We start from the raw sequence: 276,119 nt of genomic DNA, 5'->3' as shown, positions 1-276,119 counted from the left end.
CCAAATCAAGAAAAACTTTCTATTTGCAGGCATATATACATAAGGACAGTGTATCCATCCACCTGAGGAAGTAAAAATGAGACTGAAAGACAGATGTAATAAAAAAATACATAGATTACTTAAAACATATCTAATGGAAGATATAAAACTGATTGCTATTATGCAGAATGTTCTCTAGGCCCTCCTGGCAGCCACAAAGGAAATCCCAGAAGAGAAAGGAATTGTGAAAGTTACATAAGCATACACTAAAGAAAATTAACATTCTATAAGAGAAAAACAAATTTAACATAGAGAAGCTCTAACAGTCAAGAATAAAGGACACAAAACACACATGTATCAGAAATCACTTGAAAGATGGTAAATGCCCCTAAAAAAAGACACAGAGTGGCTGCAAGACTAGCAGAGAATATTTACCGAGCACAACATCTAGTGTGTGGGGACATAGTGCCAAGGAGGGCCTGGAGGAGGGTCACATGTCATGGAGATGAAAACTTAGCCTGCTTACTATACACATATGGGAAATATAGATGTCAACACAAATTTTATGGCAAAAGGGTTCAGAACAAAAGTAAAACATAATTATCATATATGTGTTCTACCTTAGAGCACCGAATTGCAGAATGTATACATGAAGACCAGAAAGGAGAAACTGACACACAGATGGCAACACTTTTAGTAATGGGAAGATCATCCTCACACACACAAATCACTAAGGAGACATCACACTTAACTTCAGACCAGGTGGACTGAAACAATTTATGTAGGTACAGATAGAAAGTTAGTCCACAAATGGAACAAAATAATAAAGTTTTATTTATTTAAAATGTTTACTAAGGTTTGGAAAGATACATAGGTCAGTAGAGTTACAGTGCAAAATGCTCTTTATAAAGAATTTCTGTCTTAGAAAGGCAAACACAGGATGATCTCACTAATATGTGGCACATAGACTAACCAGACAAGGAAATGTGCCGTATAAGGGGTGTGAGGGGGCAGGGATGCCTAGAACATCCTTGACCCCAGAGTATAGGAAGGAGGACAGAGAAGGAAAGAAATCAAGAGGGGAAGAAGAGAACGTGAAGTAATGGGCCAACAAGGGCCAGGCTTGGTGATGTGGGTGAGTGATAAATAGCCACAGATCCAGAACACAGACTCAGCAACACTAAAAACATGAGATCTAAGCTGCAGCTACAGGAACCTTGCAACGTGCCTGTCAAGGTGACAGGTAACAGATGAGGTGGGTGGAAAGGGAATATGGAGACCCTAGTAAAGGGAAGTCGACACCCGTGAATGGGTGTTGAAATATTGTCTGCCTAAAACTAACATCAATACCTTTGTCAATCACAATTCTTTAATTAAAAATAGATTTTAAAACTTTTTAAAATTAAATTTTATTTTTATAATGTTCTTCACAATAATTTATTACACTCGATAATCCCAGCTGGGCCTGGCACAGTAACAATAATGGCTCTCATTCCCCTGACCCTGAAAGAGCCTCCAATGCAGTCGAGTCAAGAGAGGCTGCTTAAATCTCAGGGCTATGACGAATGGAGATGTTACTTGCACCCGCTCGAGCGAATCGATGAACAATGGGATGACACTGATACAGTGATACACTGATTCAATATTCCAACACCAATCCCACCACCATTATTTCTAATTTTTCAAACCGCCACCCAAGCCTTCCCCAATAACAGGCCCTAAATAACTTATTTTGTATTGCTATGAGCCCGGCAAGCTACCAAGAGTATCCCACTGCACGATAGAGTCTGGCAAGCTACCCATAGTATATTGGTATGCCACAAACAGTAACAACGATGAGTCTCATTCCCCTGACCCTGAAGGAGCCTCCAGTATGGCGAGTTGGGATGGACAAGAGGAGAGGCTGCTAAAATCTCAGGGCTGGGATGAATAGAGACGTTACTGGCGCCCGCTCAAGCAAATCAAGGAACAATGAGACAACAGTGCTACAGCGCAGTACTACAGATAGAAAGAAAACTATTCCCAATACAGAAGAGTGCATTTCTCAAGTAGACATAAATATATCCAGAAAAGATCATTCATTAGGCAAAAAATACATCTCAATAAATTTTATGAATAGTCACATTCAGCATCTTTTTTAATGCAACAGTACCAAAGGAGGAATCAAGCACAAGACGAAAACTTGAAAAATCACCAAAATGTGCAGATTAAACAACACATCATGAATAATGCAGGTCAATGATTAGATAAAAAACAAAAAAAAACTATTTCAAGACAAAATTTTTAAAAAGCAATGAAAATACAACATACGCCTCTACATGGGAATTAAAACAGTGCATGATTCACAAGAAACAATAAACAATTTACCTTCACAAATAAACAAACTAGGAAAAGTGGGGGCAGAGCAATAGTACAAGAGTAGAGCGCTTGCCTTGCATAAGGCTGACTCAGGTTCAATCTCTGGGACCCATTTGATCCCCAAACACACCAGGAGTGTCGGGTATGCATCCTCCACAAAAAAAATATTAGGAAAAGGAAAAAAGTTCAAGATGAATAGAATAAAGGGAATAATAAAAAATTCACAGCAATAAATGAAATAGATATTTTAAGATAAGAGATTGAAGAAACAAAAAATAGCTCAAATACAATTGATAAAATCTAACTTATTCACCAAGAAAACAGGGAGGATTAATTAAACTTAGATATGAAAGAAAAATTTAAACTGATTCCAGAAACTAAAGAATCACGTCACTACTATAAACTGAAGTATGAACATTTTGCATTGAAAAAATTTTAAAAAAGAGGAAAAAAATTACATCATGACAATAAAATTCTTTTCCAAATAGGATGACAATACACCATGAATAATTATGCAGGAGTGCTGGAAGGATCTACAGGGCACTTGGGTCTGGGAACAGCAGAGAGAACCAGGATGGGCAGAAAGTATTCTATTAGGAACAGGGATCAGTGGACCATCAGAATACATTTATTTTAAACATATGCTGCATCAATAAACAAAGAGCCAATAATTATATGACTAATTTTATGAAAATAATTGTCTTTTTTTTTTTTTGGTATTTCAGCCACACCTGCTGTGCTAGGTGGTTACTCCTGGGTCTATCCTCAGAAATTATCCCTGGAAGTCTCTGGAGACCGTGTGGAATGCCTGGGATCAAATCTGGGTCAACCACATGAAAGACAAGCACCAAACCCACTGTACAACCACTCAGACACTAGAAATAATTCTCGTAGTAAATATCTTATAGAAAAATTATAATTTAAATATTCAATATACTTCATTTAGAGCAGTCAACAATAAGTACACTTCAATCCTTAATTTAAAACACTCTTCAGGGCTACAGAGATAGGAGAAGGTGGCACTTGCCTTACAAGTAGCCAAGCTAAGTTCTATCCCCAGTACTTTATATGGTCTCCCAAACCCACCAGGAATGATCCCAGAGTGCAGAACCAAGAGTCAGCCCTCAGCATTTCTCTCTCTCTCTTACACACACACACACACATTTAAAAAAAAGCACTCTTCAAAGAAACTATGATGCTCTATGTAAAGATCTTTGAAACTGAAAAAACTAAGCAAATATAATTATCATCCACAAATTTTATAATTCCATAAATAAAAAAATTTCACCTTGTTATACTCGACTACAAACAGTTACAGCATTAAATGTAACAAAAAGAGACTTTTCTTTATGACCATCAAATTTTCAAACATGTTGGTCCCTCCACAATTCCTCAAATTATCTGGTTTACAGTTAAAAATCTGCATTAATGTATCTAGATATACACATGTTAAATTTCATCTCAAACAAAGGACATCTCTATTGTTGGATGACAACTGAAATTCAAACACTTTGTAGTCCTCATTTTCCAAGAACTTTCCTGAGAGCTCTAGCAACATCCTTGTTCCTCAGGCTGTAGATGAGAGGATTGAGCATGGGCGTTATAATGTTGTAAAAGACAGAGACCAATTCCTCCTGCTCAGGGGTGTGGTAGGACTTGGGAACAATGTACTTGAAGATGGCAGGACCATAGAACAGGGACACCACAATCACGTGAGAAGAGCAAGTAGTCAAGGCTTTCCTCAGTCCCTGCCTTGACCCCATGCCCAGTACAGTGGACAGTATGCTGCCATAGGAGCCCAGAATGGCTGAGAAGGGAAGCAGTAGAAAAATCACCCCACTCACAAAAAGACCTTTTTCATACTGGGAGGTGTCCACACAGACCACTTTCAGGAGGGCCGGGATCTCACAAAAGAAATGATGGATTTTCCTGGAGCCACAGTAAGGGAGAGTCAGAGTGTAGATCACGTGGATCATAGCATTGAGCAGTGCCGCCAGCCAGGTCACAAGTACCAGCATCACACAGACCCTGGGGCGCATGAGGATGGGATAGCGCAGTGGGTGGCAGATGGCCACGTATCGGTCATATGCCATCACCGGCAACAAGAGAAGCTCTGAACCAAACAGGATCGTGAAAAGGAACATCTGATAGCTGCACCCAGTGAAAGAGATGCGGCGATCCCCAGAGAGAAAGACCAGGACCACTTTGGGAACAGATGTGGAGATATACAGGATATCCATGAGGGAGAGCTGGCTAAGCAGGAAGTACATGGGGTTGTGGAGAAGAGGGTCAGCCCAAATGAGGAAGATGATTGTGGAGTTGCCAAGCAGGGCGACCAGAAAATCCACCACAGTGAGTGTCAAGAAGACCCAGGGAGCTGGGGTGCCGTGAAACAGATCCAGGAGGATGAAGTCACTCCCTGAAGTCTGGTTGCTCTGCCATGCCATCCTCTTCAGCCTACTTGTGACTTGGAGACAGTTGCAAAAGCATTTGATCACTGACTGCATATAATTTTTCAACTAAGATCAGATACCATTTTCTTTTTTTTTTAAATTTTATTGAGTCACCATGAGATAGTTACAAGCTTTCATGTTTGAGTTACAATCACACATTATAAAACACCCATCCCTTCACCAGTACACATTTCCACCACCAATCTCCCCAATATATCCCCCTTCTCCAGCCTTCCCCTGCCTCCAGACACCATTTTCTAATATCTTAAATCATCTTTTATTGCATATTTATTATATGCCTTTCACCAAACTTTATCAGGATATGTGAGATCATTAAATATTCATAGCATATTAAGAAAAGGGAGTTACTATCACTTAAAAGTAATACACAGCATCAGCAAGTTGCACAGATGCCTCCAAACCCCAAAGTCACCTTCCAGTTAAAAATTTAACTTCAGCTGTATCTGTCACTGTCCATCCATTTGTTCATCGATCTGCTCGAGCAGGCCCAGTAACGTCTCCATCATGAGACTTGTTGTTACCGTGTTTTGCATATTGAATACGTCACGGGTAGCTTGCCAGGCTTTGCCTTGTGGGTGAGATACTCTTGGTAGCTTACTAGGCTCTCCGAGAGGGGCAGACAAATCAAACTCGGGTTGGCCACATGGGCCGCATGCAAGGCAAACTCCCTATCCGCTGTGCTATCGCTCCACCCACTCAGCTGTATCACTGTACTTAAAATTTTAGAATTCTTGAAGTGACATCTCACACCCTACACTACTGATTTACCAGGAATAGCACACCATATTTGATGGGGTATAAAGAAGAAGGCAATTAATCTTGATCAAAATAATAATAATAATAATAATAATAATTAGCACAGAAGGCTCAACCTGTAGCAATATGTTAGTAATCTCTTATATAAAGGGCTTAATGGCTCCAGGGCCAGATAAAACAATCTCACACATGTTCTTCTAAGGAAACTTCTTTTTGATCATTTTTAGCAGATTATTCATAATGAGCAGAGGGACAAAGCCATGTGGGTTCCGGGGCCGAGATCTCCAAGCCTACTCGGATTGGAGTCGAGCATCCTCCACCCAGATCCTCCAAATTCCAGTAGGCGGGGGTCACACCCACCACCTGGCCCCCTGGCGCCGTGTAATCCCATCAGCGGCCAAGACTCAGAGACTATAAAATCCAGCTCCCGGAACCGGATGTCAGGATATGTGAGATCATTAAATATTGATGTGAGATCATTAAGACATCTTATCAGGACATCTTTTCATGACATCTTATTATCTCATTCCTACTTTGGACAAACTTGCAGGCTATTGAATGTAGCCTGCCCACAGGGCAGAGTCTGGCAAACTCCCCGTGGCGTACCAAATATGCCAAATACCAGTAACAATGATGGGTCTCATTCTCCTAAAGAGCCTTGAATATAATCTCAGGGCTAGGATGAAAGAGACGGCACTGGGGCCTGCTCGAGGCAATCGACGAATAACAGGATGATGAAATGAAAAATTAAAATTCATAGTGAGCAATACAAAATACATTATTTAGGGCCTATTGTTGGGTCAGGCTTGGGTGAAGGTTGGGAAAATTCAAAATAATGGTGGTGGAATTGGTGCTGGAATATTGAATGTAATACGTTATTGTGGAAAACTTTATAAAAATAAACTAAAATGTTTTAAAATTTTTAAATAAAACATAGAATAAAAACTTTTGTTACATAAATCTATATATTGAAATTTTGGGGCAATTACAGTAAATTAAACATAACCTTGTTGCATCAAATTCTAAACTTGGATAAATTAATATCTGCATCAAAGTACCACTAATATCTGCATCAAAGTACCATGCCCATAAATTCCTTGAGTATGTACAGAAATTAAAGAAATTTCTGAGAGGGAGAGAAGAAAAGTGCCTGACATTGAGGCAGGCTGGGATGGGATGATGGGAGGGAACCTGGGGATACTGATGCTAGAAAATGAACACTGGTGGAGGGGTGGGTGTTGGGACACTGTATGACTGAAACCTTATAATGAACGGCTTTGTAAGGGTACATCTCACAGTGGTTGAATTTTTAAATAAATAAATAAAAATAAAAGAAATTTCTCTCTTTTTTATTCTGGGCCACACCAAGCTGTGATCAGAACTTACTCCTGTCTCAGTGCTCAGGAACCATTCCTGGATTTGCTCAGGGAACCATATGTGGTGCCAGAGATCAAAACCAGTTTGGCCATGTGCAAGGCGAGCACCATCACTCCTATCCCAAAAAAGAAAATCAAAGTAGGATTAACAAAAGGGGGTCATCAAAAAATTGGTTCAATTATTAAATGTGAATAACTTCCATAACTCTGATATGTCTCACACAGAAAAAATTCTATTTATAATTGTGTAAATATTTCATTGTGTAAATATCTAAGTGCTAAGATTTACACCTTCATTTATGTTTTGGGGCCTTAACAAATCAAGCCAGCAAAATCCTTTAGTGAAAATGTTCTGGATATCTAGCTGCTCACAACTCATCTCATGTGGCTACAACCTGATTCTCAGACAAAGAGGGTCTCAGTGAGTAGCAGCAGGCATCAGGACAGACAGAGGGTGCTCATGGAAATCACCCTGATGCTCTACCCAACTGGAATCCTTGTTCCACAGGGTTAGTCCTGCAGCAAGAATGCCGTGAAAAAGACACAGGTGTCCACATCTCCTCTGTCCTGTCCTGGGTCTCAGTCTAATGGAACCCATTTCTCAAACGAAAGGATATTAGCACTGTCTCAGGATGAAGTGAGCATCAAACTCAACAGCAAACAATAAAATGTTGTTATTTTCATACAGACTTTTGTCTTTCTCTTGGATTATGCTTAATAAGCAATATTCAAAAATTTTACTGACAAATGCAATGGAATCTTAGAATTTGTGCTACTGACTTAATAAAGCCAACAGTTAAACTAATACAGGTCTGGTCAGTTAGGATAGTATCATCTGGAGGACTCTACGCGGAATCAGCACACTGAGTCACAGCACTCTCAGACACAGGACACGAGAGGCACTGGCCGTACTTACCCTCACACCTCAGAGTCTATCTCAGGGGAGAAATGAAGCTCAGCTGATGGATGAAAACTGGATTGATGGGGATCCACAAGAGCATACATACCCTAGAATTCCAGGTCGGCTGAGCAGATGGAATATCTTTTTTTCCCCTCTTTTTTTTTATTAGTGAAACACCATGAGGTACAGTTGTAGATTTACAAATTTTTGTTCTTGGGTTTCGGTTATACAATTATCAAATACCCATCCCTCCACCAGTGCCCATTTTCCACCACCATGGATAACATTCCTCCCCCCCCAACCCTCCCATCCCACCCTGCCTCTGTGGCAGGGCATTCCCTTCTGTTCTCTCTCTCCTTTTGTGTGCTGTGGTCTGCAAAAGAGGCATTGAGTGGCAAACATGTTCAGTCCATAGTCTACTTTCAACATGCATCTCCCCTCCTGGGAGGGTCCTCCAAACACCCTTTATTTGGTGCTCCCTTCTCTATCTGAACTGCCCTTTCCCCTAGAATACCTGGCTGGCCTCAAAGCTATGGAGTAATCCTCCTGGTGTTGATCTCAGCTATTCTTGGGTATTAATCTCATATTTTGTTACTTTATATCCCCCAGATGAATGTAATCTTTCTATGTCTATCCCTCTCTTTCTGACTCATTTCGCTTAGCATGATGCTTTCCATATTGTACCACTTGTATGAAAATTTCATGACTTCATCTTCTCTAACAGCTACATAGTACTCCATTGTGTAGATGTACCAAAGTTTCTTTAACCAGTCATCTGTTCTTGGACACTCAGGTTTCTTCCAGTTTCTGGCTATTGTAAAGAGTGCTGCAATGAACAAACAAGTGCAGATGTCACTTCGACTATACATTTTTGCCTCTCTGGGATATATTCCCAGGAGTGGTATTGCTGGGTCAAATGGGAGCTCAATTTCTAATATTTGGAGAAACGTCCATACTGTTTTCCAAAAGGGTTGAACTAGTCGGCATTCCCACCAACAGTGAAGGAGTGTCCCTTTCTCGCCACATCCGCACCAGCATCGGTTGCTTTTGTTCTTTTGAATGTGGGCCAGTCTCTGAGCTGTGAGATGGTGCAGATGGAATATCTTATACACAGATACCATGTTTAATTTGTAACGGTGCATGTACCTTTAATAACAACTATGAAAGAGTGTGAATGTGTCTCCTAGGGAATTCCACAGCCCACCAGAAGAAAAACTCACCTGTCTGCACAACCATTACATTTCAAGATGAGTGTAACATTGTTCTCTAAAAGTAGTACTGAGTTTCTAAGACTGGAAAAAATAATAGAAAATAATAGACTAATAGAATAATAATAGAATAAATAATAGAAAATTATGAACGGTCTTTTAAATTAGTCCTAATTCTAACAAGAGGAAGCAATCACTTCTGTCAGTTTTCACAGAGAGGTAATCAATAATTTGATTCGATTTATTAACATACCGAAATCATACCCTTAATCAAAGAGAGTGCACCCTAAACAAATTTTCATATACCTCTTTTTGAGAAATAGTTTATAAAATGGTAAAATTAATTATACAAAATCACCAAGGGCATCATTGTTTGATGAAAAAAAAACATTAACTTGGAAACAAATATCATCAATTACATCCAAACTCAGAAACATAAAAAACTATAAAACAACCACTAAACTGTTTGGTATGTCCCATGGAAAATTTTATGTAGCAATAGTATGGTCAGAGTTCACTTATAAAATGATGGTTACAGCAGAGATGTATAATCCTCATTCACACTTCAGTTTTAAAAATGTCTATCAGGTAGAACTCTGAACACTTTGGATCAAATCTTAGATACTTCACATATCTTTCCTGCCTAGAGATGACTTCAGGCAAACCAAAGGTAGCTAGGAAACTGCAACCCTTAAAAGGAAATTAAATAAGATCATCAATACAACATAAGAAACTGCCTTTTTCCTGAAGTTTGCAATGAATACCAACTCTTGTTAGATGAACAAGTACCTTACACTGGAGAGGCTATGTTAATCATCAGTTATAAATGTTTAAGAAATTATAAAGATATTTGGAAGGGTGTCCACTGAATCCACACAGACTTTTTCAAGATAATCCTGAGGAAATGCTCCCACTTACTCACATGAACAAAATCCATGCAGCTTATGAACTGGGGCAGGAGCAGGTCATATTCCTCCAGTGACAGAAACCCACAGACACCAAGCCTAAGAGGTTAAATACTTTGGATCATTGCTTCAACAGCTGAAGGACAATTTGCTGCTCCCACTCCATCCTCAGAGGGGCTATTCCCCAATCAGTGCTCAGGTCCCCTAGGTAATGTGCATCAATTATCTCACTGTTCTGCTGGACAAAGAAATAACTACAGCTTAGCTCAGGAGGACAGGCACCTGCTACCTTAGAGAAAAGCGTAGTGATCTGTCACCAAGTGTGACCAACTGCCAATCCCCAGATATTAGTAGGTAGTTGTCTGGGAAAATAAGCATTTGAGAACAATTCTACAATTAAAAATCACTTATTTCACCTCTCACATGAAAACAGAAGGGAGTATCTGCTCCTGTGTCTCCCAGGGAGAGGGGAAATATTGGCCAGTTAAAACTATCCACTTTCCATTACTCATTCAGAGAAAGATATCACGACAAAAACAAGACCTTCACTGACACCAAAAAAAGGCAACAGAAGAGCTGAGATATCTACAGGGAGCAGAGCCCAGGAACTCCCCGAAGAAACGGCGGTTCTAAAACTAGAAATACAGGGGCTGAACTGACATGCAGGAGGCTAAGTTTGGAAAAGCTTGAACTGGAACCCCTGGTATTGGGAGATGGCAGGTGCTGAGCCTGAAGGGAACAACCTTCCACCCTGAACCAGGAACAGGAACCCTGGCGATCTGCACAGATGCAGATCCTCTCCTGGCTCCCAGCGGGAAGAGGGGGCCACTGAGAGAACTCAGCTTCCTCTCCACAAAGGCCCACTCCATGGGGACAGTGTTTACAGAGACCTCATGTGCCATGCTAGAGGACTGATCCCAAATCAAGGATTTCTTATCATCAGTCCTAGAGACAAAAGGGAGCTCCATGATATGTTCAAAGTGGTAGAAAACCACATTAGTTAAAAACACCCGTACTGGTATACTCAGCAAGATTACAACGCAAAACAGGAAGTGTCTACCATACAAGCAAAACCTACAATTCCATAACTAAGACATACATATTCCAAGAAATATTAAAAGGATTACCGAAGCTGATGATAATAAAAGATACAAAAAGTAATCTTTAAAACAAAAATTAAAAGCCCCACAGATAGAATTCTATAGTAATGGCAGGGAATCTTTCTCGTATAAATGAAGCATAAAGTCTGGAAAGCATCACATAGATATAATCTGAAACTGCATGGATTAATTAAGAAGTAAGCACTGTAGCACTGTCCTCCTGTTGTTCATGGATTTGCTCCAGCGGGCACCAGTAACATCTCCATTGTGAGACTTGTTGTTACTGTTTTTGGCATATTGAATACACCACGGGTAGCTTGACAGGCTCTGCGGTGCAGGCAGGATACTCTCAGTAGCTTTCCAGGCTCTCCAAGAGGGATGAAGAAATAGATCCTGGGTCAGCTACATACAAGGAAAATGCTCTACCTGCTGTGCTATCGCTCCAGCCCGTGCTATCACTCCAGCCCTGATTAAGAAATAAATACAAGTAAAATGTATAAAAAGGGTTACCTTTTATAGATCTAGTAAAGTAGAGGATTTTAGCAATATGGAATTTTTTGAATAAACTCAAAATTCAAAGCTCTCAACAAAAGCAACTGTCGTATATACTGAATGCTATACATGAACCACATGTCAACCACAAAGGAAAACCCTACACATAAAATATGTGCAAGTTTCATAAATATGGAACTACAGAAAGTCAGGACTAGAGACATAGCACAGTGGGTAAGGTGCTTGCCTTGGATGCTGCTGACCCGGATTCAATCCCCGGCAGAAAGAACCACTGAGCACCACCGGGTAGATGTAGCCCACACTCACAAAATAAAGTCAATATTCTGTTAAAAGAACCAAGCAAGAGAAAAAATAGATATAGAAAAACTTCAAAGACAGAAAACAATTGCATACAAATAAAGGCCAGTCACAAACCACTGGAAAAACAAATCAGTATGTTTGCAAGTGAAAAGATATGAAGTGGTTGCATGGACTAGGAGGAGATTCATCTACAGCTGCCTACAGAGATCCCTGCCTACAGGTGTGTGGACACATGGACTAAAATGAAGGGTGGAACAAGATAATCGGTGGAACCAAAAAAGCAGCCTGCCTATCCATGCACATTAGGAAAGACAGATGTTGGAATAAGACAATCAGTCAGTGAAGGAGAGATCAGTGGCAAAAGAGGTCAAACTGAACAGTATAATGTGACCAGCTCACATGCAACCCTCATGGAGTACAAGCCATACCCAAAAATATATTCGGTGATTCAATTTTTTAAAAAAAGAAATCTGGAATAAAACCAGGATCTATCTCCCTAAGAAAGCTTTAATGTAAGAGTTAAACCACAAATCCCAGATACAGGTGGTCAGTTACTTGACCTAGGCCTGAACATTCAATTCACAAAAGTGACTCTCAGAACAAAGGAAACCAAAAATATTTTTAAATTTTTAGTTTATGCTTATTTTTAGTTATGTTTACTTTAGTTTGGTTCAAACTGATAAAAGAGTAGATGATCTAATGGAAACTATTGTAAGACTTGAAAAATCACATATTTTTTATGTATATACAAAACTTAGCAAAAGATATTGCAAACTTAAAACAGGAAAATGGGGTCTGGAGTGATAGCACACAGTGGGTAGGGCGTTTGCCTTGCACGTGGCCAACCCGGGTTTGATTCCCAGCATCCCATATGGTCCCCCACCACGGCCAGGAGTAATTCCTGAGTGCAGAGCCAGGAGTAGCCCTTGTGCATCAATGGGTGTCACCCAAAAAGAAAAATAAATAAATACATAAATAAACAAATAAATGCAAAAATGAAATAGGGAAATGGCCTAAACAATTTCTCAGACAGAAAAGTTGGCACAGAGACTCCCACCGCTCAACACCCACTACCCGGACCTGGCCTGGGTACACCTGCCTTCACTTCCGCCAGGAGCGCCAGTCCAACTAGTCGCCACCCCTCCCAACAGATAAGTGCCTGCTTCTGTGTGCACCCTCCCCAACCAGACCTGCGCCCCTCAACAACAGAGGCTGGGACCTCCGCTTGGGGCACCTGCCCTCACTTCCCCCTGAGCGCTGAGAGCCTGTCCAACTAGCTGGCACCCCTCCCAACAGGTCTGTGGACTAGCATCCGGACCGGCTGGGGAATTGGCCTCCAATGTAGGGGGCGTGGCCTCTTCAAAAGTGGGTGTGGCCTTCTGTGAGTCCACCGCCACTCATGCCCCTGCAAGTTATTTTTACCACTCCCAGCACTCTCGACTCACATCCCAACCTTTATCACCTAATTCTGTGGGAAAAGTCCTGGTCACCTCAAACACAATAGGACAATAATCCAACAAAAGACCAGTGTACGCAAGAGGCTGTACAAGCCCATTAAGAAAGAGCACCTCCTCCAATGCTTCACTAGATACCTATCATAAGTCACAGAATAAATGCTTGAGAGGAAGGACGTATTCTAGAAGGGGATAAGGGTGACCACCATCAACCAACTTTATTCAGAACCCTTTCCCACAATAAGAGGGAACAGTGCTAGTAAATTTGAAGGTTTTACCTCTATACAACCACAACAGCATGAGGAAACAGTGCAAAACTCCACTATGAGGAGAGGATGAAGAAAAGAGTCCCGAATTCTCAATCAGGACTACCTACAAATATGATCTCTCCGATAAAGAATTCTGAGATGAAATGCTGAGGATGTTCAAGGAACTCAAAGAATCAATGGAGCAGACATCCAGAAAATTAAAGGAAGAAATGAAAGAAACAGTGGAACGGATAGCCGAAAAAATACAGGAAGAAATGAGAGCGGGCAGGAGGAGAGAAATAATAAAACTTAGAGCAGAAATTAACAACAAGGAAACTCAGAAAACAATCCAAAAGGTCAATGAAACCAAGAGCTGGTCCTTTGGGATTGATAAACCACTATCAAGACACAAAAAGAGAGAGAGAGCGCCCTAATAAACCAAATCAGAAATGAAAACGGGGACATCACAACACAAACCAATAAAATTCAAAAGATCATCAGAAACTACTTTGAGAGTCTGCATGCCATGAAACAAGAGAACCTAAAAGAAATGGATAAATTCCTGGATTCCTATAATCTCCCAAGACTGAACCAAGAAGACTTGGAATACCTGAATAGACACATTAATATGAAGGAAATTGAAACTGTAATCAAAAGTCTTCCCCAAAACAAAAGCCCAGGCCCAGATGAATTCACTAGTGAATTCTTCCAAACATTTAAAGAAGGCCTGCTGCCAGTTCTCAAGCTTTTCTAGGAAATTGAAAAAACAGGAGCTCTCTCAAACAGTTTCTATGAGGCACATTATCTCCCTAATACCAAAAGCAAACAAAGACACCACTAACAAAGAAAATTACAGGCCAATATCTCTAATGAACACAGATACGAAGATCCTCAACAAAATATTAGCAAATAGAATCCAACAACTCATCAAAAAGATCATACACTACAACCAAGTGAGATTCATCCCGGGGATGCAAGGATGGTTTAAACATTCAGAAATCAATCAACATGATCCATCATATCAACAAAAGTAAAGACAAAAACCATATAATCATATCAATAGATGCAGAGAAAGCATTTGACAAGGTCCAACACCTGTTTATGATGAACTCTCACCAAAATGGGCTTAGAAAGAACTTTCCTCTAGATAGTCAAAGCCATATACAACAAATTTATGGCTAGCATTATCCTCAATGGGGAAAAACTAAGGGCCTTTCCTCTAAGATCAGGAACAAGACAAGAATGCCCACTCTCACCACTTCTGTTCAATACAGTACTGGAAACACTTGCAATAGTGGTTAGGCTGTCATTGTCGTCCAGTTATTCATGGATTTGCTCGATTTGCTCTAGCAGGCCCAGTAACATTGTGAGACTTGTTACTATGTTTGGCATATCAAATACATCACAGGTCGCTTGCCAGGCTTTGCTGTGCAGGCGAGATACTCTCGGTGCTTGCCAGGCTCCCCGAGAGGGGCAGAGGAATCGAACTCGGGTCGGCCATGTTGGCTGCGTGCTAGGCAAACATCCTACTACTGTGCTATCACTCCAGCCCAGCAGTTAGGCAAGAAAAAGATATTAAGGGAATCCAAATAGGAAAGGAAGAAATCAAGTTCTCACTATTCGCAGATGATATGATACTATAATGTAGGATGACACTGCTTTGTCCTTTCTCCCTTGCCACAAGCAGCTTAGGTTTATCAGGTTACACCCATCACAGTGCTCCTGAGTCACTCCCATTCATTTGTATATCTGTAATCACTTCTCCATGCTCCCTTCCCCAACCAGTTAATCAGCTTTTCCCCTAATCAGTATCTGTTAATTTGTAAGGTCAGATCCTTCTAGGACACTGAAATTGTATTGTAATATTGCCTTTCTCCTCTCCTTATGTCTTTTGAATAGTTTACTTTAAACTTATGTCCTTTTTGTATAGATACAGGAAGACAGTTAATATTATGCTTTGTAATTTAGGAATGAATTGGCTTTGAATATTACTCACTCCTGGGCATCTGCTTTCTCAACTTTAGCCTCAGTTGCCCTTAGTTCCTAGCACCCCAAAAGCAGGGTCCTGATGGGGACTGAAAGAACCCAGGGCAAGCGGTGAGCTACCCTGGCATCGAAATGGGCCAGGCCAAAGTGCCACAATTCTTAACTATAAGTTAAGAGCTTGACCATAGACAAATGCTGTCATGATCCAAAAGTAACGACGAGACTCAGACCCTGCTAGGGATAGGAACGACTATCTGGCCTGAGCACTGTAGTCTGAGATTGAGATGGTCGTAGGAGAGCAATTCTATAAGTTTAAGGTATTTCTTACTGTATCCATACAAAATGATTTACATTATGTATGCTTATATGTTTGTTGGACAAGGAGAGGAGAAACACACCCAGGGGATTCCACTCTAGGGTAGGTCGATCTGATAATGAGAATCTGTCCTAGAAGCGGCTTTCCCTGAGGGAGAAAACTCTACCCCAATTGATTGTGACCACACCTATGTGTAATTGTTACTCCAACCCCTCATGCGGGGGGATTTAAGTACACTGGAAGAGTGGGCTGGAGGATCCGGATCTAGACTCCAGAAGGAGAAGGAGAAAGGGGATCCAGATTCCAGAGCCAGAAGGAGAATTAGGGGGATCGAGGAGGAGAATGAAGTAGCATGGGGTAGGAAGAAGCAAGAGGAGAATCAGAGGCGAATGGAGATGGGAATGGAATAAACTGCAACTGACACAACCAGCCTGGCCCTCGTTTCCTTCCTTCGCCTGCCCATCACCATCGACCTCCCCGGGGTGGGAGAACCAGCTTGAGACTATGGAATGCAGGTGGCAGGAGAGGTAGCCTGCTGCGGTATTTTTGAATTTACACATCTGGCATCCCTGGGTGCTGTTTTTTTTTTTTTAGTTTACACACTATCTCTAGAGAATTCTAAAGCACCTACCAAGAAACTCCTAGAAACAATAGACTTCCACAGTAAAGTCACAGGCTATAAAATTAATACCCAAAAATCCATGGCCTTCCTATAATCAAATAATGAGACAGAGGAAAGAGACATGAAAAAAAGCAATCCCGTTCACAATCATGCCCCAGAAACTCAAATACCCAAAGTAACTCAGAATAACCCTAATTAAGGAGGTAAAGCACCTCTACAAAGAAAACTACAAAATCCTACTCCACAAAATAAAAGAGGACATGAGGAAATAGAAACATATGCCCTCCTCATGTAATTCTTCCTTTTGACAATTAACATTGTCAAAATGGCAAAACTCCCCAAGGTACTGTATAGATTCAATGCAATCCCTATAAAGATACCCATTAAATTCTTTTAAAAAATGGATCAAGCACTCCTAAAATTCATTTGGAACAACAAACGCCCACGAATAGCTAAAGCAATTCTTGGGAAAAAAGATGCTCCCCAACCTCAAACTCTACTACAAAGCAGTAACAATTAAAACAGCATGGTACTGGAACAAAGGCAGAGCCACAGACCAATGGAACAGGGTGGAATATCTGTACACACAACCCCAAATGTATGAATATCTAATTTTTGATAAGGGAGCAAGAAATGTGAAGTGAAGCAAGGAAAACCTCTTCAACAAATGGTGCTGGCATAACTGGACAACCACATGTAAAAAATAGGCTTAAGACTTGACCAAACACCATGCACAGACATCAGACCAAAATGGATTAAAGATCTCAACATTAGGCCAAAATCTATAAGGTACATTGAAGACGAGGTTGGCAAAACCCTCCACAATATTGAGGTTAACCGTATCTTCAAAGACGACACTCCACTGACCAACCAAGTGGAAACAGAAATGAATAAATGGGACTATCTTAAATTAAGAAGCTTCTCAAAAGATACAGTGACCAGAACACAAAGACAATCTACAGAATGGGAAAGTATATTCACCTAATACCCATCCAATAAGGGGTTTATATCAAGGATATACAAAGCACTGGTTGAACTCCACAAGAAGAAAAGACTCAACCCCATCAAAAAATGGGGTGATGAAATGAACAGAAAATTTGTCAAAGAAGAAATCAGAATGGCTAAAAGGCACATGAGAAAATGCTCTTCATCACTAATCATGCAGATCAAGACAACAATGAGATATCATCTCACACCACAGAGACTGGCCGACATTCAAAAGAACAAAAGCAACTGGTATTGGCAAGGATGTGGGGAGAAAGGAACTCTCCTTCACTGCTGGTGGGAATGCCGACTGGTTCAGCCCTTTTGGAAAACAGTATGGACAATTCTCAAAAAATTAGAAATTGAGCTCCCATTTGACCCAGCAATACCACTCCTGGGAATATATCCCAAAGAGGCAAAAACTTATTGTCAAAATGACATCTGCACTTGTTTGTACATTGCTCCACTGTTCACAATAGCCAAAATCTGGAAAAAGCCCAAGTGCCCAAAAACAGATGACTGGTTAAGGAAACTCTGGTACATCTACACAATGGAGTACTATACAGTTGTTAGAAAAGATTAAGTCATGAAATTTGCATACAAGTGGTTCTACATAGAAAGTATCATGCTAAGTGAAATGAGTCAGAAAGAGAGGGACAGACATGGAAAGACTGCATTCATCTAGGGAATATAAAGTAACAGAATGGGAGATGAACACCCAAGAATAGCTGAGATAAATACCAACAGCAGACGCTGGGGGGAAAGGCAGCTTAGAAAGAGAAGGGAACACTAAGTAAAGGGTATTTGGAGGATTTGCTCAGGATGCAAGATGCGTGCTGAAAGTAGACTATAGACTGAACACGATGGCCACTCAATACCTCTATTGCAAACCACAACACCCTAAAGAAAAGAGAGAGCAAAAGGGAATGCCCTGCCACAGAGAAGGGGTGGGGTGAGAGGGGATGGGGTTGGGGGGTGGGTGGGCTACTCGGTCAATTGGTGGTGGAGAATGGGTAGTGGTGAAGGGATGGGAACTCGATCAATGTATAACTGAAACCCAAGCATGGAAATTTGTAAGTCTACAACTGTACCTTATGGTGTTTCACTAATAAAAAAAAAGAAAAAGAAAAGTTGTCACATTACAAAATATATATTTTATGTGTGTGTTTCTGTGTATGTCTCTGTATATACACATTTATACCACTAATCATCGAAGACAGTAAAATGATAATCTAATGTGATATTATATCATATCTCCGAGAATCCCTATTATCAAAAATACACACAAGTATAATTCAAGCTTAAATAAGAAAACATAAATATAATATACCGGCAGAAGAACAAAGGCATGTGGGTCCCGGGGCTGAGATCTCCAAGCCTACTCGGATCAGGACTGAGCATCCTCCACCCAGATCCTCCAAATTCCAGTAGGCGGGGGTCACACCCACCAACTGGTCCCCTGGTGCTGTGTAATTCCATCAACGGCCAAGACTCAGAGACTATAAAACACAGCTCCCGGAAGCGTGCGATGCGGCTGCATTCGCGGCCAGGCGACATCTTATTATCTCATTCCTACTTTGGACGAACTGGCAGGCTACCAAATGTAAACTACCCACACCGCAGAGTCTGGCGAACTCCCCATGGAGTACCCAATATGCCAAATACCAGTAACAATGATGGGTCTCATTCTCCTAACTCTGAAAGAGCCTTGAATGTGGCACTTTTTTAAAAATCTGGGGGCTGGAGCGATAGCACAGCCGGTAGGGCGTCTGTCTTGCACGCAGCCAACATGGCCGACCCGAGCTCGATTCCTCCGCCCCTCTCGGAGAGCCCGGCAAGCTACCGAGAGTATTCCATATGCCAGACACAGTAACAACAAAGTCTCCAATGGAGACGTTACTGGGCCCGCTCGGGCCTCATGGCTAGGAAGAAGGAGATGTTACTGGGGCCTGCTCGAGGCAATCGACGAATAACAGGATGGTCATGATCGTGAAATATAATGTCTAGATTGAGATTATATGATATATAGAAAACAAATTAACAAAGAAAACAAAATTCGAAGACACTGAAAATAAAAGATAGTTGTAGTTGTGAGCAGAGAGAGAAACTGAGAATTTGCGAGAGAGGTAAAAAAGGTACATTCTATAATAATTTTAGTAGTTGATTACTATCAATTATTCCTCAATAAAACAAGTATGACACTATACTAATACAGATGAAATTTATTACTTTAAAAACTGGATAAGAAAAATGATTTATATTAAACTCAATAGAATTAAACTTTCATTAAATTTAATTTTCAAGAGTCACTCAGACTACATATAAATTTCAAAAGAATAATAATTGCACCAGGACAATTGTGAATACACACAAGAAGATCTTCCTTCTAAAGATCTAAATATTCTAAAAACTTAAAGATAATAATTGCAACAATAAAGATGTAAGTAAGAAATTAGTCAATTCACCATTTACCACAATTGGTCACAGGGGTTAAGGGATAAATATTGTGTTCGAAAAATAAGCATCAATTGTTATGAGATTTGTGAACATACTTATTATATTCCTGAAAATATCTGGTATCTTAAATACATGAAAATGTCAAGATATAACAAGTTAAATTTCATCTGAAAACAAAGGACAGTTCCTTTGGTTGAAACTGAAACACTTCAGAGTCCTCATTTTCCAAGAACTTTCCAGAAGGCTCTAGCAACATCCTTGTTTCTCAGACTGTAGATGAGAGGATTGAGCATGGGCGTTATAATGGTGTAAAAGATAGAGACCAATTCCTCCTGCTCAGGGGTGTGGTAGGACTTTGGCACAATGTACTTGATGATGGCGGCACCATAGAACAGGGACACCACAATCACGTGAGAAGAGCAAGTGGTCAAGGCTTTCCTCAGTCCCTGCCTTGACCCCATGCCCAGTACTGTGGACAGTATGCTGCCATAGGAGCCCAGAATGGCTGAGATGGGAGGGAGGAGAAAAATCACCCCACTCACAAAAACACCCTTTTCATACTGGGAGGTGTCCACACAGACCACTTTCAGCAGAGCTGGGATCTCACAAAAGAAATGATGGATTTCCCGAGAGCCACAGTAGGGGAGAGTCAGAGTGTAGATCACGTGGATCAAGCCATTGAGCAATGCCCCCAGCCAGGTCACAAGTACCAGCATCACACAGACCCTGGGGTGCATGAGGATGGGATAGCGCAGTGGCTGGCAGATCGCCATGTACCGGTCATATGCCATCACAGCCAGCAAAAGGCACTCTGATCCAACAAGAGATGTGAAGAGGAACATCTGAAAGCTGCACCCTATGAAGGAGATGCGGCGATCCCCAGAGAGAAAGACCAGGACCATCTTGGGGACAAATGTGCAGATATACAAGAGATCCATGAGGGAGAGCTGGCTGAGCAGGAAGTACATGGGGTTGTGGAGAAGAGGGTCAGCCCAAATGAGGAGGATGATTGTGGAGTTGCCGAGAAGGGCGACCAGAAGGTCCAGTAAGGTGAGGGCCAAGAGGACCTGGGGAACTGGGGTGCTGTGAAACAGATCCAGGAGGAAGAAGTCACTCCCTGAAGTCTGGTTGCTCTCCCATGCCATCCTCTTCAGCCTACTTGTGACTTGGAGACAGTTGCAAAAGCACAAGGTCAGAGTCTCTGTATCGTTTTACCAGATAAAATCAGATAGCAATTTCATTTTTGTTACTTAAATCACCACATACTTTTTCTTTTCAAAGCTCTATTTCAAAACTGACTTTGTAAGAATTTTTTTAGTGAGATACCATGAGAACCACATACTTTTAAACCACAATGAAAGGCTTCTAGAAATATTATTCTTACATATCGACAACAAATTACACTTATGCTCATAGGATCCAAATCTAGACTCAAAACCATAAATGTTAACACTAACATAACATATAACATAATAACAATTCATATATATATATGTGTGTGTGTGTATATATATATATATATATAGTTGATGTTGCTGTTGGGGACATACCCAGCAGTACTTAAGGGTTATTCCTGGCACCACATTCTGAAATTACTCCTGCTAGTGCTCAGGGGCCCATATTAGATTATGGGGATCAAACCTAGGTCAAATGCCTTACCTGTTGTACCTTGGCTCTAGGCCTTTGAAATAATTTTAGATTGACTCAAGGGGCTGAGGAGATAGTACAGAGGCTAAGGTGCTTGCTTTGCATTAGGTGATTCCAGGTTGTTTTTGTTTTTTGGTATTATGGCCATACCTGGCAATGCAATGCTCAGGAGTTATGCCTGGCTCTGCACTCAGGAAACATTACGGGCAATGCTCCAAGTACCATACAGGGTTCCGAAAAATGAACCTGGGTCAAGCAAAGCACCTTAGCCTTGGTACTACCTCTCTGATCCCTGACCACAGTTCTGAGTTCTATCCCCTGCACAACCAAAAGTGATCCACGTGCACAGACTTAGGAGTAAGCCCTAAGCAGCACCAGATGTGGCCAAAAAATACAAGAATTACTGACAGAAAACCTGAAAACAATGTTTAAATATATCTGATATGCACTCATGAACTTAGCTCATTAATTTTATCTACATCTCTTTCATTCATATCATTTCATCATCCTGTTATTTGTTGATTGCCTCGAGCAGGCCCCAGTAACGTCTCTTTCATCCTAGCCCTGAGATAATATTCAAGGCTCTTTAGGAGAATGAGACCCATCATTGTTACTGGTATTTGGCATATTTGGTACGCCACGGGGAGTTTGCCAGACTCTGCCCTGTGGGCAGGCTACATTCGATAGCCTGCAAGTTTGTCCAAAGTAGGAATGAGATAATAAGATGTCATAAAAAGATGACATCTACATCTCTTTATCTTTTCATAATTAAATATGTGGAACAATTATAGAAATCTGGAATAACTTCGCATTTTTATTATAACCTGGACTTCAAAACAAAGAAATTCCTCTTAGGAGAAATTTCGAAAGAATAAAAAACAAGAGCTGGTTAGATAGTACGTAGGGCAGGGTGCTTGCCTCGCACGCTGCCAACACGCACCCTGTTTTGTTCCCTAAGTCCCACCAGAAGAGATGCTGCAGAACCAGGCCAGGAGTAAGTCCTAAAAACTGCTAGGTGGAGAAAAAAACTCAATGCTAACATTTGAAGCTTAGTGTGTATTTTTGTGCTTTAATATATCAAATAAACCTTCTGGAAGGAGAGGCTGCACACCTAGCTATTCACACATTTCACGTGGCTACACACTGAGGAAGAGGGTCTCAGTGAGTGGCAGCAGGCATGAAGACAGACAGGGAGTGCTCATGGAAATCACCCTGATGCTCTACCCAACAGGAATCCCGGTCCCACAGGGTTAGTCCTAAAGCAAGAAGAGCATGGAAAAAAAAAGGGGGTGTCCGCATTTCCTGTCCTGCACTGGGTCTCAACTGAACCTATTTCTCAAATGACATTATCTTAGCACTGTCTCAGGACGAAGTGAGCATCAAACTCAACAGCAAACAATAAAATGTTATTTTCATACAGACTTTTGTCTTTCTCTTGGATTACACTTAATAAGCAATATTCAGAAATTTTACTGACAAATGCAATGGAATCTTAGAATTTGTGCTACTGACTTAATAAAGCCAACAGTTAAACTAATACAGGTCTGGTCAGTTAGGATAGTATCATCTGGAGGACTCTCTGCGGAATCAGCACACTGAGTCACAGCACTCTCAGACACAGGACACGAGAGGCACTCGCCGCACTTACCCTCATGCCTCAGAGTCTATCTCAGGGGAGAAATGAAGCTCAGCTGATGAATGAAAACTGGATTGATGGGGATCCACAAGAGCATACCCTAGAATTCCAGGTTGGCTGAGCAGATGAAATATCTTATACACAAATACCATGTTTAATTTGTAACAGTGCATGTACCTTTAATAACAACTATGAAAGAGTATGAATGTGTCTCCTAGGGAATTCCACAGCCCACCAGAAGAAAAACTCACCTGTCTGCACAACCATTACATTTCAAGATGAGTGTAACATTGTTCTCTAAAAGTGGTACTGAGTTTCTAAGACTGGAAAAATAATAGAAAATAATAGAATAACAGAATAAATCATAGAATAATAGAAAATTATGAAAGGTCTTTAAATCAGTCCTAATTCTAACAAGAGGAAGCAATCACCTGTGTCAGTTTCCACAGAGAGGTAATCAAGATTTTGATTCAACTTATTAACATACCTAAATCATACTCTTAATCAAAGGGAGTACAAACTAAACAAATTTTCATATATCTCTTTTTGAGAAACAGTTTATAAAATAGCAAAATTAAATATACAAAATCACCAAGGGCACCATTATTTGATGGGAAAAAAAACATTAACTTGGAGACAAATATCATCAATTACATCCAAACTCAGAAACAAAAAAAGTTATAAAACAACCACTAAACTGGTATGTCCCCTGGAAATTTTTTTGTAGTAATAGTACGGTCAGAGTTCACTTATAAAACGATGGTTACAGCCGAGATGTACATTCCTCAATCACTTCAGTTCTGAAAATGTCTATCAGTTAGAACTCTGAACACTCTGGATAAAATCTTAGACACTTCACGTATCTTTCCTGCCTACAGATGACTTCAGGCAAACCAAAGCTAGCTAGGAAACTGCAACCCTTAAAAGGAAATTAAATAAGATCATCAATACAACATAAGAAACTGAATTTTTCCTGAAGTTTGCAATAAATACCAACCTGTTAGATGAATAAGCACCTTACACTGGATAGACAATGTTAATCATCAGTTATAAGTGTTTAAGAAACTATAAAAACATTTGGAGAGGGTGTCCACTGAATCCACACAAACTTTTCCAAGATATTCCTGAGGAAATGCTCCCACTTACCCACGTGGACAAAATCCATGCAGCTTATGAATTGGGGCAGGTGCAGGTCATATTCCTCCAGTGACAGAAACCCACAGACACCAAGCCTAAGAGGTTAAATACTTTGGATTATTGCTTCAATAGCCGAAGGACAATTTGCTGCTCCCACTCCATCCTCAGAGGGGCTATTCCCCAATCAGTGCTCAGGTCCCCCAGGTAATGTGCATCAATTATCTCACTGTTCTGCTGGACAAAGAAATAACTACAGCTTAGCTCAGGAGGACAAGAACCTGCTACCAGAGGAAACGCGTAGTGATCTGTCACCAAGTGTGACCAACTGCCAATCACCTAAAAGATATTAGTAGGTAGCTGTCTGGGAAAATAAGCATTTGAGAACAATTCTACAATTAAAAATCACTTATTTCACCTCTCACATGGAAACACAAGGGAGTATCTGCTCCTGTGTCTCCCAGGGAGAGGGGAAATATTGACCAGTTAAAACTATCCACTTTCCATTACTCGTTCAGAGAAAGATATCACGACAAAAACAAGACCTTCACTGACACCAAAAAAAGGCAACAAAAGAGCTGAGATATCTACAGGGAGCAGAGCCCAGGAGCTCCCCGAAGAAACGGCGGTTCTAAAACTAGAAATACAGGGGCTGAACTGACATGCAGGAGGCTAAGTTTGGAAAAGCTTGAACTGGAACCCCTGGTATTGGGAGATGGCAGGTGCTGAGCCTGAAGGGAACAACCTTCCACCCTGAACCAGGAACAGGAACCCTGGCGATCTGCACAGATGCAGATCCTCTCCTGGCTCCCAGCGGGAAGAGGGGGCCACTGAGAGAACTCAGCTTCCTCTCCACAAAGGCCCACTCCATGGGGACAGTGTTTACAGAGACCTCATGTGCCATGCTAGAGGACTGATCCCAAATCAAGGATTTCTTATCATCAGTCCTAGAGACAAAAGGGAATCCCATGATATGTTCAAAGTGGTAGAAAACCACATTAGTTAAAAACACCCGCACTGGTATACTCAGCAAGATTACAACGCAAAACAGGAAGTGTGTACCATACAAGAAAATCTATAATACCATAACTAAGACACATATATTCCAAGAACCATTAAAAGGATTACTAGAAGCTGATGATAAAAGATACAAAAAGTAATCTTTAAAACAAAAATTAAAAGCCCCACAGATAGAATTCTATAGTAATGGCAGGGAATCTTTCTCGTATAAATGAAGCATAAAGTCTGGAAAGCATCACATAGATATAATCTGAAACTGCATGGATTAATTAAGAAATAAGCACTGTGGCACTGTCCTCCTGTTGTTCATGGATTTGCTCCAGCAGGCACCAGTAACATCTCCATTGTGAGACTTGTTGTTACTGATTTTGGCATATTGAATACACCACAGGTAGCTTGCCAGGCTCTGTAGTGCAGGCGGGATACTCTCAGTAGCTTTCCAGGCTCTCCGAGAGGGATGAAGGAATCGAACCTGGGTCAGCTGCATGAAAGGCAAAGGCTCTACCCGCTGTGCTATCGCTCCAGCCTGTGCTATCGCTCCAGCCCTGATTAAGAAATAAATACAGTTAAAATGTATAAAAAGTGTTACCTTTTATAGATCTAGAAAAATGGAGGTTTTTAGCAATATGAACTTTTTTAAATAAACTCAAAATTCAAAGCTCTCAACAAAAGCAACTGTCGTATATACTGAATGCTATACATGAACCACATGTCAACCACAAAGGAAAACCCTACACATAAAATATGTGCAAGTTTCATAAATATGGAACTACAGAAAGTCAGGACTAGAGACATAGCACAGTGGGTAAGGTGCTTGCCTTGGATGCTGCTGACCCGGATTCAATCCCCCACAGAAAGAACCACTGAGCACCACCTGGTAGATGTAGCCCACACTGACAAAATAAAGTTAATATTCAGTTAAAGAATGGAGCAAGAGGGGCTGGAGTGATAGCACAGCAGGTAGGGCATTTGCCTTGCACACAGCTAACCAGGTTTCGATACCCAGCATCCCATATGGTCTCCTAGCACCGCCAGGAGTAATTCCTGAGTGCATGAGCCAGAAGTAACCTTTGTGCATCACCAGGTGTGACCCCACCCCCCAAAAAAGCAAAAAAAGAATGGAGCAAGAGAAAAATTAACACAGAAAAACTTCAAAGACAGAAAACAATTGCCTACAAATAAAGGCCAGTCAGAAACCACTGAAAAGACAAAATGGTACGTTTGCAAATGAAAAGACATGAAGAGGTTGCACAGACTAGGAGAAGATTCATCTACAGCTGCCTACAGAGACCTCCAGCCTACAGGTTTGTGGACACATGGACTAAAATGAAGGGTGGAAGAAGATAATCGGTGGAACCGAAAAAGCAGCCTGACTATCCATGCACATTAGGAAAGACAGATATTGGAATAAGACAATCAGCCAGTGAAGGAGAGATCAGTGGCAAAAGAGGTCAAACTGAACAGTATAATGTGACCAGCTCACATGCAACCCTCATGGAGTACAAGCCATACCCAAAAATATATTCGGTGATTCAATTTTTTAAAAAAAGAAATCTGGAATAAAACCAGGATCTATCTTCCTAATAAATAAATAAATATATATACTCAAATTTTAAGAAAGCTTTAATGTAAGAGTTAAACCACAAATCCCAGAAGCAGACATAGGTGGTCAGCTTATTGACCTAGGCCTCGACATTCAATTCATGGTATTGACTCTCAGAACAAAGAATATCAAAAATATTTTAAAAATTTAGTTTAGTTATGTGTAAAAAACTATGCACACAGAAGGTTGTGTGTTCCCGGGCTCTCTGGACGGCTCTATCTCACCGCCCGCGTTCGGTGCCCTAGAGCCACTGTGTGTGGCCTGCATCCGGACGGCTGTTGGCCAAGGGCAGATGAAGGAAGAGACGAGGGCCAGGCCGGTTGATCTTAGTGGCAGTTTATTACAAGGAAGTTTATCCCATAGAAGAACTTATGTTGTGGAGGGCCTAGGTTCTCTCAAGCACACGTTCCCCTTGCTAGTCTCTCAGTAGTCCATCTTTCAGCCCTGCTCTCTCCTTCTCCAGCTCCCTTCTAGTCTGGCTGACACTCCACCCAGTCAGGTAGCCAAATCAACATAAGAAAGCCCTTCCTGAATGCTCAAGGGCAAGATACCTCTTAAGGTGTTTTTCTCTTTTCCTCAGTCCAATAAACTATCAACTATTTCTGAGGTTATACAGGAAGGACAGAACAGTGTTATCCTACAGTTATGTTTACTTTAGTTTGTTTCAAACTGATAAAAGAGTAGATGACCTAATGGAAACTATTGTAAGACTTGGAAAATCACATATTTTTTATGTTATATGCAAAACTTACAAAAGATATTGCAAACGTAAAATAGGGAAATGGGGGTTGGAGCAACATTACAGCAGGTAGGGCATTTGCCTTGCATGTGGCCAACTCAGGTTCGATTTCCAGCGTTCCATATGGACCCCTGACTACCACCAGGAGTAATTCCTGAGTGCAAAGCCAGGAGTAACCCAAGCATCACCAGGTGTGACCCAAAAAGATAAATAAATAAATAAAACAGAGAAATGGCCTACACAATTTCTCAGACAGAAAAGTTGCCACAGCCACAAAATATATATAGATATATGTCCGTGTCTGTGTGTGTCTGTGTCTATACATATCTAACACCTCTAATCATCAAAGACAGTAAAATGAAAACCTAATGTGATATCATATCATATCTCTGAGAATTCCTATTATCAAAGCTACACACAGGTAATATTCAAGCTTAAATAAGAAAATATAAATATATGCCTATATTTAGTGTATATGATATATAGAAAACAAATCAACTAACAAAGGAAACAAAATGCGGAGACGCTGAAAATAAAAGGTATTGTAGTTTTTTAGCAGAGACAGAAATTGAGAATTGGTGAGTGGGGTGAAAAGGGTACATTCTATTATTAATTTCAGAAGGTGATTACTATCAATTACTCTTCAACATGAACAAGTATGACAATATACTAATACAGATGAAATTGATTACTTTAAAAACTAGATAATAAAAAATATTAATATTAAACTTAATAAACTTAAACTTTCATTGAACTTAACTTGCTGTGCAGAGGAGATACTGGCAAGCTCGCCGTGGCATATTCAATATGCCAAACACAGTAACGACAAGTCTTACAATGAAGACGTTACTGGGCGTGCTCCAATAAATCAATGAACAACAGAAGGACAGTGCTACTGTGCTACAGTGCTAAACTTAATTTGCAAGAGTCACTCAGAATACATCTAAATTCCAAAAGAATAATAATTACACTAGGGCAACTGTGAATACACACAAGAAGATCTTCCTTCTGAAGATCTAAATATTCTTAAAACTTAAAGATGATAATTGCAGCAATAAAGATGTATGTAAGAAATTAGTCAATTCACCATTTACTACAATTGGTCACAGGGGTTAAGGGATAAATAGTGTTCTAAAAATAAGCATCAGTTGTTATGAGATTTGTGAACATACTTATTATATTCCTGAAAATATCTGGTATCTTAAATACATGAAAATGTCAAGATATATACAAGATAAATTTCATCTGAAAACAAAGGACAGTTCCTTTGGTTGATATTATAAACTGAATATACTTCAGAGTATATTATAAACACTTCAGAGTCCTCATTTTCCAAGAACTTTCCAGAAGGCTCTAGCAACATCCTTGTTTCTCAGACTGTAGATGAGAGGATTGAGCATGGGCGTTATAATGGTGTAAAAGATAGAGACCAATTCCTCCTGCTCAGGGGTGTGGTAGGACTTTGGCACAATGTACTTGATGATGGCAGCACCATAGAACAGGGACACCACAATCACGTGAGAAGAGCAAGTGGTCAAGGCTTTCCTCAGTCCCTGCCTTGACCCCATGCCCAGTACTGTGGAAAGTATGCTGCCATAGGAGCCCAGAATGGCTGAGATGGGAGGGAGGAGAAAAATCACCCCACTCACAAAAACACCCTTTTCATACTGGGAGGTGTCCACACAGACCACTTTCAGCAGAGCTGGGATCTCACAAAAGAAATGATGGATTTCCCGAGAGCCACAGTAGGGGAGAGTCAGAGTGTAGATCACGTGGATCATAGCATTGAGCAGTGCCCCCAGCCAGGTCACAAGTACCAGCATCACACAGACCCTGGGGTGCATGAGGATGGGATAGCGCAGTGGCTGGCAGATCGCCATGTACCGGTCATATGCCATTACAGCCAGCAAAAGGCACTCTGATCCAGCAAGAGTGGTGAAGAGGAACATCTGAAAGCTGCACCCTATGAAGGAGATGCGGCGATCCCCAGAGAGAAAGACCAGGACCATCTTGGGGACAAATGTGCAGATATACAAGAGATCCATGAGGGAGAGCTGGCTGAGCAGGAAGTACATGGGGTTGTGGAGAAGAGGGTCAGCCCAAATGAGGAGAATGATTGTGGAGTTGCCAAGAAGGGCGACCAGAAGGTCCAGCAAGGTGAGCGCCAAGAGGACCTGGGGAGCTTGGGTGCCGTGAAACAGATCCAGGAGGAAGAAGTCACTCCCTGAAGACTGGTTGCTCTCCAATGCCATCCTCTTCAACCTGATGGTTACTTGGAGACAGTTGCAAAAGCACAAGGTCAGAGTCTCTGTATCATTTTACCAGATAAAATCAGTCAGCAATTTCATTTTTGTTACTTAAATCACCACATACTTTTAAACCTCAATGAAAGACTTCTAGAAATATTTTTCTTACATATCTACAACAAATTACACTTAAGCTCATAGGATCCAAATCTAGACTCAAAACCATAAATGTTAACAACATTATAACATATAACCTAATGACAATAATTCATATATATGCATATATAGAGTTGATGTTGCCGTTGGGGACACACCCAGCAGTACTTAAGAATCATTCCTGGTACCACACTCTGAAATTACTCCCGGTAGTGCTCAGGGGACCATATTGGATGATGGGGATCAAACCTAGGTCAATTGCCATACCTGTAGTACCTTGGCTCCAGCCCTTTAAAATATTTTTAGATTGACTCAAGGGGCTGAGGAGATAGTACAGAGGCTAAGGTGCTTGCTTTGCATTAGGTGATTCCAGCTTGTTTTTGTTTTTTGGTATTTTGGCCACTCCTGGCAATGCAATGCTCAGGAGTTATGCCTGGCTCTGCACTCGGGAGACATTCCTGGCAATGCTCCAAGTACCATACAGGGTTCTGAAAAATGAACCTGGGACAAGAAAAGCACCTTACCCGTAGTACTACCTCTCTGACTCCTGATCCCAGTTCTGAGTTCTATCCCCTGTACCACCAAAAGTGATCCCTGTGCACACATCTAAGAGTAAACCCTAAGCAGCACCAGATGTGGCCCAAAAACACAAGAATTACTGACAGGAAACCTGAAAAAAAAAGTTTAAATAAACCTGATATGCACTCATAAACTCAGTTTATTAATTTTATCTACATTTTCTGCATCCTTTTCATAAATAAATATATGGATTATGGAAATCCAGAATAACTTCATATTTTATTATAACTTGGATTTCAAAACAAAGAAATTCCTTAGGAGCAATTTCAAAAGAATAAAAAACAATGACTGGTGAGATAGTACATAGGGTAGGGTGCTTGCCTTGCAAGTCGTTTCATTCCACAAGTCCCACTAGAAAAGATGCTGCAGAACCAAGCCAGGAGTAAGTCCTAAACACTGCTACGTGGAGAAAAAAAATCAGTGCTAACATTTGAAGATTAGTGTGTAGTTTTGTGCTTTAATAGTGATAGCACAGGGGTAGGGCATTTGCCGTGAGCACAGCCAGCCTGGCTGTGCCAGGTTCAATTCCTCCGCCCCTCTGGAACAGCCCAGCAAGCTACCGAGAGTATCTTGCCCGCACGGCAAAGCCTTGCAAGCTACCCATGACGTATTCAATATGCCAGACACAGTAACAACAAGTCTCACAATAGAGACGTTTCTGGACCTGCTTGAGCAGACTGATGAACAAAGGGAGGACAGTGACAGACAGACAATATACCAAATAAACCTCCGGGAAGGAGAGGCTGCACACCTAGCTATTCACACACTTCACATGGCTATACACTGAGGAAGAGGGTCTCAGTGAGTGGCAGCAGGCATGAAGACAGACAGAGGGTGCTCATGGAAATCACCCTGATGCTCTACCCAACAGGAATCCCGGTCCCACAGGGTTAATCCTGAAGCAAGAAGAGCATGGAAAAAAAAACCAGGGTGTCTGCATTTCCTGTCCAGTCCTGGGTCTCAACTTAACTGAACTGAACTGAACTGAACTCAACTTAACTCAACTTAACTTAACTGAACCTATTTCTCAAACAGGATCTTAGCACTGACTCAGGACGAAGTGAGCATCAAACTCAACAGCAAACAATAAAATGTTGTTATTTTCCTACAGACTTTTGTCTTTCTCTTGGATTATGCTTAATAAGCAATACTCAGAAATTTTACTGACAAATGCAATGGAATCTTAGAATTTGTGCTACTGACTTAATAAGGTAAGGTAAAGGTAAAGGCCCTCCCGTTGATCGTCGATTTGCTCAAAGCCAACAATTAAACTAATACAGGTCTGGTCAGTTAGGATAGTATCACCTGGAGGACTCTCTGCGGAATCAGCACACTGAGTCACAGCACTCTCAGACACAGGACACGAGAGGCACTCGCCGAACTTACACTCATGCCTCAGAGTCTATCTCAGGGGAGAAATGAAGCTCAGCTGATGAATGAAAACTGGATTGATGGGGATCCACAAGAGCATACCCTAGAATTCCAGGTTGGCTGAGCAGATGAAATATCTTATACACAAATACCATGTTTAATTTGTAACAGTGCATGTACCTTTAATAACAACTATGAAAGAGTATGAATGTGTCTCCTAGGGAATTCCACAGCCCACCAGAAGAAAAACTCACCTGTCTGCACAACCATTACATTTCAAGATGAGTGTAACATTGTTCTCTAAAAGTGGTACTGAGTTTCTAAGACTGGAAAAATAATAGAAAATAATAGAATAACAGAATAAATCATAGAATAATAGAAAATTATGAAAGGTCTTTAAATCAGTCCTAATTCTAACAAGAGGAAGCAATCACTTGTGTCAGTTTCCACAGAGAGGTAATCAAGATTTTGATTCGACTTATTAACATACCTAAATCATACCCTTAATCAAAGGGAGTACAAACTAAACAAATTTTCATATATCTCTTTTTGAGAAACAGTTTATAAAATAGTAAAATTAAATATACAAAATCACCAAGGGCACCATTATTTGATGGGAAAAAAACATTAACTTGGAGACAAATATCATCAATTACATCCAAACTCAGAAACAAAAAAAGTTATAAAACAACCACTAAACTGTTTGGTATGTCCCCTGGAAATTTTTTTGTAGTAATAGTACGGTCAGAGTTCACTTATAAAACGATGGTTACAGCCGAGATGTACATTCCTCAATCACTTCAGTTCTGAAAATGTCTATCAGTTAGAACTCTGAACACTCTGGATAAAATCTTAGACACTTCATGTATCTTTCCTGCCTACAGATGACTTCAGGCAAACCAAAGCTAGCTAGGAAACTGCAACCCTTGAAAGGAAATTAAATAAGATCATCAATCCAACATAAGAAACTACCTTTTTCCTGAAGTTTGCAATAAATACCAACCTGTTAGATGAATAAGTACCTTACACTGGAGAGACTATGTTAATCATCAGTTATAAGTGTTTAAGAAACTATAAAGACATTTGGAGAGGGTGTCCACTGAATCCACACAGACTTTTCCAAGATATTCCTGAGGAAATGCTCCCACTTACCCACGTGAACAAAACCCATGCAGCTTATGAACTGGGGTAGGTGCAGGTCATATTCCTCCGGTGACAGAAACCCACAGACACCAAGCCTAAGAGGTTAAATACTTTGGATCATTGCTTCAATAGTCGGAGGACAATTTGCTGCTCCCACTCCATCCTCAGAGGGGTTGTTCCCCAATCAGTGCTCAGGTTCCCCAGATAATGTGCATCAATTATCTCATTGTTCTGCTGGACAAAGTAATAACTACAGCTTAGCTCAGGAGGACAGGCACCTGCTACCATAGGGAACGCGTAGTGATCTGTCACCAAGTGTGATGAACTGCCAATCACCAAAACTGCCTACTCCAGATGAAATTCCGGTGACCAAGAGCTTCCACAAGCAAGGCCCATGTATGCGGGTTCAAGGACTACATCTCCAGGCCGCATGGCAGCAGAGGACCTGGGTTGTCCCTCCCCAGGTCCCCGCCCACCCAGAAGACTGACTGTTATGCCCACAATTAGCCTCTGGACACCATCTTAGCATGCCAGCAGCCCTGGCCCAGAGACACAGCAGCAAGTCCCAGATGACACCACAGTGCTGGAGATCTCTCCAGGCCCCATACCGAGCCAATATCACCAGGACACCCCAGCTGGAGCAGGTGCAGTCTCCCCACCTACTCCAGATGGAATCCTAGTGACCAAAAGCTTTCAAAGCAAGGCCTAGGTATGCAAGTTCAGAACTAAATCTCCAGGCCGCATGGTGGCAGAGGACCTGGGCTGTCCCTCCCCGGGTCACCACCTGCCCAGAAGACTGGCAGTCATGCCCACAATTTGCCTCTGGATGCCATCTTAGCGCACCAACAGCCTTGGCCCAGAGGCTCCTAACTTAATCCCAAAATGGATTAATTCCATACAGAGATGTCTCTGGAACCCAACCATTTACAGTCTAGAAATTTACACTTTACAATCACGCCCACATGAGCTCTTATGATATTCGAAATGAGCTATGGAAAATATATATTATCTAATGTCTGCCACTGGCAGGTAGGCTTGAATATGATGGGAAAATTCAAGCAAAATTAATGCCTCAAATTAGAGAGAGAGTATTGGGGAAATTATCTGCCATAGAGGCAGGGTGAGGACTGAGATGTGTATGTATGTGAGCGGAGGGGGGGGGGTGATACTTGGGACAAAGATGGTGGGAAATGTGCACTGATGGAGGGATTGGTGTTTCATCATTATATGGCTGAATCTCAAACATGAAAGCTTTGTAGCTCTATCTCACGGTGATATAATTTATTTTATAATAAAAATAAAAAAGTAATCTGGAGTTCATGCCCAATTCAATCAGCTTAATCAATGGCTGAACAAATAGCAGTACTCCTACATTATTTTAAAAAAAACACCCATACTGGAATACTCAGCAAGGTTACAACGCAAAACTGGAAATGTACCATACAAGTAAAACCTACAATTCCATAATTAAGACACAGATATTCCAAGAAACATTTAAAAAATTACTCAAAACCAATGATAAATACACAAAAAGTAATCTTTAAAAAGAAAAATTAAAATCCCCACAGATAGAATTATATAGTAAAGGCAGTGAATCTATCTCTATTAAATGAAGCATAAAGCCTGAAAAAATCACACAGATATTATCTGAAACTTCATGAATTAATTAAGAAATAAATACAATTAAAATGTATAATAAGGTTTACCTTTTATAGATCTACTAAGAGGACTTCAGTAATACAGAATTTTTTGAATGAACTCAAAATTTAAAGCTCTCAACAAAAGCAACTGTTATACATATTGAATGTTACACAAAAACCACATGTCAACCACAAAGGAAAACCCTACACATAAAATATATGGAAGTTTCATAAATATGAAACTATAGAAAGTCAGGGCCAGAGACATAGCACAGTGGGTAAGGTGCTTGCCTTGGATGCTGCTGACCCAGATTCAATCCCAGGCAGGAGGAACCACTAAGCACCACCGGGTAGATGTAGCCCACACTCACAAAATAAAGTGAATATTCTGTGGTAGGGTGTTTGCCTCATGCGGCCAACTTGGCCAACCCGGGGTCGATTCCTCCGCCCCCTTGGAGAGCTTAGCAAGCTACCGAGAGTCTCTCACCTGCACGGCAAAGCCTGGCAAGCTACCCATGACATATTCGATATGCCAAACACAGTAACAAGTTTCACAATGGAGACGTTACTGGGCCTGCTCTAGCAAATCAATGAACAATGGGAGGACCTTGCTACCCTGCTATTCTGTTAAAGAACCAAGTAAGAGGAAAAATAAATTAACACAGAAAAACTTCAAAGACAGAAAACAACGGCCTACAAATCAAGGTCAGTCAGAAACCACTGGAAAGACAAAACGGTACATTTGCGAATGAAAAGACATGAAATGGTTGCACAGACTAGGAGAAGATTCATCTACAGCTGCCTACAGAGACCCCTTTAGGTGTGTGGACACAGACTAAAATGAAGGGTGGAAGAAGATCATCAGTGGAACTGAAAAAGCAGCCTGCCTATCCATGCACATTAGGAAAGACAGATGTTCGAATAAGACAATCAACCTGTGAAATCAGTGGCCAAAGAGGTCAAACTGAACCAGCTCATGCAACCCTCATGGAGCACAAGCCATATCCAAAAATATATTTGGTGATTCAATTAAAAAAAAAGGAAACGTGGAATAAAACCAGGATCTATCTCCCTAATATATATGTATATATACATATATATACATATATATATACTCAAATTGTAAGAAAGCTTTAATGTAAGAGTTAAACCACAAATCCCAGAAGCAGACATAAGTTGTCAGCTACTTGACCTAAGTCGTCTCAACACTCAATTCATGGTAGTGACTCTCAGAACAAAGAAAACCAAAAATATATGAAATTTTTAGTTTAGTTACACTTACTTTAGTTTGGTTCAAACTGATAAAAGAGTAGATGACGTAATGGAAACTATTATGATACTTGAAAATCACATATTTTTCATGTATATACAAAAATTAGCAAAAGATATTGCAAACTTAAAATAGTGAAATGGCCTAACAATTTCTCAGACAGAAAAGTTGCCACAGGCACAAGATATATAGATATATAGATATATGTGTGTGTCTGTGTTTGTATACATATATAACATCACCAATCATCAAAGACAGTAAAATGAAAACCTAATGTGATATCATATCTCTGAGAATCCCTATTATCAAAGCTACACACAGGTAATATTCAAGCTTAAAAAGAAAATATAAATATATGCCTAGCTACTGAGACTATCTCGCCCACACAGCAGAGCCTGGGAAGCCACCCGTGATATATTCGATATGCCAAACACAGTAACAACAAAATCTCCAATGGAGATGTTACTGGGCCCGCTCGAGCAAATCGATGAACAACGGGAGGGCCTTTACCTTTACCTTTAGTGTATATGATATATAGGCCAGGCTGGAGTGATAGCACAGTGGTAGGGCTTTTGCCTTGCATGCAGCCAGCCTGGCCAAGCCGGGTTCGATTCCTCTGCCCCTCTCGGAGAGCCAGGCAAGCTACCGAGAGTATTCAATACACAGAACACAGTAACAAGAAGTCTCACAATGGAGACGTTACTGGACCCACTCAAGCAAATCGATGAACAACGGGAGAACAGTGTGTTCAGTGTGATATATAGAAAACAAATCAAATAACAAAGGAAACAAAATGCATAAGATAAACGGTAGTTGTAGTTGTGAGCAGAGACAGAAATTGAGAATTGGTGAATGGGGTGAAAAGGGTACATTCTATTATTAATTTCAGAAGGTGATTACTATCAATTATTCCTCAATATGAACAAGTATGACAATATACTAATACAGATGAAATTGATTACTTTAAAAACTAGATAATAAAAATGATTTATATTAAATGTAATAAACTTAAACTTTCATTAAACTTAATTTACAAGATCAGTCAGAATACATCTAAATTCTAAAAGAATAATAATTGCACTAGGGCAATTGTGAATACACACAAGAAGACCTTCCTTCTAGAGACCTAAATATTCTTAAAACTTAAAGATGATAATTGCAACAATAAAGATGTATGTAAGAAATTAGTCAATTTGCCATTTAATAAAATTGGTCACAGGGGTTAAGGGATTAATATGTGTTCTAAAAATAAGCATCAGTTGTTATGAGATTTGTGAACATATATTTCTAAAAATATCTGGTCTCTTAAATACGTGAATATGTCAAGATATAACAAGTTAACTTTCATCTGAAAACAAAGAACAGTTCTTTTGATTGATATTATAAACTGAAACACTTCATAGTCCTCATTTTCTAAGAACTTTCCAGAAGGCTCTAGCAACATTCTTGTTTCTCAGACTGTAGATGAGAGGATTGAGCATGGGCGTTATAATGGTATAAAAGATAGAGATCAATTCCTCCTGTTCAGGGGTGTGGTAGGATTTTGGCACAATGTACTTGATGATGGCAGCACCATAGAACAGGGACACCACAATCACGTGAGAAGAACAAGTAGTCAAGGCTTTCCTCAGTCCCTGCCTTGACCCCATGCCCAGTACAGTGGACAGTATGCTGCCATAGGAGCCCAGAATGGCTGAGATGGGAGGAAGGAGAAAAATCACCCCACTCACAAAAACACCCTTTTCATACTGGGAGGTGTCCACACAGACCACTTTCAGCAGAGCTGGTATCTCACAACAGAAATGATGGATTTCCCGAGAGTCACAGTAGGGGAGAGTCAGAGTGTAGATCACGTGGATCATAGCATTGAGCAGTGCCCCCAGCCAGGTCACAAGTACCAGCATCACACAGACCCTGGGGCGCATGAGGATGGGATAGCGCAGTGGCTGGCAGATCGCCATGTACCGGTCATATGCCATCACAGCCAGCAAAAGGCACTCTGATCCAACAAGAGATGTGAAGAGGAACATCTGAAAGCTGCACCCTATGAAGGAGATGCGGCGATCCCCAGACAGAAAGACCAGGACCATCTTGGGGACAAATGTGCAGATATACAAGAGATCCATGAGGGAGAGCTGGCTGAGCAGGAAGTACATGGGGTTGTGGAGAAGAGGGTCAGCCCAAATCAGGAGGATGATTGTGGAGTTGCCGAGAAGGGCGACCAGAAGGTCCAGCAAGGTGAGCACCAAAAGGACCTGGGGAACTGGGGTGCCGCGAAACAGATCCAGGAGGATGAAGTCACTCCCTGAAGTCTGGTTGCTCTGCCAGGCCATCCTCTTCAGCCTGCTGGTGACTTGGAGGTGGTTGCAAAAGCACAAGGTCAGAGTCTCTGTATCATTTTACCAGATAAAATCAGTCAGCAATTTCATTTTTGTTACTTAAATCACCACATACTTTTAAACCACAATGAAAGGCTTCTAGAAATATCTTTCTTACATATCTACAACAAATTACACTTATGCTCATAGGATCCAAATCTAGACTCAAAACCATAAATGTTAACAACATCATAACATATAACCTAATGACAATAATTCATATATATGCAAACATATAGTTGATGTTGCCGTTGAGGTCACACCCAGCAGTACTTAAGAGTTATTTCTGGCACCACACTCTGAAATTACTCCCGGTAGTGCTCAGGGGACCATATTGGATGATGGGGATCAAACCTAGGTCAAATGCCATACCTATTGTACCTTGGCTCCAGCCATTTAAAATATTTTCAGATTGACTCAAGGGGCTGAGGAGATAGTACAGAGGCTAAGGTGCTTGCTTTGCATTAGGTGATTCCAGGTTGTTTTTGTTTTTTGGTATTTTGGCACACCTGGCAATGCAATGCTCAGGAGTTATGCCTGGCTCTGCACTCAGGAAACATTCCTGGCAATGCTCCAAGTACCATACAGCTTTCAAAAAAAAAACAAACTTGGGTTAATCAAAGCATTTTATCCACTGTACTCCCTCGCTGACTCCTGACCCCAGTTCTGAGTTCTATCCCCAACACCACCAAAAGTGATCCCTGTGCAGAGACCTAGGAGTAAGCCCTAGCAGCACCAGATGTGGCCCAAAAACACAAAAGTTACTGACAGAAAACCTGAAAAAAAAATTTAAATAAACCTGCTATGCACTCATGAACTTAGTTCATTAATTTTATTTACATCATCTTCAGGCTGGAGTGACAGCACCTCGGGTAGGATGTTTGCCTTGCATGCGGCCAACCCGGGTTCAAATCCTCCATCCCTCTCAGAGTGTCCAGCAAGCTACTGAGTGTATCCCGCCTGCATGGCAGAGTCTGGCAAGCTCCCCATGGTGTATTCCATATGCCAAAAACAGTAACAACAAGACTCACAATGGAGACGTTACTGGTGCTCACTCAAGCAAATCCATGAACAAGGGGAGGGCAGTGCTACATCATCTTCATCCTTTTCATAAACAAATATATGGAACAATCATAGAAATCCAGAATAACTTCTCATTTTTATTGTAACTTGGACTTCAAAACAAAGCAATTCCTCTTTGGAGCAATCTTACAAGATTGAAAAACAAGGGCTGGAGAGATTGTACATAGGGTAGGGCACTTACCTTGCACACAGCCAACTCAGGTTCAATCCCCAGCACCCCGTTTGGTTCCCCAAGTCCCACCAGAAGAGATCCTGCAGAACCAAGCCAGGAGTAAGTCCTGAACACTGCTAGGTGTAGAAAAAAAACTCAGTGCTAACACTTAAAGCTTACTTGTGCTTTGCCCGGCAAGCTACCGAGAGTATCTCGCCCTCACAGCAAAGCCTGGCGAGCTCCCCGTGACATATTCAATATGCCAAAAACTGTAACAAAAATTCTCACAATTTGTTGTGAGACGTTATTGGTGTCTGCTCGAGCAAAACTGATGAACAATGGAAGGACAGTGCTACTATACCAAGTAAATCTTCTGGGAGGAGCAGCTGTATGCCTAGCTATTCACACATTTCACGTGGCTACACACTGAGGAAGAGGGTCTCAGTGAGTGGTAGTAGGCATGAGGGACAGAGAGACACAAGGTGCTCATGGAAATCCCCCTGATGCTCTAACCATAGGAATCCCTGTCCCATGGGTTAGTCCTTCAGCAAAGACACCATGGAAAAGTCACAGGTGTCCTCATTTCCTCTGTCCTGTCCTGGGCCTTAGCCTAATGAAAACTATTTCTCAAATGACAGGATCTTAGCACTGTCTCAGGATGATGTGAGCATAAAATCTCAACAGCATACAATAAAACATTGTTATGTTTATACACTTTTGTCTAACTTTCTCTTGGATTATGCTTATAAGCAATATTCAAAAGCAATATTCAATATTCAAAAATTTTACTGACAAAGTAGGTCATCAATCCCACATTAGCAGCTGCCTTCTTATCTAAAATCTGCAATGAATATCAAGTCCTGTTATAAGAACCAGTTTACTGGACAAAAAAGAATATGTCTGTAATCAGAATAAGAACATAAGTTATACGTTATAAATCTGTGGCGAGCTATAAAGAGATGGCTTTTAGAGGTTCTCCATTATACACACAAGGTTTGAGTACCAATCATGAATCACCCTAATGAACTTTTCCAACATATTCCTGAAGAAATGCTCCTACTTACCTATGTGAACAAAACCCATGCAGCTTATAAACTGGGGCAGGTGCAGGTCATATTCCTCCAGTGACAGAAACCCACAGACACCAAGCCTAAAAGGTTAAATACTTTGGATCATTGTTTCAATTGTCAAAGGACAATTTGCTGCTCCACACTCCGTTCTCAGAGGGGCTGTTCCCCAATCAGTGCCGAGATCCCCAGGTAATGTTCATCAATTATCTCACTGTCCTTCTGGACTCAGAAATGGCTACAACTTAGCTCGGGGGGATAGGCACTAGCTCCCATAGGGAACATATGGCAATGTCACCAACAGTGTGACCAAATCTCAATATTCAAGGATACCTAGCTTTAAAAAATACCATAAGGAACACATGGTAATATGTCACCAACAGTGTGACCAAATGTCAGTTTCCATAGATATATTAGTAGCTAGTATTTGGGGGGGTGAGGGGGGACTTAAAGATTTAAAGTCCTTTCTATAGGGAAAAACTTAGAAGTGTTCACTCCTGTGGTTTTTGCATGGAAAATGCTGACCAAAATGAAATTCATTCACTTTTCTTTAAATGTTCAGAGATCTGTAGTCTTGTGGCAAAAACAAACGTCCTGTTTGGAATTATGAGTAAATCTATATCAAAGCTGAGGTGGGATGACATGGAGCAGTTTCTGGAGAAACTGTAATTGGGAGAAATACTGGTTTTCAAAACTGGCAATTGGCTGACTAGTAGAGGCTAAGGTTGAAAAGCTGGAGGGCAAATTTGGATCAGCTAGAAGTGCAACCCCCTGGACATCACTGATAGAACAGAAGGTGCTGGGTGGCCAAAGGAACAACCTTTCACTGGTGCAGGGACGTGGACCCTCGCCAGGTCTGCCCAGATGTGAGATCCTCCCTGATCTGGCTGTGAAAGGGGAGCACTGTGAGGTATCCAGCATTCTACTCAGTGAAATTTCACACATGTGTTGGTCTTCCAGCCCCAAGATGGCTCTTCACAGTGCTCTTAGCCTTCCTAGTCTTAAACAAGTGAGCCAGAGTTAGAGAACACTCCTTCATCTAGGGGGTCCATGCTCTGATAAAGACTGTCCCCCTAAGGAGCTGGCCTTTATTGAGAACTGTCATTCCCAAACCACATCATGCACAGGACATTTGAAGTCAGTCAGACAGAAAAATGAAAATCCTGAATAATTCTACATGTGGAATGTAAGATAAACTCAAAGAATCTTAAAACTAATAGGTGGTTTTAAAAGGTGGAGTGTAGTTGGGTAAGTGGGTCACTGAGGTAAAAATGCTCAAAAATAAATCTTTTGACTAAGCTAAAGATTTGGTGGTGCACAGCAAGATGGGTAGGTTGTATTGTACCGACTACTTTAATGCTATCAAGTGTAAGAGTAGATCTTAAAAACTCAGTATAAGGTAAAAATTGTAACTGTATAGTGATTGATAATAACTAAACCAATGTGATCACTGCAATACACACCTTATTAAATCGTGCTGTAGAGCAACGTTGTATGTCTTAAGTTAGGGTGGAAATAAATTTTTTGGTTTGTGCCAGTGGTGCTCACCGTTTACTCCTGGTTTTGTGCTCAGAGATCATTCTTGGCAGGGCTCAGGGGACCATATGGAGTGCCAGGGATCAAGTCCATGTCAGTCACATCCAAGAAAGTATCTTACCTACAATACTATCTCTCCAACCCATATATGTAACTAAAGTACATACTTTTTTGTGGGTTTACTTTTTTTAATTTTTATTAGTGAAACACCATGAGGTACACTTGTAGATTTACAAATTTTTGTGCTTGGGTTTCAAGTGTACAATGATCAAACACCCATCCCTCCACCAGTGCCCATTTTCCACCACCACAGGTCCCAGTATCCCTCCCACCCCCCATCCCACCATCCCACCCTGCCTCTGTGGCAGGGTATTCCCTTTGTTCTCTCTCTCCTTTTGGGTGTTGTGGTTAGCAAAAGAGGCACTGAGTGGCAATCATAAAGTACATACTTTAAAGTGATAACAGTGAGTCTATGAAGAATCTATTCTGTCTCGCCCATTTTATGACAAACTACTGCTACTATATCATCCACTCACATAATTTCTGTATACTCCTAATGAGATAACTTTCACAGGTCTCCAAAATGTCAGATGGGGTCAACTTCTACCAGGATCCTTCAAAGCAGATCAATCAAAAAACCTTTGTAGATGCCTGCAAGGCTTCATTTCCCAGGACCAAATGGTCAGTTAGACCTATGGAAAATCACTGTCCAAATGAACAAATGATCAGTTAGACCTGTGGAAAATCACTCTCCAAAATGACAAAGAATTTCCTATGCAGCTTTGCACATCTTTGGGGCAGGGTCTACCCTACTCTATGGAGGTTCTCAAACAAAGAGTAAACACTGAGCCTGGAAAAGAAGGAGTCATTCCCACAGGAAAAGTGGAGGGGTCAGGTGGGAATATTATGTACAGACACCACAGTTAGCCCATAAGTCACTAGATCCCTGCTACACGAGCTCTCCTTATCAGAGGCGCTTACCCAAGCATTCTAACTTAGGAAAAGCAGAGTTAATATATAAATACAGCATGTTAGACACAGCACCTGGGACTTTGAGGCTATCACTCTTATCCATGTAATTTAACTGGTCTTCCCTACTTTCTACTGGCTCTTTCCTCAGTGATTTCATTTTCAGAACTGATACTTCAGCAAGAGGATGAAAGAGAAACTGTGAAGGTATTCACAAAGTCTTAAACACCTTATTTACATGTTTACAAAACAAAATAAATGAAAAATAACTGAATATTCCTTAATAGAACTGAATGAGGCCAGAACGTACAAAGGGAATGAAATCTTGGAAATTCAAAGTAAAATGTGTGAAATGAAAACCAACTTTAAAAATTTGAAAACTGGCACTGGACTATTGCAAGTAGAATAGAGGGAGGAAAAAAAGGGACAGATATACAGCTAACAATTTGTTCACTGCCAGAATTTCATATAAGGAGAGAGTAAGTTTGATTCTATTTTTAACAGAGAGTTAATATCAGAATCCTGACCTCACTGCTCAGTGAGGAAGGAAGCAAGGGTATGAAAACCCATGACTACCTGGCTTCAGAACCAATGTCGTCCATACCATCAAGCTCCTAGAGGATGGGACAGAGGGAGAAATGAGAACAAAGTATTGATTTCAGTATCCTGAGTCCATTAGCATGCAGGTACACTAACAATTTTTAATGAATATCCACATTTATTGAATTTTTAAAAACTCACCTATTGAATCTTATAAATCCAGCTTTCCATCTTATTATAAGATTTTATATATTTCACACAGTTTCTGGGTATTAGCCACTTTTGACTCAAGCTTCCTTCTGGGAATTGCTGTATGGCCATAAATACACCTAATAAATATTAACAGCATGGCCACAAGATTGTGTATCATTATTCAGGGCAAATAACTTCTAAATAGACTACCTATGTCTGTTTCTATTATGTTGATCACTCAGTTCACAATCTTGAAAAAATTACGTCACTGGGAAAAAGTCCATCATCCATATAACTAAGACTATCATATTACCTGTGATGAAATTAAAATATTTCACTTATAAATTTTTATCAGCAAATATAAAACTAACCAAATCCATGAATTTTGTGATATTTATTAAGAATTAAACATATATCATCTTATTCAACATCTGTGGAAAGAATTTGGAGATCTCTCAAGAAAAAAAGAATAAAATTCCCATACAATCCAGCAACACTATTTCTTGGTATCTACCCCAAAAAAACACAAAAAATATTCAAAAGGACATATGCACACCTATGCTCATATCAGAAGCACTTAATACAAGAACCAAGATATGAAAACAACACAATGCCCAACTATAGATGAATGAATCAAGTAGTTGTGGTATATATACACAATGTAATATTATATGGCTCTAATAAAGGACAAAATAATTTAATTTGCAACAACATGGATGAAATTAAAAGATATCACGCTGAGCAATGTTAGTCAGAAGAAAAGAGATACATGATGGTCTCTCTCATATTGGCGTTTATGAGATCGAAGGAAACAGGAATATAGGGAAAAGAAGCAACAAGGGGCCAAACATAACACTACAGAAGAATTAATTACCAAACTTAATTTCTGGAAGGGAGGTTTGAGAGGGAGAAGACTTTTGGATATTGGAGGAAGGAGATGGGTACATTGGTGATAAGTATGGTACTGAAATTACATATACGGGAAACTGTCATTAACAGTATTGTAAATCACAGTTTTTTTTAAAGAATTGAACACATTCTAATTCTAAAACTTTTTTTCTGCAATATATCCACTCATTTTATCATTACATGAATTATCTGATGTACAACGAGTTACGACTTCTGGATGAAGGCTTTTCCACATAATACATTGAAAAGGATTCTCCCGAGCCAAAGAGAAGGACAACATGGAGGGCGGGATCCACAGATCCTGAAGGAAAAAAAAATAAATAAAAAACAGGTTCCAAAAAGAGCCGAGATCATCGGGAAGCCCCAGATGGGGTAGGTACTGCATCCCGCCTACCCCAGATGGAACCCCGGTGACCAGAAGCCTCTACAACCACAGCTCGAGTATGCGGGAACTTGGACTTTTCCTCAAAACTGCGCGGCCGCTCACGCGGCCGCGCAACATCTCTCTATATACAAAGTGATCCATGGGAAGTAAACCACCCAACGTTTCTCTCTGAAAATCATAGTTAAGCTTGGAGCACGGCCACAGCCCCAGAAACACGAGGACTTAATGCATAACCCAGCAGCTTGGAGCAGAAAAGTGAATGGGCTATGCGTTAATCCAGGCCATCATGACTGTCCGGAGGGGAAAGGGTGTTGCCCCATTCGCCCTCTCCTCTCTGGAAAGAAAGATGGCGGCCACATGGGAGCCTTGTGGACAGCAGGTATGAGCCGGGGGTGTGGGGGCGACTAAAACCTCATGGGAAAGGGGGCGTTCCAGTCCGTCCTTCACGCCGTAACGAGGTCACCAGTTGCCCCCCGCGAGCGGCTCTCCAGCACGGCCACGGCCCCAGAAGCACAAGGACTTAATGCAGAACCCAGCAGCTTGGAGCAGAAAAGTGAACGGACTATGCGTTAATCCAGGCCATCATGTCTGCCCGGAGGGGAAAGGGTGTTGCTCCCTTCCACCCTCCTCCCTCTGGAAAGAAAGATGGCGGCCACATGGGAGCCTTGTGGCCACAGGTATGAGCCGGGGGTGTGGGGGCAACTAAAACCTCATGGGGAGGGGGGCTTCTGGTCCGTCCTTCACGCCCTACCGAGGTCACCAGTTGCCCCCCGCGAGCGGCTCTCCAGCATGGCCACGGCCCCAGAAGCACAAGGACTTAATGCAGAACCCAGCAGCTTGGAGCAGAAAAGTGAACGGACCATGCGTTATTCCAGGCCATCAAGTCTGCCGGAGGAGAAAGGGTGTTGCCCCATTCGCCCTCTCTTCTCTGGAAAGAAGGATGACGGCTGCATGGGAGCCTTGTGGACAGCAGGTATGAACCGGGGGAGCGGGGGCGACTAAAACCTCATGGGAAGGGGGGCGTTCCGGTCCGTCCTTCACGCCCTACTGAGGTCGCCAGTTGCCCCCCACGAGCGGCTCTCCAGCACGGCCACGGCCCCAGAAGCACAAGGACTTAATGCATAACCCAGCAGCTTGGAGCAGAAAAGTGAATGGGCTATGCGTTAATCCAGGCCATCATGACTGTCCGGAGGGGAAAGGGTGTTGCCCCATTCGCCCTCTCCTCTCTGGAAAGAAAGATGGCGGCCACATGGGAGCCTTGTGGACAGCAGGTATGAGCCGGGGGTGTGGGGGCGACTAAAACCTCATGGGAAAGGGGGCGTTCCAGTCCGTCCTTCACGCCGTAACGAGGTCACCAGTTGCCCCCCGCGAGCGGCTCTCCAGCACGGCCACGGCCCCAGAAGCACAAGGACTTAATGCAGAACCCAGCAGCTTGGAGCAGAAAAGTGAACGGACTATGCGTTAATCCAGGCCATCATGTCTGCCCGGAGGGGAAAGGGTGTTGCTCCCTTCCACCCTCCTCCCTCTGGAAAGAAAGATGGCGGCCACATGGGAGCCTTGTGGACAGCAGGCATGAGCCGGGGGTGTGGGGGCGACTAAAACCTCATGGGAAGGGGGGCGTTCCAGTCCGTCCTTCACGCCCTACCGAGGTCACCAGTTGCCCCCCACGAGCGGCTCTCCAGCACGGCCACGGCCCCAGAAGCACAAGGACTTAATGCAGAACCCGGCAGCTTGGAGCAGAAAAGTGAATGGACTATGCGTTAATCCAGGCCATCAGGTCTGACCGGAGGGGAAAGGGTGTTGCCCCAGTCGCCTTCTCCTCTCTGGAAAGAAAGATGGCGGCCGCATGGGAGCCTTGTGGACAGCAGGTATAAGCCAGGGGACTGGGGGCGACTAAAACCTCATGGGAAGGGGGGCGTTTCAGTCCGCCCTTCACGCCCTACCGAGGCCACCAGTTGCCCCCCACTAAGCGGCTCTCCAGCACGGCCACGACTCCAGAGCACAGAAACCAATTTCTTAACTATCTGACTTTCAGTAGAAATACTTCCAGGGTCAATAAGTAAAATAGCAGAAATCCAAAACCAACATATAATTCTTGAACCCAGCTGTAGACAGCAAATCACTTCACAATGCTTTGTCAGCATGTCTGACTTGGGGGGGTTGGTAAACTCTAAATAATAGTGGTGAATCTTTTATTGAAACAATGAATCTAATCAAAGCAGATAGAGTGTTAACTAGAATTCATCTGCCCCACAGGGACTGGGAGGGGTGGGGGTGGGGTTTTATTAGGGTTCTTCATGGTAAAAGATAAGTTTTGGTAAAGGGAAATGTGCTTGATATTTGCATGACTGAGACCTAAACCTGAAAGCTTTGTAACCTTTCCCACAGTGATTCAATAAATAAATAAATAAATAAATAAATTTTTAAAAATAAATAAATAAAAGAAAAGAAAAGGATTCTCCCAGTATGAATTCTCTGATGTACAACCAGCTCCGACTTCTGAAAAAATACTTTGCCAAGTTCAAAATTTTTGGAACATTTCATCCCGTGTGAATTATCTGACACAAAATGAGATGCGACTGTTGTCAAAAAGCATTTCAACATTCCCTGAATTTATAGGGTTTCTCCCCAGTATATACTCTCTGATCAATGAACTATAACTGACTGGAGATCTCCCCATTCATAAGGCTTTTTCCTACTATGAATTATGTAATGTATAATGAGCTATGACTTTCTGATGAAGTCTTCCACGAGTTGGGCACATTTATAGGGCTTCTTCCTGGTATGGACTCTCTATATTTAATGAGGTGGGACTTCTAACAGAAGATTTCCCACATAAAGTACTCTCATTGTGCTTCTCTCCAAGTGAGCTCTGTGATGCATGATCAGCTGAGACTTCTGACTACATTCATAAGGTTTTCACCAATATGCAGTCTCTGATGTTTAATAAGCAGAGACTTCTGGGAGAAGGGTTTCCATAGTCACTACATTTTTTAAGGTTTTACCCCATCATGAACTCTCTGTGATGATTTTTCAGAGGGAGCTGTTGTACATCCATAAGGTTTCTCTCCAGTGTGAGTTCTCTGGTGTATAATGCACTGTGACTTCTCACTGAAGGCTTTTCCCCATCTACTACAAACATAATATTTCTCTCTAGCATAGTGAACAATATACTGGGTGTAATAAACAATGTCTTCTTGAGAAATTACTTTCCATATCCAATACATACATAGGTCATCCCCCAGATTCAATAGTCACCTAATGAATAGCACTGTAACACTGTCCTCCTGTTGATCATCGATTTGCTTGAGCAGGCACCAGTAATGTCTCCATTGTGAGACTTGTTGTTACTGTATTTGGCATATCAGATACGTCATAGGTAGCTTGCCAGGCTTTGCCATGCTAGCAGGATTCTTTCGGTAGCTTGCCGGGCTCTCCGAGAGGGACGAAGGAATAGAACCCAGGTTGGCCGCATGCAAGGCAAACGCCCTACCTGCTGTATTATCACTCCAGCCCTAATGAATATGAGATTATTTATTGCTGAACACATTTCTACTGGTTACTTTCACAGTGTTTTGCTCCTATATGATTTTTTTCATGTTTCACACATAGAATAGGAAGAACCATAGTTCCATAATTCCCCATATACAAAATTCTAATCAGCGTTTTCACTTGCATAACACTCATTAGAAGTAAACTGAGGCAGGCAACCAGACAAGTCTCGGAGAAAAAGCACCCAGTGAATCCACCTACTCAGTGTATTTTGTAGCTAGATGCTTCTATAAGCATAAGTTTCAGGAGAGAGATGCACCCACTCAGCCAACAACAACTAGAGCCCCAGAATCAATGGTGAAAATTTTAAGTTAATGTAAAGGATAAAAACAGTAGTTTTCCAATAGAGAAAAATCTAAATATCATAAATCATTAACTGGACCAAAAGTAAAGGAACGTTCAAGACCTTTTCGCTGCACAATTCTAACTTTTAAATGTTTTTTATTTGAGGCCATGGCCAACTAAGCTAAGGGCTTACTCCTGACTTTGATGAACCATTCTCAGTGACCACTATGTGCTGCCAGAAATTGAACCTGAGTTGGCTTCCTGCAAGGCAAGAGCCTTATCCACTGTACTATCTCTCCAGCCCCACTTTTTTTGTAATTTTTAAGTGCCTGTAGCAAGTGGATATCATTAAGACCATAAATAAAATAGCAAAATAAATTTACAAATTAAAAATTATAGGGAAAAATACGGCATTGTGTCAGGAAAAGCAAACACTGAGACCATGGCAAAGGCTTTGGAGAATCAGAGATCCTACTCCCCTAAGAATTTTCACTGAGCGTAACTACTGTCTTTATCTTTGTTATCTGTATCAAGGGAAGCCTTTAGTTCCCTAGAGAATAATGCTTACAGAGGATGTCTCCAATGCTACAAAACCTGCCCTCTAAAACAGATATTTTAAGAGAGAACCACAAAAATTCTACTGATAAATGTATACAGGAGTCTAGGTTAGAACATCACCAAGAAGAAGACCAAAAATAATATTTCTTTTAATCCTAACCACAGCAAATACTTCCTTTTCAGTGAAAAATCTATCTGATAGTTCTTTTTATTTATTTTTTGCTTTTTGGGTCACACCTGGCAATGCACAGGGGTTACTCCTGGCTCTGCACTCAGGAATCACTCCTGGTGGTGCTCAAGGGACTATGGGATGCTGGGAATTGAACCCGAGTTGGCCGCATGCAAGGCAAACGCTCTACCCGCTGTGCTATCATTCCAGCCCCTGATACTCCTTTTTAAAGAATGCAAATCGTATATGTAATGTGCTCTCTTTCCACTATGGTTGCTAGAAATCACCAACATATTTATTCTTTCACCTACATCCTGATATAAAGTAAGTGCAAATATTAGTAAATGTGAGCTGGAGCAATAGCACAGTGGGTAGGGCATTTGCCTTGCACTTGGCCGACCCAGCCGACCCAAGTTTGATTCCTCCGCCCCTCTCGGAGAGCCCAGCAAGCTACCAAGACTATCTCGCCTGCACAGCAAAGCCTGGCAAGCTACCTGTGACATATTTGATATGGCAAACACAGTAACAACAAGTCTCACAATATTACTGGGCACGCTCGAGCAAACTGATGAACAACAGGACAGTGACAGTGATTAGTAAATATAACTTTATAACTTACATGTAACGTACGTACATATGAAACACAGTTTAACAGTGATTTATGTGGTTTTAAATCATGTAACCTGCATATCACACTGCAAATATTTTCTAATTTCTTTTTTCTGTTGTTGTTACTGTGTCTGGCATATCGAATACTCTCGGTAGCTTGCCGGGCTCTCCTATCACAGAAAAATATTATACATAATATATAGTATGTAATATATTAAGTAAGTAAGGTAAGTAAGGTCCTCCCGTTGTTCATCAATTTTCTCGAGCGGGCCCAGTAACGTCTCCATTGGAGACTTTGTTGTTATTGTGTTTGGCATATCAGTACGTCACGGGTAGCTTGCCAGGCTTTGCTGTGCAGGCAAGATACTCTCAGTAGCTTGCCGGGCTCTCCAAGAGGGGTGGAGGACTTGAACTCGGGTGAGCCATGTTGGCTGCATGCAAGGCAAATGCCCTACCTGCTGTGCTATCTCTCCAGTCCATGTAATATATTATAAATTTAAATATTACATTTTCTCTAACCCTAATATTTAGGTTTCTGTGCTTGTGCCCTTGACTATATAGCGGCCAAGTACAAAATAAGCAAAAAACTTAGCTGAGACATCATTTTCTGCTGGTGGTCAAAAAGGGCAGAGGTCTGAGGAATCAGGACTAGGAGACAGACCAGAGTTTCTAGGTTTCAGAGTGGACAATCACCAAGTCTAGAAATTACCAACACCAGAAATCAGGTGAATGACAGATAACTCTTAAGAAGGCTCTTTGGTGCTTAGAGAATGACCAATGAAAGAAGTCCTCTCTAGATGATAATATGACCACACAGAACTTAAACATAGCTGTATTTTCATCCGATGAATTGAAACATGTTCCCTTTTGACTTGGACTGTATCTGCAGCTCCACTTTGGGCACTATCATAAGACAATAACTGTAGATAGACTTACAAAAGCAGTTAAGACTTTCATAGGTACACCTGAGGTTATTTCATAATGGCCAATTCCATGCAGGAAGAGTGGCAGTAACCACAAAGAAAATGAGAACTGTATTTCCATTGTCTTGAGACAAAAGCAGACAGAAAACTTCCAAGAATTCAGGGACCAAGGATGCCACTTAACAGCAGAACACTGGGCTTGATGTGGGATCCAATTCCTGACGCTAAATAAAATATTTCCCCGACTTAAGTATCTTGACAAGTCAATGCTCATGGATTAAGACTTGTTCATTTTTACGGAGTTCATGCCCAATTCAATCAGCCTAATCAGTGGCTGAATAAATTGCAGTACTCCTACATTAATAATAAATAAATAAAACTTGTTATTTTAGAGTTTTTGTCTAAGTTTGTATTGCTGATTTATAATAATGTAGCTATCTCTATTTAAAAAAATAATGAAGGAGACAGATAGTTCAGGGATTAAGTTTCTTATCTCACATGCATCTAAATCTGGCTCAATACCTGGGAATCGATTTTAAAAAGGAGGTGAAAGTCTTGCACAAAGAAAACCACAAGTCATTACTAAAAGAAAGAGAAAAAGACATAAGCAAGTGGAAATGCATGCATGCCCTGTCTGTGCCTTGAAAGAATCAACACTGTTAAAATGACAAGCCTACGAAGCACTACAGAGCTTCAGCACATTCCCCAGAAAGTGACATTTTTGAAGACATGAACCAAACGTTCTTAAACTTTATGTGGAATAAGGAAACTCCCCAGACAGCCAAAGCAGTCCTGGAACAAAAAGACGACAGAGCTAGAGGTCCAAACCACAGAGTCAACAACGCTGAAATCGCCCCCAGATTTCAACAACCAGACTTAAAAAAAAAAAACGGTGCCTGTCAAAACAGGCAGGGGGTTCTGTGGGAGTCAGAGGGTGGGGCTGGGCGGGGGGCGGGGACTGGGCCAGGGAGTGGGGCTGGGTGGGGGCGGGGAGGGGGCGGGGTGGGAGGTGGGGAGGGAGGTGGGCTGGGGTGGGGCGTGGGCCGGGGAGTGGGGCAGGGTGGGGGCGGGGAGTGGGGCGGGGTGAGGGGAGGGGGCCGGGGAGTGGGGCTGGGCGGGGGGCGGGGAGGGGGGGGTGCGGGGAGTGGGGCTGGGCTAGGTGGGGGCGGGGAGGGGCGGGGTCTGGGCGGGGCGGGGAGTGGGTGGGCCGGGGCGGGAGGGCGGAGGGGCCCCGGGCCGCAGGCTGACGCGGGTGGCCGGTGTCGTCCCGCGACTCCCCAAGCTCAGCCAGGAATCAATCTGCGGATGAAGCGAGTCTCGCGCGCAGGTGGGCGTCTTTCCTCTCCCTCCCCCGCCCAAGGCCGCAGCAGCCGGGTCAGAACCGAGCGGCCTGACGGGGCCAGGCACGGGGGCGCCCAGCTGCCCCCGGCACGCGTGGGAGTCGGGGGGCGCGCCTGGGACCCCGCCCAAGCCCCGCCAGCGCCCGCGGAAGCGCCCGCGCGCGAGCTCGAGGCTGCCCGACGCGAGAGGCCGCCGGCAGCGCGGGAGGGGGCGCCTGGGCCGGGTCGCGTCGCGTCGCCTCACACCTGCCCGCGCGGCCGCCGCCCCCGAGTCCCACGTCCACGCCCGGCCCCGCCCGGCCCCGCCCCTGCTCACCGGCTCGCGCGCTGGGACTCACGGCGGCCACGCGACAGACGGAGGCTCGACGCCGCGCGCTCGCACCTCAGGGGAACGTGACAGGAACTCGGGCAGGCGCCCAGTGGCGACGCTGGTCTCTGAGGCGGGGCGGGGCGGGGCGGGGCTTTGCCCAGATGGGGCGGGGCTAGGGGCGGGGCCAGGCGCCGGAGAAGGGGCTGGTTGGGAAAGGGCTGGTTTGGGGGCGGGGCTGGTTTGGGGGCGGAGCTGGAGCCGGGGCGGGGCTGGAGCAGGGCGGGGCTGGTTGGGAAGGGACTGGTGTGGGGGCGAGCCTGGAGCAGGGCGGGGCTGGGACGGGGCGGGGCTGGTTTGGGGGCCTGGCGAGAGCGGGGCGGGGCTGGATCGGGGGCGGGGCTAGAGTGGGGCGGGGCTAGAACGGGGGCGTGGTTGGAGCAGGAGCGGGGCTGGAGCCGAGGTGGGGCAGGTTTGGGGGCGGGGCTGCATGCGGGCAGGTGGGCGTGAGGATGAGTGCAGGGCAGTCCTCGGACCAGGAAGGGCACAGTCAGCCTGGACACACATGTCTATTAATACTAGGTTTTTGTGTAAAACTTTCTGCTTCGCTGAGAGTTGAAATCGGGGCCTCACACTTGTGAAGAGCGTGCCTCATTGACTTTTTCGTTCTGTCATTCCAAACTGCTAGTTCTTTGATGCCCATTGTGGTCTTTTAAACAGTATCTGTATTCCAGTATACTGCCTCTCAGTATCTGTATTCCAAACCATAATGCCCAAAAGGTGAGAGAAATAAGGAAATTATCTGCCATAGAGGCAGAGGGTGGGGTAGGGTGGGGGTGGCAGAAGGGATATTATTTTATGACTGAAAATCATGAAAGCTTTGGAACGATCTCACTGAAATTCAATAATAAAAAGTTTATTCATGCTATAACATGTGTCAGAATTTCCTTTTTTGGCTGAATAACATGCTATTGTATATGTGGATGACACTTTGTTTATTCACTAATTTGCCAATGAGTATTTGAGTTGTTCCCACCTTCTGGCTATTGTAAATAATTTTTCCATGAACATTTAGCAAATATCTGTTTGAAACACTATTTTCAGTTAGTTTAGGAATTGAAGTGAAATTTCCAAGTCACAGATGCTTCCATATTTACATCTTTAAGAAATCGCCAAGTTATTTTTTTTTGCATGGCCGCTATTGCGGCCACACAACATTATATGATTCTCATAACCAGCTATAGAAAACAAAGTAGTTCACAATGCCTTTTCAGCAATTCTGATTGTTGGGGGGGAAATTCTAAACAATAATGGTGCATCTTTTGTCGAAATAATGAATGTAATCAATGTAGAGAAGAGTTAAGTGGAAATTATCTGCCTCACAGGCATTGGGAGGGTTGGGAGGGGGGTATATTGGGGTTCTTGGTGGGGAAAAATGAGTACTGGTGAAGGGAGAGGTGTTTGATCATTGTATGACTGAGACTTAAACCTGAAAGCTTAGTGACTTTTCCCATAGTGATTCAATAAATAAATATAAGACAAAAAATAAATAAATAAAACTATGAAAAGAAAAAAAAGTAAGGTGGAGTTCATGCCCAATTCAATCAGCTAATCAGTAGCTGAATAAATAGCAGTACTCCTACATAAAAAAAATGGCCAGGTTTTTTTTAATGTACCAATGCTGCAGCATTTTACATTCTTACCAACTGTGCCCAGTTTCGGTTTCTGGGGCTGGAGAGAGAGCACAATATGTAAGACACTTACCTTACAGCTAACCCAGGTTCGATCCCCAGCACCCCACGTTCCCCCTACCCCCACCAGGAGTGACCCGGAGCGCTGAGCCAAGATTAAGACCTGAGCACAGCTGGGTGTAATCCAAAAACAAACCCCCCAAAAAAGTTCCAATTTCACCACATCCTTGTGTACATACACTTGTTATTTCCTTAGGGGGGTTCTGGACCTTAGTTGTTATGAAGTATTTTCTCACAATGTGGTTTTTATTTGCATTTACCTAACAATGCTAGCAATGTTTTTTCTTGTGTTTATGGATTACCTATAAATATATCTTGCTTGGAGAAATATATATATTCATATTCTTTGCCCATTTTTAAATTGGGTTTTTTTCCTGTTGCTGAGTTGTAGGACTTACTTATACATTCTGAATACCAATCCTTTATAAAGTACATTATTTGCAAATAGTTTCTCCCCTTTTATGGATTTTTTTTCACTCTTTCGATGCACATTCTCTTTGATGAACAGGACATTCTAATTCTGAAGTAATCCAATTTTTTATTGCTGTTTTTGGTGTCTCTTTTTTTTCAAACCCAGTATTCCTGCTAGCTCTGCACTCAGTAATTACTCCTGATTGTGCTTGAGGACCATATGGATGCCAGGGATCAAACCCGGCTCAGCTGCAGGCAAGGCAAGCGTACTACCTGCTATACTATTTCTCCAGCCCCTGTAATAAATTTTAAAAAGCAGAACTTCAAGACGCCCAACTTTGATCTTCTCAAGATTGAGTATTTGGAGATGCCAAATGAATTTCAACACACATTTTTCTATTTGTGCAAAAAACAATTAGGACTGGACTAAGGTTGTTGGATTGTTCATTGGTGGTTGTTTTGTTTGTTTTTCCATTTCCCCAGCATTAAAGCTTTTCCCATCATCATCCTTGCGTTGTTATAGTCTTCTTTTTGTTCACTTGGTTCCTCAGAATACAAAATCCAAAAGCTTTTTTAAGGGGTGGGGGCAGAGCCAGGAGTAAGCCCCTAAGCACCACTGGGTGTGACCAAAAAATTTGAAAAGTTACCCCAATTGGGATGCTTGAAACAAAAGAAATATATTGTTTCACATTAAACTCCTTACCATAAAAATCTCAATATTGTACCCTGTCTGTGACCACCATTCACGTCTATGGCTCCCACCTTATGTGAGTCTAATCAGATCCTCAACTACAGAGTAATCCTGCCTCCAAACCTCTTCCCCAACAGGCTGTTCTCATGGCAATCAGCGGGATCCTGTTAATTTTTCCATCAGGTTGCATCATTTTTCTAAATGAAACAAACTAAAATGTTGGGTCTTCCCCTTCTTTCTCTTTTTCTTTACTTTGAAAAATAATTTATATAGCTTTCATTTTCTCTGTTCCCATGGTTATTAACGAAAGCCAAATCCACGTTCTCTCTTCCTCTAGTAGGATTTATTGATCTGGCTCCTTAAATGTTCTTAAATGTTTTTTTCCAGGTTTCTTTAAAGCATTTTAACCCTTCTTTAAACCTTTCCTATCAATCGCATGACTAAGTAAATATTTGTTTCATTTCTATTTCCTGATTTAAGTTCTTAAGTCCTCAGTTCTTTTGCCATTCCTTTTTTTCCCTCAAATAACTTGACAATTTTTAAAAAATCTAATTAAATGACCTGGTACAGTATGAATTTTGGCCACCAATTATTTATTGGGGACAGGAGTTGAATTTCCCACACCACAAAACAATTCATCGCCACTAGCTAGGTGTCCAAAAATTGCACTAAATTATGAGACTATTCAACCAGAAATACAATCATATCCCACGGTAAAGGAATACCCCACAAGACCACACCTCAATTAGACACCAGTCTCAAATTCAGATTGTTAAAGTGTGCTTCTGATGATGTAACTCTAAATCAGAGACTTCTAAAACACTCTCCTTGGTCTCCACTAATTTGCTAGTGCAGCTTCTGAAACTTAACAATAACCTATTTAGTCACTAGACTTAAAATTTACTATAAAGAATGACATTAAGCAACAGTTAAAGAGACTCAGAGGACAAAGGTCTCAACAAAGGAGCTCCTGCCCACAAGAGCTTTCTGGCATATGGAAGTGACTTGGTTCCCAAGCCTGGATGCTTTCCAGACTTCCTCCTTAGGGGGTTTATGTAATCTTCATAACATAGTCAAGTTAATTAGCTTACTGGCCATTAGTGATCAGTTTAACATTCAAATTTTCCCCACTCCCTAGTGACTGAGGACAGGGACCAGAATTTCTAACTCAATCCCATGGTTGGTTCCACTAGCAAAACCAGGTCTTACCTTTAGGTACTTTTTCAAAGTAACCCCATTAATATAAAAGACATTTTTATCTTTCTAATTCTCTCCCAGGATATTATAAGCTCTGTGCTAGAAATAGGGATGGAAACCAAATTCATATTTATTATTGTGATAATACCACACTATGAACAAAGTTCTGGTTCATAGGGATTCAATGTTAGATACTGAATGAAAATCTATTGACTTCCTTTGAAGACTGGCAAGTCTTAGGTCAGGAGGCAGCCCAGAAAGTAGAATTAGTAGAATTGGGGCTGGAGCAATAGCACAGTGGTGGGGCGTTTGCCTTACAAGCGGCCAACATGGCCAACCCGAGTTCGATTCCTCCGCCCCTCTCGGAGAGCCCGGCAAGTTACCGAAAGTATCTCGCCCGCACAGCAGAGCCTGGCAAGCTACCCATGACGTATTTCGATATACCAAACACAGTAACAACAAGTCTCATGATGGAGACGTTACTGGGCCCACTCGAGCAAATCGATGAACAACGGGAGGACCGTGCTTGTCAAATTCTGAGCCAAGGAGTGATTTTATTTTATTGCTCTGAATGTAGTTAACATAAATTTAACTGTAGTTTAATACTGTCAAAGTCTTACAATATAAAAATAAAAAGGAGAATCTAAAATGATAAAATCGTGCAATTTGCTGCATCATGGATGAAACTGGACTATATCACGTTAAATGAAGTAAGTTAGAAGAAGAAGGATAAACATAATATGATGTCTCTTATATGTGGAAGAGTAACTGGATGAGGAAGAACAATGGTTTAAAGGGGGTATACCTACGAGTGCCTGAGAACAGATGACTGTTCTCAGTCAGGTTAAAGAAACTTTGGTGCATCTACACAATGGAATACTATGCAGATATTAGAAAAAATGACGTCATGAAATTTGCATATAGGTGGATCAACATGAAAAGTATCATGTTAAGTTAAATGAGTCAGAAAGAGAGGGACAGACATAGAAAGATTGCTCTCATTTGTGGAATAAAAAGTAACAGAATATCAAACTAACACCCAAGAATAGTAGAGATAAGTACCAGAAGGATAACTCCACAGCTTAGAAGCTGGCTTCACATGCTGGGGGAAAAAGGCAGCTCAGAAAGATAGGGAACCACAAGTAAAGGGTGCTAGGAGGGCCCGCTCAGGATGGGAGATGTGGGCTGAAAGTAGACTATACACCGAACATGATGGCCACTTAATACCTCTATTGCTAACCACAGCACCCAAATGGAGAGAGAGAGAGAGAGAGAGAGAGAGCAAAAGGGAATGCCCTGTCACAGAGGTGAGGTAGGGTGGAGAGACGGGATGGAAGTGGTGGGAGGGATGCTGGGACCATTGGTGGTGGAAAATGGGCACTGGTGGAGGGATGGGTACTTGATCATTGTATGACTGAAACACAAGCATGAGAGTTTATAAGTCTGTAACTCTACCTCACAGTGATTCACTAATAAAAAAATTAAAAGTAAATAAATAAAAAATAAAGGAGGGACACCTAGATCACGCTTGGTCCCAAAGAATAGGGAGGAGAAGAAAAATACCAAGTGGGGTGGGGATGGGGTGGGGGGAGAAATGACAGATGAAGAGCAACAGGCACAAGGGTCAAGGTACAGCCAGTGGCGTGAAGGAATGATAAATATCCAAACCACAAGACAGCAACACTGAAATCATGAGACCTAAACTTTAACCACCAATCTTTAGAAAGTGGCAGTCAAGAGAGCAGGCTGGGACGTGAGCGGGGCATGGAGGGAACCTGGGAACACTGGTGAAGGGAAGTTGACACTGGTAGTGGGTAGGATCGGTGATGGAACACTGTAGGTCTAAAACTCAACTATGAATAACTTTGTAAATCATGGTGCTTTACAGTAATAATTAAAACAGCGTGGTACTGGAACAAAAGCAGAACTGCAGACCAATGGAACAGGGTTGAATACACTGACATCTCCCCTCAATCATATGATCATCTAATCTTTGATAAAGGTGCAAGAAATGTGAAGTGGAGTAAGGAAAGCCTCTTTAACAAATTGTGCTGGCATCACTGGACGGCTACATGCAAAAAAATGGGCTCAGAACTCTGCCTAACACCATGTACAAAAATAAGATCAAAATGGATTAAAGACCTCAACATCAGACCAGACACCATAAGATACATTGAAGACAAAGTTAGCAAAACCCTCCATGACATTGAGGCTAATGGTACTTTCAAAGATGCCACGCCACTGGCCGAGCAAGTAAAAACAGAGATAGATAAATGGGACTATCTTAAACTAAGAAGCTTCTGCACCTCCAAAGAAACAGTGACTAAAATACAAAGACAGTCTACAGAATGGGAAAGGATATTCGCCGAATACACATCTGACAAGGGGTTGATATCCAGGATATACAAAATACTGGTTAAACTCCACAAGAAGAAAACATCCAACCCCATCCAAAAATGGGGCAATGAAATGAACAGAAACTTTCTCAAAGAAGAAATCCGAATGGCAAAAAAGCACACGAGAAAATGCTCTACATCATTAATCATCAGGGAGATGCAGATCAAAACCACAATGAGATACCATCTCACACCTCAGAGACTGGCCGACATTCAAAAGAACAAAAGCAACCGATGCTGGCGTGGATGTGGCGAGAAAGGGACACTCCTTCACTGTTGGTGGGAATGTCCACTGGTTCAGCCCTTCTGGAAAACAGTATGGACGATTCTCAAAAAATTAGAAATTGAGCTCCCATTTGATCCAGCGATACCACTCCTGGGAATATACTCCAGAGAGGCAAAAATGTGTAGTCGAAGTGACATCTGCACTTGTTTGTTCATTGCAGCACTCTTTACAATAGCCAGAAACTGGAAGAAACCTGAGTGCCCAAGAACAGATGACTGGTTAAAGAAACTTTGGTACATCTACACAATGGAGTACTATGTAGCTGTTAGAAAAGATGAAGTCATGAAATTTACATACAAGTGGTACAATATGGAAAGTATCATGCTAAGCGAAATGAGTCAGAAAGAGAGGGATAGACATAGAAAGATTGCATTCATCTGGGGGATATAAAGCAACAAAATATGAGATCAATACCTAAGAATAGCTGAGATCAACACCAGGAGGATTACTCCATAGCTTAGAGGCCAGCCGGGTATTCTAGGGGAAAGGGCAGTTCAGATAGAGAAGGGAGCACCAAATAAAGGGTGTTTGGAGGATCCTCCCAGGAGGGGAAATGCATGTTGAAAGTAGACTATGGACTGAACATGTTTGCCACTCAATGCCTCTTTTGCAGACCACAACACCCAAAAGGAGAGAGAGAACACAAGGGATTGTCCTGACACAGAGGCAGGGGGGGATGGGGTGGGGGGATATTATCCATGGTGGTGGAAAATGGGCACTGGTGGAGGGATGGGTATTTGATCATTGTATGACTGAAACCCAAGCACAAAGATTTGTAAATCTACAACTGTACCTCATGGTGCTTCACTAATAAAAAAAAAATCATGGTGCTTTAATAAAATAAAATTTGGGGGAAAAAGATTCTGTATCTATAGTGAGAAATTCACTATAGTGGTTTAAAGGGGGGATACCTAAGATCTCCATGTCATGGAATCCAGACAAGTTGGTAAATATGATATAAACATGATATAAAGCAGAAAGTGACAAGCAAGTAACTGGATATCAGCATCGATGCATATAAAAATAATATTTACAGAGTAAAATTATGGCCGAGAGAGTATTATGAGTACTTAACATCTGTTGACTTATTTAATACAGCAGTACTAGTAGGAGGTAGATGGTAGGAGTTAAATGGCATTATTATCCTGTTATATAAAGGAATTAAGATCTAAAAAAATCAAGTAGGGGGCCAGAGAGATAGTACAGTGGCTAGAGTGCTTGCCTTGTCTGGGGCCAACCCGGATTCAATTCCCAGCATTCCATATGATCTCCTGAGCACCACCAGGAGTGATTCCTGAGCACGAAGGACCTTGTTTAGGGTCCCTCAGTTTGGGGAAGTAGAAGATGGTCCCATGATTCAATCTCTAAGTATTTTGTTTAAGACATTTCTTTTAACCTAAAACCACCAAGGGGCCAGAGAGACAGAAGAGGCTAGGGTGTTTGCCTTGCAAGAGGCTAGCCCAGGTTCAATCCCTCAAATCCCATATTGTTCCCTGAGCATGACCAGGAGCAATTGGAGTGCAGAACCAGGAGTAGCGTCTTAGAACTGCAGGCTGTGACCCTCAAAACAAAACAAAAACCCTATAACCACCAAACCCATTACCTTATTTCACTAGTGATGTATATAGTTTTCTACTCTACTGAAACAACTTCTTCCTTGACTTAATCAATAAACTATTCATTTCCTAGCTATCCGTTTCAGTATTTTCTCTTTCAATTGTAGTCCCAAGATTGAGCAACTGACTTAGCCAAAACCCAAGCTTTACCCAGTGCCAGGGTGCACTCCTGCATTCTCCTTTGCTTTCATTTCAGCTATTTAAATCATAGCCAACGTATTCGATACTTATGATGTGTGACATCTATTACCCCATCGATCACCAGGGTTGATTCGGTGACCTGGCCGGCTAGGCAGGTATCCCCTTCTTCCCTCGCTGCTCCAGGTGAGTTCCTCCTGAAGCTGTGTGCTCAGTCAGAGAATAGCTTTCCCTGAATAGAGACGGACCATTTGGTCAAGGGTATGCAAATAGTTGCGCTCCTCTGCTAGAATTTCCAAACAAGCTCTCAACGTATTTCTCCCCAAGAAACTAGGGAGAATACAGCAGGTAAGGCAATTGCCATGCAGGTGGCTGACCCTGGTTCAATCCTTGGCACTGCTCCAGTTCCCCGATTCCCACCAGGACTGATGCCTGAGCACAGAGCCAGGAGCAATTTTGAGCACCATCAGGTGTGGCCCGAAAACAAAAAAACAAATTAAAAAAAAATTTGCCTGCTTCTTACTACTGTTACCCTGTATATTCAATTTTATATTCAATAACCTAACTCCTTTGATGTTGAATCTATCACTTCTAAAATTCCATTTCTCTGGAAAGTAATTGCAGGTCAACTACAGCTCCACAGAACCATGGAGTCAGATGCACAGGGTCTGGAAGAAACCTGAAATCAGTATTATTGCTCTGCTGACATCAGAGTCTTAGCTTTTTAAAAATATTATTGTTGTTGTTATTATTATTATTATTTGGCTTTTTGGGTCACACCCAGCGATGCACAGGGGTTGCTCCTGGCTCTGCACTCAGGAATTACTCCTGGCAGTACTCAGGGCAACATATGGGATGCTGGGGATTGAACCCAGGTCAGGCGCATGCAAGGCAAATGCCCTATCCTCTGTACTATTACTCCAGCTCCCAGAGTATTAGCTTTTTAATTTAAATTTTAGTTTAAAACAGTTAACAATCAGTAAAAAACAAAACAAAAGACTTATAGCTGTAGTCTTCATATATACTGGCTGTCCATTATGTGACCCCTGGGGCTGAGTCTTTGAGAATGAACACTGAACACTGTGTCTGACTGATTTGCCCCTCTCCCCCAGGAATTCTCCCAAGCCACCCGCCCATGAGGTGTTGGCCCCCGAACTCCAGCAGTGCTCTAGTTTTCAACATTCCCACATTTGCTTCTTCATGCTCGTGTGTGCTTCTGACTTAGAACAGAAGTAGTAAGCCCTTTTTCCCGTCAGTGTCTACTCTCGGACCTTGTCGAGGCCACGGGACAGACCAAGTGGGGAACATGAGGTCGGATTCAGAACCTAGATGGCCCTGGCTCAGCTGAGTGGACACAGAGCTTCTATTCGTCACTTGGGAGATGTTCCCCCAAGCCCAGCACCCCGGATCCCTGACTCTGACCGAGCCCAGAGCTCTGTACAGAAAGAGACCCATGTTCTGTGGCTGCTGAACTCCAGGGTCAGTGCGCCTGTACAAACTGAGTCCAGGAGTATGAACATTTAAAAAACACATGGCTCAGGGGATCCAGATGCAAAATTACCCATTGCAATAGTAACTAATGGGTTTCTTACTTTTATAAGTCCCCCGAAACTTTAAAGGAGCAAAATTTTCCTACCAGCAATAACATATGCTCATTGTTTAAAATTCAGACATATATTAAGAAGCAGAAAGCAACTGAATTTCACAACCCAAAATCAACACTAATAACATTTCATGTATTACTCTTTCCTGAATTAAGGATAAATTTTTACAAAAATAGGACATACTTTTTATGTTGATGGCTAGGGTTTTCTTCACAGTGCAGTGTGCTATTGTGTCTAAATAGTTCAACTGTACCACTCTGTACGAGAGTGTTGGATCACAGTCAATCTCCTATTTGGGGCCTGGCTTGTTCACAGCATTTTAGTAAACAGTGTTCACACAACTCTGACTCCTGGGTGGACGTTTATATTGGCGGATTCTAATGCACTGCTTGAATTACGTCCACAGGGGCAGTGGACCGTTGAGAGAAGAGGTCAAAGAACAGCTACAAAGTTTTGACTTCGCCTTACAAGACGTTTGTACTTTCCCACTGATGGGTAAAAGGTTCCCCAACCCCAGCCTGCCAAGGTGAGACTCAACATAGCCGCCTGCTCTGCTGCAACTCCAGGTGGGCCGAGCAGGACGATCTGCTGGCACAGTCCCGAGTACTGCCCCGGGGCACTCAGACCTGTGGGAGAAGTAGAGGTCCATGCACCACAGTGGAGGGGAGCAAGAATGGCCTTGTACGCTGATACTTGGATGCCTTAGTGCCACTAATAGCAAAGAGACTCCAGGAATGCTGGGTGTCCCTTGTGCCATGAGGCTGACACTACTGGACACCACTCACCCAGGGCTTGAGCGTGAGGGAGAAGTGACCTGACTCAGTGACTTCGTGACTCTGTCCAAGGGGTCACTGCTGACTGGGGGAGGGGTGGCAGGAGGAAGAAGTAACCTGCTCCCTGGGTGACTCTGTCCGAGGGGTGATGTAGGATAACATTAGTTTGTCCTTTCTGCTTTGCCGCAGGGGGCTTAGGTATATTGGGTTACTCCCATTACAGTGTTCTCATTCCTCTGTGTTTATTTGTAACTTCTTTCTTTGTGCTCTGTTAACTTGTAAACATTGTTTTTCTCTTCTCCTTAAATCCTTTGCATAGTAAATTCAGAGCAATGTCCTTTTTGTATGGGCACAAGAAGACAGTAAATGCTATGCTTTTGTAACGTGGGAGTTGACTCTCTATGATATTTACCTCCTGGGCATCTGTTCTCTCTTCTTAAGCCTCAGTTGCCCTTACTTCCTAGCACCCCCAAATCAAGGTCCCAACGAGGGACTGGATGGACCCAGGGCAAGCAGTGCTACCCTGGCATCGAAATGGGCCCGGCCAAAGTGCCAAAATGCTAAGAGCATGGTCACGGACAAATGCTGTCATGATGCAAAAAGTAATAACTAGATTCAGACCCTGCTAGGGTAAGGAATGATTAATCTTGCCTGAGCACTGTAGTCTGAGTCTGTGGCACAATGTTCCCAGGAGAGCCACCCTATAAGCCTCAATGTATCTCTTAGTGTGTCCATACAAAAATAACTAATATTAAGATGTTAATTAGGCTACTGGACTAAGGAGAAGAGGAATACCCCTGGGTGGTGTTTCTGCCCCTGAGCCTGATGGGCAGTCAGGAAGGGCTTTCTTAAGCTGATTTTGCTACCAGACTGGGTGTAGCGTTGGCCCAGAGTGCTAGGCTTGGAGGGATGAGTGGGGGAGAGGGAGAATCTGGGGATCTGGGATCTAGGTATGAGGGGCTAGGAAGGAAGAGTGTGTGAGATGGGAGAGGCGAGAGACTGAATAAACGGCAATTAATCAGCAACCCGCTTGGTCCTCGTTCTTCCTTCACCTGCCCATCACCAACAGCCGTCCCAGTCCAATCCATACACAGCGGCTCGAGAGCACTGAATGCAGGCAGCGAGAGAGCTGCCCAGAGAGTCCTCGAACACACATCCTTCCGCGTACGTATTTTTTATAGGGTGACTGCTGACCCCCAGGGTGGAGCAGGAGGGAGAAGGGACCTGCTCCCAGGATGACTCTGTCCGAGGGGTCACTGCTGACCAGGAGGTGGAGCAGGAGGGAGAAGTGACCTGCTCCCAGGGTGACTCTGTCCAACGGGTCACTGCTGACCCGGGGGTGGGGCAGGAGGGAGAAGTGACCTGACCCAGGGTGACTCTGTCCGAGGGGTCACTGCTGACCCTGGGGGTGGGGCAGGAGGGACAGAGAGGTGACGCTGACTGCGGCACTCTCAATATGTCCTACGCATTATGATTGCCCCTGAAAACTGAAAGACATTAACCTTGCTATGGAAAGAAAACTTGGCGAGAGTTTAAGAACCAGACTGCTTGCGGCCAACACACACTGAATCTGACTGGCAGGCAGGAGAGCCCGAGATGGCTTCCGCAGAGAAAGCCCAGAAATAGAACCTCAGAGGTGAGAAATATGGGTACATGCAAGGGGGCCTGTGTGCCTGGAATGTGACAAGGTGTCTGAAAGGTAAACCAGAGGGAAAAGACAGCCGGGTGGAGGTGCCAGGGAAATGCCAGCCAGAGAACGGCACCCTGATGCCTCGGGGACTGAGACTGGTGAGGGGAGTGTTGAGGCAGTTCTGGCCACTGGGCCACCGGGCAGGAATGGAACTGACATTCCTAAGACCCACAAGCTTCGACATCTGCTTACGGGAGAGGATAGAACTATGGGGAAGACCCAGGAACCCGAGCCTGGCAGAAGGGGGGCTGCGGAGGAGCCAGCCTCTGTGGGGAGGGGGCTGAAGCTGGGCAGCTGGACGAAGGAGTTGCCGGAGTGGATGAGAGGCCTGGAGCCGTTCAGAGGTGCTGTGGCCCCTCGGGGCTGTGCACACACATACCTGCCCACTCACACGTCTGTAGCCCAGGAACTCAAAGAGAAACAGCTCTGAGGGCCTGGAGCAGGTGCAGGCGGACAAGGGTGGGTGTCGAGCAAACAAGCCAGGAAAAGTGGGCTTTGTGCTGTGCCGGCAAATTAAGTAAAGACACTGCTGTGAGCAGGCCTCCCTCGTGGTGGGGAGGGAGAACTTGGAGCTCAATGATGAAGTCTAACACCACCCCAGCTCTCCTGCCTCACGCCCACAAAGAGCTGCCTGTGCCGCCCAGAGCGTGCGGCCAGGCCAGGGTGTGTAGGTCTGATCCTGGGGCAGCACAGACATTCGCCCCTCTGGGGGGTGGGATCCTGTCTCCCCCCAGCAAGCACCTCAGAAACACCTTATCTGAGTCTGCTTTATTGGCGTGTTGGGGCAAGACTGGGTCTTAGCGAAGGCCCAGGCTGTACTTCTTGGACAGAACCGCCCGCCTCTTCTCACGCTCCCGCACAAAGGCTCGCAGCCGCGAGGTGGGGAAGGCCACAGCTGTGGGCTGGGGGCTGGCAGGGCCCTCCTCAGTCAGCCACGGGCACTGCAAGCAGCTGGTCGCGCACGGCCGGCCCCTGGAGGGAAGGGAGGAAGGAGAGGGACTCAGCTGTGCTGCCCCGATGCAGGGGAGGTTCCCAGGGCACGCAGGGGCGAGCAGCTTACCAGGGGTGCACGCAGAGCGTGCTGCAGAGGAAGGCCACGGCGCCCCCCGACAGCCCTGCGTAGCAGTGGCTAAGGCGGAGTAGCCCCTTGCGCAGGCCTTTCTGAAGGTCCCGTGGACCCTCCCCACTCACAGGGTACTCGGCACTCAACCTGCACAGTGGGGTCAAGAGTCCTGGTCACCCTCGTGATAGGGAACGGGAGCTGGGGTCACCTGCCCCCAGGTCATCATCGGAGGACTCACATGATGAAGGCCGTGACCCCGATGGCCCAGACGTCAGTCTGTGGGACGGCACCCTGGCCCTCCAGGAGCTCCGGAGCTGTGGATGCCACAGGGGGGAGTTGAGCTCTTGTGGGCGACCGGGAGGGCCAGCCCCCACCCACCCCGGGGGTCAGGCCAGGGGCCTGCCCTGCGCACCCATGGTCTCCACGTAGTCCTTGAAGCTCTCGGAGGGCCGGACCCGCTCCTGGGCGAGGCTCTGGGCACTGCCCAGGTCAATCACCTTGAGCAGGTTGTACTCGGTGACGATCATGTTCTCAGACCTGAGGTCCAGGTGCAGGATGCGCTGGGCGTGCAGGAACTGGGCAGCACTCAGCATCTGCCACAGGAAGTCCTTCACCTCGGATTCCGAGTAGGAGTCCCTAGGGGCAGAGGGGAGCTCGGGGCTCAGGTCGTGGAGGTACCACCAGCCCCACGCCCCTGCCCGGCCCAGCCCCTCCTACCTCTGCGCCAGGCAGGGGAGCAGCTCCGGCCCAGAGCACAGTTCCAAGACCAGCACCAGGTGCCGGGGGCTGAGGTAGGCCGCCTGCAGCTGGGCCAAGTGCGGGTGGCGCAGGGCCTTGAGGGCGTGGTACTCGCCCAGCACTGCTGCTCGGTCCGTCGGCCGGTAGGGGATGATCTTGGCGGCCAGTGCCCGTCCGCTGGCCTTCTCCCGGCACTGCCTCACCACACTGAAGCGACCCCTGGAGCGAGAGGGAAGTGGCCGGGCTCAGGTCTCAGCCCCTTAAGAGGAGTCAGAGGCTGTGGGGCGGGGGATGGCACCTTCGGATCTGCGTCTGGAAGGCGAAGGTCTGTGCACTGGGCAGCAGCTGGGCTGGCCGTGTGGGGCCACTCTCCTCCTCAGGAGCTGTGGGAAGGGAAGCCAGTGATGGGACACACCCGTCCCCGTCCAGGGGCCTCTGTGGCGTCCCCTCATTCCACGGGCCGGGCAGAAACCCCCAGGTGGGACAGTGAGTGTGGGTTTTGGGGTGAGGCACTCACCCAGGTGGCGGGGACCCCCCAGGAGGACCTGCTCCGAGGGGCTGCTGTAGGGGCCCATGCCCGCCTTGCTCACGCAGGCCGTCCGGAAAGTGTACAGGCCGCCCCGAGGGAGCTTGCCGGTGAGGTAGCAGCAGTCAAAGATATCCGAAGCCAGCGTGTTCCAGCCGCCCCCTGCCCGGGGAGGGCACGACTCAGGGCCTGGTGCTTCGTCCTCGCAGCCCCTCCCCAGGACGTGGGGCCCGGAGCCACGTACCTTCCATGCTGCACTGAACAGTGTAGGTCACGGGCCCACAGCTCTCCACGGGCTTCCACACCAGGAGCACGCCGTCGGCATACACCTCCCCAATGTCCGGGCGCGGGGAGGACGAGGGGCGCTCTGGGGGCCACGGGGATCCTCATTGGACACCTGCCCGCCCGCCCTCAGCTGTGTTCTCAGCTCCAGCTCTGAATGCGGGGCGGGCCCAGTACCTCCCGTGCCTCCTGGCTGGGGTTCAGCTGGGCCAGTCTCCTCGGGGTCACACTGGGGGTGCAGCAGGAAGCCTGCAGCCCTGGTGCCCGTGGAGGTGCTGGCACAGACAGCTCACCCAGCGTGGTGAACCTCAGCCCCTCCCTCCGGCCCACGCACCTGCTTTCCGCAGGACGGCTGTGGTGGTCACCGAGCCCAGCGCGTTGCTCACGCTGCAGCTGTACGTGCCGAGGTCCTCGGCGCCCACCACCAGGATGGTCAGCAACTGGAAGTGCTTCAGCGTGGAGGAGATGAGCAGGCGGCTGTTGCTCTCCAGGGGGACCCCATCTGCAGCAGCATTCACCTCGGTTTCCCTCTGTGCACTGACTCGGAGCTGCCTACCCCTGCCCAGGACAGCCCCTCACCTTTGCTCCAGGTGGCCTGTGCGGCTGGCTGTGCCAGTACCTGGCAGGCGAGAGTCACTGACTGGCCCAGGACCACAGTCTCATCCACAAGTTCCCTAATGAACAACGGTGCTGGAAAGCCAAGACAGGAGAGGTGAGCCTCTGCAGGGGACCCAGCCCGGGCCCAGAGGTGTCAGCTTGTCATATCACTGGCTGGGGTGCTCCGGAGGTCCCCTCCCCCACAGATACCGGCAAGCTGTCTGCCTACCTTGGTCTCTGCTCTTCAGCTGTAAGGACCCTAGGCCTGGCTTCTTCCTGGGGGGCCCCTCCTTCTCTGGCCCTGCAGGGAGGACAGGAGGGCTGCGGCACATCCCTGGAACAGCCGGAAGAGTCCGGGGTTCCTGGCCCACTGCCTTATCTCCGTGTGCAGATCCGCTCAGGCCCCAGGTTGGCTGAAGGACAGAGCTAAGCTATGTCCCCCACCTCCCACCAGGATGTGCCAGGCCTGTGCAAGGACCCCAAGTCAGGGAAGCAGCTCTCTGGGGTGCGTCAGAGGGACTGGGAAGGTGACCTTGGGAACATGGCCGCATGCGTGCGTGCATGCGTGTGTGCATGCGTGTGTGTGTGTGTGTGTGTGTGTGTGTGTGTGTGTGTGTGTGTGTCGGGCCATCTCAGGCTTCCGGCTGGGGATCAGGGCGTGGGAGGCAGAGAGCCCAGGGCACAGAGCAGGGACCAGGCCGCGGGGACTTACCTTGGAGCCTGCCCCTCAGGAGGCGAGAGATGTGGGCCACTGAGTCCCTGACCCTGCGGCGCAGCCCCAGCTCCACCGGCTCCTCTGGCAGCGCCTGCAGGAGGCCGTGGGACGGGGGGGACCACCTGCGCTTCCTGCTGCCAGAGATCTCTCCGAGCAGGGCCTGCATGTCGTCTGCCTCCTCGGAGATTTCCAGGTCTCCTGGGCCCAGCCAGGGCCAGGGGGCTCCCAGGCTCTCGGCCAGCTCCTCCCCAGCCTCGGAGTCGGGGGAGGGCGGCTCCTGCACTGCTGGCTTGGGGACCTTCCTGAAGATCATGAACTCGAAGGGGAGGTACTTGATGTCATACAAGTCGGACAGATTGAGGTAGGCGGGCTCCACCTCCGAGATGTCCAGGGACAGAGTGTCAGCCAGCTCCGAGTCACCTGACAGGTCCCGGATCTGCACCAGTGACACAGCAGGGCCCTGGCCACAGTCTTCCCACAAGCCGGGCTCTGGGGAGGCCCTGGGGGGTGAGCTACTGCTCTCTGGCAGGGTCTCCGAGGCTGCTGGGAGGCTCTTGGTCCCCACCTCATCCTGCTCCTCAGACGACTGGGAGGTGGCCCAGGCCATCCTGGCCCACAGGGGGCCCTGCCCCAACATGCCCCCTGCATCCCCCCCAAAGGCAAAGGTACCGTAGCCCGCCACCCCCGCGTAGCCCCCACGAAAGCCCAGGGAGAACTTGCGTGTTGTTGCCTCCTGGGGCCGAGGGGGGTTGAGCACAGACTCCTCCTCGGCCAAGTCCTCATCCAGGGAGGAGCCGGGCTCCATGCCCAGAGGGGGCGCCGGTGTCCCTGGGACAGGTCCCAGCTGAGGGCCAGCCGGACTCAGGGAGGGGGTGCCCTCCCCAGAGAGGAGACTGGAGGGTGCCAGGCAGGTCTCTGGGGGAACGGAGCCAGGGCAGAGTGGTTTGACAGCTGCAGGGGGCTCACAGCCCAGAGGTGGTGGGGGCTGCCCCCCCTGGCTGTCCTGGACTGACCCGTGCTGCTGAAGGGAGCCCCCAGCGCCACTGGCGAGTGGAAATAGAGCTGGGGCAGCACCCCCCAGTGCAAGTCCACCTGGCCGGCCATCCCCCTGGAGGCCTGAGGGAGCTGGGGCAGCACAGTGCCCCTCACAGCTGGCCTCAGTGCAGAGGCTCTGGCCAGTGGTCTCCGAGGTCAGCGGGCCGGCCTGCTCCTCCCCAGCAGCCTCCTCCAGCACACGGTGCTCCAGCAGGGGCTCCCGCAAGCCAGGGAGGCCACCCGCAAAGTAGCCGCCCTTGAGCAGGTGCCGCCGCCGGGCCGGGTGCCGCCGGCTGCCCGAGCCCGGGCCCTCCCCTGCCTGCTGGTAGAACAGGCTGCGGATGATGCTCTGCCGGGGCACGCAGCCGGGGATGGCCGGCGGCATGGTGTCCTGGAGCCCAGCCTGCGGGGGCTCGGCGGGCGGGCCGGCCTCAGCCTCCTCGGGGAGGCTGGCCGAGGGCCGCAGAAAACCCCGGGGGTGCAGCAGCGGGGAGTGGGTCACTGGCGAAGGGGGCAGGGACTTGGCCCGGACGAAGGGCGCGAGCTCCGTATCAGAAGAGGACGATGAGCTGGAGGAGGCACTGGTGTCCCTTCGCAGGTGCCGGGCCACCCCGAGGGACGGGCTGTCGGGTGGGCCCTGGAGCAGCTCGGGGATGGAGCGCATGACCAGAATGGACTTGTAGCTCATCAGGGAGCGCTGCGGGGTGGGAGGGCAGGGCAGGGGCCATCAGAGCCCCTCCTTGCCCTCTGCTCCCCACTGCCCTGGCTCTGCCTGGCCCAGGCCCCCCACTGGCTGTGAGGGGGCACAGCCAGCCCCTGGGACCCCAGCTCACCTGCCAGCGGCTGCGTGCCAAGAGGAACTTGAGCTGCTTGGTGTTGATGAAGTGAGCCTCTTCCGCGGGCACGGATTTCTGGGGCCAGGCGAGAGCCAGGTGGTTGGGGAGATCCTGGTGTGTGTGTTTCGGGAGGGGGGGCTTACCCAGGCAGACTCCCACCATGCGTCCTTCCCTAGAACTTCAGCTACTCACCTGGAACCAGGGGTGCGCCAGGCAGGTGGCAGCGCTGGGCCGGGCCCTGGAGGGACAGGAAGATGCAGTCAGGCAACCAAGGGTCCCTGGAGACCGGGACAAGCCCGCGTGGGGCAGCACCACACTCACTGCGGGTCCCTCTGCAGCGTGGCCTGGATGAAGTCCCGGGCCTCTTGGCTGAGGTGGGCAGCGGTGGGGCTGGACCAGGACACCCGGCCCTCCAGCACATTCAGGAGGGTCGCACGGTCACTCTCGCCCGCAAAGGGAGATGAGCAGGTTAAGCTGAAAGCGGAAAGAGAATGTGGCTCTCGGGTTGGTGTGGCGCTGACTGGGTGGTGTGCAGCTGAAGGCCAGCCTCCGCCCGGGGCGAGGCGGGAACCAGATTCTCCAGGGCAGCATCACGGGGGGCTTCTGGACAAGGCACCCACACGGTAGGGACAGCTGAAGGCCAGCCTTGTGACCGCAGAGGCCCTGGACAGGGGCAGCACCAGCCTCTTATCGAAGTTGGCTGGGGGCCTGCTCCCAGGATAGCTGCCCCTCAGGTCCTGGGTCTGATCTGGGCAGAGGCCAGTGGGGCACGTGGCCTTGGGCTGGCCGGGAGCCAGCAGGAACCTGTGGCAGAGGCGGCTGACAGTGGCGGCTGCTCACCTCAGGTAGGAGATGACTCCCATGGCCCTGCAGGGACAGAACCACACACATGAGTCCCCCACCCCGGGCCCGGCCACAGGCAGGCGTGGGGAGCTGGCACCCGGCCCAGCCACATACCAGATGTCAGAAGCCTCGCTCACGGGCGTTTGCTCGATGATCTCAGGGGACACAAACTCGGGGCAGCCATACTTGCTGTACTGCCGCTCTGTCGGGCTCACTCGCTGGGCAAAGCCGAAGTCGCAGATTTTAATGTCTTCGCGAGCAGGATGCACCATCAGGATGTTGGGGGGCTGTCAGGCACAGTCGGTGTTACATCAGGCCATGAGGAGGCCTCTGTACTTGAGAGGCGGCGCTGGGGCAGCTGGGGCAGCGAGGGCAGGGGCCCTGCCGGGGGACTCTAGAGACACAGACTGGGGCTCCACAATACCTTTATGTCCAGGTGAAGGACACCATGGCTATGCAGGTAATGCAGCCCCTCGGCCAGCTGCTGGATGTAGACCTTGACCTGCAGCAGAGTTAGATGCGCAGGTGAGAGTGGGCTCCATGTGTCTCAAGACTGGGGACTCCTGAAAGCTGGAAGCGGAAAAGCCTGGGGCAAGGGGAGCAGCAGACTAAGAGCAGGAGGCCTGACTGCTGATCCTGTGTGGTCTGGGGTGGGAGGGCGGTGTGAGCAATGAGCTGGTTCTCAGGACGACCACCAGGAGCCCAGTCCAGGTCTCTGAGCAGCACACATCTGAAGGGCAGAGCAGGGGATAGGGTGGGCAGCAGAGAGAGGCCCTCCTGGGCAGGAAGCCAGGTGTGCGCAGGCAGCAGTGCAAGGCAGGTGAGGGCAAAGAGTCGGGCAGCAGAGTGGGGTATGTGCAGGCACCAGGATGAGGTGCGTGTGGGCTGCAGAGTGGGGTGTCCACCGAGTGCAGCAGGGTAGGTTCGTGGCGGCAGCAGACACCACATCACCTCAGCTTCAGTCACCACGCTCTTCTTGAACAGACGGTCCAGCAGCTCCTCTGATGAGCACCTGGGTTCCGTCAAGGAAAGTCTGGGGTCTGGAGCCCACCCTACCCACACACTAGCATGCCCCTTCTGGGAGAAGCTGTGCTGCAGAACACTCCGGTGGCTGCAGACAGGGGCCGAGGTCGGGTCACCGGGGTGGGCAGCAAGAGACTCTCAGCCAGGCCCAGAGAATGTGAGGCAAGGGCTCACATCAGGGCTGTGGCGTTGGGTCAGAAGTTTCCCCAACCCCTACAGGAGAGGCACTGCCAGGCCTGAACACCGGGACCTGGGGCCAGGGGGTGGATACAGCTCCAGGACGAGGATCAAGGTCTTCCGGGTCTCAAACTGGTCCAGCAGTCCAGTGATTAAGGGGTGGTTCAGTGTAGCCAGGATGTCACGCTCACTGTATGCCTGGGTCCGTGTCCTGCTACGCAGCGGGATGAACTTGGCTGCACAGGACATCTGGTTCCCTTTGTGCTGGACTCGTTTCACAAAGCCGAACACACCCCTGGGAGGAGGGAAGCGCAACAGTGAGGGTGGACGGTGATCTTGGGAGGCTGTTGGGGTCAGCAGACAGCTGGAGGAGGGTGTGCGTAGGCAGCTGAGTGGGTGCATGAGGGTGGCAGAATGGGGTGTATGAGTGCAGCAGAGTGGGTTGTGGGGGCAGCAGAGTGGGTGTGTGAGGGTGTGTGAAGGCAGCAGAGTTGGGTGTGTGAGGGTAGCAGGGCACACACACAGGCAGCTGCAGGTATGGGGGGGAGTGCAGCAGAGTGAGGCACATGCGGGCAGCAGGGCGGCTCCCCTGATCCGTACCTTCCTATCTCCTCCTTGACCTCATAGAAGGAGTGCAGTTTCCTCCGGAAGCTTTGCTTTTCTAAGTCCTGCTCATCTTCTCCTAGGGATAAGCCAGTTATGGTCAGCCCCTGCTGGGTACAGAGACGACCACACAGGTCCACCATCCAAGACCCTGACTCACCACCCTGCACCAGCAGCTCCGCCTTGCACAGCACCTGGCCACCGGCATTGTGGGCCAGGCAGGTGTAGACACCAGCATCACTATGGGCGACGTCCCTCAGCTCCAGAGAATAGGTGGTTCCTTCCTGCTGTGGGACCAGTCGGGGCCCCTCTGCCAGCAGGACGTTGTCCTGGAGGCACAGGACACAGGCAGCCCTTTAACCACGGCTGGGTCCTCCAGTGCGCAGTCCATGCAGCCCACGTCACCCAGCCTAGCCTATCCCTACCTTGTACCAATTCACCGTGGGCTGTGGGCAGCCCTCAATGACTGCCTGGAAGCGGGCAGTACCGCCTCTCTCCACCTGCACATCCTCGATGGTGACCTGCATGGATGGGGGCTCTGCAGGTGGAGACAGGCCATGTGCTGTGGCATCCATCTAACGCACGTCCACCCTACCCCGGAGTCCACCCATGTGAGTTGGGCCTGCAATCACCAAAATGTCTGTGCCATTTGGGCATGTCCTGGCACCCCCAATGGGCAGCAAGGCCATGTGATCCACTACAGGGAAGTGCAATTGCCTGCTGGACCATACTCACACACATGCATGCACGCACACACACACATATATACACACATTACACACAGACACACATATTCATACACAGACACACATACACACTCACATACACACACATGCACACACAGACACAGACATACACAGACACATATTTAGACACACACACACACACACACACACACACAAGACCACCTTTCAGCCCTGTGGGCAGAGTGAGCTCAACATGCTGCCTGCCAGACCCAGGGGGCGGCTTGGGGCACACTGGGGGCAGAGGGGTATACAGGTGGATGCCTACTTGTAGCCCCTGCGTCACCAGCCTGATACACGATTGTCCTGTGGGTGGTCTCCGTGATCACATGGCTGTGGATGTCCCAGAGGGGTTCTGCTGTGCCTGTCACTGGCCAAACTGCACCCTCCATCCTGGGGGCAGGAAGCCAGTGAGATTATCCCACCCTGTCCTCCTCCACCCGCCCCAGAGGGTAGGGAGGTTACCGGATGGGCACAATCCGTTCCTGGGTCTCGGTGCCCAAGTCATGCTGCGGGCCCACGTGGGGAAGGGGCTGTGGCACCGTCTGGGAGGGTTCAGCTGGTGAGATAAGGGGCTTCGTCAGGCAGGGCTTTCTGGGGGTGCGGGGCACACGACACCCTGACACACTCCAGAGGGGGGAAGGAAGTGCCCTGAGGCCCTTCTGAAGGGGCAGCTCCCACTCCCACCCTGAGTTGGAGTGCAAAGAGGGCAAGAGCTCCCAGACCCCAGACCCCACCCAGTTTCCCAGAGGGGGAGACTGAGGCTGGGCCAGGGTTGCCAGGCTTCTCCTGACAGGCACCCAGGGGACTAGGGCTTGGGCAGTTTGAGGCTTGCGGGGCCAGGTCTTACCAGACGCTGCAGCAGCTCCCACGCCCTGAGGACTTGCTGCCTGTGGCTCAGGCAGCCCCCCAGGGCCAGGGCTGGGGCCTGCGTGACCCCCTACAGCCGGTCTGGGAGCCTCAGGGCTTTCCACTGTCCTGGGGGCATCTCCTACTTCCTGGTCCATGGGCTCCAAGGCAGCTGGGAGTGTAACTGCAATATCTGTGGAAGGGCAGGTCAGTACACAGTGAGGGGTGACCGGGCTGATGAGAGGGCTGCCCGGGAGCCAGACAGCTGAGCCAACTGCCTGCCCCATCCACCCACCCACCTGGCCCAGAAGGTGCGGGAGGAAGCTGAGGGTGCTATCCTGGCTGCCTTCTGGACAACACGGGCACCTCTGGGGGCAGCTTCCATTCTCTTCCATCCCCTCGTCCCAACTACTAGGTGCAGCCCCTCCCCTGGGGCTGGCCAAAAGAAAGTGGCCACTTTAGGGTTGTGGGCAGGGCCTCAAACTGGATTCAAGAAATCAGACTAGAGGTTGAGAAAATCCAGGGCCTCAACCTCCGAGATATTTTTGAAGCCCACCCCAGTGGCAAGGGGGAACAAAGTTAAGATTAACGACTAGATCTGGAAACAAGTAAGTTCGAAGTTTTTATACAGCAAAAGAAATTCTCACCCAAATCAGGCAGCCTACAAATGTGGAGAAAGCATTTGCCTGTGAAGCACTCACTGCTCCACAACATGAAAACTGCTGGGGGTGAAAGTTTCGAGCAGACATCTCTCCTCTCCTCAGAACGCCCCATCCTTACTGACCTAGTAAGGCTGGGGAGTTCATATCTGGACATTTTTTCAAATGTGACTTTAAAATCTCACTGTTGTTGGGGCTGGAGCGATAGCACAGCGGGTAGGGTGTTTGCCCTGCACGCAGCCCACCCGGGTTCGATTCTCAGCATCCCATATGGTCCCCCGAGCACCGCCAGGAGCAATTCCTGAGTGCATGGGCCAGGAGTAACCCCTGTGCATCGCCGGGTGTGACCCAAAAAGCAAATAAATAAATAAATAAATAAAATCTCATTGCTGTTAAGAAATCAAAAAGGACCTCATCCCAAGAAAACTTGTAATTCTTATGAAGTGACTACCTGCTGTGATCATTTTAGCAACATCGACAAATTACGTTGTAAACAAGAAGGCATAATCGTGTCTGTTATGTCACTGTGTCACTCTCCCAGTTAAATATTGTTGCTCCCACACCAACAGCTGGAGACAGTAAAGAAGGAAGAATGGGAAAGGGCAGGGGGGTCACTGTCCATGGTCCGGAGCACATCCAAGGTTGGAGTCTCAGGTCTGAGTCTGGGGACAGGGCAGGCTGAGAAGGTGCTGGAGAGTGGGGAGACAGGGAAAACACCCCTCCTCCCGCGGCTTCCTCTTAACAAGACCCTGACCAGGCTTCCGCTCCAGTGTGGCCGGGACCCCAGGGGCTCCCTGGCTGAGTGCTCCTGGTCTCTGCCTGTTCCTGGTGCAGGTACATCCTCTCCTTCTCCACTGAATGTCTCCCTGCCTCTCACTTCTGTCCTGGCTGGCACTGGCTGCATATCCTCAGAAAGGCCTGATCAGCCCCTCACGGGTGTGGTATGACTACCACCCAATGCCCTGGTCCCACCCACACAGAGACCCTCATGATGGTCACTGCTGCGCCCCCCACCCCACCCCCAGCCACAGGAGCTGCCATTCAGACGGCAAGAAGAAAGAACAGAGGCAGCACTTGGAGACATTTATTGTCAGGCCAACTGACCAGGTAGTTCCTGTGTACAGACCCTGGGTCTGACCCTCAGATGCCCTGGTGACCAGCAAACCTGGGCCCCAGGAGCACACTGAAGCAGAGAATCTATTGTTGGTAATGTCTGGGAGGGGTAACTGTACAGTGGGGTTGTGGGCAGAGGGGCAGGGGTCGGGCCATGGGCTGCAGAACACACTGGAGGTGGCCTATGCCTCACTGTCCGGCCGAGGCGGAGTCTGGCGAGGTAGGAAGTACTCAGGGCAGGGCTGGTTTCCGGTGGGGAGAAGCACATGGGCAGTGCGGGCTCCCAGGGGAGGTCCTTTCTGTCGGCTCAGTCCTGGGAGGGGCCTGCTGCTCCGTCCCCATCAGGCCGGATGTGCAGGGTGACCATCTCGCCCACTGTCCCAAAGCTGCGAGTCTGGGTGGAAACCTCTGTTTTGAAGCTGCTCTGGCCGGTGTCGGCAGAGCGTTGGACCCGGGTGCAGAAGGAAGGTTTCCAGGAGGAGGCACCCCCAGCCTGGGCCTCATGTGCATACAGGGAGGCACCCACTGGGCCCAGGACCTGGGGCCCCCATGGAGACACCTCCTGAGGCCTGGCGATGTGGCTGAAGAAGCTTCGGGGGCCTGATGGGCGTCCCACATTGAGCACGACGGGCTGCCCCACCATGGGCTCCCGGACCTCTCTCTGGAGCACTGACACCTCACAGGGAGGGTCATCCGGGGTGCTGGGCGCAGGGTGGCCGCATCCAAAGGTCTCCCCCGCCTGGGGCACGTAGTCGTCCAGGTCGGCCAGCGTCAGCACTCGGCCCTGGTGTGTGAGGATCTTGGGGGGCCGGCCCTGCAGCGCAGCCGCAGCCTGGGGCTCTCGGTCCCACTCCTCCAGTGGTGTCTCCTCTTCCACTGTCCAGACAGGGAGCAGCTCTGGGGACTCCTCTGTGCTCGAGGGGCACCTGGCATCCGCAGGGAAGATGCCGGGGTTGCCCTGGGGCTGCTGGGCCAGCAGTGTGTTGTTGGAGTTGTTGGCATTGAGGTCCCCTTCTGGGGTGGCACCCGGGAGCACGGAGAGCAGCGCCGGTGAGCCTCCGGCCTTCTTTACCCGAACTTCCACCGTTTCTTCTACCTCCACCCACTTGGGCTGAGGCCTCGCGCCCCCAAGGCGGGCTGGTGTGCGGGCCTCAGCCTCTGTCACATACAGTGTGGGCACAGGGGACCTCCAGCTGGATTCTGCCTCAGGCTTGCGGGACTGGCCAGCCCCCGGGTCGGGTGGGACAGGCACGGACGGGTTGGCAGAGCGCCGGGACGGTGACCTGGACGGAGACTTGCTGGGGGAGCGGCGGCGGCCCCGGGGGCTCTTCACCACGGTGGTGATGGTCTCCTCTCTGCAGGGAGAGCCCCGAGAGGAGATGGGTGCGGCCAGACCCCACACCCCAGCTGGCAGTGCATGCGGGGGCAGTCAGTGTGCAAGCAAGCAGACAGCCGCTGGGAAGGCAAGCCCAGATCTGCTTAGTTCTCTAGAACTGCACAGGAAGCGGGTGGGGGGGCTACAGCACAGGGACGACTTTCCCTCCCAGAATCTGACATGTAAAATCCTGACCCTGAAGTCCAGTGCTCACGAGAATGAAAGATCTCACATGTGCTGGAGCTGGTTACACTCCAACACTGAGCATGGTCTCAAACTCACAAATCCCAGCTTCTAAGAACCACCATTAACCAATGGGGCGATTCCTTCCCTTCCTTCCCCATAACCTCAAACCAAGTATGTAACCTGTAAGTACTTAATCAAGACCAAAACCAAGAAGAGGGCACAAGGCTTTCCCGACTGTCTCCTCCAGTCCTCTTTCACTCACACCAACAACCTCACAATCCTTATCAATCCCAACGCGTCCAGCACCGCTGGTACTTACTCTCACCAACCTCCCAGAGCACTACAGGCCCCTCTGCCTCCTGCCCCACTGCCCTTGCTCGTCACCGCTTCAAGGGGCCCCAGCAAGGCCAGGAAACTGGCTCCATGGGAGAGGGACTGCAAGTGTGGTGAGGGGCAGTGTGACCCACAGGAGCGGCAGCTTACCCCGCCTTTGGGAGTGGCAGATACATCCACTAGGCCAAAAGGGACCCTAAGTGACCCTCAGCCGGCCTGACACTGTTGGGTGCACGCGTGGGAGTTTGGCATAAGGACATCCTGCTTTGGAGGTGCTGTCAAGGAGGGGTGAGCAGTCCCTACGGGCTTTAAGCCCCCATGCAGGTTCACTGCACCACCCCCCACATCTAGCCACAGCATGTGGGACCTCTGCAAAGGTCTTGTGTCAGCCTCACCTCCTGGTTGAGCTGATTTCTCCTACTGGAAGCCCCCCCAGATTTTCCTGGTCTGGCCCTAACCTTGCTTCTGCAGGTAATACCAGCACGGCTATGAAACCCTGGCGATCATCTTAGAAAGAGATCAGCCTCGGGGCTGCAAAGAGGAAGAGTAAAGCATCATTCTCACCCTCGGGTTCCCATCCGCAGCTCGAGCCACTTCTTCAGTGGCCACAGAACGCCAGCTCTGGGCAATGCCCACAGTCCAGCCTGATCCACAGGACCCCATCCAGCCTCCACCCTGTGTCAGTGGCACCCGAGGCCGGGTCGGCGCTGGCAGGCGGCAAGCAGGTGAGTGAGCATGCAGGCGCACAGCAGTCGGGGTTAGGCACACTCCTGCACTTACATGACGATGGTTTTCCTGGGGACTCTAGTCTCCTGCTCAGTGACTACAAAGAAAACAGTCGGACAGCGAGGGTTACGACCAGTCGCTTGGGCAGGGCTCCTTGGGGTGGCCACCAGTGGCTGGTAGCTCTCCTACAGAAATGCCCGCCAGACAAGTGGAGAGGGCCACATCTGAGCCCCCGTGGGAGAGCTGGGGAACACGTGGACAGGGACGCTGAGGGTGTCTCCCTGAGTTTCCTGATCCCACGAACTTGGCTACATCTAGCTTTCCTCCTGGGAGCCACAGACAGCCCTGTGGCTCTCATGTATCAGGTGGGGGTCCAGATCCCTGAAACAGACCCCCAGCACCTGTGGTTTGGGGCACAGGTGCCCCAGCCTGGCCTGGACAGACAGCAGGCGGTCTCGACTCCAAGACCACTCTCCACCCTACCGACAGAGCCACTACCTCCTAGCCAAGGGGCTCTGCTCACTGTCCTCCAGACAACCCAGAGTGCCATGAGTTGCACTAGCTGCCCTTGGACAGGGGCCTCAGCTGGAAGACTGGATGGAGGAAGTTTGGAGCATACTGGGCACAGCCTGTCTGACACCGGCAGTCAGCGGGCGGTGGGGAAATCCGGGCTAGTCCTTTGTTCTCCCTGATAAGGCCTTTCTGCTTCTGCGCCAGGCGCTGGGCTGACAGGAAGCCAAGCAAAGCGGGATCCTGGCTGGCACAGCTACAGAGCGAAGGGGCCAGTGCCCACCACATGGGCCGTCCAGGGTCTTCTCTGGTTAAAGGTGAAGCAGGGACAAGGATTAGGAAGCAGGGAAGCAGCACACACTTCCAGCTCCCAGGCCTGCCGCTCCTCCAGCCCACCGCTGAGGACGTCACGATGACAAACCAAATGTCTCTCTGCAGGACGAGCTGGCCAGCGCCAGGTAAGAGAGCCGGGCACGGGCCCACTGTTCCCCACTGAGAGACCGATGCAGGAAGTACAGAGGCAGACCGATGAGCGGGCCACGAGGTCGGGGGCTGCTGCTGGCCCCGTGCACTCGATCGAGGTGGGCACTTCACACAGGTCACTTTGTGACTGGGGAGGACACAGTCCACCTTCCCATCTGCCACAGGAGCCAGGGTTCCCCCAGGTGTAGCACCAGCATCAGCACTCAGTCCCTTCCACGGGGGCGGCAGTCCTCTTGGATGACCCGTGTCGGGACAGGCAGCTCTGTCTCCTTCCCATCCCTGTCACACCCTAGGCTGTGCACCTAGGGACTCACACAGGTGTGTGCGGAAGGCGAGTTTATGCCTCATCTACTGGCGCCTACGGCCAGGTGTGTGTGGAGGGTGAGCACACACCTCATCCACTGACACCCACAGCAAGTGTGTGTGGAGGGTGAGTGCACACCTCGTCCACTGATGCCTACAGCCAGGTCTGTGTGAAGGCGAGTTTGTGCTTCATCTGCTGACGCCCACAGCCAGGAGTGTGTGGAGGGTGAGCACACGCTTCATCGACTGACATCCACAGTCAGGTGTGTGTGGAAGGCGAGTTTGTGCCTCATCTACTGACGCCCACGGCCAGATGTGTATGGAGGGTGATCGCACACCTCATCTACTGACACCCACAGCCAGGCGTGTGTGGGGGTCGAGTACATGTCTCAACTATTGATGCCTACAGCCAGGTGTGTGTGGAGGGTGAGCATGAGCCTCCTCCACTGACGCCCCTTCTGCCTCATCAGTCCTACCCAGGACCCCAGGAGTGTGCCGAGCCAGGCCAGGGAGCCCAAGTTCTGGACACTGTAAGGAAGCCTCTTTGGCAAGCCACCCTGATTGTCCCTGCTGCCCCACGTGTGGAAACCCTCATCCTTCATGGATCCTGCTGGTGGACTGGACCCAGCTCTGGGGCAGTCAGACATATACTGACCTTCCACAGCAGCCACTTGCTCTCGGACCCTCGGTGTCGGGCTCTGCAGAGACAGCTCAGCACCGCCGCGTGTCGATCCTAGCCGGTTCACCAACTGTGGAGCAAAGGGTATGCCAGCTTAGAGTTCACAGCTTCCTGAGACCGGGGCCCTGCAGGTCCTGAGGCCCAAGTCTGGCCACAATAGAAAGGGCTCCCTCCCAGCATCCTTTAAGAGACTCAGCACTGCCTGGGGTATCCTGGGACATAGGGACATTCCATAGGCATGGCCTATGTGATGGTGGCCAAAGGGCCCCACTCCTAAAGTGTAGCTTAGACAGCTGAGTCTTTCCAGTTCAGATACAGTGAATAGGCTGTCCAGTGCAGTGTCCCTGCCAGGGCAGCATGCCCACCCACCTCTGTACCCACGGTGGCAGTTCTGGCCCCTCACCTCACACTCGTAGTGGCCCAGGTCCTGCACGCCAGCTGCCCGGATCTCGAGCACCAGAGTGCCACTTCGAGGTTCGCTTAGCATCCGGTACTTGCCCCCGGGGGCCAGCAGGGCTCCGTCCTTGTACCATCTGCAGACAACACAGGGTTCTGAGACAGGCCTTTCCTTATGATGCTGCCCGCAACCAGCCATCCTGAGTCTTCCCTGTATGGCCAGGATCACACAGTGTCAAGCCCCAAGGGCTGTGAGTGTGCCAGGTGACCTGGCCCTCATTTCACTCGTAGGGTCAAAATCCCCACCTGATCTGAGGGTGCGGGGTGCCTTCAATGGAGCAGGTCACCTGGGCCTCCTCTCCTTCCACGAAGGGCATAGCTCGGAGTTTGGTCACAAACCGCGGGGGCACTGCAGGGAAGAAGCAGCACATTGATCATAAGGGCCCCACTCCCCAACAGCAGCTGACCATAGGACCCCAATCCCCAGTAGGGCACTAACCATCAGGATCCCACTCCCCAAAAGAGCACAGACCGTCAGGACCCATCCCCAATAGAAGTTGACCATCAGGTCCCCACTTTTCAAGAGGGCACTGACCAATAGAGCACAGACCATCAGGACCCACTCCCCAATAAAAGCTCACCATCAGGACCCCACTCCCCAACAGAGCACTGGCCATCAGGACTCTACTTCCTAGTAGGGCACTGACCATCAGGACCATACTCCCTAGTAGGGCAATGACCATCAGGACTCCACTCCCTCCCAAATAGGGCACTGGCCATCGGGACTCCACTGCTCAAGAGGGCACTGAGTATCAGGACCCCACTCCCCAATAGAAGCTGACCATCAGGACCCCACTTTTCAAGAGGGCAGTGAGTATCAGGACCCCACTCCCCAAGAGGGCACTGGCCATCATCACCCCACTCCCAGCGATCCCTCACTGCTAGACCTGAGCACCCCTCATAACTCCCTCTCACCACACCTTGCACCACGATCTTGCCCAGGCTGCTGGCATTGCCGGCGGCACTGGCTGCAAAGCACATGTACTGGCCAGAGTCTGCACCAGTCAGATTGTCCAGGATGAGAGCACATGAGCCATCAGGATCTTCAATGAGGATATGGTGAGGGTCCACTTCCACCGGCTTCCCATCTGGAAAGGAGAAGCAGAGCCTCCGTCAGGATACGGTAGGGGTCTCGGGAAACGTCCCAGGACCCCACTCTCAGTTTCTGCTCACAGGTCCTGGAGGACATCACAGTCCCCTGCTGTCACCGTGGGGAAACCATGGGGCATCCCACAGCTCTACAGGTGCTGGGCAAGGTTGTCAGAGGCTCTCAAATAAAGCCGTCGGCTCTACCCTCTGCCTCAGCACTCACTCCTCCCTGAGCTATGGCCACTTTCGCCTGCAGTGGGCACCTCCCCTGGGTGAGGGGATGGCTGTGGGCTCTACTGCTTCTACTATGGCAGTCTGTGTCCACCCACAGGTCCTGGGGCTCGTCTGGGGCTGACCGGGCTGGTTCCCAAACAGCAACGCAGCTAGATCCTTTATTTCTGCTGTGCAGTTCTGCCACATGCTAGCAGACCTATGAGCCACTTACAGTCAGGCTCACATGCCACTGGGTCCCCTCTCGACAGTGCTCTGGGTAGGGAGATGGAACCAGAGTGCCTGGAACAGGCTCAACTCTGACCTCTGGGTCTGCCCAGGGACGCTGCTCTCCTGGGAGCTAGGAACTGCCTGAAGGCTCTCCACAGCCCAACAGACACTGGCTCCGTGCCTTCAGAACCTTCTGATGGAGTCCAGTCCCAAGGCCACAGACACAGCTCCACCCTGGGTGCCAGAGGACGGCCTCTACACCAAGGTCCCTCACAAGGCCAGAAGGGACCCAGCCAGACCACAACACAGGACCACCCATGGCTGTCCTGTGGCCTTGTGGCACCTGGTGGTGTCCACAGAAGCCCAGTGTGTGGCAGACAGAGGCTCAGCACTGCTGCAGGGAGACCCCTGCAGGTCTCTCAAGAACCAAACTCCCCCCATGCCCCCAAAGACCAGCCTTCTTCGAAGCCACCCTGAGCTGTCCCTGTGGTGGAATGTGCCCCAAGTAGACCAGAGAACACAGCTTCCCGGAGACGGAGCCATCAAAACCAGGGCTGGCACAGAAATGCAAAAGGAACCCGCTAAGCGTGTCCTGGCTTACCTGGGGCCTCAGACCACCCCCTGGGAGAGAGAAGGACATAGCACTGAGGTTCAGGGCAGGGTCACACCCACCTGGTGTCCCCAACAAAAGGCCTGGGCTCCTGTCAGACTGAGCAAGCCCTGACGCTACCCCACCTTTCCCCTTTGGCCATAATGAATGGGAGCTCTGAGTGGGCCAGCCCCCAGAGCGGATAGAGTGGTCAAGCTCAGTGTCCCCAGGCTTGGTGTCATAAGGGACTCTTGGGGCAATCCAGGGGCACCCAACACAGCTCCTGGGCCGAGCACGTGTCAGCAAAGTCAACCCCAAAGCCCTACCTTTGTACCAGCTGACCACAGGCGTGGGTGTGCCTGTCACACGGCAGGCCAGCTTCACCGTCTCACCCAGTTCAGCAGTGCAGTCAGCCAACTCCTCCTCGAAATCTGGGGGACCTGGGGGACATGGAGGGGCTCACACCCTGGGCACATGCCTTACCACAAGCTGGACAGGCACCCGCTGGCTGGGCTTGAGGCAAAGGGACTCAGATGGAGGGTCCACTGAGGGACGGCTGCCAGCCCCACAGCCATGACGGCGCTTCTCCCGGTCAGGCTGGAGTTGACTGCCAGGGGAGGACGGGGCGGGGCACTCACACCAAACAGGCAGAGCAAGGCGCTGCTGGATGCCACGGATCTCCTTGACCCAGGAGTTCTTGGTGGTGGCCGTCCGCGCCTGCAGCAGGAACTTGCGCACAGAGTCCTCACGCTCGTGCCACACCTCAAAGGCACGGTCGTCCCCCTCCACCTGGTCGTTCAGGTCAATGCTGCTGAGCTGGGGGTAAGCGAGACTGTCAGTGGACTGCCCAGACTCTGCAGGGCTGCCCTCTGCTCCCAGCTGGCACCCACAGACCTTCATCATGTTCCTAAAGACGTAGCTGAAGGTGTCGGTGCGCGAGTCCCGCTTGGGCTTGCAGACCACCAGGTGGTTGCGGAAGAGGAAGACGTGCCGGTGGTGGCCCTTCCAGGGCATACGTGCGCCCGGGGCCCCCTCCCACACGATGAAGTGGCCCTGGGGGAATAGCCTGACTCAGCTGCCAGCCCGGCTGCAGCCGCTAAGCTCCACCACCAGCCTCCCCAGGTCCTGGCCCCAGACCTGGCGGATGGGCTCGCCCAGGGCCTCCAGGGTGCCGGGGTAGTTCTCCATGAGCGACACGTGCAGTCGGTCCTCAGCGCGCCGCGGCAGGGCGGACACCACGGCGTAGGCCTGCTCCAGCAGGGCACAGGCCTGCCTGTTCCGTGCCTTGTTGCGGATCAGCTCCTGGGGGAAGTGGGGCGTCAGCCACGAGGCTGGGGTGAGGGCAGGCCGGGGCAGGGTCACCGGCCCCCCGGCTCCCACCTTGAGCAGGGCCTGGTACTGCTGCACACGCTCCACGGGCTGCTCCAGGAAGTGCTGCAGTGGCGGCGGGGGCGGCTGGGAGGGGTCCGCCGACAGCGCCTCTTCCGTGTACTTCTGCAAGGAACAGGGCAGGCAGAGCCATTTGTCAGGGCCCTGGGGAGGCCACGCTTGCTACACACATGACACGAAGCCCCACACTCTGGGCCTCACTGCCCCCTGCTAAGCAAAGCTACAGGGGTCCCCCTACACACACTCCTCACTAGTCTGGGCGCCCAGGATTCTGGGCAGGCTCTGAAGGAGTCAGTAGGGCACCTTGTAGAACTCCTGCACAGCCGTGCTGACCACCACGGACTCTGCCTGCACGCGCCCCACCAGAAACTCCAGGTACTTCTCAAAGGCCGCCTGGTTCTTGATGAAGCACATGGCCACATCGTCGTCCGTTTCACAGGCCTGCAGCTCCTGAAGAAACCTGCCACGGGGGCGGGGGACAGTCAGGGCCAGCCACAGGGCCCCCTGCACCCAGTGGACGCCAAGGCAGCCCAGGGAGAGAGACTGATGATGCAGGAAGAGCACAATGCCTGCACACGTCGCCACACGTGCCACGGGTGAGAAGGGCAGGCTGGCGCACCCATAGCCAATCAGTTCCAGGGACATGCTGTCCTCCTTCAGGGGTACTGCCAGCAGCAAGTTCACCGTCCACTGAACCATGCATCCAGTGCTGTGCCCAGGCTGACCCGACCCACCTGCTGTGGAAGTGGCTGATGTCCTGCACGTTGCGGAAGATGACAGCCTTCTGGCTGGCCACGGCAGGGGGCACGTGAGGGGAGCGGTCGAGATGTTGCATGTAGTGGCTCTCTAGGAACTGCAGCTTGTCGACAAACGCCTGCTCCGAGCTTAGCAGCTCCTGGATGGTGGAGCTGAGGAGGGAAGAGTGTGTGGCTCCCAGGCTGCCGTGAGCTGCTCCTCATCAAGGCCCACATTCAGGCTAGGGAGGGCACCTGACGCTGGGAGACTTGTGCAGGCTGAGCTTGAAGCCCTGCTGGCCCAGCCCCCACCACCTACCCTGCCAGGCCCTCACCTCAACCGCGTCTTGTACTCAGCCTCAGGCATGGCCTCTCTAGGGAACTCAGGGGCCTCGGTGGGGCCCCACTCAGGTGACAGCTGCTGGGGCAGAGGAGAGGGTGGTCAGTGTCTGGACTCAAAGCTCACCTCTGCTGTCCCCTCCCTGACAGTTCAGTACCTTGAGCCGTCGGTCCAGGTAGGCAGGGGACACCCAGCCCTGCCGAGAGGGGCTGGACTTGGTGGGTTTGGTCCGCACGAGCCAACGCAGCGGGTGGGCTGAGTCCAGCACCTCCACATACTGGCCCTCACGCAGTGTGATGGCGTCCTGCTCTGCCCCCAGGGGTAGGTAGTCCGCAGTGACCACGTAGATGTCAAAGATCTCAGGAGAGAATAGACGGTGAGAGTTGGGGGGGGGGGGGGGAATGGGTGTTGGAGCCACACCCAGTGGTGCTCAGGGTGGGTAAGTCACTTCTGGCTCTGCACTCAAGAATTACTTTTGGCGAGGCTCAGGGAACCAAACCTGGGTCAGCCACATGCAAGGTGAGTGCCCTAACCACTGCACTATATCTATGGCCCCTACCCCTGCCGTTGGCCCTCCACCTTGGCCCAGTACCTCGCCCCGGGAGTCCCCATCTTCTGACTCCGAAGATGACTCCTGGACGCTGGAGGACGGACGGGAGCGGCCGTGCCGGGGGGATGCAGACGGTGTCCTGGACTCCTCATCGCTGTCCCCACCAGGAACCTGCAGCTTGGCTAGGGGCAAAGGGGGCTGCTAGCGGAAGAGCCCCGTGCCCACCCTGAGCCTCACAGTACGGGAGTGGAGAGGCTCTGTCCTGGACACATCATCCATCCTTGCTCTGTGTCCTTACCCTGCGTGAACTTGGCTGACACCATCTCTGTGATCTGGGTGGTGAGTCTCTGCAGGAACTCCTCTGTGCCCACCTCTGCCAGGGACAGGTGGCCGCGAGCTTCCTCTTCTGCAGGAGATGCTCCTGGGGGGCAGACCCTACTCAGCTGAGCTCCCCAGCACCCCCCAGGCTCATCTTCAGGGATGCTCAGGGAGACAGCGTCAACATAGATGTAGGGTCAGCAAGGCTGGAAGCACGGAGGGCTCTAGGATGAGGGGGCTGACATGCAGCTGAGGGTCCTGGCAGAAGGATGGTCAGGGTCGCTGATGGCAGAGCTGAGTGGAGGCCAGAGCCGGGGTGAGGGCAGCGGTCACTGTGGACTGTGGTCTGGAGGGAAGGGGCGCAGGAGAGCTCGGCTTCATGGTGGCACACATAGGTGGGGAAGGGGAACCCCAGTGAAGGACAGCTGAGGACCATGAGCATTGCTGGACACCCCATAGCAGTAATGGGCTGGGTGGGCTGTGAAGAGCCTGGAGGTGGGTTCAGAGTTCAAGGGTGTGAAGGGAATGGGGTGACGGTGAAGCACCAGGAGGATGCAGGGTTCTGTCCTGCTGCTGCATGGACTCTGCCATGAAGATCCAAACATGCCAGGTGCCAGGAGGCCCATGCACTTACCAGAAGCACCTGGCCATGAAGAGGGGAGACAGGACAGCACAAGAACCCACCTCCCTCAGGGTCCCCATGCAGCACCCTCCCCCCCCCCCACCACTGACACATACACTCAGCAGCTGCCCACTGGACTCCCATATCCACGGGGCAAGAGTGACTCAGGACACAACTAGAGCTGACCAGAGTGTCAAGAGGGCACCCCCACAGCTGGCAGGGGTGCCAGCTCCCCCACCCCCACCCAGCACTCACCCTTCCTCTGACCAGCAAGTTCGGTGAGACTCACAGAGCCCGACATCTGTGCCGAGACGGCCTGGGTCCTAGAGAAAGAGGGCAGTCCTAAGAGGCCTCTTGGGCACCCACACCCTTGGGCAGAGCCCTCTGAGACAAGTTGGGGGGGTGGACCCAGATGCCTCAGTCAAGATCCCGGACTAGCCCTTTTTCATTATGGAGAAACTGAGGCACACACAGGCAGGGCTGTCAGGAACCCGTGAACAGCAGAGCTGCTCTGCGGGCTCCAATAGGCCCTTCCACGAGGGCCCACTCCTGAGGCACTCACTCACCCCTGCAGGAAGGAAGAGATGAGAGCAGCCTTCACCTCGGCCTGGTCCTCCATGGGCTCAGTCTCCTTGGGCACTGTCAGAGGACAGGGTGAGCCCCGAGGACAAGAGGGCTGGTCAAGCCTCTGACTCCCCCAGCACCCACCTCCGTCCTTGCCAGGTCCCCCCTGCCCACTCACAGCCAGAAATGTGCAGACGAGCAGAGCAGAGGGCCTGGCCAGCGACGTTGGTGGCAATGCAGGTATAGGTGCCCCGGTGCTGAGCACCCACGTCCAGCAGGACAAGGCTGTGCTGCTGGCCAGAGCTGGCGACCGTGTATCCCGGCGTGTCCCGACCGATCCACAGCACGCCTCGCCCCGCCTCGTCCCGCAGCCAGTGCACGACAGGAGCCGGACACCCTGCGGGCAGGAGCAGACAGGGACAGTCTTTCTGGAAAAGGCTCAGGGACAAAGAAGTCCCCCCTGAGCCTCCCTCCGGGGCCCTGGAAGGAGGAGGGAGGCAGGAACGCCCTACCTTCAACCTTGACTGAGAAGGTGATGCTGGAACCCTTCTTTACTTTCTTGGAGGTGAACCTCTCCAGGATGCGGGGAGGCACCAGCTGCGGGTACACTCCTGGAGACACAGGGGGCTATCGGTGAGCTTGGGCAGAGCCCAGGCCAGGTCACTGTAGCCTGCAGCTGCGCCAGCTGCTGCCATGCCCCCTGCCTCTCAGCTTAAGGCCTCACCTGATGTCAGCTCCTCCTCTGGTTCACCTGGGCCTGGAAGAGGCAGGGACAAGACCTGTAGCCTAAAAGACCTCTCCTCAAGGACCACACGGCACCTCCACCCTCTCCTGAAAGCCTGGCTGGCAGGAACCTGGGCGTGCCCACTGATGCCTCGGGACCCAAAAGGCTGCAGCCCCGTCCGCCCAAGAGTCTGTGCTCCATGAAGTCAAGATCTCACAGGGCACAGCAAAGACCAGACAGCAAGCCTGGTCCTGAAGGCAGGGCAGGTGTGGGCACCAGCTTCCTGAGGGTTTCCGTCTTCCATGATGCTCCTACACATGAGGAGTGACCACAAAGCCTGTATCACCTACCTCGGACCAGCAGCCGGGCGGAGGAGTAGGCAGCACCCACTGTGTTGCTGACGTAGGCCGAGTACTGGCCAGCGTCCTCTCTGGTGACCGAGAGGATCTCCAGGGTGTGCAGCGCCTTCCTGTCAGTCATGCGGATGTGCTCGGAGGCGGTCAGGGGTTGCCCGTCCTTGAACCAGTACACTTGGGGTGCCGGATAGCCTGGAGCACAGGGATGTGGTCAGCACAGGGTGGGTCAAGGGCAAGGGTCCCGGGAGACCACCTGACCTGCAGGAAAAGCCACTGCCCTCACCTTTCACCTTGAACTGGAACTTGGCCAGGCGTGTGCCTGGGGCCACCTGCACTTCCTTCAGCTCCTCCACCACCTGCGGCAACTGCCCGTCCTCCGAGGTGGACTCCGTACCCTCCTGCTCCCGGCTGCAGTGGACACAGAGCAGAGGATCCATGAGGCAGACTGCAGTCTGCACAGACGAGGAGGGGGCTGTGGGCAGGGCCACCACCAGCAGAGCCCTCTACCTGGACTGATAGCCTTGGGCGCTGAAGTACGATGAGGTCTCCGTGGCGTCGGCTGCTGTATCGTAGTCTGTGCTGGTAACTGGGGAAGGGGGGTCCAGATGAGCCCCCTGCCAGCACAGCAGACAGACAAGGGAATCCTGCACCCCTGCCCTGTTCCGGGGCCCGGGGCCCGGGGCCCGGGGCCCTTCAGAGACCACAGAGTGGTCCCAGACTGCTGGCAGGATTGGGGGAAGAGCTGACCAGCTATCCCACAGAGGGTTCTGCTCTGGGCACGATGGAGGAATAGGTCCTGGGCTGCCCTGCCATGACCCTGATATTTCTGCCCCTGTGGGCTCGCAGTGGAGCCAGGCTGTGGAGCAGAGCTGTGGGCCACCCTTGGAGACGGTCTCATCAGGACCCCTCCCCCAGCCCCTGGTCTGACCAGGGCATGAGGAAAGAACACGCCCCATCTGTGACCTGTGTCATAGCAACCCTAACTGGGAACACCAAGACCACTGCCTCCCCCCCACTCCCGCCCCGCAATACAGGAAACAAGACTGAGATCACTGCTCTATTTCTGCTCCTGTTTCCTACAACCCTTGGGGTCCCTGTAACATGAACATAAATGGAACATTCGTTTTTGTTCTTGGACCACACCTGGCAGTGCTCAGGGCTCACTCCTGGTGGTACTCAGGGGACCATATGGGTCGCTGGGTACTGAGCCCGGGTCAGCCATGTGCAAGGCAAGCATCCTGACCTCTAGACATAACCTTTATTCCAAATACCCAAGGATGGGGTGAGCTACCAGGGACAAACCTGGTGGCAGGTAATAAACCTACTGGCCAGTTACCATGGACAAACCTGGTTCCAGTACCACTTCTGGACAGCTTTTCTGGCACTAAAAATCCACCAAAGACCATTGCTTCATAGATCCTGCCTGGTACTGAAGCCCCCCAGGAAGGCCTGTCATACTCACGGTCCACACGGAGCTCAGCCTTGGTGGATGACACGCCCACACTGTTCTCGGCCAGGCAGCGGTAGACCCCCATGTCTGTGGGGACCACGGCTGTGATGATGAGCTGGTGGCCGCCTTGCTGGTCCTCGCTGATCATGTAATGGTCATCCTCCTCCAGCACCCGCCCGTCCTTGAACCAGCGCACACTAGGCACTGGCTGGCCGGTCACCACGCAGTCAAAGCTCACGGGGTACCCATCCAATACCTCCTGATTCTTCAGCTCAGTGAGGAACACTGGGGCTGGGGGGACAACGGGCAGCACGTCAGCCTGGACACCCCTCCTCACACTGCACGTAGGCTGCACCTGCTTTGCACGCAGCCCCAGCACCAAACACCAGGCTTCTCTCCAGGGTCTCTGGGAGAGCCCCCTGAGCTAAGAGGCCCCTGGAGGGTGGAAAATGGGGCGGAGGGCACCAGGGCACAAAGCTGTATGGGCAGACGTCCAGAGTTCAGACGCGAGAGTGTAGACAGCAGTGTTGCTGCTGGCCCCAGAGATGCAGGGACACCTGGAGCCTCCTTCTAGTCACCTCAGTCGCTAGCACTGGAAACGGGGTGCAGGCTGAACCCGGGGAGCCCCCACGGGAAAAACAAGCCCCCCTAGGAATTTGCAGTCCATCCCCATTGTGCAGGTCAGCCCTTTGGCCCAAAAAAGCCTGGGGAAGAACCAGAGCAGGGCTCCACTTTGCTCAAACCACAGCTCCCACACATGCCTCCACCCCAGGGTGTCCCCGCAGGCTCACCTGCCTCTGTGGTAGCTGGGCCGGGCGCCACCTTCCCAATATGCACCTCCACTCCCCGGGGGCCCTGTTCCAGCACGCGGGTCTCCACCCTGATGCCCAGTGTGCCGAACATCTCCTGGAAGCGTGTGGCTGCCTGCTGGGCCTCAGCCAGAGCCTCAAAGCGGATGCAGACAGAGTGCTCGTCCTCACGGTACGTGGGCCAGTCTCCAGGGGCCTCGGGCTCGGGAGGGCCCTCGTCCGCACTCAGGAAGAGCTCCTCATCCGACACCTCCAGCGGGCCCTTGCAGCGGAAGAGGCGGTGCAGCCGCCGGGCGGCCCGGTGGAAGGTGTCATCCCGTTCGCCCCCCGAGGAGCTCTCGGCCTCGCTCTCCGTCCCGCTGACTGTCACACGGGCACTGTGGGTTGCCTGGCCAAACCTGCTGAGCACCTGACAGGTGTAGCGGCCAGCATCTGCACGGCCCAAGCCGGTGACCAGCAGGGAGCAGGTGCCGTCCCCAAGCTGGTCGATGTGGTGGTGCCGGCCGTCGGTCAGCTCCATGCCATCCTTCAGCCAGCAGGCCCGCACGTCCGCCTTGCTGGACACCACACACTCCAGACGCAGGACGTCCCCTACCTGTGCCTCTGTGTCCCCAAACGTGCGGCTGAACACGGGCCCCTCCTGCTGCTTCATCTCCTTCCGGACTTTGTACCCCTTAAAGGCAGCCTGGATCTTCACAGCAGCCTTGTCAAGGGAGGGGTCGCCCAGATCCCCCACAGACAGATCTCCCGGAGGAGGGCGCTCCACAACCAGCTGCTCCTGCCCCGCCTGTGGCTTTGCGGAGGCAGCTGCTGGGGCCCCAACCTGTGCGTGCAGGGGAGGAAGGAAAACGGGTCCAGAACTGGCAAGCTGAGAGTGCAAGTCTCCCCCCCGCCTCCCACTTGCAAATTCTGCCCCCACTGGTCACAAACACACTGCAAGCTCTGATCCTGATGCCCAACACCCAGGTGGTGGCCAAATGCAAGCCTGCTCCCCCCGCCAAGGGGACAGGGTAGACTCTGAAGGGCGCTGAGGAACCACGCCAGGTCATCAAGCCACGCCCCAACAGTCAGGTGGACAGCAGAGGGTAGATACGTGGGGAGATGGTGGGTGTACGCAGATGGATGGTGGGTGGATGAAGGATGGGCCAGTGAACAGGCGGGTGGATGCATAGAGGGTGAAGGGTATGCGGCTGGATGGTGGGCAGGTGGTGACAACTAGGAACACTAAAGACCACTGTCGCAAGTCAGCTCACAGACACACCTTGCTGGCCAGTGGTGAGAGCACAGGTCCACCGGCCTTCTTGAGGTAGGTGACCAGGGCAGGAGTTCCTGCCCGGGACTCGTCGTCAGAGCTGGTGTGCGAGAGGTCGGCCTCACCGGTGCGGGCCAGCTCGTCGGCCGTGGAGTAGTCCTCAGAGAAGTCAGGGGCCACATCCTCAGCCTCCTGCCGCGGGCGTCCGTCCTCCTCGGGCAGCTCGCTGATGGAGTCCAGCGTGGGCTCCCGGCTCATGCGGCGCTTCCGGGCCAGGGCCTCCCACAGCAAGTGCAGGTCTCCCTCCTGGGCAGCCTCGGGGGGCAGGCTGGGCTGTGCGGAGGCCTCAGCCCCAGACCCTGGGGTCAACAGCACTGAGGAGGACAGGGGCATGGTCAGGACAGAGGGAGATCCCAGGCCAGTCTGGGCATGGTCAGGATACGGCCCTGCTGCCTGCTGGAATCCCAAGGAGCCCAAAGCACCAGGAAATAGAGGCTCTGGACAGAGCCCTGGGCCTCCATCTTTGCAGACGTAGAACAGAGTGGACCCATGAAGCCTGAGAGGCCTGAACCCAGGGTCCTTAGCCAGAGGACATGGAGGAGATACAGCAGGACCTGGGCAGGGGGCGGAGCACAGGGCTGCAGAGAGCAACACTCCGGGGTGGAGGGCCGAAGGGCAGGGCATCCCAGGGCAGGGTCACAGGCACTCACCATCTGCAGTGATCAGGACACTGGGTTGCTAGCGATAGATTCTCAAAAAGTGCTTAACCACAAGGGTTCCAGGAATGAGCCCCCAGCCTCAGTTTCCCTTGCTATGACAGAAGCCCCCCTAAGTGGGCCCCTGACTCAGAGAGCTGGAGAAAAAGGCCAGTACCCCCACACCCCAGGACTGGCCACCTCTGGTGAGCACAGGAGCACATACCCTGGAATGCCACAGGTGCGGGGCCCTGGGCTGGGCTACAGCGGTACTCGCCCTGGTCCTCTGCTGTGACACCCCGGATCACCAGCATCTGCCGCCGGCCCTGGCACAGAACCTGGACACGCCCACTGGGCTGGACACGCTCTGTCCCCTTCATCCAGGTGACCTCGCCTGTCTCGGCCACCTCACACTCCAGACACAGGTCCTCGCCCGCTGCCACCTGTCGGCTCTCAGGGCTGGGTACTGATGGCTCTGCTGGGAACAGCAGCCAGGATGACACACGTCCTACAAGCAAGCTCGCCCAAGGCCCCTGTCGCAGGAGGCCCGGGAGCCATCCCCAGGACAGAGACACTCACCGAGCCGCACAGTCTGGGGCAGGTGCACAGGCTCTCCGGCGCCTGCAGGGCCCACGGCTGCCACGCGGAAGCGGTAGGTCTCCCCGGGGGCCAGGCCGTCCACCACACACTCAGGCCCGGGCACCAGCTCCTGGCACAGCTGCCACTCGCCTGTGGTGGCTGCCTTCATCTCCACCCGATAGCCATAGAGGCCGCCGCCGCCATCACTCGAGGGCGCCACCCAGGACAGTGTCACGGAGCGGCCAGTGCGACCAACCACTTCTGCATCCTCTGGGGGGTCAGGAAGGCCTGTGGAGAGGGGAGCCTGATCAGGGGAACCCAGCCCCACACTCAGGGCTGCAGTGGCCAGGCAGTGGCCCCGAGGACTGAGTCAGGTGACCCTGCTCTCCTGCAGATGAGGGGCAAGTGTCCACGTAACAGACACCCAGGGACCCTCCAAAGCCTGTCCTTCTGTCCCCAAGAGCTAACCTCAAGTCTGCACCGGGCTGATAACAGGGAGGAGAGACCGTGGGGCCCCCTCTCTGGGAGATGCTGGGGGCACTGGGTTCTTTAAAGCAGAAAGAGGTGTGGGGGCCTGCCAGCTGCCCCCGAGGCCTAAGGCCAGACCACATTCCCACGTCAAGGATGGCAGGAAGTGGGTGGTCTGCATCCTCAGACCCCCCAACATGGGTACTGCAGCGTCTTGTCTGCCCTCGCCCCTGTCTCCCCATAATGCCAGCCCTCGGGGAACTGTGCTGTGTCCCGGCAGCAGGGCCAGGAGAGGCAGGAGTCACGTGGCCACCACAGGCCTCGGCCCAGTGAGAGGGCCCCTGGGCAGGAGCTGGAGGTCACATTCCCACACCAGCAACCAGGGCACCACTCACCGAGCACACTGAGCCGTGCTGTGGCCACAGCCTCGCGGGCAGCGAAGGTGACCTCACCAGCGTGGTGGAGCTGGGCACTGCGGAGCAGCAGGCCATGGTGGCTACCGTCCGCCGTGACTGTCCAGTCGGCGTCGTCAGGCTGCACAGCGGCCCCGTTGAGGTACCAGGACACCTCTCCCACGGGAACAGCCTCGCTCAGCGTGCAGCGGAAGTGTGCCTGTTCCCCAGCACGCACCGACACGTCCTGAGGGGGCTCCAAGATCTCGAGGCGCCAGCCTGGGTGGAGGGGGACAGACAGAGAGACAGAGGAGCAAGGCCTCAGGGCGCTGCCCACCTGCCCCGCCACCTGAGCCCGGCCCCGACCCAGACACTCACCTCTGACAGTGAGGAAAGCAGACGTGACGGCATCCCCCGCCAGGAAGGTCACGCGGCAGCTGTCCTGCGGCCGCAGGCTCTTGAGCAGAAGCAGATGCCGCAGGCCGTCCTCAAAGTAGACGACCTCGGCCCTGTCGGAGCTGTGCACCGGCTCGTCGTCCAGCAGCCACGTTTGTGCCGCCACCTCCGGCTGCGAAAGCTGGCACTCAAACAGCGCCTCCCCGCCCTCAGGGGCCTCCACGTTCTCCAGGCCACGCACCACCGTGTTCTTGGCTGCAGAGAGGACAGGGCAGCTCAGGGGCCTTCCCTGGGCCAGACCAGCCCCAGATATCCCAACTCCCCAGCACAGATGGCAGCCGCATGGAGGAGCCCTGGCCCTCACCACCCCCCTCACCAGAATCCTGAGCCCAGATGGACCCTGAGCTCAGGCCACACACCCCAGACCTGCCCTGCCCAGTCCTCCTCGGCTGCCTCTGCCTCCCCAGCACATGTGGGGTGCAGTCAGCTGTTCCCTCTGGGCCCTGGTCTGCGGTGACTCCACCAGGCTTCTAGGGAGATGATGGACAAAACTGGGCCAAGGGAGAGGTGCAGGCAGCAGAGTGGTAAGAGGACACCAGGATGGAGGGAAGTAGCAACAGGGGTTTCAGAGGGCCGTGGGATAAGGAATGCCAGGGACCAGTGGGGAGCAAGAGGGAACAGGTAGGCAGGACCCCCAAAGTGATCAGAACTGGCCTCAATGTTAGGGAAGGGCTGGCCCGACCCACAGGACAGTGGGAAGCCAGGCAGTGGCCAAGCTGTGGGTAGACGCAGGGCAGATACTAGGTCAAGGCTCATGGCCCACCTGATTCTGCAGCCTGTACTCCTCAGGTGCACCCACACCTGGCCCTAAGGCTCCACCCACCCCTGGCCCTGATGCTCCACAGGTGCAGCCACACCCAGCCCTGATCATCCACAGGGGCACCCACACACATGGCCCTAATGCTCCATGGGGGCACCCACATCTGGCCCTGATGACTCACAGGTGCACCCACACCTGGTCTTAATGCTCTACAGGGGCACCCACACCTGGCCCTGATCATCCACAGGTACACCCACACCTGGCCCTGATGCTCCACGGGAGCACCCACACCTGGTCTTAATGTTCTACAGGGGCACCCACACTTGGCCCTGACCATCCACAGGTACACCCACACCTGGTCCTGATGCTCCACAGATGCACATACACCTGGCCCTAATGCTCTACAAGGGCACCCACACTTGGCCCTAATGCTCCATGGGGGCAACCACACCTGGCCCTGATGATTCACAGGTGCACATACACCTGGCCCTGATCATCCACAGGGGCACCCACACCTGGCCCTGATGCTCCACAGGTGCACATACACCTGGCCCTAATGCTCCACGGGGGTACCCACACCTGGCTCTGATGCTCCACAGGGGCACCCACACCTGGTCCTGATGATTCACAGGTGCACCCACACCTGGTCTTAATGCTCTACAGGAGCACCCATACCTGGATCTGATCAGCCACAGGTACACCCACACCTGGCCCTGATGCTCCACAGGTGCACATACACCTGGCCCTGATCATCCACAGGGGCACCCACACCTGGCTCTGATGCCCCACAGATGCACATACACCTGGCCCTAATGCTCTACAAGGGCACCCACACTTGGCCCTAATGCTTCATGGGGGCACCCACACCTGGTCCTGATGCTCCACAGGTGCACATACACCTGGCCCTGATCATCCACAGGGGCACCCACACCTGGTCTTAATGCTCTACAGGAGCACCCACACCTGGATCTGATCAGCCACAGGTACACCCACACCTGGCCCTGATGCTCCACAGGGGCACCCACACCTGGCCCTAATGCTCCACAGGGGCACCTACACCTGGCCCTGATGCTCCACAGGTGCACATACACCGGCCCTGATCATCCACAGGGGCACCCACACCTGGTCTTAATGCTCTACAGGAGCACCCACACCCAGCCCTGATCATCCACAGGGGCACCCACACCTGGCTCTGATGCTCCACAGGGGCACCCACACCTGGCCCTGATGATTCACAGGTGCACCCACACCTGGTCCTGATGCTCCACAGGGGTACCCACACCTGGCCCTAATGCTCTACAGGGGCACCCACACCTGGCCTGATGCTCCCTTCCAGCTTGTCCACAGACGTGACGTGGACATCAGCACCCACTCTGGGGAGAGGATCCCCAGGCTGAAAGGAAGAATCATGGGTCTGAGTGTTCAGCCTTCCTGATGGCATGGCCTCCACACACTGGTGGTCAGAACTGGCAGTGCCCAAGTCACGCAGCTGCACAGAGGCCTCTGGAGGGGCTGCTCTGCTCCCAACAACCAGAAAAGGTGGCTGCCCCCATTCAGCCTCATCTCCAATCCCAAGTCAGAGTGGGTTCTTGTTTCCATAAATACACTAGATTTGGGGGGTCACAGCCAGTGGTACTGATGGGGCAATGCTTGGGGGCCACTCCTGGTAGTACACAGGAAATGATGAAGTACGAGAGATCAAACGTGGGGTTCAAGGCATGTGCTCCAGCTCCAAGCCCTAGATCTTAGGGCAGCAGAGATACCCCTAGCATCTTACTGCCTCCTACTTCTTTGCACTGTCCAGATGTGCCAGGACTAGGTCCCCCATCTGTCTGTGCCTGGGCCCCCCATCTACAGTGGCCGCGCCTCTGTCCTTGCCTGTGTCCCCCATCCATAGTGCCTGGGTCCTCCAAATGTCTGTGCCTGGGCCCCCCCTCCGGTCTGTGCCTGCCCCCATCTGTCTGTGCCCCCCATCCATCTGTGCCCACCTCTGTCTGTGCCCCCATCCGTCTGTGCCCTGAGCACTCCCCACCCTCCGTCTGCGCCTGAAGGTCCAGCTCAGACTACAGCCTCCTCCACAGAGCTCCTACCTCATTACTTCATGGGACCCCACGGGCTGCCCTCCTGTCCCGCCTCAACCTCCCAACAGGGCATTTTGGTTGCAGCCTCTGCCTGGAGCTTTTCCTAATGCCCTGCTTTGTCCTGCTGCATAGGGCAAATTAGGGAGGTGGAGTCAGTTGCCACCCCACTGGACTAGTCCGGCATGCTGGCTGCCAGCCAGCGGCCACTCCAGGCCGAGGCCCACCCGTGGCCTCACCGTGGCCTCACCTTGCACACGCAGCAGGGCCACCACGCGGGTGCCTGCGGCCTCACAAGAATAGATGCCGCTGTCGCGGGGCAAGGCTGGCCTGAAGGACAGCCTGGCCACTGTCCAGTCCTGCTCTATGACGACTCGGTGCCCGTCGGCGCATACTTCCTGCTCGTTCATCTTCCACTTGGCCTGCACGGGCCGTGAGTACTGGCAGAGGAGCTCGGCTGGGCTACCCTCCTCCACCGCCAGGTCCTGCATGGCACTGACCACCTCCACCACGGGATCTGTCAGCCAACATGCCAGGCAGCCGTCAGCCAGGCGGTGCAGCCGGGCCTCCCTCCCTCCCTCCGTCAGCACCAGCAGTCCAGCACCAAGCAAGCACCGCAGCTGGCTGGATTCCCCCCAGAAGCCTCGCGCCTTATGCCCACCCCGGTCCACTGCCCCTCTTGACCCTCCAACTCCTGGGCCCCACGTCCTCTGGCAGTCACAACACTCTATCCTCAAAGCTCTCTTGCTCTGCTCAGGGTCCACAGACTCAACTGGGCACCCACCACTCCATCCATGCCCAGCTGTTCCTCCTTCATCAACCTTGCGGTGGCAGGGGATGTGGGGGTGGTTCTCCTCAAGCTGAGGAACACATTTGTTCTGCTAGAATGTCAAACTATTCCCAGGCATTTGATACACCCCTCTCAGGTGTGGGTCAAGGGGTCCCGAGGGTTCACTGTCCTCTCCGATGCCCTCCCCAAAAGGGCAAAAGGCATGGGCAGGCACTCCAGCCTCGAGGATGGGACCAGGCTCACACTCTACACTGCCTTGGGATGTGTGCTCACAGAAACAGCCTCAGAGTATGACCGGGGGCCCGCCACCAGCCTTCCAGCAGATGTGTCCAAGGAACCTCAGCCTCATGAGCCCCCTGCCTACGACGCCCCCACAGCCATGGAGGGCAATGCCAGTAGGTGACCTAATGCTGGTTCCTGACCCTGCCTTTCCCCCTCCAGCCTTGAGCGAGCAAGAAGCATGCAGGGACAGCAGCAGCGGCAAGGACGCCAGCACAGGGCGGGGCCAGCAGCCGATACCTTTGACCAGCAACTTGGCTGAGGAGACCAGGGGCCCTGCGCAGTAGGTGACGGTGCCTGAGTCGGACAACCCCAAGCCCGAGAGCGTGAGGGAGTGGATGGTCCCATCACGCACAGAGATGGCACTCTGGGGGCCGTCCTGCAGCAGGGTCCCATCCAGCCACCAGCGGGCCTCTGGCCCACCTGCACGGGACACCTCACAGGAAAATGTGGCCACCTCCCCCGCAAAGACGTCCACGTTCTGCAAGCCACGTACCAGGCACAGTGCAGCCTCTGCACAAGAGGGCAAAAGGAGGGCAGGCTGGGAACTGGGCTACTGGCAACCCCCGGCCCACCCTAGTGGAGACTGTGGGGCGGAGATGGACAGAGGTATGGACCACCCTACTTGCAGGACTCCTACCGCACGGTCATGTAGCGCTGACTCAGTCCCTCAGACACCCAACCCCCAGAACCAGTCCAGCCCCTCACACGCCCACCCCAGAACCAGCTTAGCCCTGCACACATACCCACCCCCAGAACCAGATCAACCCCTCACACACACACACACCACCCCAGAACCAGCTCAGCCCTATACACACACACACACACCCAGAACCAGCTCAGCCCTATATATACACACACACAACACACACACACAGAACCAGCTCAGCTCTATATATACACGCACACAACACACACACAAACATCCATAATCAGCTCAGCCCTATACATACACACACACAGAACCAGCTCAGCCCTATATATACGCACACAACACACACACACAGAACCAGCTCAGTTCTATACATACACACACACCCACAACCAGCTCAGCCCTATATATACACGCACACAACACACACACACACATCCAGAACCAGCTCAGCCCTGCACACACACATACAGAACCAGCTCTGCCCTGCACACACACACACCCAGAACCACCTCAGCCCTATATATAGGCACACAACACACACACACAACCAGAACCAGCTCAACCCTGCACACACACATACAGAACCAGCTCTTCCCTGCACACACACACACACCCAGAACCACCTCAGTCCTATATATACGCACACAACACACACACACACACACACACACCCAGAACCAGCTCAACCCTGCACACACACATACAGAACCAGGTCTGCCCTGCACACACACACACACACACACACACACAGAACTAGCTCAGCCCTGTACATACACACACATACACACACATATCCACCCAGAACCAGCTCAGCCCTATACATACACACACAGAGAGAACCAGCTCAGCCCTGCACACACACACACACCCCACCCCAGAACCAGCTCAGCCCTGCACACACACACACACACACACACACACACAGAGAACCAGCACAGTCCCTCATATATTCAACCCCCAGAACAGATCAGCCCTACAGACACCCAACCTCAGAACCAAATCAACCCCTCTCACACACATACTCTCGCAGAACCAGCTCAGTCCTCTGTGTGTGTGCGCGCGCATACACACACACACACAGAACCAGCTCAGCCCTGCACACATACATATGCCCAGAACCAGCTCAGCCCTATACACACACACACACACACACATCCAGAACCAGCTCAGCCCTACACACACACCCACACCCACACCCACACACACACACACACACACGCCCCAGGACCAGATCAGTCCCACAAACATCCACTCTACAAAAGTCAGTTCAGTCCCTACACACCTACACCTCCAGTATCAGCTGCCTCTCTCTTAGCCTTACACACACACACATACACACACAAACAAACACACAGCATTAATTTTACTGAAGTGTGGAGACAGATGCTTCTCCCATCCCCAGAGGGTTTGCCTAGAAGTGCCCAAGAACCCTGGTCCTTAGATTCAGAGCATTAATACCACATTGCTCCTAACTGCTGCACCACACTGCCTGCTTGCACTGGGCACAAGCCACCCTCACTCACCTCTCCCACACCACAAAGTGAAAGCCTCCTGCCCACCATGAAAGAGGACTCACGCCCACAGTTGGCGAAGGTCAGATACCATCATGCACCTCCCACAATGGCCAACTCCAGTCCAGGGAATGAGGGCACAAAGGGCACATGGGGGTCTCGACACAGCATCACACCAGGCACAGCATCCCTGTGTCTGTTCTAGCTGGAACTTCCTCAGCCAATGCCCCTGGTGGGTAGGCCCATCACCACCCCATCCCACCCACCCTTACCTTCTCCCCTGTCCCATCTTTGCCTACAGACTGCCCACTGAACACCTATTCCCAAACAGCCACACCCATGGGCCCTCTCCCTGAGAGTAGACATCCATCCAGGATTCTCCCTGGCTGTGACATGCAGTCAAAAGGACCCAAGACAACAGGATCTGCAAGCCTGGTGAATGCAAGGTCCTTCCTGGACACCCACGGAGCTTTCTCTTCTAGCATTATCTCCTGAGTACAGCATTCACTCTGGACAGTCCCTGACCTTGTTCAGGATACTCCATATCCAATCCCCCCTGCATATGGGGGTGGGGGGGGCTTCAGGTTCCCTGAGGACACAGCTGTATCTGCCCCTCGTTGAGGTACCTGGTACGTAGATAACGGATATATATGGAAGAGCAGCCGAGGCAGGCGTGAAAGATGGGCTGGAGGGGCGGTGGACAGATGGATGAAAGGCTGAATGACGGGTGAATGAACACACAAATGACAGTTGGACAGACAGATGAGATCAATGAATGGTCATGTGTGAACGTACTGACGGATGGATGGTGAGTGGGTAAATGTACAGATGGACAGACAAATGGATTTTTAGTGTGGTTGATGATTGATATAGGAATGAACAGATGTTAGATGGATAAGAATACAGATGAACAGAAAGATGTGAATGGATCTGTGGGTGGACAGACGCTTCAGTGGTTGGGGCTAGTTTGAAAATCTGAAGTAGAACATCAGTGGAGGGTGTGCAGGGAACTCTGACGACAAGTTACAGCCAAGCTGAAGGTCTCTGATAACCTCTCCACTTCCCTGGGCCATATCATACCATGACCCAGAGTGTCCATATGTCAGGGGCGAGCTGTGTCCTGGGCATGTGAGCCCACCACTGTGCTTGAGTGCCAAGGGTATCAGTGAGTAGCTGTACAGAAAGTGATTCTGGAAGTCCCTGTGTCCATCTCAGGGGCTCCCCAGCTTCCTCCAGCAGGCAAGCACGAACCCCACATGGTGACCCCCAGATCAGAACGACTCAGTCTTTATTCACCAGCCCTCCAGGGGGCTCTCTGGGCAGAGACAATATCCAGTGGCTGGAGAACAACACTCGCTGACACAGGCTGGTTGGGGACTACCTCCCCCAGCTGATCTGGGGACACACAGGCACTGAGAGCAAGGGGCCAGGCAAAGGACACCTACCTGTGATCTTCAGCTGGGCCTCGCAGCTACAGGAGCCCACCTGGAAACTGACAATGCCTGCATCCTCAGGGGTCACCTGCAGGAGAGAAGGGAGGTAAGGCTGGCCTCCTGGCCCTATGAGCAGGGCAGCCCCCGCCCAAGGCGGCCAGCACACCTTGTGCAGGGTGAGCTTGTGAAGCACCCCCTGTTCCACTGTGATGTCGTTCATCTCGTTGGCCTGCAGGGGCACGCCCCCCAGCGCCCAGTGGGCTTCCTGGCCCAAGGCCCGGGACAGCCGGCACTGGAAGTGGGCATCCTGACCCTCACTGAGCTGCAGGTCCTTCAGGGGCTCCAGGATGGTCACCTCGGGAACTGGACACAGTAGAGGAGTGATATTAATTTCAGTGCTTCCCCATCGGGAAGGATATCTCTGCCAAGACTCCTGGCATCAAGCACAAGGGCCGTTTTTTGCACCCCCCCCCCACCTGCTCCCTCCTCAGCCTGAGATCAGGACGCTGACCCAGAGATGGTGGGCAGGACCTAGTTTGGGCTGGGCTGACCCCCAGAAAGAGAAGACAGGAGATCTAAGCTTAGAGGCAGCAAAGCTACAATGCTTGTGGTTCTGGTCTCAGCTCATCCCAAACGTCCCCACTCTCAGGCCCACTCTGGCCAGTTCCCACCCTGCAGGTCAGAGCCTGGGTCTGTCTCTGTTGCCCGATACACCCGGCCCGCAACAGGTGGGCGCAGAACTACCTCGGACGGTGAGCTGAGCGGAGGACGTGTGTGGACCCAGGTGGAAAGAGACGGTGCCTGCATCCTCGGGTGTCACACCCTTGAGCCGCAGCGTGTGGGTGCAGCCCCCTCTCACGGATATCTCTGTCACGTCATTGTTCTGCAGCGGCAGGCCCTGCAGGCGCCACTCCACGGCTCCAGCCTCAGCGCACGACACCTCACAGGTGAACTCAGCATCCCCGTCTGCCTGCACCTCCGCATCCACCAGCCCCCGTACAATGGTGACCTCAGGCTCTGCGATGGGGATAGGGTGCTCCGTTTCCACCCCAATCAGATCCTCCCATCCCCTCCTCCAAAAGTCTTCAGAAACGTGTGCCTGTGTGCCCAGGAGGCATTCAGCCCCTTACTCGCTCCAGACACAGCCCGCCCCAACAATGAGCTCCTAAGGCCAGGACTCTTTCTGGAGGTGTGGGGAGTAGTGCGGTTCCTGGCCCTCTCCACCCAGGGCAGAGCAGGGCATGGGGCCCCACTGACCAGTAGCTCTGAAGGCCTCACCCTCCATCTCCAGGCAGTTCTGGAACCCCTGTGTCTCCGACAGAGGGTGCAGCAGGGACACATGTGGTCACTGGGGGTGAGGAGGAGTTGGGGTGGCAGGAAGGCTCACCTTTGACCTTGATGGAGGCCAGGCTTTTCTGGCTGCCCACCACACAGGCATACTCGCCGGTGTCTGCAGCATCCAGCCCGTGGACCAGCAGCTCACACATGGCCCCCTGGCGCCGCATCTCGTACTTGGTGCCCCCATGAAGCTCCACGCCCTCCTTGAGCCACTGCACAGGGGCCCCAGGCTCCACATCACTCAGCTGGCACTGAAGTCGAGCCACACCACCAGCCACCTGCTCTGCACTCTGCAGTTCCGTCTTGAACTTGGGTCTGGGGACTAGAGGGCCAGGAGGAGAGTTTAGGGCAGCTGGGCAAGGGCATCACATACTCACCGAGCTGAGAGGGCCCTGAGGGGCCGGGGCTGGCAGGCAGCTCACCCTGGACAGAGAGGGCAGCTGTGCTCTGCATGTGACCCGTGTCACAGGTGTACAGACCGGCGTCCTCCTGCTCCACGTCATGAATCAGGAGCTCCGCTACCAGGCCCTCCTGAACCATCTGGTATTTGGCACAGGGGAAGAGCTGCAGGGAGCCCTTGCGCCACTCCACACTGGTGCCCACCTGGCTCAGCTCGCAGCGCAGGTGTGCTGTGGATCCCTTGCCCACCTCCTGGGCCTGCAGCTCCTGAACAAACCTCACAGGCGCAGCTACAGGAGAAAGAGAGGGTGAGTGTAAGGCATCAGGGTACACAGGTGCATACCCAGAGCATCTGTGTGGATGGTGGGGGTGGACAATCGTGGGACGGGCACAGAAAGCAGCCGTGGGGCACAGGAGGGGACAGAGCCCGTGCAAATTGCTGTGGCCCACGGGAACTGTGTCCCCTCCCAGGGGCCTGGGGAGACTGCAGCCCCCAGGGCCATGGTGGGCTCACCCGTGACCATGAGGGTGGCACTGGTGGTCTGGGCATCACAGGTGCAAGTGTATTCCCCTGCGTCTTCCCTGCGCGCCTCCCGCAGCACCAGCTCTGCCACGGGCCCTTGTCTCCGCAGCTCTCGGCGCCCATCAGCCTGCAGCTCTAGGCCGGCCTTGCTCCAGACCACGGAAGTGCCAGGTCCCCAGAGCTCACAGCGCAGGCAAGCAGGTGCGCCCTCCTCAACCTGCAGGCTCTGCAGCGGCTCCCGGAACCCCACCTGGGGCACTGCTGTGGGGAGAGTGCAGGGTAAGCACAGAGCATCCACTCAGTTCTGGACACCCACAGGGATGGCAGCATCCCAGCAGCCCGGCCTCTGCAGAACGCACAGCTCAGGAAATGGTCTCCAGGCAGCAGGCAGCTTGAGGGGAAGCAGAGGGCTGGAGGAAGTTGGGAAAGCACGGAAGATCTGACCAGGTCAATGTCATGGTGACCACTAACACAGGAGGCTGGGGGGTCACCACAGTCCCCCATATCAGGCTCAGAGGACATGACAGAGAAGGTGGACAAAGACAGGAGAGGGTATCCAGATGGTGGCTAACCCTGCCACAAGCCCATCACACAGGAGAGCAGGCTGGAACTCTGGACATAGACAAGGACTACACAACCTCAGACAAAACTGATCGGAGTGGACAGAGATTCAGGGAGGGAAAGGCACACAGAACTTTACAGAGCCTGAGATTGTTACCCCTGATGGTCAGCGTGGCTGAGGTCCGCTCCTGCCCACACACACACGAGTACTCCCCAGCGTCCTCCACAACCAGGTCTCGGATCTGCAGCTCACACACGGCCCCGTCCTGCTTCAGACTGAGTCTGTCCCCAGATGTGAGGGTCTCAGGCCCCTTCTTCCACTCCACAGGGGCTGCCTTGCTCAGCTCACAGCGCAGGCTGGCCGTGGCCCCCTCTGTGGCCTCTTCCTTCTTCAAGCCCTTTGTGAACTTGGCAGACAGGGCTAGGGAGGGGTCGAGAAGTCACTGAGAATGTCATTCAGGGAACTGTGGCCATGACGAGGACTCACAGAAACTGCACATAGTAAAAAGCCACAGCGTGGAGGAATGAAGGAACATAAACAGAACGAAGAAAGTGAATGACAACAGACAAAAAGGACCAAATGTGAAAACCAGGTGAAAGTCTGGGCAGGACAGGAGATGGGAGAGAGCAGGAACCTCATGATAACATAGACACCCACAGAGATACAGGGACAAATAGTGACAATGACAAGATGCAAACATCAGTACTCCACGTGGGCCCTTCATGGTCTTTACCCCTGACGGTCAGCGTGGCAGAGGTCCGCTCCTGCCCACACACACATGAGTACTCCCCGGCGTCTTCCACAACCAGGTCTCGGATCTGCAGCTCACACACGGCCCCGTCCTGCTTCAGGCTGAGTCTGCCCCCGGCTCTGAGGGTCTCGGGCCCCTTCTTCCACTCCACGGGGGCCGCCTTGCTCAGCTCACAGCAGAGGCAGGCTGTGGCCCCTTCTGTGGCCTCTTCCTTCTTCAAGTCCTTTGTGAACTTGGCAGGCAGGGCTGGGGAGGGGCCAAAAAGTCACTGAGAATGCCACTCAAGGAACTGTGACCATGACAAGGACCCACAGAAACTGCACATAGTAAAAAGCCACAGCGTGGAGGAATGAAGGAACATAAACAGAACGAAGAAAGTGAATGACAACAGACAAAAAGGACCAAATGTGAAAACCAGGTGAAAGTCCGGACAGGAGAGGAGATGGGAGAGAGCAGGGACCTGGTGAGAACACAGACTCCCACAGAGATACAGGGACAAACAGTCAGACAGGATGCAGAGACATCACTGCTCCATGTGGCCCCTCACACTCATTACCCCTGATGGTCAGTGTGGCCGAGGTCCGCTCCTGCCCACACACACATGAGTACTCCCCGGCGTCCTCCACAACCAGGTCTCGGATCTGCAGCTCACACACGGCCCCGTCCTGCTTCAGGCTGAGTCTGTCCCCAGCTCTGAGGGTCTTGGGCCCCTTCTTCCACTCCACGGGGGCTGCCTTGCTCAGCTCACAGTGCAGGCTGGCCGTGGCCCCTTCTGTGGCCTCTTCCTTCTTCAAGTCCTTTGTGAACTTTGCAGGCAGTGCTGGGGAAGGGTTGAGAAGTCACTGAGAATGTCACAGTCTAGGAACTGTGACCAGGATGGGGACTCCACAGAAACTACATACATAGTAGAAAGCCATGACATGCAGGAACGAACATAAACGTAATTGAAGAAAATGTGTGATGATAAATAGACTCAAAGGGCCGACATGAAAACAAAGTGGAAGTCTGGACTGGACAGGAGCTGGGAGGGAGGAAGAACCTGTTGAGAACACAGACTCCCACAGAGATACAGAGACAGAGTCAGACAGGACAAGATGCAGACACATCACTGCTCCATGTGGCCCCTCACAGTCATTACCCCTGATGGTCAGCATGGCTGAGGTCTGCTCCTGCCCACACACACACGAGTACTCCCCAGCGTCCTCCACAACCAGGTCTCGGATCTGCAGCTCACACACGGCCCCGTCCTGCTTCATGCTGAGTCTGCCCCCGGCTCTGAGGGTCTCAGGCCCCTTCTTCCACTCCACGGGGGCTGCCTTGCTCAGCTCACAGTGCAGACTGGCCATGGCCCCTTCTGTGGCCTCTTCCTTCCTCAAGCCCTTTGTGAACTTGGCAGGCACAGCTGAAGAGGGGTCAAGAAGTCCTTGAGTATGTCAGTCTGGAAACAGTGACCACAATGGGGACCCCACAGAAACCATACATAGTAAAAAGCTACAACACGAAAGAACGAAGGAACACTAGACACTAAGGTGGAACATGGCCCAGAAGGAAGACACAAAGGACTATGTGACAGGAAGTACAAGGGCTGGACATGGAGCCAGGATCTGGGATAGACCAGGAGACACAGACCCCCCATGGAGGGCGACAGGGACTATGTGTGACAGGGGTACGAGATACCCTGTGAGGCTTCTTCAGTCATCAGATCTTTGATGAATGAATGAGCTGGGCTGAGAAGGGCCAGGTGGACAGTAGCCATCAATTCTTTGGGGCATCTGTAATCAGATCTCAATTCAGTTCAATCCAAAGCCGGAAGGCTGAGATTCTGGGAAGAGGCTAACTAAGCCATGAGATTGTGGGTCTTCCTCATTTGTCAGCTAATGTCCATGAGTCTGAGCCGCAGCTACACCCATCACATGTCTGTCCTTTGCTACCAGCCCTGGTGCAGACTCTGAAAGCAAAGGTCGAGCCCACGTCCTCCAGTTCAAGCTCAGCAATCTGGATCAAGCGCTTTCTGTGCCCATCTGTAACAGGGAGCAGTGAGCCTAAGGCACCTTAGTGAGGCCTAGAGGTGAGCTAATTCTGTCCAGCACTGTGCGCTGTGATACAAATCACAGAGACAAAGATGATGTGTCCTAAGTCATAACAACCTAACAACTGAGGCTGAAGGTACAGAACAGGATGTGAGGCACCTGCCTTGTTATGTGGCTGCTTTGGCCAACGCTGGTTCAATCCCCAGCACCTGAGTACCTCCCAGGGTCACTCCTGAGCACAGAATCAGAACTAACCCCAGAGCAAGGCAGGAATGACGAAAACTCTCCCCATGCAGATCAAACAATCTGTGCATATGCTGGGTCTCTATGGGACACTGAAACCATCTTCTCATAGTTTAATTTCTTTCCCAACAAACTGTCCAAGGATCACTGGAAATGTATGACGCCATTTGGGCTATGCCTAAGAATGACCGGTCACAGCCCACTCCAACTGAGTAGAAAACTTGGCACTGAGCTCACTAATGAAGGCGTGAAGGTGAGGTGAACATATACTTCATTTGGGGAGCACAAGAGTATGGGCTGTTATGGGTTTCACTGTGTCCCTCCAATTCTTAAATATGGCAGTCCTGATCCCCAGGACCTCAGATGAGAATTTTTTGGCACGTATCCTCCAAGTATCCACTCAGCTCCTGGGAGAGAACAAGGCAGAGTCTCCTACCCTATGCCTGACTGTCTCCACCAGGGCCCAACAGCTGAAGGCCACCGAGGCCCAGCCAAGGCCATGCTGGGAGCACTCTCCACACACTTGGATGAGCCTCACGCATAAAAGAACTGACAGAGGAACCCAGGTGTGTGGGACCCGGGGCTGAGATCTCCAAGCCTGCACAGTTTGGGACTGGACCTGCCAGTAACTAGACAGTTACACCCACCAACTGCCGTGTAACTCCAACAACGGCCAGGATCCAGAGATCATCACACTCAGCTCCTGGGAGAGAACAAGGCAGAGTCTCCTACCCTATGCCTGACTGTCTCCACCAGGGCCCAACAGCTGAAGACCACCGAGGCCCAGCCAAGGCCATGCTGGGAGCACTCTCCACACACTTGGATGAGCCTCACGCATAAAAGAACTGACAGAGGAACCCAGGTGTGTGGGACCCGGGGCTGAGCTCTCCAAGCCTGCACAGTTTGGGACTGGACCTGCCAGTAACTAGACAGTTACACCCACCAACTGTCGTGTAACTCCAACAACGGCCAGGATCCAGAGATCATCACACTCAGCTCCTGGGAGAGAACAAGGCAGAGTCTCCTACCCTATGCCTGACTGTCTCCACCAGGGCCCAACAGCTGAAGACCACCGAGGCCCAGCCAAGGCCATGCTGGGAGCACTCTCCACACACTTGGATGAGCCTCACGCATAAAAGAACTGACAGAGGAACCCAGGTGTGTGGGACCCGGGGCTGAGATCTCCAAGCCTGCACAGTTTGGGACTGGACCTGCCAGTAACTAGACAGTTACACCCACCAACTGTCGTGTAACTCCAACAACGGCCAGGATCCAGAGATCATCACACTCAGCTCCTGGGAGAGAACAAGGCAGAGTCTCCTACCCTATGCCTGACTGTCTCCACCAGGGCCCAACAGCTGAAGACCACTGAGGCCCAGCCAAGGCCATGCTGGGAGCACTCTCCACACACTTGGATGAGCCTCACGCATAAAAGAACTGACAGAGGAACCCAAGTGTGTGGGACCCGGGGCTGAGATCTCCAAGCCTGCACAGTTTGGGACTGGACCTGCCAGTAACTAGACAGTTACACCCACCAACTGTCGTGTAACTCCAACAACGGCCAGGATCCAGAGATCATCACACTCAGCTCCCGGAAGCGCGCAGCCGCGCGACATCTTATCATCTCATTCCTAATTTGGTCAAACTGGCAGGCTACCAAATGTAACATGCCCACACGGCAGAGTCTGGCAAACTCCCCGTGGTATACCCAATATGCCAAATACCAGTAACAATGATGGGTCTCATTCTCCTAACCCTGAAAAAGCCTTGAATATGGCACTTTTAAAAAAAAATCTCAGGGCTAGGACGAAGAAGATGTTACTGGCACCTGCTCGAGGCAATCGACGAACAACAGGGTGGTCGTGATCGTGATCGTGATCCTCCAAGCAATGATAAGGGCACTATGAGGTCACAGGATGGTGGCCTGGAGGCAGGACATAAGGATAGAGCACACAAACACCAGAGCGCACCAGATCAGCTGTTCGTGTGCCAAGAAGAGAAAGGATGTAGACACGTGCATCAGCAACCCAGCTCCAGGCCTGAAGATAGGATATATGACTTGGATCCCCTCTGTGGAGAGCGTGAAGACCTCCAGACCCACTGTCACCAGACACAGAAGGTGGGTCCTGTAGCCTCCCAGGCTGCGCATCTGTCTCTGGATTCAACAGCCCCTGCACTCAAGGACACAACACGAGCCAGGCACTCCCAGCATCCCTGACCCTGACAACCCCCACAGTTCCCTGAGACCTGAGAGGGCAAAGCTGCTGCTCCACTGAGTGTTTGACAGAACAGATCCAATGGGCACAGTCTAGACACAACAGTGACAGGGACACATGGGGCCACAGAAGAGCAGTGCAGAGGTCATTCACAGGTCCCTGGTGGTCTTTACCCCTGACGGTCAGTGTGGCCGAGGTCCGCTCCTGCCCACACACACACGAGTACTCCCCAGCGTCCTCCACAACCAGGTCTCGAATCTGCAGCTCACACACAGCCCCGTCCTGCTTCAGGCTGAGTCTGTCCCCAGCTCTGAGTGTCTCAGGCCCCTTCTTCCACTCCACGGGGGCCGTCTTGCTCAGCTCACAGCGCAGGCTGGCCATGGCCCCCTCTGCGGCCTCTTCCTTCTTCAAGCCCTTTGTGAACTTGGCGGGCAGAGCTGGGGAGGGGTCAAGAAGTCACTGAGATGTCACAGTCTGGGAACCACGAACAAGGAACCACAAACAAGGAACCACAAACACAGTAAAACCATGTCAAGGAAGAATGGACAAATGTAAACATGGCACTGCACTGCACTGTCCTTCATTGTTCATCCATTTGCTCGAGTGGGTATCAGTAATGTCCCACAACAAATTGTGAGACTTGTTGTTCTGTTTTTGGCATATCGAATACGTCACAGGAAGCTTGCCAGGCTTTGCCGTGCAGGCGAGATACTCTCTCTCGATAGCTTGCCAGGCTCTCCAAGTGGGGTTGAGGAATCTAACCAAGGTTGGCAGCATTCAAGGCAAACGCCTTACCCACTGTGCTATCGCTCCAGCCCAAACGTAAATGTAACAGCAGAAAATGAATGAGGACAAGAGACACCCAGGACCAGATGAAACGAGGTAAAAGTCAGGACAGAACAAAATCTGGGAGGGAGCAGAAACCTCATGATAACATACACACCCACAGAGATACAAGGACAAATAGTGACAAAGGACAAGCTGCAAACATCAGTACTCCATGTGGGCCCTTCATGGTCTTTACCCCTGATGGTCAGCGTGGCCGAGGTCCGCTCCTGCCCACACACACACGAGTACTCCCCGGCATCCTCCACAACCAGGTCTCGGATCTGCAGCTCACACACGGCCCCGTCCTGCTTCAGGCTGAGTCTGCCCCCGGCTCTGAGGGTCTCGGGCCCCTTCTTCCACTCCACAGGGGCCACCTTGCTCAGCTCACAGCGCAGACTGGTCGTGGCCCCTTCTGTGGCCTCTTCCTTCTTCAAGTTCTTTGTAAATTTGGCAGGCAGAGCTGGGGAGGGGTCAAAAAGTTGCTAAGTTCCAGTCACAGTCTGGGAACCATGACCAAGGAACCACAGACAATAAAAAGTCATGTTAAGGAAGAATGAAGGAATAAATGAAACTATGAAAATTAAAAAAAATAAGGTGAAGTTCATGCCCAGTTCAATCAGCTAATCAGTGGCTGAATAAATAGCAGTACTCCTACATTTAAAAAAAGGAAGAATGAAGGAATGTAAATGTAACAGAAGAAAATAAATAGGATGACTTCCAGGCCTAATGAATCAAAAATTTTGAGATGGTATTCAAGAATCTTAATATTCAACATGTCCTCTAAACTTTAAAAACAATGTATTGCAACTTGAGTTGCTTAACTTTCTAATAAAAGTTAATGTTGAACACTATCTTTTACCTCACTAACACCACCTGGGACCTTCTAGTTAAGTAGTCAGGTCGTCTACTATTAGTTTATGTAAGAATTTTGAAAGAGACATAAATTGTACTGTTTCAAGTACACTTCAGATAAGTAAGTAACCACCAAATTTCAGCATATGGGTGGTAGCAATGAAAATTCAGGATATACTTTTACTACTCAAAAGATCAAGACATAGTTATCATGTTAGAATTTTTCTTTGCGAAAACTTTGAAAGAATGTATTTTTTGTTTGCCTTTTTTCTTCTTTGGTCTTTGGGTCACACTTGACTATGTTCAGGGCTTAAACCTGGGTCTTTCCTTAGGCATGATTCTGGCAGGGTTCAGAGGACAGTATGTGCTGATGGGGATGAAACCAGTTTCCAGTGTAAGGAGAGTGTCTTATCCACTGTACCAGTGTCTAAACTATTTCTTAAAATAACACTTCCAATTAAACCCTATCTCTGATATTGTAATAGGAGCTATGGGATTTGCATTATATGTTCTTTTGTTTTAGTTTTATCTGTGGGAATTGATAATAAATTTTTTTCCATAAAAAATAAAGAAAGAAAATGAATAGAATAGAGACACCAAAGACCAGACATGAAAACCAAGTGAAAGTCTGGACAGGACAGGAGCTGGGAGGGAGCAGGAACCTGGTGAGAACACAGACTCCCACAGAGATACAGAGACAAAAAGTCAGACAGACAGGATGCAGAGCCATCACTGTTCCACATGGCCCCTCACACTCATTACCCCTGACAGTCAGTGTGGCCGAGGTCCGCTCCTGCCCACACACACACGAGTACTCCCCGGCGTCCTCCACAACCAGGTCTTGGATCTGCAGCTCACACACGGCCCCGTCCTGCTTCAGGCTGAGTCTGCCCCCAGCTCTGAGGGTCTCATGCCCCTTCTTCCACTCCACAGGGGCCACCTTGCTCAGCTCACAGCGCAGACTGGCTGTGGCCCCCTCTGTGGCTTCTTCCTTCTTCAAGTCCTTTGTGAACTTGGCAGGCAGGGCTGGGGAGGGGTCAAGAAGTCACTGAGAATGCCACTCAGGGAACTGTGACTATGACGAGGACCACAGAAACTGCACATAGTAAAAAGCCACAGCGTGGAGGAATGAAGGAACATAAACAGAACGAAGAAAACGAATGACAACAGACAAAAAGGACCAAATGTGAAAACCAGGTGAAAGTCCAGACAGGAGAGGAGATGGGAGAGAGCAGGGACCTGGTGAGAACACAGACTCCCACAGAGATACAGAGACAAACAGTCAGACAGACAGGATGCAGAGACATCACTGTTCCACATGGCCCCTCACACTCATTACCCCTGACGGTCAGTGTGGCCAAGGTCCGCTCCTGCCCACACACACACGAGTACTCCCCGGCGTCCTCCACAACCAGGTCTTGGATCTGCAGCTCACACACGGCCCCGTCCTGCTTCAGGCTGAGTCTGCCCCCAGCTCTGAGGGTCTCAGGCCCCTTCTTCCACTCCACAGGGGCCACCTTGCTCAGCTCACAGCGCAGACTGGCTGTGGCCCCCTCTGTGGCTTCTTCCTTCTTCAAGTCCTTTGTGAACTTGGCAGGCAGGGCTGGGGAGGGGTCAAGAAGTCACTGAGAATGCCACTCAGGGAACTGTGACCATGACGAGGACCACAGAAACTGCACATAGTAAAAAGCCACAGCGTGGAGGAATGAAGGAACATAAACAGAACGAAGAAAACGAATGACAACAGACAAAAAGGACCAAATGTGAAAACCAGGTGAAAGTCCAGACAGGAGAGGAGATGGGAGAGAGCAGGGACCTGGTGAGAACACAGACTCCCACAGAGATACAGAGACAAACAGTCAGACAGACAGGATGCAGAGACATCACTGTTCCACATGGCCCCTCACACTCATTACCCCTGACGGTCAGTGTGGCCAAGGTCCGCTCCTGCCCACACACACACGAGTACTCCCCGGTGTCCTCCACAACCAGGTCTCGGATCTGCAGCTCACACACGGCCCCGTCCTGCTTCAGGCTGAGTCTGCCCCCAGCTCTGAGGGTCTCAGGCCCCTTCTTCCACTCCACAGGGGCCGCCTTGCTCAGCTCACAGCGCAGACTGGCTGTGGCCCCCTCTGTGGCTTCTTCCTTCTTCAAGTCCTTTGTGAACTTGGCAGGCAGGGCTGGGGAGGGGTCAAGAAGTCACTGAGAATGCCACTCAGGGAACTGTGACCATGACGAGGACCACAGAAACTGCACATAGTAAAAAGCCACAGCGTGGAGGAATGAAGGAACATAAACAGAACGAAGAAAACGAATGACAACAGACAAAAAGGACCAAATGTGAAAACCAGGTGAAAGTCCAGACAGGAGAGGAGATGGGAGAGAGCAGGGACCTGGTGAGAACACAGACTCCCACAGAGATACAGAGACAAACAGTCAGACAGACAGGATGCAGAGACATCACTGTTCCACATGGCCCCTCACACTCATTACCCCTGACGGTCAGTGTGGCCAAGGTCCGCTCCTGCCCACACACACACGAGTACTCCCCGGCGTCCTCCACAACCAGGTCTCGGATCTGCAGCTCACACACGGCCCCGTCCTGCTTCAGGCTGAGTCTGCCCCCAGCTCTGAGGGTCTCAGGCCCCTTCTTCCACTCCACGGGGGCCACCTTGCTCAGCTCACAGCGCAGGCTGGCCGTGGCCCCTTCTGTGGCCTCTTCCTTCTTCAAGTCCTTTGTGAACTTGGCGGGCAGAGCTGGGGAGGGGTCAAGAAGTCACTGAGATGTCACAGTCTGGGAACCATGAACAAGGCACCACAAACATAGTAAAGTCAAGGAACAATGAACGAATGTAAACGTAACAGCAGAAAATGAATGAGGACAAGAGACACCCAGGACCAGATGAAACGAGGTAAAAGTCTGGACAGAACAGAGTCTGGGAGGGAGCAGGAACCTCATGATAACACAGACACCCACAGAGATACAAGGACAAATAGTGACAAAGGACAAGGTGCAAACATCAGTACTCCACGTGGGCCCTTCATGGTCTTTACCCCTGATGGTCAGCGTGGCAGAGGTCCGCTCCTGCCCACACACACACGAGTACTCCCCGGCGTCTTCCACAACCAGGTCTCGGATCTGCAGCTCACACACGGCCCCGTCCTGCTTCAGGCTGAATCTGCCCCCGGCTCTGAGGGTCTCGGGCCCCTTCTTCCACTCCACGGGGGCTGCCTTGCTCAGCTCACAGTGCAGGCTGGCCGTGGCCCCTTCTGTGGCATCTTCCTTCTTCAAGTCCTTTGTGAATTTGGCTGGCAGGGCTGTGGGGCGTGGTGTGGTCAGAGGGTCAGAGAAAATCTCAAGATTCTCCAACAAATTTGGGATGTAGGATGTGAATGGTAGATTATGTGATATTCACATTTAGAGTAAATACAAGCCAGGACCCACGACCTCTTGCCATGGTCAAAGTGGTGCTGTGGGTAGGCCAATGAGGAGATGCAAGAGTTTGGATCTTGAACAAGAACCCAACACAGCAGACACACCGAACCAGATCCAGGACCCTTGGATAGATATAACCAGTCGGATGTTCTACTGGTATCTGATCTACCCTGCACCACTGAATATAACACCAAGGTTCTAAAAAACCAACCCCTCCCATTCCCTGTGGCCACTTCTGTGATCCCTGCCTTTCTCAATACAGTGACATCCGCAGGTCCAGGTCTGCATCCTGCTCACTGAAATTAGAGTCTGATAGTTATGTCTGAGAGTAAAACCTCTCAACACCATGGACCAATGTTCACTCCTCTGAGGCCACAATACCCATCAGGAGGGACTAGAAGTCAGCCTTCTCCTGGTATATCACCCTCAACCTGACATTAGAACCTGCACACTTCTAGAAAATGGTATGTAAAGCCCCTACTGTTGCCCCTCAGGGCCTCTGCTCCTCCACCACCACAGCCCCTGCCAGGGACAAAGTTCCCACCCAGCAACAGCTGGAGCCTAGTGTGCTGATGACCTGCGGGCCTGCCCAGCACTGCCCCAAGGCCATGCATCTGTGCATGACCACCTATCCCTGCTGCCATGAACTCCATCCTGTGTGATCACAGCATGACGCCTGTGTGCCTGCAGTGCAGTCTTCCCTTGCTCATGCAGAGCCCTGTACTGGCCCTATCACCCAGACTACTCCCAGGAGGAGCTGGACATCCTTGTGTGACCGCTGGCCCTGAGAGCCTGGCCCTGTCAGGGGAGCTGACTGACCTTTCTTCTCTACCTGACCTCATCTCGCCCACCCCAGGACCAGTATGCTGGACAGAGGCTCTCAGGGTCCCGTAGGTCCGGCCACCTTCCGGTCCCTGGTCTCAGGGGACACTCCCCAGTTCTTCCTGCTCCCTCTCCCAAAACACAGAATCCTTGTGTGTTACCTCTGTCCTCCCCTCCCCACCTGAGGCACCCCAGGACAGGACGCCCACCCGAGAAGGTAGGAAGCCCAGTCTCCCACAAGAGCGCGAAGAACTGGGGCTGTGGGACGTTGGACACAGAGGGGCAGACAGATCCACATAGCTGTCCCAGGGAGAGACAAGAAAAAGCACAAAGAGCTGCTCCACATGGCCTCTCATGGTCTTTACCCCTGACGGTCAGCGTGGCCGAGGTCCGTTCCTGCCCACACACGCATGCGTACTCCCCGGCATCCTCCATAGCCAGGTCTCGGATCTGCAGTTCACACATGGCTCCATCCTGCTTCAGGCTGAGTCTGCCTCCAGCCCTGAGGGTCTCCGATCCCTTCTTCCACTCCACGGGGGCTGCCTTGCTCAGCTCACAGCACAGTGAGGCTGTTTCCCCTTCCACAGCCTCCTTGCTTCTCAGTCTTCCGACAAACTCAGCGGCCTGGGCTGCAGCCAGATTAGAGGGACATGGTCCTCTCTGAGCTTCTGGCCCGGAGCACAGAGTCTAGGGGCAGGGGGTGGACAATGGACGTATGCAGGGCAGACACTTACCATTCACAGTGAGAGTGGCCAATGTTACTTGGTCCCCAAAGCGGCAGGAATACTGCCCACTGTCCTGCGGCCGCAGGTTCCGGACAACCAGCTCCAGCACGGGCCCCTCCTGCCGCAGGCTGTACTTGCCCCCAGGCTTCAGCACCTCATCGCCACGCCGCCACTCCACGGGAGCAGCCACAGACGACAGCACACAGCGCAGCGTCACAGCGCCTCCCTCCAGCACTGCCATGTCCTTCAGTCCCTCGCGGAACTGCACTGGCCGAGCTGTGGACAGATATGGCTCAGCTCCCAGGGCCCTCAGCACCTGGAGCCCCAGGGAAGGCGGGGGCAGAAACTGCAGGGTGCAGGCACACCACCCACTGCTGCTCTGGGGACTGGCCTGGAGAAAGCTGCACAAGGAGCCAGGGCTCACTACAAACACACCGGGGAGCTGCGTGTGTGGCCCCCACCCAGTGTGGGGCCACGTCTCAAGTCACAAAGGTGACGTGAGGTTCGTGGGATAAGCAGGAGGAGGGACACACAGCCGCATGTATGAGGACCCAGGAGAGAGACCCAGCCCCTCAGAGCCTGCTCTCCAGCCCAGCCTCCGTGACGAGGAGCAGCTGCAGCTGGCACCTCCTGGGGCCGTGTTCTAGTGCGAGGGAAGGACACGGCCAGGCCAGGAGGGGAACCCAGAGACCTCACAACCAAGAACAACTAGGGAGTGAAGAAAGGGGACAGGAGCACACAAAGCTCTGTCCCAAAGACAGAGACAGGAGCAAATGGTACGCAGAACTCCTGGAGGACAGAAGTGGGCACTGATAGGGGAAACTGGGGTGTTCTGCCTCAAAGGGGAGCCCTGAGCATGGACAGACTCACCCCACCCCACTCCAGACTCACCATGGACCCTGACAATGGAGCTGCTCCAGGCGCCCCCCACCTCACACTTGTAGCGACCACCGTCCTGCAGGGTGGCCGCCTTGATGACCAGCTGGGCCCGGCCACCCTCGTGACTCAGCTGGCATCTGGTTGAGGGCCGCAGGGCCTTTCCATCCTTGGTCCAGCAGGGGCTGTCCAAAGTGGTGGTCTCACAGCTGAGGGTTAGATCCTCACCCTCCGTAATGGTGACATCTGTGAGCTCCCGGGAGAAGACACTCGGCCTCTCTGCAGACAAAGGGAAACACAAGGCATTTAGCAGATCTTTGGCTACTCAGAGAGCCTTGGGGCTGCTCCAGATCCCACTGTACGCCCGGGGTTGGGGGGGAGGTTGGGCGGGAAGGGCAGGGCAGGGCAGGCTCTTCACTGCTCTGCACAGCAGAGGGGCCCATGCATGCCAGCCAGAGGTCTAGCAATCAGCCTTCAGATCCACCTCCCCAGGATCCAAGCACATCTCCCCAGACCCAGGGCCCTAGCTCCATCAGGACCATGTTCAGCTCATGGTCAGGCTCCTATGTAAGGCTGCACCCTCGTCCAGGGCGGGGGGTGAGGTGGGGGAATGAGGGAGGCTACAACCCACCTATGACTCGCAGAGAAGCTGAGGTTCGCTGGTCACCTGCCTCAAAGTGGACAGTGCCAGAGTCCTTGAGCGCCAGCTGCCTCAGCGTTAGCACATGGTAGCCACCTGGCCGGACCTCTACCTCGTTGAGATCATTGTTGTGAAGAGGCGTCTTGTCCAAGAACCAGCGGACAGGTGTATAGTCCGCAGGAGAGATGCGGCAGCTAAAGACAGCTGAAGAGCCCTCCTGCACCTCTGCATCCTCCAAGTCCTCAGAGATGAGTACCTTCTGGCCTAGAGGACAGACGGCTGGTCAGGGCTCACCGGGCAGAGGCGCCCAACCTGGTGGGCTCACAAGGGACCCTGAAAGGCACAGACTGACAAAGCTTGTCAGAGCTCGACTACTGAAAAGCAATTGCTTTAGGGACCCCAAGAACCCCGGCCACAGAGCGGGACTGATGGAGAGAGGCCTGCCCTGAGCCCCATCTCTGCCCGGGAGCCCATTAGCAGGTCACGTGATGAATCAGGAACAAGTCAGATGCTGTGGTGGTTTGTCACTGAATTTCAGGGTGGGTGGCAGGGGTGTTTTTCTGTTGGGTGTGGCTTTGAGGGCTCACCATGGAGGTAAACGGGTCTACATTGCAGAGCCAAGCTGTGGGACAGCAGAGTGTGGACAACTGTCAAGGATGCACAGTAAGAAGAGGAACCGAGGTTCCCAGACCCACTGGACGAGGGAGGCTCAGTCACACTGTCCAGCAGGCTCGGCTGTGTAATGGAGTTTTAACCATCTTTCTGATTCAGCAAGTCAGTTAGTGGAGAGAAGTTTCTAGAGTACCCACCTCACACAGCTCAAAGACTCCCCCAGATCACCAACAAGGAGAGAAAAGGATCTGTGTCAGCTGTCCTTGCTATGACATTTCTTGGGCAGAGACCCCAGCCAGGAAGGACCTGAAGCTGACTCTGTGAACACCAGCTCTGGTCCCAGGGACTGGGGTTAGAGGACCCGGCTCAGCTCCCTAGGCATGTCAAAATGCCTCCCAACCTTGAACTGGCCTTGCCCTAAAGAGTAAAGCATCTTTGTCCGTAGCATGAGACAAATGATAATCCCCACCCTCCACTACGCAAGCCACTGGACATCCGTGCAGATAGTCATGAACCACAGTGCTCCCCCATGCCCTGTCCACTGGGATGGAATGTCCCACCAGACTATCCTCCTCAACATGCCACGCACACCCACAGAGGAACTGGTCCCATCCCACCAACATGGGCCAGAGCAAAAGAGGCTTCATAATGGGTCTCCTTCCACAGGGAAGGGCAGCAGAATCTATAACACAGGCCCTGGCATGGGGCCCAGGTACATGCAGCACCCAGTAGGGGTAATCAAATGCACCAAAGCATGAGCACCCCTCCCAAGAGTCCAGCTGAAGACCTCAAGCTGACCAGGCCCTTAGACATGGGGACACTGAGGCAGCTTGCCCAGAGCCAGACTGAGCCCTGACTGCAAATACCCCCACCCGACTCAGCCTACTTTCAACAGAGCCTTTAAGCCTGGGCCCTGCATCACGCCTCACCTTGCACTAGAAGCCGGGCCTGGGAGCGAGCCTGGCCAATGTCACAAGTATAGGTGTCACTGTCCACCTTCTCCAGGGCCCTGATGGTGAGCCTCAAGGTCAGGCCCTCCTGGCTGAGTGTGTGCTTCGCTGAGGAGCGCAGCTCCATGAGGCCCTTGCGCCAGACCACCACGGCCGCAGGCCGCTCTGTTTTGCACTGGAATGTGGCTGTGCCCTTCTCCTCGAGCTGCAGGTCAGCCAGCTCCTCTGTGAATCGGTTTGCCTTCTCTGCAGAAGGGGGTGAGAAGGGAGCTGTCAGGCCTCCCAGACCCTGCAGGGGCCCACAGCCTCCCTCCCTAGGAAAGACCGGTGGGGGGGGGTCACCTTCCACGCGGAGGCGGGCTGTGCTCTTGGATGCCTCCGCCTCACATGTGTACTCTCCCGCGTCCTGGAGGGAGGCGCCATGGATGACCAGCACCGCCTGCATGCCTTCGGTGCGCAACTCATACTTCTGACTCCTGCGAATGGCCTTTCCGTCCTTCAGCCAGCGCACCTGGGCACCCACCCGGGACAGCTCACAGCTCAGCATCACATCCTCGCCTGGTGCTGCCTGTTGATCCTCCAGGGGCTTTGTAATGTCTGTCGGTCTCTCTGAAGGGAGCAGATGCAACTGTGTCCATGAGACACACTTGGGAGGGCAGGCACTTGTCACCCTGACACCCCAAGGCTGAAGACAGGCCAAAGACCCAGCAGCCCCCACACTAGGGGACCTCAGAGCTCCTCCACTGTCCCAATGAGGCAGGGGCCTGGGAGGGGACAACATCATGGCTCATCATGTCCAAGTGGACACAGTGATGTTAACTATTTGCACCAGATAATCGGGTGGGGAACAGAAGCTCAGAAACTTCACTGCACAGTGAGGAGGTTACAGCATTCAGATCATATAGCTGAGACCCATAATGCTGTCCTGTCTAGTTGCTGGAGAAGCCCCTGTCAGCTCCCTGAAATATGTGTCAGATCCCTGAAACATGCCTGTCAAGTCCCTGAAACACACCTGTCAGGTCCCTGAAATATGCCTGTGTCAGATCCCTGAAACATGCCTATCAGGTCTCCGAAACATCTGTCAGCTCCCTGAAATAAGCCTCTGTTGGGTCTCTGGAACACACCTCTGGGCCCCACTCTAGGGCTAGAGTTGGGGCCCCAGGCCCAGCAGCCCCGGGTCCAGCTCACCACCCCTCCCCCAAGCCTGTGCCACCTACCACATTACCCACCTTTGACGATGAGGGAAGCTTTGGAGGTGAGGTCCCGCAGAGAGAAGACCACCTCCCCAGCATCGCCAGGCTCTGCCTCTCGGATCATCAGGGTATATTTGCGGCCCTGGCGTGTGGCCCGGAAGCGGCCAGAGCTTCCCACTGTCTTCCCGCCAACTGTCCAGATGGCCGTGTCACTGGTGTTCTCGTGGGACAGGACACACTCGAAGCTGCAGCCCTGGCCCTCCACCACCTCCATGGTCTTCAGCCTCTTGGTGATGCCGACGTGCAGGTCTGCCAGGCCCATGAGAGAGTATCAAACCCAGCCAGGCTGAGGCACACCAGACCGAGAGAGAACAGGAAAGCTCAAGGGCCCAGCAGCCCCAGGGTGAAATCTCCATGAGCCCCCCACCCCCACAAGCTAGTGGTCCCCTCTGAAAATGCCCCCAGACCCTCAGCCAGTCACACCCTGGTGTTTGGTCACTAGCAGTGGTGAGTTCTAATGTGGGAGGCCTCCTTCCTATCAGCTAAAGAGCAATGTGCCCAGAACCAGGACTACCAGGACCACCTAGTAGTTCCAGTCCGTGCCCTGGAGAGACCACCCTGCTGCCCAGGCCCTTCTGATGGCCACAACCCTGCAGAAATCCCATTGGTGGCTCCTGGATAGGCAATGCTCGAGAACATCCGGGTAACTCCTACCTGACAGACCACCTCTCTTCCTCTCCACCTCCTGCAAGTGTTCCTGACTGCGTTACAACCCATCTGCCCCACAATCAGACTAAAAGCTTCTGTCTCCGGCCTCGCAACCCCTCAGGCCTCCAGTGGGCAGGCCAAGTCGGACCTCAGAAGTTTTGCTTTGCTGCCCCACAGCCTGCGCCTGGCTTTAGAGGCCCCAGTCGATGCTGAAGGGACCAACACCCACCGTGCACGCTAACCCTGGCCTGGGTCTCCTCCGCGCCCAGGCTGCAGGTGTACAGGCCGGCATCATCCTTGGTCAGGTCGTGCACTACAAGCCCCCGCGTGCCCGCGGTCTGCTGGAAGTCATACTTGTCGCTGGGGCCCAGCTCCACGCCGTCCTTGCGCCACACCACACGGACCTCGGGGTCTGAGACCTCACACTGCAGAGTCAGCGTGCCCTGCTCCTCCACGGACACGTCGTCCAGGGCCTTCAAGAACACCACCGGCTTCTCTGGAGCATGGGCAGACGCGAGTGAGGAGGCTACCACCTCCTCCCACTGCAGAGCCCCCCAGAGCTGTGGGATGCTCACCTCTAACCTGCAGGTGGGCACTCGCCGTCACCTTGGGGGAGGAGAGGCACACAGTGCCTGTGTCTGCCCTCCGGACTCGCTTCAGCACCAGGGTGTGGCGGCGACCCTCTTTTGTGATCTCGTGGAAGCTATCGTTGTACAGGGGGGTTCCGTTGAGCGACCACTCCACCTCCTCATCCACATGAGACAGCTCACACGAGAAGCAGACACGGCTCTCCTCCGTGGCCTCTGCATCCTGCAGTGGCTGTGTCACGGTCACCTCCCGGGCTGCAAGGAGTAAATGACTACTCAGCTACTCTCTGCTGCCCCCAGAGACCCTGGTGCCAGTGACCCCAGAGACCCTGGTGACCAACAACTCCAGAGACCCTAATGATTGGTCCCCCCTCAGAGATCCTTGTGACCGGTGTCCCCCAAAGACCCTGATGACTGGTGTCCCGCTCAGTGACCCTGGTAACTGCTGTCCCCTCAGAGACCCTGGTGACCAGCAACTCCAGAGACCCTAATGATCGGTCCCCCCTCAGAGATCCTGGTGGCTGGTGTCCCCCTCAGTGACCCTGGTAACTGCTGTCCCCTCAGAGACCCTGGTGACTAGTGTCCCCTCAGAGGCCTGATGACTGGTATCCCCTCAGAGGCCCTGGTTACTAGTGTTCTCTCAGAGACCCTAGTGATTGTCCCCCCTCAGAGACCCTGGTGATGTGTCCCCTCTTCCCTACTTTCCACGGTGACCTCAGCGCTGCTTTGGGCACTGCCTGCCTGGCACCGGTACACGCCAGCATCAGCAGGTGTGAGCTTGAGGACACGCAGCTCTGCCATGTGGCCTTCCAGTCTCATCTTGAACTTGTCTGATGGTGCCAGGGGTGTGTCATCCTTGTACCATTGCACGGCCTTGGGGGGTGGCTTGAAGTCACAGGACAGGACCACGGACTGCTGCTCACGCCCTGCTTTGGGCTCCAGAGGCCGTGTCAGCACCATGGGGATGTCTGGGTGAATAGAGAGGGTCGCAGTTGGGCACAGGTCAGAGAACCTACCTGCCCCGAGCCTCTGATCACCACCAGCCACACACGGGCTCACCTGAGACCACGAGGTGGGCAGTGGAGCGGGACTTGCCGATGGTGAAATGCACCGGCCCAGACATGGTGGAGCAGGTGTGCCGCAGGGTGAGCCGGTGCACCGTGCCCGCCTGCTCCATGATCACATTTGCCCCTGCCTGCAGCACTGTCTTCCCCAGGAGCCACTTGGGTGGCCGCACTGAGGGGATGGATGTCTCACACTCAAACCAGGCAGGCGCAGGCTCCATCACCGTCATGTCCTGCAGACCCCGCACAATGGTGATGGACTGCTCTGTGGTAAGAAAGGGCTGTCACCATCCCTCAGGCTCCGTGTGCCTCCCTAGGGACAGAGCCCCCCAACAAACACACGCATGTACACACATACACACACATGCATGCACAAATACAGAGACACACATATACATTTATGAGCATGTAGCACTGTAGCACTGTCCTCCCATTGTTCATTGATTTGCTCAAGCAGGCACCAGTAACGTCTCCATTGTGAGACTTGTTACTGTTTTTGGCATTTCAAATATGCCACAAGTAGCTTGCCAGGCTCTGCCCTGCAAGCGGGATACTCTCGGTAGCTTGCCAGGCTCTCTGAGAGGGATGGAGGAATCGAACCCAGGTCAGCCGAGTACAAGGCAAACTCCCTACCAACTGTGCTATCTTCCAGCCCAGCACAGCGGGTAGGGCGCTTGCCTTGCACACAGCTGACCCAGGTTCAATTTCCAGCATCCCATATAGTCCCTCAAGCACCTCCAGGAGTAACTGCTGAATGCAGAGCCAGGAGTAACACCCGAACATCGCTGGGTGTGACCCAAAAATAAAATAAAATTATGAGCATACTGCACAAAAACGCAAACACATGGACACACACATGTAAAAGCATGTACATGCACAAACACACACACTTGCATGCGTGCACAAATACAGAGACACACATACACATACATTTATGAGCACACTGCACACAAATGCAAACACATGGACACACATGCAGAAGCATGCACATGCACAAATACACACACACACACATACATACATACACACACGCTCACACCCCTACCTGCTCCCGTGCCTGCCCAGCCCATCCATACCTTCCACAAAGAACTGGGCGCTGGTCTTCACGTCTCCTGCATCACAGGTATAGGTGTCCTCATCCTCAGGCTGCACGTCACTGATGACCAACTTGCGGTAGAGGCCTTCACTGACCATTTCATACCTGGATCCAGGTCTCAGTTCCACTCCACCCTTGAACCATCGCACCTGGGCACTGGCCCGGGACACCTGGCATTCGAGCACACCACGGTGCTTCTCCATGGCTATCTTGTCCCGCAGTGGACGCAAAATGGTCACCGGCAGCTCTGCAGATGGTGTGGTGAGGTCAGAAAGGCATTCAGTATTTCCAATTGCCCCCACCCCCGTCAGCACAGAACAATCTCCAATGCCTACAACTGGCCGAGTGCAGTGCCCAGGGACACACACAGACTAAGCCACACCCCTGCCACCAGTCAAGCACTGTACAGATGTGGGCATGGCCCAGGGCTGCACACTCACAGGCGGAGTGAGGCAACAAGGCCAGAACCTATGCCATACATCTGGACAGGAAGGTGTTGCCCCTGTTCAGCTGCCCTGCCCAGCAGGCCCCGTCTTGCCCTGCACATCCGAGCACCCACACCCACACCCATACTCAGCCTGCCACCACACTGTCCTCACACACACTCTCCACCACACACTCTCCACAGGGCCTCACAATTCTTCTCTCTGGCTCTTGCTGTCATCCAGAAGGAATTCACTGGCATTGTTTTAAATAAGGGCTGGGGCCCTACATCCTCACACACTCAAAGCCTCCTCCCTGAGAGCCGCATCTTTCTGCCAGAGACAAGCTCCATCCCTGATCCTGTTCATGGGCCACTGCTGCTCTCCTCTCAGTGGGACCAGCCGCCTGCCCTGGGAAGGACTCACACACACCACCTAGAAGTCCCTGCCCGTGCACCCTCACCTTTCACTTGGAGTTTAGCTCGAGACTCTGCATTTTCTGCTACAAATTTGATTTCCCCTGCATCTTCTGCCAAAACTTTCCGGAAGATCAGAGTGTAAGTCCTTCCTAGGGACAAAGGTCACTTAGCACAAGGGGAGGAAGATGTGGGGTGGGATAGGGGTGAACTCCCCAGTAAGCCCACCCCAGTGGTCGCACCTTCTTGGCGAATGCGCACATTGTCACTCTGCCGGAGCTTAACACCCTCACGGAACCACTGGGCAGGCACGTCTTCATGGGAGACCTCACAGGAGAAGGAAGCACTGTCCTTCTCCATCACCTCCACGTCCTCCAGGAGCCTGACCATCTGGACATTTCGACCTGAGGCACAGAGTCCTTGCTACACTTCCCAGCTTGCTGAAGATGCACCAAGGGGAGTGGGGGGGGGTGTCGAGCCAGGGGCCAAGGACCACCAGGAGCTACAGACAGGCCAGAACCTCTACCCACCCACCTGGCCCTGACCCTCCTCTGTCCAACCCTCACCTTGCACCTTCACGGAGGCAGAGCTCTGAGCATCGTGGGCATCACACACATACACACCCTGGTCCCCAGGCTCACAGTGGTAAATGACCAGGCTCCGGCAGGTGCCCTGGGATGTCATGGTCAGCGTCTTGCTGGCCTGAAGCTCCACACCATCCTGCGTAGGGACAAGGCTGAGTCAGGTGCCAGGAGTGACAGCAACCGGCTCTACTCCCACACCACCACACACACAGACCTTCAGCCAGCGGACATCCACGTTGGGGCGGGAGAGCTCACACTGCAGGGTCACCTTGTCCTTTGCTGTGGCAACCACATCCTGCAGCGGGCGGCTGAATCTCACAGGTAACTCTGGAGGGGAGGAAATGGAGGGAGATGAGAAATAGGACCGGTCCTGGACAGGGTCCATTCTAGGCTCTCGGCCAAAACCCCAAACTACAACCACAAAAGCATCTCACAAGACGGCCTCCCAGACTGCTGGGGATGAGGTGAGTGTCTCTCCTGAGCTCACTCACCTGTGACCACCAGCCGTGCAGAAGTGTGCACGCCCTCTGCCTTAAAAGCGATCAGGCCACCGTCCTGAGGCTGCAGCCCGGAGAGGATGAGGGTGTGGGTGGTGCCATGTGCTGCCACCTGGCACAAGGGTCCCGGTTGCAGTCGCAAGCCGTCACGCGTCCAGCTGCCCTCCACCTCTGAGTGGGACAGCTCCACCTCCATGGTGACCGTGCCCTGCTCCCGTGCCTCCATGGCCTGCAGGCCCCGCACAAGCCGGACCTGTCGCACTGGGGGACAAACGAGGGGACCCGGGTGAGCCACTCACAGAGACCCCAACTTCCTACCAGCCCCACTCACATCTCCGGAGGCTCCTCGAGGGGACACACGCTGTCCCTCCAGGGAAACCCAGCCCTTCTGCCCTGCTCCTGGGTGCCGGACACAGCCACCACCACTCACTTTCCACCGAGAGCTTGGCCTGTGTCTTATCGTCTGGCGTCTCACAGCCATAGAAGCCACGGTCGGCAAAGCCCACGCTGCGGAGCACCAGGCGGTGGTTCACTTGCTCAGCATGGATCTCCACATTCTCACTTGGAGCCAAAGTGGCTGCGTTGCGCGTCCATTTCACCTCTGGCCACGGTCGTGTCAACTCTACCTCCATGGTCACCGAGCTCCTCTCCTCCACTGTCTGGGGCTCCAGCTTCTTCTTAAACAACACGGGGGCTTCTGCGGCCCCAGGAAAGGGAGGTCAGTGGGTGTAGCCATGGCCACTCCCAAAGCAAGGTATCAAGCAGCCCCACTGCAGCCTTATGTTCTCTCTCCCAGCAGGGCCAAGCCCGACCTGTCCTAAGATGCTGCACCTTCTACTCAGGAGTTTTACAAAGAAATCAATGGAGGGGCCACCGGCTTCCCTCGTCTGTTCCAACATATCCCAGTGCCCGCGCCCCTAAGTTTGGTCTGGGAGCCACAGCAACACACAGACCCACCGCACCAGCCAGCATATTTTAACAGATCCAGACGCTTACAACGAGAAGAGGGCTGTCCCCTCTGCCACGGTAAATCCTGACCCAAGATCTGCCAGAGGTACATGGGGCAGCTGGGGGCTTCTTCCTGCCTTTCTCACGTACCTCGGACCCGCAGAGCAGCAACAGATCTGACACCCTCTGCCTCCACAGAGATCTGGCCTGCGTCCTCCAGGGTCAGGTCTGAGATGGTCAGGCTGTGGCTGCCGCCACTCTGCGATATGACAAACTTGGTGCTGGGCTGCAGCTGGGCACCCTCCCGGAACCAGGTGACCAGAGCATCGGCAGGGGAGACCACACACTGGAAGGTAGCCTCACAGCCCTCCTCTGCAACCAGGGCACTCAGCCCAGACACGAACTTGACCTCGCGGGGAACTGTGGGGAGAAACACATCTCCAGTGGAGGAAAGGAAGCCCCCACCCCAGGCGTAGGGTGTCTCGTCCCGGAGCACACGCCCTTGGCCCCAGCTGCCTTGGTGCCCGCCCACATACCGCTGACCACAAGACGTGCACTGGTGCGGTCGTCACGGCTCTCGCAGACATACTCGCCCGCATCCTCTGCCCGCAAGCCCGACACCATGAGCATGCGTCGGGGTCCCTCTGCCACCATCTGGAAGCGCTTGCCAGGCCGCAGCTGGGTGTTACCACAGCGCCACACCACCTCAGCCTGCTCAGGGCTCAGCTCACAGGAGAGGGTCACGGTGCCACCCAGCTCCCCACTCACAGACTCCAGAGACCTAGAGAACTTGGCAGCTACCTCTGTGGGAGGAGAGGGGACACCAGTCATGGGGTCTAGGGGGGTACCGCACCCAGCACCCAACCCTTGCAGTCCCCACCTGCTCACCTTCCACCTGCACTGGGAAGTCTTGCCCACTGGTGCCCACACGACAGCTGTATACAGCACTGTCCAGGCTCTGGGCGCCCCGCACCGTCAGGGTGTGGCTGACCCCCTGGCTGGCCATCTCATGCCGTTTGCTGCGACGAATCTCCACCCCGTCTTTCAGCCAAATCACTGTGGCCGCAGAGGGGGCAGCCAGTGTGGCTGACAGGACGATGTCCTCATGCTCCCTGACCACCAGGGGCTCCCTGCGACCTGGCCTCTCCGCGGCGGGGGGCTCAGGCTCTGAGAGAAGGCACAGGAGGTGAGGAAGCAGCATAGCCAGGACCCACCCATTCCTGCAGGCACCCACACCCTTGGGACCACACTCAGACCAGAATGAAAAATGCCCCCAGCTCCTGCACCCGCTGGCCTCCTGTCAGGCCCACCCAGAGCACTCAGTAAATGCAGCAGGGATATGACCTGAGCATTCCTCAGGCACCTAGGGTCTACAAAAGGTTGGCAAGATGAGCACCCCCACACACACTCCCTCAGGACCACAGCACTGAGACCACCAGCTTTGCAGACAACTGTCCCCCCAGGGAAGCAACGTGACATAAGCGGAAAGGACAGAAAGCAGGAGGTTGACAGGGGGATCAGGTCAGAGGGGGCAGGGAGGGCTGCCTGGGTCAGGGTGGGGTCACTGTGAACATGAAGCGTGAGCCAGTCTGGGCATCCTGAATCCAACAGGGGGCAAAGTACAGAAAGAAGAGAAAAGGCAGGCCATGGAGCAGGACCAAGGAGGACACAGAGAGGGCTGCGCCAACTCAGAAAGAGTCCAGTCAAGGCCGGACAGGAAGGCCATCTCTGTCTGCCATCCTCAGCATCTCAGCCACAGAAGCCAGAAGAATCCTCACTAGGGAGTATGCTGCTGTTGGGATGAGGAGTGTGACAAGACCTGGTCAGAGGGAGGCAACATTTCTAGAGGAGGGACATGGGAAGAACTTCAGAGCAAGGCTTGGAGACGCAAAGCACCAACGCACAAGGAATCCACAGAGAACAGTCACACAGGACAGGAGCATGTGCCGTGCAGACGTCACTGGCTCACTCCTGCACTGAACTGGCACCAACCTGCGACATCCAGGCGGAAGGAGAGCTTCTGACCCCCGGCCTCACAGCTGTACTCCCCAGAATCCGCCTTCCCCGCCTGCTGCACCACCAGCCGCCGCGTGCAGCCCTGGGCCTCCACACGCACTTTCGAGCTCCCGCTCAGCTTCTTCCCGTCCTTGAACCATGTCACCTCTGTCTGGGCCTGGGCCACCTCGCAGCTCAGGGTGGCGCTGGCCCCCGCCTCAGCCTGCACCACCTGGCCTGCTGCCTGCTCCTTGGCAAACACCACCTTGGGCTCTAGAGACAGAGGGACACGGGGTCAGAGGCCTGGATCAGACCCAGCTCATGTCTGCAGGCGATGGTCCAGGCAGGACCCCCGCAGGGATGTTGACCTACTGGACAGTGCACACGCTCTCACCTGTAGCCCACTGCCTCCCTCTGCACACCTGAGGCCCGTGCACATGGCTGAGAGGCCGTGGCCTCGGGCCTCCCACCTCTGTCCAGCTCCCAGGGACAGCACAGCCCCTGGTACCGAGCCCAGGCCTGCTCTGCCCCTACCTGTGCCCACCATGCCCAGGCACAGGGCTCAGAGAAGATGCCTGTGAAATCCACAGCCAGACCTGCTCCTCCATCTGTCTGGGTCACCACAGGCACATGGGGGTGCTGACAGCAAGGGGGACCCCCACACTGTACCTCCTCTCAGTCATCACCCATGGTCCCCATCACCCCAGGTCTGCCCCACCAGGACATATGAGGTCGGCCCATTCGCAGCAGGACCAAGGCAGAGACCACCAGGACCACAGCCAGACCCACCCCACCCAACAGGCTATTCACCGCTCACACTGACCTGTGACATCCAGGCGGAAGGAGAGCCTCTGGCCCCCGGCCTCACAGCTGTACTCCCCAGAATCCGCCTTCCCCGCCTGCTGCACCACCAGCCGCCGCGTGCAGCCCTGGGCCTCCACACGCACTTTCGAGCTCCCGCTCAGCTTCTTCCCGTCCTTGAACCACGTCACCTCTGTCTGGGCCTGGGCCACCTCGCAGCTCAGGGTGGCGCTGGCCCCCGCCTCGGCCTGCACCTCTTTGCCTGCTGCCTGCTCCTTGGCAAACACCGCCTTGGATTCTGGGGACAGGAAAAGACTTGGGTCAAACACCAGCTAAGATGAAATTGTGTGGTTGGGGACAACTCTGGAGACAGGTTTCTGCATGAAGACTAAGGGCCCAGATATGTCCCAACTGTGTGGCTTGCAAATGCCCAGCACTTTCTCTGCACAGACCCACAGAAACTACTTCTCTACTTCGACCATGGCTCTGGGGTGCTCCTTCCCAAAACCTGTCCAATAACACACACCCCAGGACAGGCACAGACATGAGTCAGAAGCATGATACTCTCAGTGCTAATCAATTCTCTTAAAACGTCACTTTCCAGTTCTTTCCCACTAGAAGTCTTTTCTTATATTTTTCATATGCCAGTCTTCCTCAACTAACACTCAACTTCTATTCCTGTATTACTACTCTAATCATCTGGGACCAATTTTTAATTTCTGCAAACTTTATTAATCATTTTCTACCCTTCTACATAAACTCTCTGTAGGATTAAGGTTATGGCATGGAGCCACTTGAACTCTGCCAATCTGAAAGCACTTGGAGTGTTATGTTTCTGTTGTTCTCGGGAGTACCCTGTATAAAAGTAACTAACTGTCCATTTATTACTAGTTTATGCAGAACTTAGTTTATGCTGTAATATGCTGTAGTAAATTAAATAACAATCCTTTTACTACTAGTTTATGCAAAACACAAACATATACAAAATTTATAATAAAATATACTAAACAACATGTAAAAATTTTATCAAGCACTTATATTCCATATTTTAATACAAAACATGTTTTTCTCATAAGTTAGTAATATTTTACATAGACTTTGGTACTTATATCCACAAGAGTTGACCTATTATTTCAGTTCTATGTATTATCTTTCTTAGATTTTAGAATCAATGCTACGCTCCTAAATAACATTAAAAGAAATATACATTTTTCCTATTTTCTAGACAAATCAGTCACTGTCATTGTCACTATCCTCCTGTTGTAGATCAATTTGCTTGAGTGGGCCCAGTAATGTCTCCATTGTGAGACTTTGTTATTACTGTGCTTGGCATATCGAATACATCATGGGTAGCTTGCCAGGCTTTGCCGTGCGGGCGAGATACTCTCGGTAGCTTGCCAGGGTCTCCAAGAGGGGCAGAGGAATCGAACCTGGGTCAGCCAGGTTGGCCGCATGCAAGGCAAACACCCTACCCGCTGTGCTATCGCTCCAACCCAGACAAATCAGTATGAATATTTTTTTCCTAAAAAATTTGGTGGTATATTCTCTGCTCCCCACATCACAACCTCTTTCCCTCTCTCCCTCTCCTTCTCTCTGTCTCCTCCTCCCTCTCGTTCCCTCTCTCTCTCTCCCTCTTTTCCTTCCTTCTCTCTTCTCACTCACCCTGCATTTTTCTAAGTAAAGCCATTTTAGAAATAAACAATTTGGTATAGTTTACTAGTAGATGAACTACTAGTGCTAGTAGCTTACTGGCTGCATGAAAAAAATACTTTTAGTATATTTATTTAAAGGGTTGTAAGAGAGACTTGGGCGACGGTGCAGGAGTTAAGACATGTGCTTTGTATTAGCCAACCCCAATTTCACTCCCTGGAAACACATGGTCCCAATCATCCCTGGGTGCAGTCCTGGAGGCCTGAGAGCACTTGTGGAGAGACCCAGAGAGTCACCGTACCACATATCATATGACCTGAGCAACACTGCATCCTCAGACCCTTACACTAAAACCCCAACCCAGTTGGCCAAGACTTACCAGGAGGGGTTTTCAGGGCTCCTGAGCACCCCTTGAGAGACACCCTCCTCCCACCCACCCCATCCTGGGGGGCAAAATGATTATTTATGTCTTCTGGTGTAATGTTCAATACATTGTTTGGAAATTGGCCAGCTGAGTTCAAATTTATTGACATAAAACACTATCCTGTACTGTTAAAATGTGGAACTGACTCAGTGGGTTTCTTGCTGTCAATATCCCCATCAATCATTCTATATTGTTCCAATACCAATTGCCCTCTGATAGCATTAGGAGCTAATGTGAAATCAGTTGACCTATGTCTGAGACGGACCTCTCTTACAATCCACTCCTAATGAAATAAAATCACTATGCTGATACCTCTGTGACTCATCCAGGAACATGGACAAATGGGGACACACACACACACACACACACAATCACATCCCTCAGGAAATAAATAATATTTTGCCACTCATCAGTGGCAATAGTAGTAACTCATCTCTAGCAAAGCTACTGTGTAGCTTAAGCTGTATACCCCTCTCCATTTCTCAATTCTTACAGTTCAGCTCCAGTGGAAAAGCTGTCAGGGATGGATGTTCTACCAAAGAAAGTTAAGAGGGGGTTTCTTCTGGAGGGGGCAGGAGGGACCCACACACACACACACACACACACACACACACACAGTGATCAGCTGCGAATTAAACCTGGGGTTCCTGAATGCAAAACATACTCCAGCTTTCAGTCATCTCCCCGACTCAACATTTTTGAAAGAGCATGGCTGTAGGGGCTGGAGTGATAGTACAGCGGGGAGGGCGTTTGCCTTGCACCTGGCCGACCTTGTTCGATCCCCAGCATTCCATGTGGTCCCTTGGGCACCGCCAGGAGTAATTCCTGAGTGCAAAGCCAGAAGTAACCCCTGTGCATCGCCGGGTGTGACCCCCCCGCAAAAAAAGAGCATGGCTGTAACTCCCTGCTGTACATCAAAGGTGGTACTTTGACTTCCTACTTCTCTCAATTTAACTGACACAAACTCTGTAATAGAATAGGGATTGAGACTTTGTGACATCAGGGCTCAATGTGCAAGGACAGGTGTTTTCCTATAAGTAAAAACGTGAAAACCCAAAGCGCAGTCTTGATGTAGTGGCCAACATGAAATTTCCACTTATCTCTGCTGTCAGGTAGGGTACTCGTCAAGTCAAACATGAGAGAATCCTCAGGTTAGGACAGAGGGAAATGCCAAAATGTGAAAAATACATCCATATAGCCCAAAGCAACAGATAACCTGAGACCCAAGAGCCAGGTGGAGTCAGAGACCTAAACACCAGGAATTCCAAAATGACTGAGAAAATACCACTCAGGGCACACAGGAAGAGACTCTCTCATGTGCATTCACCTTCTATTCAGCACCATGATGCTGTAAGACTGCTTCCACACCTTTAAACAAAGCTACTGAGAACCCCAGACATACCTGTGATGTCCAGGCGGAAGGAGAGCTTCTGGCCCCCGGCCTCACAGCTGTACTCCCCAGAATCCGCCTTCCCCGCCTGCTGCACCACCAGCCGCCGCGTGCAGCCCTGGGCCTCCACACGCACTTTCGAGCTCCCGCTCAGCTTCTTCCCGTCCTTGAACCACGTCACCTCTGTCTGGGCCTGGGCCACCTCGCAGCTCAGGGTGGCGCTGGCCCCCGCCTCGGCCTGCACCACCTGGCCTGCTGGCTGCTCCTTGGCAAACACCGCCTTGGGCTCTGGGGACAGGAAGAGACAAGGGTCAAACACCAGTTAAGTTGAGGCTGGGAGCCAGGTCTGTGGACTGGCAGCTGCGCAGAGATTATTGGAAGCCAGAAGCTGCCCGGCTATGTGGCCTTCAGATGCCCACCACCAGAAGGAACTGCAGGAACACTCTATCTCTATTTCCACCTTGGCTCTGGTGAGCTCCTCCCCAAGAGCAGTCCACGCACATACCCCCCCGCCCCCCGCCCAGAAGAGGCACAGCAGGAGCAGGTGGATGGTGTGCTTTAAGCTTCCTTGAGGAGTCATCTTTGCAGAGGACCAAGCAGGAACCAGCAGCTGCCCTCACGTGTGTCCTGAGCTCTAGCTCTTCCTCCCCGTAGTGTCCACTGCTGGAATGTGGGAGCTGTGTGTCCTGTGGCTATTCCCTATAGTCTCTCATGACTGACATAAAACCGCAGTGTCTGAGGGTTTGCCCCTTTGGAATCACTGCTCGAGACTTCTAATTATCTGTAGCCCTCGTAACCTCAATTTATTTGACTGAGGATCTTGGATGCCATTCTGATTGATCACATCCAGGAGAAATCTAAAGCTCAGGTCTTCACATAGACTTCTGAGCTCCCACTCAGTTTCTTCCTATTCTTGAATGAGGTGAGCAAGGATCCTCTGGACACCCAATTTGCATTTCCCCGTTGGCTCTGGGGTACTGTGTCCAAGACTCCATCTTCATTTACTGTGTTACGTTCCTGTGTGGCCCGCCTCTCATTCACTAAGTCACATCTTGATAAATCAAGGTTTTCAGTGAAATAAAACATGGCTGGCTGTTTCCGTGATTATGTCCTTTCAAGACATCTTTTCCCACCCTGCATATTCAAGGTGGAATGGTGAGAGCCCCACAGACCAAGCCCCCAGTGTTCCCTCAGCCTTACAGAGCTCTGCACTCTACACAGAGGAGGGGAGTGTGCTATCACACAGATGTTTCTGAAACCACCATTCTGTGCTGTGCTGTCTGAGCTGCAGCGCCCCGCAGTGTAGGCCTGCTGCCCTTCAGGAGAACAGAGGCTTTTGCATGACACTGGATCTGTTGGTCAATTTCAATACACACACCCCCAGCCTGGTATGAGCAAGTTTCTAGGATGCTAACTGGTCTTGGACATCCTTGATTTTCCAAGTACTGTTTTTAAAAAATCATCATTAGAAAACAACTGTTTTATTAATATAAAAGTTATGGTGGGAAATGGGCACTGGTGGGGGGGATGGGTATTTGATCACTGTATAATTGAAATCCAAGCACAAAATTTGTACGTCTACAACTGTACCTCATGGTGTCTCACTAATAAAAAAATTTTTTTAAGTTATACTTTAAATATCATTTTAAAATAAAAATGTATTCATAAAAGTTTTAATAGAAAAACATATATGGTGCTTGCCTTGCGGAAGTTGACCCAGGTTATATCCCTGCACTCCATTTGGTCCGCTGATCCCTGTTAGAGAGTGATCCTAAGTACAGAGCCAGGTGTGAGCCCTGAGTACCACCAGATATGGTAGAAGAAAAATACAAAATTAAATACAACTGAAAACCAAAATTAAATACAACTGAAAAGCTCCAGCTCCGGGCACATCTCTTTGATTCCACTGTTCTTCCTGCATTAACGTATGCCTCAGAGACCTGGGCCCTACGCAAACAGGATGAGAACGCTATTCGGGTCTCTCAAAGAGGAATCGAAAGAGCTATGCTTGGAATATCACGCTTCACTCAAATGAGAAAGAATCCGGAGTTTCGACCTCTGTCGACGATCAAGAATCAGGGACGCTGTCTCATCTGCCAAAGCGTCAAAAATCAGATGGGCTGGACACACAATGAGATTTAGAGACAACCGCTGGACTAGAGCCGTTACCGACTGGATTCCACGGGACGTCAAAAGACCGCATGGCCGCCCACCTACCAGATGGTCCGACTTCTTCATCAAGATCATGAACGATCAGTTTGAGGCTCTTCGTGTTCCTAGAACAGACGCCACTGGGCTACACTAGCACATGACAGGGACAAATGGAGACATTACTGGCACCCGCTTGAGCAAATCAACGATTAATGGGAAGTCGAGTGATCAATGAAAATGTTAGACAAATTTTTTAAGTTTATTAAATTAATAAAATGCTTTTGTTTTAGTTTGTTTTGGGAGCGACAGCACAGCGGTAGGGCGTTTGCTTTGCATGCAGCCAACATGGCCAACCCGAGTTCAATTCCTCCGCCCCTCTTGGAGAGCCCGGCAAGCTACCGAGAGTATCTAGCCCACACGGCAGAGCCTGGCAAGCTACCCGTGACGTACTCGATATGCCAAACACAGTAACAATAAGTCTCATGAAGGAGACGTTACTGGACCCGCTCGAGCAAATCGATGAACAACGGGAGGACTCAGGAGCTCAGGAGCTTGGGGGTACCAGTGGCTTATTGCTGGCTCTGCACTCAGGAATCACTCCTGGCAGACTTCAGCGACCATTCTGGGTGCCAGGGATAAAACTAGGGTCAGCTATGTGCAAGGTAAGAGCCCCATCTATCACTGTACTAACTCTCTGTCCTGGAAAACAAAATAATGTTTATTTAAATATAGTTAAACGTATAAACTTCATTTATAAATTTAAGACTTAAGATGACATAAAAATAAATTATATAAAAGATATAAGTAAAAGTAAAGTAAAGGCCCTCCCGTTGATCATCGATTTGCTCGAGTGGGCCCAGTAACGTCTCCATTGGAGACTTTGTTGTTACTGTGTTTGGCATATCGAATACGTCACGGGGAGCTTGCCAGGCTCTGCCGTGCAGGCGAGATACTCTCGGTAGCTTGCCAGGCTCTCCGAGAGGGGCAGAGGAATCGAACTCGGGTTGGCCATGTTGGCTGCGTGCAAGGCAAACGCCCTACCGCTGTGCTATCGCTCTAGCCCATAAAAGATATAAATAATAAAAATAAAACTTAATTATTAAAAATAAAAATTTTAAGCCATGGTGGTGGGAAATGGGCACTGGTGGAGGGATGGGTATTTGATCATTGTATAATTGAAACCCAAGCACAAAATTTGTAAGTCTACAACTGTACCTCATGATGTCTCATTAATAAAAATTTTAAAAATAAATAAATAAAATCTGATCATTATATTAAAAAAATTTTTTTAATTTTAGGGGCTGGAGGATAGTACAGTGGGCAGGGCATTTGCCTTGAATGCGGCCGACCCAGGTTTGATTCCCAACATCCCATATGGTCCCCTGAGCACCACCAGGAGTAATTCCTGAGTGCAAAGCCAGGAGTAACATATGTACATTGCCAGGTGTGACCCAAAAAGCCAAAAAATAAATAAAATTTAAAAAATTAAACATTTTAAACATTAAACAAAAATTTTAATTAGGTAAAATAAAATTTAGAAATCTAAATAAAACAAAAACAAGTAAAATGTAATTAAGAATTAAATTAATCAGGGGCTGGAGAGATAGCACAGAGGGTAGGGCGTTTGCCTTGCATGCTGCCGACCCCGGTTCGATTCCCAGCATCCCATATGGTCCCCTGAGCACCGCCAGGAGTAACTCCTGAGTGCAGAGCCAGGAGTAACCCCTGCGCATCGTGGGTGTGACCCAAAAAGGCAAAAAAAAAAGAATTAAATTAATAAAAAAATTTAAGGAAGTAAAAATTAAATTGAAACATATATATTATTTATTGTTTGGGGGCCACACTTGGTGGTACTCAGGGAAAACTCCTGGCTCTGCATTCAGGGAGCAGTCTTGGCAGGCTTGAGGGATCATAAGGGATGCCAGGTTGGACCCAAGTTGCCCAAGGTGCAAGGCAAGCGTCCTGGACACTGTACTACTCTCCGGCCCCACTTAAAAAATGTTTAAGGGCAGTTTTGGAAAACAATATGGACGTTTCTCAAAAAATTAGAAATTGAGCTCCCATTTGACCCAGCAATACCACTCCTGGGAATATATCCCAGAGAGGCAAAAATATATAGTCGTAGTGACATCTGCACTTGTTTGTTCATTGCAGCACTCTTTACAATAGCCAGAAACTGGAAAAAACCTGAATGCCCAAATGGTGATGACTGGTTAAAGAAACTTTGGTATATCTATACAATGGAGTACTATGTAGCTGTTAGAAAAGATGAAGTCATGAAATTTACATACAAGTGGTACAACATGAAAAGTATCATGCTAAGTGAAATGAGTCAGAAAGAGAGGGATAGACGTAGAAAGATTGCATTCATCTGGGGGATATAAAGTAACAAAATATAAGATTAATACCCAAGAATAGCTGAGTTCAGCACCAGGAGGATTATTCCATAGCTTAGAGGCCAGCCGGGTATTCTAAGGGAAAGGGCAGCTCAGATAGAGAAGGGAGCACCAAAAAAGGGTGTTTGGAGGCTCATCCCAGGAGGGGAGATGCGTGTTGGGAGTAGACTATGGACTGAACATGTTTGCCACTCAATGCCTCTTTTGCAGACCACAACACCCAAAGGGAGAGAGAGAACAAAAGGGAATGCCCTGCCACAGAGGCAGGGTGGGATGGGGGGATGGGGGTGGGAGGGATTTTATCCATGGTGGTGGAAAATGGGCACTTGTGGAAGGATGGGTATTTGATCATTGTATAATCGAAACCCAAGCACGAAGATTTGTGGGTCTACAACTGTACCTCATGGTGTTTCACTAATAAAATAAAATAATGTTTAAGGGCTGGAGAAAGAGTACAGCAAGGAAGGCACTTTTCTGGAAAGCAGCTGACCTGGGTTTAATCACAACACCATAAAGTATTCCTGAGTGCCAAAATGATCCCTAAGTGCAAAGTCAGGAGCAGGCCTTGAGAACCACTAGGTATGCCCCCAAAACAAACAAAAAATACATACACAAAAAAAATTAATGAAATTCAATACATTTATAATTAAAAATATATCAACAAATTTAAAAATAAAAACAAAATGTACAGCAATATTTAAAACTAAACATAAATCTTAAATATCACTTAAGCACTTGACATCCCATTATTCATTGATTTGCTAGAGGGGCACCAGTGACGTCTCCATTCGTCCCTGTTGTGTGCTAGTATAGCCCAATGGCGTCTGCTCATTCTAGGAACACGAAGAGCCTCAAACTGATCGTTCAGGGTCTTGACGAAGAAGTCTGACCATCTCGTAGGTGACTGGCCACGTGATCTTTTGATGTCCCATGGAATCCAGTCAGTAATGGCTCTAGTCTAGTGGTCGTCTCTAAATCTCATTATGTGTCCAGCCCATCTGATTTTTGACACCTTGGCAAACGAGACAGCGTCCCTGATTCTTGATCGTCGACGGAGGTCAGAACTCCGAATTCTTTCTCTCATTTGAGTGTAGCGTGATACTCCAAGCATAGCTCTTTCAATTCCTCTTTGGGAGACCCAAATAGCATTCTCATCCTGTTTGCGTAGGGCCCAGGTCTCTGAGGCATATGTTAATGCAGGAAGAACAGTGGAATCGAAGAGATGTGCCCAGAGCCAGAGGTTCTTCATCCTCTTAGCTATTTCTTCGACGCTCTTGAAGGCATTCCAAGCAGCTCTCTTCCTCCTGTGCAAGTCAGGTGCCAGGTCATTCATCATGATGACTTCTCGACCTAGGTACACATAACTTGCATTTGGAGATGTTTGTTCCATTTAGAGTGAGTGGAACATCAGAAACGAGACTGTTTCTCATAAAAGCTGTCTTCATGAGATTCAGCTGTAGTCTGACCTTTCCACACTCACAGTCGAAGTCGGCCAACATTTGTGCTGCTTGGCTAATGTTTGGTGTTATTAAAACGATGACATCAGCAAAGCGGAGGTGGTATGTTGCTGACCATCTATCTTTACTCCCATTCCTTCCCATTCCAGTCATTGCATGACGTTCTTGAGGGTGGCACTGAAGAGTTTCAGTGAAATGGTATCACCCTGTCGAACCCCTCTCTTCACATGGATGATCACTTCTTTGTAGAATGATGAGATCCTGATAGTGAATCCATAATACAGTTCATGGAGGATCCTGAGCTATTGAGTTTGAATGCCCTGTGTGGCCAGGGCTCTGATGATTGCTTCCATCTCAACAGAATCAAAGGCCTTCTTTAAATCAATGAACATTAGACAGAGCAGAATCTTGAACTCCCGAGAAACCTCAGTGAGCTTGGTTATTGTGTGGATATGGTCGATTGTGCTGAACCCTTTGTGGAACCCGGCTTGCTCGCATGGTTGTCCTTCATCTAGTGTTCTGCCAATCCTATTCAGGATGACTCGAGTGAACAGCTTATAGACGACAAACAACAGGCACATTGGGCGATAGTTGCCAATGTTGTGGATGTCTCCCTTCTTGCACAGTAGTACAGTCCTGCTGGTTTTCCATTGGGATGGAACCTTGCATTCAGACAGGTAGCGTGTGAAGAGCCGAGCCAGTGTATTGATGAGTACCAACAGCAGATTCTTCAGGTGTTTGGATCTGACCTTGTCTGAGCCAGGTGCTGTTCGCTTCTTTACTGACAAATTGGCGTGTCGGATTTTGGAAGGGAGAACGTTGGGAATGACATATCCATCCTGCGGAATTTGGTATGTGGGCAGGTGGATATGGCTATCAAAGAGATACGAGTAGATGTCATGAATAATCTTCTCCATTGATCTTCTGGAAGATGTGATAGATCCATCAGGATGTCGGAGGATAGTCATCTTGGTCCTACAGTTGGCAAAGGACAGGCAGATGTTGCGAATGCTTTTCCCAGCTTCTGCCACATCTGCCAGCACTGCTGCTCTTCTCTCTTTGAGGTCTTCCTTTATTGCTTCTCTGCACTGCTTTGCAGGCTCAGACGTTCACTTGCGGTTGCCTGAGGCTTGTACCAAGCCACATTGGCAAATAAGCTCAAGAGTTTTCAAAGACAGGCTTTTTTTGTGGCTATCTCTCTCTTGGTGTTCCTCGCACAATCATGGAGGTGCTGAACCAGTCAATCGTATTCCTCATCAATGTTGTCAATGATGGCATCTTCCCATGTTGCCGCAATAGTGCCAAAGAGCTCCCAGTTGGTGGTCGTTCTTGGAGTTCTCTTCTTAAACTTTGCAGCCCTTTCTCCCCGCTCCATGAAGTAGAATTTTGCATGAAGGAGATGGTGGTACAATCCTGTTTGGAATTTTGGGACAACAGCGACATCGGTCAGGCAAAACCATCAATTGAATATGATGTGGTCAATTTTGTTGTGCAACTGTCCACCAGAAGATTCCCAAGTTCAACGTTTAGATTCAGCCTTCTGGAACTGTGAGTTACCATGGATGGTCTTGGTCGACATGATGAACTCAGATAGTCTCTCACCGTTTGTTCCATTCTAGGCCATGGGTCCCGATGTGGAGTTCTTCGGCTGATCTTCTCAGTCCTATCTTGGCATTAAAATCACCGACAATGATCTTGTAGAAGGTGTGGTCTTCTTTATAGAACTTCTCCAGCTCCATGTAGAACTTCTCAATTTCTCCTTCATCATAATTGGATGTTGGTACGTAGACAATGAAGATAGAAACTGCCGGCAGTGAGCCACATCTATTCAAGTGTTATCGTCCAATTCAGGTTGTTAGGCAATCAAATGAATCAATGCTCATGGCCAAGTTCATATTGACAAGGACACCGATACCTCCGATGCCTCTTTTGTCTCACGTTCCAAGGAACAGTTCTTCTCCAGTGTCAAAAACGGCGTGATGTGATTGATGCCTTCTTGTTTCGGTCAGACCAATGATGTCATACTTGATCTTTCGCGCTTGTACCATCAGGTCCTCGATGGATGCATCCGATGCCAGCGTACGTGCATTGAAAGTACAGACAGTCATTTTTGTCTTTCTTCGTTTTGGCAGCCTAGTTCAGCCTTGCGATTTTATCAGCCTCTCCTTCCTCATCCTTCTTAACGCTGCCGTATTGGTGGCTCTTTCAGGGTCAGGGGAATGAGACCCATTGTACTTACTGGTTTTGGCATATCTAATACGCCACAGACCCCCCCTACCGGTTCCAGATAAATACCTCCCTGGCAGACCTCCACTACCTCCAATACCTCCACTACCCAGCCGCCGCCATGCTCCAGGACACTTTCTGGATCACACAGCAGCTCGTAGCCTTGCGACACATCATAAGACACTTAATACAACATCTTCCAGGATTGCTGCACCATATTTGATAGGGCACAAATATGGTTTGAACCATGGGAACACCTGCAAGGGCAATTAGAGGCCGCCCTAAAAGCCTCTATCCCTCTCGGAGAGCCTGGAAAGCTACCGAGAGTATCCCGCCCACATGGCAGAGCCTGGCAAGCTATCTGTGGCATATTTGATAAGCCAAAACCTGTCACTGTCCTCCTGTTGTTCATCGATTTGCTCGAGTGGGCCCAGTAATGTCTCCATCGTAAGACTTCTTGTTACTGTGTTTGGCATATTGAATACGTCATAGGTAGCTTGCCAGGCTTTGCTGTGCGGGTGAGATACTCTCGGTAGCTTGCCAGGCTCTCCGAGAGGGACAAAGGAATCCAACCCGGCTCCGCAGAGCCGGCTGCACGCAAGGCAAACACCCTAATGCTGTGCTATCGCTCCAGCCCAAGCCAAAACCAGTAAATCTTGAATATAATCTTAATAAAATTTTAGAAACACTTCAAATTAATTTGATAAAATAAAAACCAAAGATGGATAAGATAAATACATTGATTCTGAAAGTTGTGTTTGCTTCAACAGCACATATACCAAGATTGGAACAATACAGAAAAGATAAGAATGGCCCCCCTATGCAAGGATGACAAGCAAATCTGTAGAGCATTCCATAAAATAAATTTTAAGTAAATAAAATATAGAATTCAATTTAAAATAAATGACTTTTAAAAATCAAACTGAATTAAATTTAAAATAATTTTAAAATTAAAGGTCAGTGAACTATAGTCAATCCCATTGCCCCCACACATAAACATAGTTAGAACCCGAGACTGACCTGTGACGTCCAGGCGGAAGGAGAGCTTCTGGCCCCCGGCCTCACAGCTGTACTCCCCAGAATCCGCCTTCCCCGCCTGCTGCACCACCAGCCGCCGCGTGCAGCCCTGGGCCTCCACACGCACTTTCGAGCTCTTGCTCAGCTTCTTCCCGTCCTTGAACCACGTCACCTCTGTCTGGGCCTGGGCCACCTCACAGCTCAGGGTGGCGCTGGCCCCCGCCTCGGCCTGCACCACCTGGCCTGCTGCCTGCTCCTTGGCAAACACCACCTTGGGCTCTGGGGACAGAGGGACACGGGGTCAGAGGCCTGGATCAGACCCAGCTCATGTCTGCAGGCGATGGTCCAGGCAGGGCCCCCGCAGGGATGCTGACCTCTGGACAGTGCACACGCTCTCACCTGCAGCCCGCTGTCTCCCTCTGCACACCTGAGAACCACACACATGGCTGACAGGCCATAGCCTCATTCCTCCCACCTCTGTCCAGCCATCACTGCTTGTTCCCAGGGACAGCACAGCCCCCGGTACTGAGCCCAGGCCTGCACTGCCCCTCACCTGTGCCCACCATGCCCAGGCACAGGGCTCAGAGAAGCTGCCTGTGAAATCCACAGCCAGACCTGCCCCTCTGTCTGTCTGGGTCACCACAGGCACGTGAGGGTGCTGACAGACTGGGGGACCCCCACACTGCACCTCCTCTCAGTCATCATCCATGGTCCCCATCACCCTAGGTCTGCCCCACCAGGACGCACGAGGTCAGCCCCCTCACAACAGGACCAAGGCAGAGATCACCAGGACCACAGCCAGACCTGCCCCACCCAATAAGCAATTCACCACCCACACTGACCTGTGACGTCCAGGCGGAAAGAGAGCTTCTGGCCCCCGGCCTCACAGCTGTACTCCCCAGAATCCGCCTTCCCCGCCTGCTGCACCACCAGTCGCCGCGTACAGCCCTGGGCCTCCACACGCACTTTTGAGCTCTTGCTCAGCTTCTTCCCATCCTTGAACCACGTCACCTCTGTCTGGGCCTGGGCCACCTCGCAGCTCAGGGTGGCGCTGGCCCCCGCCTCGGCCTGCACCACCTGGCCTGCTGGCTGCTCTTGGGCAAACACCACTTTGGGCTCTGGGGACAGAAAGAGACAAGGTTAAAGACAAAATTTTACAAACAGGTGGCAGTCCACTTCCCAGTCTCCACGTCACACTGCTTTGGCCAGAAGCCTGCCCTGTCACCAGCTGCTTCCGAGCAGAGAACTCCATACCCAGAGCTTCCCATCGCAGGGAATATGCTTGTTCTCAGTGAGCCCTTCACCTCACGAATCTTCACATCAGTGGATGCTACAATCCAGAAGCTTACTGGTTCCGTGATCTTATCATTATCCAAACAAAAGGATATGCAGTGTGTAGCCTAGAATATGTATTTTATTTTCAGAAATAATTTTCCATAATGATATCACCAAGTGATGGAGATCTCTGAGCACTGAAGGCCCAAAGACACTTATCTCCTCAGACAGTCTGCATCCTCCGAGCAATCACAACCTTGACCTTGGGATCCAAAGGTGCTTTTTTGGGCAGGGGGAGCCACATTCAGCAATACTCAGGACTTACTTCTTGCTCTGCACTCAGGGATCATCCTGGAGGGGCTCAGGAGACCATACGGAGTGCTGGGGACTGGGGATCAAACCCTGGTCGGCCATGTGCAAGGTAAGTGCCTTACCCACTGTACCACCACTCCAGTCCCAGAGGTCCTAAGGAGCTTGATCATATTTGTTTTGCCTCATATGATGTTATTGTGAGGGCCCATTCTGACCACTGCTTTTCTATCATGATCCACAGCCACTTCAATCTGGCCTCAGTAGTTACTGCTGCTTAACAGGCCCTCTCTGGTTCTCCACCTGTCTGGTCCAGCTTTCCCAGTGTCACCTGGTACAGTTCTTGCCAGCATCCCATTCTTCCATGCCACCTCAGGGCCAGGCTCCCCAACATCTAACCTGTATCTCCACCATCCATATCTCCACTCCCAAGCTCCTTCTTCAGCACTGCAGAAACCACAGCCAAAGAGCTGACACCAGACAACCATGCAGACTAGCTGCTCCTCCCAGTACACCTGTCCCACCTACCACCACACCTCACACAGGAATTCCTCCATCAATTCAATTGCATACACCTGAAGCAAACCTTCAGGTTCACTGTACTCAACCACATGTCCCCCAACTGCTCCTGTCATTCCGTGACCACTGCCTTGGGTAGGCCTGGCCATCTAAGTCTTCCTTCTTAGGACTGCAGCGATAGTACAGTCGTAGGGAGTTTGCCTTATATACAGCCAGCCCAGGTTCAATCCCAGCACCTCATACAGTCCCTTATGCCCCCAGGAGAGATTCTTGAACCCACATGTGCCTCTTATATACCTGTTCTCTCAGCTAATAAACCTCACCTTTGAAACCATAACCTCACATCACCATTTTCTTTTTTAAGACTTCCCAGAAAATCCTCACAATACCGTCAGAGGGAAGCAAACAAAATATCCAACCACACAGTCAACAGTTTCCTGAGACCATAGCTGGCTCATCAGACCTCGCAGAATGGACAGCGAGTCATCTGTGCCCCAGTGTAGTCACAGGTCCAAGGGAGGCCTCACTAGACCATGGCTACTTGTGTGACCCACTTAAAGAAGGGTTCACAGGGGCTGAAGAGATAAGCACAGCGGGTAGGGCGTTTGCCTTGCACGCGGCCGACCCGGGTTCGATACCCAGCATCCCATATGGTCCCTGAGCACCACCAGAAGTAACTCCTGAGTGCAGAGCCAGGAGTAACCCCTGTGCATCGCCAGGTGTGACCCAAAAAGCAAAAAAAAAAAAAAAAAAAAAAAAAAGAAGGGCTCACAAACTAACCCAAAGGGATATGGTGTCTGACATGCCTTTCACAAAATCACTCCTGATGACACTGTGCTTTATGTCTACGATGTATTTGGTGATATATGTATGTGTATGTGTGTGTGTGTATATATATATATATACACACTGTTTGTATGTTGCATGAGTCTATGTGTGAGTGTGTTAAATGTGCACCAGTGTGTTGAGCTTGTATCTTTAAGATCTGTATATGTATGTAAGAGTGAACATGCACGTGTGTTTACATGAGCTGGTGAGACAGTGATGGTGAAAGCACTTAGGAAAGAGTAGATGGGAACTACATGGCTACTCTGCTCCCTAGTTGAGCCCAGACTCTCATATCTCTCAGAGGCACAGAATTTTACCTCAAAATCTACCCAAACGAACTATAAATCACTGCAAGGACACATAGGATTGTCCCACATGACAGGCATCGAGGCTTGGGTTTGGCTACAGAGTGCCGAATCACAATTCAATCTGGACCAAACCATCTACTGTCACTATCACAGCCCCAAAGGCATGGGGAACTTAAGGACTCAGAGCTAACAGTAGCAAATTTGGGGGGAAGCAGTGCCCCAAGTCTCACCTTCCCAGAGGTGATTCCCAGACCTTTCTTCACCCCAGTCTTACACAGCCCAGAAACAGGCTCCTCAGCTCTTTCAGGGTGTGAGGACTAGAACAAATGCTTAGACTTCAAGGCTCTGCACTTTCCGCAGGCATGATAATTAGAGACATATAAGACATTCTCCCCAGCGAAGGGGGCTTGTTCCTAAAAAAGAACAGGAGCCCTCTATCGTCCTCCTCTTGTCCTCCCAATGCTGGTCGATGCTGGTCAGACATCAGAACAGCAAACCTCAAGTTCCAGCTTTCTGACAGCAGCAATGAAACAGAAGACCCAAGCTGCCAGCGGCACAGATAGTGGTCACTCAAGGACTTCACCACTAACTCTGGGCCTGTATGAGTGGATCTAGCCTAAGAGCACACACCAAGGACACGATCCCTGAATTAGGGCCAGGCCAGTATTCAGGCCATACCCACCAGCAGGGGGAGCATGTTCCGGTCAGAGCCAAGCCGCCCTGCATGCAGTCTGGCAGATCTGGAAAGATCACCCAGGAAGGCTTTCACGACCCACAGTCTGAACTCTACCTTCTGCTGAGATAAGCAGCTCAATAAACATACCCAGGATACAATCCAAAGCTACCTGTCTCCTGAAGAAATACGGACACGTGAGGGAAGGAGTCTTAAAAGATACCATTGTTAAGGTGACACAGACATGGATATACCTAAAAAGGACTTTAAATGGACATTACAAAATGTTCCAAGTGTGGGTCCAGAGAGATGAAACAGCGAGCAGGGTGCTTGCCTTGCACATGGACAGCCCTGGTTTGATCTTTGGCAGCCCAAATGGTCCCCATAGCCAGAAGTGATGCCTGAGCACAGAGCCAGGAGTAATCTCTGAGCATCAATCAATATGTTCCCCCTCACCACCAAGAAAGAAAAAGAAAGTTTTGGGTTCTGGGGAGGGCTTGAGGGGCACACTCAGCAGTGCTCAGGGCTTACTCCTGGCTCTGCACTCAGGGATCACTCCTGGTGCACTCAGGGACCATATGAGGTGCCAGGGATCAACCTAGGTGGGACATAAACAAATCAAATTACCTACCTGCTGTACTGTGGCCTCCAACCACAAGAAAAATAAGTTTAAAAATATTCACAGGGCCAATGAGATAGTACACTAGGTAGGGCATTTGCCTTGCACGTGGCCAATCTGGGTACAATCCCTGGCAATCCATATGAGCACCGCCAGGAGTTATTCCTGAGTGCAGAGCCAAGAATAACCTCTGAGGATCTCCAGATATGGCCCAAATAAAAAAAATTTCCAAGTGAAATGCCCTTGAAAAGAATGGACTAACAGAAAGTCTCAGCAAATTGAATACAAAATCCTTACAGGGACAATAACAAAAAAAAATATGGAAATAAATAAAATAGAAACTTAAAATATAAAAGGTTGATGAAAGCAATAACTGGTTATTTGAAAGAACAAGACTGACAAACAATTAGGTAGCCTTATAGAAAAAAAGGAGAGAAAACCCTAATAGACTCAGAAACTAAACATTACAACAGATACCACAGAAATTACAAAGATTGCAAAAGACTATATGAACAAATTTATTAATTACTATTACACTATTATAAGTGTGGAAAACAAAAATTAGACAAATTCTTAGCCTCACAGCCTCAAGACTGAGTAAGGGGGCCTGGAGAGACGGCAGAGCATGTGGGGCACTGCTTTGCATGCAGCGAACCCAGGTTCAATCCCCAGCACTCCATCTGGTTCCCCAAGCACAGCCAGGAGTAATTGCTGAGCACAGAGCTAGGAGTATCCCCTGAACCCTGCGGATTATGGCCCAGAAACAAAGCAAACCAAAAATAGACTTAATCAGGAAAAACGAGTAGGCCTAAGTAGACCAATTGAAAGCAAGGCAGTTAAAACAGTCATCAAAAGTTCAGCCAAAAAAAAAATTAAGTCCAAATAAAGATGGATTTACAATGTGAGTTCTACCACACCTTCAACTTACTATCTATCCTTTTCAAGCTTTTCAAAAAAAATTGAAGAAATGGGCATTCTTCCAGTATCTAGAAGACCAGAGTTGCCCAAAATCATAAGGTGCGTCACAAAAAAAAAAAAGTAAAAAGAAACTCAGTTTAGCCAGCACTGCAACTGAGCATGTATAAAACAGAAGCAAAGGGGAAGAATTACCCATTATGAACAAAGGGGGTTTATTCCAGGGATACAAGGATGTTTCAACCTATGCAAACCAATGGCTGTAATACACCACCAACAAAGGAAAGGACAACAATCCTACAATTCTCTATCCACAGATGCGGAGAAAGCCTCTGACAAGCCCCAGCCAGAGACCTGGCTCCAAGGCTGACTACACACTTTGCATGCAGGATGCTGGAACCCTGACTCCGTACAGCTGTCCAAGCATGACTGGGAGCAACCCCTGAGAGCAAAACAGACAGGAGTACTTGAATACCACCAAACACCTCCCACCCCAAAGAAACTAACCCAAACCAAAGAACGATCCACTTAGGATCACAACAAAATGGGAATAGAAGAAAAGTACATCAATAGAATAAAGTCCACATATGGCAAACCCACAGCTAACACTATATCAGAGAAAAAATGGAAAGGTTTTCCTCTAAGATCAGGCACAAGAAAAAAATAAAAAATAAGAACAGACACAAGGATATCAACTATCACCTCTATTATTCAACATAGTACTAGAAGTTCCAACACAGCAGTTAGACAAGAAAAACAAAGAAATCCAAATTAGAAAAGAAGTCTGAATATCATTATTTGAAAAAAACATAAAATACATATCTTATATATGCATATTTAATAGTCATAGAGCCCTAAAGACACCACTAAGAAAATGGTAGAATCAATAAAGCACTGTTTAAACAAAATGAAATAAATCATTTGAACCACAGCACTGAGAGATACTCAGAGGTTGGGGGCATGCCCTTTACGAACAAGGCCCTGAGCTCAATCCCTAGCACATGTCCACTCCCCACTCCCAGCACCACTGTGCCCTTCACTACCCCTACCCCCAGTGTGTACTGTGACCCCCAGCACTGCTGAGTCCAAGCAAGATTGGATCTCTAGACCCAGCACTGAAGGAAGCATAAGGCTTGGTGTTTACTCCCTGAGAAAAAGGGAGTAAGCAGCACCATGCAAAGCAGTGCAGACTACCCAGATGAAGAGACCCTGGAATGAGAGATATACACACACCACAAAGCAGAGCAGGTAAAGTGCTTGCCATGCACAGCCAACCTGAGTTCGATACCTAGCACCACATATGGTTCCCCAAGCACCAAGAGCAATACATAAGAGACCCAGGAGTAAGCCCTGAGCACCGCTGGGTGCGGCCCACAAACAAATATATAAAAATAAAACAGAATGACTGCCCACATACACCCATAATTTCATATGCATCCTTCCACTAATAGAAGATGGGAGACATGAGGTGCAACCTCCCAGAAAGAGCACATGGTCCACTGAAAGCCCAGCCCCATAAATGCAGTTAGAAACCAACTGACCTGTGACGTCCAGGCGGAAGGAGAGCTTCTGGCCCCCGGCCTCACAGCTGTACTCCCCAGAATCCGCCTTCCCTGCCTGCTGCACCACCAGCCGCCGCGTGCAGCCCTGGGCCTCCACACGCACTTTCGAACTCCCACTCAGCTTCTTCCCGTCCTTGAACCATGTCACCTCTGTCTGGGCCTGGGCCACCTCGCAGCTCAGGGTGGCGCTGGCCCCCGCCTCGGCCTGCACCGCCTGGCCTGCTGCCTGCTCCTTGGCAAACACCACTTTGGGCTCTGGGGACAGGAAGAGACAAGGTTAAAGACAAAATTCTAGAAACAGGTGGTAGTCCACTTCCCAGTCTCCACGTCACACTGCTTTGGCCAGAAGCCTGCCCTGTCACCAGCTGCTTCTGAGCAGAGAACTCCACACCCAGAGCTTTCTGCCACAGGGAATATGCTTGTTCTCAGTAAAATATTACTTTAGGAATCTTCACATCATCAGATGCTACAATCCAGATGCTTACTGGTTCAGGGACAATTGTCTCCTCACACCCTCTGAGCAATGATGACCTTGATCTTGGGATCACAAGATGCTTTTTTTCTTGCAGGGGAGGGGGCACATCTGATGGTACTCAATACTTACTCCTGACTCTGCACTCAGGGATCACTCCTGGTGGGACTAGGGGACCATATGAGGTGCTGGGGATTGGGGATCAAATATTTAACCCGGATCAAGGTCAGTAGCATGCAAGGCATTTGCCCTACCTGCTGTACTATCTCTCCAGCCCCCAAAACAAAACTGTTTATTAAAATACACAAACTAAAATTAAAAAGATTAGAAATATTAAAAATACAAATCAGGAAAATAATAAGAACTTTAATAAATCTTTAAATAACAAAGGATAATTTTAAACATAAAATAAATATTTTGAAATTAAGTGAGATAAAATTTTAAAATTTAGATTAAAAAAATTATGGGAGGGAATGACAATACAGCTGTCAAGGGGTTTGCCTTGCACGTGGCCAACCTGAGTTCAATTCCTGGCACAACACCACCAGGTATGCCCCAAAAACAAAGCACAAAAAAATTATTATAGGTTAAATTTAATTTAAAATAGTCAAAATTTTTAAAGAAATGAAATCAAACATATGTATACAAACACACACATATATATGTATACTTGTTGCTGTTGTTTTGGGGGCCACACTAAGTGTTCTCATGGCTTACTCCTGGCTCTGCGCTCAGGGATCATTCTTGATGGGCCTGTATATGGGATGATGGGGTTTGAACCATGGTTGGCCACAAGAAGGCAAGCACCCAGGCCACTGTACTCTTTCTCCAGCCCCAACTTTAAAGTTACTGGAGAGATGGTACAGTAGGGAAGGCTCTTGTCTTGCAAGCAGCTGACCTGGTTTCAATACCCAATAAGGTCCCCATATCCTCCTACCTGGAGTAGGATATCAGCACCATCAGGTAAGACCCCCCCCCCGAACCGAAAAAAGAAAAGAAAAACCACACATACACACAGGAAGCTTTTTAAAATACAATTCAATGTATTTTTAAATAAAAATACTATAATAAATTTAAAAATAATATTTAAAATTAAACAAAACCTTTTATTAATTTAATTAGCTATAGATTTAGATAAGATAAATATATTAACTTCGTACTTAAACTAAAACTGGAATGATAGAGAAGATTAGCATGACCCATATGCAAGGATGACTTGCAAATCTATAAAGCATTCCATATAAAAACTTTTCACACATAAATAAAATATAATTTTGGGGCTGGAGCAATAGCACAGCAGGGAGGGCGTTTGCCTTGCACACAGCAGACCCAGGTTTGATTCCCAGCATCCCATATGGTCCCCCAAGCACCACCAGGAATGCTCCTGAGTGTACGAACCAGGAGTAACTCCTGTACATTGCTGGGTGTGACCCAAAAAAGCCAAAAAAAAATAATAATAAAATATAATATAACATAATTTAAAATAAATAACACAACTTAAGAATCAAATTTAATTATGATGCTAGATCAATAGCACAACAGATAAAGTGCTTGCTTTGCATGTGGCTGACCCAAGTTCGATCCCTGGCGCAACAAAGGGTCCCCCAAGCCCTATCAGGAGTGATCTCTGAGCACTAAGCCAGGTGTAAGCCCTGAGCACAGCTGAGTGTGGCCAAAAATTAAACAAAAAACAAGCTCAAATTGAATTGAATTGAAAACAAAGTAATTTTTTTAAAAAGGGTCACTGAAATAGTCAACCCATTGCCCCTCCCAAAAACAGAGAAGCCAGGACTGACCTGTGATGTCCAGGCGGAAGGAGAGCTTCTGGCCCCCGGCCTCACAGCTGTACTCCCCAGAATCCGCCTTCCCCGCCTGCTGCACCACCAGCCGCCGCGTGCAGCCCTGGGCCTCCACACGCACTTTCGAGCTCCCGCTCAGCTTCTTTCCGTCCTTGAACCATGTCACCTCTGTCTGGGCCTGGGCCACCTCACAGCTCAGGGTGGCGCTGGCCCCCGCCTCGGCCTGCACCATCTGGCCTGCTGGCTGCTCCTTGGCAAACACCACCTTGGGCTCTGGGGACAGAGGGACATGGGGTCAGAGGCCTGGATCAGACCCAGCTCATGTCTGCAGGCAGTAGTCCAGGCAGGGCCCCCGCAGGGATACTGACCTACTGGACAGTGCACATGCTCTCACGTGCAGCCCGCTGCCTCCCTCTGCACACCTGAGCCCCGCACACACGGCTGACAGGCCATAGCCTCGTGCCTCCCACCTCTGTCCAGCCACCACTGGCTGCTCCCAGGGACAGCGAGGCTGCTGGTACCGAGCCCAGGCCTGCACTGCCCCCCCACCTGTGCCCACCATGCCCAGGCACAGGGCTCAGAGAAGCTGCCTGTGAAATCCACAGCCAGACCTGCCCCTCCATCTGTCTGGGTCACCACAGGCACATGGGGGTGCTGACAGCAAGGGGGACCCCCACACTGTACCTCCTCTCAGTCATCACCCATGGTCCCCATCACCCCAGGTCTGCCCCACCAGGACATATGAGGTCAGCCCATTCGCAGCAGGACCAAGGCAGAGACCACCAGGACCACAGCCAGACCCACCCCACCCAACAGGCTATTCACCGCTCACACTGACCTGTGACATCCAGGCGGAAGGAGAGCTTCTGGCCCCCGGCCTCACAGCTGTACTCCCCAGAATCCGCCTTCCCCGCCTGCTGCACCACCAGCCGCCGCGTGCAGCCCTGGGCCTCCACACGCACTTTCGAGCTCTTGCTCAGCTTCTTCCCGTCCTTGAACCACGTCACCTCTGTCTGGGCCTGGGCCACCTCGCAGCTCAGGGTGGCGCTGGCCCCCGCCTCGGCCTGCACCACCTGGCCTGCTGCCTGCTCCTTGGCAAACACTGCCTTGGGCTCTGGAGACAGAGGGACATGGAGTCAGAGGCCTGGATCAGACCCAGCTCATGTCTGCAGGTGATGGTCTAGGCAGAGCCCCACAGGGATGTTGACCTGCTGGACAGTAAATGCTCTCAACTGCTGCCTGCTGCCTCCCTCTGCACACCTAAGCCCCCCACACACGGCTGACAGGCCACGGCTTCGTGCCTCCCACCTCTGTCCAGCCACCACTGGCTGCTCTCAGGGACAGCACGGCCCCCGGTACCGAGCCCAGGCCTGCACTGCCCCCCACCTGTGCCCACCACGCCCAGGCACAGGGCTCAGAGAAGATTCCTGTGAAATCCACAGCCAGACCTGCCCCTCCATCTGTCTGGGTCAACCACAGGCATATGGGAGTGCTGACGGCCAGTGGGACCCCTACATTGAACCTCCTGATGGCCAGGGGGACCCCCACATTGAACCTCCTCTCAGTCATCACCCACGGTCGCCATCACCCCAGGTCTGTCGCACCAGGATGCACCAGGTCAGCCCCCTCGCAGTAGAACCAAGGCAGAGACCACCAGGACCAAAGCCAGACCCGCCCCACCCAACAGGCCAATCACTGCCCACACTGACCTGTGACATCCAGGCGGAAGGAGAGCTTCTGGCCCCTGGCCTCACAGCTGTACTCCCCAGAATCTGCCTTCCCCGCCTGCTGCACCACCAGCCGCCGCGTGCAGCCCTGGGCTTCTACACGCACGTTCGAGCTCTCACTCAACTTCTTCCCGTCCTTGAACCATGTCACCTCTGTCTGGGCCTGGGCCACCTCGCAGCTCAGGGTGGCGCTGGCCCCCGCCTCAGCCTGCACCACCTGGCCTGCTGGCTGCTCCTTGGCAAACACCGCCTTGGGCTCTGGGGACAGGAGGAACACAGGGTCAGACACCGCTTAAGTAGGGGCCACTGTGGGAAATGTAAGCCTGCAAGAAGACTCGAGCTCTGCTCGAGTGCTGTAAATCACAAATGCTCCCACAACTCTGTACCCAGGCTCGCTTCATCCGTACCTGCCCTCAGCTCCAGGAGCCCCACGGTCTAAGACCTCTTCCTGCACACACTCCTCAGAGAAGCACTTTCTGGGGCCAGGATGCTTTCTGTTTTTCTGGTTACTAGTGTGTACCACCTCTGGCATTACTACTGAACCTTTTGACTCCCAACAGCAGTATCTGTCTCCATCAGCTTTTAGGTCAGAGATTTCCAGTGAACATTTACAAGCATCCATTCTATGATTTGCCTTTTCATTAATATATCATTGAACAAATCATAGTTTAAGTTTTAATATATCAGATATAAAAACATGTTTGAGTAATCTATTTAAGAAATCTCTCCAAGGAACACAGGGGATTGCCCTGCCACAGAGGCAGGGGGGGATGGGGGGATGGGGGTGGGGGGGATATTATCCATGGTGGTGGAAAATGGGCACTGGTGGAGGGATGGGTATCTGATCATTGTATAATCAAACCCAAGCACAAAAAATTGTAAATCTACAACTGTACCTCATGGTGTTTCACTAATAAAAAAAATTTAAAAAAAAAAAAAAGAAATCTCTCCAAGAGCCCTTGGAATGGGAAAGAATATTTACCCAATACCCATCTGATAACAGAGATACAAGTCACTAGTAGAACTGAACAAGAAAGAAACCTCCAAACCCATCCAAACATGGGGAGAAGAAATGAACAGAAGCTTCCTCAACAAAGAAATACAAATGGCCAAAAGACACATGAAATAATGCTCCACATTGCTAATCATCAGGGAGATGCAAATCAAAACAACAATAACAAAACAACAGATGCAAATCAAAACAACAATCATCTCACACCACAGAGACTGGCACACATTCAAAAGAACTAAAGCAACCAGTGTTGGCATGGATGTGGGGAGAAGGGAGCACCCTTTCACTGTTGTGGGAATGCCCACTAGTCCAGCCTTTCTGGAAAACAATATGGACAGTCCTTCAAAAACTGGAAATTGAGGGCTGGGGTGATAGCACAGCTGGTAGGGTGTTTGCCTTGCATGTGGCTGACCCAGGTTCGATTCCCAGCATCCCATATGGTCCCCTGAACACTGCCAGGGGTAATTCCTAGGGGCAGAGCCAGGAGTAACTCTTGTGAATCACCGGGTGTGACCCAAGAAGCAAAAAAAAAAGAAAAGAAAACTAGAAATTGAGCTTCCATATGACCCCCAAAATACCACTTCTGGGAATATATTCCAAGGATGCAAAAAAGCATAGTAGAAATGACATCTGTACCTATATGTTCATTGCAGCACTGTTCACAATAGCCAAAATCTGGAAACAACCCAAGTGCCCTAGAACAGAGGACTGGTTAAAGAAACTTTGGTACATCTACACAATGGAATACTATGTAGCTGTCAGGAGAGATGAAGTCATGAACTTTGCTTATAAATGGATAGACATGGAGAGTATCATGCTAAGTGAGATGAGTCAGAAAGAGAGGGACTGACATAGAAGGACTGCACACATTTGTGGAGTATACAACAACATAACATGAGGCTGACACCTAAGGATAGTAGATACACAGGACAGGAAGACTGCTCCACAGCTGGAAGCCTGCCTCATGAGCAAAGGGGAGAAGTTAGCTGGAATAGAGAAGGGATCACTAAGAAAATGATGGCTTGAGGAAGCGGTCGGGATGGGAGATGTGTGCTGAAAGTAGATAAAGGACCAAACATGATAACCTTTCAGTGTCTGTATTGCAAACCATAATGACCAAAAGTAGAGAGAGAGTATGGGGAATATTGTCTGTCATGGAGGCAGGAGGAGAGTGGGAAAGGAGGGGGGGGTATACCAGGGAGATTGGTGGTGGGGCATGTGTACTGGTGGAGGGATGGGTGTTTGATGATTGTGTGATTGTAACCCAAACATGAAAGCTTGTAACTATGTCGCAGTGATTCAATAAAATTAAAAAAAAAAACCTTCCTCAAAGAAGAGATACAGGTGGCCAAGTACATATATTAAAAAATTCTTGCCCCATTGATCATAGGAAAATGCAAATTTTGGTGTGATAACCACATGATAACTACATACCCACCAGTATGACTGGAATACTCTGAAAAGACTGGAAGTAACCAGTTCTGGCACAGGTGGGGGAAGAAAGAAACCCTCATAAACTGCTGGTGGGAATGTCAATTGGTTCAAGCCTTTTGAAAAACAATTTAGACACCTCTCAGAAAAAAAAAAAGAATTGAGCTTCCATATAAGCCAGCAATCCCACTTCTGGACATTTATCCCAAGGGCCCACAAACTATTCAGAAGACATTCACTCCTATGTTCATTGCAACACTATTCACAAGAGCCAAAATCTGCAAATACCCCAGTGTCCAAAGAAAGGTGACTGGATAAAGAAACTGTGGTAGATAACACACAACAGAATACTCCTGGGCTATAAGATGAAATTGTGCAATCTGCTGCTACATGGATAGAAATGGCAGGTAGGTAGCATGCATGAGTAAAGTCAACCAGAAGTACAGAGACAGACACAGAACAATCTCTCTCATATGTGGGATATAAAGAAGTACGGATAAGGAATAACAACTGACCAAGAGGAACAGAACCTCAAAATTGATCTATGGAATGGAGCTCACCATGGTGGAGAGACTTTGGGGGGGGGGCGTGGTCTAGAGGGAACTGAGGTGGGTGGAGGACTGAGTGGGGACAGTGGCGGAGAGAAACAGACATTCAGGTGATGGGGTGTGAGTTGGAAGACTGTACGCATGAAACCCTACCACTGACAGTACTGAAAAATTATAGAAGCACAATGACAGAAAAAAGATCTCTGCATCCCCTGAAGTTACCATACAGCGAAGTAACCACCTGAGTGTTTGTGGCTTTATCTTTTACACTGAGGTCTCTAATCCCTGGAGGTTACTATTCAGCATCGTGTGAGTTACCTATACGACACTACATGACAGAAAAAGAGCACTCTTCCTCCAGTGCCTATACAGAACTGGTGATTAAAAGAGGACACGAGTGGCAATCATGTTTGGCACTGGTGGAGGGATGGGTATTTGACCATTGTATAATTGAAACCCAAGCACAAAATTTGTAAGTCTACAACTGTCCCTCATGGTGTCTCACTAATAAAAATTTAAAAAAAAAAAGAGGACACGAGGGGCCCCATTTATTCAGCAGTCTTTTGGGGAACTCAGACTACTGGACTACTGGAAACTCCCTTCATTATCTGTAATGCTCTTGCTTCAGGGTTATTCTTGATATATACTCAGTGCTCTTGCTTTTCAAGACTGAATTGGGCTCTCCATGGCCTCTGGAATCTGCTTGTCCATTTTCAATCCCCCAAAAAATACACTTACTGGATATTGATGAAATGTGACTACATATGATTCTTCCACGAATACCTATCCATTTCTTTTATTTACTATCTCAAAAATTAAAAACTAATTTTCCTCCAATAAGTCTCAGACATCTTTACTAAAATTGAAATTAAGAACACAGTATTGGGCTGGAGCAATAGCACAGCGGTAGGGCGCTTGCCTTGCACGCAGCCAATATGGCCGACCCGAGTTCTATTCCTCTGCCCCTCTCAGAGAGCCCCGCAAGCTACCGAGAGTATCTCGCCCACACAGCGGAGCCTGGCAAGCTACCCGTGATGTATTCAATATGCCAAACACAGTAACAACAAAAGCCTCCAATGGAGACGTTACTGGGCCCGCTCAAGCAAATCGATGAACAATGGGAGGACAGTGACAGTAACAGTGACACAGTATTGTTTTTAAGGGGCTGGAGTGATAGCACAGTGGGTAGGGCATTTGCCTTGCACACGGCCAACCCAGGTTCGATTCCCGGCATCCCATATGGTCCCCTGAGCACCGCCAGAGGAGTAACTCCTGAGTGCAGAGCCAGGATTAACCCCTGTGCATCTCCAGGTGTGACCCAAAATGTGAAAAAAATTAAAAAAAAGAACACAGTATTTTTAATAGCATGGTATAACCGTATTGTTGGCATTTAGATATAGGAGTATTTTCTGCACATAGAGGCCAGAGCCATTATACAGTGGGGAGGGCATTTGCCTTGCACGTGGCTGGCCCAGGTTGGATCCCCAGCACCCCATATGGTCCCCAAGCCAGCCAGGAGTAAGTCCTGAGCAGCACTGCTGGATGTGGCCCCAAAACAAAAAAAAGTACTTTCTGCATATTAATTTTTATAAGTAATCTTTCTTACATTAAAATTATTAGATATTCTAAATTGTTATTCACATAATCTTGGAATTCTGCTTCTCCCCCACTTTGGGGAGCCCGCAATCAGCAGCATTTGCGATGCTACTTAGAACTTGGGGAGATACTCCCGGCAGTGCTGAGGGTACCACACCACAGAGGTGGGGAGATCATGCGTGTCTGTGACTCAAACTCAGGACCTCACACATACAAGGCCATGCTCTATCATTGAGCCACTTGGGATACCACTCGACCTCAGCCCTTCCTCCATATTTCACATCTTTCGTATCATTTTCTGACTGTTCTGAGAAATGGTACCCAGAAGCTGTGGCAGCAGCTTCCTGGAGCTATTTTCTCACCAAGGGCACTGCTTTCCAGGAGTCAGCAAGTGGCGAGACACTTGGTGTCTCTTGTGGTAGCATTTGCCATAAAAAGGCACACCTAGTTATACTTTTTTTTAAACACCAGATTTTTTTAATTGAATCGTCATCAATTACGAAGTCACAAAGTTATTCATGATTGAGTTTTAGGCTGTCCCAACACTGATTCCTTCACCAGTGACCACTTCCCTCCACCTATGTCCCCAGTTTCCCTCCTGGTCCCAAGCCCACCTCTATGGCAGGCACTTTGTTTGCCTTTCTCTCACTGCCTTTTCCTTTCCTTTCCAAGGGTATCATGCAGATCCCTTCACCGCCTTTCAGCATCCTGTCGTGGTGCACAGTGACCACTGGTTATTTACTTTGACTCCATTTATTTAAACATCTACAATAAGTCTGGTAAATTTGTCTAATCATTCTTGGATCAGGTTTTCTTTTCTCTTGGTTTTGAAGCCACACTCAGAGGTGTTCAGGGGGCCACTTCCACCTCAGTGCTTGGGGGGACCATGTGGTGATGCCAGGGACTGACCCTGGCATCTCCCACATGCAAAGTCTACACTCTACTGCTTTGAGCTGTCTCCATAGACCCTGGGATAAATTCTGACATTGTTTCCTAAGACCTGGCCAAACTGTCAAAACTTTACATATTTTTAATAATAAAATTCCTTATCATCTTTTGTTTTTGCTGTGCTATGGGCGAAACCCTGAACCTCCACACACAAGGAATATATGCTCTACGACTAAGCCACACCACAGCCTGACACTTTCTTTAAAATATCACTTGGCAAAGATGTAGGCAGAGTGAGTTTTTGGTATCGATTCACCCCTATAAGTCACTGACATAAATCCAAGCTACTGGACTGGCCCCTAGAACTCAGACGAGGACTGCCATTACTGGTGTTTGCCATGTAGGAGAACTTCTACAGCATTGTAGCACTGTCCTCCCACTGTTCATCGATTTGCTCGGCGGGCACCAGTAACGACTCCATTGTGAGACTTGTTTTTACTGTTTTTGGCATATTGAATACGCCACAGGGAGCTTGCCAGGCTCTGCCATGCAGGCGGGATACTCTCGGTAGGAAAACTTCATGAAAGGAAAATCAATCAGCTATCTGCAAGTCCATGAGCCACCCAGGGAGGTACAGAAGTGCTAGGCACCTGGGAGGTTCTATAAAATAAATACACCATATTGTACAGGCACACAAGGATAGAATTCTAACAGAGACAAGGAACAAAGTGCATTTTAAAGAGGCCATAAAATATGTCACACTAAACCTGATTTTCTAGCAGAATACCAAGAAGAATGAGGAGGCTGAAATATACTCAGGGTCGCACTCAATGATCCAACAGATCCTTAGTAGACAGAACCTGTAAGTGAGGCTGTGGTGAATAAAGAAACGTTTTGAACACTTCACAATAGTCTCCAAGGATGATATTACTTGTCTCTCACAAAATCAAGGACAGGTACAGCAAGAGTCCTGAATACATAAATGTTTGTGGCCACTGCTGATGGGATGTCGCATTCTATGATAACACAGAAACAGCAACTGAGATACCCATGAACAAATCATACCTTTTCAAACATTCTTTCATTACAAACTCCAGGGGTCAAGCAAAAGCAGGAAACATAGAGAGAATGTGAGAGAATTAAGCTTATATCTCATGGGTAAAAAGGCATGATCAACTGGACAATCATCAACTCCAAAACTAATTGTGACAGAGGCAGTTAGAACCCCAGACTGACCTGTGACATCCAGGCGGAAGGAGAGCTTCTGGCCCCCGGCCTCACAGCTGTACTCCCCAGAATCCGCCTTCCCCGCCTGCTGCACCACCAGCCGCCGCGTGCAGCCCTGGGCCTCCACACGCACTTTCGAGCTCCCGCTCAGCTTCTTTCCGTCCTTGAACCATGTCACCTCTGTCTGGGCCTGGGCCACCTCACAGCTCAGGGTGGCGCTGGCCCCCGCCTCGGCCTGCACCATCTGGCCTGCTGGCTGCTCCTTGGCAAACACCACCTTGGGCTCTGGGGACAGAGGGACATGGGGTCAGAGGCCTGGATCAGACCCAGCTCATGTCTGCAGGCAATAGTCCAGGCAGGGCCCCCGCAGGGATACTGACCTACTGGACAGTGCACATGCTCTCACGTGCAGCCCGCTGCCTCCCTCTGCACACCTGAGCCCCGCACACACGGCTGACAGGCCATAGCCTCGTGCCTCCCACCTCTGTCCAACCACCACTGGCTGCTCCCAGGGACAGCGTGGCCGCTGGTACCGAGCCCAGGCCTGCACTGCCCCCCCACCTGTGCCCACCATGCCCAGGCACAGGGCTCAGAGAAGCTGCCTGTGAAATCCACAGTCAGACCTGCCCCTCCATCTGTCTGGGTCACCACAGGCACATGGGGGTGCTGACAGCAAGGCGGACCCCCACATTGTACCTCCTCTCAGTCATCACCCATGGTCCCCATCACCCCAGGTCTGCCCCACCAGGACATATGAGGTCGGCCCATTCGCAGCAGGACCAAGGCAGAGACCACCAGGACCACAGCCAGACCCACCCCACCCAACAGGCTATTCACCGCTCACACTGACCTGTGACATCCAGGCGGAAGGAGAGCTTCTGGCCCCCGGCCTCACAGCTGTACTCCCCAGAATCCGCCTTCCCCGCCTGCTGCACCACTAGCCGCCGCGTGCAGCCCTGGGCCTCCACACGCACTTTCGAGCTCTCACTCAGCTTCTTCCCGTCCTTGAACCATGTCACCTCTGTCTGGGCCTGGGCCACCTCGCAGCTCAGGGTGGCGCTGGCCCCCGCCTCCGCCTGCACCTTCCTGCCTTCTGGTTTTCCCTGAGCAAACACTGCCTTCGGCTCTGTGGACAGGGAGGAACACAGGATCAGACACCAGTTGAATCAGAAACGCAGCAAGCACAGAGAGACAGGAGCCCCGGGACCTTCCCAGGCCCTACACATCTCTGCGGCCTGCAGAAGTCTCCCCAGAGACACCCCTTCCGTGCTTTCTCCTCAACTCTGGGGTTTAGGAGGACAATGTGGAGGAAAGAAAGCTTGGTCGGCAAGACAGCAGGACAATAAGGTCTTAAACATCATTTACTTCACTTGGAAATCCAAAAACAATACATTTGATGATAATGTAAAACATTAAAACTTCATTTTTGTGTTGGTTGTTGCTAGCATAAATTTTAAATGTGTTATACTTTCTAATTATCTTAACTTTGACCATTACTCTAAGAAATTGACAACCTCCAACAAGCATACTGGGATCTTCATATACTGCATTATATTAGATTTAATACAATATCTTCTTTTGGAGTGCAACTTCAAATTGGGAGGGGAATGACCACTCAGGGGACCCCAGGCCACTCTCAGAAATAATCAGACAGCCCAGAAGTTCAGTGCAAATGCTCCAAGAAGTCAGAGCTAGTGCTCCAAGGAGCAATGCGACCAAGACCAAGGCCTATAGGGTGATGCCATCAGAGGTCAGGCACTTCCAGAGCCACACCCAGTAATGCCAGGAAGTGAACTGGTCCGTGAAATTTTCTACTTAAATAAATTTAATTAAATAATTTAAAGTCAGGTCCATGAAATTTTCTATTTAAATAAATTTAAACAAAATTTATTAGTAAATATTGGGATTATTAAAACCGTAATTTCAGTTCTGTGCATTTCTTTCTAAGAGTTCAGTGTTATTATCCTGAATACTACAAGTGTTGGTATGTTTTCCTTTTTCCAATATTCAGAAGTTTACTGGGTTGGGTTTTTTTTTGGTTTTTGGATTTTTTGTGGTGGAGAGTGTTTGTTTGGGGGCCACACCCAGGGGTGCTCGAGGCTTACTCCTGGTTCTGAACTCAGGGATCACTCCTGACAGTGCTTCGGAATCTTCATAAACTGCATTATGTGGGTGCCAGGGATCCAACCTGGGTCAGCTGAGTGCAAGCCAAACCCCTTACCCACTGTACTCTCTCCAGGCCCTAATCTTTAGGAGAATCTCCACCAACATGCAATTCATTCTTCCCAGACCAGAATATATTATTGGGGGCAGTAGACTTAAATTTCTCTGTGAAAATATTTCTTTGTTGGGGTGGAGCATTGTACAGCAGGTAGGGCATATGCCTTTAATATAGCCAAATTGGATTCAATTCTCAGCACCCTATATATTCCCCTGAGCACTGCTAGGTGTGGCCAAAAAAATTTCTTTATTATGGGTTCTATTTCATTAAAATTTCCAGAAGTCTTTATTTCTTCTTTTTTTTTCTTTTTTGGGCACACCCAGCAATGCTCAGGGGTTACTCCTGGCTTTGCACTCAGGAATCACTCCTGGCGGTGCTTGGGGGACCATATGGGATGCCAGGGATCGAACCCAGGTCAGCCACATGCAAGGCAAACGCCCTACCCGCAGTGCTATCACTCTGACCCCTCTTTATTTCTTCTTTAGTTTTGTTAGTTTTTATGATTTAACCAAATTATGACTTTATAACTTTATCATAATTTTCCATGCTCTTTTTTTGGGGGGAGGGGACAACTCAACCTGGTATTGTCTAGAAGATCATACAGTGCTGGGGATCAAACCCAGGCATCCAGGCATGCACTTTAGACCTTGGAGCTATCTACCCATCCCCTCTCTGATCTATATAAATGACATTTCACAAAGCTCAATAATGAAATTCTCACAAGCACCACACATGACACCTCACGGTTCCAGGACAGTCAGCAGTCAGGAGACAACTCGACCTAATGCTAAGACCCTCAGATCAAACAAAAATTTGCTCAGCCTCAGAGCCGGTGAGGGAGGCACATTATACTCTAAGGTATAAAAAGACAAAAAGATGAACAAACAGGGCTCTCCCAGACAGGGTGAGAACTACCCTACGAGAGAACTGCGGTGAAACAGCACCCCTACCCCTCTGTGCTCCTGATGTATAGGTCTCAGTTTATGGGTCATTCGGACAACGAATATTCTAACAGCATAAAGAGAAACCTAGTTTGGTTTAAGAGCATATTATGACAGCAATGGGGCTACACCAGAGTAAGGAGGAACAGACCTGGGCAGAAGGGAAACCCCCTTTTAGAAAATCCAGAGATCAATTACGAGTTTTCTACAACTTGGATCGGTCCCAACCCCTGCATGTTTGAAGGTGAGAGGTTCAAAGCCGAGCTGTTGACAGTTAGGGATGGAGGTTGCTGCTCCTGATGCTGCCTGGACAAAGGACAAACGAGGTCAGAGCCACCCAGGGTGGGACTCGGCAGGACCTTGAGGCCACTCAGGGCTCCAGAAGCCCAGAGGGACCCTGAGGAGGTAAAGACACATTCACTGTCCCAGCTGGGAGTTGTAAGGGCTCCGGACACCAGAAATCTGGATCACCAAGGCTGTATCAGCTTGTCAGCCCAGCAGGGCAGGTGTCTGGACATGGGCAACAGAAACATCCGAGGCACCTCAGACTCCTTCCAGAGGAGAGAAGGATTCAGAAAGCCCTAAGGTAAGGTGTGTGGGTCTACTTTCTGCATGAGGATGGATTCAATAAATCCACCCCTATCCCCCCACACACACTGGGGTCCTGAGAAGCAAAATGGATTCTCAAACCTAGAGCTGTAGCACCTCCTGGTGGAAGAACAAAAAAATGCCCCAAAGATAAAACTTAGGGACAGAACGGAGGCAGCCTTCAGAAAGGAACCTGAGCCCCACAGAAACTCAGCATCTCTCAGACAAGTCTAAATAACCATTGTGAAGGAAGCCGGGAAAAACACCAAAGGCACACCGAGTTCAGAGCGAAAGAGTTAACAAAATGAGAAAGGAAACGCAAAGGAGAAAAGGTAGGAAACACCGCACACAATGCTGGCTTTGACAAACTCCAAAGTCAAAGGAAAACCTCCCAGGAAACAACAACACAGAGGCTCCAAATCACCAAGGAAGATGTGAGTGAAGCCGAAATTCCAGCCACGACTCAGGGGAGGAAGGAGAAGAACTGGGGACTCCAATAGATGGGGAAATACCAGGGTATGGGGACACCAAGAGGTGAGGAGAGAGAAGGGAACAAACGTGCCATATTAAGGCATTAAACTGACATAACAGACATATTTCTAGACACAAGGACACATCATGCAAAGTAATCAAAGGTAATAACAAGTATTAGAGTTGGCAAGAGGAAAAAAATTAAGTAGCACACAAAGGCACTTCGATCAGGCTTTCATCAGACTTAGCAGAAACTGTACAAGCCAGAAAAGAGAAGAATAACACAGTCACAGTTCTAAAAGATTTTTAAAAATTAACCAATAATGCTCTAGCTCGGAAAACTATTATTTAAGTATGCAGATAAACGAACACTAATAGAATTTATCATCACTGAATCTGTGCTGTAAAGAAAAAATGCAGAAAGGAACTCCAGTCCATGAAACCTTGGGCATGGTTATAACAGGTTAGTAGACTCAGAAACAAGAGGTAAATAAGTCAAAAATAAAATATCAAAAGGAAAGGAAAAATGAAACAGAATCTGCTTATTCTAAAGAGAACCAATCAATACCAGCACAAAATAGACAATACTAAGGACACAAAAATTTTTAAGTTTTTATGGTAACCATAAAACTCTGGACCAAAGACTTAAAAGAAAAAATGATGAAACTGAGTGAATCAACAAGAAAACACATCCAAAAGACATACAGAAACAAGTGGGAAAAGGCAATAACAGAAATATAGTACACCAGACCCCACACCTCCCCCGCCCAAAAAAAAAGAATATCAGTCAGTTTCAAATGTAATCATCAAAACACACAGAATGGCTAGATAGATTTTTACAAGTAGGATTCAACTACACAGGTCTTTCACAAGATATAAGGGAGGAGTTCAAGGCAAAAATGCAGAGAAGTGGAGAGGACTGCTAGCCTCATATCCCATAAAACTAGTATTTAACTAAAAAAACGTAATTAAATATTAGATTAAGGTTACAGTGGCTGGAGCAATAGCACAGCGGGTAGGGCATTTGCTCGCACATGGTCGACCTGGGTTCAATTCCCAGCATCCCCCAAACAGTGCCAGGAGTAATTCCTGAGTGAAGAGCCAGGAGTAATCCCTATGCATTTCCGGGTGTGACCCAAAAAGCGGGAAAAAAATAAGATTAAGGTTATATAGGGGTCAGAGCGATAGTACAGTGGGTAAAGCATTTGCCTTGCATGCAGCCAACCTAGGTTTGATCCCCAGCATCCCACAGGGACCCCTGAGCCTGTCAAAAGTGATTCCTGAGTGCAGAGCTAGGAGTAAATCCTGAACACCCCTGGATGTGACCCAAAAACAAACAAACAAGGTATCTATACAGAAGAGACTGGAAATTCTAAGAGAAATGGGCAAACAGTATCTGGTAGCCTCCCAGGACTGAACACTTGAGAGAAATGGCTGAAACAGACCAACCCATCACAAGCAGAGAAAGAGAAACATTACCATCTCTGAGAATAACAAGTCTGATCAGAGGGTTCACCAGGGAAACCTACAAACTGTGGAAAAATTTCTCCCATCCTGCTCAAACCTTCAAAAAATAAAAAAGAGGGTACACACCCTAATGCATCATCTAGACATCAGTCTCTCTCATCCCACACCAGAAAAAAGCATAAAAATGAAACCTACAGACCAATCCGCTAACAAAAAGAACTGCAAAAACTCCTCCACAAAACCTTGGCAAATCAAGCAACATCTCATCAAGAGAATCATCCATCTGTTTGAGGCGGGATGCAGGTGAGCTCAACACAGCCAAGTAAAATAATGTTCCAGAGCACATCACCAAAGAGAAAGATGATAATCTTCTTATCTATCAATAAATACTGAGAACTCATCAGGCAGGATTCAACATGTGCTTCTTTCTGGGGCTGCAGAAATAGTCTAACAGGTCAGGCATTTGCTGTGCCTGCAGCTGTCCCAGGTTTGATCCCAAGCACCTCAAATGGTCCCCTTGGGCCCCGCCAAGAGTGATCCCTGAGTGCAGAGCCAGGAGTAAGCCCAGAGCATCACTGGGTGTGGCTCCCAAAATAACAGAGAAAATTTATAAGAATTCCCACCCACCCCCATATACACGCACACAATTCCACACATATACTTAAACTCCAAATCACTGGGCCCCACAACAGGCAGCAAACAAAATGAAAAGTAGGAAACATGAGATGCAATCTCTGAGAAAGAGCACATGGTCCACTGGACAATAATCAACCTCACTGCACATCCACATAAATGTAGTTAGAACCCCAGACTGACCTGCGACGTCCAGGCGGAAGGAGAGCTTCTGGCCCCCGGCCTCACAGCTGTATTCCCCAGAATCTGCCTTCCCCGCCTGCTGCACCACCAGCCGCCGCGTGCAGCCCTGGGCTTCCACACGCACTTTCGAGTTCCCACTCAGCTTCTTCCCGTCCTTGAACCATGTCACTTCTGTCTGGGCCTGGGCCACCTCACAGCTCAGGGTTGCGCTGGCCCCCGCCTCGGCCTGCACCACCTGGCCTGCTGGTTGCTCCTTGGCAAACACCGCCTTGGGCTCTGGAGACAGAGGGACATGGAGTCAGAGGCCTGGATCAGACCCAGCTTATGTCTGCAGGTGATGGTCCAGGCAGGGCCCCGCAGGGATGCTGACCTGCTGGACAGTAAATGCTCTCACCTGCAGCCCGCTGCCTCCCTCTGCACACCTGAGCCACACACACACAGCTGACAGGCCACGGCCTCGTGCCTCCCACCTCTGTCCAGCCACCACTGGCTGCTCTCAGGGACAGCACAGCCCCCGGTACCGAGCCCAGGCCTGCTCTGCCCTCCACCTGTGCCCACCATGACCAGGCACAGGGCTCAGAGAAGCTGCCTGTGAAATCCATAGCCAGACCTGCTCCTCCATCTGTCTGGGTCACCACAGGCACATGATGGTGCTAATGGCCAGGGGGACCCTCACACTGCACCTCCTCTCAGTCATCACCTGTCATCCCCATCACCCCAGTCAGCCCCACCAGGACGCACGAGATCAGCCCACTCCAGCAGGACCAAGGCAGAGACCACCTGGACCACAGCCAGACCTGCCCCACCCAACAGGCAATTCACCACCCACACTGACCTGTGACATCCAGGCGGAAGGAGAGCTTCTGGCCCCCGGCCTCACAGCTGTACTCCCCAGAATCCGCCTTCCCCGCCTGCTGCACCACCAGCCGCCGCGTGCAGCCCTGGGCCTCCACACGCACTTTCGAGCTCTCACTCAGCTTCTTCCCGTCCTTGAACCACGTCACTTCTGTCTGGGCTTCAGCCACCTTGCAGCTCAGGGTGGCGCTGGCCCCCGCCTCAGCCTGCACCACCTGGCCTGCTTGCTGCTCCTGGGCAAACACCGCCTTGGGCTCTGAGGACAAGAAGAGACACAATCCTACAACTGCCACACACTCTAGATCCCAATAAGTCTGAGTTCCCACTGTGGAGGCCCTGCATGGTTACTGCTGCATATGGCAGCTTCCCCCGGTACAAATGTCTCAATGTCTCTACATATACCAGAAAAGGAAGTGACAGTCTCACTGCACCACAAGTAGATATGCTGAAAGGAGAGTTTAGGGGCTTCACCTAGACTCTCTGAGGTCAGTGAGGAGCAAAGCATGCCTCAGAATATGTCATGAGGGGATAGGGAGATAGGTCAGGGATTAGTCTGTTTTCACCATTTAACTGCCTAAGCATTGCCATGCGAGGTCCTGCTGAATCCTGAGCATCACTGGGATGGGCCAGGTGGTCCCTGGCACTGCAAGATCTAAGCAGCACCACATCCTCAGGCCCATACATTAAATCACCAGATTTTATTGGCAAAGAATTGCAAGGAGTGGTTGCCAGGCTCCTGAGCAATTCCTGAGTGAATCCCCCACAAAAAAAAAAAAAAAAGAAGAAGAATGTATTAGGGCCCAAGATTTCTGGGAAGAGCCAGGGACTACAGACTGAGACCTGCCTTCCACAAACTCTCTTGGCAACTCTAGGTGCACTGAGCCCCCTCCTCAGCATAAGAAAGGGCTCAAAAGCACCTTTCCTGCACCAGCATCAAACCAACAAAGGAGACTCCTCAGGACAGAGCAGGCAGTGGTCATAAGCACGCAGGAGCTGGAAGCACAGGTACTCTGCGGTCAGCCTGAAGTCCTTCCTCCCCTGGATTTTCTAGCACTGTCCTCTCCTTTAACATTAGTTTGTGAACCTTTTGTTTTCCTAAATTGAGAAGCTCCAGCCCCTCATGCGCACCAGAGGCAGGTCAGGCAGCTCAGCCTCACCAATGTTAGATGCAGCCTGACCTGCTCTCTCCCCACCAAGCCTTGGAGGCGGCGATGCTCACCATGAACACGCAGCTGGAAGTCCACAGAGTCCTCACCCACACGGCACGAGTAAGTGCCCTCATCCTGCCTGGTAACCGAGGTAGCTCGCAGCCGGTGCCACGTGCCCTGGTCCTCCAATGTGAAGTGCTGGCTGGAACGGCTGAGCTCTTTGCCATCCTTGTACCAGCACACATGGGCCTGGGACTCTGAGGTCTGACACTCGAAATAGACAGGGCCCCCAGCCACTGCATCCACACAGCCCCCCGTCGAGTCTTTGTGCAGGAAGGATGTAAGCCCTGCAGGGACCAGGATGGAGCACAGGATTAGGATTTCACAGTCCTGATCACAGGAGCCCTGGATACCAGCCCCACCAGGTTCCCCTGCAGAGACAGCCAGTCCAAATGGCAAACCACCGAGGAAGGTCTTTCCCATGAAACAGCAGAACCCCACCCTACACCCATGGAACTGGCAGGATTGCACGTTCCCAACTCCCCACAGGGCCAAAGAATATTGGTTTTAGCTGTCCAGACTCCCAGAGACTGGCAGAGCTGTGACATAGGCTGTGTGGTCACAGTGAGAAAACTGATCCCCGGGGCTGGAGCAAGAGCACAGCGGGTAGGGCGTGTGCCTTGCACGCGGCCAACCCGGGTTCGAATCCCAGCATCCCATATGGTCCCCTGAGCACCGCCAGAGGTGATTCCTAGTGCAGAGCCAGGAATAACCCCTGAGCATCGCCAGGTGTGACCCAAAAAGCAAAAAAAAAAAAAGAGAGAGAGAAAACTGATCCCCGCCTGCCCAATCTCCAAAGGACGTCACCTTGCACAGACAGCTGGTAGGCAAGACGGTCCCCACGGCTGACACACTCATAGAGGCCGGCATCGTCCCGCACCACGTCCCGCACCAGTAACACCCGCCGACTGTCCATGGCCTGCACTTCATACTTGGGGCCTGGGGGCAGTACACGGCCATCCTTCAGCCACGTCACAGCCGCAGCCTGGTCTGACAGCTCAGCCAGGAGCTTCGCCTCCTCGTGCAGTCGGACAAGCACCTCCTGTGCAGCTGCTGGGTGCTTTGTGGGCAGTTCTGGGGCTGCTGGGGAAAATGGAAGATGAACAAAGAAAGGGGGTGGGCAAAGGGGAAAGAACAAGTGAAATGGGCAGAAAAGCACAGCAGAGAGGAAAGTGGACAGAAAATGAGTGTGCAGGTAATTATGGGGGAGTGGACAGAGGGTGGACACAGGAAGGTGAAGGAAGACAGGACAAGATTAGGAGTGGTAAGGATCCAGTGAAAAGAGAGGTGGAAGGGGTGGAAAAAAGGGAAAGTCATAGAAGAGCCTGAGACTCCCCATGAGGGGCCCCCAAGTGCCTCATCCATTCACACAGTGGCTGGAGTCACACCCCCCACTGATAGACTCTCCCTCACCCAGGCAAGCTCCTCACAGTCCCAACCCCATCCTCAAGGAAATGGGGTCTCCAGAGGGTCCAGGGGCTCCCTACCTCGGACCTCCATGCGGATACTGCTCTCAATGCCGTTGGCCACAAACTTGAGCTCAGCACCATGCAGGCTAGCGGGCACTGCATGGATGGTGAGGACATGCCGAGTGCCATCACAGCGGATCTCGTACACGTTACTGGCCTTCAGGACTTGCCCATCCAGGAACCACTCGCCCGCCGAGACCAAAGTGAGGTCCACAGAAAAGGTCACTTCACTGCCCTCTACTGCCTCCACTGCCTTTAGGGGCGTCTTCACGGCCAGTTGCGGAGCTGTGGGATGGCAATTTCAGAAAGGATCAAGGCCCCCTACCTTTTCCCCACCCTTTCCAAGCCTGGGCCCAAAGGGCCCCTTCTCCATGAAGCTCACAGGCAGACTGTATGTGGGACCAAACACAAAACAAGGATGAGTCAGCCCAAATCCCCTCTGGGCCCCACAAACCTGGCAGGTTGGACAGGAGCTGGACAAAAATTAGCTCCCACAGAACTGAGAGCTGTTTTAGGGTCTCCCTCCACGTCCCCCAAAAGGAGGCCCACACATCTGGACTTTGGTGCCCCATCCCCAACAAAGTGATCTATGAGGTGACCCTAATCTCAGTTATGAGGCTGGGCTGCACCCGGAAATGGGTGACTCAAGAGAGAGCATGGGACAGAACCATCCCCACTTACTCAGGTGTATGGTCCCTGGGAACTCAAGGTAGGGGCTCTGGCCAAAGTTGTTCACAGCTGACACCCGGAACTGATAGTCCCCTTCCTGGGCCACACCCGCTACGGTCACTTCAGACGTGGCCACCCATTCAGCCTCGTGGCATCGGCTCCAGGCATAGGCTCCAAGTCTTCTCTTCTCCACCAGATAGCCATTGATGGGAACAGGGCGGTCCCCATGTGGTGGTGGGGACCAGCTGAGAGTCACAGAGCCCTCTGTCTTGGACTTCACCACAGGAGTCTCTGGGGCATACAGAGGCGGCTTCCTGGGGGCTAGGGGAGCACAAGTTGACATCACAACTGGGAGCACCTCCCAGAGTCCTGGGTTGGCATACCACCCAATTTCACTCCAGAGGTCAATAGAAAGTTGACTTTTCGGGGCCTGAGCGATAGTACAGCCGGTAGGGCATTTGCCTTGCACGCGGCCAACCCGAGTTCAATCCCTGGCATCCCATATGGTCTCACCAGCACTGCCAGGAGTAATTCCTGAGTGCAGAGCCAGGAGTGATCCCTGAGCAATGTTGGGTGTAACCCAAAAAGAAAAAAGTTGACCTATTGTGAGTTGACCACACTCACTTACCCCTTCCCCATACCCTCCTTCTAGAAGGGTCTTCACCATCTATGGAGAAGAGAATCAGGGATCTTAGTTCGCAGATACTCGTGTTGACCACAATGCAGTGGACAAATCAGAGGAAACCGGAGTTATCACCCAGCCCCTTTCACACTTAGTGAGGGAGGGAAGATCACTACCTTGGCAAGGCACTAACCTGACACACAGAACTGGGTGGAGGTCCGGCAATCCCCAGCCACAAACACCACCTCGCCCATGTCCTCCAGGCTGCACTGGGAGATGGTCAGTGTATGACAGGAGCCCTCGCTTGTGATGCTCACACGGCCTCCAGGCACCACCTCTTCCTGGTTGCGCAGCCAGCGGATGGGGCCCTCGGGCTTGGCCAACTCCACCCAGAACATGGCCGTGTCACCAGCACGAACTGCAGTCTTCCTAGGGAGCTTCCGGATGAGGTTGCCTATATATGCACAGCAGGGACTGATCAGACTCAGTGTTGCCTGCGAAAGGGGGCTCCCTCAGGTGGGCCCATTCTGAGGGAGGCTGTCTGGAGGCTGCTATCTGAGGGGGAAGATCTGAGGGCACGGTCTGAGGGGGTTGTCATCTGAGGAGCACTGAGAGGGATGCCAGCTGAGGGGATCACTGTCTGGAGGGTGCTCTCTGCGGGGTCACAGCCTGCAGGATGCTTTCTGAGGGGGTTGCTCTTTGGGGGCAGTGTCTGGGGAGTCATTGCCTGGGGAGCCACAGTATGAAGGGGGTGCTGTCTGGGGGGAGTTGTCTGAAGGGGAGCTGTGGGGAGGACCCTCTGACCGAGGGAGCTGTCTAAGAGGCACTGTGGCACGGAGGGGGTTGCCACCATCTGAGGGGGTTGCTGTCTGGGTTGCTCGGTCGTTATCTGAGAAGACACTAAAAAGGGCACTGTCTGGAAAATTACTGCTAGGGTTGGGGGTTTGCTGTCTGAGGGAGCTGCTCTCTGGGGAAGAAGTGCTGCCTGAGGGGCTCTGCCTGGGGCAATGTGGTATTATCTGAGGGAGTACTTTCTGGAGGGCCACTGTCTGGGGGGCTGCTGCCTTAAGAGATCTGCCTGGGGCGGTGTTCCAGAGACCCCCCTCCTCCCGCAGGGCTCCGAGACCCTTCCTGGAGCAGCCCTCCCACCTTGCACTGAGAGCTCGGCCACTGTTCGGCTGCCCTCAGCCATCTCGCACACATAGACGGCATCGTCATCCGCGGAGACATCATGCACAGTCAGGCGGCGCTCAGTGCCTGCCTCCTCGATGCCGTACTTGGCACTGGCCCACAGCCGCGTCTCCTCCTTGTACCAGGTGGCCTGTGTGGCGGCCTGTGGCACCTCACAACGAAATGTGGCCGACTCCTTCTCCCGCACCTCTATGTCCTTCAGCCGCTCCCTGAAGGGCACGGCGGGCTCTGCAGGGAGGGCAGGAAGTGAGCTCCAGGCACCACAGACCGGGAAAGGACAGTGGGCTCCGCTGGCCCACCGCACACCAAGGGTCGCTTCCCAGCAACACACCCGTGAGGATGGGAGCAACAGGCTCCTCGTGCAAAGGAGGCTTGCTTCTCCCCCAGTCGCGACCAAGGTCGCCATCCCACCCCGGGGGACAATTTGTTCTGCTCCCCACCCCTCCCACCGCAATCCCACCAGCTCTGCCACCCAGACCCTCTAAGCATACCTGCGAAGTCTCAACTGCTGTCCCCAAAACAAGAATGCCTCCACACACGCACATGCACATTCAGGTGTACACGCACCCACAGACACCCTTTCACACCCCAGCACGTGCCCACACAGGCACACTCCTCACACACAGTCACAGTCTCACAGTCACACATTCAGGCACAGCCCCTCACACACGCAGGCTCGCTCCCTCATAGACACAAACACACAGGCACTCTCAGGCACGCCCCCTCACATCTGTAGGTATACGCAGGCCTCTCACACGTGCACATGTGCGTGCCCCCCTCACACATGCAGGCGTGCGCCCCACACACGCAGTCACACCCCTCACACCCACAGGCGTGGCCCTCACACATGCAGGTGCCCCCTCTCATGAGCAGGCGTGGCCCCCCACACGGGCAGGCAGGCCCCCTCACACACGCAGGCACGCCCCCCACATGCAGTCACGCCCCTCACAGCCACAGGCATGGCCCTCACACGCTCAGGAGTGCCCCTCACACACGCAGGTGCCCCCTCACACACACAGACGCGCCCCTCACACACACAGGCACGCCTCACACGCGCAGGTGCCCTCTCACACACGCACATGCCCCCTCACACACGCAGGCGCACCCTTCCCACATGCGCAGGTGCCCCCTCACACACGCAGGTGCCCCCTCACACACAGGCGTGCCTCACACGCACAAGTGCCCCCTCACACACAGACGCGCCTCACACACACAGGTGCCCCCTCACACACAAAGGCGCGTGTCGTACCCCTCACACACTCAGGCTTGCCTCTCACACACGCAGACGCGCCTCACACGCGCAGGCGCCCTCTCACCCACGCACGTGCCCCCTCACACACAGGCGTGCCTCACACGCACAAGTGCCCCCTCACACAGATGTCCCTCACACACTCAGGCGTGCGTCTCACACACGCAGACGCGCCTCACACGCGCAGGCGCCCTCTCACCCACGCACGTGCCCCCTCACACACGAAGACGCGTCCGTCTCACTCACACACACACAGGCGCGCCTCAGCAGGCGCCCTCTCACCCACGCACGTGCCCCCTCACACACAGGCGTGCCTCACACGCACAAGTGCCCCCTCACACACAGATGCGCCTCACACACTCAGGCGTGCCTCTCACACTCGCAGACGCACCCCTCACCCACGCACGTGCCCCCTCTCGCGCGCAGGCGCATCCGGCCCCGCGGGTGCGCGTGTGGGGGGAGGAGGGGAGCCGACGGGGCGTGGCCGGCCTGGCCCCGCCCCGGCCCCGCCCCGGCCCCGCCCCCGGCGCGCTCACCCCGCACGACGAGCTGCACGGAGCTGTAGGTCTGGCCCACCAGGTTGGACGCGGCGCAGGTGTAGAGGCCGCGGTCCGACTGCTTGCAGAAGAGGATCTTGAGCACGAAGTTCTCCTGCGCGTCCTCGTACACCACGTGGCGCCGGCCCTCGGCCACCGGCTGCCCGTCCTTCCGCCACGCCGTCTCGGGCTTGGGCTCGCCCGTCACGTAGCAGCTGAGGCGCGCGTGCTTGCCCTCCGTCACCGTGCAGGTGCGCGTGCCGCCGGGCGCGGGCGGCGAGGCCGGGGCGCCGGGCGCGCGCATGGCCTCGCGCCGCCGCTGCAGGTGCGCCAGGAGCGCGGCCGTGGAGGCCCCGGGCGGGCCCGCCGCGTCCGCGTCCGCGTCCACCGCGAGCGCCGCGTCGGCGCAGGCGGCGCCCAGCGGGTTCTCGGCGCGCACCGTGTAGGTGCCGCCGTCGCGCGGCCGCGCCGCCCGGATGCGCAGCGCGCTGGCCTCGCCGCCGGCCTCCGCGCGGCCCTCCACGCGCACGCGGGGCGCGTCGGGCGCGCCCAGGCGCCGCCCGTCCTTGGCCCAGCTCACGGCCAGCGGCGGCGAGCCGCGCACGCGGCAGCGGAACGTGGCCTCGGCGCCCTCGCGCACGCGGATGGACGTGGGCCGCAGCAGGAAGTGCGGGGCCTGCTCGGCGCACGCGGCCTCGGCGTCCACGCGCAGCCCCACGGCCGCGAAGGCCTCGCCGACGGCGTTGCGCGCGCGGCACACGTACTGCCCGCTGTCGCCCAGCGCCAGGTCCAGGATGGTGAGGCGGTACACGTCGCCGTCCTGCGCCAGGCGGAAGCGCGCGCCCGCCTCCACGGGCAGCCGGTCCTTCTCCCAGCTCACCTGCGGGCGGGGGTTGCCCACGATCTGGCAGCTCAGCGTGGCGTCCTTCCCCACCGACACCGCGAAGGCCTTGGGCCTGGTGAGGAAGCGGGGCGCGCCGCTGAACGAGGAGGGGTCCATGGTGTGGGGCGGCGGGGGACCTGGGCAGAGCGAGGCGGGGGTCACCGCGGGAGCGGCCGGCGCTCCCCGCACGTGCACGCGTCCAAGGCCCTGGGCGGGGTGGCTGTGCCCGTTCCCGGGCCCGGGGGCTGCTCCTTGCGTTCTCCGGGGCTCAGCCCCCAGGCTCGCGCATGCAGAGCCCGAGGCTCAGAGCCACCTCCCGTCCCGGGCCCAGGGGCGTGGGAGTGCGGCCGCCACCGTTCGGACCTGAATCTCCCTTGCCCCCCCACCCCGTGGGAGCTCCCCTGGTCATGGACTGCCCGCGGAGGGAAGAGCAGGGCCTGCGTTCCTGGCCTCAGCCTCTCCGTCCTATGATTCTGGGCCTAATCCCCTTAATCCTCCTCCAGGACTCTGAGCAGGATGGCCTGCTGACTCACTGTGCGTCAGCACCCAGCTACCTTCACCAGCCCCACACGCACACGGCCTGTCCTGATCTCTGGGCTGGGGAACACCCACGCCTGCCTCCATAAGCACCTCCGGGCCTCAGCGACCTATGGAAAGGCTGCTTTGACATCAGGAGACTGAGCTCTTTCCAGCTTACTGCCGGAAGAGTAAGCAGAGGCCCGTGGGCCCCTCCAAAGCATACCTCACTGGAGGTGTGCAGAAATGCTGCCCTCAGCTCACAGGCCAGCAGTGTGGGAGCAGGGATCACCTCTGTGCCCTGGAGAACCGCAGGACTCCAGCAGGGGGTGGCCCCAGCCCTGTGGCCTGGCAAGGATGAGCAGAGATCCCAAGATCCCTCACGGGCTCCAGGGAGGGCTAATGCCTCCCCAGAGCCTCGGGGCTCAAGCCAGGGAGGGACAGAGGGATGCTGAGCCACATAGGCACATGGAAACTGTCCCCTTTAGGCAGATGTTTGAGATCACCTCTGACACGGGAACCCCTGCAGCAGCATCTCCTGCCCCTGCCCTGGTGGAGTTGCACCTGGACATGCAGATGGGCAGAAGCAGCAGTCTTTGGAGGGTTTGGAGTCAGCCCCCAGACTCTGAAAAAATCCCTGAGAAAGCTGCTCCCTGTGAATCCCACTTGGGCTGCTCAGAGACCTGGCAGGGCCAAGAGCCCCACTGTGGGATGGTGGTGCCACTGTCAGTGGGCTCTACCCCCTCATCTTCTAGCCAACTCCATTCTCAGACTTGACTCCACTGGGCAGGTGGGGGGCCGGTGCCAGTTGTCCAGCAGAGCCAGGGAGGAGTTGTCACTGCCTGCTAGAACCTCAGTCCCACCCACACCCATCTTCCCAGCCCTCCTCTCCACCTCTGCTGCACCCCCAGCCTTTCAGATTCCCAAGGGCAACTCAGGGAGCCGACACGTCCCTTAGTCCCTGGAGCCACAGGATTCCTGTACTCTGGGGGACATTCTTCCCTGGAGTCAGGTGTCAGGGCCCCTCTGGCTGTCCCCTCTGCTGAGCCAATGAGCCGAAAATAGCCCCAGCTGTCAGCGGACATCTATCAGTGGAGCTGGGGGCAGGGCCGGCCAGACCCCCCAGGCCACCCTCACAGAGGGCAGCACAGGCTGGTGGAAGCCCCCTTCTTTCCAGCACGTGGGTCCCACAAAGCCATGACCTTCAGCTGAGCTGCCCCCTGGGGGCACGGGCTGGCCTGTCCCAGCCCCCTCTCTGCCTCCTTACCTTCAACAGAGACACCGGCAGTGCCCAGGCGGGGGTTAGGTGGTGGGGCGGGGGGCTGCCTGATCTCACCTCCTTCAGCAGGCCCAGGACCAACAGTTCCCACCTAGCAGCCCACACTCCAGCCGGCCCTCAGACTGGACGGGGACGAAAGGACAGGCAGACACTGTCAGCTGGAGAAGGCCAGCCCACCCCACCCCGCCCCAACACTGCCAGGCCCAGCCCAGCTCCAAAATAGCCTGGTGTCACTGCCCCGGATTCGGTTTCACCCCCAGCCCCAAGGAGGCAAAGGGCAGAGGCTGGGGGTGAGCAGGGGAAAAGTGGAGAGCTGTTTTCTATGATGACACAAACAACACGGGTGCCCCAGCTGCTTGGGACCCTTTCTCAGGCCAGCATCCACAAGTACAGGGCAGGAAAGAACCCAGAGCCTCAGGACCACCCCAGGAGACCCACCCCGAGAGGATCAATTCCTCCAGTCACATGGGGGACCTGGTCTATGCTCAGAGTCTCAGTTTACTCAGCAAGTACAAGTTAGGTGCAGCGGGCACAGGTGGGAGAAGGGGTGTCCCGCTGCTGGGTCAGAGGCTGGGGGAAGCTGGGCACAGAGCAGCCACCTCGCCCCACATGGAGGTGGTCAGCCTCTAGCACATGCAGAGGGTGCAGACAGGGGCAGCCCTGATTCTCACGGCCAGCCTGGGAGAGGCCTCTGCACTCCCACCGGGTAGTTCCACTGGCTCCACCTTGTTCACACATGCAAAGCCCTCCTGTCCCTGAGCAAGCCTGGATCTTGGCCCTGCTTGTCCCTGGGCAAGGACCATGAAGAACCAGCATTGAAGAACCGAATCCCCCCTGGCTAGGTTCTTTGTTCCCAGATCCCTGAAATGATGGTCCCTGAAAACCCCCACACCAGCCGGGCTGGCAGAAGGGATAAGGCCCCTTTGCAAGCCACAGCACCCAAAAGGAGAGAGAGAACAAAAGGGAGTGCCCTGCCACAGAGGCAGGGGGGATGGGGGGTTGGGGGTGGGAGGGATACTGGGATTAGTGGTGGTGGAGAACGGGCACTGGTGGAGGGATGGGAACTCGATCATTGTATGACTGAAACCGAAGCACAAAAATTTGTAAGTCTACAACTGTACCTCATGGTGTTTCACTAATAAACATTTTTAAAAAAAAGAAGGGATAAGGCCTCCACCCCAGTCACACACATGCTTAGGGTGAAGCAGGCCACCCAGGGTACACACTGCTCCTGCCTCAGGACTCAGTGGCCTTTGCTCGGGGTGGTCCCAAGACCTCAGTCATCTCGGATGCTTTAGACACCACAGATGGGCCACAGAAACCATGCCTCACAGGTCATGCCTCACAGCTCTGAGGCTGCAGCGAGGGGCTGCAGACTGTGTAGTGAGCTGTGCTGCTGTCCTCATGTGGCAAGGACAGTGAGATAAATGAGGACACTAATTTCCCACAGGTTAACATTGTCACCATGGGAAGGTTGAGCCCAGGCCCCCCAAACATGGCCGCTGACCTGGCCAATGCAAGTGTGTGCTGCCTGCATGCAACCCTGTGCACCTGGACCTGTGCCTCTGTGCGTATCTGTGCATGTGTGCTTTGGGTCTGTGCATGTGGCTGCCAAATCTGCCTGGGTACTGCATTCTGTGCCGTGAGCTGCATCTGTACACCTGTGCAAGTGCATGTGTGCAAGTGCGTGCTATACCTGCGTGCTACATCTGTGCTTGTGTGTTGCTGTATCTGCATACATGTTCTGTGTATCTGTACATGTGCATGTTGTATCTGTTTACGTTGTGCTGCATGTATCTGCATGTGTGTGCTGCATTTGTGCATGTGCTGTATCTGCATACATGTTCTGTGTATCTGTACTTATGTATGTTGTATCTGTGTGTGTTGAGCTGCATGTATCTGTGCATGTGTGTGCTCTGTCCATGTATGTGCTATATCCGTGCATGTGTGTGCTGTATCTGTGCATGTGCATGTAACTGCCTGTGCATGCTGTGTGCGAGTCCAGTCAGGGCAACTAGATTGACCAAACTATGGGGCTGGAGAGAGCTCAATGGACTGGAGACAGGAGGCTCAGCATCACATATGGTCCCCTGGGCACCAGAAGAGTGACCTCTGGGCACTGCTGGTTGTGGCTCCCAAAGTGAAACCATGAATCATGGGAGCAGAGAGTCGTGTTCCCTCCCACAGGGTTATAAGGAAGGCCTCTGTGGTGGTCAGCCTCACGTGAATCACCATGAAGCAGGTCCCCATCCAGTGTGACACATGAGAGTCGGATGATGGCATCTTGGGTTTTCTCCCACACGGCACCATGTCCTGACACAGCAGCAGACCCAAGGGTCAGAGAGGTGAAAGTGATCGCTTACAGCTCCACGGCACACAGCACCTGACCCACTTGCTCCTGAGCATAAATGCAAGACAGCGCGCGGACAGGGCCACGGGACAAGATTTCACCATCAGTCACAGTGTCCTGGGAAGAAAGGGACCCTGCTGGGAAAGAGTGAAAGCCAGTGAAGTCTGGGCTTCAGCTCTAAAGAAACAGGCGAGACCCAAAGCTCTTGTGGAGCCCGCAGGCCACTGGCCAGGCAGGTTTGATTTCAGTGGTATGGTCGCTTTCCCAGTGGCAAGAACCTGAGGGCCTGAGGATATTGGAATGGACAGATGACAGTCATGGGGCAGTGAAGGAACGAACTAGAACTGCACCAGAAGTTGACTCCAACAAAGGTGGAGGAGCCCCTCTCTGCTGCTCTTGCTGCAGCCTGGTGCCCGGATACCGGCCAGAGAAGGATGCTGCAAGATAAATGGCTCCATAGGGGAGGAAGGACATGATGGAAGACCAGGCCACAGAGCCCTGGTGGGCAGGACAGTCTGGGTGAGACCAGACCTGCTGTCTGGTCTTCTGACCTGTTCATACCCTGTGCTCAGAGATGTTCCCTGGAAACGTTCCAGGAGGTCAGTCTTCTGAAGGGGGGCGAGGACCAGGTAGCAAGGGCCCAGTAGGAACAGGATCACTGGTGGACACAGACCACTGACCACCATGGGCACTAGGGACAGATGGTGGCTAGTCTGGGTCTCACTAATCAGGTGAAAAGGGGGCCTTGAGGAGGGGACAGTTCCCAGGGACTTCTGCCATGTGGTCCCTTGGGTGCTGGGAGAGCTGAGACCAGAACCCCAGGGGCATGCCTGTACAGAGGAGAGGGAACCAGATGATCTTCATAAAAGACATAAGAAAATGAACAGTCTGAGAAGTGAGGGACACCATCAGGTCCCAACACCCACTCAGGAAGGCCAATGCTTCCCTGCTCCTTCTCCTTGGCACACAGTTCTCTCCACCACAGCGGAGCAGCCAGCAGGATCCCGACCAGCACTGCGTCAGAACATGAAAATAAACACCACGTGCCTGAGGTTCCGTTCCCATTATTCAGGCCACACTATGACCCCCACTGGATGGCAAGGAGGCAGGGAACTGGCTCCATTCTCTCACCGGTTCCAAAGGAAGCCACACTGGAGCAGAATTGGAGCAAGCTGAAGAACTCCTGGGGACTTTTCGTGATATTCCTTGTGGCCACTTAAGCAAATAATTGTAAATGCTTATGGAAAAAAACTCCAGCCCATGTACTGGCCAAACCCTTGAAAAGGTTCTTTACAAGTCCACAGAAAGAAACCTTGTCCCCACACCAGTGGGTGGTATGACCCTCCTCTGTGTCATGATTTAAAATTAGCCATCTGGCCTGGTGGTCATCCCAGCCCCCAACAGCTGCCTGCCCTCCCTGGAAATACCAAGATTAGGCCCACACAATGTTCTGAAGAAACTACGGGCCACACTTAACTGGTTAAGGGAATGGGGCAATCCTGTTCTCTTGTCATGGTTTCAACATGGCCCTTCGAATAGGCCTGGCTAAAAGTGGCTTCAGCTTGGCAGCCTCTGGCATTCCTAAGGCTCCTCCTCTCCTGGTTATCACTCAGTGTCTCCTTCCTGGACGGCGGGGAGAAACGCACTCTGGGCTGCCCAAGACCCCAGGCCACTGCTGGCTAAGATGTCCAAGAAGAAATAGTTCTGGCTCTCCAAGCACTGACCCTAGACTACATCATGAGGTTGCTTGGGAAACTGGATAAGCAGGACTGTGGCTTCAAGGCGGACAAACCATGGCACTGAGCACATACAGGGACAAGTGCCAGGTTGTGGGCTCTGGCTCCCACTATCAACAGCGGCACTTTCCATGGGGCTAGAGCCACTTGTATGTCTTCTACTTTGTGTACATGACTGCTGTTTACAATGAGGTGCTGGGGAGACACAGGTGTTCCTGAGCTTCACTGGACACAGGTGCTGGGAACCAGCCATGCAAAGGAACCAGGGTATCCATAGCAAAGACATGGGCAGTCATCTGCAGACGGGGACCAGAGCTGCCTGGCCACTGACTGTGGCGCTCTTCAGCTGAGCACCCTCTGCAGTGGAACAAAGAACTAGTGAAAATAGGACTTGGGGGGAAATGAGGGGCGAGAGAGAACAGTGGGAAGGGCATTTGCATCCAGGTTTCAACCCCAGCACCCCAAAGGACCCCCTGAGTCAGCCAGGAATGATTCCCGAGCATAGAACCAGGAGTAAGCCCTGACCACAAGTAGGTGTGTCACCACCCCTACCTCCTCCAAAGAAAAAGAGGGAAAATGAAACAATCTGATTAGAACATGGGGAAAAGTCCTGATGAGATACAGCAAAGAGCACCTGGACAGGACCTGGCCCCTGCAACCCCGGCAGGGACAGATTCAGAACATCTCCCCACATGGCTGATGGGCCAGGGAGTGAGACAAGGCTCTGGACAAGGTCTGCAGTCTCTCATAATGAACCGTGTCACTCGCTTCCTGGGTGTGGACCCCAGAGAGACTGCTCACAGGACAGACAGTGTACTCAGGTATTTACAGCAGCTTGTTCAGAATAACCCCGATGTCCTTGGTTGGCTGGACGGGAGAAAACTGACAGGCCGAGTGGGCCTTGGGCAGCACCGCAACAGTGCACACAGAATAACGGTGTCTGCGCTTCTACAGGTTTGTGAAAGGGTGCACAGCATGGTCAGGAGGGTGGGTGGCTGAGGGACAAGGAGCCCTGGGGAGGGGCCTCACCGTGATGCCAAGAGTGACTGGCTGAGGTGGGAGTGCAGCAAGGCCAGAATTCTGACTGCAGCTTTGCAGAAAGTTCCCACAGGCTTAACACCCTCTTCCTGCCACAGACCCTGGGTGTGGCGCAGGTGGGTGGGCACCTGTCCCGTATGTGGAAGGCCTGCGTTCCATCTAGGGCACAACGTGTGCCCCTCGCAAACAAAGGTCGAGTCCACGGCAAGAGTAGCACAGGTGCCGGGGGTCAGAGCAGGCCCAGTCAGGCTATCCACACAGCCCTGTCCCTGCTCGGCTGTCCCCAGACATTAACCCCACCCCACGCCCTCTCCGAGGCCAGGACAAGTGTCACCCACTCCTCGATGCATGTGCTCAGATGCACCCTCTCTACCCGGCCTTTCTCCCTCCTCCAGGGGGCCGGGAGCCACACCCCTCATATGAACACAGGAGCACTGGAGTCCGGGGTCTGGCCGTGCACCCTCCTTCCCTTAGCTCGGCCAGGCTGCCCTTTCTTCTGAGATGCGCCCGAGAGAAAAAAACACCCAGTCTCCAAACAGAAACGGCACAGACTGACGGCACCAGATGCTGGCAGGGCACAGCCCGAGAGGTCCCATGATGCACTCAGCAGCTCCCGCCTGGTGCCCGCCCTGGCGCCCGCCCTGACTCAGCGGAGATAAGAGCTGCTCTGAGCTGCTCAGCCAAGGGCTCTACCACCTGCAGTGCACTTGGCAGAGTAAGGGTGATAGGGAGGAGGGAAGGGCAGCTTCCAAGTGGAAAGGGTGCGGGTGCAGGTGCACCTGACAGTGGCGGGCCCCGGGTGGGTAGACGTGAAGTGTCCAAGAGTGCTGACCGCAGGCAGCTGGGCAGCTACTGTAGAGGAGCAGCTTCATGACTGAACATGCCAACTGGTGTCAACTGATTAGAACACATTCGGGTCAGAGTGATAAGAGTGGGTAGGGCACTTGCCGTGTGCACCGACAACCCACACTTGATCACTAACACCACCCATGGTCCCCCAAGCTGCACCAGGAATGATCTATGAGCACAGAACCAGGAGTAAGCCCTGAACACACTGGATGTAGCCCCAGAAACCAAACAAATGAATAAAATAAAAAACTTGATAAGCCTATAGATGTCATCAGGTTTTGAAATCTTTGCAAAAAAGCCAGAGAGAGAGTACAGCAGGTAGGATGCTTGCCTTGTACATGGCTGACCTGGGTTCAGCCATATGATTCCCCCCCCAAGTCCCGCCAGGAGTGATCCCTGAGTGCAGAGCCAGAAGCAAGCCCTGGGCACCGCCAGGTGTGGCTCAAAAACAAAAGCTAAACAAAATGAAAAAGTCTTTGCACAAAATCCCGGTCTTGATGCTTGATCTCCATGGCCAGCCCTCGATTGTCTAAGAGCTTTTCCTGGTTGATGCTGTCACATTGGGAGGGCAGGATCACACACACACTCCTGATCACACACTTGTGCTGTGCACGATACCAAGCCCTCTCCGGGAGGCTGGTGGCCTTTCTGCTCCACAGGCCCTTTTGACTCCGATACTCCAGGTACGGCCCAGCTGGACACGTGTGCACCAAGAGCAGAAAACCCCGCACAAGCCGGGGGGCCCTGTGGCAGTCCACCCCAGGATCTGAGGGCTACTTGGCAGCTGTGGGCCACCAGTCCGGCACAGACGCAGTCAGGGTCACTCGGCCACTGTCGGCAGTTCGGATGTGCAACGGGCCCTTGATCTTCTCCGACCGCAGCAGGGCCAGCCCCACGTCCCCTTGGCCTGCCCTGTACTTGCCAGCTGCCTGCCCCGACTCAGTGAGCACTGGGGAGCCAGGATCAATGCCAGCAGCAGGGAGGGGGCCACAGAGCTGCACAGGGAAGAGACGCTTGCGGATGACACCCATGTGGTGGGTACGGGCGGTCAGTTCCTGGCCCATGTAACAGCCCTTGGTGAAGCTCACGCCGTTCATGAAGGCCAGGTTAGACTCCAAGGGCAGGGCCACTCCTGGGGGCAGGTCACGGACACCCTCGGGAACACCTGTGGGGGCCAGAAAGGGCAGCTCAGTGAGGCCTCAGAGGGCAGGAAGGGGCCCCACCCATGGCTCCCCCCATCATCTGTCCTCCCCCTCACCCCCATCCTTCGCCCATCCCATCCCTCCCCTTCCTCCTACTCCCCTCTGGTAAGGTGGGCACCTGTCTCCTGGAGGCCATGAAGTAGGGGGTCACTAGAGGTGGCCTCTTGCTGCATCCACACCCTACTCCCTTCACCACACACCTTCCCTGGACTCTGAGGTCCAGTCACAACCATACCTTGCTGGTACCGGTGTCGGTGATAATCCTGGGGGTGTCCCAGCTGACTCCCAGGCACCAGGGTGGAGCCCTCGTCCTGGGTGAGGAGCCGCCAGCCCATGCAGGCAGTGCGGGGGTCGCGGGCGAGGATGGAACCACCCTCGGCCGCCTCCTGCAGGGCTGTGGCCGCTCCCACCCCAGGAGCACTGGGCAGTACGCCCCACACACGCAGCTCGGGGCACAGCTCCACGGTGACTTTGCGCCGGATCCTGTACAGTGCCAGGTGCTTCTGCAGGGCGTCCAGCACAGAGCTGTCACACTCCAGGAGGAAGGCCGGAGCCTGGCCCGCACTCTCAGGGAGCCTGCAGGGAGAGCACTCGTGGGTCTGTGTGCCGGGAGGCTGACATGTGCGGGCAGGGTGGCACAGAGGGCTGGGTCCTCTCTGACTAGTGCTAGTCTGTGCTGTGCCAGAGCCTCCCCCCACCCCCGGGAGCTGAAGGCAGAAATTGGGGCCGCCTCAGCTGGCTCTAAGAGGGCACATCGAAACCCCAAGAGTGGGTCTGGCTGGCCTCCTCCACACGGGAGGCACCAAAACTCTTGGGGTTGAGGGGCACTTCCTGCCTCCCCCAGGGGACCCCCACAGCGGCCCCACTCACACTGGGGTGGCCCCACACTCTGGAATCCCGGAGAAGCTGATGTGAGGCGCAGGTGGCCAGCTGGGCCCTCTGTATGAAGGACCACAGATGGGCTGGAGAGCAGGGGGGCCATGTGGACACGCCCAGCCTCCAGACCAGCAAGGACCACAGCAAAGCAAGGGCTGAGACAGGAGAACCAGCGACACACACGAGAGCCAATGACACACATGAAAGCACATCCCTGCACCCTCATCCAGGGTCTCCCTGTAGGCCCCTTCCCCGGTGTGGGGAAGAGTCTTTCCTGCAGGGTCCAGCACCCAAGGAGCAGGTGGCAGAGGCTGGCCTAGCCCCAGCTGTGAGCGTGCCCTGCAACTCACATTCTGGTTGGGGCGCATCATCCCACGGACCCTCAGGAGAGATGGCAGAGCAAGAACAAGACAGGATAAGGGCACCACCTCACACAGAAGGGCTTTATTTATTTATTTATTTATTTATTTGCTTTTTGGGTCACACCCAGCGATGCACAGAGGTTACTCCTGGCTCATGCACTCAGGAATGACTCCTGGCCGTGCTCGGGGGACCATATGGGATGCTGGGAATCGAACCCGGGTTTGCATGCAAGGCAAACGCCCTACCCTCTGTGCTATCGCTCCAGCCCCACAGAAGGACTTTAAATGCCAGAAGAAACAGAGGAAAGAGCTAAGAGCAGGCGCTTCAAACAAACAAGCAGAAAGCTGGTGTCCTGTCACGAGGAAAACACAAATAAAAACCAGCAGGAGGGCTGGGGATGCAGCTCAGTGGCAAAGGGCTGGCCGTGCATGCCAGAGGCCCAGGTTCAATTCCAGGGACCACCCTCATCCCAGCACTACCAGGAGGAACCCAAATGTGATCCTTAGAGAAGAACAAAACAAGATATCTGGAAAATAAAAAAAAGGCAAAACTAGTGTAATCACCAGTTCTCAGAGGCTGGCCCCATCACCAAGGAAAGAGCTCTCAGGAGGCAAGGATGAAGCTAATCTCCAGGAATCGCTATGGAAAGCAAACCCTGTGGCCAGGTGCCCTAGAGCCATGGATGTCAGTGGCAGCTCTAACGTGTCTTTCAAGGCAAAGAGCCACCACGTGTCCCTGAAGGGAAAGGATAGCCACTAAGACTGTGGGTGTGATGAAAGTCCATTCCAGGGAGGGGAGCAATCCAGCCCCCACCAGCGACAGGCCTCAGGCTTGCCTGGCTGGATGACAGAGTTAGGCGTGCCCAGGGGTAGGTGGATGGGCCCACTCTCCCCAGTGTGGACCTGGGAGCTCTGGGCTCTGCACTTTCTCAGCCTCCTGTCTCTGTGTGGACTGGCAGTCCCTGGTTGACCAAGCTTCAGTGTGACCTCTGCCCTCCGGTCAGCCGGAAGAGGGCTGAGGAGGCTGAGTGTGTGCCAGGGGAGCACTAGTCACGCTACCCTGAGCACTGCAGCTGGAGGGCACCTCTGGGTCCATCCCACACAAAACAGGGACTAGTGCACATCTCCATGGGTGGAGCCACAAAAGGTCTCCGTTGAGGTCCAGTGCCGCTACAACAGAGCGACAGGTAAGATGATGATGCCCAGGTGAGCCCGAGCCTCAGCTAAACAAAGGGCTTTCTCGCGGCACCCACGCTCACCACTGCTCGTGGGGCCAGCCACGCTCCGGCGGGGACGGAAGCTGGGGCCCCGCATATGTGAGGCCGGAGCTCCACTCCCGCCCTGGGGAATCTCTGGGGCCCCAAAGATCATCTTTAGTGCATCTCCAGTATTTCCTGCACAGGCCGTCCTCCGAGTCGTCGCTCACAGTGGGCCCGCGGCGCCTTCCCCTGCGGCCGCGGGGAGCGAGGGCGACGCCCCACGAGGCAGCCAGCCCCTCCCGCGCCTCCTCCTGCCCCGCTGCAGCGCCGTGCTCGCTCCCGCTCCCCGGGGGCACAGACCGGAGAAGGGGCCGGGGCCAGGCGGGGCCGCGGGGGCAGCACGGACAGCGCGGCCCCAGCCCCGGGCAGCAGCGGCAGCGGCGGCAGCAGCAGCAGCAGCACGCGGCCACAGGCCAGGCCCCGCCCCGCCCCGCCCCGCCCCGCCCACTCACCGGTACATGATGACGTCATAGAGCGTGCGCCCCTGCACGTTGAGGAAGTGGGCGTAGCCCGCGCGCGCCGGGGCGGGGCCGGCGCCCGCGGGAGGCGGAAGCGGCAGCTCATTGGTCAGCAGCCCCAGGAGGAAGGGCGTCGCGTCGGGCCCGCGCACGCGCAGCAGGCCGCGCGCCTCCAGCGGGTAGCGCGTCCAGGCCGCGCCGCCCGCGGGGCCGGGGGCCAGGCGGCGCCGCGGGGCGTCGCGCAGTCGCCAGCTCCAGGCCGTGCCGCCGCGTCGCGGAGCCGCGCCCCGGAGCAGCGCCGCGGCCGCCATTTCGGGCACCAGTGAGGCGGCGCGCGGGAAGAGCGGGCGCGGCAAGAGCGGGAGCCACAGCGGCCCCTGGCGGCGGGCGGGACGTGCCGCGCGGGGCGGGCCGGGGCGGGGCGGTGCCTGGGCGCTCTGCGCACGCGCGACTGCCGGGGCCCGGGGGCGCGGCTTGGGATTGGCGCTGCCCGGCCCGCATTTCCCTCCCGGGTCCGGGCCGGCCCGCCCCCGCCGCGACCGCGGGACTGGGCGCGCAGGCCCGCCCCTACGAGGGTGCCAAGTTCCCCTTTGGAATTTTAATCGACAGCGTAATAAAATCCGGATCGGGAGCGTGCGCACAGGGCAGGAGCACTTGCTGGGCGTGCGAGAGTTCAGCGTCAGACCCCTGGTTGCCGCAGACGGAGCGGGGTGCGACCCCAAAACCGCAGCAATAATGAAACAGCTGCTGTGTCCTCCTCCGCCCTCCTCGCCAGCGTCAGCACTTTGCCCAGCCGGGTGCCCGCCTCTGTGCCTGCATCCGCGTGTCCTTGGCTGTCATCCGTCTGTGCGCCCGTACGTTGGAGCAGCAGCGGCAGAAGGCAGGTTGTCTGGTGACCAGGCTCCTTCCTGCCCACGTCACTGCGCGCTTCCTGACCCCCTGGCACACCGGTGTCATTTCCCTAAAGCTGGTGGCCGAGCCCTTCATAGCTGCCTTTGGGCGTCATTGCCTGTTGACCTTTGGCGTGGGATGTCCTCCCCCGCTGTGATGGGAATGAACACTGGAGAGAGCCCAGCCCCCTCCAGCACGCCCCACTCCTGAAGACCACCCCCCCCCGCCCATCTGCCTGTCCGAGGGCAGAGTGCTGATGGAGGGTTCTAGACAGAGGAGTCCCCCTACCTTTCCGGGCTTCTGGTTCTGACTCGAGGTGTCAGAACATGCAGGGGGGCTTGCCCTTGGCACTCATGACCTGGTTACACACACACACCCTGGAGACATCCCAGCCCCTGCTTCTCCAGCTCCCCTTCTGCTGTCCAGAGCTCACCAGATCCAGCCCTGTGAGGTCCCAAACCTTCCCAGCTGATGGGTCTGAGTTGATTGTGTGTCTGGGGCATGGAGCAGTCCTGTGAATCCCCCCTCCCCCCTCCCCTTATTCCCTCCCCCCTGACTTGCTGGTGGTGGCAGCCAGTGCTGGTATGTGGCCCCTTAGGGAAAAGGTTTCCCTCTGGCCAACCAGGCAAAGACAGAAAGGAAATGGTGAAGACAGCCCAGGGTGGGGTGTGTTCCTCCAGCCTCCCATCAGCCCTAGAGGGGAGAGATCTGCTTCCCACCAGCTGGGCCATAGGAAGTGCCAACAATTGATCCGGGGCCACCCAGAACCTCCGGGATCTTCCGATCCAGCACCAAGGGCAGCCCTGCCCCTGAGAGGCCGGAGCTGTTTCACTGCAGGTTCACTCCGGGGCTGTCAGTGACCTTTGGGATCTCCCAGAGCCTCGTAGGGAGTGGCTCAGTGCGTGAAGCAGATAGTAGCCTACACACCCCATGCGCCAACCATTTTTCCTCTGGGACGCCTTCCTGGGTCTCTGCACCAGCCTGACATCCTGCACCTGTGTACAGCCTGCGGGTGACCCTCCTCAGAACTGCCTTCTGCCCACTCTCCACATACCCTCAGCTTTGGGAGGGGGCACTGCACCCAGGTCTGTGAATAATACTGTTCGTGGACCCAGGTCCAGCCTGAAGTCCTGAGACTCAAGCTCATGTGCTGCCCCTGGCTGAGGCCACAAGGCCTGCTGTGAAGGGTGGGAGCTGAGGGCTGGAAAGGGTCCGTGTGGGGGCCCTGCACCCTGCTTCCCAGCCGCTGCAGGGCCATGTGTTCTCACCTCATGGCTTCTTCCTTTCCCTGAGGCAGAAGGAAGTTGCCCCTCTCAGGGGTGTCAGAGTACCCCCCCCCCCCCTTCTCCATGAACCACTCGCAAGTTGGCTCAGGCTGTGGAAACGGATGAAAATGTGACAGGCTGTTCCGTCTGATCCTGCTCTAGGGCAGGTGCCTCCTGGGCAGGGCCTGTAGACACTGAATCCCCCGGCCCCACCCCAGCAGCGCCACCCCAGCAGCGCGTTGAGCCAGAGGGCAATGTGGTCAGGGGTCCGGCCCTGCAGGCTAGCCAGCCTCCCAGAGGGTTTTAAGGAGCTCTGACTTTGTGCTGGGCAGAATGTGTGTTTGGGTGCCACCTGCATTTGCGACATTTCAGTTGGGGCCGGCTGGCTGTCTGCCTTAAGGTGGTGGAGCGCAAACATGACACGGGTCCTGCTCGGAGCGTCAGGCATCGCAGTAGAACAATGGTCAGCTCGTCCACATGGCCATGGACTCCCCAGGCAGGTGAGATCGGTAGGGAGGAAATATGACCAGAGCTCAGGCCAAAATCAGAAGTTCACAACACCGACTGTACCGTACCCCTAGCCTTGGCGCGGAGGCCTTCTCCGACGGGTCAGGAGCTTTTAGCTCACCAGCCCCCAGCTGGGCTACACCTGCCTCCCAACCCATCGGAGGAAGCCCCATCCCAAGACCTGAGAATAAAGCTGGTGATAGACGTCAGAAGAGGAATTGAGGTGGGGTGGGCCCTAATCCCACTCGGGTCCATCTGAGGTCAGGATCTGGGGACATGATCTGAACCCGGAGCACTTGCCCAAAAGACCAGGATTCCGTCCCAGCACTCGTAGAGGGGAAAAGGAGGTGAGGGCGCGGACAGGAAGACCGTCAAAGCGGGTCCGACCCGCACGCACCCCGGGGAGAGCGCCCTCGGGAAGCAGCAGCAGCCCGCGCGGGCCGGCAGAGGGCGCCAAGGGGCAGCGCCTGCAGCGCCCCGCGGCACGGACCCACCTGCGCGCCCGACGCGGCTCCCGACCGTGGGCAGCGCGGGGAACGCCGCGGGCGGACGCAGCCCGGGCCCCGGGCGCCGCCGGTGGGCTGGGCGGGGGCCCCGCTCCTGGCCGCGCGGCCCGGGTTCCCGCGGGGCGGCCTCCCCGCGCAGGCCCGCCCACCCGCAGGCGCCGGCCCGAGCCCGGGGGGCGCGCACACCAGCTGCGCTCGGCTGTCCACGGAAGTCGGCTTTATTCGGTTCCCGCTGTGCGGCGGGCGGAGGGCAGGGAGGCCGTGGGCAGGGGCCCCGACCCGACCCGGGTGGCCGGGAAGCCCCGCCTCAGAGCCACACGGTGGTCTTGCCCTCCCGGCTGCTGGCGCTGCCCTTCTCCGAGCCCGCCCGGGCCTTGGCGCCCCCCGACGCGGCGCTGCCCGAGCCCGAGCCCGAGCCCGAGGCGGGCGCCGCGGGGCGCGCGGGCGGCCTGGAGGCGGCGGCGGGCAGCCCGAGGCCCAGGTCCAGGTCGCGGCGGCCGCCGCCCCCGTCGCGCAGCGCCCGCAGCGCCAGGCCGGCCAGGCCGGGGTCGCGGCGCGCCCCGCGCTCGGCCGCGCGCACCACCAGGCTGTAGTCGGGCGGCCCGGCCAGACCGGCGGGCGCGGCGGGCAGCGCGCAGGGCGGCGGGCGCGGCGCGGGCGCGGCGGGCGGCGGGCGGCGGGCGCGCACGGCGTCCTGCGCGCTGCCCAGGCCCAGGTGCGCCATCTCGCAGAGGTTGAGCAGCAGGCAGAGGCCGCTGACGACGTACATGACCAGCAGGAAGACCGTCTTCTCGGTGGGCCGCGACACGAAGCAGTCCACCACGTGCGGGCAGGGCCGGCGGCCGCAGGCGAAGGAGGCGCGCACCTCCAGCCCGTACAGCAGGTACTGGCCCACCAGGAAGGCCACCTCGAAGGCGGCGCGCGCCACCAGCTGCGCCACGTACGCGCGCATCAGGCCCTCGCGCTGGATGCGCCGCCGCCCGTCGTGCGGCGCCGCGCCCGCGCCCGCGCCCGCGCCCTTGGCCTCGACCGCGTCCCCGCCGGCGCCGTCGCCGTCGCCGCCGCCGCCGCCCGCGTCGTCGTCGTCGTCGTCGTCGTCCAGGCCCGGGCCCAGCATGGGCTCCTCGTCGCCCAGCTCGGGCCAGCCGGGCGGCGGCGGCGGCGGCAGCGGCGCGCGCGCGGGGCGGCGGCGGCGGCGCGGGGCGTGCGGGGCGCGCGCCAGCCGGTGCACGGCGTAGCCCAGGTACAGCACGGACGGCGTGGAGATGACCACGATCTGGAAGACCCAGAAGCGCACGTGCGACAGCGGCGCGAAGGCGTCGTAGCACACGTTGTCGCAGCCGGGCTGCCGCGTGTTGCACGTGAACTTGGCCTGCTCGTCCGAGTAGATGGCCTCGCCGCCCACGGCCGTGAGCACGATGCGGAAGACGACCAGCACGGTCAGCCACACCTTGCCCACGAACGTGGAGTGGTTGTGGATCTCCTCCAGCAGCCGCGTCAGGAAGCTCCAGCTCATGTTGGTCATAGGGGCGGGGCGCGGGACCTGCGGGCAGCGGGTCTCAGCCTCGCGCGCGCGCGCGCACGGTCCCCTGCGAGGCCAACACTTCCCGAGCCCCACGCTCCGCACCCCGGGGCCCGAGCGCCCCCGGAGTCCGTGGGAGCAGGCCAGGACCCAGCAGGCAGGTGCCCGGGTGCAGAGCGACCCAGGCCCGCTCAGTCTCGGCCCCTCCTCACAAGGACTCCGCCCCCCTCCCGCTTCTCCGTGGACGCCGGACACCCCTGTGCCCGGCTGGGCTGTGGGTGAGGGCGCGTCCCGAGGGCACCCTTTCTCATGAGGAGCAGAGAGGCACGCAGCTGCTCAGACTGAGACAGGCTCCTCCCGGCGTCCAGTCCCGGGCGAGCCACCTTCCCAGCTTTGCGGACCCTGGGCAGGCTTGTGCCCAGCGGGGTCCTCTCGGTAGGACACGTGCTCTCTCCCCCTGCACCTCCTGGGTCGGGGCTACCTCCACCTCCCAGCACCCCCGACACAAGCAAGCTCAGGACCTGTTCCGTAGTTTAGACCCCTGAGAGCCGAGGCAGGGTGGGCGGGTGTGAGCTGGTGTCGCAGTGGCTGCCTAGGGGCCCCAGGGCCTCTCCCTTTGGGTGGGGGGGGTCAGGAAGAGGGGCCAGCCAGGGTTCCTAGGGAAGTGACACCACTTCCTCACGTGCACGTGCAGCGCCCCTCAGAACCAGACATCGATCCTCGCTCAGACACAAGCACCTCTAAATGCAGCACACACGTGTGACATGATCACATGAATCACACTGACGACCATGGTGCCATCAGCACTCACACCCATGCACATCCTTTGCACACACTGAACATGGTACCACACCTCTGCACATACAATCACGCATCACTCATTGAATGCAATGCCGTCGGCACACATCCATGTGTTCACAACCACATGCACCACACACGGTGCCATCAGCACAGATGTGCACAATCATGTCCATCACACACTAGGATGAGACAGGACACACGTGCACATAGGCTGACATGTGGAAAGGCACATGTCCACTCTGAGCCCAAGGGCAGCCCCAGCCCTCTGCCTCACACAGGAAGGTCTCACTGCTCCAGGCTGACCCTCCCTGCCCAGCTCCAAGGGCCCCAGGTGTGGCAATGCCCCTGAAGAACACAGTCCCCCTCACACAAGAGGCTAAGGGGCACCGCTTCACCACACCACAGCAGTGCCAGAGGAGCAGAGAGGGGGCTGGATGCTGCACAGTGGCTCTGGGGGGCATGTGGGGTGCTTCCGGGGGTGACGGGGCCCCCGGGGGGGTGCACTCCACAGGAACACCACAGTCCCGGGAATAGCTGGGGTGCCGCCTTCTGCCTCCAACCCACAGGGGCAGGGTAAGAGCCATAGCCGCTCCTGCGGGCCAGCAAGGCCAAGGGCCGCCCAGGAATTTCCTCCTCTCCCAGCCAGTCCTCCCTCACGCCAGTGGAGCTTCCTGGCCATACTGGAGCGGGGCTGCTGGGCAGGGTCCCAGGGCTCACTAGGTGGGGCCCAGGGGGCCCAGAGCAGCTTCCTCCACCCCTGGGACTCTGGGTACCGGGAACCTGGCAGCCCCGAGGGTGCCTCCTGCCCACCCCACTGCCCCAGGGCTCCCTTCAGCTGTGGTGGTCCTGAGGAACCCCATCCCCCCACTCATACCCACTCATGCACCCCTCCCCAGCTGGAGCAAGCACACCACCTGCCCCTCAAGGAGGACCCAAACCACTCCCGGCTCACTGCGCCTTGCTCAGTGTGGATCACTGTCAGACTCTCCAGTCGGACACCCATCACTCCCAGACCCCCGTGCACGCACACACTCCCTCCCCTGCCCCGCAAGCCCCTTCTCCCTCACCCAGGACCCCAGTAAGGTGCTGATGAGAGGCCTGAGCTACCGGAGGCTGGGCCAGGAGTGGGGGTCAGAGCCAGTTCCCTCTGGAGCCCCCCAGACCGGCAGACCCCAGGCCCTGGCTCTAGCTTCCCTAAGCACCCGCCCCCCTGCGCCCACCCCTACAGCCTGCCCAGCACAGCCACCTGGACCTGCAATCCTTTCGACTTGGGACTGGGCATCACGCTGGTCCTGGGCCCCGAGGGGCCCCCATCCTGCGCTGGCTGTTGGCTCCCGTCTCCACTCGATCCTCCTGCAGCCAAACTCGCTGGGGCCTGGGCAGGAGAGCCCTCTCCGGAAAGCAGCCCCTCCGCAGCCCCAAGCCAGCGCACCCAGGGCCAGGAAGGGGATGGTCACCCCAGACAGCCCAAGGGAGGTGCGAGCGAGCAGGTGGGCCCCTCCCAGCCTCTGGACAAACTGCAGCTGCCTGGCTGAGGGGTCCCAGCTGCTGGGCGCACCCCCACCCCTCCTCACTCACCAGCTGACTTGCGCAGCCACAGGGCTCGGCAACCCCGACTTCCGCTCCACACCCCCCTCCCAACCTCTGCAGAAACAGCGGCCAGCCCTGACCCACTGCAGTGGACACAAGACTCACTGACCTCACAGCAGAGGCCAGAGAGGAGGGTGGGCTGCTTGTCCGGTTCCGGGGGAGGCAGGCCAGGGAAGGAGTCCCTCTGAGCCCTGCACCTACCGGGCAGACACTGGCCCTCCAGGGCCATGCGCCTCCCGCTGGCCCCAGAGCTACCTCTCACCACCAAGCACAATGCGGGGGGAGGCCTTCAAGGGACCCATTGTTCCCCCCAGGCCCAGGGTCTGAATCTCCGATTGTCCCTGAGGCTGGACAGGGCCCAGCGAGGGAAGGGGCCTCTGGCTGCACAGCAGGTCAGCGGGCAACAGGGGACCCTTGCTGGCCCGGGATCAGGCCCAGCTCACGCTCAGGCCGCTCGGGGCCTCAGGCCACAGCCAGCCCAGCCTTCCCGTCCCATTTCCAATGCGGCCCTGACCGGAAGCACAGCTGCCTCTGGCAGTCACAATCTGCTACCCCGGGCGGGGCATGGAGGAATCGGGGCACCTGGAACCAGAAGGGCCATGTCACTGGCCCAGGCCCCGGGGAGGGTGGGCGGGCGGCCCTGCCCGCTCCTTCAGGGGGCCCGAGTCACTCTTGGTCAGGTGCCGCTGGACAGAAAACAGCCCAACAAAAGTCCCCCGCTCCCCTGGCAGGGCGGCCCACGGAGTGGCAGGAGCAGGAGACCCCAGCCTGCAGCCTTCCTGGGGTCTGGCCAGTCAGGGACATCAAGCCCGCAGCTCTGGGGCACTGACCAGCGCCTGTTTATTAGACATCACCCCAGCTCCCACCGGAAGGGGGCTAGGGCAGAGGGTGTCCTGAAATGGGGTGGGGTAGGTGGGGGTCAGCCCCCCGACACGTCGTCTCCTCGCAGGGAGGACACGGCCAGCGGTGTCCTCAGCAGCAGCCAGTGCCTTGAGCCTTCTTGATCTCCTGTCAGGAGAGGAGCGGGCTGAAGTGACCACACAGTAGCCCGCTGCCTCCCACCGCCATCCTGCCCTCTCGTGCACACCTGCCGGCCAGCACAAGCCCACCTCAGAGAGAGCCTCCTTCAGGGCCTGGTAGGCCTGCTCCAGGCTGTCGTTGACGATGACCAGGTCAAACAGGCCGGGCTCCTTGCCTGGGGAGGGGTGGGTCAGCAGAGGCCCCGGTGACAAAGCAGAGCGTCCGCGGGGACCCGGTGCTGCCCCCACCCCTCTCCCTCGGTGTGTGGGACCAGCTGCGGGAGTAGGAGCTGGGGGGGCCCGGAGGGGTGGGTGCCCAGCGCCACTCACTGCTCTCCATGTCAGCCCGGGCAGCGGCCAGCCGCTTGGCCAGGCTCTCCTCTGTCTCCGTGTTCCGCTGCCGCAGACGCTGCTCCTGAGACACGGGCAAGGGTCAGAGGCTCCAGGGGCCCAGCCCTGTCCCGCCCGAGCCCACCGCCGTGGCCCCCACCAGCACGTCCAGCGAGGGCGGCTGCACGGAGATGTAGATGGGACGGAGGTCCGTCTTCTTGATGTTGCGCACGCCCTGCAGGTCCACGTCCAGCACGCAGATGCGGTTCATGGCCTGCACAGCCCGCACGGCCGCTTTGCTGAAGGGCAGGGCACGGTGTGACCGAAGGCTGGTGTGACCCCACGGGGCAGTCCTCGGGCCCGCCTGACCTCGGGAAGCGTGCCCCGGCCCTGTGGTCTGCACTGCGGCCCTGCCTCCTGCCTGCAGAGGCTCGGGGACAGGCGCACACAGGGGCAGGCCTGGGCCTGTCTCTGCCTCGACACTGCTCGGGCGCTGGAAGCCAGGGGCGGAGCTGGCACACAGCTGCGGGGGAGCCCCGTGAGGCTCCACCTCCCCCCCCCCCCATCCCAAGTGGGCACCTGTGAGGCCCGGTCCCGGGCAGGGTGCCGCAGAACTCGCCCACCTGGTCCCATACAGGTTCCCCGAGAACTCCGCGTGCTCTATGAAGTCGCCGGCCGCGATGTCGCGCTGCATCACCTCCCTAGTCACAAAGTAGTAATCTGGGAAGGGTGAGGGACAGTCAGGGCAGCCCAGAGCCAGGCTGGCCGCCCAAGGCACTCCCCTGGGCCTGTCCCCCACTTCTCACTGTCCTCACCAAGCCGCTGGAGGCTCTGGGATGCGGCGGGCGGACCCACTGCCCGCGAGAGCCCAGGCAGCCCCACGAACGCATACGGGCAAACTCACCTTTCCCGTTCTCCTCTCCAGGCCTCGGGTCCCGCGTGGTGTCTGCAAACAAGCCCCCGTGAGCCCAGTGAGTGCCCCTCCAGAGTCCCGGCCGCCCACCCAGGGGCTCCCCCCGCCCGGGCCCCCGTCTCACGGGACACGCTGAAGCCAAAGATGCTGCCATGCTCCTGCAGGAGTCTCTTCAGCAGGGTGCTCTTGCCGGCACCCGAGGGGCCACTCAGGACCACGGGTCTGGGGCCTGACATCCCTGTGGGGGCATGGACAGGAGCCGCGCTCAGACCTCGGGCCTGCCCCCCCTGCTCCACCCACTGCCCCCCCCCCCACAACCACTGGCTCCTGCCTCTTCCAGAGATGCAGGCACCATTGCTGAGAGGCAGAACCAGGTCCTGCCCCAGGAGCTGCCACGAGGAAGGGACAGAGCAGAAACAGCCACTTCCCGAGCCCCCCTCTGCACCCCAGGACCTGCCTCTGCAGTCAGTGCTCAGCAGTCTGAGAGAGCCAGTGATCCAGCACAGCAGGGAGGGAAAAAGAGAAGAAAAAAGAGAAGGGAGTTGGAAGAAAAGGGGAGAGGGAGAGAAGAGAAGGGGGAGTGAAGAGAGGAGGGAGGGAAGGAAGAAGGAGCAGCTCCTTTCCCGACAGCTGACGGGAAGGCCTGGGAGCCACAGAGGCTGAGAAGGCAGGTGGACGGCCAGTGGGTCTGCGTGGGGGCCAACGAGATCCGCCGCAGAGCAGCAGGGGGACCCCAGGAGGCCGTGCGTGAGCAGAGCAGCGGCTGCTCCCCTAATCCACAATGTAGGCCAAGCCTAATTAATCTCCTGCCTGGCTCCCACAGAGCTGCCCCTGGGGACCTCCTCTCCCCCAGAGAAGGGAGCAGCTGGGCCCCTGCTGAGGGCTGAGGAGGCCACGCTCTGCCTCCCGGCCAACCCAACCGCTCTCCTGCCCCAGCGGAGGTAGCACCTTCCCCCCCTCACGTGGGTCCACACGCCCGGTCTTGCTCTCCTTCACTGCCACCTGCTCTGAGCCTCTCCGCCTGGAGGTCAGCCCAGCCCACTCCCGGGGGTCTGCGCAGACTCAGGCTGGAGGGAAGGAGCAGGGTTCAGGCCCGCTCGCCTCCCTCTGAGACCAGCTTCCTTTTCCTCCCAGGCTCCTGGGCCACCCCTTGAGCTTTGCACTGCCTTTCCAGCCCTGGAGTCCAGCTGCTTTAAAAGGGGGGGAAAAAAAAGGGCTGGAGGAACAGTACAGAGGGTAGGGCATCTGCCCTGCACATGTGCAACCTGGGTTCGATCCCTGACGTCCTACATGGTCCCTGAGCAAACCAGGAGTGATCTGGGCATCACCAGGTGTGGCCCAAAAACCAAGCAAAACAAAACAAACAAACAAAATTTTATTGAAGTATCGTGATTTACAGTTATTCACAGTTGGGTTTCAGACATTCGATGTCCCAGCACCAAAGAGCCCAGCTTCTAAACTGGAGCCAGGCCACCTCACGGCCCTGGAGCTGGCGACTGAGCAAGGCTTCTGGACACACCACAGCCAGGAATGAACTCGGCTCCATCATGGACAGAGCCTGGAGTCATTCCGGCAGTGGCCTCGTGGTGCTTCTGGTAAAAAGTGGTGGTGGTCAGTGCCCAAGTCCAAGCCCTGGACAAGGAAAGCCCATGGAGGGAGTGGCCTGCTCGACACATGCCCACCTGGGCAGCCAGCGGTATTGAGGCAGGGACACAGGCCCCTCCATGCTGGAGCTGCCATGGAGATGAGCCATAAGAAGCTTCTGCAGGGAGGTGGGGTGGGGTGGGTGGCCGCCAGGGAGGGGAGGGCCTGGCAGGGCCAGGGGGCACATGGCTGTACAGGATGGGCCCAGGACCTGGCCCATCCCACCCTCTCAGGGGGAGCACTGCGCCTTCATCCCAAGCTGAGGGAGGGAAGGCTGGCTCTCCCCATGGGCACTCCGGGTAGCACAGCGGCAGGCGGGCCCTCACGCCCTGCACAGGACAGCCAGTGTGCTGGGCACCCTCTGTGGGAACCCTTTGAGCCCCGGTGCCCTGCTCCCACGGGGGCCTCCTCTCGCCCACTCGCCATCCAGGTCACTCCCAGCAGCCCCAGACACCACGGGGGGCTCAGCGGGAGGGAGGGCAGCCACGCCAGGAGTCTGGCACAAAGCACCGGGCACTGCCAGCCTCGCCCCTGCCGCACCTTCATGAGAGCAGAGGCTCCTGCTCACCTCTGCACTGCCGCCCTCAGCGCCCTTTACGGAAAGTGCCCCCCAACCGCACCCTGGGGATCCGACAGCCCTCCAGAGGCGGTTCCTGAGGCAGAGGACGTGGGCTCATGGGAAGAGGTGCAAGAAACCATCTGTACTGAGGCTCGGCTCCAGCCAGCTCCCAGGGCGAGGGGCACAGGTGAGAGGGTCAGCATGGAGGGGAGGGAGGCCCAGCACATGGAGATGTGGGCGCCGGGCACACGGAGCCGAGGCTGCCTGGCCTCACCAGTGCCCGCGCGCTCAAGGCCAGCAGGACGCGGAGCTGGGCCTCGGCCGTGCGCCCCTCCGCGCTCTCCCGCTGCTTCCCCCAGCGAAGGTCACCCCTTCCTTCCTTCCTTCCAGCTCTCCGTCAGCATGAAAACGTGTGAGCGGAGCTGACTCGCGCCCTCCTCCCTCCGCAGTGCTGGGACCGAAACCGGGGCTGGGCAGTGATGAGAGTGAACAGAGAAGCCGCGGCTGGGACTTCCAGACTCTGCAAACTCAAGCTCCACCTGCCGTTCAAAGGCCCAGGGAGGGGGCTGGGTCGACAGCAAAGCAGGAAGCAGGTAGGGCGTTTGCCTTGCACCCGGCGACCCAGGTTCGATTCCCCGCATCCCATATGGTCCCCGGGGCACCGCCAGGGATACTTCCTGAGTGCATGAGCCAGGAGTAACCCTGTGCATTGCCGGAAAAGCAAAAAAAAACCCAAAGGCCCAGGGAGGGGGCTGGGTCGATAGCAAAGCAGGAAGCAGGTAGGGCGTTTGCCTTGCACCCGGCGACCCGGGTTCGATTCCCCGCATCCCATATGGTCCCCGGGGCACCGCCAGGGATAATTCCTGAGTGCATGAGCCAGGAGTAACCCTGTGCATTGCCGGAAAAGCAAAAAAAACCCAAAGGCGCAGGGAGGGGGCTGGGTCGATAGCAAAGCAGGAAGCAGGTAGGGCGTTTGCCTTACACGCGGCCGACCCGGGTTCGAATCCCCGCATCCCACAGGCTCCCCTCGAGCACCGCCAGGAGTAATTCCTGAGCACCGCCGGGTGTGACCCAAAGAGCAAAGAAAAACAGAAAAAAAAGGTCCAGGGGCCTCCAGGGAGGCCCCTCCCCCGGGGTCCCCGAGCCAGGGGCCCCGGGACGGGCAGGCGTGCGAGTTCTGGGCTGGGGGTGGGGTGGGGGGCGTCCAGCTTGCCGGGCCCCTCGGAGCCAGCCGCGGCGGGGGTGGCGGGCCGAGAAGCGGGGGCAGCCCGGGGTCTCCGGACAGGGTCCGGCCGGGCCGGGCCGCGCGCAGGCTCCGCGCCCCCCGACGCCGCGGCCCGAGGCCCCGCCGCCCGCGGGTCCCGGCCCGGGCGCGTCGTCCCTCCGCGCCGCCGCGGGTCCCCCAGCCCGCGCCCCCGCGCGCCACTCACCGTCCGGAAGGCCTCGGCCCAGGGCGGCCGCCGCCAGCCCGGCCAGCGGGCGCCGCAGCATAAGGGGCCGCCGCCGCCACGCCGCCGCTCACGTCATGCCCCGCGCCCCGCCCCGCGCCGCGCCGCCGGAAGCGCGCCGTCGGCCCGCCCCTCCGCATTACGTCACGGCGCCGGTCCGCGTCCGTCCGCGCCTCGGCGCGCGTCACCGCCGCGCCGGCGGAAGCGCGTCATCAAAGCGAGCCTGGCTCCGGCGCGCGGAAGTGCGTCGTCGCGGCGGGCCCCGCCCCCGCCCCGCGGGAAGTTCGTCATCGGAGGCGCCGTCACGAGCGCGCCGACCGCGCCCGCCCGCCCTCCCGGGTCACGGCACGGGCCACGCGCCGCGGCGCCGCCTACCGGCCGCTGGGCGCGCTGCACGCGGCTCCGGAGCGCGGCTCGTGCGGGTCGCGCGGGCGGGGGGCGCGCCAGGGGACCCGCCGTCGCCGCGGACCTCGGGAACGAGGTTTCCTGCCCCGAAGAAGAGCGTCCTGCCCCGAAGGCCGCGCGCCGGGCTCGCCGGGGACTGTGCAGAATGGCAGCCTCGGGCGGCCTGCTTGGGTAAGCGGCCCCCCCGGCCCCCGAGGGGAGGTCGGCCGGGAGCCGAGGGCCGGGGGCACGCAGCGCCCTCGCGACCCCCGCCCCGGGGAGCGCCGCGCTCTCCGTCCAGCGCGGCCCGCCCGGCAGATGCTGCCGATCGCCGTCATCCCCCCGCGTGCGAGTGCTGCCGCGGGAGACGCGTGTCCGGAGCGCTCGGAGAGGCGGGGGCTTTGCCCTGCAGGACGGGGCGCTCTGCTCTGCCCCTGGAGCCGCCACCCCGGGGTCCCCTCGCGCCCTTCCCGCATGCTTCTGGAGGCTGCGGCGGGGTTCGCTGGCCGGTTGGCTCGGGCCCCGCTCGGGACCGAGGCGTCCTAAGAGAGGCAGCGGTGTTTGTGCAGGGTGGGCGTCCAGAGACGTCCCTCCGCCTGGGGGTGACCGAAGTGCTGTGTTTGCCACAGGGCTCGCTGGAGACCAGGCAGGACACTGCCCAGGTGGCCGCAACGTCCGCGTTCTCTGGCAGGATGCAAACGTCCTAGAGAAGGCGGCCACCTCCGGCGTGCTTCGTGGCCCTCACCCGGGCACCCCAAGCCTGCACTTGCAGGGCAACCTGGAGGTCACACAGCAGGGCCAGAACAGGGAACTGCCGTCTCTGGTGGAACCAACCCTGCCTCATCCTCCCAGGCCCATTCAGGAATCAAATGGGCTCGGCTTGCCCTACAGGAGTGCCACAGTCTAGGAAATATAAACGGAATTTAAATATTTACTATGATCCTAGAGACTGGGATCATAGTAAATATATATATGTTCAGCATCACGGTACCCACCGGCGAGGGATCTTCCTGGCTTGCACAAAATCCACCTTTATTGGGAGTGGGGGGTGGTATTTGGGCCACACACCTGGCTGTGCTCAGGGAATCACTCCTGGCATGCTCAAGGGTCAGCTGTGTGCAAGGCAAGTGCCTTAACCCGCTGTACTGTCTCTCTGGCCCAAGCCACCTTTTTCTCACGTGGGAGTAGGATGACATAAATGTGCAGTCTATAGCAGGAAGGGTAAGCCGCTTCGTACTACATAGGCGTGAAGTGCATGTTCCCTTGGAGTAGTGGGCCCCCAGCCGGGTTCGAGCACCCGCCACTGACCATTTCCTGTCTGCAGCCTGGTGCTTCGGGCTGCAGGAATGGGTCGCTGCCTGCACACATCCTCCCGGCGGGCTGACAGCAGCAGAGCTTCACTCACACGGGTGCACCGACAGGCCTACGCACGGCTCTACCCTGTGCTCTTGGTCAGGCAGGACGGCTCCACTATCCACATCCGCTACCGAGAGCCACGGAGGATGCTGGTGGTATGCTTCCCTCCCTGTTGCTCTGTGCAGCATGTTCCCCTTGAACCCTGCCCCCCATGAAGCTGTTAGTTCACTCCAGGTGAAGCTGGAATCCTAGGCTCAGAGGTAGGAGGGTAAATCAGAGCTTGCTGCACACACCAAATTCACATAGCAGTAGGAGCGGAGTATTGGGGGTGGGGTGGGAGGCGGGAGGACCCCGCGCCCTGGGAAAATTTACAGTAAGTTGTTTAGCTTAGGGTAGGGTCTTGAACCCAGGCCTCATATATGCCAGCATGCTTCTCCACTGAGCTACACCCCAGCCCAAATCTTATGTTCCCCAGCCTTGGGCCCTGCCCAGTGATGGTCAGGGCTCCTCCTGGAGGGACTTTGGTAGACCATGTGGGATGCCAGGGATCAAACCCACACGCAAGGCAAGTTCCTTATCGGATTTCGGTGATCCCCCTCCCCAAGTAAAAAGAAAAAAAAAAGAAGATGCTGTGAAGTAGTGGCAGGAGAACAGAGCAGGGAGAGGCTAAGCCACTCGTGCCAGCCCTGTGAACACCTCTCTTGTCTCACAGATGCCTTTGGACCTGGATAGCCTGACCCCGGAGGAGAGGAGAACACGCTTCCGGAAACGGGAGGCCCAGCTCAGAGAGAAGAAGGTGGAGGAGCCTCAGCTTGCTGATGACTTTGACCAGGAGCGCTACAAGCAGTTTTGGACCAAGAAATAACTGTATCAGGGCTGCCAGCAGAGCAGCCTTGGGCGCTCTGGGAGTGGAGCGGTGTCTGTTTTAAACAAGGTTTTGCCCCAGCTGTGTGCATCATGTGTCTGTCTCCTTCCTAAACCGAGCCCACTAAGGCCGTAGAAGTTGGTCAAGATGCTTGTGACAAGGCCCACGTGGGAGAGAAAGGCAAGGCCTCACGCCCCCCTCACCGTCAATGGGCAGGAACTCCCGCCCCAAAGGGCCAGTCCTTGTGGAGGCCGTATGTCACCATAGAGTCACAGTAGTCAGACTCTGAGGGCAGAGTGGGCCTGCAGTGGCCAACTCCAGGGTGTAAGTCATGTGACAAGTGGCAAGCGCGGTGACCCTGCAGCTGAACGCTGGACACAGCCATGTCCACTGCGCCCAGCCCTGTGCCCTCCTGCCACTGTTCGGGGGCCACAGGGACGCCCCAGTGGCTCTGTCCACCAGCCACACCAGGGCAGCCTCCTGGGAGCCCTTGCCGCCGCTGCCACAGTTCACTTCCTCTGGGGAGATGCCCGGCATGATCGCCCGCACTGGCGAATCCGGGGTGGGGGGCGGCACAGTGACCGGCCCGGGGGTCCCTGGCAGGGCGAACACGAAGGTGTCTAGCAGCAGGGGAGGTCTGCGTCCAAGGACAACCTCAAGGGCACATCCGGGCGGGGGCTCCGGCCAAGCGGCACCCCGGGGACTGGTGGAAGGACCCCGGGGCATCGGTATGCGGACGGGACACAGGCTTCGCGCTGGCCCCGCTCTTCGCGGGTTTCCTGCGGCGCCGCGGGCCTCGCTCACCGGGCTGGGGCGCAGCCGCGTCCTTCCCGCCCTCCGAGAAGCCGGCCCCGGGGACGCGCGCGCAATGACAGCGCAGAAGGCGGAGGCGAGCACGGCGCAGGCGCGGGGGGCGGGGCGGGGAGCGGGCATGGCGCAGGCGCGGGGAGCGGGCGCGGCGCGCGGCCGTGACGTCACGCCGCGCGACCGGGCGCGGACGCGGGGGTCTCGGCCAAGATGTTCGGCTCCAGCCGGGGCGGCGTGCGCGGCGGGCAGGACCAGTTCAGCTGGGAGGACGTGAAGACGGACAAGCAGCGGGAGAACTACCTAGGTGGGCGAGGGGCCGGCCGGGCTGGGGGGGGGCGGGCCGCGGGCCGCGGGTCACGGCCTCCCGCCCGCAGGCAACTCGCTGATGGCGCCGGTGGGCCGCTGGCAGAAGGGCCGCGACCTCACGTGGTACGCCAAGGGCCGGGCGGCCGGCGCGGGGCTGAGCCGCGAGCAGGAGCTGGCGGCCGTGAAGCAGGCGGAGCAGGAGGCGCTCATGGCGGCGCTGTGAGTGCCGGGGCGGGGCCGGGGCGGGGGCGGGGGGCGTGCGGGGCTGCGGGGCGGGGCGGCCCCCCGCGCCCCGCCCCGCGCCGACCCCGACTGACGCCCGCGCGCGGCCCCTGCAGCGGCTACAAGAACGTGAGGAAGCAGCCCACGGGCCTGAGCAAGGAGGTGAGGGCGGGCGCCCCCGAGGCTCGGCGGGGCGGGGGGCGCGGGCGGGCGCGGGGGGGGGCGGGGGGCCGCCGCCGCGCGAGCCCCAGGCCTGCCGCCCCCCCGCAGGACTTCGTGGAGGTCTGCAAGCGGGAAGGTGACGCCGACAAGGGGGTCGACCGGCTCCTGGGCCTGGGCAGCTCCAGGTACGGGGCGGGGCTGGCGGCCGGGCCGGGGCGGGGCGGGGCCCGCGTGGTGCCGGGACGCGCTAAGTAAGGGCTCGCCCGCCCCGCCCCGCCCCGCCCCGCCCCGCCCCGCAGCGGCTCCGCCGGCCGCGTCGCGCTGTCCCGCGAAGACAAGGAGGCCGCCAAGCTCGGGCTGTCTGTGTTCACGGTAACCGCCCCCAGGCCTCGGGACGCCCCGCCCGGGCTGGGGCTCGGGGTTCCTCCGCCGTGAGGGTCGGCAGGGGCCGTCTGTCTGCAGGGGCGAAAACCGGGGCTTCCCTCGGCAGCACCACCGCGTCGAGAGCGGCCGAGCAGGGACCTCCCCGGCCCGGAAGAAGACGCGTCTGGAGGAGAAGGTGGACCCGGGGTAAGGAGGACCCCATCTCTGGGGGCGTGGAGGCGCTCCCAGCTCGGGACTGGGACCCGGCAGGCCTGTCTGCGCGGACGGGCAGCAGCCACTGGCCATACGCTGGCTCTTTCGAGCTGCATCGAACGCTTAAGGAAAGACCCTGTGGTGGTCGGTAGTTGGTGGCTACTGCCTCTGCCCCTCCCCAAAACTCTGCTCTGCGCTTTCTGGAACGCCTTCCAGCCCAGACAGCCAAAGGAAGAGCAGGAAGGAGAAGAAAAAGAAGAAAAAGAAGAAGCACAAAAAAGAAAAGAAGAAAGAAAAGGAGCACCGGAGAGAGGCAGCTTCCCCAGTGTCCCCATCCCTTGCCCGGTGGGTGCAGCTCTACTCTCTGAGGTCATGCACAGCGATGGACTAGCTTGCCCTTCCTCACACCAGGGTCCCCTTATTTCTCCAGGACTGGGCACTGCCAAGAGGACTCAGATTCTTCCCCCAGCCACAAGAGGAGGAGACGGCATGACAGTGACTGAGGCCCGGTGGGCCCAGCCCTACCTACTGATACCTGAACCTGGAGTAAAGCCAGGGGCCCCGCTGGACAAACTCTGTGGAAGCACCTCCCTCCCTGTGAACAAGCAAAGCACCCAAGTCCCGCCCCCCTGGAGGTCTGGTCATGCTTTCCAATCCCTGCTGTCAGCTTTAGCGCCAACCCCCAGCCTAGCTGTAGCCGAGCACAGCTGCTATTTTTCAGTCTTTTAAAGTGATTCTTTTTACTTTAATAAACACAATAGTTTATTTTCAGTGGATAAAGTGTCCTAGTATTAAAGGGCTACAAAGAGGAACTATACTAGTAAGGGTCGACGTCGTGATGGCTTCAAGAGCCTCACTCAGGAAGTCAGACTGGGAGAGAAGAGCTAAACCAACCTGGAATCACTTATACTGCCTCCATCCAAGGTACCTCCTCCCACCCACTACCCCCAGACGTGTCCCTGCAATGGCCGCCACCTGCCTGGTCTTCTGTCTCCTACCAAGGAGCCTGCAACCTTGTCCACAGAAGGATTTTTCTTTATGTGAGGATGGAACTCGGGCTCTCACAAGTGTCAGTCAAGTACTCAAGCTTACTATGACTTGATAGCTTGAGTACTACAGATGAAACCCAGGATGAATTCATTTTTGATGAAATGCCTTCTTTTCTCGCTTTAAGGGTAAACTCTGAAGGTGACTTGATCTTCCGAGCTACAGCACTGGTTTTCAGCCTGCTGGTAGACGTTTTCTGAGTTCCCAAGTGGGGTGTGGCTGGCTTTGACCAGGGTACCAGGGCAGGGGTCCAAAGGGAAGGAAACCTTGAATCTGCCTACAGCCACACCCACCTACTGGATCAGAGTCACCGAACAGGGTGCCAGTCGAGATGGCCAGCCCACACTTGCAGGCGTCCAATGCCCTGGTCTTGACTACCAGGGGAAGGAGCCTTTCCCCATCACCCATCTAGCATGCAGATCAGGATTCCAGAAGCAGTGACCAAAGTAAGCCTGGCCAATACGGTAACACCCTCCCTTCTTATGGCCCTGACGAGAAGGGCCTGACGTTACTCGCCACTGCACACAAGTCAGACCAATTTACCCAGTGTGTCCAGCCAGAGTCCTCCCCATCACTGGGTGTGGGCAGGAGGATGAGTGCAGGCAGCCTTCTGGAGTATCCCACACTCAGGCAGCCTGTAGGTTGGTAGGTGGCAGCCAAGCACTAGAGCCTGTGATATAGTTAAGAGATTTTATTCTAATAGCTATAATTACAGTGCTTGTTTGTCGAAATGAAAACTGAAAACAAGTATACAAAACAGTTGATTACTAATTGTGTATTGAAAGCAGTAAGAGGTTCCACGACACCAAATGAACCATTTCTGAGGTTTCCCCAAAATAAAGTTTAACAGCTCCAGCTTCTTCAGTGTTTATCAAAATACAAAAGAAAAAAGTAGAGGTCGTTGTTTTTGATGGCAAATCTGACCCTTGCAGGCTGAGGGAGGGAAAGCACGTGTAGCGGGTGCTCCAAGGGGTGTGGCTCCAGGGTGACCAGCCCTGCCCGCTTGCCCACACTCCTGCTGGTGAGACCCAGCCAGCCCAGAGTGAGCATGGGGATGACAGGGCTTTCCAGCCACGCTGACCCAAAGGAAGGCCCGGGTCCCTGCGAGAGGTCCAAGAGCAGCTGGCCGCAGCCCCCCAGCCCATCTCCTGGATGGCCATTTAAGCACGAATACAAGCACAAACGCTATGGACACGGGATGACCCGACAGCAAATCACAGGGACCCTATTGTGACCATGCAGAATGGATCGTCTCACGTTCCCGACAGGAAACAGGACCACACTCAGTCAGGCCTTTACTGCAGAATCTACACTAGGCACATTTCTCCTTTCTGTGTTCAAGTGTTCTCCTTATCTTGTATTTTAATTTTATTTTTAAAAAATGCACTGAGTTTGGGTTAAAAACCAACCTCAAAATGGATCTTAACACAGATTTGAAGCCCAGAGGAGGTGCGCCGAGCCTGTCAGACACAGCAACTCCTGGAGGCCACACGTGCCTAAAATCCCTTCTCAGTACTAACAGTGTGTTGATTCTCTTTTTACAATAAAAAAAGCTGAGTAATATTGCATAGGAGTACCAGAAACTGCCTCATTGGGAACAAAAACTATTTACATTAAATAAAAACCCGGTTGCAGGCTGCGTCTGCACATTTACAGCATGGTGAAGCACACTGTGACCAACCATGGAGACAGCTTCTGGCACTCACACCACAGGGCGCACGTTTGCCACATGAGAGAAAAGCGAGGGCGGAGAGGGGGTGAAGGGAGAGAGAGGAGTGCTGGCTCACTTCTGGTTCCGGAGCTGATTGGACAGCCAGTCCAGTCCCTCATAGAGCCCGTCCCCACTGGTGGCACAGGTGGCCTGAATGTACCAGTTCCTGTGGCGCAGGGAGTGCAGGCCCAGCTTGTCCGTGATCTCAGCCGCATTCATGGCATTGGGGAGGTCCTGTTGGCAAGGGCGACAGAGCAACCATGGTTAGCAACGTGTCGCATGCCCCCTCCCCCGCAAACTACCCGTGGGCCGCCGCCTCCACTCCTCCCCACCCCCACCCCGCCCCCCTTGCACTCTGAAAAAGCCAGCCTCACACCTAGCCTCTTCACTATCCTTTGCCCAATATGCAGTCCTACCAGCACACATCAGATACCCCCGGCGGCTGACAAGATGTGGAGGTGACGCATACCTGCTTGTTAGCAAACACGAGCAGGACTGCATCCCTGAGCTCATCTTCAGCCAACATTCTCATGAGCTCTTCACGGGCCTCGTTCACACGCTCTCTGTCGTTACTGTCAACCACAAAGATCAGACCTGCAAAGCAGCGGACATCAATGCATGGGATGAGTACATATCCCCAACTCTCCACCCACCATTTGTTTGGAAAAGGTGAATCGGAGGCCAAAAAAAAAATCACACTTACCTTGTGTGTTCTGGAAGTAGTGGCGCCACAGAGGCCGGATCTTGTCCTGGCCACCCACGTCCCACACGGTGAAGCTGATGTTCTTGTACTCCACAGTTTCCACATTGAAGCCTGGAAGAGCATAATGGCGGCATAAGTGCCCCACAGAGCTGGCCCCAGTCCCCCTAAGGCCCAGCCTCCTCACCTATAGTAGGAATGGTGGTCACAATTTCACCCAGCTTCAGCTTATACAGGATGGTAGTCTTCCCTGCAGCATCCAGGCCCACCATGAGAATGCGCATTTCTTTCTTGCCAAAAAGGCCTTTGAAGAGGTTGGCAAAGATATTCCCCATACTCGTAGATTGGTGGGAGCAACACTGGCCAGAAAAAAACCTGCAGAGATAAGAGCCCTCAGTCTGGTTCTACGCTGTTAGGGAAAACGGTAGCCCAGAAGTAGCTACAGTGAGTCCAGATAGCTCAGTTGTAGAGTAAGAAGGAGGATGGAGATCACTGACCCACAGATGGACAAATGAGATCACTTCATCTGATGAAATTCTGGTTCCACAGGGACCGGAGCAATCGTACAGCCAGCAGACCTGAGTTCAATCCCCAGCATCCCATATGGTTCCCTCCCCAAACACCTCCAGGAGTAATTTCTGACTGCAGAGCAAGGAGTAACCCCTGAGTATCACACGGTGTGGCCCCAAAACAATGAAGTGTTCAGGTTAGAGCCAGAGCAATAGATCACCGAGTTGGAGTGCAGGCTTTTCATGTAGGCCAGACTTGATCTCCCACATTGCATAGGGTCTCCTAAGCACAAAGTGTCCAGCTAAGGAGACAATTTCTCTTGGCTTCTTGAGTTCTACACCCAGCCTTAGTACCCAGTAAGCTGGGCCAAAGACTGGCCTCGCAAAGCTGTTCAGGGTGCGGGTGAGCGCCAGGTGGACATTGGAGCTGAGAGCACAAAGTTCCAGAAAGGGGCCAGGGTGTTACCTACCCCAGTTAAAATGCGAGGCTTGGTGATTCTAGGGGGACTCAGGAAAAGTACTAACAGGTGCACAGAAAAACTCCAAAGACAGCTAACAAAAGGTCATGTTGAAGTTCGCTTCAGAAAGCTAGGAGTCAGTTACTGCTGGGTGCCAAGAAGCTGAGGTGAAATGACCTGGTCATGGCAAAGGTCAATTCTCATGGTCCACATAACACCTTAAACCTGACAGGATATAGAAGTCTTTAGATGCAGAGGGAAGCCGCTGTTCTGGGAAACACTACCAAAGACACTCTACTTGTTTTAGGAATAGAAAAGGAAGAGGGGATCAAGGGAACTATAAAACTCATGCTTTGGATGCCGGAGGGACAGGTCAATTCCAGTTCTGCAAAAATAAAAACAGGAGGGACTGGAGAGATAGCACAGCGGGTAGGGCGTCTGCCTTGCACACGGCAGACCCGGGTTCGATTCCCAGCATCCCATATGGTCCCCTGAGCACCGCCAGAGTAATTCCTGAGTGCAGAGCCAGGAGGAACCCCTGTGCATCGCCAGGTGTGACCCAAAAAGCAGAATGAATAAATAAATAAAAACAGGAAACAAACTGGGAACAAAAAAAAGGAAGGGACGAAACACTTAATGTGTGTCTACAGTCAGTAGGCAGGGCGTTTCTGGGTGCAAGAATGTAAAGCATGGGCAGGAGTCTGCCTCCTGAGTAGTCCCAGCTCCACCCCGTAGGCTACCTTGACCATTGCCTACAAAGCCCAACTCCACCTCCCTCTCCCCCCTCCATGTTGCTTCTGCCTCCGACAGCTGAGCCATAACTACCAACATTGCTCCAGGCCTCCCCCATGGAATGAAGTCCTAAAGCCCTTTAAAGGGGACAACATTTAGTGGTTGAATACTACGTTTATACAGACAACGAGTTTGAGTTTAGGAAGTCACCACATAGCATCTTGCCACTCCTACCTCAGTTACCTATGCTCACCTTATCTATCTCCAGGGACCCTGGCAGCTCCCAACCCAAGCTCAGAGAAGCACTTCCTGCTGAGTAATGGGCTCTAACCCAATAGCTATCAGAGCACAAAGGTCCAGCAGTTGCCACCTCAGTGGTACTCTGGCCTCAGCACAGGATCTGACTTGCAGGATTGCCCAACCCAGGTGTTGCTTCACCTTTCCTCTGCTAGAATCACTGCCCACCAGTAAAAACCTGTTTCTCAGGTCCAGCTTTTTGGGTCACACCCAGCGATGATCAGGGGTTACTCCCTGGCTCTGTCCTCACGAATCACTCCTGGCAGTGCTCGGGGGACCATATGGCATGTCGGGGATCAAACCCTGGTCAGCCATGTGCAAGGCAAACACCCACCCACTGGACTTTCACTCCGGCCCCCGCTCAGGGTCATCTTAATGAGTCCAAATTTTAGAAGCAGTGAAAACAACTGACTCTTTCATAAGAGCTGTCCCATGCTTCCTTTCCCCCCTGTAAGTTTCTCAGTCAAGATGTCATATACTATTTCTAACACCCCAACAGCCTATAAGATACAAGCAAAGCACCAGTCTCTCTCTCAGAGACACAAAGCTCTGCAAGATCTCAGTCACTGAGGAACAACTTCTTTTCTCTCAGGTTAAGAGCACAATTTAACCAAGGGGGTCTTTGGAAAGAAAAATGTTTTAGGATCCATCACTGTGGATTAAGTTTGAAGGGGAAACCTTCACAGGTCATATTGTAACACAGCCAAACAACAGTTTTTGCACCATCACAGCACTCCAGCTGTGTATTATGTATATGTAAGTGGGGGGTGGGGTGGGGGGAAGCACACATGGCAATGCTCAGGGGACCATATGAGACGCCAGAGATCAAATCTGGTTTGGCCACATGCAAACGCCCTACCTGCTATCTAAGTTTCCCTGTTGTTGACAACTTTCAAGAAAGCAGCTTTCAATTACAGACTATATATAATAAATTACGGCTGTTCCATTAAGTAATGATAATAACTTCTGTACAGATCAGGGCCTCTTTATCTTGTGAGTGGGAAGTCTGTCATCCATTTCTCCAACCCAATTCGCAAACTTAAACTGGGGAGCAGGAGGCAGCAGTAGTAGATTTTTGATGGAAGGAACCAAAAAGAACTAGTCAACATTCTAGAACGGTCTGCATTCTGGTCTGCATCGAAGACGAGTCCCAATGAGATTTTATTTTTCACAACAGAACTTCTAGAAATTTCATTTTAGGGCCATATCTGGCAGGGGACCTCCTGTATGCAAATTGGTGTATACTAACTCCTTTTTTTTTTTTAGATTTTTATTACTGAAACACCATGAGGGTGTATACTAACTCTTGAGTCAGGTTCCAGAAATTTTTACCAAAACCAATCAAACACGGGGTTGGACTTAAAACACTAGTCATATCTACAAACTGCAGAAAGGATGAGCTCCAGAAACCCCCAGGCAACACCTGATTGAAAGAAGGGCACATGGTCTAACACATGGTCTAACACATGGTCACTTTACGCACGTCTCCCATAGCCACTGCTCTCTGAGAGCACTTTACACTACATGTTTGTTTTGGGGTTTGGGAGAGCCACAGCTGGCAGTGCTTAGGGTTCATTTCTGGTGTTGCTCAGGGGACCGTATGTGGTACCTGGGATAGAACCAGGCTTGGCTGTGTGTAAGACAAGCGCCTTAACTTCTGTCCTATACCGGACATTACATTTAATGCCTGAATCTTAGGAGGAACGATCCTCCCGTTGTTCATCGATTTGCTCAAGCGGGCCCAGTAACACTGTGAGACTTGTTACTGTGTTTGGCATACCAAATACTTCATGGGAAGCTTGCCAGGCTCTGCCGTGCGGGCGAGATACTCTCGGTAGCTTGCCGGGCTCTCCGAGAGGGGTGGAGGAAGCGAATTCGGGTCGGCCATGTTGGCTGCGTGCAAGGCAAACGCCCTACCGCTGTGCTATCGCTCCAGCCCTTAGGAGGAACAATCAGTGAAATTCAATGTAGATCGTTCTTTTTCACTTTATAACTCAATTCAAGAATCTGGCCTTTGGTCTATAGTAACATGAACGCTGAAGTCACTATTGTTAAACAGAAAATGTACACACCAACCATGAGGCACCTGTGGAATCAGCTTTAATTGCAAACTACAACAGAGTCGAAGAACTTAATCAATGATGGTCTCTTTCTGTATTCTCCCTTTGTTCTGGAGGGGAATGGGCGCCTCCCTACCACTCACTCACTCACTTCAGGGAAGGTCCGGATTCCCTGACCATAAATGAGGACCCCCCACTCTAGCAAAAAAGGTACAGATACCCTCTATCTGATCCAAAGGAAGCTTAAATGACTTGTACTAGAAAGAAAAAAAATATATCAGAGACAAAACCCATTAAATTTCCATCATCCCACATTATTAAAATATGTAACAAGTTAACGGAAATGACAGAAACCAAAGTAAAATGTGATTATAAAATGAGAAGCAGGAACCACAAGAGAAACCACAAGCAACTCCACACTCAAAACCACCCAGACATCCTCAAGCAACCTACTGCCAACCACTCACGGCCTGGGTTACCAAGAAGTGGCCCTTTGTAAATCGATTAGTACTGTACTTCAGACTTCAGTGGCAAGCAGAGCACTGGCAGTCTGGGACAGGCCTGGAGCTCAAGAAACCTGGTTCTTCTCAGCGAGTCATGATGAACCCAGTCAGTCCCAATTTCCACTCCACCTCCGTTCTCCAAGAGGTGCCCACCAAGCCCTTTGCTCCACTACCTCTTGGAAGCCAAGCTCAGACGCGCCCTTCCACGGGAAACAGTCCGCTCTATTCTGCTGCACTGTAGCCCTCGATACAACTGCTTTAAGGTGTAGTTGTGCAATAAGATCAGTCCTGGACAGAGGCTCAGCAAATACTGGGTCCAACTGATAGATGATGAAATATGGGTGGAGCAGTGAGTTGCAGAGTGGACGGACCTCCACGTCACCACACTCCATCTGACAGCAACGGTACCCGAATTCATAGAAGCCTTCAGGTGAAGCAAAGATCAAAGGCTGATCGCTGATCCACAGTTACAGTGGGGCCTGTGGCTTTCATACACGTCTGCACACGATGGCTGCCGAAGCCTTAGCCTGAATCAACCTCAGTGAGGGCAGGCATGCTGTCAAGCAATCTAACCAAACCCACACTCGCCACTGATCTTTTCCCCTTTTTTGGGAGGGCAGGGGGGAAGGCAGAGAGCCCATACCAGGCAGTGCTCAGGGGATCATAAGGGACGCTGGAGGTCAGCCACATGCAAGGCAAGCACCCTACCCACTGTGCTATCTCTGGCACCCAGACGCTTCTTTCGAAAACTTAATGATTAAAAGGGAAAAAAGGATAAACTTTAATATAATATAAACTTAATCACAACTTTAGTGATCCTCAGACTTAATTTTGACAAAATTTTGTGTCAATGTGTCAATATGGGATGCTGGGAGTTGAACCCGGGTTGGCCGCATGCAAGGGGAGTGCAGCGATAATGCAGTGAAATATAACAATCTCCCTCTGTTTCAAACAATCCTGTATAGGCTCTCATAGTCAGAATACACAAGGAAAGTGATTTGGGGCTTGATTTTGTCCAAAAATAAATTACACACTTGTTGTCATGGACAGAGAGAGTTCAACAGGCTGAAGCACAGGCTCTGCAAGGAGGAGGACCCAGGTTTAATCCCTGATCAAAGGAGTGAACCCTGAGCACTGAGCAAGTAGTCCGTGAGCACCAGAGTACAGGACCCAAAACAAAAATCAATAACAATTGTCTTCGTCACTCTAACTCTGTGATCATCACAATTTGTTATGTCATTACCAGGTTTTCCTGTTCTGATGCCTTCTCAAAGAGGCTGCCTACAGAGCTATCAAAGAAACGCTTTGGGACAGAGCAGTAGTACAGCAGGTAGGGCACTTGCCTTGCATGCGGCTGGCCCCGGTTCAATCCATGGCATCCCATATGTCTCATATGGTCCCCCCAAGCACCTCCAGGAGTAACTTCTGGGTTCAGAGCCAGAAGTAACCCCTAAGCATCACTGAGTATGACCCCAAAAAGCAAAAAAAAAAAAAAAAAAAAAGGAAAGAAAGGTCTTTCTACAAAGAACCAGGAAAGGGCTCTAAAGGGACCAGAGTCTGAAAGACTACTTTCACACCACTCAAAGAAATGAGGGAATGCAGCAGTAAGGTGAGCCCGTTGTTCCTTCTTACACCATAAGGGCAGGCAGGAAGGAAACCTGGTGCTTTCTCAGTAGCAAGGCAAAGTAAACTTACAGAGTGAGTGATTAAGCCAATCTCCAGAACCAGACTTTCTGTCTGTGGAGAACTTTGTTTTGTAAATAAAATTAGGAAATATTGCAGCCCCACCACTTTCTCTTAGGGAGACTTGATCTCTGAAGAAAAAGAACATTGGGATTAGTACTCAGAAAAACGCGCGCGCATATGTGTGTGTGTGTGTGTGTGTGTGTGTGTGTGTGTGTGTGTGTGTAGGGGAGTGATTGGAGACGCGCCTCATGCTCAGCAGGTACTTGCCAGGAGAGGTTACTATTTTCTTGGGGATCTAATCTCCGGACTAAAGAGACACAGCAGGAGCTGGAGTGATAGCACAGCGGGTAGGGCGTTTGCCTTGCACACGGCGACCCGGCGACCCGGGTTCTATTCCCAGCATCCCATATGGTCCCCCCAGCAGTGCCAGGAGTTAATTCCTGAGTGCAGAGGCAGGAATAACCCCTGTGCATCGCCGGGTGTGACCCAAAAAGCAAATAAATAAATAAATAAATAAATAAACACAGTAACTTCTCAATGGATTGCTTCCTGCCTCTGGTCAGGCTTCAGACCTTAGGCAAACCTGTCTCCTCAGGGCCTTCATTGCTTTAAAAAAAAAAAAAAAAAGAGGAGGGGGGAACAACAACCTGGTATTGCCCTCTGGTGGAAAATTGCCCAACCAGATCTGGGGCATGAGAATATCTTACACACACTAACACAAACCCTCTCCAGCCACTCACTCTCAGGGGAGTATGGCCCCCAATATGAGAGAGAATTCCCAGGTTTCTAATTTCAGTCAGATACTTCTCACCTTTAGATTCCTCTCCATTAATTTTCACTGAACTCAAACCCTCAAAGGTAGACCGGCTTTCTCCAATTTATCAAGAGCAAAACCATGGAACACCAAAAACTTCCTCTTTCCCTCCCAAATATTCCCCACTTGGGGGTGGGGGAGGAGAGGCTACTAAGGAATATTCAGGTGGCCCAGGGTCCCTACTGGCGATGCTTGACCAACCAGGTCAGCAGTTCAATGCAAGGGTCCAAAGATGTGGGCAGCTTCACCCTATGGTGCTAAGGATTATCCTGGCACCACAACAGTACTTGGGGACATCCAGGGATACACATGGAATTGCTGTGGCAAAGTGGGAAAATCACTTGACACCAGAAAGTGAACGAAGCAGGCACGTGCCTCATGCCTTTTTTTTTTACTTATTGATTTTTTTTTTAGCTTTTTGGGTCACACCCAGCAATGCTCAAGGGCTACTTCTGGCTCTGGCCTCAGGAATCACTCCTAGTGGTGCTCAGGGAACCATGTGGGGTGCTCCAGCACCGAACCCAGGTTGGCCACATGCAAGGTAAACCCTACCCACTGTAACTACTGCTCCGGCCCACATGCCCCATGCCTTAACTACTGTACTACCTATCTCCTGTCTCCAAATTTTATCTTTAGCACCAAGCCTTGCCATCTCTTCCTGGGGGTTGGTAACTAATGACCTGTAACTTAATCCTGGCAACCTCATTTTCCCTCTGACATCTGCTATAGCTTCCACCCCAGCAGGAACTCTGCAAAGACAAGTATGGGAACTGCTAGTTGACTGAAGAAAGTTTATTTTCAGAGTTCCCAGAAGCTCCAGGTTCATCAAGTCAGTGGCCTCACAAAGGTCTGAACTGATGCTCCCTGATATCCTAGAGTTTTATAGTGCAACCTCAAGGGTCCTGAAAGGAAGCAGGCAAAAAACACAACCTCAACCAATATCCATACCAGTCCAGCAAAAACAAAAAGCCATTATGTCACACAAGTAACTGTTAACACACTGGGAAATGAGGGACAGTGAAGTATAAGAGGCGTGCTTCAATACTGGGCACATCTACCACATGGGTATGAGCCAGCACCTCGAACACTGTGGTGTCTGCAAAGCGAGTGTTTTCTTTCCTTCTTTCTTGGAAACAGAGAACTGCTAATGGTAAAGTTCTGAAAAGAACAAAATACAATCACCCTTGATTTACAAGTAGATGTTTTCCAGGAAAGTCCAGAACAATTATTAAAACCACGCCCCCCCCCCCAAGTCACCTTACACAAACGGGATTCCCTCCTCTCCGCACCCACCCTGCCAGGTCCCTCACGCCCAACACGTGCACACCAGTGTCAGAGACGCTTCCTGTTCCCTCCAGACCCACAGGCCCCTCACTCCTTTAGACATCTGTGAGAATGACAGAAGAACTTCCTGACACACCTCCCACACCCACTCTGTAAAGGCTGATTCACTATGCTCAGAACCCACTCCCTTTCCTTAAGCACAGTTGGCCGGCCTGCCTGCCAGCACAAAGCCAGCCTTCTGCTCACTGCCATAGCTGCATCATCTCCACCAGCCCTCACACTATGCCCCAGGGTCGCCTCTGCCCCCACCTGACTCACATTCCTCCCCATCTCACTCATCTTCGCTGGAAACTTCTTTGAGTACCCAAGGGATTCACTATCAGGGAGACGAGAAAAGTCAAAGAACACGCAGGCTCTCAGATTAAAAAGTGAGGGGGTGGGAGGCTGGTGGGCAGGGAGCAGACACAGTACGGAGGTAGAGCATTTTGCCTTGCACAAAGATAACCCAGGTTCAATCCCCAGCACCCGGCATGATCCCTGGGCCTTGCCAGGAGAGATCCCTAAGCACAGATCCCAGTATCACCAGTGATCACCCAGTATCACTGTATCACCAGGTGTGGCCCCAAAACAAAAAAAGTAAAAGGATTAATCACATACAGATGTGATTTTCCTAAAAATTACTTTGTCAGGAAAAACATCAATAATTTCATGGTGGTTTAAAAGCATACACAGTGGGACTGGAGCTATAGCACAGCAGGTAGGGCGTTTGCCTTGCAGGCAGCATCCCATATGGTCCCCCGAGCACCGCCAGGGGCAATTCCTGAGTGCAGAGCCAGGAGGAACCCTTGTGCATCTCCGGGTGTGACCCAAAAAAAACAAACAAAAACACACAAAAAAAGCATACACAGTATGGTGCAGCTAGAATGAACATTCCTCCATAGTCCAGAGGAAGCGACGGGCACAGAAACGCTATTTACTTAAGGGCTAGGAAGCAGCACCCCAGCTTCCATACCACAGGAAGGCGTGTCCAAAAACCTGCTCCTTAACCTGTCTCAAGTTCTCAAGGTGCCTTCAAAAATGCCTCCTCACGATCTTCCAAGCACTTGTTAAAATTTTACAACAAAGGGCCAAAGGGACAGTACAGTGGGGAACGTGCTAGCCTTGCATGCAGTTAACCCGGGTTTGATCCCCAGCACCCATATGGCCCCCAAGACTGCCGGAGTGATCCCTGAGTGCAAAACCAGGAGTCAACCCTGAGAACTGACGGATATGACTCAAAAACAAAACCAAAGACTTCACATCACTTTTATAGATGAAAAATGCTAAAAACTAATTATTTTTTTAATGAATCACCGTGAGGTTAAAGACTATTTTAAGCAAAGCTTTAACACCTAAATCTACGTTAGACACATGATCTCTTAAACATAAATAAATGAATGTGAGTTCATTAGGAACCGTATTTGCCTACAGACAATACAGGAAAACATTAACAGCAATTAAAAAAAAGACTTTTGTTCTGAATCCTGGGATAAAAATGATGGCAAAATGGAAGCATAGAGCCAGGTGCAGTTCAGTAGCACTGCATTTGAAGCCCTGGTTCTATCACTGACACAAGAGCAGGCAGAAGAGGAGGAAGAGGAGGTGGGGAGGGGGAAGGGGGAGAAGGAAGAGGAGGAGGAAGAAGGGAGAAGGGAGGAGGGGAAGCAGCAGCCGCCACATCTAAACTTTCCCTTCATTCCTGCTCTCCACAAATTAGACAAGAGGCTGATTTTGAGATTTCCCCACCACATCGTGCAAGGGGTCATGCCTGGAAGGTACATACATCCTCTATGGCTGATCAACATTCCCTGACCCATGACACTGCATTTCTTGACCATTTGAACGTAAGTCAAACTGATATGAGGCTTCGAAAACTTCACGTTAGACTCGAGAGACAGTTCAATGGGCTAATTTAGAGAACATCCTTTGCACAAAGGAGACCCAAATTCAATTCCCAAAACCCCACCGAGAGTGGATCCCCCACTCAAGCACTGAGCCATGAGTAGGTATGGCCCAAAAATTAAAAAAAAAAAAAAAACCCTCATCTGAAAGTTTTCAATATCTCAGAGACATAGAACCACTGAGAATACTTTTTAGCTTCCCAAATATGGCATTTGTAAAAATAAATCAACACAACACATCTTAAAGTGCTTTTCACAAAACAGTTCTTCAGAAAACGAATCCTGGCTTGCCAGCACTCCTTTAGGATTTAAAAACTTAAATGTTTCCATAATATACAGACACTTCTAATTTCTGAAACTATGTGGGGGCCAGCCAATTTACAGCGCAGTGTTGCTTTACATGTGGCAGACCCAGGTTGGACCCCCCCCAACACACACACCTCTCATATGGTCCTTGAGCTCCACAGGGAGGTCCAGCAGCCAGCCCTGAGCAACCCAACTCCTCCACGCCCCCCAAAAAAACAACTTCTGAATCTATGCATAAAAATCCTAACTATGATCAGAGGCACTTATCAAAGAAACTTCAGGTATTTTCTCCTTGACAAACAACTACTCCCAACTGCTCTATTGCCTGAGGGTAAAGGGAGTTTGGGCCACACCAAATTGTGCTCAGGGTTTGCTCTAGGAACTATGTGGAGTGCTGGAAAATTGAACCCAGGTCAGCTGCATGCAAGGCAAGCACCCTACCCACTGTATTATCTCTCCAGTCCACCCTTGCTATATTTAAAAATCAGTCTTTTGGGGGACTGGAGTCATAGCACAGCAGGTAGAGTGTTTGCCTTGCACGTGGCCGACCCAGGTTTGATTCCCAGCATCCCATATGGTCCCCTGAGCACTGCCGGGAGTGACTCCTGAGTACAAAGTCAAGAGTAACCCCTGTGCATCGCCAGGTGTGACCCAAAAAGCAAAAAAAAAAAAAAAATCCTTTTTAATGCTTTGTTTCTGGCCTTCTTTTAGTCAGCATTTGATCAGAAGTTCCACTTTTTCCTTTCATTTTGCAGAGACTGCCCTGCCCTGTACTCACTGGCACTATACACAAAAATAAGGAAACACAGGTGTGTTATAGCATGATTGGGGTTAAGGTACCTGCATCAGTCTTTGTTCCTACCAGTGCAAGGTGGTGGTGTGTGTGTGGGGGGGAGGGGGTCCGCTGAGTAGGATTTGAAATAATCTCTCCTAGGTATATAAAGTTATGAATAAGGAATCTTGGTCACTGGAGCCAATGTATGCAGCTGACCCAGGTATGATCCCAGCATCCAGTCTACTCCCCCAAGACCCCACCAGGAGTAATCAATCTCTGAAAGCAGTTAGGAGTAAGCCCTGATCACAACCAGATGCCCCCCCACCCCAAATAAGAGTTTTTTATTAGGCTCTGCCACATTTCCAGCTAATCCAATTTATCTCTGTCATGTGAGAAAGCTGAACTATCACCTACAATAGCGATACAGCTATACAATTATATCAGTTGCAATCTGGCCAAGCTTCCTGACCTACCACCCCTTTACACTTAGAAAATAAATAAAAATAAAAAGTCACTCAAGGGCCAGGGAGAATATAATGGCTAAGGAGTTTGCTTTGCCATGGGTTCAATCCCTGACACCCTATATGGTCCACAGAGCCCACCAGGATTGATCCCTGAGCTCAGAGCCAGGTGTGGCCCCCTCCAAAAAAAAGTCACTCGGGTGACTCAAGGGCATGGGTGCTGGTGATGCTAACTCTACACCAAAATCATGGATGTCAATGCATGTGAACACAGAACCTAAACCATTACTAAACACCAACAGCCCTTAAATTTTATCTTAATTTAATAAAGTGACTAGGGCTGGAGACATAGGACAGCAGGTAGGCATTCTCACTTGAGGCTGACCTAGAGGTCATTCCTCCACACCACATATGGTCTCCTGAGCATCACCAAGAGTAGCACCTGAGCACTAATGACTGTGGCCCAAAACCGGAAGGAAAACAAACAGGAAGTACCCCTCAATTATACCCCAAAGGCTCCCATCCTGGGATTCATTTTGGGCATCCTCCCCAACCTCAACCCCCAAAGTGCGGAGGGGAGAGGGGAAGCTATACATACTTTGTAAAGCAGTGCTTTAGAGTTTATAAATATTACAAAAATTCGAATAAAGAACCTGCTATGTGTGACCCAGAATGACTCTCTCCCTCCAACTCACTCTCACTCACACTCTGGAATCAACCATATTCTCATCTACTCACACATTCTCACATCAGCCTTTTCTCTGGACTAAGAAAGGTTAAACCCAATCCAAAGAAGCCAGAATTGTTTCTAAAGACCACTTCAGGGCTGGAGAGATAGCACAGAGGGGAGGGCGTTTGCCTTGCACACGGCCGAGCCAGGTTCGATTCCCAGCATCCCATAGGGTCCCCTGAGCACTGCCAGGGATTCTCCTAAGTGCAGAGCCAGGAGTAACCCCTGTGCTTCGCCAGGTGTGACCCAAAAAGAAGAAGAGAAAAAAAAAGACCACTTCAGATAAAGATGAGAACATCTTTACTAGTACCCTCCGCAAAAGAACAGCAGCTAAAGCACATCCTCTTACTCTGTTTCGGGCCACACCAGGTGGAGCTCGGGAACCACAAGCAGGGCCAGATTCAAAGGGGTGGGCCCTGCACAAGGCAAGTCCAGAGCTCTCTCTGGTGGTTATCTAATGTAAGATCCAACCAGAAGGGGCATTTCATGTTTCCCAGCCATCTCTACACCTTCCTTTCATTTTCTCAATTTCGGAACAGGAGTTGATATTCAACAGTGCAGTACTTGCCAAGTGCCGTACAGCCAGGACCATTTTAGCCACCCTGCCCAACCTCAAGCCCCAGGGCGGGGGAGCTATCCACACTCTGTCAAACATCGCTTTGGAGTTTATAAATATTACAAGAGAGCAGGGGACCTGCTCTGTGTGACCCAGAACGCCTCTCCGGGTTCGACACCGGCTCGGCCGAGGGGGCGGGGGCGGGGGAGCAAGAGCTGGAAGGTCCGGAGGCACCACACCACGTGGAGAGCGGATGGATGGCTAGCCCAGGGCGGCTGGACTGCGATCGTTTACTGACCCAGATCAGTAAACCATCAGGAGCCCTTGGAATCCACTGCCCAAAGCAACTCGTTTCAAGGAGCCTGAAGAGAACCGACTCAATTCTCGGAAACCCAGCTAATATGCTAAGTATGGACTCTTTGCTTTTGGCGTCACACCCGGCTCTGCACTCAGGAGTCACTCCTGGCGGTGCTCGGGGGACAGGCGGGATGCTGGGAACCGGACCGGCTCTGCTGCGTGCAAGGCAAACGCCTCCCCGCCGTGCTCTCTCCAGCCCTAAACAAGGACTTCTACGGGATCATCCAGCTCGCCAGCCACGCGCCATTACCACGAACCTCGTCAGTCTCTGCCGACAGCTGGCTCCGCAGAACACTGCGCCGGGTAATGGTTCACACCGGACTTCACCGAGAGGAAACAGAAAAACGAAACTCCACTTTATCGGGCGTCAGGCCTTCTGGGAGGCGACTGAGCAGGTCTGAACGTCCTTTAGAATTGTGCAACAGGAGAAACGACGAACTGACCCACATGATTCGAAAGCAAAAAAAAAGGATCTACCGAGAACAGAGAGGGGCTGTTTCTGCTTCCCCCCAACTTTCCTTCCACCGGACGGAGGCAGAGCGTGCGCTGGGTCACTAGGGTCCTCCAACACGGGCTCGGAATCCTCCTCCAGCAGCAAATCCGAGGGGCGCGCGCGGAAGCCGCACGCTCCCGGGGCCCAGGGACCGGGTCCCCAGGTCCGCGGGCCCCCGGAGGCTGACGCCCGCCAGGCCCGCGGCAGAGCTCGGTCGGGGCCCGCCCGGCACCCCGGGGACCCCCGGCCCCTCGCGCGGCCCCGGGGTGCAATCCCGGGCGACCCGTGCCCGGCGCCACGGCGGGGCCAGGAAAGGGAAGGAAGTGCCGCCCCGCCCGCGGCCCCCGGGCACTTCCCGGTCCCGGGCCCGGCGAGCGGCGGCCCGAGCCCCAGCGCGCGGGTTAAAGGTCACCGGGGGGGAGCGGCCGGGCCGGGGCAGGGGGGCGCGGCCCCGCCCGGCCCCGGCCCAGCCCGACCCCCGCCCGCCCGCCCGCCCGCCGCGGCCCCGGCCCGGCCCCACCCTGCCCCGCGCCCGCCGGGCCCCGCGGGAGCCAGGCTCGAACCCGGGCCGCCGCGTGACCTTGAGCGCGTCCCGCGCGGGGCCCCGGGTCCCGGCCCCGAGCGCCGCGGGCCGCGGGGGAGGCGGAGCAGGAAGCCGGCCGCCGGGACCCCGCTTTCCGGGCCGGACTTCCGGGCGCCCCCCGGCCGGGCCCCGGCCCCGCCGCCCCCGCCGGGCCCGCGGGCACACCGGGCCTGCCCCCGCGGCCGGCCGCCCCCGCGACCCCCGCCCGGCCCGCCCGGCCCGGCGCGGCGGGGCCCCCGCGGCGCCTCGCCCGCGGCCTCCCCGCGGCGCCCGGCCGCTCCCGCTGCGGGCCCGCCTCGCGCCGTCCGCCCCCGGCCCCGCGGCCCGCGGCCTCGGCTCTCGCGTGCCCTCGGCCCCTCGGCCGCCCGGGCGCTGCCCGCCCGCCCCCGCCTCGCCTCACCCCGGCGGCCGCGGCGCTGCTGCTGCTCCGAGCCAGGCGTTGGTTTCGCTCCCACAAGATGGCGGCTCTGACGGCGGCCACGTCAGTGCCTGCCGCCGCGGGGGACGCCGGGAAACGGGGCGGGCCGGGCCCGCCCACTCGCCGCCCTGCGCACGCGCGGGACCCAGGGGGCGGGGCGGGGCCCGCCGCGGGGGCAGACGCGCCCGTGCGCCTGCGCCGAGCGGAGCCCCCGGCGGCTCGCGGGGCTGCGGCTGCGCCGGATTTCCCCCCACCCCCCACCCCCCAGCGCTGTGCGGCGCCGCGTGCGAGCCGGGCGCGCCGGGAGCCTGCGGACTCGAGGCTCTGCCGGTCCGGGGCGGTCAGCGGCCCCCTGCGGGCCGTGCAGGCGCGAGGCGAGGCAGTGACCGCCGCCGCCGCCGCCTCGTGCGTGGGTCTCCCGCTAAGTCCCTTTCTGTACGCCCACCCTCCGCGCGGTGGACGGAGGCCAGCAGGTCCAGCCCTGCCTGGCAGGGACAGGATCCAGCTGCTTCGCCCAGGCAGGCCTCCGTCCTGGGGTGGAAGCCTGCAAGCGCGCACCAGCACCGCTGACCTCTCGAGACGCTGCTGTCGCCCAGGGCCTGGGCTCTGCCCCTCTGGCCTTTGCCCCCCAGTCCAGACTCGACCTCCAGCTCCTTGCCGTGGGGCGGTTTTGCACCCTGGCCCTGCCGGGAACATTCATACAGAGTGCCCTTAGGAGGCTGTAACTCACGGAGGAGGAGCACAGCGCCTTGAGAGGGCTCTGGCTCCCCACCCTCACAGCTGGAAATCTGCAGTTGGACGTTATCCCCCTAGAAGCATTCTGTTGGTTTGTCTGGGGGCATACCCAGCAGTATTCTGGAATAACTTCTGACGTATTCCTGCTCGTGGGACTTGGGGGGCGGGGGTACAACATGTTTTGGGCACACAACCTGGCGATGCTTGAGTGATTCTTGAGTGCAGAGCCAGGAGTAATCCCTGAGCATCGTGGAGTGTGGCCCAAAATAAAATAAATACTAGGATAGATTCCTGTGTGTCTTTTCCTGCAGACAGGAATTTGCCTTCCTGCTGTCTCGGTCTTCCTGATTTCTCCCCATCCCCCAGTCTAAAAAAAAGAGGGTTCCTTAGGGCTGGAGAAATCGTAGCCAGCAGGGTACTTGCCTCAAAACAGACAACCAGAGTCTCACCATCAGGTCCCTCGGGAGTAATTCCTGAGTGCAGAGCCAGGAGTAACCCCTGAGCATCACTGGGCGTGGCCCCCAAACAAACAGAACCAGAGGTGCCTTCAGAACAGGCTGGTGCTGGGAAGCTGGGATAGCACAACAGAGAAAGCATCCCCACTCCTGGAAGGAGCCCTTCAAGGAAGTGCCTGGGGAAATGGCACAGTAACTAGACAAGGCCAATTAAGGAGCCAGGACTTCCCTTTCACTCTTCCAGAACAGGACACTCTGGAATGGGGTGCTCTGACCAGAAGGGGGCAGGGCGAGCCAGCTATAGGACTGCAGTCTTTGCTGTCAGGTTCCAAGACCCCAGCTCAGAACCTCACCATCAGCTGACCCATAGCAGAGTCTAGCTGAGTACTGGAGTCCAGTTCCATCCTCTTTCAAGTTACCTGTGTCCTGAGCACCAGGTTCGACATAGTGAACAGAAGGTATCCGGGGAACGTGTCCAGGAGGACGTCTTAGAAGAAATGACCTGAGAAAGGCGGGGGATCTGAGACGAGATGCCTCAGGTCCACTCCTTTGTGTCTGTCTGATGGGGTCTGCACACAGCAGCCTCAGCGTGCAGTGTGGCCAGTGTCTTGGAGGTGGTCACTTTGTCTCCCTCTGATTCTAGGCCATAAGGCCCTCTCAGCTCCCTAGATCTGCACGGCTCCTGCTCCAGGACCTTTGCACCATCTGCCCGTCCAGGTGAGCACCGTCCCTCACTGCACCCACGCTCTGCACCTGATTGAATAAGCAGACTTCTCTGCCCCACACCGCACTCTCCTGCACACTGGCCTTGTGTGCTGTCTTGATTGATTCTGCTGGTTCTGTCCTCTGGGCCCTTCTTCCTGCAGGGCCTTTTTGTGGGGACATACAAAATGCTTAGATTATTCCAGAGATGCTGGGTGACAGCATCAGACACAGACAGCAGGGAATAGGAGGGATAGCTGTCCATTCGCTGTAGGGCTGCAGACACGGGTGTCTGGCATCTGACACCGGGCCCCCACCTCCCTGCACCTGCCCCACCCCAAGGCAGACACATCACTGCCCTCTGGAGAAGAGCAGGGTGAAGGTGGCCAGGTGGGGGCGCTCCTGTCCCAGTCACGGTCTTGCTGGCTGGGAACTCTCATCTTTAATTAAAACCCGCCCCTCTGCTTGACCCCACTCTGCCATCACATTCTCCACTTAATTGGGGCCCTTCAGAGCAGCTGAGGTTAATTAAAAAGTTCGATGACAGCATCTCGGTGTCCCCACATCTGCTGCCAGCAAGCCAACACCGCCTTTGTGCCCCCCTGGACCCTGGAGGGAGGCTGACCACTCCACCTGAACCCAGGGGCTCCCTGCAGGTCCAGCGTCCTCACCGTGGCGTCTCCCAGCAAAGGTTCTCCGCAGACGTCTTGAGGTCCTGCCCAGAGAGGGCCGGGCTGGTGCCAGGGTCCTCAGCCAGCCCAGAGCCCAGTGCTGTCTCTCAAGCTGGCCTGCCCTCTGCACCTGCAGGCTCAGCAGCCCCCAAAACTGAGTCCCCCTTCTTTCTTCTTACACATCTTTTCGAAAAGATGCAACTAGGGACTGCAACCAGTGGTGCTGCGGTGGGGCCAGGGGTCGAACCCAGGGTTCCTCACATGCCAGCCAGTGCTCTACCGCTTCAGCTCTCCCACATTTTCTTTAATGAAGATTTGTACAGCGTCCCACACCTGCCTGTGCCCAGGCTCCACAGTGCTGAGAAGTGCCAAGGGTATTTGATATTAGGGATCAAACTCAGAGATCAAACACACTGTCCCGCGTAAGCCCTAGCTCCAGAGCCCGTTTCTTGTGGGAGCCTGTCTGAAGGGCACAGACAGAAGGGACTGTGAGCTGTGCAAGGCTCAAGGGCAGAGGAAGGGCTGACTCGGGGGTTGGCCCACTTCAGGCCAGTTCAGACGCGTGGGGCTCTTTCCAGACTCCAGGTAGAAAGCCACCTTCCCCAGGCTCCTCGCGTGGCCCCAGCAGGGTGGCAAGATAAAAGGAGGTCCTCGGAGCCTCTGTGCGCTGCAGACAGTGGGGAGATCTGTGCTGGACACGGTCCAGCCCCAGGAGTCCCTGGCACTGTGGACGGTGGATGGATCTGTGCTGGACACAGTCCACCCTGAGGAACCCCTTGTGCTGTGGACGGCGGAGGGGTCTGTGCTGGAAGTTCTGCAGGGCCCGCCTGTCCCTCCTCACTCTGGTCAGTAAGGAGTCAGGCCAGGGTCTCCGGGAGCCTGGGGACTGCTTGGCCTAGCCTGAAAACCTTTCCCCTCCCACTCCCAGGATCTGTCTGCAGTTCTGCACTTGGCCACTGGGCGGAGAGAGCCCGGCATCTGCCTTGGGAATTTGGTGACAGGAGCTGGCTGTGCGCGGGTCCCAGCAGGAAGGATCCGAGTATCCTGAGCCTCCTGAGCTCCTCTCTGAAGGTGCCTTTCTGCCCCAGAGCCTCCCTCCCCCTCCCTCCCCAAGTCCTCCTGCATTCACTGCAGTGTCCCAAGCGGCTGTGTCCGACCAGCGTCAGGGTTCTTACCCACGAAGGTCCTGGTTGGGGGTGCCCAGGAAGACACGCTGCCCCTGCCTCCCTAGCAACTCCCTCCCTGCTGCCCTGGCCCTGTTTGGATGGACGAGGCCTGGTCCACACCATAAACACCAATTTGCAAGGCTCCAAGAGCCAAATGACTGTTTACCATGAGCTCCTGAGACTCAAATAAAAAGAGAGAGAGGGAGAGAGAGAGGGAGGGAGGGAGAGAGGGAGGGAGGGAGGGAGAGAGGGAGGGAGGGAGAGGGAGGGCGGGAGGGAGAAAGACATGAGGAGCAGCCAGCCTGGAGCTAAACATCAATTAGCACCTTCTGACTAGCTCCTGTCCCAGCTGCCAGGCTGGGGGTGGGGGCTCCCAGGCTCGGCCCCTCCCAGGGCTTTCCTGAGGCCCGGAGTTCCCTGAATGGTCCTGGCATCTGCAGCAGCGTGCTCCCCGAAGTGTCGAAGGCCTGGACTGGACTGTGCGGGTCCCAGGACTGGGACTCCCTGCCATCTCCTCCTGAACACCCCCTCAGGTGACCCAACAGGTAGTGAAGGAGCCTTGAGTATCAGGATGGGGTGGGGGGAGTGTCACACCTTAGCTGCCCCTCAGTTCTGCTTTGTCTTGTTTGGGGCCACCTGCGGTGGTGCTCAGGACTGACTCCTGGCTCTGCACACAGGGATCACTCCTGGCAGGCTTGGGGGGCCCTGTGGGGTGCCGGGGATCGAACTCATGTTGGCCACGTGCGAGGCCTGCTGTCCGCTCCTGTCCCGTGTCCCCCAGTTCTTGATGGAGTGAGGGAGGGGAGGATCAGGGTGGCATCGCCTTTAGAGTGGCACATGAAGAGATGGCCTGAGCCTTCATTTACAGGTCAATGGCTGCAAACAGGAGGGCTGGCAGCCACCACACCAGGTGTGACAGAGGGCATTACCTGTCCCTGAGTCTCCAAAGTCACATGACAGTCTGGTCAGCTGCTGGACTCTGGGTGCGCCTGCCACACAGAAAGAGAGGGCAGCGTGGGGGTTCCTGCCTGGCCCTGGCACGGCTGCTGGAGAGGTCGTCCTCCCTCAGAGTGCCCCATGCAGGAGGCTCTCATAGGGTCAGTGGAGGCAGGAAGGCTAAGCAGCTGGGAAGACCTGGGGTCTTGAGACAGGGGCCTCCTTGGAGAGTCACAGCAGCAGACACACGCCAGGTAGTCAGGCTCGTCCCAAGATGTGCCAATGGACCAAGGCACCCTGACGACCCGGGGCCGGCTAGTCCCCACCACCCATGGACCTTGGAGCAGGCTTATCTCCTGGTGGGCCCCGGGGCAGGCCTGTCCTAAGTGGTAATGGCTCCTCTGAGTTCTGCAGCAGGACAGCTTGGGAGGGAAGGTTGAGACCAAAGCACAACTCAACCTGTATGTTTTGGCTTCACAAAAGAGGTCAAAGCTTCTTGGAGTATCTTAAAATAGTCTCTCCATGCTCCCCTGTCCCCCCCTCCCCAGGAGAGGCTGTAGACCCTACAGTCCAAGTCAGGGTCTGCTACAGGTAGGGCCCTTCCCACGCAAGATGGGGCAAGGGGCATCAGCCCTTGTGGGCAGCATGTGAATGCTTGGTGGACACCTACTGACCTGGGTCCCAGTCTCAGGAGCTCTGCTTAGCCCAACCCCTGGAGACTCGAGCTCCTGGGAAGGGAGGAAACTGAGGCCAAGGACCCAGAAAGTGGGAGCCCAAGAAGGCTGTGGGGTGTGCCACACCTCCTCCGGACTTCAAAGGGAGACTGCAGAGTGTGAGATTGGCAGGGGGCTGGCCCAGGGGACCCTGGGGGGAGGGCCTCCACCTCCGGGCCTTTAATATGGTTATTCCTCTCCTCTCTCAACTACCTGTGAACAGGCCCCCCAGGCCCATTTCCTCTCCCGGGGTGCAGGAGGGGCTGTAAACTCCCTGGGGAGGGCTTCTGAGGCCCCTCAGAGTGGGGACTGGGGTGGGGGGCGGGGTGATTCCTGGAGACATGTTGATCTGGGAAGTCAAGGGGTCTCCAGGGGGGACAGCCCAGGTCAGAGAGGCTCGGGGAGACAGTCCCCTGCACCTCCTCCCTCTTTCACCAGAAGGGAAACTGAGGCCAGAAGAGGGTAGGGCTTGTTCCTGGCCAACTATGAGATGAAGGTTTCCATCAGCTCATTCTTGAAGGCTCTTCCCAGCCCCCCTCATCCACTAAGCCAGGACCTTTCTGAAACTTCTGTGCCATGTGTCCACTCCTGGCCTCCTCTGCCCTGGACGCCTGGTGGTGGTAGTAGCAGTGAGCTGAGATGTCTCCGCAGTAGTGGCTCTGGCGCCTGGCACCAGAGGCCAGAACTGCCCTGGGCCCCTGGCGTGCTTGCTGTGTCCTCGGGATCCCAGCTGGGAGCTGGGGTCTGTAGACTCTCCAGGTGGGCAACCGCCTGAGCGGCCCTGGGCCCAGGTGCCTTGCAGGCCAGCCCTGCTCTCAGTCCCTCTGGCTTCCCACCCTGTGCCCCGGTGGTGGTGCCCACACTCCCTCTGCCCAGCCCTGGCTTCAGCCCTTTCATCTGTGGGTCTGAGCACAGGGGCCCTAACAGGTGCCAATTAGGGTGTCTCCAGGTCAGACCCTGACTCAGAGGTCCCTTGCATTAGGGCCCCCACTTTGTCACTCTCCCGGGAGAGGCCCAAGCCCAGGGTGGGACCCCATTTGGAGTGTCCAGCTCTGTTGCTTTGGAGAGTTTCCTGGACGGGGTTCCTGCGCTGGGAATCCAGCCTCAGCCCTGCCCTCGCCTCACTCGTAATGCCCAGCTTCCTCTTTATGGCAAGTCAGCCTGCTGCCCCTCCTCTGCAGCTTATCTGGCCTTGCCGCCCATAGGGCCCCAGCGAGCATTTCTGACGGTCCGCAGCTCCAGGAACCGTGGGTGACCAGTCTGCAGTGGGCCTGGAAGGGAATCAGCAAATCCCTCATTCAGCCAGACCGGGGTGGGGTGGGACCAGGCTTGTAGCTTCCAAGACTTAGGGACCTACACAGTGATCTCCGCTGTGAGGGCAAATTGTGTCCTGTGACCCTCTGCCCTGGGCTGGAGCGATAGCACAGTGGGTAGGGCATTTGCCTTGCAAGCAGCCGACCCGCCCAACCCAGGTTCCATTCCTCTGCCCCTCTAGGAGAGCCCAGCAAGCTACCGAGAGTAAAGCCTGGCAAGCTCCCCGTGACATATTTGATATGCCAACTAGTGTCTCAATGGAGACGTTACTGGGCCCGCTCAAGCAAAATCAATGAACAACAGGAGGACAGTGACAGTGACCCTCTGCCCTGCTGGGCCAGCCAGCTCTGCCTCCACCAGATGTAGCCGGCGAGGGAGAGAGAGAGCTGGGCTCTCTCCCTTTCTTCCTGCAGTGGGCGCCCGCCTACTTTTCCAGCCGTGGTAGCCCACATCCACCCTCTCTGGAGGTGGTGAGGACCAGGCTGCGAGCGCCAGACCCAGAGTTCACCTGCAACCTGGCAGCCCTGCTTGGAGCCACGGCATGGACCCTGAGCACAGTGATCGAGCCTGTCCTCTGTAAAGCCTCACACCGGGCTGTATCTTGTGGTCTGGGATAGAGGACCAGGGCTAGCTCTGACCACTGGTCTGAGGTGGTTGGACCAGACCAGGAACTCCTGAGGAGTTTGATAGTTTGCATGGGTTTCTGCGAGTGGAGCCTGGCCTCCCAGATCAGCTGTGGCTCCTAAACTGGACTTTGCAGGGGGTAAGGGAGGTCAGGCGAGAAGAAGAGCCACTGTTGTCCGCACTCTGGGGAGGAGGCAACCTGGTGAAGAATGTGCGCATGCCTCTGTCTGTGCATGTAAGCAGAGAGCACAGCATGTGTCTGGGCTGGGGTACCAGTGAGTGAACTCATGGTGCGTGTGGACAATGGGGAAAGTAGTGGCCGCTGCACCGCCATGATGTGGCTGCCCACAGGGCTGCCAGGGGCTGAACACTGTGCCATGAGCCTCCACTTTTCTTCTGCGTATCCTGTGGCCCCAGCTGCAGGCTTCTGCCTGAATTCCAGGTTCCTCACCCACACCCACACCCTTGGCTTCCCCTTCCCTGGAGTTCCTCACTATGCAGTTCCTCACACATCACTGTGTAGGGCCCTGGCATGCCCTGAGAGCTTCCTCCTCTCACAGCTTAGGGCATCCCTTCAGGCCCAAGTCCCTCCAACCCACCACCAAAAATCCAGCACAATCCACAGGCTTGTTTAGTTTTTTCTTCTTCATTTTTTTTTTACTTTCCCCATTATCTGAAACTCACAAGCCATGACTGAAATATTCTTTCATAGAAAGAAAAGGAAAACAACAACAACAACACGTGTTTGTCTAGTTCCAGTGTATGGTGGATATAGCAGCATCAGAATAAAATTAAAACCGAAGACGCAAAATTCAAGGCAGAGGAAGTGGCACCACCAGCTGGGCCTAGCCAGATGCCTCCCCCTGCTTGGGGGGCGGGCCCAGGGGCTGGGGGCTTTCACAGTGGCAGAGGCTGAGTGAGAGGAGCTCTCAGCTTGGCAGCACCTGGCAGGATGTCCCTGTCGGTCCAGAGGTCTCTCTCCTTCCTGGGTTGTCTGGACGAGTGGGCAGGAGGTGTGCTCAGAGCAGCCAACCCCAGAGACTTCAGGTGAGGACCAGGGGCAGGCAGGCTGCTCCCCAAAGCCGGGGAGCAGGCCTGGGAAGAAAACCCCTCTCGGGGCTGTGACTTCTGTCCTGCAGCACATGCATGGGGCTCGTCCCCCAGCCCGACCTCCCAGACAACCCAGCCCAACCCCACATGGGTTTCAGGGATGTCCTGATGGCCGGGCAGGTCCGCAGTTCCCGGTCAACTGAGGGGCTGAGCAGGGGATGAGGGAGCTGGGGGAGGAGCTGTGACCAGGAGGCAGGAAGGGGGCTCTGCTTTCTAGATGGGATGACTGTAGGTGCTGTGGTGACAAGAGGAAGATGGTAGGCCTGAACGAGCAATGGGCAGAGCCAGGAGGCGTGAGCAGGGCCGGGAGCGGGAGATACAGTCAAGAAACCGAGGTCTGAGTGCCACGTGCTCCCCAGGACAGAGCCATGTCTGGGGAACAAGGCCCTTCTCCCTCCAGGTGAAGACGGTCGGTGTGTTCTCCTGGGTGAGGTCCTGGTGGGGTTGCTGGCAGAAGCCAGGTTGAGGGAGAAGGCTGGTGCACCTCTGGGGGCCCGAATCACACTCGTTGCCCAGAGCCAGAGCTCAGAGGAAGGGATGAGGAACAGGAGGATGCCACCCAACATCTCCCCACCTCATTCTGCCGGGTGATGGCCTGAGTTACACAGACGGAGTGAAAATGAGGGGCTCTGAAGAAGAGGTGGTAGTGGATGGAGCACACAGTGTGCTGGAGAGCAACGGAGGGCTCTGGGGACGGGCCTAGCTGGAGCCCTGCCCCCAGGGCACATCGAGTCCCGCCTCGCCCCAGGACCACACCCCCAGAGCATCTAGAGCCCCGCCCCAAAACACCAGGCCCAAGGACCAGAGCGTGAAGCCTCGGCCAGGGTCCCTGGCATCCCGGCCCCGCCCCCGAGCCCCATCCACGGAGCCCCAGACCCCGCCCCCGAGCCCCGCCTCCAGAGCCCCGGAGCCCCGCCCACAGAGTCCCTGGCATCCCGGCCCCGCCCCTGAGCCCAGGCCCCGTCCCCCAGGAACCCCTGGAGAACCGCCCACAGAGTACCTGGAACCCGGCCCCCACCCCTGAACTCCTGGAGCCCCTGGAACTCCGGCTCCGCCCACAGAGTCCCTGGCACCCAGGCCCCGCCCCGCCCACGAAGCCCAGGCCCCGCCCCAAGCCTAGGCTCCGCCTCCAGAGCCCGGAGCCCCGCCCAGAGTCCCTGGCACCCAGGCCCCGCCCCGCCCACGAGGCCCAGGCCCCGCCCAAAGCCTAGGCCCCGCCTCCAGAGCCCGGAGCCCCGCCCAGAGTCCCTGGCACCCCGGCCCCGCCCCTGAGCCCAGGCCCCGTCCCCCAGAACCCCTGGAGAACTGCTCACAGAGTACTGGAACCGGGCCCCACCCCCGAGCCCCGAGCCCCGCCCCGGAGCCCCAGGCCCCGCCCCAGGAACCCCGGCCCCGCCCCCGGAGCCCCGCCCACAGAGTCCCTGGCACCCCGGCCCCGCCCACGAAGCCCAGGCCCCGCCCTGAGCCCCGCCCCCGGAGCCCGGGCCCCGCCCCCGGAGCCCGGGCCCCGCCCCAGCCCGGCCGCCGCGGCTCCGCCTACTTGCAAGTGTGCACGTCGTAGACGCGCGGGCACTCCTGGCAGCTCACGTAGCAGCACCAGTGGAAGACGCAGCGGCACTTCTCCTTGCGCCGCTCGGTGCGCGCGTTGTGCCCGCGGCCGCAGCACAGCAGGTCGCAGCCGTCGATGCCGTGGGAGCTCACGTTGCAAGTGCGGTCGCGCGTGCCGAAGGAGCCCGTCTCCGGGTTGGGCTCGCAGAAGTTGGGCGAGGCCTCGTAGTAGACCAGGTCGCGCTCCGTGGGCACCTTGAAGTAGGCGTAGCGCGGCCGGAGGGTCTCCACCCAGCCGCGCGACTCCCGGTGCTTCTCCACCACCATCTCCGACGCGCTGTCGTACTTGTCCTTGAGGAAGTCGCCGATGGCACGGAAGTCGGGCTGCGACCACCAGCAGGTCTTCACCTCGCAGCTGCCCGACAGCCCGTGGCATTTGCACTTGAGGTGCATGTGGCTGACGATGGCCTGCGGGCGGACGATGGGGAGGAGGCTTAGGGTGTGGGGCCAGGGAAACCCGGCGCCAGGAAGCCCCCCATCCCTTGGCCCCCTTTTCTTCTGCGGGGGACACACCCAGCAGTGCTTAGGGCTCTGTGCTCCCGGATCACTCCTGCTGGGGCTAAGGGGACCCTGTGGGGTGCTGGGGATTGAACCTGGGTGGGCTGCATGCAAGGCAAGTGCCCTACCCATGTCCTGTCCCTTCATATTCTGCTGAGACTAAGTCAGTCTGGTGGAGGTGGCCTCCAGTTACCCTGTTGAACTGTATTTACACGCTGGGTCTGGGAGGATGGGGCAGCTGTTCCCAGCAGTCGGAGGGGGGGGGGGCCTTGTGTGCTGGGAAATTAACCTGGAGCTCCTGCATCCCAAGTGCTCAGCCCTCTGAGTCTGATAATCAGGCTTGGTGGTGTTTCCTGCAACCTGCCTGGCTTGCCCCAGACCTGCTTTTCCTTCTAGCGAAACCCTGTCCCGTTGAAGCTGCCTCTGTTTCCCTCGAGGGGTAGGGGCTCCTGAAGCCTGGCCTCTAGCCTATTCCTCCCACCATGTCACCTGGCAGGAATGCCCCTGGATACGCTATCTACAGTGGAGGGACCACCACAGCCCCCTCCTCCTGCCACTCTGGCCACTCCCACACCCTCCAGGCCTAGGCATACACCTGGCTTAGGGCGTCTTTCCTGGGAGCTCAGAGGTGGGACAGGTCATCTCCAGGGGCCAGAGGCCTTGGTCTGGCCTCAGGTGTTCCACCCGCTCAGAGGCCTCCAGTTGCTGACCCTGGCTAAGACACGCAAAGGCCTGGCCACACACCCTGTTCTGTGCCCAGTCGTACCTGCCGACCCGCCTCATTGTTGTGGCGGTTCATGGCGGAGCGGGCATCTGGCCGGTTCTCCCGGGCATCTGCAAACTCCCGAGACACCATCCCACCAAAGTCGATGTCCTCGCTGCAGCCGCCCCACTTCCAGCCGTCACCAGGCGAGCCCTGGTGGCGGCTGCTACAGCCACAGATGGAAGCAGCGCCCTCGGCGCAGGAGCGCGTCACGGCGAAGGCCACTCCAGCCGAGGCGATGGCGTGCACGAAGGCAGACTCTCGGGTGGCTGTGGAGAGACAGACCGGAGGGTGGGCAGGGCTGGCCAGGCTGATTCCCGCGCTGACCCAGCTCCTGGGCTGGACGTGAGGATCTGGGGCTGCGGTGATAGAGGGCTGTGTGCACCGGGCGAGACCCAAGCAGAGGAGCCGCTGGGAGAAAGCCACACTGCCCAGGGCCTCCATGATCTGCGCCCTTGTCGTCCACAGTCTCCTGTGCCTGCCCTTCCTGGCTCCAGCGTTTCTCACCTTAGGAGCAGGGACCAGGAGAACTGGGGCGGGAGGAGGGGCAGCATGGCCAGGCCGACACCTCGTCCCACATCTGCGTCTAGGGCTCTCTCTGGGAGGGGCTGCTGGCTCACTCCCCGAGGAGTGAACCGTTTCAGTCTGCTTCCCGCCTTTCCTCCACCCTCACAGTCTCCCCTGCTCCCAGTCTGCAGCGGGACCAGACAGAGTCCCGAAGACTGGAGAGAGGCCAGAGCGACAGTATCGGGGAAGGGAGCTTGCCTTGTACACGCCCAACCTGGGTTTGATTCCGGCCTCCCATAGGGTCCCCGGAGCGCCACCAGGAGTGACTCTGAGTGCAGAGCCAGGAGTAATCCCTGAGCACCGCTGGGTGTGCCCCCTCCCCCCAATAGTGTAGGGAGCTGAAGAGATCATCCAACAGTCAGAGCATCGGCTTTGCATGCAGAAGGCCAGGGGTGACCCCAAAACCAAACCAACCTACCAACAAACATAAACCAGATGACTGTGGAAATTGGGGTCCAACCAGCAAGGTACCGCTTCAAATATACTTGCACAGCTTTGCTCGTGGGCTGTGCAAAGCACCCCTCTCCACAAAGCATCTCCACCGGTGCTCCATGCCGGCCTCCTCAAGGTCAGCTGAAGCACTTAGCAGAGATGGTGTTGAGGAAGCACCCACTGTGCTGGCCACATGCCCCTCTGCCTCCCCATCCCAGCCTGAGGCAGCCTGACGGCTAGCTGCAGGCCCACTCAGCCTTTCCCGGGCTCTGCTATTGCTGGGCTGTCCAGGCCAGGGGCAGCCACGTGGTGACAGGCCCCGTTTCTCCTCTGCATCCTTCCAGCAGTTGGTGTCCACCTGAAAGGTGCCCATGGGTACCCAAGGGGACTGCAGGAAGGACCTGGCCCTGTCATCCCTCCATCAGCCCCCACCAGCAGTCTCGGGAGATAAGGGCCTGGCCGGCCCTGCTCTGCCCTGCCCTGCCCTCAAAGAGGACTTAAGATTTCTGCTTATCAAGCTCAGGTAAACAGCCCAGGGCTGCTAGACACACTTGAGGGGAAGGGGTGGGGGTGGGGCTCCCCCTTGAACCTGGAGGAGGAAGACCTCATTCTTGCCCGCCCAGTCACCAGCCAGCTCTGCCCCTGCCCCATGGGCTTCCTTTCCTCCCCTGCCACGGGAGCAGGTGGGCTTCTCACCGAGAAAGGGCGAGGTCAAGCAGAGGGCATCTTTCTAGTTTCTGGAAGTCTACAGTGATTTCCCCATCAGGGGAAGGGAAGGGGCCTCAGGGAACGGACCTTGCTCACAAAAATGTGAGACTGCTTCTTTCAGACAAAAACAAGAGCGGTAAAATGAACACACTGAAATACCGATCAGTCACAAAGGGCAAACCCAGAACTGCCCAGAGAATCCTGGCTGCACTCTGAGCTGAGGGCAGAGACAAATGAACACAGAGCCCTGGGGAGTTGCTCCCAGGGCGCCCCTGACTGCAGTGCAGGTATTCCCGCCAAAGCTGCAAAACCGCCTCACAGGACCAGGACCCCCCCCCCCCCACACACACACACACAAACCCAGAGCTTGACCCACCCTCTCCCAGTCTCAAGGGCCGGAAGGGCAGGCTGCATGACCTTGAGGAGGCTGGCATGGGGCACTGGTGGAGAGGCTTTGCGGAGAGGGCTGGGGGACTACGGGGTTGGAGCCTGCGGCCCCACACACGAAGTCTGTGCCTCCTTTTTGCCCTGGTTCAGAATCTTGTCCAGAATCTTCTCCAGAGTGTGAGAGTGTGTCATACTGAGAGGGTTTCTGCGATATGAGGGGGGCAGACTCCTGGGTACCACTCTGCGATGTTTCTTTAAATCGACAGTTATTTCTCAAAAATACCTGAAAGGCTCTCCTGAGAACTGGGCACCCCCACACCCCACAATGGGACTTTAGCCCAGCAAGAAGAACCTCCACGGAGCGCTGATCACCCTTCCCGTGCGCATCACCACCTCCAGCAGGGGCTGCCTCCACCTCTCGCCTCCCCATGGCTCTGCCCACCCGGCAGGTGAGGGGCTGAATCTGGGAGGGCACAGGGACCAGGCAGCGGTGGCCATGCCCCAGCACAGAGGAGCGGAAATGTGCAGCCCCGGACTGCAAACCCGCACAGCCTCCCTCCCTCAGGCACGTCCAGGGAGTTGGCACTTGTGCCTACACAGATGCCCGGCCTGGGACAGGGCCGGCTCCCAGGGCGCGGGCCAGGCGGCAGCGGGCACAGGAGCCCCCGCACACAGCCCCTGTCCCGCCCCAGTGGCATTCGGTAATCCCGCGCCCGCACTCAGGCACAAAGGCAGGGCACCTGAGAGCGGAATGCGGCCCGCGCCCTGCTGCGGCCGGCCCCTGACACCGCGCGGCCGGCGGCACGGCCGGCGTCCTGATTACCTGCTGGGCCAATGAATCTGGTTTTGTGAGCCACTGTCACGCCGTGTTAGGCCCACAATGGCCTGCGATATTTTATATGAATTTCCCCCTCGTCGGCGATTAGGCCATAGCAAGCCAGTCATAGCAACCGGGAGGTATGCGCGGCCAGCCGAGAGGCCGGCGGCGCAAGGGGAGTGCGCTATTCACGGCTTTAACACGACACTCCCAGGGCGTGTGAATCGCCTGCAGCATTTTCACTTTTCTCTTGTGCTTAATCTTGTCGTCCTTGCAGGGACATTGTGCTCCTAGCCGCCCGCGGCAGGGTGTCGCCGGCGCTCCTGGCCCCTAGCACCCTCCCACTGGGGAGAGTTAATGATATACAGGGAGGCCGGAGACCAGCGAGCCCCCCACCACAGAGAACCGAAACACTTTCCGATGGGGGTCAGGGGCCACAACCTGGATTCTGGTAGCAGATCTCTTCGAGGCCCCTCTCGTCCCGGGCCCTCGCTGCCAGGCTGGTCGCACCCGCACCCCAGGCCGCGGACACCCAGGGAGTGCAGTGGACCACCCTCTGGCGCCGGCTGGCCTCCTGCCCCCGCCCCACCCAGAGGGTTGGCAGGCCTGGGTCTGTGCTCCCAGGGCGAGAGATGGCTGCCTGGTCAGCACACGCCTTCTAGCCCTGAGGAGCCACAGACCTGCCCCACGGGGCTCTCGGGGCTGGCTGGACACTGGCACTTGGACACACAGGCTTTGCGCACGGACCAGGCGGGAGGGCAGAGGGTCACAGCTCCGAGGCTTCTGTGCGGGAAGTGCTCTGGCGCCAGCCATGCACAGGAGAGGGCAGATGCAGCCCAGCACCGGCCAGACTGCCCACCCCTTCTGACAAGCTGGGGTGGCCTTCACCACTTCCATTTCCCCAGGGCCGAGGTCTCGCTGGTAATGACGTGTTTGCTGGCCGCCTCAGGCCTGAACAGGTCACAAGCACTCCTGGGGCTGTGTGTCCTGCTGTCCCCAGGGACAAAGCCCTGCCGCCAGTCCTGAGACCTCCCCGCCCCTCACCCCCTGGGGGTTGAGAGATGGGTGTCAGGCTCCGGGAAGCAGGCCCTCCAGGTATCCAGGGGGCCTGTGGGGGACAGATAAGCCCCGTGTGCCTGGCTCCACGCACTCAAAATTCCTCAGATGCTTTCTGCCCAATACAGCTCATGGGTCTTGCTCCCTGCACGGTAGAAGGGCACAGGCCGTCCACCCTTCCCAGGTGCCCACCGACCAACTGGCCCTCAGCCCGTGGCCACACACGGCAGAGCTGGGAGGTGTGACCACACGTTCTGTCCTTCACAGGCACACACACTCAAACACATACTCCTGGGGCACTCTCACAGTGCTCCTGGGACACACACATCTCAAGCAAACGACACACACATTGTGCATTCACACATGCTCACACACACATGCACACACTCACATATGCCCTCACATACACTGACACACAATCGTATGCTCGCACACCTTGGACACATGCTCACACGTGCTCATGTATGTAGACAATCACACGTAATCACATACTCACGGGGTCAGAGCAATAGGGCAGCAGGTAGGGCATTTGGCTCGCATGTGGCCACCCGGGTTTGATCCCTGGTGTCCCGTACGGTCCCCCATATACAGCCAGGCATAATCCCTGAGTGCAGATCCAGGAGTAAGCCCTGAGCACTGCTGAATGTGGCCCAAAATTAAAAAAAAAAAAAAAAACTCACACTCACATGCTTACACGCGTGTTTGGAGCACACATCGACATGCACACCCAAACACGGCGCATATGCTCACATACACACAGCACATGCACACACGCTTACAATGCATGCACTCACACTTACGCACTTGCTCACTCAGGGTCAGGCCCCTCTCTGCAGCTCGCCAGGCAGTGTTAAGCTCTGTTCAACGAGGCCGCCTCAGCAGGGGTGGCCAGGCGCCCCGTGGACCCTGCCACAAAGCCTGGGTGACCTCTGACACGATTAGGGTCGCCCTGACCCTAATCCAATCAGATTGATTACTGCGAGCCGCTTGGTGGCAGCAGGCGGGGGCTCTACAATGAACTCCTGAGCCGGCCTCTCTCTGGGGCACCTGGCCGGCTCCTTCCTCCCCAGCCATTCACGCTGGACCACAATGAATCCGGCCATTTCTCAGCCCCGCGGTGGCAAGGGGAGGGGAGAGGGCTCCCCCTTCACACTCAGACCAAGCGTGGGGGGCGGCTGAGATGATTCTCAACCAGCGGAAAGGGGAGGAGGTGGGTGCATTGTGAGTGGAGGAGCGAGGACCCAGAGGGAGCAGAGCAGCAGAAAGCACGGCCGCGGGCCGGAACCCCGCTGGAGATGTGACTCCCTCCGACTGCCAGGGAGGGAGGCTTGCAGAAGTGGGGGGCTCGCAGGGACACAGCCCAGAAGCCAGGGCTCGTCCGCTCCTTGGGACGGAGCCCCCTGGGAATCCTCAGCTCTGCCGTGGGCGCTTGTCCCACCTCAGCAGCCCTGACCCACCCACCCTTGATTTGGGGAAAGCACAAACACACAGGACCCGGGGGTGGGGGGGGACACTCTGGAGGGAGCCGGCGGTGAGTGTCCGTGAGGTGGGGGCAGGCAAGGACCCTCTGGGGAAGCGTGGGCAGGAGGGGCAGGTGCAGCTCCGCCCCCTGCTGGAGGTGAGCACAGACGCGGGTTGTGCAGAGAGCACGTTTCACGGCCGTGCGAGGAGCTGGCTGGACCACTGCCCCTGCGGCTATCGCGAGTACCTTTGTCCAGCACGGGGCCGAAGATGGCCAGGCTGTCGTTGACGGTGGTGCAGTTCCAGCGGCGTCCCCGGAACTGGTGCTGGCACTCCTGGATGCTGACCTTCACGCCCTCGGCCACGCTGGGCATGATCTCCACGTAGTTGCGGCAGAAGCGCAGCTGCTTGGGCACCAGGCCAGGGATGCTGGCGCAGAGGATGGGCTGCGTGCCCAGGGAGGAGTACTGGGGGCCAACAGCCAGGGACCTGCAGAAAGAGCCCTGGTTGGAGAGGTGCAGGCCAGGAGCCCCCCTTGGACACAGTGAGCACGGGGCCCCGGCGAGTCACTGTGCTTTCTGGGCAGGACACGGGTGCGGGGCAGGTATTGGTTGGGAGACCGAGGCCAATCCATCACGGGGGTCTCTGAGGCACTACAGTGGAGGCAGCTTGAGGACACAGAGGGTCTCTGACAAGCCCGGCTAAGCGTCCTGGGAGGTCACAGCCTCACGCTGGCACACACAGACACGCAGCACAGGACAGGGTCCGTAGGCGGTTCCACAGGCTCTGGTGGTCTCAGAGCCCAGGCCCAAACAGCCAGAGGCGGATGTGTGAGCACCCCACCCGGACACCTGCCCAGCGGCACCCCCTCAGGGCTGTGGGCCTAGACGTGACACTTGTGTGTGTGAATGGGGAAGTAGGCAGAGCTTGGCCTCAGGTCTCACAGGGTCTGTCTCCAACTGTGTACTGTGCGGCCCCGCGCATCTCAGAGGGAGTAGGAGAGTCCTGAAAGCTGCCATAGGCACTGAGGGGGATGTCCGTGGCGCCCGAGTTTCCGGGTCCTTGCTGAGAGAACCCTCCACCCCCATCCGTGACGGCAGCTTCGTCTTGTGACACTGCTGAGGCCCTGGGGGGGAAGGGGGGGAGAGGGCCACGGACACACCAGGCACGCTGAGCATGTGCTGTCTAAGAGCTGAGTCTGTTCAGTCTTTAAACACCTCCCTTTGGTTGGGCATGGATGGAACCCCAAGACCTCACAGAGGCAGAGCATGTGCTGACTCTGCCCCACCTAAGCACTGTCCTGCTGGAAGGCGGGGGAAGGAGCGACACCCCTGGGCACCCATCTCCAAGCAGCTCTCCGAGGCTGGGCTCACTAGCCAGCCAGCTCACGGGGAGGGTGGGGAGGCGCTCCCCAGAAGGGCGCTTCATCAGAGCCGCCCTCTCTTCACCGGCAGACTGGCAGTGAGTGCGGCAGAAGACGACTCCCGGCTCAGCAGAGGGAAGGGCTGAGGGCTCTGTGCCAGCCCCCCGGGGTCAGCCCTGCCAGTGGCTAGCACAGCTCCAGGGAGACTCGGGGGCTCCCAAGTCACAGCTTCTCCCAGCCCGACTCTTGGGGTGCTGAGTCAGCGCCCCGTCCTAGCCTCGTCCTGGGCAGGCCCTGGCTTGCCACCCTCCCAGGGAGCCAGGCCAGGGTGCAGGCAGCCAGCTGCCAGCCCGGCAGACACTCCAGCTGTTCCAGCCTCCACCAACCCCGGCTGGATTTCTCCCCCCCCCCCCCCCCCCCCCCCCGCCCCAGACCTGAGAGTCCTGTGGTGCTGCTGGCTTCTGGGAAGCTTCTTCTGGAGGTGAGCTGGGTGCCTTGCCACGCAGGGGGATGTGGAGCAGGCTCATCGGGGAAACAAATGAACCTCCACGCTAGGGCAAGGGACAGGAGGGCTCGAGGGGGCTCCCCAGGCCTCCAAGTTTGGTTTGGGTCTAGAAATATAAATTAGGTCCCTGAAAAACAGTGTAGGGACGGGCCAGAGGGCAGTTCAGCAGGTAGGGCACTTGCCGTGCATGCCCGGCAAGTTCAATGCTGGCACCACAGATGGTCCCCCGTGCACCAGGAGTGATTCCTGGGTGCAGAGCCAGGAGTAACCCCTGAGCACTGCCCAAAACTAGTGTAGGGAGTGGGAGGCAGTCCAACAGTCTGGGCGCCGGCTTTGCATACAGGGTGCCCGAGTTCAATCTCTGGCACCACATGGTCTCCTAAGTAACACTGGGAGCAACTGTCAAGCACTGTGCCAGGAGAAGCCCCTGAGCACTGCTGGGCACGGCCCCTGGAAAACACGTGTAGGGATAGAGGCTGGTGCCTGCCTGCAGTGAGGGCCCCTCTGGCCCCCGGCACTGCTTGGTCTCCTGAGCCCCGAGGCACGGCTGCGGGGGCCCAAACAAGCAAGCCCCCTGCTCAGTGGCGGTGCTGTGCCAACAGGAGCCTGCGTTGGACCCTGCACCACACGCGCTCACCCTGCCCCCGCTCCGCTCCATGCGTGTCTCTCCACCGAGAGCGAACGGCACTGACTGTGAGGACCTGGACTGTATCTCCACTGGCCCTTTGCGCTCCCCAGACTGCGAGGCTGGGACTCCAGACCGGTCGGCAGGGACGGAGAGAAGGAAGCACAGCCCTGGGGTGGCCGTGGTTTCCCAGGTTGCAGGGTCCTGCAGAAAGGGATCCCCGGTGTCCCCGAGCCTCTGCTGCTCTGTGACCTCAGAGCAACTAAAGCAGAGGAAGCCAGGAGCACAGCAGGGTTGCTGGCCAAAGGGAAGATTAGCTTTTTCCTGGTTCTGTTTCCAGGTCACTCCCAGCAGCACTGGGGACCACGTGGTCACTGGGGACCAGGGACGGAACCAGGGCTCCTGCATGCCACACTGTACTCTGACCCCTTACGCTTCATCCTGACCTCGACTTTAGCTCGATAGGCAATGTCCTGGGGTTTTTATTTTATTTAGCCTGACTGTCGACGTTATCTCCTCTTTTGCATACCTACATGGAGTCATCCACTTCGTCTCTTCTTTTCCTCCTTACTCATCCTGCTTCACATTAATTCCCAAGTCCTTCCATTTTCCTGGCGGGACCCCAGACACGACAGCAGGCTTCTGATGCTTTCACCAATGAGTGGCGGGCTCTGGGAAGCCACGTGTCATCCCTCAAGAACAACATTCCCAGCCCCTGTTCTACTCACAACGCTCTTCCCCCCCTCGGAAGCTGGAGGAACAGGCCTTCGAGGCCCGAGCAAACTGCAGGGTGTCCATGGCTTCTCCCACCAGCCATCAGAGCTTCCATTGCTGGGATGGAGCGACAGCACAGCGGAAGGGCGTTTGCCTTGCATGCAACCCACCCAGGTTCGATCCCCTGCATCCCATAGAGTACCCTGAACACCACCAGAGGTAGTTCCTGAGTGCAGAGCCAGGAGGAACCCCTGAGCATCGCCAGGTGGACCCAAAAAGCAAACCAAAAACAAACCCCCCAGAGTTTCCACCGCACTTCCTGTCCACAAGGTGAGTGTGGGGGCGGCTACCCAGCTCCATGACACACGTGATTCCAGTGACGTCCCCAAGACGCCATCTCCTAGCACAGCCACTCAGGAGGCTAAGGGTTGGTGCATTCTTGGGGAGGCGGGGCACAAGCACCGAGTCCCTGGCCCTGGGATAGCTACTCTCTCCCAGCCCGACACACGCAGTCACTACAGCTGCAGACTCAGAGCACCGCAGAGCACCGGTGCCCCTCGGGGACCTGGGGCGGGATCCCCGTGACGCCGTCTATGCCTGCTGCAGGGAGGGTCCAGTGCCCAGTGGGGCTCCCAGGCCAGCACCTCAGAGGCAGCTGGGAAACGTGATGGGGGCCGGGAGGGAGCCACCCCGGACCTGCCGGGACACACGCTGGGCACGGGCTGGGCCGGTCCTCACAGGCCCGTGGGGGAGCGTGACGCACACAGCCTGCGTTTGGAGCTGAGGACTGGTCGCTGCTGTGGTGCTCCCGTGCTTCCCGCCCCATCCCAGGACTTCAAAGTCTCCCTGCTGGCGATGAGCCCTCCGAGGCTTCTTCAAGTCCAAACCCTTCTGTCTGGCATTCCGGGGCTTTCCTCTAGTTCTGCTCCCAGAAACTTCCAGCACTGTCCTCTGAGACACGGTTCTGCTCCGGGCATGGGTAGGTGGGACGACACTGCTGCAAGCCAGCAGTAGGAGCTGGCCAGAGACCTGCCCTCCAGGGTCCTTCTGAATGGCCTGGAGCCCAGAGCCCGGAGCATAGGGCAGTCTCAGAGTTAGGCCCATCTCTCCCTCCAGGAGGGAGGGACGGGGCTCACACCCCACCTCCCCTCTGGGTGCTGACACTTGTGGGCCTGGGCAGTGGTCACAGGTCTCCCCATCCAGAGACACAGAGCCTCCCCATCCCGTCCAGGTGACCCTCCTCACGGATGAGAGGGGACAGTGAATCCTAAACACCTGGAGCCAGAGTGGCCGGACAGCAAGGAAGGCCCTTGCCTCACATGCACCCAACCTGGATCCAGCCCCTGGCACCCCATGGGGACCCTACGCACCTCCTGGAATGATCCTGAGGACAGAGTCAAGCGCGCGTTAGCCCTGAGCACCGCCGGAGGTGGCACTCAAACCCAAACCAAACAAAACAGCACACACGTCTCCTCCCCCGGGTCACAACCGCAGCAAGAGGGCGGCAACAGGCCGTTCTGCCTGTAATTTTCACAGTCACAGAAAACGTGAGTGAAATGGAAAACCCATAGGGAGGGAAGCGCACAGATCCGCTCGGTAAGAGGACAAAGTTGTACGTGCACGAATGTCACCGTTAGTTGTCAGCAAGAACTCATTTTGAAAGAGGGCGTCGTCATCTTCCCTCGAGAGCACAAAAGCTTTGCTTTTTTGGTGCTATTTTGGGGGGTAGGGGTTGGGGGGGGCTTTGGGCTTTGCCTGGTGATGCCCGGTGGCTATTCCTGATTTTGCACTCCATAATTACTCTTGGTGGTGCTCGGGGGACCATACGGGATTCTGGGGATCGAAACTGGTCAGCCACGTGCAAGGTGAATACCCCACTGATGTACTATCGATCCTGCCACACACGTGCAGCTTGGAAGTGGTCTGCAGACGCCAGGGTCCAGCCTGAGTCATACCCCTTGGCCACAAAGGCTGACTCTCTGGGCGCAGGAGGTCTGTTAAAGACGGGCCCAGACTACAGCACCTTGCAGAGTTGAGTGCAGGCACTGGAAAGACCCGGATTGGTGGCCTCTCACAGCACAGGGGTTTTCCTATCAGCCTGACTAGCCTGAGGACAGGTTGGGGCGGGGCCCGTTGTGGGTGCCTGTCCCTGCCATTCTGGGCGTGACCCTATCAGAGTGCAGAGCCAGGCTCTCTTCCCCTCGGTCTCTGTGGGGCGACTGGGTTTATTTCTGAGTGAAATGAAGCACAAGGACCCTCTGCCTGGCCTGGGGCCGCATGTGTGGAGAAGGGACCCCCTAGCGATTCTCCAGGAAAAGGGTCTCTGAGCACGTGGGGGAGCTGGGGGCTTGCAACCGCCTGGGCCTGTCTGCAGAGCACACGGGAGCAGCTCCGTTATACCCTGGTCCAACCATGTCTGCCGGGAACATGGACTTAGCTGGGCCTCTGGGGACAGATGAGAGTGGGGGGCAGGATGGCTTCTGCGCCCCTGCTACCTTCTATGACCTTCTCACCCGCTCGCTGAAATGCCCACACCATGTCCCCCCCCAAATCCTGGCCAGCAGCCAGCCTCTCCGGATGGGTCACAGGGCTCTCCCCAGCCGGGGAAACCCCGAGGCTGCCCTAAGGGGTCTCTTCTCTGATGACACAGGAGGCCATGGGAGCACCAGACCCACCTGAGTCCCTTCTCCAAGCTCAGGGTCTGTCCATGAGTGGCACCTGGGTTTCCCGCCCAGACCTGAGGCCCTGTGTGCTGAGGGCTGCCTGGGTGCTGTCCAGAGCCACAGGCTGGAGGCTGCTTTCTCCTCCTCTTGTTCCACTCTGGACGCCTCTGTCCTCTGAGGCTCTTCACAGTCACCCAGTGGAAAGGGCTGTGCCTAGGGTTCAGGGTCCTCGGTCCCAGGTGTCCGGGCCCCCCTCCCCGCCTCCTCCTGCCCCACCAGCCGGGCTGGGATTACTGACACATACTTGAGCAAGTCCCAGCAGGCAGGCGGCAGCGGCTTCTGTGCCTGCAGCCACGCACTGGCCTGCTTCTCTGGGAGCAGCGGCACGTTTCGTGGGGAAGGAATGTGGAAGCACCAAAGTGTGAGACACCTCCAGGGTGTCACCGGGGAGGCCGGGAGAAGGTGCGCTGCCCAGGGCATCGTGGGGGCACCCGGCCTCCGCGCGGGGACTGGCGTCCTTGGCGTCTCTAGCTCAGGGCGCCGGCCTTTGCACGGTCAAGGCTCCATCCAGAAACGTGCTCTGCAGACCTCGGGCACAGCTTCAGGATGGGGGTGGCCCAGCCTCTGCCCCTCCCCGTGTCCCTCTCTGGCAGGACCCATGGAACCCCACGGCTCATGCTGCAGACACAGAAAAGCCCCCGACCAGGCAGAGGGGCGGCGAGCCCCTTCCACTGGCCATCCCTGATGTCCAGCTCAGGTGTGATGACCAGGGTCGCTGGCCCAGGGAGGTGGGGGAGCATACTGGGTACAGGGACCCAGCGAGAGGCACACTGGGGGCCCGGGTGCAGGGTGGGCCTGGTCCTGCCACACGAGCAGTTCCCTCTGGGCCAGCTTGTCCACGCCTGGTGGAGTGCGTGCGTGTGTGTACATGCGCGCGCGTGTGTGTAGGCACCAGAAGGACTGACAGCTGCACAGTGACCACATGAAGCAGGGGAGCCCAGCCCACCCACAGGCCCTGCCCGCACCCCCATGATAGCCGGATCCATCTCAGCACCAGTGTGGCTCTGGGCTCAGAGTGCAGCCTGCCCAGAGCTGACAGCCTCTGTACCTTGCTTCCTTCAGCAGCTCGGCCTACCCCCTCTCCTTCCCACTGGTTTGGCCCTTCTCAACCACAGCCCACTCAACCCTGCCACCATCCTCTCAAGAGGAAGGTGCTGGGGGTCTGGAGCAGGGGCCCCCAGGGGATGCGGCGGGAAGAGCAAAGGGTCCCGGGCTGCGAGCTTGCTAGTGAAAGCGGGAGTTGCTGGCGATAAGCTATGGAACAACTTGAGACGTGGTTTCCTAGCACTTTCAGTCTCTTGTGATAAAATCCCTAAAGACGTGGGCATTGTTGGATAGTTCTGGCCTCCCACAACTCTTCTATCTCTGTTCTGATGTCTTCAAGAACAGTGTTCATGGACGCAAGAGCCGGGGAGATACATCGTAGTACACTAGGCTTGGGCTGTGGGTCAGCCCTTGGGTGCCGGGCGCCTGCATGGACGAAGCCCTGCCGTCTGCTATTGTTCTGGGACTCGGGGCTGAGCAGAGAAGCCACAGCACACAGTAATGTGCATGCTTCAGTGATGCGGGTCATCATGAGTGTGGTGACTGCTGGGAAGAGGGCATTGCAAACAAAAAGTCACAGCAACAATTCTGCCTTTTATTTCTATCAATCTACTAAACCCCTTGGGCAGAAGAGGGTTATGGTCTCACAAGGTCCTTCTACCATGGGTGTGCAAATCCCCAGCTGTGCCCGGGGCTCTGCGCGAACCCTCAGTGGCCCAGGGCAGCACGCAGGCCTGTCTCCGAGAGCATCAGCACCACGAAGGAGCCCATCCATGAACACTTATGTTTGTTTTGTTTTGTTTTGCTTTTTGTGCCACTCCTGGCCGTGCTCAGGGAACCATACGGGATGCCGGTCAGTGTGTGCAAGACAAGCGCCTTACTTGCTGCACTGTCTCTCCAAAAATCACTTTTACAAAGGACAAATCCAGGGAGATGGATGGGTATCTGGAGAGAATACAGAGATAGGGAGTCAGGGACAGGAGGAAGTCAACAGAGAGACAAGGAGAAATAGAGAGAGACAAAGAGACAGAGACAGGCAACAAGCAGAGATAGGGAGACAGATGAGATGGAAAGAAAGAGAGACATCAGGGAAAGATGGACATGGAGACAGACACAGAGAGAGACAGATGGGGAGGGATTGTACAGGAGGCAGAGAAGGGCCACCTGGGAAGGGGCCACAGAGGTGAGGCTCATGGAGGTGGGGGTCCCTAGAGCCCTGCCTGCTGCCTTCCCCCAGAAAGACCCTCGCAACTGTAGGCCCAGGACAGGTCATCCCCTGTGCTCTGTTCTACTCAGCCCTGTACTGGACGTACACATCACCCCGTGAGGGCCCATGCCCTAAACGCATGCCTGGAGCTGACCCTGTGCAAAGAGCCTGGGGGCCGAACAGGAGGGAAGGTCTGCAGGGGGTGGAGGAAGTCGAGCTGACTTCTTTGAAGCAGGAGGGCGGGAGAAGCGGTTCCTTAGCTGGTATGCCCACATATGTAAGAGGCTAGAAGATGACATCAGAGGGAGAGTCACATAGGAGGGCAGGGTGCACGGCCTGCCTGGGGCCAGGAGAGGCTGGACAGGGCCCAGTACTGATATCCTGACGTTGGTGCCGGAGAGCTCTACGAGAGAGAGAGAGAGAGAGAGAGAGAGAGAGAGAGAGAGAAAGAGTGGGGAGGAAGGGTGGCGAGAAGGAGGAGGCAACCAGCAGGTGACCAGGGGGGCAGAGGGACGGAGGAGAGGCAGAGAGGCTAAGTACAGATTGGTGGGGGGAGGGGCTGGCCTGATATGATGCTGTGTGTGTGTGCACATGTGTGTTGGACAAGGTGTGTGTGTACAGCGGGGGTGTCTCTGTACGCATGTAGATGGAGTATGCATATGTAGATGGGGTGTATGTAGATGGAGTGTGCATACAGGTGTGTGCAGGTAGACCAGGTGTCTCTGTGTGTACATAAATGTGTGTATATGTGTGTGAATGTAGATGATACATGTCTGTGTGCAATACATGGAGTGTGCATGTGTAGATCGAGGTGTGTGTAGCTGGAGTGTGCATATGTGTGTGTGCAGGTAGACCAGGTGTCTCTGTGTGTATAAGAAGTGTAATGTGCATGCAGGCGATATGTGTCTGTGTGCATGTGTAGATGGGGTGTATGAAGATGTAGTGTGCACATGTGTGTGTGTGTGTAGACGGGGTGTCTCCGTGGGCATGGAAGTTTGTGTGTGCGTGTGTGCGTAGACGGGGTGTGTCTATGCGCATGTAGACGTGGTGTGTGTGCATGTGTGTGGCAGGCACAGTGGGTGAAACCAGGCTCCCACTGGTCTCTGGGCCAGGGCAGAGGAAGCGGGAGGAAGGTGTGACACTCCCTCTGGGACTCATGTCTGCGAGAGCCCAGAGCATCTAGAACCCGAGGCTTCCTGTGTCCACCTATTTCTAACTCAGTAAGAATCCCAGCGGGACGAGGACCCCCCAGGTGTCTGAGGCGCTGCCGGGGCACTGCCAGGTCTGTGTGTCTGTCCCACAGAAGCCTAGATCTCAGCCCCAGGAGGTCCGGGAGCTCTGTGCTCTCAGCGGGCACCTGCCTTGGGGCACCACGGCTGAAGGACATTTCCAGGTCCTGAGAGGTGCTGACCCTCCACCTTCCAGCAGTGCTGGCTTCGCCTTGTCCTGTCCTCACCTCCCACCGGCAGTCACCTGACTTCAAAGCCTCCAGCCTCCTTGGGGTGTTTGTTTCTCCGGGTGACAAGTCCAGTCACTTTCGCTTTCTCCAGTGAGGTGCTGGGGGCAGGGAGGAGTTTGGGGGCTGTGGCTTCATTTGGGGAAGAGACCCTTCGGATCAAGGGCTGAGAGAGACAGTGACAGGACCTTCTTGGGGGACCAGGGCAGGAGACACCTGCGAAGCTGCAGGTAGGGAGGAGAGGCCCCCTTCCTCCTCCTGAGCGCAGCTTGGGCGCAGGAGGCGGTAAGAAGGGGCTTCCTAGGGCGCTGGGCTGCGGTGTCTACCCAGACGCCCTTTGGGGCGATGGGTAGGGCTGAGAGCCCCAGCAGAACCCAGGGCTCCCCGCCCCCAGCTCCCCGCCCCCGCTTGTGCTTGAGCGGGAGTGAGTCTGGGGTCCCTTCGAGGGCACCCGCATGTTCGGGTGACCGGGGCGACGTGGGCTTGTGTGTGGGGGGGGTGGGGGCAGCGCCGTCGGGCCGACAGGTAAAGCGCCTGGGCGCGGGGGAGCCCCGCGGCCCGCGGCCTCTTTATGGGCGGGGAGCGGGGGCAGGAATGCGGCGGCGGCGCGGCGGTTCTAATTAGAAGCCTGGGAGGGACCCGCGGCCCTCGGGCCGCTCGCGGACTCAGACGCGCTCCGCGGCCACGGCGGGCGGCTGGCGGGGTCCCGCGTCCCGGGCGCGCCCGCGCGCAGCAGGCCCGGGGCGGGGCGGGGATGCCCGAGCCCTGGACCCGCCGGGGTCGCCCTCCCGTCGCGCTCCACCCCTGGACCCGCGCCCCCACCCGGGGCGCCCCGCTCCTGAACCATCTCAAAGAGAAAAATTATTATCGGATTAGATGTACTTAGGCTCGCTCCGTCTCCCCCTTCCCCTCGGCGTAATTATAATAATTCCAGGCAAGACTCGGGAGAGGGCTCCCGTGTGTGCGCGCGCGCCGGTGCCTGCGGGTCCTCCGCGGTCCGGCTCTGTCAGCCGCGCGTCCGCCCCGCCGGCCACTTCTGTCCCGCGCTGCCTTCGTCCATCCCGGAGCCTGCCAGCGCCCCGCACCTCGGCCCAGGACGGCCCCCACGCGGAGGCCCCGTGCCCTCGGCCCCAGGCGCGCGGGCCACGGCACAGCTTGGCGCTCGGCTCCCGCGTCCCCGGAGGGCCTCCGGGGCGCGCGCCGGGACTGGGGCGCGTCTGCACGCTCGGCCTGGGCGATGCGGGGTCCGGCTCGGGCGTCCCCCGACGCGGAGCCTCCCCGGCCGCCCCTCCGGCCCACCGCGCTCCGGGCTAGCGGCGCGGAGCCTCGGGCGCGTCGGGCGCACGCGAGGGGCGGCGCGTGGCCCGTGCGCCCGCGCTCCGGGCCGGTCCCCGCCGCCTTGACGCAAGCGCCGCTCCGAGCTGTTGGGTCTTGTCTCGCCCACTTTGTCTCGCAGCGCGAGCGCGTGTGACCGCCCCGAGGGGCGCCCTGCTGCCAGCCAGAGGCAGCGCGTCGGTGCCATCGGCGCGGTCCTCTTCCCGCCTCTCCAAGCCCCGCGGCTAGCCCGGGCTGATGCCCCGACGCCAGCGGTCGCCGAGACCCGACCCTCTCCAGGCCCGGGGACCCGCCACCCGCGCCCCGGCCCCCGGCCGAGCAGGTCGCGCGCCGCCCGGCGGCCCGAGGGGACGGCGGCCAGGCCCGCACCGGCGGGCGGACGCGCGCGGGGACGCTCACTCACCACCAGATCGGGTAGCTGCCCAGAGCCTGCTCCAGGCCGTAGAGGAAAAAGAAGTATCCGAGCGGGGCCATCGCCGGGCGGGGGACGCGGAGGGCCGAGTCCGGCGGGACGGGCCGGGCCCTGGGAGCTGGGCCTCCTGCGGCCGCGGGGTGCGCGGGACGCGGGATCCGAGGGCGGCGCTGCGCCAGGTGGGCCGGCGGCCGGGCGGCGGGCCGGGGCCCGGGGCGGCGCGGGACGGCGGGGGCGGGGCAGCGCCGCGGGGGGCGCCCGCCGGGGCCGGGGCCGGGGCGGGGCCGGGCGGGCGGGGCCCGGGAGCTGGCGGGACCCAGGCTCTGGCCCCTCCTGTGGCCCCGAGGTGCACGGAGCGCGCGCGGGGCGCCGAGCTCTGGGGCTGCCCGTGCGCGGTGGGCGGCGGACCACGACTCGGGCCCGCGAGGCCGGCGGGGATTCCCTCTCGGCGCCCGTGCCGCGCCCACTTGGGGCTCCCGGGCCGCGCCCCGAGTCTGGAGCCCCGCGCGCTCCTCGCTCCGGCGACGCGCAGTCCCGCTCTCCGCGCCGGCGGCGGCTCCGTGGCGCGCACTGCCCTTCGCCCTCGGGGTGGACGGGCTGCGGCTCCCTCTAGCCATCTCCTCGCCTAGGGGACCAGTTCGGTCCTGCCTGGTGCCTGGGGGCTCCTGGAGGCTCGGCTGGGCTGCCCGGCCTCTGTCTGGGCCCAGGGGGAGCGGTCAGGGTGGGACGCTGCCCCGCGGTGGGCGTCCAGGTGCGGCATCGGGCGGGCCTGAAGGAACGGGCAGCGGGCACTGCCTGGGACTGCATGGTGTGCCCTGGACCGCCAGCCTGCTCAGCCAGAAGGGCTACGCTGGTTCGTTCCTTCCGCCGCTCTGGGGCCACACCCTTCAGCGCTCAGCGTTTGCTCCTGACCTTGTGCTCAGGGTCGCCCCTGAGTGCTAGGGAGCGGGCTAGAGCTGGGGATCACGGGGCCAGCAGTGTGCAAGGCAGTGCCCCGCGGTGACACCATCTCCCTGGTCCCCAGAAGGGACTTCTGACCAGGTGGGTTGTGAGAGGACCGAGAAGAGCTGAGCGGGAAAGGGACTTACCCCGTGTCACAGGCAATGGTCCCCTGTTCTCCCTCTTCTGAACCCCAGTCTGAAAATTCACCTGCTGCTCAGCGGGACACTGATGAGGGGGTGGGCAAGGGGACGTGCAGTGAGGACAGGAGGGAGGTCTGGGGGAAACTGGCCCTGCTCTGTGGATATGAGTAAGCACAGTGGGAATTCATGCCACTGTTTTGAGTTGAGGGGAGCAGGACTGCAGTGAGAAGTTCCATCACGGGGGCCAAAGTGGTAGGACAGCAGGTAGGGTGCTTGCCCTTCCCTCGGCTGACCGGGTTGGACGCACAGCACCACACATAGATAGTCCACTGAGCTCCATCAGAAGTGACCCCTGAGCACAGAGCCAGGAAGAAGCCCTGAGCACCGGTGGGTGGCCCATTCCCCCCAAAAGAAGTCCCAACACGGGATTCTTGCTGGTCTGTCTAGGGGAAAGCCACGGATGTGACTGTGCCCTCATGACCCAGGTTCTCGCCTCCCTGCAGCCTGCAGGCCCCCAGCGCTGACTGGGGGACCAGAGGCAGGCACATGGCAAGGCATGCTGTCACCTCTTGGGCTCCCCAGCTGCGCGGAGACCCTCCCCAGGTGTGCACCAGGGCCATTCTCCTTCAGGGGAAACACCTTTCCTTCCTCCCACAGTCGGCTCCATGCTGGGCTCCCTCCCGTGAAGTCTACGCATGCCTGGCCCAGCTCCCTCCTGGACTCACTGCAGCCCCCCACCCGCAGAGGGAAGGAGGGAAGAATTCTGGAATGAGGGGGAGGGAGGGGCGCTGGCGTCCTCCTCTGGACTTCCCCTCTCTCTCAGCGAAAATCCCACCCAATTATCGCATTACTGGGGAACCTGGGCTGTGGGATGGGGGGGGGGCAAGCCCAAGGCAGGCAGACTCCCGCCCCGTCTCCCCAGCTGTGGGGCCCAGGGATTAGAACCATTACGGGGAGCCCCCAGAGGCTGCCGGGTCCACACATACAAAGAGAGACTGTACCCCCTCGGTGGGCCAGCAGGCCCTTCCCTCCCCTGCGGGCTGCCCCCTCCTTCTCCACGGAGACCCCTGGCCCTGCCTGTGCTCAGTGGTGGGCTGGGAAGAGCCTGGCCTGGCAGCTGCTTCAGTTGCTGCCCCTAGCGCATGCCCTGCCCTGGGAAAATGCTGCCCTCCTGCTAGGACCCCCAGGCGGTAGCCCCCTTTCTGGAGAGCTCCTGAGGGTGTGGGTCACAGAGTGCCTTTAGGTAGCTCCTGGGAAGGGACCCAGGACCCCAAACTTCAGAAGAGCGAACCCTGCCCGCGCCCTGATCTCATCGTGCAGGGCCTCTTCTTTCACCCTCTGTGGGGGGGTTTGTTTTGGTTTTGGGCCATACCCTGTGATGCTCAGGGATTACTCCTGGCTCTGCACTCAGGAATTCCTCCTGGCAGTGCTTGGGGGACCACGTTGAGCCCACGTCTGTGCCACGCAAGTGCTGTACTCTGGCTCCGCGTCTTCTCAAGAACAGCCCCCTAACAGCCCTCCTGGAACAGAGAAGACCGCAGCAGATTCCCAGACCGGTGGCAGGACTGGTGGGGGTCCTACTGGAGCTCTCGGGGCTCCGTAGAGTCGGGGGAAGTGAAGGTCCTGCGCTGTCTTTCTGGGCTCCATGGAAGGCCCCCTCCGCTTACTCCCATGAGCCCAGGAGCATGGAGGTGAGGGAGGAAGGGTGGTCACTGCGTTGGAGCAGGGAGGCGGAGGCGTCGGAGAAGATGCTCCTGCACTAGCTGGGCTCTGTGCAGCCGAGGGGGCCACCGTGGTCCCCTCCGTGCCTGTCTTTGCTGGAGCAGCTGTTCTCTGTTCTAGTGCTGGCACTGCTGCGGCTCCCTCTGTCCAGTTCGGCAGCGCCCTCTGCTGTCCTAAGGAGTCACTGTCCCCAAGGAGACCAAGGCAAGTCGGCATGATGAGGTCACCTTTGGAGCTTTTGTCACAGGCTGGACAGGACACAGGTGGATGGAGAGTATGTGGGCGGGAGGACAGCTACCAAGCCTGTCCCCAGATACCTTCCCACTACCAGGAGCACCGACCTGGAATCTTTTTTTTAATTCTTTTTTTTTTTTTTTTTTTTGCTTTTTGGGTCACACCTGGCGATGCCCGGGGTTACTCCTGGCTCTGAACTCAGGAGTTACTCCTGGCAGTGCTCAGGGGACCATATGGGATGCTGGGAATCGAACCCGGGTCGCAGCGTGCAAGGCAAACGCTCTACCCGCGGTGCTATCACTCCAGCCCCCCCCCGACCTGGAATCTTTAGGACCTCTGAGAACCGGGGATGCGGGGTGAGAGGCTGGTGCCAGAGTGGGTGGAATTAGGAGCCTCTTTTTCCACAGCCCCCACTGTGCAGAGGCGCCCAGGGGCTCGGAGAGAAATGAGGATCTTTGGAAGAAACTGGGGGAAGCAGGGTGGGGTGGATGGCAGCATCTGACGTGAGGAGTGGAGGCACGTGGGAGGCAGAGCAGGTATTCGAGGGCTGTTGGAGCTGGTGGCCCTTCTGCAGAGGGAACAGGCCTTCCTCTCAGACTCTGGGGCACAAACTGCCTCGGCTGCGTCTCCAACAAGGGGCTGAGGGAGGCAGCCAGAGGGCTAGAGGCTGGGTCCTAGCACTGGGCGTGCTGGGTAGGGTCCTGGGAAGGGCGCTCCCCTTGGCCCTTGCCCACTTGCTCCTGAGCCCTTTCTGGAAGCTCCCCTGGTCTGCGGGGCTCACCTCCTCTGAACCTTATAGTCAAGCCAAGCTTCTCATGGTGCTCCAGGCCGAAGGAAATTCGAGGGAGTCCTTTGCTCTGCACAGCGATGCCTGAATTCGTAGCTCCTGGAGGAGGACTTTCCCACGATTCAAAGAAAAATCGTACTTAATCCCATCCTCACATCGCAGCAGTTGCTCCACGTGGAGCTGTCCTTCCCGGCGCTGGGCTGCACGCGCCCCTCTGCTCAGCAAAGCCATGTGGCACTGTCCTTCGCGGTGCCGCTGTCCAGCCTGCAGGCCATGGCGGTGTGCTTTCTCCGAGCCCTCACAACACTCCACAGTGCCCTGAGGGTTTTCTGCGGTGCCCGGGTTCTGAAGAGCTGGCAGCTATGTGTGGGTGGCTTGCTGGCAAAGCACTGCTTTTGCTGGTGGGGTCCTTGCATGAGTTGCGGGGTGACAAGAGCTTGCCTGGGTGCTAGTGCCCTTGGTTCTTGGTAAATGCTCCCTGGCTTGTGTATTCCAGTTGTGCTTACAGGTGCTTGCAGGTTGGTTCTGATCAGCATGGCGGGATTCTCCACCCCAGGCTTTCTGAAAGGAAACTGAAGAGGGAGACGCCCCACCCTCCACGCTGGTTTGTGCCAAATGCAGATCTGTAGCCTGGGTGGAGGATGAGATATTTAAAGAGGACCAGAGAACCCCTGAAGGGACCCCAGTATGCCACTTCCTGTTGAACAGAGGAGCAAAGGAGGAGGGCAAACCTGGAAAAGGAGGGAGTGGCCCTACGGGCAATCCTGAGGGGTGGGGTGGGGGAGACGCAAACCTCAACCTCCCCCAACCTCATACTTCATGTGACAATCAACTCCAAATGGGCCATGGACTTAAATAGACACTGTAAAATTGCAAAACTTTTGTTTTATAGAGGAGTGTTCAGAATCTTGGGCTAGGGAGAGAGTTTATTACTTCTTTTTTTTTTATTTTTGGGGTCACATCCGGCGATGCTCAGGGGTTACTCCTGGCTCTGCACTCAGGAATATTACTCCTGGCGGTGCTCAGGGGACCATATGGGATGCTGGGATTCGAACCTGGGTTGGCTGCGTGCAAGGCAAACGCTCTACCTGCTGTGCTATCACTCCAGCCCCGAGTCTATTACTTCTTAATTAATTCTTCTGTTTGTTTTGGGGCCACACCCAATGGCACTCAGGGGCTATTACTAGTTCTGCATTCAGGGATAGCTCCTAGTGGTGCCCAAGAGATCCTATGAGGTGGGTGGGGATTGAACTCAGGTTCTCTGCATGGAAGGCAAGTGTCTCACCTCTGGGCTTTCTCCGGCCTTGTAAAGCTAACTTTTATATTATTATTATTATTATTATTATTATTATTTTCCTGTTTGGGTCACACCCGGAGATGCACAAGGGTTACTCCTGGCTCTGCACTCAGAATTACCCCTGGCGGTGCTCAGGGGACCATATGGGATGCTGGGAATCGAACCGGGTTGGCTGCATGCAAGGCAAACGCCTTACCCGCTGTGCTATCACTTCAGCCCGTAAAGCTAACTTTTAAATTTTGTGCAGCTTATGAATTTTTTTACTGCCATGCTTGGAGACATGTCTAAACTTTTTCCCTAAGGTGAGGTGCTTGCCTTTCACAGACCACCCCCAGTTCCGTCTACTAGACCACATATGGTCCCCTGAGCACTATCAGGGTTCACTCCTGAACAAAGAGGCAGCAGTGGCCCGTGGACATCCTCAGGTATGGCTCCCAAACCCAAATCCAAACCAACCCAATAAAACAAAACAAACCCCAAAAGTCAACTCTACAAAAACCCTCATGAAGCTCACGAAACAGGCAGAGACGAGGAGGAATCTTCTTGTGAACCAGATCTGTACCAGAAGCCCCACCCCTCTCATCTGCTCGTGACTTTCAGAGCTCCGCATCAGAAAACCTGCACACAGGCAGAAGATGACAGATGTTTCACCAACACATTAAGAACACTAGCATTGAGGGTCCTGAGCACTGGGGATTGCAACAGCCATATCCAGGCACGACTGCACACTGATCAGAGCAGCTGGCATCCCAGCAACTCTCACGAAAACAAATGTGAACACACAGCTGACAGGAGCTCCGGGGAGCACAGCCACAGGACGGCTCATAGTTTCCTGAGAAATCAAGCTGTCAGGGCCACATGCTGGGTGCTTTCCCAGAGGGTGAGACCTGTGTCTGAGGGACCACTACAGCTCTTCACTGCAGCAGCCAGAAAGCAGGCCAGCCTGGGCACTTCAAAGTGTCCCCTGAACTGTGCTGCGTGCATATAGGGGGACCCACACTACAATGACGAGACGGAGCCTTGGCTACTGTGAATGTGGATGGACCTACACAGATCACTTGGAGGACTGCTGGCGTCCCTCCCAGTGTGCAGACCAGTGGTACAGAGCAGAGGGAACACGTGAGTGGGTGGGGGTTGTCTGGGTGTGAATGGCAGCACCAGACGGCCTTGAGGGCTGAAGCTGTTCAACACCTGAATGTTGGGTACACAAGAGCCCCCCCATGAAAACAGAACTCCATAGAGAACACACACACGTTCCCGCCAGTTTTCTGTCCCAGAGTTTTGCAGGATGCTACCACGTGGGGGCGCCAGATGAAGGGCACAGGCACTGTTTTTTCTTACAACTGAACGTGTATCTGCAGCTCTCTCACAACAGGACTTAAGTTTGTGCAGACATGTTTAAAATGCTTAATGGGAGCAAGAAAGAGAGGGAGAGAGAGAGGGAGAGAAGAAGAGAGAGAGGGAGAGAGAGAGAAAGGGGGAGAGAGAGAGAACAGGGGACAGGACGCTTGCCTTGGCTGCATCCGACCTAGGTTTAATCCTCGGCACCACACATGGTCCTTGCAGCCCTGCTGGAGTGATCCCTGATCACACAGCCCAGAGTACTCCCTGAGCACCACCAGTCTGGCCCCAAACAAACCTAAAACAAAGAAAAGTGTTTATTCTGAGGGCCAGAGAGCTAGAACAGGGCTGCGGTGTTTATGCTGCATGCAGCCAGGGCCAGCGGGATCCCCTGTTCCCTGCTGTGTGCCCCAACACCATAGTAGGTGACTCCTGAGCACAGTTGGAGAACCCGCTGCACGCTGTTGGTGAGCTCACACTCCCCCCACACCTGGAACGAAAGCTCATTATGGAGTAGGCAGGTGGCTCAAAGGTTTGGAGCGCACGCTTTGCATTCGGTGGTTCCTGCGTGGTACCACAGGGTCCTCTGAGCACTGTGCCAAGTTTATTCCCTGAGCACCTCCGGGTGTGGCTCCCCCCACCAAAAGGGAGCATATCATACAGCCGAGACTCAGTACATTCCACAGAGGACAAGGTGGTGTGAGCAGATGATATTCCACCAGGATGAGAAAACTCATGCCTCTTTGGCATATTTTCTTCTTCTTCTTCTTCTTCTTTTTTTTTGCTTTCTGGGTCACACCCGGCGATGCTCAGGGGTTCCTCCTGGCTCATGCACTCAGGAATTACTCCTGGCGGTGCTCAGGGGACCATATGGGATGCTGGGAATCGAACCTGGGTCGGCCATGTTGGCTGCGTGCAAGGCAAACGTCCTACCCGCTGTGCCATCGCTCCAGCCCCTCTTTGGCATATTTTCAAGGAGAGGGTCTGTGCTGAGCACTGTCTAGAGGGTGTTCTCTGAGCTGGGGTTGGGAACCCTGGGTGAGGGCTGACAGGAGAGCTGGGCCGTCCCTTCCCTGGCCTGCAGGGGGCAGTCTGTCCAAACTGGGCTTAGCTCCTCATCCCAGCTGTGTGACAGCAGGCAATCTCTTGGAAGTTTCCCCTCTCTCACACACACATGCAAAATTCACACATACGCATGCACGCACGATGCGCTCTTGCGTCCATGCACACCCCGCAACTCATGAGCTCCTCTGCCTGTGGCTGGCAGACTGAGTGGGTTCATTTCTCCTTGGGATCTTGGTCCCTCACAGTTTATTTATTTATTTATTTATTTATTTTTTGCGTTTTGGGTCACACCCGGCGATGCACAGGAGTTACTTCTGGCTCATGCACTCAGGAATTACTCCTGGCAGTGCTCGGGGGACCATACGGGTTGTTGGGAATCGAACCTAGGTTGGCTGTGTGCAAGGCAAACGCCCTACCCACTGTGCTATTGCTCCAGCCCCTGTCCCTCACAGTTTAAAATGACTCCTTCTCCCCCAGGGTGACCCCTAACTGGCCCCAGAGCCCTTCCCAGTTGGGCAATACCTCCTGATAAACTCCCCCAGTTCTCCCACACTATCCAGCGGTACAGCCTCCCTGCCTTGTTTCTCCTGGAGCCCAATGTGGGCACTCAGAGCCTTGCAGAAGCCCCCCTCATTGTCCTGTTGGCAGGGAAACTCAGGAGTGAGTGATGTCTGCTGTGCAGGCAAACCTCGTCCTGCCCTGCCCCTCTGTCTCTAGGTCTTTTTTAAAAAAATTATTTTATTATTATTATTTGCTTTTAGGGTCACATCCGGTGATGCTGAGGGGTTACTCCTGACTCTGCACTCAGGAATTACTCCTGGCAGTGCTCAGGTGGACCATACAGGATGCTGGGAATTGAACCCGGGTTGGCTGCGTGCAACACAAACGCCCTACCCGCTGTGCTATCGCTCCAACCCCCTCATTTAGGTCTTAAAGGGGCCATAGGAGATGCGAGGTGGACAGCGAATACCTGGATGTGAAGAGGCCAGGTGGCCCTGCCTTGCCATGCCTGGCGTCCGGCTCGGCACCCTGCCATTGTGGGAGTTGGGAACTGCCGGGAGAGCTGCCAGCTCAGAACCCCACCCTGTGTACCATGCCATGCCCTGAATCGCCATGGTGTAGGGACTAAGGGGATCCATGGGCCGGGGTCTCGAGAAGCACTGGGTCCAGGGCCCCTGACCCACCCCGTTTCTTTGCCACTGCCTTCTTGCACCCTCTCCTCCAGCCTAGCCTTTCTGAGCCCGGGGGCAGCCCAGTCCTTGCACTCTCTGGCTCCTGAAGGGACAGCGTGTCCTGCATGCTCTGGAGTCCTGCCTGGCACAATGGCTTTTGCCATGCAGGCCAGGGGGCCTTTGCAGGCCATGAGGTGCCCTCTAGCCCGAGGAGCCCCAGCCCTGAGTTTGTTATAGAGAAGACAGACCACTATGCCACCTGCCAGGGTCAACCTCTTGAGAAAATCCCCTCCCCATGCCTCCAAATCTGAAACACTATGCTCAGGAGGCCCGGCATAGGCAGAGTCAGGCCCTGTCCCCTCACTGTCCATGTGCCCTTGGAGGGTGAACTCTGCAGGACTCTCTGGGCCTTGGTTTTCCCTGAGGGGCAGCTGAGGGGATGCCATCTTTCTTCTCCAAACTGGTCAGACTCACAGGGCCAACCAGTGGGACGAAACACAGGAAGGGAGTGTGCCAGCAAGTCCGTAAAGGGACATGGGGGCTGGCATGGGGAGGTGGGCACTGCAGCACAGTCCCTCCTGTTGCTCCTCAAGAAGTCCAGCAGGCTGGCATGGGGAGATGGGCAGTGGGCACAAGAAGGGAGATTGAGGCTATGGAATACTCCAGAGAGAGAGAGAGAGGGAGAGAGGAGAGAGAGAGAGATGAGAGAGAGGAGAGAGAACGAGAGAGAGAGAGAGAGAGAGAGAGAGAGAGAGAGAGAGAGGTCTGTTGCCAGTTGGTGGCAGCCCTTCCAGACCTCAGGCACATCCCTGACATCCCCTCCCTTAGCCACTGAGCTGGCCTGCTGAATGGCCTGACACACCCTTAGTTCCCACACCCAGGTCTGAAGTGGTCTCGGATCCTACATCTGATGGTGTGGGGGTGGGGACATTAGCTGCACTAGGGGGAGCCTCTCAGGGCTGGCCTGGCCGCCCCCTCCTGCCCCCAGCCGCTCTCAGCGGACACCCCTGCTAAAGCAGAACCCAGAGACCACAGACGGCATTCATCCTTTCCAGCCTGCTCTGGTCCCGGGGCTGGGGCTGGGGGGCTGGGCTGGCCACCTCCTTCCCGGACTCTCTGGGAGGCCGGCGGGAGCTTTGTAATGCTGCGGAGCCTTCCAGAACACATTTACAATCTCACACTTCATTTTTCTTGGATGTGATCTCCCTGCTTTTAAACATGTCATCACCCAGCTCCCTGTCCCCCCACGCCTCACTTCCCGGGTGTGGGAGCAGGGGCTTTGGAGAGGCCCGATGGCAGGGAGCCCACTGAGCTAGGGACCTGCCAGCCGGGCTGGCCAGGTGGCCGAGGGGCGCCAGCAAACAGGGCAGGGGAAGCCCCCCTCCTGGAAGTGGCCCCAGGGGTGGCAACGCCAGGGGCAATCAGAGCCGCAGAAAGGCAGACCCTGGACCAGGGCTCCCAGACGTGACAGCTAGGAGAGGCCACAGCTGCCTGGCATCGCCTGGTCTCAGACCAGGAAATGAGGACCAGCCACATACCCTGGGCTCTGGGCGGGCAGTTGGAGGTGGGAACATCTGGGTGGCCTCCTCAGAGAGGTGGGAGTGGCCAGGAGCCGCTGTGCCCGAAACAGAGGGTTACTGGGGCTGCTCTGCCCTGCGGGCGGGCACTGTCACGGAGGGCAAGTCCGGGGGGCAACGAGGGCGGTGAACTCTGAACCCCACCCTGAGACGGGGAGAGCTCCTTTGGGTTTCTGTTTGGTTCTGGGGCCTCTGACGGAGGGCCGTGCTCCACTCTTGGTTCTGAGTAGCTGCTCTGCAGCCGCGTCCGCGTCGGTCCTGTCCCGACCGCCCGGGATTTGCTGCGCTGACAGCGGCTGGGGCGACCGGGCAGGCGGGCAGGGCGCTGCCTCGCGGGTTTGCTTTTGGGCATCCCGCACGGACCCTGCCTAGCACGGCCGGCAGGAATTCCCAGGGGGAACCCCCGAGCATTGCCGGGGACGACCCCCAAAGCCACAACAAAACGAAAGGAAGGCGAAAAGGGCCAAGGCGAGAGCTCAGCGCTGGCAGCACCGCCCGGCTCACCTCGCTCCCTGCAGGGCGGAGACGCGGCTGCCGGGCGGGGGGCTCCACGGGAAACCCGGGCTGCCCCGACCGCCCGTTCCCGAGCCGCCCGCCCCGCCCGTCAGCGATCCCCCGCCTCCGCCTTCGGCTCCAGGCTCGGCCTGCACGGGACCCCCGCGCCGGGGCCGCAGTGCGCGAGCGGGGCGGGCGGGGCGGAGCGGAGCGAGGGCCGGCCACGCCCCCGGGCGGGGCCACGGGCGAGGGGCGGGGCGGGGCGGGCCGGCCAGGGGCGTGGCCAGGCGGGGCGGGCCGACCAGGGGCGTGGCCAGGCGGGGCGGTGCGCGCGGGCGGGGCGTGCCGGCTCGGGGGCGTGGCGACGCGCGCGGGGCGGGCCGGCTCGAGGGGCGTGGCCGGGAGGGCGGGCCCGGGCTCGGCCCGCCCCCGGCGCCGGCGCGGGCCCGCCCCGGGGGCGTGGCGGCGGCGGCGGGCCCCGCCCCCGGCGCGGCGCTCCGGGCGCTATAAGAGGGCGGCGGCCGCGGCGGCGGGCCCTGCGCGGAGCCGGGCGCGCGATGGTCAGCCGCCGCGGGCGGCAAGATGCTGGATGGGCCCCTGCTGGCGCGCTGGCTGGCCGCGGCCTTCGCGCTGACGCTGCTGCTCGCCGCGCTGCGCCCCTCGGCCGCCTACTTCGGGTAGGTGTCGTCCGCGGCGCGCGGGGGCCGGGCGGGGGTCGGCGGGGCCGCGGGGCGGGCGGGCGGCGGGCGCCGGCGGGGCGGGGGCCGGCGGGGCGGGGGTCGCGCCGGGCGGGCGGCCCTGCTCCGCGCTGACCCGGGGCGTGCGGCGCGGCGGCGGGGCGCGCCGTCGTCCTCCGGGACCCCCGCCCACCCGCGCTCCGCCGCCTCGCCCTCCTCCCCGCTCGAGCAGCTGATTTAACGACAACAAAAAACACGTACGAAATCCAGATGTTCCTTGCGCGGAGCCCCCGAGGGGGAGGAAAGTAGCTCCACGCCGGAGCAATTTATTTTTCTTGCGCGGCGCCGCGGGCGCTCGTCGGGCCCGGCCCGGGAGCGCGTCCGCGCGCGCCCCGCGCCGGGGGTCGCGCCCGCCCGCCCCGCGCCGCCCCGCCGCCCCGCGCGCCCCGCCGCGCCCCGCCGCGCCGCCGCCGCCACGCCGCGCCCCGCGTCACCTGTTGGTGCGCCGTGGCCGGGGCGTGGGAGCGCGGCGGCCCGGCCGGCAGAGGGCCCCGTCGGCCCAGGAATGGGCACGCCGGGCGCGGAGGCCGGCGGGCGAGGGGGCTGCAGGTGTATCCTGTTCTCAAAGAAAATAAAGTGTTTTCACGGGAAACTTTCCCTTTGTGTTTTTCTTTCTCCTGCTGCCCTTTCTCCCGGGTCTTCTTCCAGGGTCAGCCGCGTGTCTCGAGCGCGCCCACCCGCAGCCCCTCCCGCCCGGTCGGCCCGAGCCCAGGCCCGGGGCTGGCACACCCGTGCCCGCCATCTGTGCAGCCCTTGGCCTCCCCGGCGGGCAGGAGGGAGGGTCAGGGGGCGGCCGTCTGGCCACAGGTCCTCGGTGAGTCACGCCAGCCTTGTCAGCCCTGCGCCGGCCGCCGGCCGGCCGGACACACCCTGCGCCTGCTGCCCCTCTGCGGGCAGAGGGGACCCGGCTGCAGGGTGGGCCACGGGTCTGCGGAGCCCCGGCCGGCAGGGTGGCCCAGCGCCCCGGACCGTCGGGAGCAGCGGGCGCCGACGGCTCCTCCGCCAGCCCCGTCCGCCCCGCGAGTGACCCTTCGCGGCCGCCGCCTGGTCGGTGCAGGCCCGGCCTCCCTGGCAGAATGACAGGCCCGCGGGGCCGGGGCCCTTCCCGCCCTCGGCGCCCGGCGGGGGGGGGGCAAGCCCGGGCCTCTCGCGGACCCCGCGCCGCGCTCCCTCCGGAATGCAGAGGCCGAGCCGGGCTCTGGGCTCCAGGCCCCGTCCCTTCCCCCTCCGAGGGCGCTGCCTGGCCCGGGCTCCCGGCAGGAACGCGGCTCCGGTTACAGCCCAGAAACCCGGAGAGGCTGGCCCGGGGGAGGGTCACGTGGGCTGCGGATCCCTCTCCGCCCCTCCCGGAGGCCCCAGCCCAACCCGCCGCCGCGGCCGCTTCTGCTGCCCTCCGCGCGCCCGCCCGGCCTCCGTGCTAGGCAGGACCCTCAGGGGCCAAGTCCGGCGCGGGGCAGGGGCTCTGCCCGCACTCCTGGCCCGAGCGAGCGGTCGGCAGGTGGCGCTTCCGTCCGGTCGCCCAGGCACCAGGCCGGCTGGCTGGCTGCTCCAGTGCCCAGACCTTGGCCTGAGACTCGTGGAGGAAGTGTGGACCCGGCTTCCTGCAGGAAGGGGCTGCTCCAGGCGCCCTGGGACCCCCAGAGACAGGCACGTGCAGCCTGGGTGGTTGGCGCCCGGCCTCATCAGATGAGAGGATGGAGCGGTCAGGGAGGGCAGGATCTGTGCTGGGCAGGCGCTCTGGGGGCAGAGACTAGAGTCCCGCCACTTCCAGAGGAGTGTGGTGAGCCTGACGCCACTGGGCCCTGCCCCAGTAGCCCCTCTTCTGCCTGTTGGCGTGAGAGGTCAGGCCTCTGTGCAAGAACACGGCCGTCACAGAGGATCTAGAGGGCTGCCTGGAGGAAGCATCACCAGCCTTGGCTCAGCCAGGCCAGAGCCTCCCCGTGTGAGGATGCCTGAAACTGGACGGGAGGCGGGCTGGGCATTGGAACCCGGGAAACTGGGGGCCGACAGGATATTAAGAGCCAGATGCCTTTTGCTATTGAGACGAATACTTGATCCTGGAAACGTTCCCTTTGAAGGGCTACAGACCAGGCCAGGAATTGCCATCTAGTTCCAAAACATTCTCCTCACCAGAGGGCCTGTCTCGGCCCTTCTCCTCACCCCTGGCAGCCACCGGTCCACATTCTGTGTCTGTGTGGACCCCTGTGGACGCGCACAAGCGCCTTGGGTCTCATTTTCCCTGCCGTGGCGGGTTTCAAGACCCCGCTTCATCTGCTGTGCACACTCTGCTGTGGATGGTGCTGCTGCTGTGAGCACTTGCATCAGGCCTCGGGGGAGGGGAGATCTGGGCCACAGCCTGTGGTGCTGGTGACTCCCTGGCCAGTGCTCATGAGGGACTCCCACCATAGTGCTCAGGGGACTGTGTGGGGGTCACCAAACCCAGGCCTCCGCCTGCAGAGCCCTTTGAGTCATCTTCCCCACCCAGTCTGTGTGCATGAGTGTTTTTGATTTTTCTGGTGTTCAAGATTCTCTGAGCGTTCAAAGTGGTCCTTGTTGAGCCCTTTTCCGAATGGCTGAATCATTTCCACCAGTTTATCACTTCCTCATTAAACTTGCCGTTTCCTGTCACTCCTCTCTGAAATCTTATTCTGCTGTGCATAGTTTGCCGTGAGGAAGTGTGCGCTGGGGCTGTCACTGTGTTCCTCGTGACTCCCACTTTCAAGCACCTTTTCACAGGCTCCTTAGACATCTGTTTGTCCTCTCGGAAGAAGTGCCCGAGCAGTTCTTCTGCCCCATTCCTGGTGGGTGTCGCATCACATGGTTGCCCTGCCAGCTCTGTTCTCGCACCGTGCGAGCCTTGCTCTGTGGCCGGCGAGCTGGTGTGCCCCCCCGCCCGGCCCCTGCTGCAGTGGGACCATGCCCTGCCTGCACAGCACGTTTTGCTCTTGCCTGGGTGCCGGTGGTGTGCACTCTGCTGGAGCCTGGCTGGCCGCTCAGGGTCCCGCCTGGGAGCCTCCCCGAGGGTCTGTGGTCACAGGAAGGGTTGGTGTCCCTTGTGTCTGTGTGAGGGGTCTGACTTCTCCAGGGCCGAGAGGTGAGGGTGAGCTTTGTCTCCCTTGCCAGCAGCCAGGCCCGATGACCCAGGCAGGCATGTGTGAGAAGGGTGGACGGGAGGGCCAGAGCCTCAGGTGGACCCTGCAGAGAGCTGGCAGGAGATAGGACAGTCTCTCATCAGTGCCAGGGGCGGGGAGCTCTCCCGAGGCTCTGTGGTGTGGGGTCTGGGTGGTGGGACAGTCTCTAGGGTCAGGTCACTGGGGACAGCCTGAGAGAGGCAAGATCAGCCAGTGTCCAGAGCAGCCCGGGGCCAGCGTGCCCTCGCCAGTGGCTGAGAGGTGATTGGGAGGGCAAGAAGTGGGCTGTAGAGGCCCACGGATGAGGCGCGTGATCCTGTGGGGAGCCAGGGAACGGGGCGCGGGGGTCATGGCACTGACCACCTCTCGCGCTTTCCATCCCTCCCTCTTCAGGGCCTTTTGTCGGGGGGTGGTAGAAGCCCCCAGCCCCTGCAGACGGCGCAGAGAGGCGGGCGCCCCTGGCTCTCCCGGCTGGTGCCACTGAGGTGAAGATGAGGCCCCACCTGGTTCCCCTCAGCTGTGTGCACAGATGCCTGGCCGCAGCCAGCTGTCTGGACAGGGGACAGCTGCCTGATCTCGCTGCCGTCCTTGCCGCCGTTGCTGTGGGCACCGGTGGGACCCTATTGGGCTCCCAGGGTGGCCTGAGGGCGCCGTCTGTGCCCACCCAGGGGGCCTGGCCATGTCTCGGACAATAGCAGAAGTGTGTGGGTCACTTTCTCCTGGGAAGGAATGTGCACCCGGCCCCTGCGCCTGCACCGAGCGATGAGCTGATAAGAGCCAGCTTGGCGGCCGGCCGGAGAAAGACAACACCTGTCAGCAGGGCCCACTCGGCCCTAATCCGCGGAGGGGGTGCCCTTGCCTTTGTGCATTGTCCTAGGGTGGAGTGCCCTGCTGTGCCCACCATGGCCAGCAGCTGAGGGACGTCTCGGAAGAGACACGGGGGAGAGAGGAGGGCGGCAGGGCCCGGTGTTAGGTTGAGGGGTGGAGGGAGGCAGAGAAGCCCAGAAGAGGGGCCGTTACCTGTTGCTCAGGGGGCTGCTCTGCGCCCGGCTCGGGGACAGATTCCCCGTGGCCTCTGGGTCCCCTCTAGCCCCAGGGGCGGCTTCTGCCCTACCCTGGTCTCACCCTGCACTTCTGGTGGGGGCAGGTGATGGCACAAGCTTGGAATGGGATGTCTGGGGCCCTTGCTGGGGCCCTTGCTGGGAGCCAGGCAGCAGGGCTAGGACCGGTCCCTGTGGCAGGGGCGGTGGACAGCAGGTGGCTGTGCCGGGTCCCGTCAGAGGTCAGTCTGTGTCAGCGGCTCCGACCTGGGTGGCACATGGACCGCCCAGCTCTGTGACCCGCACCCGGCCCGCCTGCCTTGCCCTCCCCGCGGTTCCCCTGGCCTGCCGCCTCTGGCCGCAGGAGGAAACCCAGCCGCCCCGCTGGAGGCCCTGCTCCGGAGCCGGCCGTGGACGAGGGGATGGAAAGAGGCAGGCCTCCAGCCGCGTTTGTTTTTCTTTGCAGACCCGAGGGAGCTGCGCCAGGGGAAGTGGCCTGGAGGTCTGGCCACGAGCACTGGCTGCCGGGCGCCCAGACCAGAGCACGTCAGAGCCGCATCCGGGCCGAGGCCTCATCCCAACCCTCGGCCAGGGAGCCTCAGCACTGCCCCCCACCGCCCCAGGGTGGCCTCGAGCTGCTCTCCTGAGCCCTGCCAGTGTCCAGGAAAGGGGCCACTCCACAAGGTGGAAGGGACGCTGGAGCTGGCGAGAGGGGGCCGGGGCTGTCACCTACCTGCTTTTGGTCTGCTTTTTTTTTTTTAATTTTGCATTTAGGGTCAGACCCAGCGATGCTCAGGGGTTGGTCCTGGCGGTGCTTGGGAGACCAGGTGGGATGCCAGGGACTGAACCCGGGTCTGCCAGTTGCAAAGCAAATGTCCTCCCTGCTGTAGTAGCTCTCTGGCCCTCCCCACATCCTTTAAACAGGGGAAACCTCGGGCTGGAGACTGAGGACAATGGGCGGGGGTAGGGCGCCTGACCTACCCTGCCCAAACAGCTGACCCCAGTTTGGTCCTTGGCACCACGCGGGGTCCCGATCCCTGCCAGGAGAGAGCCCCGAGCTCAGACGGCTGACTGTGGCCCCCGACTAAAGATAAGGGGACCTTCCTGCTTGTTCCTGGTCTGTGGCTGCCGAGAAGCTCAGGCCAGGCCCAGAGCACTCATGACTGGGGTTGTGGACCCTGCTGGCAGGCTGGGAGCGCCCAGGGTCTGCTGGCTCCAGGAGACGCCGCGTCTGTTTGGCTGGAGGGCACTGGTGTGGGAGCCGTGTGGAGGTCCTCCTCCTGCACTTTGCCTGTGCAGCCCAGGCCGGTGCTGGCGGCTGACCCTAGGCTGACCAGCCGGGCCGGGCAGCTTCTGCAGCCCGTCTTCAGTGAAGGAGCCGGGCGCCGACTGGCACATGCGTCCGGGAACACTGGCTGCCCTGCCAAGTAGTGAGGTCGGGGCCTGGTGCCCTCGCAGCCCTTGGAGGGGACGGGACAGCGTGCAGAGACACACTCCCTCTCTCCCTCACCTCCCGCCAGCCGTGGGGTGTACGCAGGGTTAATCTCAGAGCCAGTTTCTCAGCCCTGGAATTTGTTTTGAGTTGGATTCACACAGAAATGAAATGCCGTCTGGTGGGGCTGAGGTTTCCTTGGCAGGGCCCTGTGGCTTCTGCAGCTCTGGCCGCGTCTCCCGCCCAGCACAGGGTCCCGGCTCCCAGGCCTGAGAGCAGATTTGTGGGCAGAGTGTCCCCTGGGGTGGCCAGAACCATGGGCTGGAAGGGCTGTTGGAAGCATCAACACTCCGCACAAAGGAGGGAAGGACTTGCGGGGGGCAGCGGGGGGCCTGGCTCACAGGGCCAGACTGTGAGGACAGTTTCCTGGCCTGGCCACACCTGTCCTCGTGCTTTTCCTGTGACTGGCCAGGAATTGGGGGCCTGCCTGGGGGATGGGCAGGCACCCCTGGGTGTGTCCACCTGGGCTTCTTTTCCCTTGTGCAGGGCTGCTCAGGACTGGGCTCTTTACGGTCAGGGGTCCGGCCCTGGACCGCCTGACTTTGACAGCTCTGCAAAGGCCCTTTTCAGACACGTTTGCCTCCTGAGGCCCCAGAGATGCGGCTTGTGCTCCATAAGCCGTTGCTTCCGATTGTTCTTGCGAAGGGTTTCTCGGGCGGGACAGCTGGTTTGACTGCCGAGGGCACGGAACCTGCCGGGGCCCCGCACACCCGGCAGCAGCAGCCAGACTCAGCCCTCTTGGTGCTGCCGCGATAAGCTTGGGATGTCTGCAAGGAAGAGAAACCGCAAAAACTGACCCAGCAAGTTTGGAAAAACCAACTAGGACGGGAAAATTTCTAAGTAATGATTTGAAAGCAGATTAGAAACAGCTGAAGAGAATTAGCAAACTGGAGGGTAGATCAGAAGAAATTACCCAGAGTGTAACCGAGAGACGGAAGCAGAGGGAAGGCCAGGAGCCCCGTCGGGGGGTGCGGAGAGGCCCAGGAAGAGGGCAGCAGTCTGAAGACACGGCTGGGCCATCGGGGCCTCAGGAAGCCCAGGGCTTCCCAGGAGGAGGGAATAGACATGTGTGTTGGAGCCATAGGCCTACGGCTTGGGCCCGAGGTCTGGCGGTGGGGGCCCAGTGCCATCTCCTCAGAGCCCAGGAGATGCAGAGGTCGTGTGTGTGTGTTCTGGGGAGTCCAGAGGTATGTGCCAGCATCTGTCACTGGAAGGACAGTGTCCGCTGACACTGGAGGCATGTGACTCATGTCACTGAGGTGCTCGAGGAAATCATGAGCACAAAAAACCCCAAAGTTAGGCGGGGATGAATTATTTTTGGGGGGGGGTTACTCCTGGTTCTGCACTCAGGAATTACCCCTGGTGGTGCTCAGGGGACCATCTGGGATGCTGGGGATCGAACCTGGGTCAGTGGCGTGCAAGGCAAACGCCCTACCCGCTGTGCTATTGCTCCAGCCCCCAGGGCGATGAAATTTTTTTAAGCGAATCCAAGAGGAGACAGGAGGAAAATAATGAAGTGTGTGGCAGGCGGCAGGGGCAGGGCTAAAGAGGAAGAGAGCAGGGCCCCGCGTTGCAGTGGGTAGTGCCCCAAGCTGATGCTGAGACGGTAGCTGTGGCCCGGGCTCACACGGGGGACACAGAAGAGGAGGAAGAGGTCAGAGAGAGAACATGACCTCTCAGAGGACTGAAGGAAGCGAGAGAAGAGGGAAAAAAGGGATTGCGACTCAGGCTCTGCAGGTGACCAGTGATGCGGTTTTGAAAAGTCTGAGGTGGTGACATGTCAGCCTTCTAAGCGTATTTTACAAGAAAGGAGAAACTGGAAGGCATGCAAATGTGTCCATCCAGATGCAAAGGAAAGAACAGCGGAGGACACGGAGCACCTACTCCAGGACCCTCACTGTAATTCGGCCAGGCCAGGGGTATGGAGGCCGCTTCACGTGGACAGAAACCCCCACAGCAAGGGCCAGGACTGGCTGGGTCTGCGGCCGGGTGCGCTGGAAGCAGAGAGGTGGGTGCTGGGGTGAAGGTCAGCCCATGCAGATGAGCCAGCGGCTCTGCGCACAGTGGGTGCACCCCTCCGCACCCCCGGCAGCTCCTCCCTGGAAGTGACAGATGTTGTCCACACAGAGCAGCGTGAGGGGCCAGCAGCACAGCAGCAAGAGGTGGACAGTTCCCATTCCATCAGCTGAAGAGTCCGAGGGTGTGGCCCATCCACACGGTGAGGTGTCATTCAGCCAGAGAGCAAGGGGAGGATGGGGGACGAAGGTCCAGCATGATGCCTGGTGAGGGGCCAGATCGAGGGGCTGGGCACAGGAAGAGGGGTCAGTGCCCAGAGGGCATGGGGTTTCTTTCGGTTAAGGGAAATCCCAAAGTGGCTGTTTGTGGTGCCTCTCGCTTGAAGAGCTGCCACTGTCCCAGGGAGGGAGGAGGATGGGCCCCCCTGAAGCGCTAGCTTGGTGGCCCCTGTCCTGGTGTCTGCCTCCAGTTCACGTGCAGGGACGAGGTTTCTGGGTCAGTAGGAGGGACATGAGTTGGGGTGGGGGGCGTGGCTCCCGCCCTCAGTGGTGCCATGATGCTCTCTGCTGTGGAGCCCTGGAGGGCAGTCGTGACTGCCCAGAGTGCCGGGGCACCTTCTCGTCTAAGGCCCAGCACAGGACAGCAGCGCAGGGGGACACAGCAGGGAGCACTCAGAAAGGAGCACAGCAGAGCAGGGCCACGTAGCAGAGCCCCTCAGGAGGTGACTTGGGCTGGATGTGAGGACTGGGCCTCTAAAGCCAGTTGGGAGGATGGAGAGGGCAGCTCAGTCAGTCCTCCGTTGTAAGACCCCGAGAAGAGGGAGGGCAGGAAGACGGAGGTCTGTCCCGCATAGCCTGCTTCCCTGCAGCTTGTTTTGGGCCACACCTGGCAGTGCTCCGAGCTTTCTCCTGGCTTTTGCTCAGGAATCACTCCTGGCAGGGCACCAGGGACCCTGGGCAGTGCTGGGGCTCCAACTTGGTCCCGTCACATGCAAGCCAAGCACCTTTTCCCTCGTCCTATCTCTCTGGCCCGTTCATCTTCCTGACGTCATTATCAAAGGGAAGTACCTGAACTTGTGAGTCCCGTGACACACGCCTCAGTCATGGGCTGCAGGAAGCAGGCAGCCTGGAAGCCCATGTGTCTGCTCCACCTGCCTGTCCCAGGCCAGACGCCCGCTGGTGGGGGGTTGGCAGCTGCGTTGAGCCTAGTAGCAGGTGTGCTGGCATGGGGTGGGCAGCTGGGTGGTATGTGTGTGGGTGTGTTGCGGGGGGCGCAGACTGTGTTACACTGTGCCAAGCTAGTCTAGAAGGCCCAGCTCCCTGGAAGAGGGCCATGGGCAGTTTGCTGCCCCAGGCTGGCAGGACCAGAGGCTGAAGGACCAGCCGCGCCCATACCACCTGCTGCTGAACATTGAACACAGGGTTTTGCCCACTAACGTGCCCGTGGGCCAGGCAGACACTGGCCACCAGGGAGGAGTTGGTTTCCCTGCAGGCGCAGCCTCACAGTGGGCTGAGCACCAGGTGCAGGTGTGGACGCTTGTGCACTGTGCGGCAGCGTGATTCCGTGTCTTGAAGCAGTTGTGCCTGTGGCCTGTGTTTTATTTTTATTTATTTATTTATTGGCTTTTTGGGTCACACCCGGCACTGCACAGGGGTTCCTCCTGGCTCTGCACTCAGGAATTATCCCTGGCAGTGCTCAGGGGACCATATGGGATGCTGGGAATCAAACCCGGGTTGGCCGCGTGCAAGGCCAACGCCCTACCCGCTGTGCTGTTGCTCCAGCCCCAGTGGCCTGTGTTTTAGAGAGAAACTGGTGGGTTGACTTTCACAGTCAGCCCTGGACTCCCCCTATTCTGGGGCCTTCACAGTGGACTGTGGGTTCTCTGTGTGTGTCTGATGAGTGAAATGCAGCCGTCCTGCTGCGTCTGAGGGGGGCCGAGCATCTTAGGTGTTCTGAGAGCCAGTTTCCTTTCCTGACAGTCTGTCACAGGCCATCAGCGCTGTAGATCCGACTCCCATCGGCACTCACACGCAAACACATGTGCACGCAGAAGCCCTCAGGCTCGTTTTCTGTCATCTGTCACTGACTGTGTTTTGACTTGTTGCAGAGAGGCCCGTTCTGTAGTAAGTGTTGATGTTCAAGGCTGGGAGTCACACTGGGGAAAGCCTTCCTGCGTCTTATTGCTTTGGGGACTTCTCTCCTTGGCTCTTCTTTATATTAATTTTATTAAAAAATGTTTTGGGGGCTATACCTGGCGGTGCTCAGGGCTTCTTTTTTTTCCTTTTTGGGTCATACCTGGCGATGTACAGGGGTCACTCCTGGCTCTGCACTCAGGAATTACTTCTGGCCTGGCAATGCTTGGGGGACCATTTGGGATGCTGGGACTCGAACCCAGGTCAGTCACATGCAAGGCAAACACTGTGCTATCGCTCCAGTCCCGGTGCTCAGGGCTTACTCTTGGCTCTGAACTCAGGGTTCACTGCCTCAGGGACCATATGGGCTGCCAGGGATTGAACCCAGGTCAGCTGCATGCAAGGCAGATGCCCTCCCCGTTGTCCCGTCACTCCTTCTGGCCCTTTATGCCTCCTCCTCAGGCTGTGATTCTGTCCTGGGGCCCTGCTGACACCCACCCTGTCCCACACGTCTGTGTACCCTCTCCCTGGCACCTCCCCAAGGTTCTGTCCCCCTCCACCCTGAGAGTAGACACCCTGCTGGGGGTGGGGGTGGCCACCCTCATCTCCACCCCCACCCAGGTTGCAGTATCTGCCCACCTGTCCACCCTGGAAGTTCACCCACCAGTGTCTGGGCACAGGACCTCAGCCACAGGCCGGCTGCCTGCTGCCCAACACCAGGCTGTGGCTGGTTGTCCTTTCATGCAGCCCCCAGATGCCCGTGGTGACCCCGGGGCAGGGGCAGGAGAGCAGAAGACCCTGGGGAGGCACGTAGAGTTCGCCTTCTGCACTGCCCTGGGCCCTGGGCCCTGGGGCTGCACGTGGGCACATGACCTGGGGACTGGGGAGGGGGCGCGCAGTGTTTCCTTCTGGTCACAGCTGCTGACATTCCTGCCTGCGGGACAAGCTCTCCTTCTGCGTCTGAGCTGCCTTTGTGTGGGGACACGGCTCCTCTGGCCTCCCGTGCCTGGCCCTTGTCCCCGCCGTGCTCTCTGCCCAGCTAGACAGCTGTCCCCGGGTGTGTAGCCGTCTGAGTCAGGTGGAAGGCCTTGAGTCCACGAAGCTGTCACATGCCAGCCCCCGCTGTGTCCCTGTGCCTCAGGCGCGAGGCCG

General features: G+C 54.2%; 13 protein-coding genes and 2 pseudogenes across 13 annotated transcripts in view; 5 read left to right on the top strand and 10 right to left on the bottom strand.

Annotated features, from left to right (window-relative positions):
- Positions 1 to 3,857: 3,857 nt before the first annotated feature.
- On the bottom strand, positions 3,858 to 4,784 carry LOC130021526 (olfactory receptor 2AJ1-like). Its single transcript, XM_056112284.1, has one exon. It carries the CDS (start codon positions 4,782 to 4,784, stop codon positions 3,858 to 3,860), a length of 927 nt encoding a protein of 308 aa, XP_055968259.1.
- Positions 4,785 to 20,155: 15,371 nt separating this feature from the next.
- LOC130021564 (olfactory receptor 2M2-like) lies at positions 20,156 to 21,082 on the bottom strand. The gene has a single exon (XM_056112320.1). The coding sequence runs from the start codon at positions 21,080 to 21,082 to the stop codon at positions 20,156 to 20,158; it is 927 nt and encodes a 308-aa protein (XP_055968295.1).
- Positions 21,083 to 29,041: 7,959 nt separating this feature from the next.
- LOC130021520 (olfactory receptor 2T27-like) lies at positions 29,042 to 29,968 on the bottom strand. The gene has a single exon (XM_056112279.1). It carries the CDS (start codon positions 29,966 to 29,968, stop codon positions 29,042 to 29,044), a length of 927 nt encoding a protein of 308 aa, XP_055968254.1.
- A 7,559-nt stretch (positions 29,969 to 37,527) lies between these two features.
- LOC130021562 (olfactory receptor 2M7-like) lies at positions 37,528 to 38,454 on the bottom strand. Its single transcript, XM_056112319.1, has one exon. It carries the CDS (start codon positions 38,452 to 38,454, stop codon positions 37,528 to 37,530), a length of 927 nt encoding a protein of 308 aa, XP_055968294.1.
- A 27,924-nt stretch (positions 38,455 to 66,378) lies between these two features.
- OBSCN (obscurin, cytoskeletal calmodulin and titin-interacting RhoGEF) lies at positions 66,379 to 177,639 on the bottom strand. The gene is made up of 116 exons (XM_056112318.1): positions 176,640 to 177,639; positions 174,813 to 175,082; positions 173,857 to 174,117; positions 173,054 to 173,362; positions 172,391 to 172,657; positions 171,711 to 171,986; positions 170,915 to 171,190; positions 169,676 to 169,951; positions 168,841 to 169,116; positions 163,187 to 163,462; positions 162,346 to 162,621; positions 155,617 to 155,892; positions 154,746 to 155,021; positions 153,905 to 154,180; positions 151,616 to 151,891; positions 145,471 to 145,746; positions 144,632 to 144,907; positions 135,394 to 135,669; positions 131,940 to 132,215; positions 131,114 to 131,389; positions 130,010 to 130,288; positions 129,658 to 129,924; positions 129,272 to 129,541; positions 128,604 to 128,870; positions 128,168 to 128,434; positions 127,891 to 128,003; positions 127,659 to 127,812; positions 127,335 to 127,496; positions 127,140 to 127,244; positions 126,235 to 126,501; positions 125,154 to 125,423; positions 124,796 to 125,062; positions 124,083 to 124,349; positions 123,737 to 124,003; positions 122,836 to 123,108; positions 121,949 to 122,215; positions 121,586 to 121,852; positions 120,036 to 120,308; positions 119,420 to 119,683; positions 118,538 to 118,804; positions 118,169 to 118,432; positions 116,600 to 116,863; positions 116,039 to 116,302; positions 115,462 to 115,725; positions 114,885 to 115,148; positions 114,308 to 114,571; positions 112,890 to 113,153; positions 112,039 to 112,302; positions 108,515 to 108,778; positions 107,933 to 108,196; positions 107,359 to 107,622; positions 106,782 to 107,045; positions 106,055 to 106,321; positions 105,564 to 105,830; positions 105,191 to 105,463; positions 104,548 to 104,820; positions 103,970 to 104,166; positions 103,816 to 103,891; positions 96,220 to 96,492; positions 95,845 to 96,120; positions 94,982 to 95,269; positions 94,629 to 94,880; positions 93,717 to 94,081; positions 92,438 to 93,278; positions 91,659 to 91,937; positions 90,704 to 90,782; positions 90,480 to 90,604; positions 90,191 to 90,388; positions 89,841 to 89,873; positions 89,629 to 89,727; positions 89,295 to 89,513; positions 89,119 to 89,191; positions 88,808 to 88,875; positions 87,911 to 88,033; positions 87,655 to 87,794; positions 87,220 to 87,420; positions 87,058 to 87,140; positions 86,723 to 86,896; positions 86,292 to 86,448; positions 85,980 to 86,093; positions 85,737 to 85,901; positions 85,494 to 85,652; positions 85,238 to 85,415; positions 84,926 to 85,039; positions 83,401 to 83,568; positions 82,727 to 82,829; positions 82,428 to 82,557; positions 82,001 to 82,094; positions 80,104 to 80,146; positions 77,748 to 78,784; positions 75,659 to 75,850; positions 75,274 to 75,367; positions 75,077 to 75,201; positions 74,491 to 74,603; positions 74,226 to 74,394; positions 74,063 to 74,144; positions 73,557 to 73,757; positions 73,214 to 73,274; positions 72,687 to 72,764; positions 72,377 to 72,549; positions 72,260 to 72,286; positions 71,741 to 71,893; positions 71,612 to 71,657; positions 71,417 to 71,494; positions 69,546 to 71,280; positions 69,063 to 69,134; positions 68,816 to 68,926; positions 68,571 to 68,738; positions 68,199 to 68,321; positions 67,946 to 68,116; positions 67,727 to 67,811; positions 67,408 to 67,647; positions 67,103 to 67,326; positions 66,929 to 67,004; positions 66,688 to 66,837; positions 66,379 to 66,599 (listed from the first exon to the last, which is right to left on the bottom strand). The coding sequence occupies exons 1-116, from the start codon at positions 177,637 to 177,639 to the stop codon at positions 66,425 to 66,427; spliced, it is 27,174 nt and encodes a 9,057-aa protein (XP_055968293.1). The 3' UTR covers positions 66,379 to 66,424.
- On the top strand, positions 144,366 to 144,481 carry LOC130021621 (uncharacterized; annotated as a pseudogene).
- LOC130021622 (uncharacterized) lies at positions 153,254 to 153,354 on the top strand (annotated as a pseudogene).
- A 7,860-nt stretch (positions 177,640 to 185,499) lies between the features above and the next one.
- IBA57 (iron-sulfur cluster assembly factor IBA57) lies at positions 185,500 to 189,840 on the bottom strand. The gene is made up of 3 exons (XM_056112367.1): positions 189,442 to 189,840; positions 186,728 to 187,068; positions 185,500 to 186,455 (listed from the first exon to the last, which is right to left on the bottom strand). Exons 1-3 carry the CDS (start codon positions 189,756 to 189,758, stop codon positions 186,064 to 186,066), a joined length of 1,050 nt encoding a protein of 349 aa, XP_055968342.1. The 5' UTR covers positions 189,759 to 189,840; the 3' UTR covers positions 185,500 to 186,063.
- A 3,083-nt stretch (positions 189,841 to 192,923) lies between these two features.
- Positions 192,924 to 196,683, bottom strand: GJC2 (gap junction protein gamma 2). The gene is made up of 2 exons (XM_056112370.1): positions 196,639 to 196,683; positions 192,924 to 194,159 (listed from the first exon to the last, which is right to left on the bottom strand). Exon 2 carries the CDS (start codon positions 194,139 to 194,141, stop codon positions 192,924 to 192,926), a length of 1,218 nt encoding a protein of 405 aa, XP_055968345.1. The 5' UTR covers positions 194,142 to 194,159; positions 196,639 to 196,683.
- Positions 196,684 to 197,409: 726 nt separating this feature from the next.
- On the bottom strand, positions 197,410 to 202,540 carry GUK1 (guanylate kinase 1). Its single transcript, XM_056112369.1, has 8 exons — positions 202,425 to 202,540; positions 198,916 to 199,029; positions 198,783 to 198,824; positions 198,502 to 198,598; positions 198,039 to 198,177; positions 197,879 to 197,963; positions 197,639 to 197,724; positions 197,410 to 197,537 (listed from the first exon to the last, which is right to left on the bottom strand). The coding sequence occupies exons 1-8, from the start codon at positions 202,483 to 202,485 to the stop codon at positions 197,502 to 197,504; spliced, it is 660 nt and encodes a 219-aa protein (XP_055968344.1). The 5' UTR covers positions 202,486 to 202,540; the 3' UTR covers positions 197,410 to 197,501.
- A 300-nt stretch (positions 202,541 to 202,840) lies between these two features.
- Positions 202,841 to 205,129, top strand: MRPL55 (mitochondrial ribosomal protein L55). The gene is made up of 3 exons (XM_056112371.1): positions 202,841 to 203,018; positions 204,151 to 204,337; positions 204,895 to 205,129. The coding sequence occupies exons 1-3, from the start codon at positions 202,993 to 202,995 to the stop codon at positions 205,045 to 205,047; spliced, it is 366 nt and encodes a 121-aa protein (XP_055968346.1). The 5' UTR covers positions 202,841 to 202,992; the 3' UTR covers positions 205,048 to 205,129.
- Positions 205,130 to 205,999: 870 nt separating this feature from the next.
- CUNH1orf35 (chromosome unknown C1orf35 homolog) lies at positions 206,000 to 207,891 on the top strand. The gene is made up of 8 exons (XM_056112307.1): positions 206,000 to 206,158; positions 206,229 to 206,379; positions 206,499 to 206,544; positions 206,653 to 206,729; positions 206,844 to 206,916; positions 207,035 to 207,114; positions 207,337 to 207,465; positions 207,551 to 207,891. The coding sequence occupies exons 1-8, from the start codon at positions 206,065 to 206,067 to the stop codon at positions 207,621 to 207,623; spliced, it is 723 nt and encodes a 240-aa protein (XP_055968282.1). The 5' UTR covers positions 206,000 to 206,064; the 3' UTR covers positions 207,624 to 207,891.
- Positions 207,892 to 208,927: 1,036 nt separating this feature from the next.
- ARF1 (ADP ribosylation factor 1) lies at positions 208,928 to 225,566 on the bottom strand. Its single transcript, XM_056112308.1, has 5 exons — positions 225,523 to 225,566; positions 210,766 to 210,953; positions 210,582 to 210,692; positions 210,348 to 210,472; positions 208,928 to 210,112 (listed from the first exon to the last, which is right to left on the bottom strand). Exons 2-5 carry the CDS (start codon positions 210,911 to 210,913, stop codon positions 209,951 to 209,953), a joined length of 546 nt encoding a protein of 181 aa, XP_055968283.1. The 5' UTR covers positions 210,914 to 210,953; positions 225,523 to 225,566; the 3' UTR covers positions 208,928 to 209,950.
- A 9,936-nt stretch (positions 225,567 to 235,502) lies between these two features.
- Positions 235,503 to 253,709, bottom strand: WNT3A (Wnt family member 3A). The gene is made up of 4 exons (XM_056112381.1): positions 253,639 to 253,709; positions 242,511 to 242,752; positions 236,839 to 237,104; positions 235,503 to 235,982 (listed from the first exon to the last, which is right to left on the bottom strand). The coding sequence occupies exons 1-4, from the start codon at positions 253,707 to 253,709 to the stop codon at positions 235,503 to 235,505; spliced, it is 1,059 nt and encodes a 352-aa protein (XP_055968356.1).
- Positions 253,710 to 264,896: 11,187 nt separating this feature from the next.
- The window catches only part of WNT9A (Wnt family member 9A), a 14,947-nt gene continuing 3,724 nt past the window's right edge, over positions 264,897 to 276,119 (top strand). Inside the window, exon 1 of the mRNA XM_056112368.1 lies at positions 264,897 to 265,096. Coding sequence (XP_055968343.1) covers positions 265,002 to 265,096 — 95 coding nt within the window. The 5' untranslated portion in view covers positions 264,897 to 265,001. The remainder of the gene's footprint in view (positions 265,097 to 276,119) is intronic.

This window comes from Sorex fumeus, unplaced genomic scaffold (genome assembly GCF_029834395.1).
Source record: "Sorex fumeus unplaced genomic scaffold, SorFum_2.1 ptg000017l, whole genome shotgun sequence".
In the NCBI taxonomy this organism is placed as follows: Eukaryota; Metazoa; Chordata; class Mammalia; order Eulipotyphla; family Soricidae; genus Sorex; species Sorex fumeus.
This window is presented reverse-complemented; position numbering and strand designations above follow the sequence as displayed.

What these genes read in the sequence shown, in the direction of transcription:
- LOC130021526 (XM_056112284.1), bottom strand. Translation starts at nt 4,784, where the DNA reads ATGGCATGGCAGAGCAACCAGACTTCAGGGAGTGACTTCATCCTCCTG.
- LOC130021564 (XM_056112320.1), bottom strand. Translation starts at nt 21,082, where the DNA reads ATGGCATGGGAGAGCAACCAGACTTCAGGGAGTGACTTCTTCCTCCTG.
- LOC130021520 (XM_056112279.1), bottom strand. Translation starts at nt 29,968, where the DNA reads ATGGCATTGGAGAGCAACCAGTCTTCAGGGAGTGACTTCTTCCTCCTG.
- LOC130021562 (XM_056112319.1), bottom strand. Translation starts at nt 38,454, where the DNA reads ATGGCCTGGCAGAGCAACCAGACTTCAGGGAGTGACTTCATCCTCCTG.
- OBSCN (XM_056112318.1), bottom strand. Translation starts at nt 177,639, where the DNA reads ATGGACCCCTCCTCGTTCAGCGGCGCGCCCCGCTTCCTCACCAGGCCC. An exon ending in CCCAGGGACCATACACCTGA is followed by an intron (nt 172,658 to 173,053) that starts GTAAGTGGGGAT and finishes GCCATCCCACAG; the next exon opens with CTCCGCAACTGGCCGTGAAG. An exon ending in TATCCGCATGGAGGTCCGAG is followed by an intron (nt 171,987 to 172,390) that starts GTAGGGAGCCCC and finishes CATTTTCCCCAG; the next exon opens with CAGCCCCAGAACTGCCCACA.
- IBA57 (XM_056112367.1), bottom strand. Translation starts at nt 189,758, where the DNA reads ATGGCGGCCGCGGCGCTGCTCCGGGGCGCGGCTCCGCGACGCGGCGGC. An exon ending in TATGACGTCATCATGTACCG is followed by an intron (nt 187,069 to 189,441) that starts GTGAGTGGGCGG and finishes CTCTCCCTGCAG; the next exon opens with GCTCCCTGAGAGTGCGGGCC. An exon ending in CCGACACCGGTACCAGCAAG is followed by an intron (nt 186,456 to 186,727) that starts GTATGGTTGTGA and finishes TGGCCCCCACAG; the next exon opens with GTGTTCCCGAGGGTGTCCGT.
- GJC2 (XM_056112370.1), bottom strand. Translation starts at nt 194,141, where the DNA reads ATGACCAACATGAGCTGGAGCTTCCTGACGCGGCTGCTGGAGGAGATC.
- GUK1 (XM_056112369.1), bottom strand. Translation starts at nt 202,485, where the DNA reads ATGCTGCGGCGCCCGCTGGCCGGGCTGGCGGCGGCCGCCCTGGGCCGA. An exon ending in CTTTGGCTTCAGCGTGTCCC is followed by an intron (nt 198,825 to 198,915) that starts GTGAGACGGGGG and finishes GCTTGTTTGCAG; the next exon opens with ACACCACGCGGGACCCGAGG. An exon ending in TGAAGGAGGCTCTCTCTGAG is followed by an intron (nt 197,538 to 197,638) that starts GTGGGCTTGTGC and finishes CTCTCCTGACAG; the next exon opens with GAGATCAAGAAGGCTCAAGG.
- MRPL55 (XM_056112371.1), top strand. Translation starts at nt 202,993, where the DNA reads ATGGCAGCCTCGGGCGGCCTGCTTGG. An exon ending in GCCTCGGGCGGCCTGCTTGG is followed by an intron (nt 203,019 to 204,150) that starts GTAAGCGGCCCC and finishes TCCTGTCTGCAG; the next exon opens with CCTGGTGCTTCGGGCTGCAG. An exon ending in AGCCACGGAGGATGCTGGTG is followed by an intron (nt 204,338 to 204,894) that starts GTATGCTTCCCT and finishes CTTGTCTCACAG; the next exon opens with ATGCCTTTGGACCTGGATAG.
- CUNH1orf35 (XM_056112307.1), top strand. Translation starts at nt 206,065, where the DNA reads ATGTTCGGCTCCAGCCGGGGCGGCGTGCGCGGCGGGCAGGACCAGTTC. An exon ending in CCACGGGCCTGAGCAAGGAG is followed by an intron (nt 206,545 to 206,652) that starts GTGAGGGCGGGC and finishes GCCCCCCCGCAG; the next exon opens with GACTTCGTGGAGGTCTGCAA. An exon ending in GTGTCCCCATCCCTTGCCCG is followed by an intron (nt 207,466 to 207,550) that starts GTGGGTGCAGCT and finishes TTATTTCTCCAG; the next exon opens with GACTGGGCACTGCCAAGAGG.
- ARF1 (XM_056112308.1), bottom strand. Translation starts at nt 210,913, where the DNA reads ATGGGGAATATCTTTGCCAACCTCTTCAAAGGCCTTTTTGGCAAGAAA. An exon ending in GACCACCATTCCTACTATAG is followed by an intron (nt 210,693 to 210,765) that starts GTGAGGAGGCTG and finishes ATGCTCTTCCAG; the next exon opens with GCTTCAATGTGGAAACTGTG. An exon ending in TCGTGTTTGCTAACAAGCAG is followed by an intron (nt 210,113 to 210,347) that starts GTATGCGTCACC and finishes CCTTGCCAACAG; the next exon opens with GACCTCCCCAATGCCATGAA.
- WNT3A (XM_056112381.1), bottom strand. Translation starts at nt 253,709, where the DNA reads ATGGCCCCGCTCGGATACTTCTTTTTCCTCTACGGCCTGGAGCAGGCT. An exon ending in CGGCCCCGTGCTGGACAAAG is followed by an intron (nt 237,105 to 242,510) that starts GTACTCGCGATA and finishes GTCTCTCCACAG; the next exon opens with CCACCCGAGAGTCTGCCTTC. An exon ending in ACAATGAGGCGGGTCGGCAG is followed by an intron (nt 235,983 to 236,838) that starts GTACGACTGGGC and finishes GTCCGCCCGCAG; the next exon opens with GCCATCGTCAGCCACATGCA.